The 246075-nt window shown below is 44.5% G+C and overlaps 4 protein-coding genes, 2 non-coding genes and 1 pseudogene across 6 annotated transcripts; 3 read left to right on the top strand and 4 right to left on the bottom strand.

Annotated features, from left to right (window-relative positions):
* Positions 1 to 2198: 2198 nt before the first annotated feature.
* On the top strand, positions 2199 to 2302 carry LOC122467393. The gene has a single exon (XR_006292929.1). It is a non-coding gene; the product is annotated as a U6 spliceosomal RNA (small nuclear RNA).
* A 3226-nt stretch (positions 2303 to 5528) lies between these two features.
* MTLN (mitoregulin) lies at positions 5529 to 6552 on the bottom strand. The gene is made up of 2 exons (XM_043604019.1): positions 6217 to 6552; positions 5529 to 5629 (listed from the first exon to the last, which is right to left on the bottom strand). Exon 1 carries the CDS (start codon positions 6513 to 6515, stop codon positions 6345 to 6347), a length of 171 nt encoding a protein of 56 aa, XP_043459954.1. The 5' UTR covers positions 6516 to 6552; the 3' UTR covers positions 5529 to 5629; positions 6217 to 6344.
* Positions 6553 to 26264: 19712 nt separating this feature from the next.
* LOC122497196 (two pore calcium channel protein 1-like) lies at positions 26265 to 68743 on the top strand. The gene is made up of 19 exons (XM_043604018.1): positions 26265 to 26452; positions 35768 to 35859; positions 36892 to 37006; positions 39798 to 39926; positions 44034 to 44150; positions 44251 to 44369; positions 44599 to 44700; positions 45728 to 45854; positions 47851 to 48052; positions 57082 to 57226; positions 58884 to 59069; positions 60331 to 60395; positions 61503 to 61590; positions 62143 to 62212; positions 64240 to 64459; positions 64601 to 64691; positions 66537 to 66650; positions 66885 to 67009; positions 68224 to 68743. The coding sequence occupies exons 1-19, from the start codon at positions 26378 to 26380 to the stop codon at positions 68367 to 68369; spliced, it is 2328 nt and encodes a 775-aa protein (XP_043459953.1). The 5' UTR covers positions 26265 to 26377; the 3' UTR covers positions 68370 to 68743.
* Positions 68744 to 76470: 7727 nt separating this feature from the next.
* On the bottom strand, positions 76471 to 123344 carry BUB1 (BUB1 mitotic checkpoint serine/threonine kinase). The gene is made up of 25 exons (XM_043604017.1): positions 123208 to 123344; positions 119709 to 119768; positions 118988 to 119126; positions 117751 to 117947; positions 115855 to 115898; positions 115118 to 115218; positions 112870 to 112922; positions 112592 to 112776; positions 111144 to 111295; positions 105522 to 105781; positions 103352 to 103410; positions 101935 to 102063; positions 101729 to 101839; positions 100880 to 100979; positions 99751 to 99832; positions 96572 to 96746; positions 94244 to 94331; positions 89936 to 90174; positions 88631 to 88774; positions 80346 to 80461; positions 79865 to 80026; positions 79542 to 79699; positions 79275 to 79449; positions 78603 to 78709; positions 76471 to 76783 (listed from the first exon to the last, which is right to left on the bottom strand). The coding sequence occupies exons 1-25, from the start codon at positions 123231 to 123233 to the stop codon at positions 76588 to 76590; spliced, it is 3258 nt and encodes a 1085-aa protein (XP_043459952.1). The 5' UTR covers positions 123234 to 123344; the 3' UTR covers positions 76471 to 76587.
* LOC122467426 lies at positions 92532 to 92671 on the bottom strand. The gene has a single exon (XR_006292954.1). It is a non-coding gene; the product is annotated as a small nucleolar RNA SNORA29 (small nucleolar RNA).
* Positions 123345 to 145448: 22104 nt separating the features above from the next.
* LOC122467097 lies at positions 145449 to 158685 on the bottom strand (annotated as a pseudogene).
* A 138-nt stretch (positions 158686 to 158823) lies between these two features.
* Positions 158824 to 212090, top strand: ACOXL (acyl-CoA oxidase like). Its single transcript, XM_043553329.1, has 12 exons — positions 158824 to 158853; positions 159582 to 159698; positions 161488 to 161573; positions 175085 to 175181; positions 187586 to 187669; positions 198125 to 198211; positions 198539 to 198637; positions 203133 to 203247; positions 204704 to 204790; positions 206839 to 206911; positions 211037 to 211169; positions 212001 to 212090. The coding sequence occupies exons 1-12, from the start codon at positions 158824 to 158826 to the stop codon at positions 212088 to 212090; spliced, it is 1098 nt and encodes a 365-aa protein (XP_043409264.1).
* The last annotated feature ends 33985 nt before the right edge of the window (positions 212091 to 246075 follow it).

Here is a 246075-nt window from a genome sequence, read left to right as displayed (position 1 = left end):
ATCGGAAACAGGCTCCAGGCTCTGAGCCATCAGCCCAGAGCCCGACGCGGGGCTCGAACTCACGGACCGCGAGATCGTGACCTGGCTGAAGTCAGACGCTTAACCGACTGCGCCACCCAGGCGGCCCTTGAACTTATCTTAAGGTATAATTTAAGCGTCCTAAACTCTTAAATTAACAGCAAGGGTAGCTTTCCTATGTGGCCTACATTGTCACATCAAAGGACAGGTTTTACATTCTTCGCCGTTTGGGGCGTTGCTGGTTTCATTTCACTTTAGTGTTGCACGTTATCACGTTGTCCATCCTGAGTTCTGTGAGGATGGTGATTTTGTCTGTCCTACAGCAGGTACGCGAGCGAATATTATGATCTCCATTTTACTCCTCCTCTCAGAGAGATTGTAATAACATTTCCCCAGATGGTTCTGAATCCTTTAAGTCCAGTTCCCAAACTTTGCACTAACTACACCGAGTACAAATGATGATACGAGCTCACTTTGCAAAGGATGAACTTCACTAATATAAATGAATGCTCTTCTGTACGACGAACAAGTTGATTCCACAGGTCCGGCTACTATGCTACTTATTTGTGTGCTTTTTTCTTCAAATATACCTAGAGAGAAGTGACAAGTGCCCACCTCACTGAATTTTCACATTGACCCCACCTTCATGTAACATCACCCATATAAGGATGCAGAACATTACCAGAACCCTAGGTAGTTCTCCCTTCCTAATCCCTACCCACCTCCACTGCCTATGTCCAAAGTAAACACTATACTGACTTGTAACAAAAACTTGTTTTGCCTCTTTTGAACTGTCCAGTGTAATCATGCATTGTGTACTGGCATCCGGGTGGGCTTTTTTCACTCAACACGTTATTTGTGAGATGCATCTGTATCATCATGTGTAGTTGTAATTTGTTCAGTTCTTTTGCTCTCTGGTATTTTATTGTGTGATACTCTTAATATACTCATTCATTCCACTGTGGCTGGACATGTGGGTAGTTTCCAGTTTAGGGCTATTATAAACAATGCTATTACATACATATATACATAGTACAAACAAGTATACAGTGCGGGGCCACAGGGCATGTTTTATGTTCAGCTTTAGTAGATACTGCCTATTTTCCCAAAGTTGTACTAATTTACTCCGTACCTATATGAGTTGTTGTTCTTCATATCTTGACAATAATTTGGTATGATCTGCTTTTTTGTAGCTCATGTCTTTAGTTTGAGTTAACTTCTGCATTATGGCTCATGATACTTAAAAATTCACATAAATAGCCCAACGTAGTATCTTCATTAAAAAGATTTGTAACAGTTGGGAATGCAAGCTGGTGCAGCCACTCTGGAAAACAGTATGGAGGTTCCTCAAAAAACTAAAAATGGAACTACCCTACGACCCAGCAATTGCACCTCTAGGCATTTATCCACGGGATACAGGTGTGCTGTTTCGCAGGGACACATGCACCCCTGTGTTTATAGCAGCACTATCGACAATAGCCAAAGTATGGAAAGAGCCCAAATGTCCATCGATGGATGAATGGATAAAGAAAATGTGATACACACACACACACACACACACACACACACAATGGAGTATTACTCAGCAATCAAAAAGAATGACATCTCAGGGTGCCTGGGTGGCTCAGTCGGTTGAGCATCCGACTTCGGCTCAGGTCATGATCTCACGGCTCGTGAGTTCGAGCCCCACGTCGGGCTCTGTGCTGACAGCTCAGATCCTGGAGCCTGCTTCGGATTCTGTGTCTCCCTCTCTCTTTGCCCCTAACCCACTCGCATTCTCTGTCTCTCTCAAAAATAAATAAACATTAAAAAAAAAAATGAAATCTTGCCATTTGCAACTACGTGGATGGGACTGGCGGGTATCATGCTAAGTGAAATGAGTCAGTCAGAGAAAAAAATCATATGATTCACTCCTATGAGGACTTTAAGAGACAAAACAGATGAACATAAGGGAAGGGAAACAAAAATAATATAAAAACAGGGAGGGGGACAACACAGAAGAGACTCATAAATATGGAGAACAAACAGAGGGTTACTGGAGGGGGTGTGGGAGGGGGGATGGGCTAAATGGGGAAGGGGCACTAAGGAATCTACTCCTGAAATCATTGTTGCACTATATGCTAACTAATTTGGATGTAAATTAAAAAAAATAAAAAATTAAAAAAAAAAGATTTGTAACAGTGCTCACGTGGGCAGCTCGTATACTAAAACTGAAACCGTAAGGAGATTAGTATGGCCTCTGTGCAAGGATGACAGGCAAATTCCTGAAGCATTCTATATTTAAAAACATTTTTTTAATGTTTATTTATTTTTGAGAGAGAGAGTGAGAGACTAAGCACAAGCAGGGGAGGGGCAGAGAGAGGGAGGCATAGAATCCGAAGCAGGCTCCAGGATCTGAGCTGTCAGCACAGAGCCAGACGCAGGGCTCAAACCCGAGAACTGTGAGATCATGACCTGAGCCAAAGTTAGACGCTTAACCAACTGAGCCACCCAGGTGCCCCCTGAAGCGTTCTGTGTGAAAACAAACAAACAAACAAAAAAACAGGTTTATAACAACAAATGAGAAAGGAGTGCTATTGTAAGAGGTAAGCAAAATCCATCATTTATGAAATCCTTATTTAAATATGCATGTATAAATTAGAAAAAATATTGTAGATCAGATCTATAAGGATTTCCATATTTTAAATGGAAAAGTTACAGTCATGAATATGGTATAATTCTATGTTGGTAAAAGAAACAAATAAACCCCCTACATGTGTGTATATGTATGAGCGATGAGGAAGGATGCAAAAAAGCTGATTACTCTTGTTCATCTCAAGTGGAAAGATGACTGATTTTATCCATTTTGTACTATATTCAGAGTTATAACCATTTATTCCTTTAAGTCCTGGATCAGCATCATCCACATCATCTAGGAGCTTGTTAGAAATGCATATTCTCAAAAAAGAAAAAATGCATGTTCTCGGGCCCCATCACAGACCTACCGAATCAGAACCTATGTTTTAATAATACCTCAGTGTTTCATGTGCACTTTCAAGGTTGAGAAATACTATTTCAATACTATTTAGTGTGCTATAAGGGATGAGAGTACTCAGCTGCCTTCTTTTTCCTTAATTTACATTTCTTTTGATTTGTGATGCTCAGCATAGTCCAATTAACAGTCTTTGCTTCTCTCTGGCCATTATGAAAATCAAAGTAAACTAAAACAAGAAAGGTTGGTAGTAAGGTTGCCAAAAGCAAAGCAAAGCATGATGACTATTTCTCCTGAGAACAAGCTATTTTGTAAAACTCATTATGATTTCCTTCCAACTCTGTTAAAATGAATGTTAACTTTGTATTGCTACCTTACAGGAGGCACTGAAAACGTATTCAATGGCTTTTGAGAGGCTCATTATGTACAGTTAGCAGAACTAAGTAGTTAGGGACCTGCTAATGAGAGCAGAGGACAGAGAAAGTTGCCTGTTTCAGGATCTTAAGACAATCCACCTCAAATAAAAGTGTCAAATATTTATGAGCACCTTGGTGCAAAGCACTGGTTAGACCTGTGGTACAAGATGTTTAAGGCACTGGCCTCAAAGAGCTTATGAGCTAGGGTGGTGGACTAGAATCATGAAGCTGTACCAACTACCAAAGATTGTCATGGAAGTGCCACCTGGCATGCAGAATTCCCTGCCAAGTGAACTGTACACATGGGATTTGAGTTCTTGAGGAAGATCACCAGTGAAAACACCCACTAGACACTTGGAAAGTGTGAAGCTGGAAATAAAAGGATCAGGTAGGATAGAAATATCTTAGAGAGGGTTCTGCTTGGATGTGTCCATTAAGCCTGAGGACTGGCTTGGTGATCAAAGGGAAAGGATAGAGCAGAGGCCCAAGGATTGAAGTTTCAGGAACTTGGAAAAGGAAGCAGTAGTAGAAGTTTGGAAACGTGGGTAATTTTATGTTATTAGGGAAGTATGGCAAGAATAATTTCCAGGGAGAAACTGGCATTATCAAATACTCTGGAGGTGAAAATTAAAAATTCATAAATGGCCATTCAATAACAATGGCTCTGGAGCATGCAGAGGGCAGACTTCAGGAGTTTTTTTTAACGTTTATTTATTTTTGAGACAGAGAGAGACAGAGCATGAACGGGGGAGGGGCAGAGAGAGAGAGAGGGAGACAGACTCGGAAGCAGGCTCCAGGCTCTGAGCCATCAGCCCAGAGCCCGACGCGGGGCTCAAACTCATGAACCGCGAGATCGTGACCTGAGTTGAAGTCGGACGCTTAACGGACTGAGCCACCCAGGCGCCCCAAGACTCCAGGAGTTTAATGGGCAAAGCATTTAGGAAGTGATAGTGGGCCATTTTTTCTAATTAGCAAATGATGGGGCCAACCAAAGATTTTTTTTCCAAAGTCAAGATCTGTGCAGGTTTGTAAAAAGAATTTGGAAAGCAGGGAGAGACTGCAGATGCTAGAAATACACTGTGTCCTAGAGAACAAGGAAGGGGGCTGAGAGATGCAGAATTCAACGGAGGCCAAAGAGGAGTCAGCCTTGGAAGGGATGTGTGCATCTTCTCTTGTGAGAAAGGAAAAGCCAATGAGATAAAGCCTCCAAACCAGTGGTTTTGAACCACTGCTGGGCATCACAATCACTTGGCGAGCTTTAAAAATCCTAATGTTCAGGCATATCCCAAACTACATAAATGGAAATCTGTGGCATGCTGATATTTTTAAGGCTCTCTAGATGATTATATTGTGCAGCCCTTTTGAAAACCACTGCTCTTCAACAGAGCTATTGAGAGGAAGAACAATGAGGGAATTCTAGCCTAACGGCCTCTATCTTCTCTGTGGTTGAGAAGCAAACTGCAGGCCAGATGGGATAAGCTCTAAGAACCAACATTTTAGTCTTTGTGTTCACAGAAGGAAAATAAGAGTTGGAAGTCATAAAGCATGATGGCTCCAGTAAAATGGAACAAAAAAATAAAAAATAAAAGCTTTGTGTGGAAACTTGTTTGAATTTTCTTATGTTAATGTGCTGAGACACAAAATCAATCTTTGTAAGAATGAGCAAGGACAGTGTTATAGAAAACACCTCTTGCAAATTAAAAATAGACAAGGCCTTAGTCACTCTTGATTTTTAGATAACAGTTGGAATTTATCACTAAGCTCTAGTCAAGAGGGGTTTTCCTTTAATGTACATAACATAGTAACACATAAATGAAGTGTTTACCAATAAAAATTGGAGTATGTTGTCACTCTCATAAGTGCAAAAGTCTTACATACATCATCCTTAACTCGGTTGTGTTTACACAGTCCCTTGCTTTACTGCACAAAGTTGGGCAAAAGGACTCCTAATGGTCCCTGGGCCAACTCTCCTTTGCAGTTGTACCAAGGAATTGCCATATATTCCTTAAAAAAGATTATCTGCTCAAAACACTAACAGATGAGTTTTGAGAATCCCAATCTTTTGATGCAGTGAACTGCTTGCCAGGCAAGATACTCTTTTTCCTTGTGATAAAAGATTCAAAGAGGTTTAAAAATTTTTTTTATTTTGAAAATAAAATTGACTCATAAAGTGCAAGGAGAAATTAGATCTGTCCAGTGTTCTGTATCCATCTTCGACAAACTGCTGGAAACAGAAGAGAAAAACAATTAGAAATATAGAATCGTTAACTTAAAATTATTGTCTTGTGGAGTTAAACTATGAACTATGAGATCTGATGTTACAGGTAAGAAAATTTGCATAGCTCTGATGAAAAAGCTACCGCTAGATGCAAGGCTCCTAACTTCCAGGCCAGTGCTCTTTCTACTTTACCAGGCTGCTAAGAACCAAAGAATTCAGACTGGAGATTACAAAACATGAATGCAAAGATATACCAAGATCTACCAAGGATACTATCGAAAAGAATGACATGGGGGAAAGGAGGTGGCCGGCATACCCCATGATCCGTTTTCTTTTTTTCCTTTCCTTCTTTCCCGTATCTTACTTTCCAGAAGTTTAATGTCAAGATGCAACGATACTGCACGTGGTAAGGCATGCCCACTAAAGGCACGCAGTGAACTGAACTACGACACCACAGTGTACGTTTTTTGGGGGAAAAGAAAACCTCCTCTCTCTGGTGTCTATGGGAGAGAGTCACCTCCTATAAGGTATCCACAGGCGCTCCTGCCCCACGATATCCGCCCGTCCCCGACATCTCCGCTTAGTCTCCGTACCGTCAGTACCGCTTACCGACTCCATCAAGAGCAAGGCGCTGCAGAGTGTGTACGGAGACCGTAGGTCACGTGTCGGAGCCCCGCCGCAGGCCCCGCCAGCGCAAGGCGAGGTGGGCGCGCGCGGGGTCTCAGGCCAAGTCCAGCTTCTTCTGAGTCACCGCCAGCTTGTCCTGCAGCCTCCGCTTCCTCCAGTCCAGGTAGCGCCTCCGCAGCCGGTTCGCCTGCCAGCCCACGAGCACTCCAGACGCGAAGGCCACCAGCACAGACAGCTGCAGCGTCCGCTCGGACACGTTCGCCATGGCAGCCGGCGGCGTGCAGCCTGACCTACGGCGCGGCGGCGGGGTCAAACGGGCCGCGCGCAGGGTGGGGCGTGCGCAGCGCGCCCTGCGGCGCCTTCGCTCAAAACTCACGACTTCTGGCTCGCCTTCTCTAGTTTGGCCGGCCTGTGGGTGTCCCCTTCTTCCCTCCTCGGGCCCTCTACGGTAGTTATTGTTTGGCGTTCGTCAGACAGGTCAGATATTGTCTTGCCTTATTAGCTAACTTTGATGGTGTGTCTTTCCAGACTTATTGTAAGCCCAACACCTCTTTGTATTTTCTCTAGGCGGGGGAATGCGAGCCGCATATGTAACACTCAATTAACTGGTAACGCATTAAAAAAAAAAAAAAAAAAGAAAAAGAAAGAGATGAAAATTATTTTAATAATATGATTTGTTTAGCCCAATATATACACGATGTTATCATTTCAACCTGTAATCAACATAAAAATTATTAATGAGATATTTTTTGTACTCAGTCTTTGAAATTTGATGCAGATGTTGTAATTAACAGCGCATCTCAATTTGAACGCTAAAGTTTCAGGGGAAATACTTGGTCAGTATCCAGATTTCATAAAAGTTAGTTGAAAAAGATATATATGCTCAGGTTGTTCCAAAGACACATAAAAATTTCTCCAATAACTGAGTTGAGTATCAGTTTTTAAATTTAATTAAAAATTAAAAAAAATGTTTATTTATTTTTGAGAGAGAGTGAGCACAAGCTGCGGAAGGATAGAGGGAGAGAGGGAGACACAGAATCTGAAGCAGGCTCCAGGCTCTGAGCTTTTAGCACAGAGCCCATAGTGGAGCTCAAACCCATAAACTATGAGATCATGACCTGAGCCGAAGTCGGATGCTTAACTGACTGAACCACCCAGAGGCCCCTAAATTCATTAAATTTTTAAAGAAGTTCAAAGTTGACTTCTTCTGTCACACTAGTCACATGCGTATTGGACAGCGAGTTCTAGAGGGCCCTGCTATGCCAGAACTAATAGTGGGTCAGAATTGCTGGCATGGTGAAAAAATTCTACCGATAGAAGTCATTCTGGTGGACAGACCCTAAGGTGACCCCCAATGCCTTTGTGTAATTTCTTCTCAAGTGTGGGACCTGTGACTTGCTTCTACCTAACAGAATAAAGCAAAGGTGCTGGGATGTCACTCCTGGGATTCCTTTATGGTGTGTAACACTTCTTTTTGACAGACCGATGGCTCTCCTTACCAGCTTGATGATGAATGTGAACATGTTGAAGAAGCTCATATAGCAAAGGACTGCAGGTGGCCTCTAGGAACATCAGGATCCCCCCCAGCCCACAGCTGGCAAGAAGATGGAGACTTCAGTTGTACAGCCCAAGGAAATTAACCACCCTGTCAACCTGAATAAGCTTGGAAGCAGGATCTTCCCCGGTTCCACCCCCAAAGTAAGAACACACCCTGGCTGACATCTTGATTGTAGACTTTTCGAGAACCCAACAGAGGACCCATGTGGCTGGGCTCCTAACCCATGGAAAGTTGATATTATAAATGTGTGTTGTTTTAAGTCGCTAGGTTTGTGGCAATTTGTTACGTAGCAATAGGAAACTAATGCGGTCAGGAAAGGGAGACCAGCCCGTGGAGCCTGAACTCGTTAGATTGGGGCCGGACTGACCTCCCGTCTCTATTGATAACCAGCAAGTGGACTTTCATACCGGAGGCAGAACACATCTTGGCAGAGAGATGTTAAAGACAGTATTGGGTCCAACGTGAACTCACATCTGCCATGCTTAATGTTCATTTATTTGGCAAATATGTATGGAATGCCGCAGGAGGCATTGGGAATGTGGAAGTGGCTACAGCACGACTTCCCTCAGACAGCTTAGTGCAGGGTGAAAGATGGGGAAAAAATTAAGACACATTATGATGAATTGGAATATTTAGTAAGTATGTAGCTGAGACTTAAAAAAAGAAAACCTTCAGAAAGACTCTCTTTATAGTCCATCCAATCTGTCAACCAGTTCTGTTGGTCATATTTTCAAAATATGGGCAGAATTCAACCACTTCTCACCACGTCTCCCTTCACTGCTACCATTTGTTTCAAGCTGCCGTCATCTCCTACCGAAGTTACTGCAATAGCCCTCATCAGGTTTCTGTGCTTCTGTTGCTTTCCACCACATTCTATTCTCAGTGAAACAGCCAGAGCGAACCTTGGAGATCAGAAGTCGGATCATCTCCCTCTTCTGCTCAAACCGTGCAGTGGCCAAAAGCCCTGGCAGTGGTCCCCAGAGCTCTCTGCATGATCAGTTCCTCCCCCTCCCTTCCCCGTCACCCGTGTGCTCATTGTTTCTTGTGCTCGCCCCGGCATACTCCTACCTAAGAATATTCGCATGGGCAGTCCCCCTGCCTGACACGCTCTTCTCCCAGATGCCTGCATAACTAACTTCCTCACCCCTTTTAGGTTCTTGTCAACTGCCACCTTCTCAACAAGGCCTACGTGACTATTTAAAAATCACAATCCCGATCCCCCCCCACCGCCCCGGCCCTCCCGATCTCCTTTTCCCCACTCTATTCTCCACCTGCACAGTATTTATAGCCTTCCACCTACTGCAGGATTTATAGTATCCATTTGTATTTATTATACTTATTGTTTATTGCCTGTCTCCAGCTACAGTGTAAGCTATTCAAGGGGAAGGATTTTTGTCTCAGTTGTATACTGGTGGATCTCAAGTGCCCGCAGTAGGGGCTGGCACCTAACAGTCAGTAAATATTTGGAGTGGATGACAGCAGGGAGTGGTCGGGGGAGTCTTATGGGTGTGTGGCTGAACTGAATCTTGAAAGATGAGTAGGAAAATCAGGAGAAATGAGATTTCTCTGGATCGCAGTTTTCTCGTTGTAAAATAGTTTGGTGTGATTCAGTAGCTCTAAGATATTTTTAAACCAAGTTTTGGCAGCCTGAAGTTGTGTACTTGGGCCACTGGTATTATTGCAAATATATTGCAAAATTATTATATAAAATTATTATATAAAATTATTATAAAAAATTATTGCAAAAATATTATTGCAAATATCGCTTGGAATTCTTACCTCATCCCTAAGTGGCCTGTGGGCTAAAAATAAACCAGATCATGTGCACATGTATGCTACAGCAGGCCTTGAATATGGGAAAACCTTAGGTGGATAGAGCTGGGAGAGACCATAGAAATGCCCTTAATTTTGCAGGAGGAAACTCTGGCCAGACGGGAGAATAGAACTGCTGGGAAGAAGGCAGGGGTGTAAGGCTTTAAATCCCTCTTAAAGAGTCAGTGTGTCCCTGGCTTGAGACTGTATTTTTCCCCCAGGGTGCATTATTTCAATGGGGCATTTTTGTAGACTTGATTATGGTCAGCCAGCTTTGAGGTGATGATTACATTTGGATTCACAGGTGGAATAGTCAAGTGTAATGAGTTAATTGATTACATGACTTTTTTTTTTAAGTTTGTTTATTATTTGTTTGTTTGTTTAAGAGCGGACACAAGCAGAGGAGTGGGGAAGAATCTGAGGCAGGCTCCACACTGTCAGCACAGAGTCTGATGCAAGGTTCGATCTCACAACTGTGAGATCATGACCTGAGCTGAAATCAAGGGTCAGACACTTAACCGACTGAACCACCCAGGTACCCATGTGTGAGTGTCTTTTGAATGATACATTAACTGCCATTGTTGAGTTTGCTGTTTGAAGTGCTTGGCAAGGGAAAAGATTTTGTCATTTACAGTATTAGACCTTTGTTGCTTATAAATTTATTTAAAGTATATAAATGGAATTGATTTCCTCTGCAACTCTAGGACCCTGTGCAACAAAGCAGTCATTTTATACTCTAAAGCCTCCATAAAGGGTGGAACTTTGCCATGATTAACATGGCACATTCATATCAGTAGGTCCTTGAGTTCTGGGCCCGTAGAACTCAGGCTGGGCCTGTTCCCCTGAGCCACAAACACACAGCCCTCTGTGTCAGTTTAAACTTTTTTTTTTAATTAAAAAAAATTTTTTTATTATTTATTTTTGAGACAGAGGGTGAGTGGGGGAAGGGGCAGAGAGAAAGGGGGACACAGAATCTGAAGCAGGCTCTAGGCTCTGAGATGTCAGCACAGAGCCTGATGTGGGGCTTGAACTCACAAACCGCAAGATCATGACCTGAGCTGAAGTCAGATGCTTAACCCACTAAGCCACCTATGTGCCCCAACCCTGTGTGTCAGTTTTTTTTTTTTTAATTTTCTTTTTTTTTTTGAACGTTTATTTATTTTTGGGACAGAGAGAGACAGAGCATGAACGGGGGAGGGGCAGAGAGAGAGGGAGACACAGAATCAGAAACAGGCTCCAGGCTCTGAGCCATCAGCCCAGAGCCTGACGCGGGGCTCGAACCCACGGACCGCGAGATGGTGACCTGGCTGAAGTCAGACGCTTAACCGACTGTGCCACCCAGGCGCCCCGCTGTGTGTCAGTTTTAACTGCCGGATCCTTTGTGTCCCATTCTCTTCCCTTGAGTTTTGGGAAGTGGGAAGAAAAATTCTTCCTGCTTCCACCAGTATATATTCTAAGAGCCTGGGACTTAGGGGAGATAGGCATGCAAAGTAAATACACCTGATTGTGTGATTGTCAAGTGTGAATCGTTTCCTCCCTGGTGCATAAGCAAGAATGAAAGCGATACAACGGCAAAGGCTGAGCCTTGATCCTTGTCTTTGGCAGGAGCTATAAGGTGCTTCTTCAAGTCTGCCTTGGTGGTTTCTAATTCTGGAGACGTGCACAGTAGAATGGTCTCCCACAATCCTTTCAGAAAGAACAGGAAAGCCCTTCTGTATTCTTCTTCTGTAAAGAAGACACCAGCCTATCTCCTCATAATTCTGAGGTAAAATGGTCATCTATAATTCACTCATTATTCCACTAAGTATTTGCTCAGTGCATACCATATGCCAGATATTTATTGCTACATATTCCATGCTGAGCCAATGTCAAGGACCTACTGTCTAGGAGGAAGAATGACAACAATCAAATCTTCACACAAATAAATATAGCCTTACAAACCCTGACGAGTGCTTAGATGAAAAAGTACTGTGCACCATGCTTGCGGGAACACATTAGAGCCTAACTGGGTTTGGGAGGATGGGAGTTGTCAAGAAAGGTTTCCTATGGGCTTTGCAGTTAGGACCTGACGTGAGACACACAAGTAGGAATGGGAGGGAGAGTTCTTCTCTTGACCAGGAGGATGCACTCGTGAATGTTTGAGGCTGCAAAAAGCTGACTCAGTGGGAACTGGAGGGGCAGGAGCGGAAGAGAGGTAGGAAAAGTAGGTAGGACTTGCAGGCCATGTCAAGGGCTTTGGACTTTATTCAGAGGGAAGTAGGCCACCATTTTTGTGAGCAGGGGAGAGCAAACAGGGCTCTGTTTGCATATTAATAAAAGTAATCTGATTTCTGTTGGAGAATGGATTGGAAAGTGCCATGGATGGACGTAGGGAAACTGGTTAGGAAACTATTCCAGTAGTGTAGACAAGAGACAGTGGCAGTATAGTGTATAGGAGTGGATGTTAGGCATACTTGAGGTTGACACTTTTTTCTTGCAGTACTTTAGAGATGTTCCATTGTCGGTACTGTAATAGCATTCATTGTATGGGGACCATTGGTAGCCATACTTGTGGGGAGCACAGCATAACAAATACACTAGTCAACTCACTATGTTGTACACCTGAAGCTAATGTAACATTGCGTGTCAACTTCATTAAAAGAAAAAAAAATGAAAAACAAAATGAATGGGGCACCTGGGTGGGTGACTCGGTTGAGCCTCAGACTCTTGATTTCGGCTCAGGTCATGATCTCACAGTCGTGAGATCAAGCCTCACATTGGGCTCTGTGCTGAGCGTGGAGCCTGCTTAAATTCTCTCTCACCCTCTCCCTTTGCCCGGTCCTGCTTGCACACACGTGCACTCACTCAAAAAAAAAAAAAAAAAAAAAAAAAAAAAGAAAGAAAAGAAAAAAAGAAAAGAAAAAGAAAAAAAGATGTTCCATTGCCTTCTGGCTTGCTTAATTTTGGAAACAAAGTCTTTATCTGTATATAATGAGTCTTTTTTCCCCTCTGGCTGCTTTTAAGACTATCAAGAAGTTTTAGCAATTCAGTTATGATGTATTTTGTATAGTTTTAAAAAGTTTATTCTGTTTGGAATGTGTTGAGTCTCTTGAATCTGTGGGATTAATAGTTTTCACCAAATTTAGAAAATTTTTGGCCATTTTTTCTTCAAATAGTCTTATGCCTCCTTTTTTTCTTGGGACACACAGAGTTCAGGGATTGGTGGATTTTCAAGTAATGTTTAAGGATTTTTTTTTAACTTTTAACTGTGAAAGCAAGTGATTCATTGATGACTGGCTAACTTGCAGATGTTTTTCCATTGAAAGGAGGCTCTTGCCAATTGGCTGTTTTTTCAGAAGTGTAACTGCTGGGATGAAGTTGTTATGGGTTGATCAGGATGAATTTAAAGCCGGTTATAGTAGTTATTCATTGTTGTGGTCAGAAAATTTTTTTGTAGGAGGATAGAAATTTTTTTCCCTCAGTCTCTCTTTTTAATCTTCCATCCAGTAGAATTGCAGGAAATACCCTAGGAATTAGGCAGAGTTCTACCAGTGTTATTGATTCTTCTTGAAGATAAGGTTTCATTTCCAGAAGTCTGATGATCAGTTGAGTATCAATCAACATGTTTTCATCTCGTTTTGTCTTTGATTGATGTGCATTTGCGATTCTGGACAACAGACATTGAACAACTATGAGACAAACAAGAATAATTAAGAATATTATGAGATGGGACTGGAAAGCACATCGAAACCATGACCCAGTATTTCTCAGGCCTAAAGACAAATCCAACAACTTCCTGAGTCTACCTTGAGTAGCCAGGTTGCCTTTTTCCTTAAGTTAGGTGATGGATTGTTCCATCCCACCTCTGGAACAAAATCTAGGTAAAGATGGAGTATTAGTAACAGTGCGAACGCCAAGGTTATTCTATTATCCATAACTAACTACTTGAGCTCTAAGGGCTGGACTCATTAATTGTGTCAGCCAAAGCGAGGTTCTAATTGTTGATGGTCACCTCAAGTTGGCCAAATTTTATAGGCAGGATCACAATCCCTAGGAGGCTATTTACAAAATACTATTTATACCTCCAGGAAAAATAATAAATTGCTACTTTAGAGTGTTACAACAAAGAATAGCGTTTGAGGAGGAAAAGGTAACGGTATTTCATAATTAGTTAATTAAATAGCAGAAAAATAATAGATGATCTCAGTTAGAAGTAAGCACTGCCCTGCATGTGGTACCATCAGATTTTACAGTTCCAGTATAAGATCTGGAGATGTGTCTATTGGGTTAGCTAAGGCTGAATTTGCTCTGAGACAAATAGGATATGCCTTAACTACTGGGTCAAAAGACAGGTTAATAATAATAGGCCATGGATCTTTGATATGCGCTGTGTGTTAACAGCTTTAGATGTCAGCTCACCTTTCCTTTCATGTATATATGAAAAGAAAGCTTTATGGTAATCTGGGAGATGCAGTTCAGGTGATTGTAGATGAAAGTTGTGAGACCACAGCAAGTCTTTTCCATCTCTGCTTTTTCCATTCCATGAAGGAGATTCCAAAGGGTTTGATTTAGGCAAATGGTATCAAGTCCTTGCTATTTCAGAAAAGTTTGGTACGCATTGCACACGATACCCAGTTAGTCTCAGAAATCCTTCTTACTGTCTTCTGGTGGTTGGTTGTGGGTAATTTTGATGAATTTGCAATCTTTTCTTAGATACTGTCCTCCCGGCAGCTGATATGTCTTGGCACGTCAGTGGGCAGATACTTAAAGTGAGTCTTAGAGTCATCACATCAGGGGATCTCAAAAGAGCTCATTTACATATAGGGTCAGAGCGATCACCTAGGGAATAGCATCTCCTTTGAGTCTTGGTTTAACTGTGATGAGGCATCAGTGAATTCCTGGGTCCAAGTGAATTATTAATTTTCCTGGGTGAAAGCAAATAATGTTGACTATTTTACTCCCTTGAGACACTGAACAAAGACAAGGACAAATCTATTACAGTGAGGAGAGGATGGTGTTTAGGTTAGGCATTATTAGGAAGTAAGGTATAACTATTTTTCTAATTGCACGCAGATCTCAAACAAATCTATATTCTCGACCACTAGGTATTTTAACAGTGAAGTAGATGTATTACATGAACTGGTACCAGGCAGAATTAGTTGGTTACTGTAATGCCCACCAGCGGCTGGTCTTAGGTTTCACGAGGCAATCCTGTTCAGTACCTGGAATAGCCCACGCGTGGTGCTGGGTTCACTGAGAAGGATAGAGGTCCGGACCCGGCAGTCAGGTGTGTTTCTTCAGCAGTAGTCTCGCAGCTGTGCACAGAGCAGTCCTAGTGGAAGATTAAATGTGAGAGAATGAGATCACAAAGGTGGGTGTCAGAGCCAAGCTCACGTCCCAACTAGGAGCAAGTATCCTGCACGTGGTTCTGCAGGCGGAGCCTCCAGGGCCACAAGTCCCGGTCATATGTCACGACACTCAGGGAGGCCCAGAGCCACCACCCCCTGCCAGGCACTTGCACACCATTCATGGTCCTTGTAATCCAGAGGCACTTTACCAATCTGGGCTCATTTTTACCACAAAGAGTGTAGACGCTCCAGCTCTGTGAGGTTTCTAGAAAGTTAACCCAAGGTCAGTTTTGACTGTACAGAGGATTTTTGTTAACCTTTTGCTCACAGGTACCGTTGGCGTAAGATCTTTCTCTGCTTCAACTTTTAGAAGATGCCAACATAGAACAGAATAAATTCCAGAAATAAACCCACATAAATACGGTGAATTGATTTTTGACCAGGATTGGAGGGCAGTTCAATAGGTATAAGATAGTCTTCAACAAATGGTGCTGGATAACTGGACATCCATAAGTAGAATAAGAACCTTGAACCTCAACTCACACTGTATATAAAATTAATTCAAGATGTATCATAGGTCTAAATATAAACCATAAGACTATCAACTTTTGGAAGAAAACATACAGAGAATCTTTATGAACTTGGGTTAGGCCAAGAATTCTTATTATGATACCAAAAGCACAATTATTAATGGAACTTGATCAAAATTACACAACTCGGCTCTGCCAAAGATACTGTTAAGACAATAAAAACACAAGCCAAATACTGGGGAAAATATTTAAAAATCACATATCCAATGAAAACGATATGCAGAGTACATAAAGAACTCTCAAAACTCAACACTAGAAAACCAACAGACATAAAAGATTGGGAAGGATTTTAACAGGCACTTTACCAGAGAGGATGTACAGGAGACAGGTGCATGAAGTAATGTGCAATGTCATTAGGGACATGCAAAGTAAAACCATGATGAGATAACACTGCACACCTGTTAGAACAGCAAAGACATTTTTCAAATGACAACACCAAGCATGTTGGCGGGGACTCTGAGAATGGGAAACTTACACATCATTGCCAGTGGGAATGTAAAATGGTACAGTGACTCTGAGAACAGTTTATCAATCTTTTGTGAAGTCACTGACCAGGTGACCAGCAATTCCATTCCTAGATATTTGCCCTAGAGAAATGAAAATTTATATTTACCCCAAATCTGTGCATTAATGTTTTTAGCACCTTTATTCATAGTAGCCCAAAATTGGAAAAGACCCACATGTCCTCTCATGGGTGAATGGATGAATAAACTATGGGGCATCCGTACGATCCAACAACACCCAACAGTAAAAAGGAATTACTCTTGATGCACGCAGCAACAGGGATACATCTCTAAAGCATTGGGCTATGTGAAAGAAACCAGACTCAAAGCTATATGATTTTATGTATATGACAGTCTGGAAAAGGCAAAACTATAGGAGAACATATCAGTGGTTGCTGAGGGTTCAGGAAGGAGAAGGGCTTGATCTTTACGCAAAGAGGTAGCACAAGGGAGTTTTTTAGGGTCATGGAACTTTCTGTATCCCAGTGGTAGTGGTGGTTACTCAAACCTGTATGTCTGTTAAAACTTATAAAATTACAGACTTTTTAAAGTTAATTTTATATGTTAACTTAAGAGTAAAAAAATGACGGGGCGCCTGGGTGGCGCAGTCGGTTGAGCGTCCGACTTCAGCCAGGTCACGATCTCACGGTCTGGGAGTTCGAGCCCCGCGTCGGGCTCTGGGCTGATGGCTCAGAGCCTGGAGCCTGTTTCTGATTCTGTGTCTCCCTCTCTCTCTGCCCCTCGCCCGTTCATGCTCTGTCTCTCTCTGTCCCAAAAATAAATAAATGTTGAAAAAAAAATTTAAAAAAAAAAAAAAAAGAGTAAAAAAATGAAAGAGAAACCCAACTGATTTGAAACTATGTCCACGTGAAACTGCCCATGAATGTTTACAGCAGCCTCATTCATTACTGCCAAAACTTGGAAGCAACTGACATGTCATTTAATAAGTGAAAGGATATGTAAGCTGTGCTCCACCCATACAATGGAATATCATTTAACAATAAAAAGAAATGAGCTGTCAAGCCATGAAAAGACATGGATTGACCTTAAATGTGTATTGCTAAGTGCAAGACGCTGCTCTGAAAGGCCACATGCTGCATGATTCTAGCTACATAGCATTCTGGGAAAGGGAAAACTATAGAGACGGTAAGAGATCAGTGGTTGCCATAAGTTTGGGGGTGGGAGAAGTGTTGAGTAGGTGAAGCACAGTGGATTCTGGGGGGTGATAAAGTACAGTGGATTTTTTAGGGTGATGAAGTTGTTCCATATGATACGGTAATGATGGATGCAAGAAATTTAAGCATTTGTCAAGGCGCATAGAATTTTACAGCACAAAGACTGAACTGTAATGTAGGTAATATTCTTGAAATTTTTCATTGTGGCAAAATGTACATAACATTCAGTCTACCATTTTGACCATTTTTAAGTGGCGGTGAGTACATTCGCAATGTTGTGTAGCCATTCTATCCATTTCCAGATCTTTTTCATCATCCCAAATAGAAACTCTGTCCCCATTGAATCACTCTCCCTTCTCCCTTACTCCAACAACTAGTAGCGTCTATTATACTTTCTATCTCTATGAATGTACCTATTCTAGGTACCTCATATAAGTGGAATCATACAGTATTTATCCTTTTGTCTCTGGCTTATTTCATTTAACATGACATTTTTACAGTTTATCCATATTGTGGCATGTTTCAGAATTTAATGCCTTTTTACAACTAAATAATATTCTATAGTATATGTAAATACCACATTTGGTTTGTTCATTCTACCTTTTGGCTGTTATGAATACTACTGTTGTGAACATTGGTATCCAGGTATATGTTAAGAGTCCTGCTTTCAGATCTTTTGGACATATACCTAGAAGTGGAATTGCTGGATCATATGGTCATTCTATGTTTAGCTTTTTGGGGAAACCCCCACCGTGTTTTCCACAGAAGTTGCCCATTTTACATTCCCACTGGCAATACACCATTATTCTAATTTCTCCACATCCTTCCCAACACTTGTTATTTTCTTCCTTTCTACCTTTCTTTCTTTCTTTCTTTCTTTCTTTCTTTCTTTTCTTTCTTTTCTTTTCTTTCTTTTCTTTTCTTTCTTTTCTTTCTTTCTTTCTTTCTTTCTTTTCTTTCTTTCTTTTCTTTCTTTTTCTTTCTTTCTTTCTTTCTTTCCCTCCTTCCTTCCTTCTTTCCTTTCTTTCTTTTCCTTCCTTCCTTCCTTCCTTCCTTCCTTCATTTTCTGTCTTTCTCTTTCTTTCTTTCTTTCTTTCTTTCCTTCTTTCTTTTTCTCTTTTTCTTTTTTCTAATAGCCATCCTCATGGGTATGAGGTAGTATCTCATTGTGGTTTTAATTTGCATCTCCCTATTAATGATGTTGAACATACTTGCATGTGCTTATTGGCCATTTGTATATCTTCTTTGAAGAGAAGTCTATTCAAGGTTTTTTTTTTTGCCCATTTTGTATTGGGTTGTTTTTTTGTTGTTTTTGTTGTTGAATTTAATAGCTCTTTATATATTTTGGATATTAATCCCTTATCAGATATACACTTTGGATATATCTTCTCCTATCCTGGGGGTTGTCTTTTTACAATCTTAATAATATCCTTTGAGGCACAAAAGTTTTACATTTTGTCCAATTTACCTATTTTTGTTGTTGCCTGAGCTTTTGGTGTCCTATCCACGAAATCATTGCAAATCCAATGTCATAAAGATGTTCCCTATGTTCTTCTCTAAAAATTTTATAGTTTTATCTCCTACATTTAGGTTTTTGATCCATTTTGTGCTAATTTTTATTTATTTATTTTTAAAATTTTTTGTAATGTTTATTTTTGAGAGAAAGAGAGACAGAGTGTGAGCGGGGGAGGAGCAGAGAGAGAGGGAGACACAGAGCTGTCAGCACAGAGCCTGACACGGGGCTTGAACCCACAACCCTTGAGGTCATGACCTGAGCCAAAGTCAGATGTTTAACCGACTGAGCTACCCAGGTGCCCCACATTAATTTTTATATACGGTGTGAGGTAAGGATCCAACTTCATTCTTTTGCATGTGGATATCCATTTGTTGAGAAGACTGTCATCTCTCGTTGAATGGTCTTGACCCTTGTTGAAAATCAATTGATCCTATATGCAAGACTCTGTTTTCAGACTTTGTATTCTATTCCTTTGATCTATCTGTCTGTCCTTATGCCAGTACCACGCTGATTAATGTAGCTTTGTAGTAATTTTAAAAATCAGGAAATGCGAGCCCTCCAACTTTGTTCTACTTTTTTGTTTTGTTATGGATATCCTCCTGAATGTGAAGTGGTATATCATAGTGGTTTTGATTTGCATTTTCCTAATGATGAATAATGTTGAATATTTTCAACTGTTGTGTCCATTTCTTTACCTTCTTTGGAAAAAAAGTCCTTTCTCAAAGCATTTGAAAAAATGGGGTTCCTGTTTGTTTGTTTTTTTTATTGATGAGTTGTAAGAGTTCTCTGTATGTTTTGAATACTAGACCCTTATCAGATACAGATTTTCCCCACTACCCCAAACCAGAATATTCCTATGAAATCTGAAATGGCATAAAGTGAAGAAGCGGTTCCTATTAATTTATAGTTGACCCTTGAGCAGCATGGGAGTGAGGAGCGTCAACCCCCCATGTAGTCAAAAAATCTACGTATAACTTTTGACTCCCTGAAAACATAAGTACTAAGAGCCTATTGTTGACTGGAAGTCTTAGCGATAACATAAACAGTTGATTAACACATATTTTGCATGTTATATGTATTATATGCTATATTCTTATAATAAAGTGAGCTAGAAACAAATATTATTAAGAAAAGTCATAAGAGAAAATACATTTACAGTACCATGCTGTATTTATCCCCCCCAAAATCTGTGTATAAGTGGGCCCACACAGTTCATACCCATGTTGTTTAAAAGTCAACTTATATGGAAAAAGTTTTGAGTGTTCTTGGGCCCAAAAATAATCTCTCAGGCTTTTCATATACTTTAGGACACGTCTTGCTAATGGATGTACAAAGTAAGTTGAGATAAAGCACTTATGTTCAAAGAAAGAGTTCATAACTATGGTGGCCGGATGCTGAGACGCTGAGTGCAGTTCCTAGGGAAGGAGTTTGGGAGGGACACCCTCACTGCTTGGGCTACGTACTGCCTCTACAACAGCTCATTGCAAAACCAATGCTGAATGCTAATTTTGCTTTTCATCTTTTTCATAAAAATGAAGATCCTCTTTGGTTAGTGAAAACAGGTACTAATGTAGGTCTTTCAAAAAGCCTAACTGGCCTGGGGGGGCCTGGATGGCTCAGACGGTTAAGCCGCTGATTTCAGCTCAGGTGGTGATCTCACAGTTCGTGGGTTCGAGCCCCGTGTCGGGCTCTGTGCTGACCGCTCAGAGCCTGCTTCAAATTCTGTGTCTCCGTCTCCCTCCCCCTCTGCGTCTCCCCATCTCACACTCTGTCTCTCAAAAAAGGAATAAATGTTTAAAAAAAAAAAAAAAAAGCTAAGTGGCCTGATAACATTCAAAAAGCAGAGGATACCTGTATGTGATTTCAGATACAGTATTTTCTTCCATTCTATGGGTTGCCTTTTCACTCAGTGAATAATGCTCTTTCATGCACAAAAGTTTTGCATTTTGATGAAGTCTTACTTATCTATTTTTTATTTATCTATTTTTTCTTTGGTGGTTTGTGCTTTTGGGGCCATATTAAAGGACCCATTGCCAAATCCAAGGTCATAAAGATTTGCCCCTGTGTCTTTCTTCTAAGAATTTTATGGTTTTAGCTTTTGAATGTAAGTCTTGGATTCATTTTGAGTTAATATTTATATGTGGAGTGAGTTAAGTGTCCACTTTCATTATTTTATTTTATTTTTTATTTTGTTTTATTTATTTGAGAGAGAGAGAGAGAGAGAGAGAGAGAGAGAATGAGCGAGAACCAGCACATATGCAAGCAGGGGAGAAGGGCAGAGGGAGAGACAGAGAACCTCAAGCAGGCTCTACACTCAGCACGGAGCCCAACACGGGGCTCAATCCCACGACCCTGGGATGGTGACCCGAGCTGAAATCAAGAGTGAGATGCTTAACTGACTGAGCCAGCCAGGCCCACTTTCGTTCTTTTACATGCAGATATTCACTTGTTCCAGCACCATTTGTTAAAGTGAGCGGTCTTTCCCCCACCTACTGGTCTTGATACCCTTATTGAAAATCAATCCTTTTTGATTTTTTTCAGTACAGTTTTATTGCTTTCTGTTGCTTGCATGTATTTGTTAGATGCGTTTTATTTTAAAATTTTCAATATGGAAAATTTCAAGTGTATACAGAAACAGGTAGGTGTACTCATCACCCATCCTCAACAACTCACGGCCAATCCTGTTACATCTTGTTCTTACACGATGCCCCACCTCCATATTATCTTTGTAGGCCAAATTTAGTGAAGCATACTTGACACACAGTAAAATTTACCCTTTTTATAATTCAACAAGATGTGACCGATGTATGAGCCAGCACAACAAGATATAAAAAATTTCCAACACCCCGAAAGTTTATGATCCCTTTGTAGCGAAATCCCTTCCTTCCAGTGTTCCTGGGAAACACTGATTAGATTTCTGTCCCTATAGTTTTTTTCTCTTCTAGTACTGGGCCTCCATTTATAAACTTCTCGATTTTTAACAAACCAGCATTTTAGGCTGCAGACTTTATTTTTGGAATCTCTCATGGTTCCAAGGATACATAGCTAGGTTAGACTGGAGCTCTGGCAACGGCCCTTCTGTGTGAAGGAGAATAAACAAGTGATCATCTCCCTATCGGGGCACAGGCAAGATACAAAATGGGGCTCTGGGCTTCCTAAAGGAGGGGAGGAGGGAACCTTGAGAAAATAGTGTCCTTTTGGAACCTGAGGCACAGAACAGCCTCATCCACCCTTTTTTCTGTGGTTAATTGCAAGGGATTGATTGAAACCACTCCCACCACTTCTAAAAATTCTCACTCAACTAATACCTATTGAAAACCTTCTATTTTCTAGACACTGTTGCAGCAGCTTGGGAAATATTTGTGGACAAAATAAAGATTTCCACCCTTATGGAGATTAAATTCTATCAAGCATAAACAGACACTAAATAAGAAACATAAGAGATTAAAAATAATATGGCATGGCTGAGGTGATAAGGGCAATGCAGGAAAGTAAAAGATCAGGAAAGGAGGGCAGCAGGAGGGCAGGAGTGGATTGAAGAATTAAGTAAGATGGTCAGGGCCCATTTCCCTGAGAAAGTGGGATCTGAACAAACACTAGAAGGGATGGATGGGGAGTTGGGCAGGTGGGTGCTGGGGAGTGAGTAACCCAGGTTCAGGGAATGGTTTGGAGCTAAGCCCTTGTGGAATGTTTGAGAATCAGAAAGGAGAACAATGAGGCTGGGACAGAGGGAATGAGAGGAAGGAGAAAGAGAGGGGTCAAAGACAGTGCGGGCCTTGCAGGCGCACTGGCACGTCAATGAGTGGAGAAGATTCACCCTCTACTGTCAACTATGACCCTTATATCCTGATCACTGCACTGCAGTGTTTAAAACATTGTGCCAAATCTCATGGGATTCTAGGAGATAACTGGCAAACAGAATTAGGCAGATCCTTTGGTTAAATATGGACCTACTTTACTTTCTCAATGGAAACTACCTAATAGCTACTCCTATACAGAGAAGAGTGGTAGTTCCGAGCCTCTGGGCCAGTAGTTCTGGGTCTGTGACCCCAGTGCCACCACTTTGAAGCTGTGTGGCCTGGGGCACGTTGATTCTCCTCTCTGAGCCTGTTTCCTTGGCTCTAAAGTGGGGATGGTAATCAGTGCCTGTTATTGGCTTAATTGTGCACCCCCCCCCCCCAACCAGATTCATATGTCAAAGTCAAGACTGCTGTCCTTGTATGAAATAGAAATTTGGATGCTGACATGCACAGAGGAAACATTGTGAGGACACAGGCAGAAGACGGCCATCTACAAGCCAAAGAGAGACCTCAGATGAAACCCACCCTCCAACACCTTGATCTTGGACTTCTAGATGCCAAAACCATGAGAAAGCAAATTTCTATTGCTTAAGCCCCCTGGTCCGTGGTATTTTGTTATGACAGCCCCAGGAAAGGTTTACAGTACCTTTAAAGGACTGTTATGGGGTGCGCTTTTAGGGAACTGGCGTCTAAAGGCTGTGCTTTCTAAATCTGATTCATTCTTACCCTACAGGGGTGCATTCTCTCCACCAGGAGAGATGCTGCCAGGAACAGCCTTTCTCAGGTGCAACTACCAGAATTTTAATTTTTTTCCATTACAGAAAATGGTTTTTTTTTCATTAAATAGACAAAATTGCTATTTAAACTATATCTGTACATCCCCATTGATTTTACTGTATGTTGTCATAAAAGTAAAATAGAAATATAGTTAAAAATGAAACCTTGTAGGAAAATGTAAGAGGAAAAGGCCTCTCTCCATTCAAGTTTCTACTCCCTGCTGTGTGCTCAAAAGTTCAGCCCTGATGACAGTTTACTTATGGATCCTTCTAGGGAAATATTTTATTCATTTATCAGAAAATATAGGTATATGCAACCTTTAAAAATTTATACAAAAGATACCAAAATTTATGGAAGGTACTCCCCCCCACCCTCATCTAACATCTTGTAGATTTTTTTCATATCAGCCATACAGACCAAGTTCATTCTGTCTCCTGGGCTGTATGATATAGCTCACATAATTCTAAGTTCAAAGGTCAGGTGGTTCTGGGGAGGAAGGTGCCAAAATCTAGTCTTTCCATGAGGCCATCAGAGACCCGGCTGCTTGCACCTGTCTACCGTGCCACCTGTGGCCTCATCCTTACCAGAGGGTGACTATAAGGTGCTTGCCAGTGGCTGCTGGGAATGTACGTGTTTTATATTACATTCATAGGACAAGGGGAGGGAAGAGAGAGAAAGAAGCCTCTCCTTGGGGGCCATAGCTTCTTTTTAGCCAGGCTGAGCTCACTTGAGTCACATATTTCCCTGAGACCGATTAACTGTTGCCAGGAAAACACCCTGTGTACATTGGCCTAAACCAAACAGGATCATCCTCTAGTGGGAGATGGGGTGGAGGCCTGACCGAGTCTGGGTTCCCGGGTCGGCAGGGTGTGGATAGTAGGTCGGGGGTCAGCAGTGTCTTCAGGGTAGGAGTACTTTTCATTTGCACAGAGCTGCACACAAGCATGTTCAAGTGTATGCAGGTAAAGCGAGATGTAGAGAAGGAAGGTCACCAAAACTGGCGAATGGTGGTTATCTTTGATTAGTTGTTTCAACTCTTTACAATGAATACATTTACATTATACAAAAAAAGATACGCCATTTTACATGCCATCAGTCACCACTTAGGATAGAAACAGAATAATTGTCTTTTCTCAAGAGCATGCAGAGTTTTATGGTGATCCTCACAATAAACATTCTAAGAACTATTTCAGACATCCTGTAGACATGGGTCGTTGGTGACAAGCTGGTGTGAATTCTGCTTTGGCATTTCACCTACTTACCATCCCCAGGAGGTGGGGATTCAACGATGAAAGTTTTCTGCCCCCTCCTCGGCCAGGTGCTTGTGGCCTAGTGGGGTGGGATAGGATATAAGAATAGAAGAACTGAGGCAGCTTGTGGTTGTTTTCATGAAGAGCATGGGACCACAGAGAGGAAGTGACCCACAGGCTGGGAGAAGTGGAGGAAGGGCTTGCAGGGATGGGATATTAGAACTGTGTGGGGACAATCAGAGCAGGTGGGTGGTGGCAACCAGTGCCTGGCATGCCCACGAAGGAACAGGGGCCACATGGTGTTCTCACTGCAGGCCAGCCTCACGGCCAGAACTGGACTCTCGCATTGAAATGCAGGCTGGTGTCCTGTATTCATTTTCTACTGTGGTGTAACAAATTGCCACAAATTTAGGAGCTTAAAGCAACATCCTTTTAGTATCTCATATGAGATAATATATAGACATGAGACGATGCCCCGAGTCTCACATGGCTGAAACAAAGGAGTGGGCCTGGCTGTCTTCCTTTCTGGAGGTTGTGGGGGAAGAATTTGCTTCTAGGTTCATTCAGAGTGTTGGCAGAATTCAGTTCCTCGAAGTTCCCCTCTATCTTCAAGGTATTAGCATCCTGGCCGGGCACATTGAGCCCTTCCTGGGCTTCCTTCCAATCTCTCACCTCGTCTTCTGCTTTTCTCTTATGCTTTTAAGGGCTCATGTGATTTTATTGGGCCAACCTAGATAATCCAGAATAATCTCTGTATTTCAAGGCCAACTGATTAGTGACCCGAATCTCTTCTGAGGAGTAAAGTAACAGTCCCAGGGATTAGGATGTGGAAACTTTTGCCAAGGCCGGGGTGGGGGACATGATTCTGCATGCTTCAGTTCTGGAGCTGGACCTTGGCAGCCATCAGTACCTATAGCACAGGGTCCTGATGAACCATCTGGGAGGATACCAGGCTTCCTGCTGGGTGACCAGGCCCAGTCCCAGCCCTGCCAGGCTTCTCCTTCTCTGAGAAGTGTCAGCGGAGTCGGTTGGTACTGGGTCCAGGGCCACCTGCCCTGCTGGCCAAGGCTCATCCAAGAATTGGCCTCAAGTATTTTACATGTACTATCATAATGAATTCATGACAACGTTTAAAAAAATCAGAAACAGTTTCATGAAAATCTGCATTTTTTCTTTCTCTGGAAAGTTCATCAGCTCTGGCAAAGCTGAGTTGCTGGCCAACCTGGAACTGGGGGCACCCCGGGGGAAGGGAGGAGGGTCTGTGCGCGCTCCCTGAAAGTATCTGCCCTGGGAGGCCCCACTGAGTCCACACCCAGTTTTCCCGGGGTCTCCACGAGGACGGGGAGGGAGGGAATCCGCGTTTACTGGGCCCTCGCCAGTGGCAGCCACTGACTCTATATTCACTCCTTGACTTCTCCGAACAACTATTTTGCTGGTGCGCCCACGGCACACGGTTGGGGCCTTATGCCAGGGTGGCCTCTAACCCGCGCCGCCACCAGCCGGAGCTCGTCCCCGGCGCCCCCTCGGCTGCCCGCTCCCGCCCCCGCCGGCTCCGCGTCCCCGCCCCTGGCTCCGGAACGCGGCCGGGAGGCCGGGCGGGGAAGGGGCCGGAGCCTGGAAGCCCGCCGCGCCCGCCACCCCCGCCACCCCCGGTCCTTCGCCCTCGGGGCCGCCGCGGGCCGTCCCCCTCCGTGGTCACGTGAAGAGCCGAGCGGAGCGCGCCCAGCGCGGGCCTCCGGGGGCCCGAGGACAGAGTCCGCTGCGGCGGTCCCGGCGGTCCCGACGCTCCCGCACCCCGGCCCGCCGCGCCGCCGCCGAGATGCCCGGGGCCGGCCGAGCCGCGGGCGTGCGCCGCCTGCGCCCGCAGCCGTCGGAGGAGCGGCCCGCGCAGGAGGTAAGGGGGCGACGGCCGCCGCGCTCGCAGGACGCCCCGAGGGCTGGCAGCGTGCGCCGACGGCAGAGTCTGCGGCCCCGAGGTTTCCCTCCCCGCGCGGCCACCCCGGAGCTCCCGGGTAGAGCGCGACCTCGCGCAAAGCCGGCGCCGGCCGCTGGGAGTGAGGGCCCCGTGTGGGGAGGCGGGCGAGGAGCCCCTCCACCCCGGGGCTTACTCCGTCCTCTGGGCCGCGGGAGCCCTGGCACCCGGCGCTGCTCCGCTGGAAAGCGCACGGGCGGCCGCGGCTCTCGGGATCCGCGCCCCGGACCGCAGCCCTGCACGCTGCAGTCGGTAGGGGGGCTGTCAACCCCGCGCCGCCTTAGCCCGCCCGGAGCCGCCTCCCCCGGACGGGGCCCGGGCTGGGACCGGCGCCCGGGCTCCGTTTGGGGGTCCAGGGCCAATGAAGCGCGTCCCCGCGCGTCCCCGGGTCTGGGTGGCCCGTGCTCGCCGCACTGTGCTCCATGGCGGCAGGAAAACATCCGAGGGTCCCATTGCAGGGAAACGCCCGGCAAGAAGGCTGCAGGATGTGGGTCTGGGAGTGCTGATGCAGCGCCGGCTCTTCCGATCCCCGCGGGACGAAGCAGATGTGCTCAGCTCTGCACTTCTTTGGAAGACGTGGAGCTTTCAAGCAGTCATTCCTGGACTGTTGCCTTTCTCTGGACAAGCACTCAGAGCGGAGAGGGAGGCAGAGCTCCAGTGATAGGAAGCCCCCGCTTGATTCAGGAAACCCTAACTGTGAATGACAAGATGAGGGGGGCCCATGATCTGGTCGAGCCTCTGTTTTCCCCCTCTGTAAGGTGGGATGATAATTCACACCCACCTCAGAGGAGTGTGAAGGCCGTGTCAGGCTCAGGGCACTGTGCCTGGCCCATGGTAATGACAGCCAGGCTTCTGGGGGAACATTCATACGTGCTGCATTTCCTTCTGGTTGTGCAAGTGTGTGGGAGGTGAAGGGTGTTTTAGTCCCTTCTTCTCCTCCTTGAGCTGGCCTCTTCAGCTCTGGGCTGTTCTGGTAAAGCCCCTGCCTCTCCTCAGTGGGCTCCTGTAGCCTGCTGAAGAGGGCCCACGGGGCAGGCTCTGCGGCGTAGGATTTAAAAGACCTGCCTGGTGCATTGGCCTGTGTCTTTGGCCTGCTGGTCTGGCCACTTATAACAGGTGAATCCTGCCACGTCTCCTTAAGAGAACAGGTAGAGGAAGGCAGGTCAAGGAGAGAGAGGAGGGGAAGGATTCTTGGTTGACCGAACAGGCCCTGCCCCTCTCCTTCTGCACAATGATGGACCTGTGATCACCAGAATTTTCTGTAGCAAGAACTGTAGCCTGGAGACTGTCCATATCCTCCCTGTGTGTATTTAATGTTTCTTTGTCTGAATAAGAGAAGAATGTAAAGACACGAATAATTTGAGACCTCAAGAAATGCAAGGAAGGCTGAAAACAGCCCAGGGGAGCAGGCAGAAAAGGTGAGGAGCCTGGTACCAGCTGGTAATTCTCAGCAGAACCCCTCATTTTCCGAGATAACAGCGCTGGTGGAGTCATTAAGCCAAGGCTCTGACCTAAGACACTTGGTAGCTACGATGGCATGATTAGTTTTGGGTCACTGAATAAAAAACTGCCTAGTCGGGGCGCCTGGGTGGCGCAGTCGGTTAAGCGTCCGACTTCGGCCAGGTCACAATCTCGCGGTCCGTGAGTTCGAGCCCCGCGTCAGGCTCTGGGCTGATGGCTCGGGGCCTGGAGCCTGTTTCTGATTCTGTGTCTCCCTCTCTCTCTGCCCCTCCCCCGTTCATGCTCTGTCTCTCTCTGTCCCAAAAATAAATAAACGTTGAAAAAAAAAATTAAAAAAAACAAAAACAAAAACTGCCTAGTCATCTGAAATGCCATTTCCAGCCTCTCCTTTCAAGCAGTTTTTGAGAACCTTTTGCTGCCTGGTGTTTATTTTGGCAGATTCTAAAATGCAATCCCCTCCTTTGGTGCTTTTCCCAACAGTTCCAGCTGTGAAATTGAAATAATCCAATGCTAGTGATTCTCAGCCTTACTGTTGGTTATAATTACCTGGGGAGTTTTTAGAAGTGTATCTGGGTTCAGGCAGGCCCTACCCCTCGAGATTCTGATGTAATTGGTCTGAGTATGGTCTGGGTAACAGTAACTTTAAAGCTCCCAAGTATTGAAAGTACAGCCAAGGTTGAGAGCCCATGTCCTGTATGCTGTTACTTTGTGACCTTTGTGATCACCTCTTAATATCTTACGTGCTTCTCTTCGAATGTTCCCTATTCTTAAACCTTTTCCTTCAAGTCTTAGATTACCGTGTCTTCAGGCTCTGGTCGTCCGGTGTTGCCTTATAGTGATTTGCAGAGAAGTTTTTTTTTTGCAGGGGGAAAATGGGAGTAACTGGGAAGGCTTGGGAGAGTATTGGTTAAATCAGGGAGTCTTAAACTGAAGTGTCCACAGGGGCCAGAGAGGAATATAGGTGGCCTATAGTGGCCTAGGTGGGAATGACTCAGTTGGGGAGGAGAGTGGGGCTTGTGGTGACACGGAGGACGTGTTTTTTGCCCCAGGAAGACCACGGTTATCCACTTCCGGTTGGTTGTGGCTACACGGCCTATCATAGATTGCAAAAATGGCCACAAACTCTTCCCATCCTGGACACGGCCCCATTTGCAATGAGCCTTTGCAACTCCTTACATCAGGAGGTGGAGTCAATTTCTCCAGCCCTTGAGACCACTGACCAGGCGACTTGCTTTGGCCAATGCGACATTAGCAGATGTGACACAAGCAGGGATATGAAAAACACTTGAGCATCGGTTCTTGCCCTCCTGATGCTCCTGGGAATCCTTTGACCACCGATGTGTGGAAGAGCCGTGGCCAGCCTGCTGCCTGGCGCACATGCCTGAGACACGTGAGCGCGGCTGTTCTAGACCGTCTCCTCCAGATGGCCGTACAGATCAGCTAAGTTGACCTGGACCAGATGGGCTGCCTGGCTGACCCACCGAACTTGGAAAAAATAATGAGTGTTTATTTAGGTGACCTGAGTATCAGGGTGGGTAGCAAAAGCGTATTGAAATAGAGCCCAGCATTGCCAGATGTTATGACCTTTCAAAGAGAAACCAGAAGTTCAAATTTTTGTGTAAGCTCCAGTTTAAAAAAAAAAAAACATTGAATTAGTAGCCAGCATCCATAAAGCACTCTCTGGGCCAAACAAAACACATCTTTAGGCTGCCCTTGGCCTGCAGGTTGTTGGTCTTCCTGCACAGAGGGACGTGAGGTGTTTATACTAACAGCTAATTGCCATCTATTCTCTCACCCATCTTCCCGTGGCTGCTATGCCCCAGCTTTCCCTTAGCAGCTAGCTGTTTCTTTATATGAAATGTCCACAACATACTTCACAGCCCGGACTTCTGCTGGCAGTCTTTCCACTTGGAAATGGAAACTTCTGGTATTTCCAGTCTTCGTAGAGGAAGTGAGATTTGAGATGGGCCCGCAAAGAAGGAAAGTTCTAGAAAGGATACTCTTGGTTTTTACGTGAACAAGAGATCAGGCGCGGAAGTGGGGCTGGTGGTGGGGCCGTGGATGGCACACCCACGAGTTGTGGCCAGAGAAGAGGGTTTCTGTAGGGAATTGAGGGTGACAAAGTTGGAGACAAGGGAGATTGTGGAGCCCCTAAATGCCAAGCCAGAGATGTCACATTAGATTCTGTGGGCAATCTATGTAAAGAGAAGTCAGAGGAGGGCGATTGTGGAGCCCCTAAATGCCAAGCCAGAGATTTTACATTTGATTCTGTGGGCACTCTATGCAAAGAGAAGTCACTAGAAGCTTTTGAATGGGAGTTGGATAGGAAAGCACCGATCACCTCTGTTCCAGGCATCCGTGTGCATGTAACCTGTGGGGGGAAAGAAGGGAGGCCGAGAGAGAGACAGACAGAAAGGACAGTCCTTGTAGTGAGGGAAAAACTGAGATGAGGGAATTTTCCTTAAAATTTATGGCAACTTCTTTTTACCTTAGGTTGTGGTTAGTTAGGTTAATTTCCTTCTATATCTAAATAAGGCATGTCGGCTTTTTTCAAAGCACTTCTGTCAACAACTTCGTCAAGGTTCTTGTTTGACTTAAAGGTGTCCGGACCTTCCAGTTTATTCCTACACTGGGGGCTTAGGGAAGGAATTTCCTTGCTCTCTACTGAGAGCCTCTGGAAATGATGATTCCCTCCCCCACCTCCCACCCCGCCCTGTGCATTTTCTTCCCTAAGTGATTCCCTAAGTGATTCTAAGTTATTCACCTTTCCTCAGAATGCAAGTTTACAGGGTTGAGAGGGCCAGAGGAGAAAACACAAAAATCTTAAACGCATTTTTAAATCTCGGGGACAGGAAAGGCAATGTCACAGCTTCGAGAAGAGGAGAAAAAGAAAGTCAAGAGAAGTCAGTTATTGCCATAGTGCCATGAAGATGCAAAACATACAAGAAGCGGGGCGCCTGGGTGGCGCAGTCGGTTAAGCGTCCGACTTCAGCCAGGTCACGATCTCGCGGTCCGGGAGTTCGAGCCCCGCGTCGGGCTCTGGGCTGATGGCTCAGAGCCTGGAGCCTGTTTCCGATTCTGTGTCTCCCTCTCTCTCTGCCCCTCCCCCGTTCATGCTCTGTCTCCTTCTGTCCCAAAAATAAATAAATGTTGAAAAAAAGAATTTTTAAAAAAACATACAAGAAGCAGTAGTAAAATGGCCATGTTTAGACCAGTGATTTTCCGTCTTGACTGCATATTGGAACCCCCAGGGAACTTTCCAAATTCATCCTGGGTCTCACCTTCCTGAGATTCTGATGTGGTCGGTCTGGGCAACGAGAGCTTTACAAGCAAAGCTCTGAAGGTGGTGGTCTGAGCGGTGGGAGTTCTAGAACTGCTCCCCTGGCAGCCACTGGTGCCTTCCCTAGGTGGGGGCTGCTGCTTTGAGGTGCAAAACCATCTATTAGCTGCATGGGGGGGGGGGCATTGCTATTTGGTCTTTGCTGTTTTCATGGTAGATATGGGCAGTGGTTCCCATATAAACTTGAAGTATGCAGTTTTGAAACAGCATGTCTGACACAAGCCCATTCTTGGGTTGGATGAAAATGATTTGTTTTATGGAAAGATACCAATGACCTTAATACCAGTAAGAATGCTCATTATAGTAAGGTTGGTTGTTAAGAGCACTTCTTCCCAAGGAAAAATGGGAAGGACCCTTAGAAAGTGAACGCAAACAGGATGGAGAGAGGGAAGATAGGTAGGAGCAGAAGACAGAGCAGATGAGGTTTTAAAAAGAGACATGTCAGAAATGCAATAGCTAAGGGTGGGAAAACTCTGAAACAATATAAAAGTAAATTTGCTGTTGTGAAAGTGTCAGCATATTTAAACATAACAGGTATGAATTCAGATGGCAAGGGGGGAGTTGAAAGAGGTGCCATGGTGCTTATTTCATTCATTCAGTGTGGGGATCCTGGGTGATGATTGATGGAGGTGACCTCCTGGGTCTAGCTGGGTCAGGAGGGATTGCTGGTGAGCATTTTTTTTTTTTTCTATTTTCTACCTGGAGGCCATGTGGATGATGCATCTCAAATCCACAATTGTCAAACTCCTTTTGTGCGGACAAACTGTTTCACTGGGACTGAAAGAATGTTAGTAGTATCATTTTTTTTTCAGTAATTGTTTTGTTTTTTTTTTTGAGATAGAGAGAGAGAGCGCGAGTGGGGGAGGAGCAGAGAGATGGAGACACAGACTCCGAAGCAGGTTCCAGGCTCTGAGCTGTCAGCACAGAGCCTGATGTGAGGCTCGAACTCACGAACTGTGAGATCATGACCTGAGTGGAAGTCAGATGCTTAACCGACTGAGCCACCCAGGCGCCCCCCCAAAATATTTTTTAATGTTTACTTATTTTTGAGAGAGAGGGAGAGAGAGAGAGAGACAGAGAGAGAGACAGAGCACAAGCGGGAGAGGGGCAGAGAGAGAGAGGGAGTTACAGAATCTGAAGCAGGTTCCAGGCTCTGAGCTGTCAGCACAGGGGTTTGAACCCATTCATGGGGTTTGAACCCACGAATCATGAGATCATGACCTGAGCTGAAGTTGGACGTTTAACTGACTGAGCCACCCAGGTGCCCCAGTAGCATCATCTTTTTAAATTGGGAACAATTAAATTGGCTTTAAGAGATTTTGCTTTAAATATATCTGTGTCTGTGTCTATGTCTATATCTGTATCTATAAACACAGGGCTTGATCTCATGACCTGGGCTGGAATTAAGAGTTGGACACTTAACTGACTGAACCGCCCAAGTGCCCCTAAATATGTTTTTTACACTTGATCTTAGCCAAAAGGCCGAGAAGTGATCCTAAATGTATTTTTTTTTTTTAATTTTTTTTTTCAACGTTTATTTTTGGGACAGAGAGAGACAGAGCATGAACGGGGGAGGGGCAGAGAGAGGGAGACACAGAATCGGAACCAGGCTCCAGGCTCTGAGCCATCAGCCCAGAGCCCGACGCGGGGCTCGAACTCGCGGACCGCGAGATCGTGACCTGGCTGAAGTCGGACGCTTAACCGACTGCGCCATCCAGGCGCCCCCTAAATGTATTTTTTAAAGGAAGGCCTTAATATCTTAATTCTTTGCTGTCCCAGTATGATCGATATGAGGCTTAATGAAACTTTCTTAAAATCTCGGGGACAGAGATTTTATATCTAAAATAGATTTCTGAGCATATCCTGGGGGGGGGGGACTCTAGTGTTCCTCAGTGTTCATGATGTTCAATGGAAAAATAATTGGCATTAAGAGATTGTCTACTAAAATGTTTTTAATATGTAAAAGAAAAACGTGTGTTAAGTGTTTAACACATTTCTATGGTACTTTTTAGTGTTTAATAACCTGCTTTTAAAAATTTGCTGCACCAGCCCTGAGAATGCCCATGACTCAGGAGGTGATGGGTTCTTACAGTGGTTAATTCATCTTTGAGACTTTTGTTCCACATCTATTTTTAATCAAAACATTTATCTTTGTTTTGGGGCAATTTTTAACAGCTTTAGTGAGCCATGATTGATACACGTTAAACTACACTTACTTGAAGAGTGTAGTTTGATGAGTCTTGGTGAGCCTTGCTATCACAAGGAAAACACTTGGGATAGTAATACCACTTTCAAGGTAATGAATGCATCTATCACCCCTACGGATTTCCTCATGCCTATTTGCAACCCACCCCTCTCTCCATCCCCTCCTCCCCCTGTCCCCAGGCAACTGATCTGGTTTCTGCCACTATAGATTCATTTGCATATTCTAGAGTTTTATATACTCGTGTAGTAGGTGTTCCTTTGGGAGATAGGAGTTAACTTCTTTCACAGAAAACTTATTTTCAGATTCATCCATTATGTTGTGTTTATCAGGAATTCGTTCCTTTTTATTGCTGAGTAGTGTTCCATGGCATACATATATCAAACCATACATGTATGGTTTGTTTACCCATACATGTATCTGTGGACATTTTGGTTGTTTCTAGTTTTCGCCTCTGAAGTTTCTAGTTTTCAACTATTTCAAATATTTGCATACAGCTTCGGAGTGGTGTTCTCACATAGCCACATTCTTGGGTTGGATGTAAAGTCTCTATGTAGACATATGCTTTCTTTCTCTTTGGTAAAGGCTTAGGAACGGAATGGCCCCAAAACTACCAAATTGTTTGCCAAAGTAAATGAACCGTTTTCTATTCCTACCAACAACTGTGTGAGAGTTCTAGTTGCTTTACATGCATGTCAGCTCTTGGTAGAGTCAGTCTTTAGTTTTAGACATTGTTTAGTCTTAGTGGATATGTAGTGGTAGTTCATTGTGGCTTAAATATGTATTTCCCTCATGACTAAAAATGTTGAGCATCTTTTTATGTGCTTATTTGCCATGCATATATATATATATATATATATATATCTTCTTTGGTGAAATGTCTCTTAAAAGACCTATCTTAGTAACTAATGTTTGTGTTTTTTAATGCAATGTGACTTACTTTTTTAAGTGTTGCAATATGAAATAAATTTAGGAAATGCAATCCTACAGTGTGTACAAATATATACTTTTGTCCAAAGTTTGGAACCTTTTGACCTCTCTGAATACTAGCTGCATTTGCAACATTGGCTTGCTTGACCAATGGTAGATCTCCATTCCAGTCCATACAGGACGATGTCCTGTGTTTTGAGGAGGTAACTCTGGTAATCGAATGGATAATCGGGTTTTTTTTCCTCCTAGAGGACGAAGGAAGGTCTAAATAGCTAGTCTGTTTGTATGTGTTCTTTATCTCATTTATACAGAATCAGAAATGTGAGTCATCACCCATGGGGCTCAGCTGTACTGGTCATGAGGAGATGTAAAGTCAAATCTCAAGATGCCCCTCTGGCTGGTTGGATATTATCAATCATTTTAAATTATAAGAATGTTGGCAAGAAGCAGGAAACATGGTGCTCATGTACTATTTAGAGGCATATCAAAGGTGTCACTGTGGGGGAAACAATTTGGTGGTATCTATCAAAATAAAAAAACGCAAAGACCTTTCACCCACAAGTTCAACTGTGTCCTACAAGCACACTCATATGGCACAAAGATATGCATGTGTGTCTGTGTGTAATACATATTTTAAAAAATCCAATGTAGTTGTGTTTGAAATAGAAAGAAAAGGGAGACACTACTTAAAGGAAGAGGCATTTGTTGAAAAGAACGGGGTAGATGGGTATATACTGTCATGAAAAAAAAATGTCCAGAATATATGGAGTGAGAAAAATAAGCTTTGGACCATATGAAAATAATTTTATTATTTTTAAATTATGTGTATATGTAGAGCGGGGGTCATACCTTGAGAAGGACTTAGCTTCAAAAGTCATCAAAAAAGGCAATAATTTATTTATTTATTACCCTTGGAAAACACTCTAACCACTCATCAGGTACCCTAAATATAATTTTGTGTTTATCTGTTTGTGTGTATACAGCCCTATATATGTTGGTATAAACGTACCATTTAAGTACATTTATACGTACTACTCAGTGCTTTCTCGTTTCTTCCTCTGAGAGCACACATTACAGGGCACACAGTTGGAATTCAGGAAGGTTAAGCGTGCCTGTGTCTCAGCCCCACCTCAGGTCCCAATGCCCAGGAAAGCACATACAGTACTCTGAAGGTTGATTACCTCTGGCGAGAGTGAGATGGTGCGGGGAGAGAGGGAGGAGGGTTTCCTTTTGTACATATACATGAAAAAGAGAAGTGCCCTTTCCTCTTCTGATTGTTGTTCTCTCCTTACTTTCTCCCAAGGAGGACCAGAACCTTCTCTTGGCAGCTGCCTATGTTTCTGATGCCCAGTACAACAGAAATGTTCCATTTGAAACATCTCCTCGGGCCATCAGGTAAAGTATTAAACTGTCTCCTAGAGCAACCTGTCCTTTAGTACTTACCAGTCTTGAAGTTGAACCCAAACTGAAGACATTGTCTCCACGAACATTTTGAGAAGTCTCCAGGATAAGGCATGGAGATTTGGATAAAATCCTAACATCCAATGCTTTTATTTTTTTTTTTTTAAGTTGTAAGAGCATGGTGTCTCACACATAGGGAAGCACTCAATAAATACATTAAGGACAGATAAATGAGTACATGACTAACATATAGAGCAGGAGATAGGGCATCTGAAGTGAATCACATCATCCTTTCCTTGTAGATAAGGTTGTCCTCTTAGAGCTGCTTAGGCGAAAAGACTTGTTCTTTTTCTTTCTGGTGCCTTCTGATGCAATCCATATATTTGTTCTTTTCGTAAGAATCATGCCTTTTCTCTCCCACCCCCTGAATGTTGAACTAAGACCAAATATTTGGCTCAAAATAAGGAAAAAACATTTCCTATCATCAGGGCTCCGTGCCAGTGCCTCCAAAGCAACGAACAGACGCACACCTCATTCCTGGAAGCTTCGAGCAGGTTGGGGAGACTGTCCCCCACCCCTAGGAAGAGAACTGTGTGACCACAAGATCTCTCTGAATCTACCATATTGAGCTGGGGTGGTGCACATTTAAATTGGTTAGGCTACCATGCCACAGCATAATAGGTCACTTTAACTGAGGGTTTACTGTGCACCAGTCACCGTTCAAAGTCCTCTGAAAGTATTCTTTTTATTACGGTCACAACCGCTATGCAAGAGGTACTGATCATAGCTTGAGACACTTAAGAGACTGTGGTTTGAGATGCGATACTATTGTTGCCTTTTTTTTTCTGTTAGTGTTTTGTAATGTGTGCTCAATTCAGTGCTGTCCCTTGCTCCCTAAGATTGAAAGGAAATGTGGCCAGAGCCCTATTTTGTATTTTGCCCACCGTTAGTCTTTTAGTGGGAGGTGTGAGTTTTGTTTAACTCCTGCTCCTTGTATATAAACACCTTTATTCTTTTCATCTTCAGACTTTACTATTTTTATAACCACTGGACAATGCAAGTAGCCATCTACTTCTTTATTTGTGTTGACCTCTCTCTCGCCCTGTTTGAAGAACCGGCACTGTTTCCCCTGCCTTTCTTGGTAAGGATTAAAAACAAAATGGCTAACCAGACTTTGTCATTGATGAGTTGGGCCCCATGCCTTCTTACTTTTTTTTTTTTTTTTTTTTTTTCCAAATTTCAATAAATACGAGTGTGGTTTTCTTTTATTATTGTTTTTAAATGTTTGTTTATTTTGAGAGAGAGAGAGAAAGAGAGAGAGGGCGCTTGTCCGCACCTGTGTTTGCACAGGGGAGGGGCCAAGAGAGGGAGACAGAGAATCCCAAGCGGGCTCCTTACTGTCAGTGCAGAGCCTGACTCTGGGCTCAGACTCAAACTCATGAACTGTGGGATCATGACCGGGGCCAAAATCAAGAGTTGGATGTTTGCCTGACCGAGCCACACAGGTGCCCTGGATGAGGTTTTATTTTCATTGCTGGGGTTTGTTTGGAAGAATTCTGCCTACTCGCTGAGCTGATGCTTCCGTCTCAATTATAAGGCATTTTATTATTTATTTATTTATTTATTTATTTATTTATTTATTTTTAACGTTTGTTTATTTTTGAGACAGAGAGAGAACATGAACGGGGGAGGGTCAGAGAGAGAGAGGGAGACACAGAATCTGAAACAGGCTCCAGGCTCTGAGCTGTCAGCACAGAGCCCCACTCGGGGCTTGAACTCACGAACCTCGAGATCATGACCTGAGCCGAAGTCGGACGCTTAACCGACTGATCCACCCAGGCGCCCCTATAAGGCATTTTAAATGGAGTAGAGGTTTTTTGTCTTCCGTGTCTGCAGGGATGAATTGGGTAGACAAATGATATTTTCAGAGCGTATCCATGAAAGGGCGAGTAGACAATGTCATAATTTAGTGTGATACGCAACTTGTTGTATTTGCCACGTTTCCAGCTTTTCTTCTTAGTCCTAAATCACTATTTATTGGCACTTAGCAGCTGATCACATACGGTTTTGAGTAATCGCATCAAATTCACCGGCTACTCCGGCTCGGTCCAAGTATGAAATTGATGATCCACTCATGTTAATTTCCTGACTTGATGCTGCCCCTGCAGTTGTCGCAGAGACTGGATGACTGGCAAGGCCCAGAATATCTACGGTCTGGTCCTTCAACAGATTAAGTTCACTGACCCCTATCTTTATTACCTCCCCTGATTCTGTGGGTAAGTGGGCCCAGGCCGGAAAGATTTCCTGCTCCTGTGTCGTTAGCTGGGGTAACAATATCTGGAAGCTCCGTGGATCTCTGGAGGCTGGCAGGTGCTGCTGGCCGCGAGCTGGGAGCTTGCCTGGCTGGAGCCGTGGCCCAAGTGCCCCGCTGTGTTATGCAGCTGCTGCATGTGGTGTAGGTTTCTCCCAGTGGGGGAGGAGCAGGGCCACGCAGGAGCATCCGAGTGTACAAGCCTCCACTTCTGTCAGCTTGTTGATGTCCTCTCGGCCAAAGCCCCTGAGATGCCGGAGCCCCGAGTCAACATGGGAGGACGCTGCACACGGGGCTGAAAACTGGGAGCGTGGTTCACCGGGGGCCACCAAAGTGATGGTGTAACACACTTCTGTATGATGAAGAGGCTACAATTAGTGAAGTCTCTGCATAGAAAACTTGTAGCCCAGTGACTATCAAAACAAACCCCAGAGTTGGGAGAAGCAGAGCTGTGCATTCAGAGACCCAGACGGTCAGTCCCTCCCTAGCACGGCCCACTCTGGACGCGATGAGACTTCCCTGGGGTTGTCTGCTCAGCCCCTTGCCTCTCTTCCCGAGTCCTCACCCTTCCGTTTGTTTTTGGTCACGTACAGCTTCAGGTTGGCTGAGTTCAGGGCGCTCCTTCAGCCGGTGTTTGGACCTCTGGTCTCTAGAATCGAATGTGTCATGGGGGGGCTTTGGCCCAGATGCAGCATTACCAAGCACATCTTATTTTGAGCAGAGGTGTCCTGGAATTGCCCCAGACCCTGTTGCAAGCCTGGCCTTGACAGGGAGTCTCTAGAGTCCTTCGAGGATGAATAGGCTGAGGGCTAGACGGTTCGGAAGCAGCTGTAGCCCATGTCCACGCCCAGGACCCATGAAGGCTGGGGTGGGGAGGGGAAGACTGTGTCAAGTGCTGCTTTCAGGGCCCATTCTCCCCATCTCTTCGTACTGTGGCACCCTCCTCACCCCCTGATGAAGGCAAATGTCCTTGTTGGGGAGGAGTTACCGCCTCAGGGAATCACAGGAAAGCCCGGGCTGCGATCACAGGCTGCCAGTCTAGCTGCCTGTAGGGAGTTTGGAGCTGGTGTCCTGTAACCTACAGAGGAGACGGTCAGGACTTGGCACTGGGTCTCAGTGGCCTCCCTTCTTTCCTCTAAACCAGCCACACACGGGCGGAGGGCGGCAGTGGCACTGATGGCTAAGGAATGACCCACATCTCAAAACACATCTTTGGGAGGTTACTCTCCTGTTAGAGAAACTGAACTTCTAGATGCCTTTTGTAAATATGAACTTGAAATTGGAGAGCACAGAAGATGCCTGTGTCTGCCGTCCCAGACCTCCCGTCTTCTGGGGAAAGGCCTTCTGGGTGCTCTGCCTGCTGATCCAGCCCCTCCCAGGAAGCCCTCCCTGCCTGTTGGGTCATGGGATTCGTGACTCAAGGGCAGGTTTCCTCTTAAGAGGAAGAAACCATTCCAACTAGCACAGAAATTGACTGCAATTTGCTGCAGTCAAAAGGGACAGTGCTAATTCTTGGAGGGGGCATCAAGGTGGCTTGGGGGGCTGGGAGGGTTGCGAGAGAGCTAAAGCTGAACCTCCAAGAGGCGGGGCGCTGTGTTTAGTCTCTGTTTTCTGCGTGCAGGCTACCTCGTTAGCAGAAGTACTCTGTCTGACTGCATTCTTTGGGAGACTTGTACACTTTGCAAAAGTCACTCCTCAAATGGTTTTCTGGAAGGATACGAAAAACATCTGCATCATGGTAACCATCGTGGTGAGTGCTCATTATAGTACCCTGAAGATTTTGTGGTCAAAGGCAGAAACTATGAAGACAAAAGCCTGAATAGATTTGATCTGGTTAAAGCAACAATGACAGACGTCGGCACAGCAAACACCATTAGCACAAATGCAAGCGGACCCCAAATGAAGAACAAACAGGGCAACGTATGCCAGTGCGAGTGCTGTGTTTTAACATAGCAAGAGCACTTGTAAATTAAAAGGGGGGAAAAAAAAGAGCCCCCCCCCCAACAGGGCTGAAAATAGGTGAAGGCATCTCCTAAAAGAAAAATATAAATAATGGCAGATAATGAAACAATGTGTAACTTCACTAATTCAGAAATATATATCAAAACAACAATAAAATACCATGTGTGTGCCTATAAAACAGCGTTAGCAAGATGGAGAGGAAACAGAACCCCTGATACCCTCCTGGAGGGACGAGTAAGCGGTCTTTCTCGAAGGCTGTTTGGCAGTTCTTTGAAAAGCCTTAAAGGTGCTTACACTTGCACCCTGGAGTTCTATTCCTGGGACTTTATCTTTAGGAAAGAAGGATGTGCTCAAAGGTTTAGCTACAAGATTGGTCCGTGGCTGAACCGTTCCCGATACTGGAAAAACTGGTAACAACGTGATTTCCCGACAGTAGATATGTGTTAAATGAAACGTGGCACATCCACTCAGCCCTTTATAAACCAGTGTGAAAGTGACAAATGTCTATTACCAAGGCGAGGTGCTTACCATTCATGAAGCCAAAAGAACCAGTTACCACAGAGCCGGATCACGGTTTTGTTGCAAAGAAAAAAAGGAAAGAATGGTACGCATTCACAGAGAGATCTGGGAGGATATATGCTAAGCAGTCAGGCCAAGAGGGGCAGGGTAAGGAATTCCGAAAGGCTGCTGTTAGGGGCAGAGAGGCCCCTTCAGTGATTAGCTAAGGGTACTTGATAATTAGCTTCTTACCGACCGCAGCAGCCGGCTTGCCTGAACCCTCATTCTTTCCAGTTCACCCACGGCTCAGTCTGCACGCCCCTAAGGCGTCCATTCTCAGAGCCCTCATGAACACTCCTAGGTAGGGGTCCCCGTGCTGTAGCCGATACTGGTTTCCCCTCCGAGTTTCTTTTGCCTGTGGCCCGCTGCTCGCCAGCCGTTTCTACATCTGTGTGTCAACGCAAACACAGTGGGACGAAACCCACGCCCTTTCACCCCTCGCCTCCCCTGGCTGTTTGCTTGCCGGTGGTGCCTTACGTCCCAACACCCAGTACGACGTCCTCCTAGTCCAGATTCTCCCCTCTCTCGCATCTGGCCTCCCCGGGGCCCCTCAGGACGCCTCTTGCCCTGTTTCATTCTCCGCACGTGGACTATCGCAGTCGTCTCTGATGTGGCCACACGCTGTCTCTTTGTTGCACGCCATTCTGTTCCCACGTCGTGGCACAGGCCCTGGTCACCCCTTTCGGGAACTGTCGTGGTCACCTCCACCTCAGATGCCCGATACGTGCATTTTAGATGCTGCCGCGGGATTAGTTCTCCGGAAGCACGTCTCAGATCACTTCGCTCCCTGGCTGGAAAACGCCTGTCAGCGCCCCAAGACTATTCAGTGCCCCCCAGTCCTGCAAACGTGCTTCACTCTAGTTGGGACCTCTTCACTCTAGCTGGACCGAGTTGCCTGCTGCCCCACGCACGTACCACTCGCTCCTCCCCTGCCTGCGGTGGCTTTTTTTTTGGCTGGAACGTCCACGGTCTTTCCTCACCTTGTTCTACATACTTAACTTGACTTCCCTCCACACATCTGCTGAACCCTCAGAATATGCAGACTACCTATCTGAACTTTTCTTACTTTTAGAAATATTTTCCGCCACTGAAAAGAAATATAGGCGCACTGTGAGCGTCTAAATATAGGTACCTATGAGCACAGGCTTGGGTTCAGTCCGTAACACCATGCTGCCCGATGTGGGACGGGGTGGGGGGGAGGAGGAGGCTATTTCTGGAAGAAAGAAATCCAAACAATACAGACTGTATAAAACAGAGGAAGACACTCCTGCTAGTCTCCTCCAAGGAGACTGTGTGTGTCTTCCACGACCCTGTCTGCGGCTTGGCCCCTTACGAGGCCCCTTACTTGGCCCCTTACCTCTTCATCTCCTAAAACTCCTAGCACAGTGCCTCAAGTACGTGGGCGTGCAGGCACTCATAAAATTTAAGTCCCATCACGGTGCTCCCCTGCTTCAAGTCATCCAGTGGTTTCCGTCTCCCGTCCCAGAAAAGCCAAAGTCCTTATTGTGGTGGAGGCTCTGTGCTCCCCCTTCATTACTGCCCCCCCCCCTCCTCCCCCACCTTGTCCACCCTCCCCGTCTCCTGCTCTCTCCATGCATGCTGGCGCTGCCTTAGGCCTCCCTTGCGTGCCCTTTGCCTCATCCGGGTTTTCTCCAGAGCGTGGACCACCACCTGTCGCAGAGCGTCTTTATCATCAGCACCGCTCTTTCCTTCTGGAATGTGCGCTTTGTGAGGGCCGGCACCTTCCGCCTGGCTCTCGCTCTGTCTCTAGAGCTACAGTGACACCCTGCACTGAGGGGTGCTCTGTGACTGCGAGTATGGAGTGAATTGAATGAGGGCGTTCTCTTGTCTTGTCGGGGTCTTTCCTCCATCTGTCGCTGGGGCGATTCACTCCTTTGCCCTTGTCGCCCTTATTTGAAAGACTTCCGAGACTCTCCAGGCCCTGGGAATAAGACTCACCTTTTCAGCCTGGTTCTCGAAGCCATTTGCCATTAGTCCTTGTCACTTCCTGCCTCGTCTCCCCCCCCACCCTCGGGACCCTTGGCTTCCCAAACATGCCAGGACAACTCCTCCCTGAGAGTCCCTTTACTATGTCTTCCTGCTGTGGCCCTTGATTTTTCTGAGTTTTATTCTTTTAAAATGTTTATTTCTTTTGAGGGGAGGGTTAGACGGAGAGGAGAGAGAGAATCCCAAGCAGGCCATCAGCACAGAGCCCAACGTGGGACTCCATCTCGTGAACCGTGAGGCCATGAACTGCACTGACATCAAGGGTCAGACTGAGCCACCCGGGCGCCCCCTGAGTTTTATTCTTTCAAGACTCTGTCATTGGGGCACCTGGGTGGCTCAGTCAGTTAAGAGAGGCCGATTCTTGATTTTGGCTCAGGTCACGATCTCACCGTTTGTGAGTTCAAGCCCCACATCAGGCTCCGGGCTGACGGTGTGGAGCCTGCTTGGGATTTTCTCTCTCTCCCTCCCTCTCTCTCTTTCTCTCAAAAATAACAATAAATAAACAACAACAACAACAACAACAACAAACCTCTATCTTTGCTTTAAGATTACATGAGGGAGTGCTTACCCAGGAAGCCTCCTCCAGCACCGTGACCTTTGGTGATCTGCCTGTCCCCACCCTCCCCTGGACAGCCACGATAGTTCCCTCCTGCCAGCACCCAGGGCACCAGCTTCCTTCCATGGCTGCATCCCATCTCCGCCCCTGTGTCGGATCTCACTGGGTCCTCTGTGGCTTGCTGAATTAACACTTTTGACGATGGAGGTTATTCTTTTTAACTTACATCTCCCTAAAAATACACTGGGTTCTTCTTTTGCCCTGTTCTTAGGTGATCACGAACCTGACAATAAGGATCAGGATTTTCTTACCTCTGTTACCAGGCTAGACAATTTTATACGTCAAATTGAAGAAAAGTTAAAGCTAATTAGGATGTAGTGTGGAAGCATGTAACTGTGCAGGTAACCGCATGGGCTCTGACGTCAGACTGCGTGGGTTCCAGGGTTGGCTCTGCCCCCTACTAGCTGTGTGACCAGGGCCACAGGCTCACCCTCTCTGTGCCCCCAGTGTCTCCACCCAGGAATAGTGCCCACCTTAGGGGTGTGGTGAGGATAAGATAGAATAATTACGGAAGGTGCTTTTTGTCCTTCACGGCACATAATAAATGCACAAACAACAGCTACTTTTAATGTTATATCACACAACTAGAATTATCCTGTTTATGGAACTTGCTTTGTGACCCCTCTTCCTGGTCGGTGAGCGTGCATCCCCACCATCACTTTCTCTGTCCTGGAGCAGTATGGCACTGACCTCTCTGTCCCGTGTCTCTCACAGCTGACCTTGATTGATCTGATTATCTATGGGTCCCTGGAAGCTGTGAACGTCCACAGCGTTCGATGGTCAAGGGCCTTAAGACCAGTCTTCCTAATTAACTTCCCTGAAAGTCGTCAGGTAAGGAAGGATATACTTTAGGATATGCAAAGGCTTGACTTTTGTTTTTGCAGAAAATTAGCCGATTCTCGTAAACGAAATGAAAATTTTGTCATCACAGATCCGAAGAACTTTCAGAAGCATCCGGAACACTCTGCCCGATATTCTCTACGTCTTCCTCCTGTTTATGTTCAGTGTGCTGATATTCTCCCTTATGGCCTTGAAGCTTTTTGGGGATAGGTGAGCACGCTGCCCTGGAAGTTTCTGCTTGTGAATCCCGCCCCGCCTCCCCCCCCCCCCCCCACCCCCCCTTCAGGTTCAGCCTGTTGGTGGCAGAATCTGTCACCGGGTGCCATCTTCCTCGTTCCAACACTCCAGGAGTGCTTCTGGAAGGGGAAAAGTGTATCAGAAACCACAACCTCACTTATGTGTGTGTGTTTTTCACTTTGTGTTCTTGGTTCCTCTTTAGGGGTCTTAAAACAGTGGAAGGATTGCTCTACTTCACAAATATCCTGGACATAGCGTTTGAGCTCTACGTGCTGGTCACTACCGCGAACAGCCCCGATGTCATGTACGTCCATCTTGGCTCATGTTCACGGATAGACACCCGTTACCAGGACACAATTCGCTTTGTTAAAGGCAGCTGTCTCCAAACACCAGCAGGGCTGAGACGGGAGAAATAGTGATTTTCCGCTTATTCGTGTTCGTGTAAAAATTTTTGAAGGATGTAAAACGTTTACGCTAACAATAGCCTGCCCTGTCTGTCTAAAACTAAGCTTAGATGATTTTTTTTTTTTTTTAAAAAAAGCTGAAAGCAGCAGGAGATATCTCTTGAGATACAACTCTGAAATATCGGAGCCTACTTTCTATTCGGGATTTTTTTGCGTCTTGAATTTAAACAGCTAAGCCATCTTTCGAAAGGAATCGTGGCTCGTTCTCCCAAGCATTGATGCGCCCTTGTGGTTAGGTGAGACAGGAAAGGAATGTAGAGGTTAGTAGTCGTTGCCTTCCCCTTCGCAATGCCAAGTCTCCACACACGTGGACTTCACTTAGGAGGAAAACATCATACACCCTGATTTATGCCTCTCACCCTGGTGCCATTATTAATGGTGCTCCTTTCTTTCTCATTGTCCCAGAGTGGCTAGAAAATTATCTGCCTCCCCTACCCCCCCCCCCCCCAACAAGGCAGTCTGGTGTCCCCGAAGAGCCTTGAGTATAAACCCAAGCCACGCTTCGATTCCTTCTATAGTCCTGGGCAAGTCGGTCTCCTTTCTTAGGCTTCGATGGTGAAGCCACAGTGAGGCTCCCTCGGTGTGAAGGGAAGGGAGGGGATCGGGAGATCGCCAAGGTCCTACTTGCTTTGAAAGCTGCTGCCTTGAAAAGGCACTAAGAAATTCAGAAGGCCAGCTAGGGGCGGTGATGGCTTTGCGACCCCATCACACGGGACCGCGCCATATGGGGGAGAGTCTGAGTGAGAGAAGCTTTTGCCGTGCCTCGTGCCCGTGGGTTGTCCATGTGGGATGGCAGCTGAGGTCAGCCTTTTATGCACTAAGGACTTAGGCTGCGAAAAACCGTGCCACATAATTCTGTCCTTCTAGGATGCCTGCCTATAACTTCAATTGGTGGTACTGTCTGTACTTTATAACCTACACCATCATCAATACCTACATCTTCATGTCCGTCTTTCTGGCCGTGGTCTACAACAATTATAGGAAGCACTTAAAGGTAAGGTGCATGAGCGGAAGCGGGGTGGGGGCGGGCGAGGATAGGCGCGCGGGCTGGGTGTCGTGCCAGGGAGGCCGGCAAACGCATTGGTTCAATATTTGAAAGGGTGCTTTTTCTTTTCGCTTTGGCCAATCTGAAGACTTATTTGGTGTCTTTGCTCTATTCTGCTGGCGTGGGTGGTTCTTTACCATTCTTTGCAATGGGTCTGGCAGCGTTTCTGAATTTTATGTACAGTGGCAGGCTATTGCTTTACTCATTGCTTTTAAGGCATTCAGTTGCTCATGGTTCCTGGAAAGGTTTTGTTAAGAATGGGGGTTGGGGATGTTCTCCAAGCTTCCACCCCCTTTTCCCTCTCCAGCAAGAGCAGAAACTTCTTAAAGCCAGCGGTTTCTGCCCCGGTGCCTGCCTGTTAGATTTACGTCTGGAGAATTCCTGGAGGCGTTGGGTGGGCGGAGGCTTCTGAGTCCGTGGGGGTGGGGGATGTTTTATTTACAGCCTGGAATCCACCAGGCTGCCTCAGCCGCATCACCTGCCCGCCCTCCACTGCACATATCTTTGCTGGGTTGTTTTTTCTTGTTGTAAAACTAGTGGCACAGGGAAGCTTTTCACCAAAGGATGATTTTCCCGAAGGGAAGACATTGGCTTTTGGCTTCTGATCCTTTTGGTTCTGTTCTGAATTTTTCATTGCATTTTTCATCCCACCGGGGAGCAAGGAGAAATTCAGGGAGAACTTGAATGTTTGCAACTATGGAGAAGCAGGTGGCGGGGCTGAGCCTGTTGGTGGCAAAATGGCCTTTGAAGGTGACTGGCTTGTCCACGTCCTGAGCAGTCTGTGTACTGCCGGGACTTGAGCTGCTCCTGCCGCAGAGGCCAGGCCTCCCAGAGACCCTCCTATCTCAACTTCCTCCCTCTGGCTGGAAGGAGGTTGTCCCAGAGAGTCTGGTATGCTTCTCCTCTTCTTTTGCTGCTGGGCAGAACTGCTGCTGTACCTCCCCCAGCCCCAAGGAGGTGTTTCTTTGGGTAATCTTCTGCAACAGGGATCAGTCAGCAAACGTCTTAAATGTGCTTTAGGTGCCCAGCACCGCACAAAATTCTGAGGAGTCAAAAATGATTAAGACACAGCCCACACCCCCCTGGGGTGCCTGGGTGACTCAGTCGGTTAAACGTCGGACTTCGGCTCAGGTCATGATCTCATGGCTCGTGAGTTCGAGCCCCGCGTCGGGCTCTGTGCTGACAGCTCAGAGCCTAGAGCCCGCTTCGGATTCTGTGTCTCCCTCTCTCTCTGCCCCTTCCTGCTTGTGCTCTGTGTCTCTCTCTCAAAAATAAATAAACATCAAAAAAATTAAAAAAAAAAATTATAGTCTAGCTGTGTAATCAATTAAGTGATGACAGTACTACGGGGAGCAAAAAGAGTGGGCATCAGGTGGCTGATTGTAACCCGAGGAGGGCTGTGCAGCACCCCCCACCCCCACCCCCCACCCCCGCTTCTGGAAGATTCCCTGTGCTCAGGCCAGATGGCAGCTCCGGGCAGGCCCTGCTGTCTTTCCTGCCCTGGACCTCTTCCTTCCGGACCTAGTTTCACTTCCCTGGCTTTTCTCCTCCTCCCTTCTCTTTCTTGATTGACTTAATGGTAGATCTATCTTCTCCCTCTCTGGGGTCTCCCTGTGTCTCAGCAGCACACCCGATTTCCTTCCTTTCTGGAAGCTTCCTTCCTCCTGGGCAGAGTGGAGTTGGGACCAGTCTGCCTCCTGCTGCTCTGTTTCTCACCACACAGATTATCCTTCACGGGCTCCCTCATTTGAACTTGGTAAGATGAGTTCTGTTTATGCAGACGGGTCAGCTGCGTGTACCTGCAGCCGGGGAGGGATTACATACCCGGCATGTTAAGAGACCCAGGGGGGCCTTCTCTTTGGCTGTTTAATTACCTTGAAATGTTTAGGGTAAAGAAGGCTTTCTTGAATCTTTCTCTTAAAAAACACAATTCTATTTTTCAAAGAATGAGATTCGCAAACTGGCGTACCTGAAACGTCACAAAATGATAGAGGCGTTCAACATTCTGAAAGTCAAGGTGGGCACGGAGTTTGTGGTCACGGAGTCCCAGTGGAGGCGGCTGGCCAAGGTCGTGGCACCACACATCAGCAGTCCCCACCTGGAGCTCCTCTTGAGGATCTCCGACGAGGGACAGAAGGGGCACGTGGGTAAGAAGGCTTGGGCGCTGACATTCCTCTTGGCTGTGTTCAGAGCGGGCAACTCCGGGGGCCCCTGGGGGGCTCAGTCGGTTGAGCATCCGACTCTTGATTTCGGCTCAGGTCATGATCCCAGGGTTGTGGGATTGAGCCTTGCGTCAGGCTCTGCACTGAGCGTGGAGCCTGCTTTGAGTTTCTCTCTCTCAAGCCCCCACTCGTGCTCTCTCTCCAAATTAAAAATAAATAAATTTTTAAAGAAGTGGGTGGCTCCTAAAAGTGATTCGTAAAACAGCAGTACTGTTTTCTTGTTTTCCTAAATTTGCAAATAAAAATGTGTAGTGGCACTCCCCGCTGGCAATAATCCGGTGGAATTCGGGCCCTCGAAGCTGTATTCTGACAGGGCTGTCCCCGTGGGAGTTGTCACCATGAGCCATCCCAAAGCCTTTACCGTGTAACGGTCATTCCACCACTGACTCTGCTTTAGGGACAGAATCTAAAATCAGAAGAGAGCTGTGGAAAGAAACGTCTACATTGCATTCCATATTTGAAAGTAAAAGGTTGAAAGTAGCCTAAAATTCATGTATTGATGGTCGGTGGCTATTATGAATAACACTTCCTATCTATGGCATGCTTATCGTGTGTGAGCCATTGTCATGACTGTTTCCTGCACGTGGTGTGTACGTGATCTTCCCCCTGACTCACCGAGGGGGGGATTTTTGTGATGCTCATTGGTCAATGTGGAGACTGAGGCTGGGAGAGGTTAAGCAGTTTGCCCAAGGCCATGCGGCTGCAAAGTGGTAGAGGCCGTCTGACTCCAAGGCCCATGTTTTGCATCATTGTGCTAAACCGCCCCAGATTCCGATAGTCACATAATGGGAAATTTTGGCCACATTAACAATGACTGTGAAGATAAGACAGCAATTCAGAAAGATGTGAGGTGACTAAAATACATCCCAAACTGTGAAGCACCCTCATTTCACCTGCTTCAAGAGAAGTCTAGATGGAAACCCACCAAAAGGGAGCGGTAAGTGTGACAGGATGTAAATTTGCATGAGACGAGGACTCTCAGACTAGTCCCAGAGGAGCCATAGGCTTCCTTAGGGCTCTGTGCACGTGTGAGAAGGAAAGCACAGTGATTCTCTGGAACTTACATGCAAAAAGGAGAATGAAAAGACGCGTGTAGTAAGATACCGCTAAATGGGTGGTGCCCACGTCTTCCAGTGAGAGTTTTGGACCTTGGCTGGAGGAAGGCCTTTGCCCTCTTGAATTAGCAGGATTTGGCTTCCTGCTGAGCCCTGAGCATGTCTCCTCAGCCACCAGCTCGAAGTTGCCGCTTCGAGTGCCTGGTCAGGAGCCAGGCTTCTCAGAGCCTGAATGACTGCCTTGGTGGCCCCCGTTAGGGACCGGTGGTGGTTGCCTGTGCCCTTCAGCATGCCGGGATTAGGGTTCTGCTAATGGTGGCGAAGGGTGACTGGTCCCCGGGCAACCCCTGAGCACAGTGCTTTTTCAAGTCCAACCTGCCATGGACTGATAACTTTGGTAAAGCAGCAAAAATCAACACTCAGAAAAATGAAGTTACAAAGTGTAAAGTCCAAGTCCCATTTTTTCATCATTAGAGTCCGTGGACAAGATCCTGGCAATTGTTCTACAAGTTTCTGTATTCAGCACTTACCCCACAGAGGGTGGGGAAGACACGGACAGGGCCAGCTATGGCCCAGGGACATCTGTTTGAGGACCACTGCTCTTGACCTTAGAAGAGAGGGTTGGGACTTGGGTCCCCTTGGAGGTCCCACCCCACAACCGGGGTGGAGTGGCTGGTCAGTTCAGTCCAGGTGTTCCCAGACTTCGGCCCCTCTGGTGTTGAGAATTCTTCCCTCATGGTTTAGTACCTCTGCTGCTTCTCGATGATTGGGACTCTGAACATGTTGATGAATCTTCAGGGCTTTCTCAAATTTCTTTGCAATTCCTTCTGTAAAGTGAGTTCCTGGATTGCCATTGAAAGGTGAGGTGTTCCAGACCTCGGGCTGGGGGCTCTTCGGAGTCTTTGTCTGTCAGGCGTGGGGAGGCCTGTGCACTTGGGTATCGCCTGCTCATCCAGAAAAGATACACATGGTCACTAGGACATACTCACACGAACGTTTCTTTGTTGATAAAGTCAGTCCAACTATTGGTAGTTGTTTCCCAAGTGGGAGTACGAACTGCTTTTCTTTGTCTTGACAGCTTCTTCCATGTTCTGGGCTATAAATAGGCTGGCTTTTAAACGATACCATTCAGCTGTGGCAGGGTAAATATGGAGCTTACCAAACACATCCAAGTTCTAATGACACCTCTACTTGTTTGGATGTATCATTCCATGAATTACATGAGGAAGAGGAGGGAGGAGCTCTCTGATGCTCCCGCACAACTTTCTGGAGAGTGCCAGTGAAGATCTGTGTACAAAACACCACCGCCACCACGTGTCCATCGGCAGAGGCTCTCCTCCTCCGAATGTGGGTTGTGATCTGGCACAGGGGTGAGGTCTGTAAGAGTTGCCAAAGGAGGCCGGTCAGGGACAAAAGGGAGCAGAGGAAGGGAACAGAGGCATGGCCAAAGGCTGCTGTGCTGTGGAATGTTTTCAGGCTGGCCAAGGACAGCCATAGCAAGAGGAATGTGTGGACCGGTTGACGTTATAACTCCTCCAGAAGTGAGAGGCCTCACGTCTTTCCAGGGGTCCACAGTCATCCTCGAGATAATGGAAGTCAGTAGAAGTGTTGCAGACTTGTGAGAAATAAGAGAATCTCCTCGGGAAAGGGCTCCGAATCCAGCTCCCTGGGGCAGAATATAGAGATGGAAATGACCAACCTTCCCTACCTCATGCGAAGAGTATAATGGGCCTGCTGTGAATTTTATCTATTCATGTTAATGTTCATGACATACACATATAGTCAATACCAATGAATATGCTTAAATGCCAGTGTGATTTGAAGCTTGAAAACTCTTTTTTATAGAATGATGTAAGACAATTATTATATAACATTTTAATGTGGGTGTTCTGAAGAACAAATATATTTATACATAGGGACATAGCGTTTTAATTTCTTTGGAAGTCTTTAGATAAATCCAGATTCTTGGCTATTTATCTCAACATTCATTAGTCCAATGCCCCCAATTCAATTAGTGATTTTTTTTTTTTTTGAGAGAGAAAGAGAGAGAAAGAGAGAGAGAGAGAGAGTGCAAGCTGGGGAGGGGCAGAGAGAGAGGAAGACACAGAATCAATCCGAAGCAGGCTTCAGGCTCTGAGCTGGCAGCACAGAGCCCGATGTGGGGCTCGAGCTCGTGAATCGTAAGATCATGACCTGGGCCGTAGTCAGACGCTCAACTGACTGAGCCACCCAGGTGCCCCTAGAAAATACATTTAAGAAACCATAAGTAGTGGATCCACTACTGCTGATATTAAGGATTTGTCAGAGAAGTAGAAAACTCTACATGCTGTGTCCACATAGTTGAAATGAGTAACTCTATAGGGCCTTGTGATTGATTGATTGATTGATTTGATGTTTATTTATTTTTAAGAGAGAGACAGTGTGAGCAGGGTAGGGGCAGAGAGAGAGGGAGATACAAAATCTGAAGTAGGCTCCAGGCTCTGGGCTCGAACCCACAGACTCTGAGATCATGACCTGCGCCGAAGTCGGATGCGTAACCACCTGAGCCACCCAGGTGCCCCAGGGCCTTGTGATTTACAATATTGTGTGAGATTTCCACAAGTTGATTGATGAAGATCCAACTTTTAAAACCACAACAGTTTATATTATGCCACATGGTTCTAACCCATGGTTAGATTTATGAACACCTAGATATTAGCTGAGATCATGGCACCCACCGACCTATAAGATAAGGATGAGGGGTGTGAGAAGTTCCAGCCATTTTAGCCTCTTTGGAGAAAAGAAATTTTACATGAACTAAAACGCCATATTTACAGTTTTTGTTTACACGGAATAAAATCAGGAAAAAGACATGAAGCCACATTTTAAACCCTAAATCATAAAACAACTTAGTCTACTAGTTTTTCTTTATTGGGAGCATTAAGTCAATTTGGATTAAAATTTTAAATTGTTTTAGTTTGATTAATGAAGTAATTTTATAATGTTTTAAGTTTTAGTCAAATGTCTTTAGATTTAAATTTTTAACCAGATCTTTAAAATGTATCTTTTTTAAATTAAAAAAACAAATAAATCATAAACAATAAAATAAAATAATAAAAATAAATAAAATGTATCTTTTTACCAAAAAAATAATAATAATAATAATGAAGGTTATTCCCTCCCCACCATGGACTCTCTGCAATTAACTAACTGTGGCTCTATTGTTAATTGCACATCTTTTTTTTTTTTTTTTTTTTTAATTTTTTTTTCAACGTTTTTATTTATTTTTGGGACAGAGAGAGACAGAGCATGAACGGGGGAGGGGCAGAGAGAGAAGGAGACACAGAATCGGAAACAGGCTCCAGGCTCTGAGCCATCAGCCCAGAGCCTGACGCGGGGCTCGAACTCCCTTACCGCGAGATCGTGACCTGGCTGAAGTCGGACGCTTAACCGACTGCGCCACCCAGGCGCCCCTAATTGCACATCTTTGTAAAAAAAAAAATTTTTAACTAGGTGCAGACACTAAGGACAGTAAATAGAGTGACGGTTTCCATCTGATTTTCTTAAAAAATTATAGAAATGCTATTTAAATTAATAGTTCATTGTTTCGTATATTTTATGATCGTAGGGGCCAGACTTTATAAACCAGTTTGTTAATTGGGGGTTTTATTCGGAAGGCACATCTGTCAGGCAGAAAATCATGTTAAGATTGGTTCACATAATATTTAATTTCTCTAGCATTTTTATATAGCATTTTTGTGCAAGCTAAGAATTTGTCACAGGTTTTGTTAGAAGAAGAAAAGGCAATCGTGGAGCTTGAAATTCATTCCCGCCCCCCCCCCACCCCCACCGAGGGTGTTTTTGTTAGTTTTGTTTACTTTTTTAAGGGATAGCACATTTCAAGCGTAAAGAATTTTTCACTGATTTCTTTTTTTTTTTAATTTTTTTTTTAACCTTTATTTATTTTTGAGACCGAGAGAGACAGAGCATGAACGGGGGAGGGTCAGAGAGAGAGAGGGAGACACAGAATCTGAAACAGGCTCCGGGTTCTGAGCGGTCAGCACAGACTCGAACTCACAGACCGCGAGATCACGGACCGCGAGATCACGACCTGCGCCAAAGTCGGCCGCTTCACCGACTGAGCCACCCAGGCGCCCCACTGATTTCTTCATCTTGGGAGAATTCTTAGGTCTCTATTCGGAAGTTAAGGAATGAAGTGTTTGCCTTAAAACAACGAAATTAACAATCCGTTGGGAAATGTTTCCCTGCCGGGTCGGCAGCACTACCATAACAAGGTACCACACGCCGGGCGGCTTAAACCACAGAAATTTATTTTCTCACGATTCTGGAGGCTGGAGGTCCAGGACCGAGTTGCCAGGGGTTGTCCTCTCCCCTTGGCTGGTCAATGATTGCCTTCCTGCGTCTTCATGTGGCCTTCCCTCTGTGTGTCTGGGTCCTAATCATCTCCTCTTGTGAGGACGCCAGTCATACAGGATTAGAACCAACCCAATGGCGTCACTTTAAGTTACCTCTTTAGAAGAGGCCCCTCGCCAAACGTAGTCACTCTCCGAGGCCCTCGGAGTTCAAACTTGAACACGCTAACTTGGAGGGGACACAGGTCAGCTCATAAGACCTGGTTTTCTGCTCCTGGCCGTAGATTGTTATCCTCCTTGAGAACTTTCTTCTGTCTAAGGTTAACCTCCCCCAGCCCTCCACACAGATAATCTTTGAAACCTCGAGTCCTACTGTCACTTTGTCAAAAGCTTAGACTTGAGAGCATTTGCAGTTCTGGAAGACAGAACTGCAGTGGTTTTAGCTCATCTGCTGCAGACTTCCCCGCTCACGCCATGTGACCCCCTAGTCTAAGGCTCCAAGGCCACTGGTGGCACCACATCGACACAACTCACCTGAATGTATTTCTCTTCTTCCCTAGTGGCGCTGCAGACATTCAGCGGAAGTGGCTCATGACCTTTTGAGCAGGTTAGAGGCAAGTGAAGGAGGTAGGCATACACCCTCGAGACATACCCACAGGACCCTGCTGTCTTCTGACTGGCTCATGATTTGGAGTCAGCAAGAAATCCGGGTCCTCAGCCCTTAGTTCTGAGCACTTCAGAGATGTGGCAAAAAGAAAGTGCCAGTGAGCTTATGGCTCAACAGACTTCCCAGCATTTTACCTTTTACCAAACAGCGGTGTTGATGTAAATATTGTTACCGGGGAGTGGGGGGCACCTGGGTGGCTCATTCAGTTAAGCATCTGACTTTGGCTCAGGTCACCATCTCACGGTTCATGGGCTCAAGCCCCACGTCGGGCTCTGTGCTGACAGCTCGGAGTCCGGAGCCTGTTTCAGATTCTGTGTCTCCCTCTCTCTCTCTGCCCCTTCCCTGCTCACGCTCTATCTTGCTCTCTCTCTCTCTCTCTCAAAAATAAATACTAATTTTTAAAAATGTAAATATTGTTACCAGGGCAGACACATCTTTACAGAAGACAGCCAATAAGATCTGTTGGCTTTTAAGAATCACAGGTTGTGGGGCGCCTGGGTGGCTCAGTCAGTTGAGCAGCCGGCTTCAGCTCAGGTCATGATCTCACGGCTAGTGAGTTCGAGCCCCGCGTCGGGCTCTGTGCTGACAGCGCAGAGCCTGGAGCCTGTTTCAGATTCTGTGTCTCCCTCTCTCTGACCCTCCCCCGTTCATGCTCTGTCTCTCTCTGTTTCAAAAATAAATAAACGTTAAAAAAAAAAAAAAAAGAATCACAGGTTGTATTTTACGGGATATAGCAGTAATTTCTAATGTCTGATTGTCCAAAAGTCTCCTGGGTTCAACTAATACTTTCAAAAGCAGTTTTAATAACAAAAAGTTGACCAGAATTACATGCTTCACAGTGGTCTCCAATACTTCTCTGAACATTCTCCCACTTCATCAGCAGTTGTGAGCATTGTGGTTTCTAAGGCTAAACACTGGAATTTTATTAGTACTCAGTGTTAAAACTTAATCCAGTATTAAACTGAGAAGCACAAACTTACAAATATGGGAAGAAAACAAAGAGAATACAGAGAGAATAATGTATCTGCAACAAGGGTTGGCAGACGATGGTCCACAGGCTAAATATGGCCCACCACCTCTTTCTGTAAATAAAGGTTTATTGGAACACAGCTATGCTCATTCATATGTATTGTTTATGGCTGCTTTCATGCTCCTCAGGAGAACTGAGTAGTTAAAACAGAGATCACGTGACCTACAAAGCCTAACCTATTTACTGTCTGACCCTTTACAGAAAAAGTTAGCTGACCTCTGATCTCCGACATAGAATGTCAGATGGATGCAAGTGCCTTCTTAACATAAAATTACTATGGTTTTGATTCTCTTTGTTTTTTCTTGTCCTACTGAATCTTCCAGATTAAAAGATGTGAACCCAGTGAGACTAATAGATTCCCTTTTGGTGTAAGTTATTTAGTGAATGATGTTTCGACTGGATTCCCTGTCTGTAGGTCACCCATATACTACCCATGGTTGTCATGTCATCGTCCCCCTAACCACTGATGGTGATCCAGGTCCCTGGATCCAAGATACCCTGGCACCTAATTCTCCAAGGCTACATTTCTGCCTGAGCAGGTGTTACATGCCTTTGGCTTTTGAGACATGTATGTATATTTTCCTTCTAACTCTGAAGACCCAGGAACTTAGATATCCTAAGATATCTATGTGTGTTTTTTCATCTAACTTGATGGACTCCTGTTCTTTCATGTTCTTGGGACCACAAAACTGTTAGGGAAGATAGCAACATGAGTGTGTAATATCACTCAAGTCTGTGTCTGATTCAGGCTCCTCGCTCAGATGAGGCCACACTTCTGACGGGGCCGAAGTCTGGGTTTCGGCTGATGGCAATTCCTCATCGTCTTTCTTGCATAAACCACGCTATGGTGATAAGCGTATAGCCATCGTTCATCATTTACTCCCGAAAACTGGAATGGAGCTGCAGACATCTGCCAGGCTCTCTGAATGAGAAGCCTTCTGGGATTTAAAAGCACCCGCCCCAACTTGGCCCGTTGTCTCAGCTAGACCTGATCTGCACCAGCAATTTCTTTAGCTTTCTTTAAATTGTCCAAACGTTGACTTCGTTTCTAAACTTTGTTTTCAAAGAAAACTTGGAAAGAAGTTGTAGGAGCTTACAAGAAGAAGCAGCAACATTCTTTACGTAATCCTGATTTGATCCGTTGATGTGATATTCTTTAGGTTGTATGGAGCAGGAGGTCATGCATGAACAGGGTTGAGAACCAGCCCAGTTGACTCCTGGCCAGCATCTGACCTGTCTAGCAGGGGGGAGGTACGCGGGGTGGTGGAGAAGAGCCTGCTGGCCCTGGGCATTCGGTGGGTCTGGAGAAGACCAGCTCAGCAGTCATGCGGGGCCAGGTTGGTCAAGAAAGCCCCGGCGAATCTTGGCCTGGCTGGTGAGCCCACTTTTGGAGAAAGCTGTTGGTTTGAGTGAATCCCAGAGAAGGGGAAGAGAAGACGATAGGGGATTGAGGGGAAGGGTGTGGATTACACCTACCTTGGAGGCTTGGTGGAGAGAGAAGGGAAGGAGAGTTGACGCTGGAGAGGCAAGTCAGGCAGAAAGCAGGGATGGCCCACGTGAGGAGGAAGGTGGGTGGAAGGCAGGGAGTGAGGCAGCGGCATCTGTGAACTGGCGAAATCACATGCTTGGGTTGGCTGCCTTGGGTTGATTGCAGGTCTGAGTGAGTACAGGTGGGGGTCTCTGCACTGGCTGGCTCCTTGGCCTTGGGCCTTCCCTTTGAAGCTTCAGATCTTCACCTAGGCAAGACAGATCCAAGAGTCTACGCTGATTTGGTATCACCCTTGGAACCTTAGCGACACAGTGGCTGTGTATTGGGGATCTTTTTTTTTTTTTTTTTTTTTTAATTGCAGACAAAGTGAACTTTCTGCGCTTGGCCGATCTCCTCAACATTCAGGTGGTCACCATCAACATCAGGAGACACCCACTGGAAGACTGGATGCCTCGGGTATACCGGTCATCCGCAAGCCTCTTGGTCCAGAGGATGGTTCAGCACAGGCAAGTGAGATGGGGCCAGTTTTCTCTCAAGTTACTTTCAAAATGGAGGCGTTTGCAAATGCTGTCTGGACTGAATACCTTTCATTCTTGAAATTATAAATCAGCCCCCTGCTTGCTGCTTTTGGTTTCTCAGGGAGGCTTGCAAAGGGTTCTGGATGTGTTTATTCAAAAGGACAGGCTTCTGGATTATGCTTCCTTCTGCCCTGTTTCCTAAGATGCCCAAGGGCCACAGACTAGATGTGCTGTCTGAGCCAGAAAAACTGACCGCTCTCTGAAATCAGAAGGTTCTAGCCTCATCTCGAGTGATTAGGAAGTTGATGTCAGATATGGCACTTTGACTTTGTAAAGTCTGTGGTAAGAGCTCCTGAATTAGAGTCATTGGAATGGTCATCAAGAAGACCATCAATTCTTTTATTCTCAAGCAAATGGACTCGGGAAAGAGGCATTCATTGTGGTTGCAGATCGTATATTTCATATGCGTGGCCCAGAGTCATCCGTATCATCAGAGGCTCGTCCTCTTGCTCTCTGAATTTAGTGTTTCATAGAAGAGAATGGGTCAGAAGTCCTTGAAAGTGTCTCAGCCTGTGACGCAGGCACCCCATATCCCTTTTCGCTGTCCATATTTGGTATTTATCAAAGCCCTTTATGTAGAGACTTCTTCCCATTACTCCCAGCCTTGAATTACTGATGTGTTTCATGCACTGGATGTTTGTGTGTCCACCTGAGGCATCCTGAGCTGGGTCCTGGGTCTAGAGCTTCACAGAGAACAGTGGGGTAGGAGCCCCTCTTGTCTTCCCAAGGGTCACCCCGTGTTCTCTGACGCACAGGGACAGGCACCTAAGCAACGAAGCCTGCTCTGTAGTTGAAGAGTCGGGTCAGAGCCCAGCTATCATACTTTTTCACCCATCTCCCCCCAGACTTGGTGAGGAGGATGGACATATCAGTCCCCTGGAAGGCTATGTGCCTTAGGGGTGAAGAGGCTTTCAGAAGCTTTCTTAGTTAAGGATGTTCATTTTCTTTTCTTTTTATTTTTATTTTTGAGACAGAGAGAGACAGCGCATGAACGGGGGAGGGGCAGAGAGAGAGGGAGACACAGAATCGGAAACAGGCTCCAGGCTCCGAGCCATCAGCCCAGAGCCTGACGCGGGGCTCGAACTCCCGGACCGCGAGATCGTGACCTGGCTGAAGTCGGATGCTTAACCGACTGCGCCACCCAGGCTCCCCTAAGATGTTCATTTTCTAGGGACGAGTAGCAGAGGTGTAATGATCCCGTGCTAAGCCCTAAACCCTCTCCTTGCCCCAGTTCTGCCTAAGCTTTCACCTGATCCAGGGACTGTGCCCCCAGAGGGGAACCTGGGAAAAGCACGCCTCTATACCCCCTGCTTGCTGACTCTTCATGTTCTCCTTGGCTGGAGGGGCTACACCAAGTATCAGGGTTGGCAGGTGAATTTCAGGACCCTGGCCGTGCCGGAACCTTTACTTACTTGAGTCACAAGTGTGCATGTGTGCGCGCGCGTGCATTGGCGGGACGGGGGTTGGGGGCCTCTCGTATTCATCACATTGTTGGGAAACAAAGTAGCCCCTCTAAGGCTCTGAACATGCTCCTTTTACGGAAATGTGTGATGACGGGATCTCTTCTTTTCTTCCCTCGTGGCAGGATTTTTGTCTGGGTTTATGATGTCATCATTCTAATAAATGCCATATTCATTGCTCTGGATGAGAGAAACCCCTTCATTTCCTACGCAGAATGGCTTTTCCTTTCTCTCTACATTATTGAAATTCTCCTGAAACTGTACACATACGAGCCCAGAGCCTATTTTGGCAGAAGGCAGTTCTGGAACTGGTGAGCATGTGTATTCTGGCGTGGCAGGGGGTGGAGGGGGCAGAGGCCCTGGGCGACGAAAGGGGGTTTTCTCTCAGTGTGCGGAATATCATAGTTTTTCAAGCTCCAGCTGCCTGGTTTTGGCGCATCTTATAATGAAATCTTGGGGGGGGGGGTGTGGAAACATCTGGTTCAGGCAAAGCTGTTATTTAGGATGTGAGTTTGAACTGACTCTAGCTAAAATGAGAATCGCAGATCATGACATCCTGGATTTGGAAAGGATCTTAGAACATCATACCCAATGAGGCAGTGCCTTCCCTAGCTGCCTCAGCCCACTCCGTGGTCTTTTTATCAGAGAAGTTGGCACATGTGGCTGGACAGTGAGACCGCCAGCAAGCTTTTTCCCACACTGGGTGTGTCACCTGTGGCCCTTTCGTCTCCAGGCTGTGTACCTCCTGGTCTTGAACTATCACCCACATGCTGTAGACCATCTCAGATGCACCGCGTGCATTGGCGGGGTTGGATCTTGGTGGTCACTGCTCTCGGTGCCAGGAAAGTCACTGGGGATGCACGTGCGGCCAAAGAGGAACTAGTTATTCTCATCCAGTGCTTTGGCACGGCTGTCCTTTGATACTTCTGTCAGGAAGAAAAGTGACCATGTGATGAATGTCCCCTTTAATTAAAAAGTTGCAATGTACCCAGTAAAATTAATACCAAGAAAAATTATGCCATGTATTCAGAAAATGTGTCCAAGTATTCTTGCAAGGACACGGTAAAACCTTGGACTGCGAGTAGCTTGTTCTGGAGTGTTCCGCAAGACGAGCAGACATTTCTGATAAATTTTAACTTGATGAACCAGCGACGTCTTGCAATACGAATAGTACATGACGCCGAACATCACGTGATCACAACTGAGCCAGTGGTTCTTGAATTTCACTTTGGTATCCAAGGGCTTTGGATTGCAAACATGTTTCCGGAATGAATTATGCTCACAAACCAAGGTTTTACTGTATATCATTACTTTGTAAGACAAAGTGATAGGACTTGGTTGATTGCCATGAATTCCCTCGGGTGGTTCATTGGAGCAGCCAGTGAATGATCATTGGATCATTCAAATGTAGTATTTCTTGCTTCATCTCCACTGTTCTAAAAATTATGGAAATCAGTTTCATGGCCGGCTCATTGCTTCGCATGAGACTCGATTTAAAGTTTTCTTGGGATCAGTTGTGTCCTGACAGGCCCTTCCCTTGATCCTTCACCAACTTTGCTTCTGCACCATTAGGTTTGATACGCTGATCATCATCGCGGCCCTGGTGGCCACTGTGGCCAACACCACCATTCAGTCAGGTCAGTGCCACGGGCTCTTGGCTTCACCGCCTCCTGGGATCGTGCATTCAATTGGTAGCCTTTGTTGAACATCCACCGTGCACCACTAAGGTGTTTGGGATGAGGCAGTAGAGATACAAGAGAATTCGTGAGAAAACGTTCCATGTTCTGAGAGGGATGGTAGCCTTGTTTGTGTTTCGCTGTATATTAGAGATTTCATTTGTATGCATCCATCATACCAGATAAGGATCTGGTCACCTCCTCTCCAAAACTGCCCTCAGTCTCATGGCTGAACCTCCATGTCCATCTTGGCCCCCTGCCCATCTCGGTCCCCTCCCATGGTCCAGCTGTAGCCGGAACTCTGCATTGTCCCTTGCCCACTGCCCTCTTGTGTCTGCACACACATTCCACCACCATTGTGCACACTCCTTCCTGTGGACACAGAGGGGTTATTGAGAGATAGTGCAACAACTTCTTCTCCTTCTTCTCCCTCCTCCTTGTCCTCTTCCTCCCCTCCTCCTCCTCCTCCGTCGTCGTCGTCTTCTTCTTCTTCTTCTTCTCCTTCTCCTTCTATTTATTTATTTTAACAGGAGAGAGGGGGCCGAGAGAGAGGAAGACAGAGAATCCCAAGCGGGCTCTGTGCTGAGGGCCTCCCCAACGCAGGGCTCCGTCTAACAAACCGCAAGATCGTTGACATGAGCCGAAATCAAGATTCGGACACTTAACCTACTTAGCCACCCAGGCGCCCCAAGATAGTGCAGCCTCTTAACATAACTCTATGAAATGAATATTGGGGAAGGAAGGGCTTGTTGAAATGTGTTCTGTAGAACCTGATCCACAGTCTTTCTTAAAGACGGTCTGACGTCTACACCTCCTCTCATGATTCTCTAGCTCTAGGGGTGGGAGGGCACGCCCGGTGTGGCTTTGGTGGGGGTGGGTTGGGGGGGGGGGTGAGTGATTCCAGGAGCACTTACTTCCTCATTGCTCAGAGCCACTGCCCTGGTCTTGAAGCCGCATCTCTCCCCAGTACTTACGGGGTCTCAGACCTCACTGAATAAAAGGGACGAGCCAGAGGCACCCATAAAATGGAATGTTACGTGATGGTGGGGTTTCTTTTCTTTTTCCTAGCAAGAAAATACAACAGTCAGCAGATACTGGATATTGTGCTGATCTTGAGGATACTCCGGCTCTTAAGGATCATTGTCAGCATTCAGAGGTAAAGATGGGGCGACGTGCACTCTGGTGGTTCCCACACTGGAGCCAGCCGGAAACCCTTCCCTCCTCAGAACTATAGACGCACCCCGTTACGAAGCCGGAACGTAACCTGTACGGAGGACCTGGTGTTTGCTTGGGGCTGGGGGGCCGTGGGGCAGGGAGGGAAGTCAGGATGGTGAAGAGCACCCACGTGGCAGCTCCCTGAGGGAGCTTCTGTCACCCACTTTCATCCCTGTGACCCCTTCCCTCAACTGAGCAGGCTGCACGGTGACAGAGTAACAGCGGCTGTGGTGGCAGCTAACGCTAACCTGAGTGTGCCCGCCCACAGCCCTCGATGTAGGGGCTTTTATCATCCTTTGTCCACAGGTGATGACGATGGAGCTCAGAGAGGTTGAATGGCTCCCCCAATGGTGCACAGCTAAGAAGGCAAACTCCTGACAGGATTTAAAGAACAGATCCAGGACTGGGGGAAGGGATATTGAACCAAACCCGCCAGCCTGGCGTCAGTTTCACTTTGCGGCTTCCCTTGGGCCGCCTCTTGGTTTTATCCTAGGTTCCGGGTCATCGTGACGACCTTAATTAACATTGGGCCCACGATACTGACGTTCGGTGGACTCGTCTTGGTAAGTGGCTTGTCCTTGGTGCTGATCTACGTGAAGTAAGCGGTAAGATGCTCATTCTTGGCAACTGTCCGTAAGCCTTATTTTAAGTGAGGGAAAGAAAGGGCGCTTAAGCAAACGAGACCCACTGGTTTCTAGTACTCCTTTTTTAGAATTATCCGCTGCCTGCAGACCCTGGGCATATGCCAGTTAAGGTACACCGGCGACTGGGATAGACACCAGAACTTCCGCGGCTTAACACAGTCACAGTTTCTTTCTCGCCCACGGTCTAGGCGGGTCTTCCTGGCTGGCAGGTGCTTCCCAGGGATGTAGGTTCCTTCCGGCTCATGGCTGTGTCCCCCCCTTCCCCGCCCCCACCCCCGCCCCAGACCTCAGATCCTTCTTCGTCCTGCTTGTGGCCTCAGACCCCACCTCAGGGAGGCCAGGGGGCTGGTGTCTCCCGCTCAGGAGAGATTCCGCACCGCGAAGGACGGAGCTCGGATACTGGTGGACACTCTTCTTTTTCGTTTCTGTTAGCATAGTGAGAAATCCTATTAGTACAGAAGAATGAAAGGTAGACTTCCAGTCATTTCCAGCCCCCACCTGCCTCTTTCCCAGATACGACCGTTATTCAATGTTTCTTGTTCCCCTTCCTAAATATCTCTATGTCTGCAACAAGCATAGCACGGACATGCATGTCTGTGTCTAGTTTATTGTTCGGTCAAATGGAATGATCCACGAAAGGGTGCGCACCTTTCTTCCACCTCCTAACCTTGTCCCACGTCCTGGAGTTCACGTGTGTCCGTGTAGGCTCTGGGAGGGTTAAGGGTCCCACCGCAGAGGAGACTCGGGAGCACATCTGACCAGCCCCTCTACTGACAGACCCCTGAGGTTGGTCTCCCCTTGTTGCCATCACAACTGACGTGGTGAGGGCCATTCTTGTACCCGCCCCTTAGTGTGCTTCTGTACGCGGATCCGCTAGGTCAAGAGGGAAATGTGTTCAAACTTTGGACGGCTTGGTGGCCAGTTGCCTTCCCAGAGAGTGCTCCCTGTGTACCCCAAACGACAGCACGTGACAGCCTGTTTCTCCGCGCCCTCCGCACCCTAACCAGGGGTTCATTAAACACTGCCCTGTTTTCCAGTCTGACAGGGGAGAAGATGGCACCGTGTTGCTTTGACATGCGTGTCTTTCGCGTTTCATGAGGCTGAGCGCCTTCTCCGTGTTCTTTTGGACAGTTTTGCTTATCTTCCCGTGAGCAGCGTGTTCATATCTTTGGTCCATTCTTCTGTTAGTTCCTACATATGATTTGCAGGAGTGTTTTGCCGATTAAGGAAATTGGCTATTGGCAAGTTGTTTATAGTGTAATTACTTTTCCTTCTCTGTCACTTGTGTTTTGAGTTTTTCTTTCTTACCTAAAAGCTTTTTGGTTTTTTGTTTTTTGTTTTTTGGTTTTTTTTTTGTAGATTTTGTATGTTTTGTTATTTGTCTGTTTTGGGGGCTGTATAAAAATTGACATTAATTATATAGCCATATTTGTTAGTCTTTTATTTTACAGTATCTCATTTTTATGTCATGCTTAGTGGGGCCTTTCCCTACACACTTCTTTTCCCCCAGTTCCTTCACGGTTTGTTTTTTACATTTGACCCTTTCGACCCTTTGGAATTTATTTTGGTATAAAAAACAGGGTGAAGACACAACGTCGCTGTTTTTTTTTCCTGGGGGACCAACCATTATGTATTGAGTATTTAACCCACTAACTTGCTAGAAGCTTTGGTTCTGATGCATAAGCCCATGGGAGAGGTCACGGTGTGGTCCAGCTGGCTGTGTGTCCTCTGTCCCTCCACGGACAGCTCAGGCTTCTCCGGCAGAAGAGCCGATCAGTCCGCCCCCTAACCCCCACCTCCACCCCCACCCTGACACTGCCTGGGACTCAGCCCTTTCTGCTGGGCGCACGGACTAGCAATGTCCCCAGCCGGCCTCTCCAGCCCGCCCCTCGCCCCGCGATTCTGCAGCTCGGCGCGCCCCCTGGTGACCAGTGCTGCCGTCCTAGGTGGTCTACTACGTGTTCGCTATCATCGGGATGGAAGCGTTCCATGGCAAAGTCCGGTTCTCTGACCCGAATTTCACCAGTCCTGATGCTCTGGTGTGTGGGAACCCAGCCTTGAAAGATTCAGCATTTGCCCGAGACAGGTACTGCAAGAACAACTTCAACGACCTGGCCTCCTCGTTCATCGTGCTGATGGAGCTCACGGTGGTTAACCAGTGGCACGATATCCTTTCTGAGACGGGGCCCGGCTGCCTCACCGGGGCTTCTTGGGGTGGGGCAGGGGGGTGGCGCCGAAAGTGACTTCCCGGAGCATCGGGGCGGCACCTGCCGAGTTCCCTGCAGGTTGACGTCCTTAGCCTCCTACTCCTCGCGGGCGGCTTTGCCCTCGTGACTCACCAGGCGGCGAAGCTGTACTTCATCGGCTTCCACATCGTGGTCGTCATTCTCATCGTTAAGTGAGTCTGCTCCCGCCACGCTGGCCGATTCCACATCTCCTCCCTGAGCACGTGTAACCGCTTGACCTCCCTTCTCCCGCGTTCCGTCCACCTGCTGTACGTTGTGGGTCGGCACTGGAAGGGACACAAGTCTTACTTGTGTCCACATTTGTGCCCTGGTTGCCTGCCAGTGCGGTGCACCTCTGTGCATAACACGCATCTCATAGTCTCAGAGGTTGTTGGGGTCAGAAGGACTCTGGGGTCCTGGCCGGTCTCCCTCCCCTCCCCCGCCCAGACCGAATCCCTTTAGAGCATCCCTGTGAATGCCGATCACCCTCGGCTCCAATCCGTCCTCCTGCTGGCTCCTTCGAGCCTCAGAGTCTGTTCCCTTGTACAGCTACGGTCCCTCCCTGTCCTTGCGCGGGTACAATGGAGCCGTGTCCCCCGATACAGTCCCTTCGTTGGTTCCAGTTCCGGTCCTGGCTGCTCTTCCAGGAGGGAACGCAGCTACTGTTTGACAGCTGCTGTGACATCCCACCACCACTCCAGAGGGTTTCTGTTCCAGCGTCTGTTCATGCTTTACAGTCTCTGGGTCTAGCTCCTTAGTTCCTCGTGGGACCCGGAGCTGAGTCCCCTTGATCACGGGAATGCTCTTCCAGAGAGGTTTCCCGACTGCCATACCCCTCGCACGGCGGTGCGCCTGCAGCCCCTGGGGTGACCTCCCGGCACCACACCGTCCTTGTCACGTCAGGCCTGCTTTGGCCAGCCACCACTTTACTGACTTTGGCTTGGGAACGACTCAAGAATCCTGGCCGAGGCGGGGAGGGGAAGAAACCCCGTGGGTGGCTCCAATCAGGCCTGCTCGTCCTTACACAGCCTGAATGGAACACGTAGTGGGAACAAGAGAGAAACACCTCCCTGGGTGGCTCTTACAGAGGTTGCTGGAGCGCTGGGACCCATCAGGGCCAACAGCGTGGAAGGCTGTAGGGACGTTCCTGGTCCTCTCCTCTCAAAAGTATGTGGGCGCCGTGGGCCCCCTGGGCTCCATCATCATCACTGTTAAGGCAGAAAAGGTGAAGGGTCTGAGATTCCTCCCTGCCTGCACGCCAGCAGGTCAATCCGCGCGTATATACATACCACGCGTACACACAGGTAGAAGGTACGGCACCTTGGGTCAGAGACAAAGACGCTGTATTACTCATGGCGAAAGCAGCGGCAGAGCAATATCCCGTGTACGTTCCCCGAACCTTCGTCCACAATGAGCAGTGTGGTGAGCACCGCCTGGGGTGGGAATGCAGGAAGGAGCTCCAGAATGAGGAAACTGATCTTAGATAGGTCAGCTGGGGACCTGCCCATCCCCCCCTCTGGAGAGGGAGAAAGGGACTTTAGTTTCACCTGGAGTGGCAGCAGGCCCCCAGGGAGGGCAAGGTGAGTCTTTGCTGCCCTGGGCTCTCTCTGTAGGGGAGGCGTTGTTGAGCTTTACATCCTGGAATGTCTCGGGGGACAAGCATTCCTGAGTCGGCTCTCCGTGCCTTTGCTCAGACAGCCCAGACTGTGCAGAACCTTGAGATATTCATAGAGAATTGTCTACCAACAAATACTTGGCCTAAGCTTCCCCTAGAAACAAACCCATTTTCTTTTTTAATATTCACTGTTTAAAGAGGTTATAAAAGAAGAATGGTTTTCCAAGTGAATGAAAGTTGTGCCCAATCCTCGAGAGATACTGTTTGTCATTCCTTCCTTCTGTGTTGTATTTTCTTTGCAACAATAGGCTGCCTTTTTATTTAGGCTCACACACTCTTTGGGTCCAGGCTTCCCTGTCACCTGGACCTCGGCTAACGCCCTCTACCTCTTCCTCTCTCCCAGTATTTTCATAGCATTCATCTTGGAGGCATTTTTTGTGGCATATTCCTTAGAGAAAAGTGAAGTAGAAACTGCTATCGAGAAGAAGATTCAAGAGCTCGGAGTGGGAATCCAAGAGTGAGTATTGTGTTCCCCTTCGTGTAGCTCACAGACCTTTAGAAGCGGACTGGCCACGTTTAATCTCTAAGTGTCTCGTGGCACCCAGCCTGGTCCTGTGGGTCAGTTCTCCGGGACCTTCACTGTCCGGAGCCCTGGATGTGGCTGGACAGTAACACGGGGCCTCGGCTGGGAGGACACAGGCGGGACTCAGCTGAGGGACCTGACCCTGTTCATGTCTCTTCCTCCTTGAAGAGAAGAAATGCAGGACGGGAAGCTCGTTGATAATGTGGATGCTAAGGACAGTGGCTTTAGTGGGGACGGTGGAGACAACAAAAGGAAGGACCTGAAAGGCTTGTACTTCAGAATTGCATCCAAAAGTAAGTTTTAAGGGTGCCTAGGAGGCTCAGTTGGTTAAGCACCTGACTCTTGATTTTGGCTCAGGTCATGATCTCACAGTTTGTGAGTTCGAGCTCCACGTCGGGCTCCACACTGCTATTGCAGATCCTCTCTCTCTGCCCGTCCCCTGCTTGTGCTCTCTTTCTCTCTTTGTCAAAATAAGTAAACTTGTTTTAAAAAAGTAAGTTTTAACCCAATGCAAAACTTCCTCCGATCCATGCTTCTCACTGCAGCCAGAAAGATGTTTTCTGAATGCAAATCTGACCTTCGGTGTCTTAAGGATAAAGACAAGGGCAAGGGGCGCCTGGGTGGCTCATTCTGCTGGGCGTCCAACTCTGGCTCAGGTCATGATCTCACGGTTCATGGGTTCGAGCCCCGCGACGGGCTTTGTGCTGACAGCTCAGAGCCTGGAGCCTGCTTCGGATTCTGTGTCTCCCTCTCTCTTCCTGCCCCTCCTCTGCTTGCCCTTTCTCAAACATTAAAAAAATTAAAACAAAACCAAAAAGACAAGGTCCCTTGTCATGGCCGCTGCAGCCCATATGTATGCCTGGTCTCTCCTTCTCTTTCTCAGCCTTTCTTCCTTCCCTCTGTGACTCGCCATGCTGGCTGCATGTCATTGATCTTTGAGTGACTGTTTGGTGACCGTCTGTCTTCCTTGTAGACTCAAAGCTTCCCGTCGGGTGCAGGGCCATGTCTTCTTGCCCTCCACTCTATCCCCAGGGCCTCACGATGTGCCCGGGGACATGGGGGCCCTCAACACCTATTTCCTCAGCCATTTTATTCTCAGCGAATTAGCGGTTGGCTGAATAACCCACAGCAACCTGCGTGTCAGTTTGGTCTCTGGCCGAGGCGCGACCTCCGAGTGAGCAGCTCAGCATGGCCTGCGGGAGCGGTGGCGTGAGCAGGGCGCCCTTACCAGGCGTCACCCTCCCCCATCCTCCAGGGAGCACCTTCTCCTCGGGCTCTAGAGCTCTGGGTGGCTGAGGAGCACAGTGGGGTCCGCACCAGCACAGATGAGTGGTTCTTTCCTGACTTTTTTATCCTTTCTTCCAAAGAGCGCTTGGCTAGCCATGCTTAGAGCATTGTCTTCGACTCAGGGGCCATCCTTGCGGAAAGCCCAGCTCTGCCCGGGCCGAGTTTTCCCCTTCCGGCCCCAACAGGTGCCAGTTCCGTGTGCCTTTCTCCCTCCTCCTAGAGTACAGGACCGTGGACGCCTTGCTGCAGCAGATGTTTGAGTCTGAAATTGCCCCAGAGGAGGAAGGCCCTTCGTTGGATGAGATTCTGAACTTTTCACCCGGTGACCTATATCCCAAGAATCCCAATTTCGAAAACAGTGCGTGATCCTGGACCTTTAAGGGTGCACATGTGGAAACCAAGCTGGGCGGCCATCCCTTCTGGCTTATTCTATCTAGAGGTGATTTTCCCAGCCCAGGTCGCTCTGTGCCGTGACCAGCCTGCGCATCGGCCCCTCCTGCCCTGAGCCACCAGCTGAAAGGTGTGGAAAGGCTGCTTCCGAGTGCCCCGCCTGGGGTTGTTCTGAGGTCTGATCAGGGCAGTAAGGAGGGGGAAATCTTGGAAGAGATTTTGAGGGGCACTGATCATACACATGGACCTACCCGTGTGACGTCCCTTCAGTGGGTGTGTAAAAGCTTTTCATTTATTTTTATGTGATATTTTGCGATTCTATTAAATCACATGCTACAGTGTTACGTGAATGAATTTTGAATATTTACATATGGTAAAGGAATAGATCTAATACAGTAGCTTTTAGATGTGGTGTTTATTCAAAATGAAGGAGGGGCGCCTGGGTGGCGCAGTCGGTTAAGCGTCCGACTTCAGCCAGGTCACGATCTCGCGGTCCGTGAGTTCGAGCCCCGCGTCAGGCTCTGGGCTGATGGCTCAGAGCCTGGAGCCTGTTTCCAATTCTGTGTCTCCCTCTCTCTCTGCCCCTCCCCCATTCATGCTCTGTCTCTCTCTGTCCCAAAAATAAATAAACGTTAAAAAAAAAAAAAATTCAAAATGAAGGAAAACATGAATGCGAAAATAAAATTCTGTCACAGTTGCTTCTTTTTCCAGGGAAGGCTCTCAAAGCTTCTTTTTTTTTTTTTTTAACGTTTATTTATTTTTGAGACAGAGAGAGACAGAGCATGAACAGGGGAGGGGCAGAGAGAGAGGGAGACACAGAATCCGAAACAGGCTCCAGGCTCTGAGTGGTCAGCACAGAGCCCGACGCGGGGCTCGAACTCACGGACCGTGAGATCATGACCTGAGCCGAAGTCATACGCTTAACCGACCGAGCCACCCAGGCGCCCCTCTCAAAGCCTCTTAATGTTTATTTTTAAGAGACAGAGACAGAACGTGACGGGGGGAAGAGGCAGAGAGAGAGAGGGAAACACAGAAACTGAAGCAGGCTCTAGGCTCTGAGCTGTCAGCACAGAGCCCGACACGGGGCTTGAACCTGTGAACCTGAGCCGAAGTCGGACGCTTCACCGACTGAGCCACCCAGGCGCCCCCTCTCAAAGCTTCTTTAATTACATTACAATGATAGCTAGCTTTTGAGTAAATCAGTCTCCGAGGTCACTGTCTCCAGCTGGAAGTCCCCCAGTGCGGTGATGTGCTCCTTCCGGGAAATTAAAAGGGACTTATCTTACTTATTAACCGAATTTCTAACTGTGGTAAAATACCCATCACATAAAAGTTACCATCCTAACCAAGTCTAAGTGTATATAGTTCGATAGTTTTAAGCATATTGACACTGTTGTGCAACAGGTCTCCAGAACTTTTTGTCTTCCCAAATGGAACCGCAACCGGTCAACGTCAACGGCAACCCCCTCTTTCCGCGCCCCCCTCCCCGCCCCGCCCCTGGAAACCACCATTCTGCCTTCCGTCTCCAGGGCTCTGACCCTTGTGCCTCGCAAGTGCATTTGAGCGAGCGTAATCCTTTGTGAGTTGTCAGGGTATGACTCATTCTTCTGTACCTTGTCACGGGCCCCACTATAAAGGGGCCCATGACCTGAGGTGCAGTGAGACCTGAGTCATGTGTCACGTCGGGGTGACATCTGACGCTGGCTGGGGAGGGATTTCTTTTCCTTGGTTCTGAGGGTGACCTCCGGTGTAGGAGCAGGGCCAAGGTTTCGGGCACCCACTCTGGGGCCAGGTCGCCCAGTATCATACCCCGGCTCCCCACCGAGCGGGCTGCTTCATCTCTCTGTGCCCCGTTTGCTCACGTGCACTTGGGGTAAATGGCACCTCCGTCCCAGGAGTGTAGGAGTGAAGGAGGATGAGGACCAGTGGCACCCCGACCCAGCCTCTTCAGCGTTTGCTGTTACAGATTGCTGTTCCTGGTTTAAAGCCACGCCTGGGGTCTGGCGTTGGTGCTTTACAATTTTCTTACCATGACGCACCCCAGGAGGTGGGGCATTGCTGACCCCTCTGAGGGGATTCATGGAGCCCTGCCATCCTTCGGATTGCTCCTATTTCTTTGTATATCTAACATTTATTGTGATGTCAAGTATGACACTAAATGTGGCAGGTGACAACTTAATTTCTGGGCGTTTTTCGATGACAAACTATGCAGTCATTGTAAAAAAAAAAAAAAACCCAAAAAACAACTCAATGCCGAAATACAGTAAAAAGACAAAAGTTGTTCTTTCTTCTTCCTTCTCCTGACACCCACCTCCCCTTCATTCTTGCACTGACAATCGGACACCCCCCTTCCCAGTGGTGGTGCTGAGTTTGTTGTGTATCCTTCTGGAAACAGATCTACCCATTTACAGTCATGTGTATCATGCATATGAATATAGGGCATACGGCTGACCCTTGAGCAACATGAGGGGGTAGGGTTGCAAGTCTGCATAAACTTTTGACTCCCCGCCCCCCACCCCCCCCAGGACCAGACTTTGCTAATAGCCTACTGTTGACCAGAAAAGCCTTACCAATAACATAAACAGTTGATTAACACGCAATTCACATGCTATGTGTATTATATACTATATTCTTACAATAAAGTAAGCTAGAGAAAAGAAAATGTTAAGGAAGTCATAAGGAAGGGGTGCCTGGCTGACTCAGTGGGTGGAGCATGAGACTCTTGATCTCCGGGTCATGAGTTCGAGGCCCACATTGGGTGTAGAGGTTAAGTAAATAAATTAAAAAGAAAAGAAAGTCATACGTAAAATACATTTACAGTACTATACTGTAATTATTAAAAAAATCTGCTTATGTGTGTACCTGCATAGTTCAAACTCATGTTATTCAAGGGCCAAAGGTAATTGCATTTCTTATTCTAAGAGGGATGTCATGACGTTTTTCCTACGTATTATTCAAGAATCTTTTTTTACTTACCAGTGTTTTTTATTGAGATACGTGTGTGTTTGTATATACGCACACACAAAACGCTATCAAATGTTCTGTACCATCAGCGTTTCGTGATTCATTGAAAGCTTTACTTATTCATAGACCTATACATTGTTCCACGTGTTCAACATTAAACGGTAACAGAGTAAACCTTGTCACGTAATTTTCTTCATGTGTGACTCCCTTGGGTGGGAGAGACTGGATCCCGGTACTATGGACGTGCAGCAGCCCCCATGGCCACCAGGGGGCCCCCACGGCCCCCCGCCTCCGTGAACAGTCTCAGAGCAAGGGGAACAGGAAGGAGTTGTGGCTGTGATTGACATCTTTCTCCAGGTCTGTCTTCTGCCTTTCAGTGAACTTGTCACCTCCACGTTTTGTCCCAGCTGGACACTTCATTCCTGTCTCCCCGGCAGGGGGATGGGACGACATGACTGATTAGACCTGCGGGCCGTGAGCCCACCTGGGGCCTGTACCTCACGGGTCTTGCCCTGGGGAGCAGTCTCTGTGTCTTCTCCACCACTGAGAATGGCAGCAATTCGAACATCCTGGAAGCCTTCTGTGGAGGATGGCAGGGTCAGTGCCCGCATGGGATCGCTTACCCCCAGACTGTAACAGGAGCTTGAAATCACTTGTTTCCTCTAAACTGTGTGTGTGGGTTTTCCGTTACAGCACCTTGGCCTGCCTGTAGCCTACCCAGCCCAGAAATGGGTTTGTCTGAAACATTCTGGAATGGAGCCGACGGACAGGTGGACTGACTTGAGGGATCAGGGAAATGGACGACCAAGGACGCTGACCTCCTGGGATGAATGGCAGAAAAAGGTGTGAGTGATAGCTTTGCAGGTGAACTTACACTGGGCCAAATGCCCGGCTCTTCAGGGGCTCTTCTGATAGGCAGGAGTTATGCTTGTAGTTCCTTCACGTCTTAGGAAAAGTAAATTTTAGAATCATTGCGTTAGACCACAGATAAAATCCAGAGGGAAAGGGCACTGGTAACAGTAATCTCCGAACTTCCTACGTGAGCAGATTTTTTCTTAGAATGTGGAGCATGGGGCCAAGAATGAATAGGAAATGCCTGGACCCAAGATAGATATTAAATTGGAATCTATGCCGAGTCTAGCCAAAGTTTGAGCACTTGGGATTACTTGCACCCCTGCTCAGCTTTTCAGGAGACACAGATATTGAATAAGACCCAGCCCCATCCTCAGGGAAACTTCGGTCTCATTAGCGGAGTAAGCCCAAAGTTTCCTCCCTCCCAGAGCTGACTTCGGATGCCTCATCCATTTCAGTTGCCCTTTAAAATTTTTTTTTTTCAACGTTTATTTATTTTGGGGACAGAGAGAGACAGAGCATGAACGGGCGAGAGGCAGAGAGAGAGGGAGACACAGAATCGGAAACAGGCTCCAGGCTCTGAGCCATCAGCCCAGAGCCTGACGCGGGGCTCGAACTCCCGGACCGCGAGATCGTGACCTGGCTGAAGTCGGACGCTTAACCGACTGCGCCACCCAGGCGCCCCTTCAGTTGCCCTTTAGATGCACAGCTTGTTTCCTTGTGCAGGTAAGCAGTGCATGTGTGCGTGTGTGTGCGTGCGTGTGCAATCCAGACAACTGATTTATAATTAAATGAAGGTGGTTGCTATCGTTTGTACTAGGTAATGGACAAAACAAAACAAAACGAAAACTATTTGGCTGAAGTGCTTAAAGTAGCTTACTTTGTTCAGATCGAGCCTTTCTCCCTGGAGACAAGGCCGTTGCTAGGAAATCAGACTGTGAAGTTTATTTAAGTAAAGCCCTTGGCATAGATCAGACACCAGATGGGCGACAGCAGTGCTGAGATGACACTGTGGTCAGGTCAAGGTTGTTGGTGCGAATAGCATGGACGATATTTGGAGTGTGAGAGAACCTGACAACCCATTAACAGCAAATGGGTGGATGGGAACAAAGGACAAGTCAGTAGGGGCTGGATGCCAGCGTGCCTGGGTGGCTCAGTTGGTTGAGCGTCCACTTCGGCTCGGGTCATGATCTCATGGTTTGTGAGTTTGAGCCCCGCGTTGGGTTCTGTGCTGACAGCTCAGAGCCTGGAGCCTGCTTCGGATTCTGTGTCTCCCTCTCTCTCTGCCCCTCCTGCTCACACTCTTGTCAATCTCTCAAAAACAAACATTAAAAAAAGTTTTCTTTAATAGGGGCTGGACACCAAGTGTCCTCCCTGCCCAGACTGAAGGCACCCACAACGGCCTTTCCCGATGGACACGTTTCGCTCTTAGTTTAGTAAACAGCACCCTTATCTTTTCTTGTCTTGTTTTCCTTTGAAAACAGCCACTTTTGAAAGAAAAAAAAACAAACCACAATCTTGGTTTATCAGTGCTCGGTTATTTTGACACTTTCAGAATAAATGTAATTTTAGTTTGTTTGAGGAGGTCTGTCCCTTTTCAGCTTCCTTCCAGATTGAGTGTGTAATCAGGCATGTAGATTACATTTTTTATTTTCAAAATAAAGCATATTTTGGGGTCCCATTCTATTAATTTATCCTGCAGACACATTTGCACATGCACTCAACTTTTTCGTAGCAATAAAACGGTGAAACCAATGGTCTGTAAATAGAGGACTGGTTAAATCAGTAAATTCACACAGAGGAATGGCAGAGAGCTGGACCAATACAGATGGGAAGATGGGCAAGAAAAAAGTGTCCTAATACATTGTGTGAGAAGAGATGGATGGGTACTTCTTCAACGCGACTAAAAACCCCTACCACAGGGCAGCATCGTGAGCTCACTGGATAAACATGAGAAGAGCTCCCGCTAAAGCAGGAGGCCAGGCTGCCCAGAGCCACCACTGTTTAGCCCTTTCCTAGTGGTCCTAGGCCAGCGAGAGAAGAATCACCAGCGAAAAACTGGGAAAGACAGAAACATGATTTTCATACGGGGCGCCTGGGTGGCTGAGTTGGTTAAACGTCCGACTTCGGCTCAGGTCGTGATCTTATGTTTCGTGGGTTCAAGCCCCACGTTGGGCTGTCTCCTGACAGTTCAGAGTCTGGAGCCTGCTTCTAATTCTGTTTCCCTCTCTCTCTGCCCTTCCCCCACTCACGCACTGTCTCTCTCTCTCTCTCTCAAATATACATAAATGTTAAAAAATTTAAAAAAACCATGATTTTCGTAGTGATGACTAGTTACTGGGAAACTTCAAAAGAACCATCTGAAAAGCTTTTTACAGAAACCAATAGGGTTCAGATGCTCAAACTACCACCTAGAAAGAAATAGGAAACTAGATCTGATTTAAGCAGTCAAAAGCTTAGTCTTAAGTATTTATTTTAAATATTTTTAAATGTTTATTTATTTATATTGTGAGAGAGCGTGAGCAGGGGAGGGGCAGGAGAGAGAAAGGAGAGACAGAATTCCAAGCAGGCTCCATGCCGTCAGTGCAGAGCCTGACGTGGGGCTCGACTCACTAACCGTGAGATCAGGGCCTGAGCCGAAACCGAGAGTGGGATGCTTAACTGACTGAGCCACCCAGGCGTCCCTAGTCTTAAGTATTTAAATGAGTACTAGTATCAAAAAATGAGAGCACTTTTTTTGTATTTCTCAACTGAGAATGGCATTTTGAGACACAAAAGCCAAAAAAGGCCATTTGAAACTTTATAAATCAGAGTATAAAACAAACATTTCTTAAATTCGTGGAAACAGGGGCGCCTGGGTGGTGGCTCAGTGGGTTGAGCGTCTGACTTCAACTCGGGTCATGATCTCGCGGTCTGTGAGTTCGAGCCCCGTGTCGGGCTCTGGGCTGATGGCTCAGAGCCTGGACCCTGCTTCGGATTCTGTGTCTCCCTCTCTCTCTGCCCCATCTCCACTCATGCTCTGTCTCTGTCTTAAAGATAAATAAAACATTAAAAAAAAACTTAAAAAAAAAATTCGTGGAAACAGAAATCTTGAGTTCCGAGACAGATGACAAAGTGGGACAAATATTTGTACCTCACATACAAGGGGCTCCTTCAGGTTCACCTGAAAAAGATCAAAATGGAAAGGGGACAAAGACTAGAGAGTTCACAGAAGAAGAACACACATAGCGCTTGAATATATTTGGCCTCATTTCAGAAGAGAATGCAAATGGACAGAGTAAGGAGATACCATTTTTTCCACGTCAGAGCAGCGTATGTGGAGAGCGTGATCCGTGCTTTTAGCGCAGGCGTAGGGGAACAGATGTTCATTCGTGCTGGCGCAGCCTGTGTGTGGGGTATTTGCAGATCCTGACACAAAAGTTTAAATGCATTCACCTCTGACCCAGCGATTTCGTTTCTAGGAATTTACAGATACATCGTATAACGAAAATATTATACAGCCCTTAACAAAAATGAGACCATCCTCTATGTAGTAAATATTCTATATATTAAATTAAAAAAACCCTACTTATGCTAGTTAAATATGAAAAGTGTACAGAAATAGGCTTAGAATCATTTTGGGAAAGATTTAAAAGTGGGTCATGGCTGCTTCTGGAATGGGGTACCTGCTGGGTGGGAGTAAGGGAGGAGGCGGCTCACTGTGCTCCTGAATTGGGAGTTGCCTCAACTTTCTTTACATCATAATACTAAGGAAAGAAGGAGGAAGGCCTGGAGGAAGGCTGTTCAGTTCCGTTTATAGGACCCTTCCAGCTTTAAATGTCAAAAAATGCTAAGTTGCCTGTTATACAGCTTATGAGACTATTTTCAGTATGGGGGATACTCTTTCGAATGGTACTTTCCAAAAAAAAAAAAAAAAAAGAGGAAGAAGCTTAAGATTTATAACCGTAATATTTCCTATGGACAGCACTGAAGAACAGGTACCATAAAGAACGGTCAAATTCTATCCATAAAAATTTGAAGTCCTTTGAATATCATTTGAAAAATTTTTGTCTATTTTATACAAATATAAACCCTCAACTTAGAAAAAAGCTGTCTTGCTTTTTGGCTTTTTGGCTAAAGTGAACAGGTTGGTATTAAAAGTGACTTCAGGGAATGTTCACATCCAACTTATTTTCACGAAGGCTTGCATTTCAAGTGCCACCCGCCCCATCAGCCTGCTATACTTTGTTGAAATATTTGTAATGACTAGGTCACATGGACATATGTTGTAGACTTTATTTTTAAGAAATATTGACATAAACAACAAGTGTGGAAAACATCAAGGGTCACAGTGAGTACGCGAGCATTTACAAAGTGATTTTTAGGGAATGTCCGAATTTTATTTTCGAGAACGCTTATATTCTAAGAGCAGTACGATCAGCCTGTTACGTAGGGTCTTAATCTTGTTTGTATAGTGTTGTTGAAATATTTTCCTCAGCTTTTGCCTTAACAGATCCAAGGATGGAAGATGATGACAATCTGGAATATTCAACATGATGTGAAAAAATTCACTCCACATATCCAGATGAGGAAGCCTGGAGAGACAACGCATGGATACAAGAGAAAATGTAGTGTGCAACACGTGGGGCCACCTCACTCCTGCCTCTGGCTTCCACATGCTTGGACGGCTGAATAGAACTTCATCTAAACACATTATAATGCACCAAGAATTGGAATCTATTATAGGTAAGAGAAACTGAAGATCTAATTAAATGTACACACCTTACTCCAAAAAAATGACTGAAGTAGCTTAGAAATAATAGCTCTTCAGTGAAGAACTGTCCGTCGGTCGGTCTATCTATCTATCTATCTATGAAAATCGATCTATTTTCGGCTAGCATTATATACCATACTCCCAGAATCTGCCAATCTGGCCGAATGGTTCTGATGGGCCTAACTGCGTATGTGCCGGGACCAGGTAGGTAGGCTGGACTACCCAGAATAGAGTTCAGATTCAGAGTTCCAACTACTGTGATCATTAAAATTAACTGTGAAAACCCCACAGCATGGAGATAAGGCACTGGAGAAAAAGCAGAATACAACTAGATTTGAGTTTCAGACAGAATATTCAGCCCATTACTATCAGGCCTGCTGAGGGTTAAGATTTTTCTCTACACTGGTGGTCAGAGACAGAAGCCTTCTGAAAAACCCTCTGGTCCTTTGATTATGAGCGAGAGAAGGAATAGAGTATTTACTAAATTTGATGACTCATTATGCAGAATAAACCATAGCTATAAGTTTTCCTTCAGGGCCTGGATCTAATCTTATTTATAAACTGGCACTACATTTCGTAAAATTACCGCCAACTGCTTTCGTATTTTTGGTCGGGCTGTGTGGGTGTGGGTGGGAGGGCTGGGGGAGTCCCAGCTTAAATTTCTTCAAGATGAACATGTGAAACTCCATTAGACTTTTTGCACGCTAAAGGCAAGTGTCCTTTCCTGCATATGTTTTTATACCTCAAAAAAAGTTAAGAGAAGTTTAACTGATATAGTGAATCTGCATGTACCAAATCCTTGAACATTATTATAGCTTATTCACGTGACACTATTAAGAGAGCCATCCATGTTCCCAGAAAGAGCTCTAGTCTAGTCATTAATTTTCACTGTGATTTTATAGATGAGAAAACAGTCTTACAGAAACTACAGTCACACAGAGATAGGACCTAAAAGCCTATCCTGTGACAGACAGCTGCCTCATCATATGACTTCATAATTTACAGAGCACTTCCACGTACACGATTTCCTTTGCTTCTTATGAGAAACATCTTAGGAGGGGCGCCTGGATGGCTCAGTTGGTTAAGCGTCCGACTTGGGCTCAGGTCATGATCTTGCAGTTCGTGTGTTCGAGCTCAGAGCCTGGAGCCTGCTCTTCTGTGTCTCCCCCTCTCTCTCTCTCTGCCCTTTCCCTGCTTACACTCTGTCTCTCTCCCTCTCAAGAATAAACAAACATTAAAAAAAAGTTAAAAAAAAAAAACCCAACATCTTAGGAAAGTACGCTCGGCATTATTCTCATTTACAAACGCGAGAAAACCAGCAAAAGCTTGAGGCTCAGTGACACCAGGTGGTCTCTCTAAAGGGTAAAGAGGAACATCTGAGGGCGTACAGGATGCTGACCGTATGGCCAGGAGCTTTCACTGGAGGACATCGGCTGCCCCACACTGTCTGGGATCCGGGAACAGCAGCAGCGGGGCTTTGTACCCTGCTCACTGGGCCCCGCGTCCAGGACTGTGCTGCCTCACCGCACCTCCCAAGGCAGGGCTTTTCCACGCAGCGGCGGAGATCTGTTCTCCACCAGACGGAACCCAACATTCCACCATGCGTGGTCTTTCACTGTGGCACCAACGCGAATACTCACCTCCTAAAAAGACCTTCGGGCTTCCAAACTCCTCCTTCGTTTTTCACTTTCATGTAAGTGCCAAAAAGCATGCAGTACACTGTTGCGGCCACTCCAAAGTAATCAAGCTACAAAGGAAACGTAAGGCACGTGTGACCAAAATAGTCACGCGCACAAGAGTACATGAAGAGGTCTCTCTAACTTACGCAGCAAGTAGATAACCACAGGCTTTTACTTTTAAGTAATTTTGGAAGAAATAAATAAATAGCTTATTCAACCCCCCACCGAAATGCCCTGCTGAGTAATGCCTGCGTGGGCTTTGCTGGAGGCTTCCCGGCCGCCGCCTCTTGAGGCAGCCCCTGGGAAAGCCGTTCTCCCTGAGCCACTGTGTGCTTCTCAAGTCCTCCGTTCTGTCTAGGGGCAAACGCAGTGCTCCAGCCTGTCTTCCACACGGGCAGCCCGGAGTCTTCCCACCTCCCTCCCCTGCGGCTCTGGTGGCTGGTCTCCACCTGCCCTCCGAAGCCTCTCGCCATGGAATATGTGTGCAACTGAAAACACTGGAGCGTGGTCTTAACTCCCAGCACAGAAGAGGATGAGACCGGCTCAAACTAACTACAGCCCCAAGTTCGTTTGTAAAATATAGTCAGTATGATAAAGGAACCAATTCTCAACTCTCTCACTTCAGTTCCGTACCTGGTAGTTCCATGGTTTGTTGCTGAGCATCTCAATACACTGAAAACCAGACGTTTCACACCTTGCTGTAAATGTAGTTCCTTTCGGAAAAAGTTTCATATCTATACTCTGCCCCAGGTCAATCAATGCCAAGCCAGCAGATATATCATCATCGTCACCATCCTGTTCCAAAAATCTATATTAAACACAAACAAGGGCCGGGCGGCATGAGCACAAATAACGGAAGGCTGCTGGGAAACAGAACTGCATTGAAAGTGCAACACTTGCCTGTTTCCGAGTATGAAATTGTCTGGCTTAATGTCTCCATGAATAATTTCACAGCTGTGCACTTGTTCGATCATGTAGAGCATTCTGAGCGCGAAAGAGAGGACTAGAGCTTGAGGCATCACCTTTTCAGGGGTATTTTTATAGAGATTGATTGCATTCTAGAAACAACACAGAGCGGAATCCTGAATTGGTGGCACAGGATTAATGAGATTAATGAAACAATCCCACCTGCCGCTCCGACAGAAGCTCCAACCACAAAAGGTACGAGCAGGGCACAGGCCAAAAACGTACTTCCAAATCATGTTCGCATCAAATTCACTCACCAGCAACGTGCCATAGCTGTAGAGATCGCCTACCAACACACTGCCGTTCTGGAATAAGTGGGCGGAATAGAATTTGATGAACATGTGTCGCGTGTTTGGCTTTAGTCGCTCCATCAGCTGGGTCCCGATGTAGAATTCCCAGGGGTTGGCAGGCTTCTGGACCTGCAAGTCAGGTGTGTGACATTCACATCCAGTCTCACATTCTGGAAAACGACAGCCAGAAAGCAACGTGTACCCCAACAAACGACGTGGGGTAGAAGGTGATGACAAGCTACGGACTGTTGCCGAAGCATGGGGTCTGCTGTGAGGTCATTTGTGGCAAGGCCATCCCGAATCTTTGCTGGACAGTTTATGCTTCTTAATTGTGGACTACAGACCCGAACGAAGTCACTGTTGTCTCGAGAGAGAAAAAAGGGGGCTGACGAACTCAAGTCCTAAAATTCATTTGTACCCTACACAAAAAACTGCTCAGATTATTTACCTTTAAAACGAACTTCTGTTTATTTTTGGCATCGTTCATATCTCCATGGGTAACTTCATAGACTTGGGCAAAGGCCCCTTCTCCAAGAAGGTGATCGACGTAGACCGGCAAAGAACCTTAGAAGACAGATGTGTCAGAGTGGGGAAAAAAAGGTTCAAAACATCATTTTTGGTAAATTGTGTATTTGTAGAATTTTCTTGGCGCTTGTTTGCCTTCATACATAAAAATGGATATAGCTCCCTCAGGAAATGTTTTCCTTGCGTTAAACAGAAGTTAAACACCTGCCACAAGACAGCCTCCCTTTTTACATGGCATGTGGGGGGACCCAAGGCAGCACTGCTGGGCACCGGGCCTGCCACTTTACGGCAGGAGCGGGCAGACATCCTCTCTTTGCCAATATTCTCAGGTTTAAAGGGGTGATACCTGCACTGCGTCCTTGGCAAGACTGCTGATCCTGTAAAGTGCTGAACAAAGCTCTACGTACACCTTTGAAAAACGCCAAGTGTTTTACACTGGGACACAAAGCGCAGAGTATAACTGTACCAATATTTCTCATAGAATACTTAACATTTTTTTATTAAAGTAAAAATTTTATTTTAGATAGTTTTCAATTTACAGAAAAGCTGCAAAGATAGTACAGTTTGTTTGCTCTGCATCCAGTTTCTTCTATTGTTAACTTTCTTTTATTTTCTGTATTTTTTTTTAACATTTATTTATTATTGAGAGACAGACCATGAGCAGGGGAGGGGCAGAGAGAGGAGGAGACACAGAATCCAAAGCAGGCTCCAGGCTCTGAGCTGTTAGCACAGAGCCCGACGTGGGGTTTGAACTCACAAACCACGAGATCATGACCTGAGCCGAAGTTGGACACTTAACTGACTGAGCCACCCAGGCGCCCCTATTGTTAACTTTCTTTTTTTTTTGAAAAAATTTTTAAACATTTATTTATTTTTGAGAGACAAAGCATGAGTGAGGGAGGGGCAGACAGAGAGGGAGAAACAGAATCCGAAGCAGGCTCCAGGCTCCGAGTTGTCAGCACAGAGCCCAACGCGGGGCACAAACCCACAAACTGTGAGACCATGGCCTGAGCCGAAGTCGGACGCTTAACTGACTGAGCCACTCAGGCTCAGTTATTGTTAACTTTCAATAAGGATGGTACATTTGTTACAAATACAGAACCCACACTGGTATGTTACTAAGCCCAAGCCTATCCGGATTTCACTAGTTTTTCCTTAATGTTCCAGGACAAATACATCAAATCTCCTCAGCCTCTGACAGGCTGTAACAGCTCCAACTTTTGGTTTTAGATGACCATGACACTTCCAAGGAGTACTGGTCAGGTGAATTGTAGAATGTCCCTCAAATTGGATCGGTCTTGCTATTTTTCTAACACTGGGGTTACTACTGGTTTGAGGAGAGACTACCAAGGTAAAGTTGCAATAGATTTTCAAAGTAATTTTAAAAAATCCACATGTTCAAAATCAAATATACAAGAGCAGACTTCCAGTTTCTAACGTGGCACTTTCAGGGACTTGGAAGTCATCACTCCACTCCCCACAATAAAAAAAGAAAAAGCTACACAAACCGAAAATCGACAACTCATGTTAGAGCCATTAAAGAACTGAGGTCACAGGGAACACTGCTGCCCCCACTGGTGGATACAGAGAATAACAGCTTGCCAGAGCATAAGCCCAGGAGCAGAAAGCACCCCTGGAGCCAGTAGCTGGGGGGTTACAGCACAACTAACGTCTCAGACCTTATTTAAGAACAAGTCTCAGGGCGCCTGGGTGGCTCAGTCGGTTCAGGGTCCAACTTCGGCTCAGGTCATGATCTAATAATTTGTGAGCTCAAACCCTCAGTGCTAACAGCACTGAACCTGGAGCCCACTTCAAGTTCTGTGTCTCCCTCTCTCTCTGCCCCTCCCCTGCTCACATTCTGTCTGTCTCTCTCTCTGTCTCTCAAAAACAAACAAACAAAACATTAAAAAAAAAAAAAAAAGAAAAAAGAACAAGCCTCAGGGGAAACCCAAAGCCAACAGGGGAGACAGAAATAAGGACACAAATGGGAACTTTAGTCTCTATGGTGGCAACAAACAGTAAAGGCAGCCTCATCTCAAGACAGAGAAGCATAAATCTTACACCAAAGGCCTATTTTATCTCAGTACTTTTACCCAGTACATCCGGTCTGGCTGCTAACAAAAATTACAAGCATACTAAGAGACAAAAACACAGCTTGAAGACACAGGGCAAGTATCAGAGCCAGGCAAACATACAGCAAAGATTTTGCAATTATAAGACCAGGAACTTTGTTTAAAAATTGTGATTAATATGCTAAGTTGTAATGAAAAAAAGAGATAATATGCAAGAACAGATGGGAAACACAAGCAAATGGAAACTCTGAGAAGGAATCAAAAGGAAGTAAGTGCTAGAAATAAAAAAAAAAATACCCCACTTATAACAGAAATAAAGACTGTTTTTGATGGGCTCATCAATAGGCTGTACATGGCTGGGAAAAGAATCAGTCAGCTTGCAGGTATGTCGACAGAAACTTCCAAACGTGATTTGCAAAGAAAAAAAAAAATTAAAAGATAGAAAAGAATGTTCAAGAATTGTGGGACAATTACAATAGGTGTAACAGATGTGTAATGGGAATATTAGCAGGCAGAATAAAAAGAGGAAGAGACAAAATATTTAGAGTTATAATGGCTGAGAAATTCCCAAAATTAATGACAGACACTAAATTAGGGATCTAGGAATCTCAGAGAACACAAGGCAGGAAAAATACCAAAAAGTCTACACCTAGACAAGTTGTATTCAAACTGCAGAAAATCAGATAAGGAGGAAATAGTGAAAGAAGCCGGAGGGACAAAACCATCTACCTACAGAACAGCAAAGGGTAAGACTTACATGGACTTCTCTTTGGAGAGCACACAAGCAAGAAGAGAGTGGAGTGAGTGTTGAAAGAAAAACCTCCAAATCAAAAATTCTGTATCCAGTGACATTATCCCTCCAAAAGGGAAGAAATAAAGACTTGCTTACACCATGATTAAAGGAACGTGGCACCAGCAAACCTGCCTTGCAAGCAATGTTAAAAGAAGTTTTTCAGACAGAAGGAAGAGGAAATACGTCAGAAACTCAGATCAGAAGAGTGTAGGAAAAGGAGTAAATGAAGATAAAAGAAAGTCTTTTCTTTTTCTTATTCTTAGTGGGTCTAGCAGGGAACTCTTCAAAATAATAATTGCTACAATGTGTGCAATAAGTACAGCTTAGGACAAGTAAAACGAGTGACACTACTGTTCTAAGGGACAGGAGGGAAGAGCTGGTAACATTCTGTTATAAAGTACCTGGCACTACCTGGGAACTGGTATAATGTTCACTGAAGGTGGACTTGGGTTAGTTTTAAATGTATAGTGCAAACTCTAGGGCAACCACTAAAACTGAAGTATAACTGATATGCTAACCGGGAAAACAAAATCACATAAATACCCAAATAAAACCAGAGAAGGCAGAAAGAAGAAGACAAAAAAAGGGAACAAAGAACAAGGGCAGTGAATAGAAAATAGCAACAAGCATAGTAGATATTAATCCAGCTCTATCAACAATCTGTCTAAAGATCAATAGACTAAAAATATACCAATGAAAACAGAAACTATGACAGGCGATAAGAATACAAGACCCAGTTATATGTTGCCTATGAGAAAAACACCTTAAATATAAAGACACAGATGGGTTAAAAGTAAAGGGATGGAGGAAGATATGCCATGTTAATTAATAAACAGAAGGCTGGGGCAGCTATCCTAATTTCATACAGAGCAGACTTCAGAGTAAGAAAAGTGATCAGGCATTAAAAGGGGCATTCGATAATGATAAAGGATCAATTTTCCGAGAAGACATAACTCCTTAATGTGTATGTGTCTCAAAATAGTGAGGCAAAAATTGATAGGACTGCAGGGACAAAAGATGAATTCGCTATTCTAGTTGGAGATTTCTACATCCGTCTTTCAGTAATCGATAGATCCAACGGGCAGCTGGATCCAACCGGCAGAAAATCCAACAGATTTTGGATTCCAACACTTGGATTGGATCCAACAGACCCAACAGGCAGAAAATCAGTCAGGGCATGACTGACTCGAACAGCAGTACCAATCAACTGGATCTAATTCGCATTTATGGAAAACTTCATCTGACAACAGCAGACTATACATTCTTTCCAAGCTCACGTGGAACGCTCTCCGAGACAGACCATTCTGGGCCGTAAAACACACCTTTACCAAATTAAAACAACAACAACAACAACAAAGAAATCATACAAAGTAGGTGCTCCAACCACAGTGGAATTAAACTAGTAACCAATAAAGAAAGATAGCTGGAAAGCCCCAAAACACTTGGCGATTAGACAACACATAATTCAAAGAAGAAATTTAAAAATATTTTGAATTAAAAGAAAATGGAAACACAAGTCATTAAAATTGTGGGATGCAGCAAAAGCAGTGCTTAGAGGGCAATTTATAGGATTAAATGTGTACGTTAAAAAAGAAAGATCTAAAATCAATAACTTCAGTTTCCACCGTAGGAAACTAGAAAAGAACAAATTAAATCCAAAGCAAGCAGAAGCAAAAAGTAATTATAGCAGGTATCAGTGAAACTGAAAACAGAACATCAACAGAGAATAGCAATGAAACAAAAAACTGATTCTTTGAAAAGATCAGTAAAACCCAGAAGCCCCTACCAGGTTACCTAAGGAAAAAAAGGGGGAAGGACATAAAATACTAATATCAGAAACGAAAGAGGGGACATCACTAAAGATCCCATGAATTAAAAATGTTAATAAAGGAATCCTATGAACAACTCTGTGCCCACAAATTTGATCACCTCAATGAAATTTCTTCCTTCACACAGGAAGAAACAGACAAAAAGTTGAATTCATAATTAACAGCTTTCCTAAACAGAAAGCACCAGGGCCAGATGGGTCCACTGGTGAAATCTACCAAACATATAAGGAAGAAATTATAGCAATTCTCTAGTCTCTTTCAGAGGATAGAAGCTGAAAGAATACTTCCTAATCCCTTCTAGGAGGCCAGCATTACCCTAATACCAGAAACAGACAGTTACAACACAAGAAAATTACAGAACAGTATCTCTTATGAACATAGATATAAAAATCCTCAACCAAATATTAGCAAATGAAATCCAAAAAAAAAGTATAAAAAGAATTATTTACCATGACCAAGTGGGATTTAATCCAGGTATACAAGGCTGGTTTGATATTCAAAAATCAATGAATAAATCTATCATACCAACAGACTAAAAAGAAAAATCACATGATCCTATCATAAAAACAGGAAAAGTGTTTGTTTATCCAACAACACCCATTCATGATTAACAGCTCTCTGCAAAGTAGGAATAGTGGGAAACTTCCTCAACTTAATAAAGAACATCTACCAAAAAACCTACTGCTAACATCATGCTTAATGGCAGAAACAGATAAATGTTTTCCCACTAAGATCAGGAACAAGACAAGAATTTCTCCTCTTATCACTCCTGCTCAACATTATACTGGAAGTCTTAGCTGATGCAATCAAACAAGAAAAGGAAATAAAAGGTTTATGGATGGGGAAGGAATAAAACAGTTCTTGTACACAGATGACAGCATTGTCTAGCCAGAAAAATCCCAAAGAATCAACAAAAAAAATCTCCTGTAACCAACACATGATTATAGCAAGGTTGCAGGATACAAGGTTAACATATAAGTCAATTGCTTTCCTATGTACTAGAAATTAGTAAGTGGAATTTACAATAAAAAAACCCATAATACTTAAGCATCTTCTAAAACGAAGTAACTTAGGTATTAATCTAACAAAATATGTACAAGATCTATATAAGGAAAACCATAAAACTTTGATTAAAAAAAAAAAAAAGGATCCAAATAAACAGAGATAGTCCACATACATGGGCAGGATTGTCAAGATGTCATTTCTTCCCAACTTGATCTAGAGATTCAAGGCCATACCAATCAAAATCCCTGCAAGTTATTTTGTGGCTACTGACATACTGATTCTAAAGTTTATGTGGAAAGGGAAAAGGCCCAGACAGTGAACACGAAGAACAGTTTGGAGGACTGACACAACATCAAGACTTCCTATAAAAGCTACAGTAATCAGAGCAGTGTGGTCTGGACAAATAGATCATGGAATAGAAGAGAGAGCCCAGAAACACAGCCGAACTAATATACTCTACTGATCACTGACAGAGCAAAGACAATTCAATTAAGAAAAGATAGCCTTTTCAATAAATGGTGATGAAAAACTGGACATCAACATGCAAAAATGAATCTAGACATAGAGCTTATACCTTTCATAAAAGTTTACTCAAAATGAATCATACACATAAATGTAAAACATAACACTATAACATTACTAGAAGGTAACACAGGGGAATAGGTAGGCGACTTGGGGTTTGTTGATGACCTCTTAGACACATACCAAAAGCATGATCCATGAAAGAAATCTATTGATAAACTTGACAAAATTTAAAAACTTCTGCTCTGCCCAAGACACAGTTAATAGAATGAAAAGACAAGCCAGAGACTGAGAGAATATCTTTGCAAAACACTTATCTGATAACGGTTATCCAAAATACACAACTCTTAAAACTCAATTAAGAAAATGGGGGAAAAGACTCAGTAAGAAAATGAACTGATTTTTTAAAAATGGGCAAAAGATCTGAACATACACATCGCCAAAGAAGATATACAGATGGCAAATAAACATATGAAAAAATGTGCAACATCAGTATATAATTAGGGACTCGCAAATGAAAAATAATGAAATGCCTTTCAATACACATCTATTAGAATGGCCAAAACCCAAATTACTGACACCACCAAATGATGGTGAGGATACGGAGCAACAGAACTCTCATTCATTGCTGGTGGGAATACAAAATAGTACGAACTCCATTTGAAGGCAGTTTGGCAGTTTCTTACAGAAGTAAACATACTCTTACCACCTGTTCTAGCAATCACAACTCATTGGTATTTACCCAAATGAACTGAAAACTTATGTCCACACAAAAAGTGCCTATGAATGTTTACAGTGGTTTGTTCATAATTGCCAACACTTGGAAGCAACCAAGATGGCCTTCAGTAGGTGAATAGGTAAATAAATTATGGCACATTCACACAATGGAGTATTACTCAGTGATTGCAGAGAAAGAACTGTCAAGTCATGAGAAGACCAAGGGACCTTAAATGCATACTGCTAAGTGAAAGAAGCCAATCTGAAAAGCTTGCATACAGTATGATTACAACTCTATGACATTCTGGAAAAGGCAAAACTATGAAGACAGTAGTTGAAAGATTAGTGTTTGCCAGGGTTTCAGGTGGAGGGAAGAGATGACGAATACATGGAGCACAGGGTATTTTGGGGGCAGTGAAACTATTCTTTATGATACCATAATGATGGATACACATCATTACGCATTTGTCAAAGCCCATAGATTGTACAACACAAAGAATGAACCCTAATGTAAACTATGGACTTTAGTTAACAATAATCTATTAATACTGGCTCATCAACCTTAACAAATATACCACACTAATACAAGATGTTAACAGGGAAACCTCTGTGTGTGTGTGTGTGTGTGTGTGTGTGTGTGTGTGTGAAGTATATTGTGAGAAGTCTTGCTCCCACTGTTGTCCACATCCACTCTATTAACCATTTGTTAGTTTTGCGTATGTTTCAAGGGTTCTCTGGAAATAGTACCAAATATGAATATATTATCTTCCCCCTTCTTAAGGAATGAAAGGCAGCATATAATACAGGTTGGCCCTTCCACTTAACAGCCTATTTTGGACATCATACCTATCAGTACAGAGCAAGCCATATTTTCCTATAGAGGTCCCATAATTTACTTTAGCAGTCACATAGACACCTGTGTTGTTTCCAATCTGCCGTTTTTACACGCATACATGTCATTCTGAAAGTATGCAAGCATATCTGCGGAAATTCTTAAAAGTGAATGTCTAAAAGTATATGCATTTTTTACTTTGATAGATATTGCCAAATTGCCCTCTGTAAGTTATAGTCCCAACAGCAATCAAACTCCTACAGTTCTGGCTTAACAAAATGCTCTCAGCTTTATCCTGTAGATAAAACTACTCGAAGTGGGGGGGGGGGGGGGGAGTGTAGGGGTGGTACCAGAAGGGAAATCACACATGTATGGGTTACCATCAACTTCCCAGACAAAAACAAGAGTTTAAAAGTTTGTTACCCACATAGTCCTTACCCAGTTGAAACTCAGTCTTGGGCTTGATGGCTGGAAGTTTACATTGCCATTCGTAAGTATTTGGATAGGATCTCACTGGCTTAGAAAGCCCAGATAAAAGTTTGAGAATCAACTTATCATCCCATGGATTCTCAACAGTCAAATCTTAGAAGGAATGGGAACAAAAAAAGAAAATGAATTCAGTACCCAAGCATTTCCCCAAAGAAACTATAGATGAAACAAATGGAGACATTCATTAAATAAGCTTTCAAAAGCTTCATCATTAAAAGAGCACTGATTTAAATAATAACCGTTCTCAAATATCAAAATAGCTAGTTCTGCATAGTTCATGACTTGTTATTTTAGATCTACAAAGTCAGATCAGTATGTAGTTGTGACAAAGGAAATGAACACCAAGGGCACCTGCTCCACTTGCCCAGAACTGCTAGATTCTGCCTTTAACATAATTATGTCTTAAAGGCAGACCTGGATCTTAGTTACTCCTAACATGCTCAGATATATATTCTTTCACTTGCTTTCCCACTCGGATCTACAAAACACAATGCCTTTCGATACTTATATTATCTATGAGCAATTTCCATGGATGAGATGTACTTTGGGTTCACAAAAGAGAAATAATTTCTAAAGGGAAGAATAAAGTTTCCGTCCAATTTATGCTATAAAAATGCTTTTAGTGGTAGTTTCAAAGACTAATCCAGCATGATTACCATGTACTTAGTGCTAAGCCTATGTAGGGCACTGTTCTGAGTACTTTATGCTTAGTAATTCACTTGGTCCTTACAAGATTCTGAAGTAGAACCATCACATCCACTTTACAGAAAAGGAAAGAGGGCCAGAGAATTCAAACGATCTTGGCCAAGATCATGTGACTGCCTAAGAGGAGAAGCTAGGACTAGAACCTAGTCAGTCTTCAGAGTCTGTGCTCTTAGCCACTGTGCAAGACTATCCAAGACTGTTTCTGAATAACCAGGGGAAAGGAGTTAAGCACTGAGCCTGTTTACATTTCGGTAAAATAGGGATACCAGTCTTAAATTAAATTCCTGGCGCAGAGTAGACCCTCCAATTCTAACTCCCTCTTCCAACAGTATTTGTTTTCATACTTTCTAAAATTAAAACAGATTCAGTTGCCCTTCAAGTATGCTACCATTGTAGCACACTCCGACACGGTATGCAAGTTTTGTCTGAACTTGTGGTCTACTCAGTGACATTCAAGTCCCTGTTCTTGGAGCTTCTTTCATGGAACAGCTTTCACCAGGCTATTGTCCTTATTCAGGGACACAAGTAGGACTGAATATGTGTTCATACTTGCAACATCAACATTCCCAAGTGAATTAGTCTGCATCCATTCTGTTTGGCGCCCAGCATTGGCATCTGATGGATCTTCTGCAATGGCGAGGTCAGTGTCTATGAGTTTACAAGCCTCAAGGCTCTGCTGTACCTCACTGGTTAGCACACCGTCTGCAGGAGGCTGGCTCACACGGAGCACGGATGCTGAAGATACATCTGTAGGGAACGCTGGTTCTGGGCTTTTCTCTTGAATGGGACTGAATGTGTTAAAGGGATAGACAAGAGGAAACAAAACACCACGTGATTACAAGTCTATTGGATTTGATCACACAAAAAGTCCCACAGAACAGTTTCCTTTCCATTCTGGGAATGACGTTTCAAAATTGCTTCGCAAAGGGTTGAGTAAAGCATTTTCCTCAGATAAACAAATACTTACAAATACAGCTAGTACAATATGAACAGAAATAAAATCAAAGACATGGAAATATATTCAATAAATAGGTGAGGGAATACACTGGATATTCTTCAGTGATAAACATTGGGAGGGATGGGTTTATTTCCCTAAGCTGTCATCTAAGTATCACTACTATTATCAAGACTGACTATTTAACTTTATCCCCAAATGGCTTTTTTCACAGCATTGAAACAAACAGAAAATGCCATAATCCAACAACCTAACACCAGTGTCTTTCTTTACGCACACACATACACATATATAGTTGATCTGTATTATTCATGGGTTCCATATTTGTGAATTCACCTACATGCTAAAACTCATTTGCAAACCCCAAATCAATACTCATGGTGCTTTTACAGACATGCAAAATGGTGAAAAGTTTTAGTCACCAACACACGCGTTCCCAGGGGAAGTGAAATAAGGCAATGCTCTGCATTCTTGTCTCAGGTCTCACAGTATAAACAAGTGCCGTTGCATGGTATACTTAGTAATGTGTTTTTCTGAATTTTTGTTGGTGATTTTGCTGTTTAGGATGTTCCCCAAGTGCAACGCTAAAGTGTTGTCTAGTGTGCCTAAGTGCAAGAAGGCCATGATGTGTCTTACGGAGAATATGTGTTAGGATAAGCCTTGTTCAGGTATGAGTTACAGTGCTGTGGGCCTGAGTTCAATGTTAACGAATCAACAATGTTTATTAAATAAGGTGTCTGGAAACAAAATGTTGTGAACAGAGGCTCACAGGAACCTGTGTATATCCCCTATGAATAACAAATGGTTCCGTGTTGGATAATTCAGAGTTTGCAGTGACTTTATACAAAAGAACCAGTGAAAATAATAAGAATTGACTGTGTATGTATTTTTATACACATAATTCTCCTCCACCTTCACATCCACATATGCACAAACATATGTATAAATTTTTACAAAATGTATATTTTGAGAAAAAGGACTTTGTACATACAACTTCATGTTTCATTCTTAATTAAAAAAAATTTTTTTTAACGTTTATTTATTATTGAGAGAGAGAGAGAGAGAGAGAGAGAGAGAGAGAGACAGAAAGAGAGAGAGCATGAGCAGGGGAGGGGCAGAGAGAGGAGGAGACACAGAATCTGAAGCAGGCTCCAGGCTCTGAGCCATCAGCACAGAGCCCGACGCGGGGCTCAAACCCACAAACTGTGAGATCATGACCTGAGCCAAAGTCGGTAGCTCAACCAACTGAGCCACCCAGGCGCCCTTCTTAATTTTTTTTTTTTTTTAAGTTTATTTATTTCTTTTGGGAGAAAGAGAGAGAACGTGAGCAGGGGAGGGGCAGAGAGAGGGAGAGAGAATCCCAAGCCGGCTCTGCACTGTCAACGCAGAGCCCAATGTGGAGCTCAAAACTAACAAACTGTGAGATCATAACCTGAGCAGAAATCAAGAGTCGGACCCTTAACCAACTGAGTCACCCAGGTGCCCCTTCATTCTTACTTGACAGGCATTTTTCTTACTATGAATTTTTTTAAAAAAAGAAACTAATTTTGGAATAGGAATAATTTTAGATTTAAAGAAATGTTGCAAGGATAATAAAGAATTCCCAAATACTCCTCACCTAATTTCCTCTAGTGTTATCATTTCACATTACAGAGGCTTCCCTGTCAAAACCAATAAACCAACATTTGTTATACTATTAACTAACCTCCAAACTTCATTTGGATGTCACCAGTTTTTCCACAGGGCCCTTTATTTGCGCCTGGATCTGATCATGGGTACCGTGTTGTAGTCAGTTGTCGGGTCTCCTTACTCCCTTCTCATCTGTGACAGTTTCTTAGTGTTTCCTACTCTCCCAAGACCTTGTCCTTTTTTAGGAATACTGGCCAGGTATTTTGTAGGGTGTCCCCCGATTCAGGTTTCTTGGAGGCTTTCCTCATGACTAGACTGTGAGTATCGGTTTTAGGGAAGAATATTCCAGAGGTAGAGTGCCCTTCTCATTGCATGACTACCATGAGCTATCACTTGTGAAATTAACCTTGGTCATTTGGAAAGGTCGTGTCTGCCAGGTTTCTCCATAGTCCTAGCATGGATTTGAATCACCACACTCCACCTAATCCAGTGGGTGTATGCTGGAATAGAATACTTTCCTGGTTTTTAGTAAGTATTGTCAATATTTTATTTTACTTAGTTAATTTTCTGTTCAGCCATTTCATATAGAAGGAGGACACAAATAAATCCTCCCTCTTCAGATCATGGCAATTTTAATCTATCCCATAAGCATAGCCACCAAAATCTATTATTGGGAGAAAATGTGGTAGTCAAATGGGAGTATTTCCAATATTTTATATTACAACAAAACATAGTAGAGGTACCCATGTACACAGAAAAAGTTGCTTCCAAACGCATATGTATTGCTATTAAGTTATGTGAGTACCCAATTACTGTGGGTGCATAAGTCATCAATAAAACCCTTTTCCCTTCTCCACGAGAATTTGAATTTTGGTAACTTTCTAGCTCTTCTCCCCTGAAAACTGAAAACGTAAGAGTATCACTGTCAATACTGCTTATGGTAAAAAATAACCATTACTGGTAACTGCATTCTAGACTGAGAGAATTAGGAATATACGCTGGGAATCCACAGCTTCAGGCTTCAGGTATGACGACTCTTGTAATAGGCCTGTCCCTTGTGGGGACTCTGGAATCTAAATCGAGTGTTGCAAGAGCCACTGACACACTAACACCCATGGAAACAAGGCTTCTAAGCCAGGGAACTTCTGTTCCCTCGGTCTTAAGTGTTTCCTTGCAACTTAATCATCTCACAGGGTCAAAGACAGTTATTACCCTGGCAACTGATTTTTGTCCTGTATAGGTCTATGTTATGCCAAGGGTGGCTTACGGCAGTCTTGTGATTCAGACGTTTAGTTGCAGGTGGGAAGATTGCTGGTGAGCCTATCGAGCAGCATTTTAAATTAAAAGGCAAGATCTGTTAATTTGCGTGTTTTTTTTTAATTATTAGTGAGTTGACCATTTTCTACATGTTTATTCATTTTCTTTCTTTTGTAAATTCTGCTCATGTCTTTTGTCCAATTTATTTACTAGAGTCTTCCTTTAAGAAGAGGTTTTTAATAACAAGAGGCGGCACAGCATAGTGGTGAGAGCAAGCAAGGCTTTTGGAACTAGAGAAATGGGTTCAAATTCCAGTGCTGCAATCACAAGTTGTATGACTATAGGTCATCTATTTTTTTTTTTTTTTAACTCTCTAGACCTAGTTTCTTCATCTCTAACGATGAAAAGGATAGTTCCTACAATTAATTTACTGTAAGGATTAACCAAAGGGTACAGTGCACAAAAAGTGTCAGCATCATACGGGAATATAATAAATACTCGAAAATTGCAGCTACTCTTAGCGTCTGTTGCGTTTCCCAGACTATTCAAAACAGTGCAACTTTACTTCCGCAAAGCAATAGCGTATGCTGCATCTGCATTTTGTACCAATACCTCGGAGGCCGAAACATTCTATCTTACTCCTCTTGAAAGAAAGTTATTGCCTTTCTCATTTAGAACGGATATAAAGAAAGAGATGCACATTTGCTCGGTTCCGCAGTAGTTTTCACGCGCCAGGGTCTTTCGCTGGTCAGAGTATGTAAGGCTCTGCTCTCCAAAGGAGTAGAAGTCAGTCACAGGAACTGTTCCCACAGACTCTCTGCTACCCCAGCTGCTTCTCTCACTGCCCTGATGTGGCCAGCGTATGGTACACAGAGAGAGAGTACCTTCTGGCTTATCCCTGCGAGTCCATGAAGTCTCTGTTTGCCTCGAAGGGTAGGAATTAGGTATTCCACCACATCCTAAAAGCAAAGCTAGAGTGACAGTGGGTGACAGAAGCACACGTGCCCTCATAGTACCTGAACTTTCTGTCTTTTGAGGGTTCCACCACGTTTTCTTCACGAGAATCCAGAGTCACGTGGGGGCACTGTTTTGCTACCACGTTTTCTGAAATATGGAGAAGATGAGAGAGAGAGAGACGTTATGCATGCGTGTGTCCATACACACACGACCTCATATGGTTATAAAGTCCAGGATTCCTTCTTATACCAACTTGCGTTGTAATTTCAAAATAGCATTCCACGGTAAAATGTTCCATAATGTTTAAAAATGGGAAAAAAAAAAAAATCACTAAAATTTTTTTTACCACCACTACCATTTGTGAGCATTTCAACTCCATACAATCCTTCAAGAGAAAAGGGTCGGAAGGTGGCAAGTCAGTTCTGGGCAGGATGAGCAGCCTACGGAGGTTACCGGTATGGTGGAGGGCACACCCTGCTTCAGGAGAACCTGAAGACAAGGACGTGGAGAGAAAAACGCTGCAACGCTTCTGGGGGTGGGGGTGGAGATTTGCGGGTCCTTCTGTGTAACTGCTTTATTTAGTCCGTTAGTGTTTAGTTGGTTAAACTGATTTAGAGTGTTTGTATCTGGAAGCTACCTGGCACTACTCACCATCACTCCCTTTAACTAAAAACAAACCAATGAAAACTGTCTATGGAAAGACAAGCTAGGAAGGCAGAAATGTGGAGTATACCTCTTCCAATGACGCTAAGACTACATACAGCCAGGTATTACACCGGACTAAACTATCAGCTAGTGCCTCACCAGACAGCTGCTAATCCTTTTTAGAACTAGAACACCAGCTTCTATTTATCTAACTGACGTGCAAATACTACAAGAACAGGCAATATTGACTCTCTGAAAGACTCTACTGAGTAAACTACTTTTCCCAAATGGAAAACACTTGAAAAAAAATTTTTTTTTTTTATTAAAAAAAATTTTTTTTTTTCAACGTTTATTTATTTTTGGGACAGAGAGACACAGAGCATGAACGGGAGAGGGGCAGAGAGAGAGGGAGACACAGAATTGGAAACAGGCTCCAGGCTCCGAGCCATCAGCCCAGAGCCTGACGCGGGGCTCGAACTCATAGACCACGAGATCGTGACCTGGCTGAAGTCGGACGCTTAACCGACTGCGCCACCCAGGCGCCCCGAAAAATTTTTTTTATTAAAGTGGCAAGCTTGTGATGGCACTTGGCAGTTGTCCAAGTTTCAACTGAACTCTCCTTCAAAATCCAGAAAAGAAATGTAACATACTGAGCTAGTACTCTAAGAGAAACTTTCTAGTCTTTGGTTAAAAATGTATAGGTCTATAGGCTCAGACTTTATAGTGCAATATACTTCCACGAAGTAGAGTGCAATTCTTTGAGCGTTCTTTCATTGTTGCTTTGGGGAACAATTACTATATTTAATAAAAGTGTCATCAGTGGGGCACCTGGGTGGCTTAATTGGTTAAGCGTCCGACTTCAGCTCAGGTCGTGATCTCACAGCTCATGGGTTCGAGCCCTGCATTGGGCTCTGTGCTGACAGCTCAGAGCCTAGAGCCTGCTTTGGATTCTGTCTCTCTCTCTTTCCCTCCCCCGCTCATGCTCTTTCTCTCTCTCAAAAATAAACAAACATTAAAAAAAAAAAGTTTTTTTTAAGGTGTCAGCAGTATTGGAATTTGGCTAGTAAATTCGTAGTCATCAAAATGGTAAAGTGGTCCCAGACCTTATTGTATGTATTTTATTGGTTGGTATTTAATTTTAATAGGTTGGTAATAATTATTTGCACTCAATGCCAATGTCTTATATTAAGGTTCAATTCAGATAATGATCTTTGATACAGGAGTGTTATGTCTAGGGGAAATAAGGACTGTGAGTTTTATTATTACTCTCGTGAGGTCAGTCATTAAAAAAAAAATATCTGATTTTCCTGAGTGTAGCACTTGGCTATAACTCTAATGTAAAATTTGTAGACATACACCAAGGACTAAAATTTGCTATTTTCTACTCTTAAAACAGACCTGTCCATAGTGGTCATTTTGTTTGCAGTAAGCATAACATAAACCTAAATCCTGTACAAATGGGTTGGACTTTGCATATCTATGTTCAAATGCTTGTTTTCCTCAAATGCAGGTTTTCCTCCTGTTCCACCTACAATCTAAGGTATTAAATTTCTAAAATGCACAGACTTTAAGAAAACAATATACCAAAAGAAAAAAATCATATATGTAATAATACAGTAAATGGACTTGAAGCTTCTTCTTTATAATTTTTCAGCTTCCATTTAGGATTTCCAAGAAGAAAGCTAATTGGGCAAGAACTGAAGTTGGCAGAAGACGACATGCTAACGTAGTGCCACACACACCTTTGTCTTCCAGAGCGTGCACGGAGTCCCCTGGTGCCTTGTGGAAAGGAGTAGATGCGAGCTGTGCAGCAGAGGTGAAGGCTCCCGGGCTCTTAGGACTGGGCGCCAGGGTTTTGTTGCAGCGGACGCCCCATACGGTTGAATCATCTGAGAACTCTTCCGTGTGAGGTACTTCCTGCAACAAAAGAGGAGCTGAAAAAAAAGCAGCAATCTCCTTCTTTCGTCCACAAAATGTAACACACTCATACTTTTTAAGATTCAAAAAATGAGGAATTAAAGTATTTTTTTTAATGTATATTTATTTTTGAGACACAGAGACAGTGTGTGAGCCGGGGAGGGGCAGAGAGACAGGGAGACATAGAATCCCAAGCGGGCTCCAGGCTCTGAGCTGTCAGCACAGAGCCCGATGCGGGGCTTGAACCCACGGACTGTGAGATCGTGACCTGAGTTGAAGTTGGAGGCCCAGGCACCCCCCCCCCAAAAAATGAGGAATTAAAGAGAAAATACATGTCACCCGTGGCTAACACAGTCAAGGACACTGTGGTTCCATTCTCCCCAGAAGTGGGACACACCCCAGTGGAGTCGCACTGCATTCAAGGGTCACGTTTTATGTTCCAATTTTTATTTATTTTTTAATTTGAAAAGCCTAGATTTATAGAAGAGTTACAAAGATAGTACAGTGTTCCCATGTGCATTTTGTCAAACTTCCTCCGATGTTAGCATCTTATAGAATCCTGGCGCATCTCTAAAAACACTACTCCTATAGATGCTATTTGGATTTCATCATTTTTCCACATGTCCCTTCTCTGTTCCAGGCTCCAGTCCAGGACACATGTGGCATGTAGTCTCCTCTAATCTGTGCCAGTGTATTGGTCTGTCTCAGTCTTTCTCACATGGACACTTTTGAATACTGGTTGGGAGCTGTGTACAATGTCCCTCCCATTTGGGTTTAAATTTGGCCTTTCATATGTTTAGACTGGGGTTATATTGATTTCAGGGAAGAATATCAGGGGTAAAGCGCCCTTTCTTGTTACATCCTATTAGGGGATATATGATATCAACACAACTTATTACTGGGAATAACCAGTAATAACCAATAACCAGATTAACCAATCAATCACCTGGTGAAGGTAGTGTCTGCTGGGTTTCTGCTCTGCAAGAAACTATTTCTTCCTTTCCTGACCCTTATTTATTCATAGCAAATCACAGTTAGCCTACACTCAAAAGGAGATGGGGCGCCTGGGTAGCTCAGTCAAACATCCGACTCTTGATTGTGGCTCAGGTCATGACCTCACGGTTCCTGAGATCGAGCCCCGTGTTACGCTCTGTGCTGACAGCGCAGAGCCTGCATGGGATTCTCTGTCTCTGCCTCTTCTCCATGCACGCTCTCTCTCTAAAAATAAATAAACTTAAAAAAAAAAAAGGGAAGTAAATGAAGATCCACTTCCTGGAGGGAGGGATATCAAAGAATTTGTGGACAGATGTTAAAACAATCACATTGAAAATGTGAGTGAGATACTGCAAGGCTATACAAATACCTTGTTCCTTCTTAAAGTTTCACTAATTTTAATATTCATTTATGGATCTAGCTTGGAACAATGATTACTGTGGTGTTCTCATGGCTTTTTCTATTACCACTCATTCCTTCTCCGTTTATTACTTCTCATTTTTACTTCTACTTATTAATTCTTCTGTAAGGAAGTTTTGTTTTGTCTTGTTTCCCATTTATTTATATCATTGTTGATATTTATTTTATTTCTTGGGTTATAATCCAATACTACCTTATTCTATTTATTTTCTTGTTCAAATTGTGCCTGGTTTGGCCACTGGCTTATTCAGGTTGGCTCCTGAGTTCTTTTGTTATGCCATCTTTTTTTTTTTTTTTTAAAGCGCTTCCTTACTTTCTGGCACTACAAGATGCTCTAAGCTCATCTTGTATTTTTCTTCTTCAGCCTCAGAATTAACTGTTTCTCCAAAAATGCAATGGCCAAGTTTTAGAGTCTATACACAGAGAGAAACTGCTGAGTCAGAATTACACTAGGCAAAGCCCTTTAGTTGCCAATAAAATGCCACCCATGGTTTTAATATGTAGTGCACAGATTTTATATAGCCACCGTATCTCCTCCAATGCTGGAGGAAACACTGGCTGTTGTTTCTTCAGATGAACACAGGATAAAGCAATTGGCTTATGCTTAGGGACAGGATGCAAAAAATTCATCATGGATTTTTTGGCCAAAACACATCTGGTTGAACAGTTTGGTGAAATGCATCTATGAATTGATGCCACTATATTTGAAATCCAGTCCATTATTTGGAAGTTTTTAAGAAGGCCAAAAAGTTCATCAGAAGGATTAGTGAATTGGGTGATAATTTGCTCAGAGAATCCACTGTGGGGGCGCCTGGGTGGCTCAGTCAGTTAAGCGTCCAACTCTTGATTTTGGCTCAGGTCATGATCTTACGGGTTCGTGAAATCGAGCCTCGTATTGGGCCTGTGCTGAGAGCATGGAGCCTGCTTGGAATTCCTTCTCTCTGCTCTCTCTGCCCTACTCTCTCCCCCTCTCTCTCTCAAAATAAATACATAAATAAATTAATTAAAAAACAAAAACAAAAACAGAATCCACGGAATTAAAACCACGACCCAGGGTTTAGCACAGCTTTTCAGTGCTAGAGTCTGACCCCTCACGGTCAGAGGGCTGGGCTGGGTGAGTGGAGAAAAGCACAGCACCCACATAACACACTCAGGGCGAGAGCAGAAGCTGCCTATGGGCTGGGCACCCTCGCTGCTCTGACAGAAGAACGCTGACGCTTGTCTGCTGAGTTACACTGATGAAGGACCTTCCAGTTTAATTTAGACTTGGGTTTTCTAACATTCCACTGGAGGCCTCACTTCTTGGGTTTGGAAAAAAATATATCTCCCACTGGTTCCTCCTGCCAAAGGAAAGGCTCTTTGAGGGCAAGGATCATATCATTTTTTAGTTTCTGTATCTATCACCGTGTACGATACACAGTAGATGCTTGAATAATTGTAGAATAATGTTCCAACCCACTCTTCATATTGCATTGTACTTTTCAGGACAGTTTAATATACACTAACTCATTTGATTGACATAATAATTTGGTAAAATGAAGGGCAAAGAGATATAAGACTAATTTCATGGATGAGGCAGTGATTCACTCACATTCGGTTTTGAAGGAAATCTGCTCATAGAGCGTTCTCCAAAGGTCCTGGCTCCCGTGGGTTTATTTTTAGGCTGTGGTAATCTAAGGAAAGATTTCTAGAATTATAAATTGTAAAATATGCTACAGGGGATGCTACCACATAACTAAGACTGTTAGAAACGTTTTCCATTTATCTTGTTTGACTAGTAAGATATTTACTTACACATTTACACATTCCTTACTTTTACAGTAGTTGTAGAAAAACTGAATGCAAGTTGAATTAACTTGACTGTACACATAAAAATAGATCTACGGTAACTTAAGAGAGGATAGAACATACAAAATCTCTACTACACTGAGGTATAAATAGGACAAAAAGAGAGGTAGAGCTATCGCCAATAGAAGGTCACGGGTGCCATACATCGTATTTCTTATCTCTAAGACTAGGTCTAGCTACGGAACTTCCTTCTGAGCTGATCAGACTGTTTCCTTTCTGCCTCAGTGTGAATCTCTCCAACACCGCGATACTCTTAATTCACACTGACACCTCTCTTTCCACGATTTAAACTGTAAACTGTGAAAATTCCTGGAGCTACCCCATTTTACTCGCACATATGGCTCCCTGGTGATCTTTCAGCTTAAAACATCTCTCCGTAGCATAACCCAATATAAGCCACTTCCTTTTCTACTTTATCAATCCTGCAAATACAAACAGAGCATGTATGGACACGTGTACTGGTAAACGCATTCATACCTAATTCAACTTCAAATCTATAGAATCCTTCAGTTCTCTGATAATTTGTAACCATACTGTTCTCCTGTCAACACATGCTTTTGCTATGGGAGGTCTGCTTTCTCATAACTCTGGTGTCCAATGCAGATCTGGACAACTGTAGCAAGAATCTGCCAGTCATGTGGTTAAAATGCTCACCAGTGGCAGAGCTGGCACTGGTACCCAGACCATCTGATCAGTGAGCCACGTTTTCTCACTATCCCGAGTCCCAGAGGAACCTCTGCCGGCATCTCATGTCCCTCTGACAACACCCATCTCCTCCAGTCCACCACATCTCTTCCAAACCCGGAGAAAAACCTGGCTGGCTGTTTCCTCAGGTGGACACAAGATAAAGCAATAATTAAATGTGTCTTTACCCATAATTTTCCTTGTTTCCATCCTCGAACACAGGAAAAGCAGATGACAAAGAAGAGATGATCTTATTGACTCCCCAAGCCCCAGAAGAACTTGCATTTTCTGCATTGGAGTAAAAAGTAGCATTTTATTATTGTATTGGGAAAAAACATTTATACTTTATGCTAAATTCACCTACAAGTAAAATGGAACAACAGCTTATAGAAAAGAACTGACAGTTTTCAAATACCAGGTAACAAGATAAGTCACTTTGTAGTGAGATGAAGGGACTTAACTGTGGTCACAGGGTTTAACACTCAAGCCTGTAGGTCTTGAGCTCCTGCTACATGCAAGGCACGGTATTCATCATTCTCCTAAAACATTGCTCTGGTCACCTGACTCACTGAGAAAAGCTCTCTGTGGCTTTTCTTTCCATTTCCTGTAAGAAAGAATTGACCTCTTAACTTTATATTCTGAGGCCACCCGAGACTAATGATCCTATTTATCTTTATGATGATCTCGGTCTGGCTTCCAGCATAAAACCTGGGACAACAAATGTGGGCTCCAACACTCCACCCAGGCCATTACTCGAGCCAGGCAAGGCTCAAGTCGTACCTCAAGTACTCGGCTTTTCCTGGCCATTCCTTACTCACCAGGATTTTGTCCTTCTATTATTTTCTAAGAAATAAAACCAATCTGTGACATATATTTAGTCCCTTTACAAACACTATCACCTTTTTTTATTTCATGCATTGTCTGCCCTTGTGGGACAAGCTAATCAAGGGAAGGGCAATTTTGTGTATATTCCTTGATATTTCCTGTGGCAACCACCCACAATGCCTACACTTAGTAGTGTTTTAACAAATTATTACTTTGAAACTGGGCCTCAAAAGCATCTTCATTTTGATCTAGAGATGGCCATTCATCTTTGTCATCAGAAATATCAGGAAGCGTCGGAGCCTGAAACATATTCATGATGAAACCTTAGAAGAATAAAAAGAGTAACTGTAAACATGATTGCAAAAGAGCTTTCATTAATTTGTCGCCAGATGCTACACATTCAAACAAGAGGCTTTACCTAATGCTTCTTTTGTGTGCACGGTGGGTGATGGCTGTACCCTGGATGGGGTTGCCTGAACCATTCCCAGTGACGTGTTTGGAGTTGTGTGAAAAGAACCTGTGTTAACAACCTTATGTGTTTCAGACCCTATAAAGGAAATGGGACAAAAGGCATTACCAGCAGAGAAATCAGAACAATTTAGAAGGCACAAAATTTAAGGAACATTGCAATGAGAACATTTTATTATTGCTGATAATTACCACTAAGGACTTCTATTATTATAGTGCTCACATATCTTTCACTTTTATTTTTAGAATAGTCCCATGCGGTAGGTAAGGCAAGAATTATCCTTTTATGGAAAAGGAAATGACAGTTCAAAGAGATGAAGCGGCTTGGTCTCAGATCAGATCAAATCAGCCGCCTTGTCATAAGTAGCACCCTTCACTCCACTCTGTCCCCTAAGAAATACATGTTAATAGTCACACAGTGAATCTTAAGACTGGCTTTCCATCTTACTCAGCTGGAGCCCGGACAACGGCATACAAGGCCCCGTAAAGCCTGGGCGGGACCTGCTCACTCAGACCTCATCTTCCTCCGACTCATTCCAGCCATCTCAGTCTCTTCACTGTGCATAGAAACCATCAGGGAGATTTCTCATCTCAGGGCTCTGCATTTGCTGCTCTCTCTGCCTGAAACAAGTTTTCCAAGCTAGCTGCATGGGAAGCTCCCTCCTTTGGAACTTTATCCAAAATATCACTCTGTGAGCATCTTTCCCGGTCACCTCTGACATTTCAATCCCCTCCCCCTGACACCCCCTTTCCCCCTCTGTGCGGGTGGGAGGTTTTGTCTTTTCTGTTTATAACTCCATCCCTAACTACCTGGAACAGTACCTGGCATCTGGCAGGTGCTCAGGAAGTCTTGGTGAAATGCAGGTGTTCCCAGCTGTCTCGAGCAGCTTTGCTACCCACCGAACCGTCACTTGAGAGGATACCAGTCACATAGGGCAAGTGACTGCACAATCGATGTATCTTGTTTTGTTCACAAAACTTACCTTGTATGCAAATGCCTCTAACAAAGTAGTACTAAATAGAAGTATAATCCTAATTAAACTTATAATTACCTTTCCTACCCCACAATATATTAAAGATAACTCATGTTTTAGGTAAATCTGAGAAATTTAATAAAAACGGTTTCATGAAATCAAATTTCCAAAGGATTCTACCTAAAAAGATATGACCAAGAAGCAGATTTCTACCATTACTTGAGATGGTCTGGGGCTTCTCTAACCCCGAAATTCTAAGAATTGGAACGTGAACACCCCAGTTCATTAAGGCTTGAAGTCTTCATGAGCCACAGCCACCCAAAAGACCTCCGAGTGACCTCAAGAAGCCTGGGCAAAGAGGTCAGAAACAAATTTAATATAATTAAACATTACCTTCTTTTATCTCTGCCCCACTCTGTGGTTTGAATTCATGAGTACTTTTAGTCACACATCTGAAAGAGAACACTCTTGAGACAAACTGACTCCCAAAACAAACAATAAACAATGTCAGCAATTACAAGCCTGTTTACTTAAAGTACGGACGGAAGTGCTTAGGTGTAAGTAAATAAAGTGTTTTATTTTTTCTTTCATTTCCTTTTGAAGAAAAGAATTCTTATAGATCAAGGTCAGGTACTACATGTTGCCTTGACACAGTGGGCCTGTATTCTAACGTCATGATAATCACTCCTGTATCTGGGAGGGCAGGAAAACTGCCTCTAATTCAAATGACCCCATTTATTACATAGGCTAAAGGACTCACACCCAGGTCCAGGCCTTGGTGAGCAATGCAGCTGGCCACAGTCATGCTATGGGAAGCACTGGTGTGCTTTAGCTGTGATGCTGAGCCAGTAGCCACATAGCATGGTTCTGCCGACTTTAAGAGTTCTCAAGAAATAAAAAAGATGGCACACAAGACATTTATATCACAGTTTAAGTACAGTCACGATAGCGGACCTCATTTGTCTATTTAACATTGCTAAAATTCCCTTAGCAGGGACCATGTTAGGGTGTAAGTAAAAAGTACAACACACTTAATTTTATAAATCCTCACTAAACTGTCTTAAAAACATGAGTTCTTACATGAGATTCCAGACAAAGGCATCTTTTCTCTGCCACGGTAAGCTGTCCTGGCTAGTGAGAGTACCAAGGGTCCATTCAGTCCCTTGCCTGGGCCGGGGTCAGGGTCAAGCTGAGGTGCTTCTGACTGAGATCTGAATGTTCATTAGGTTAAAGAGTTTCACAGTTTTATAGGGACAGCTCATCTGGCCCCTCCAGCCTCATGACTCTGTCTCTGCTGGGGCGGATGGGACACGCAACACCTTTTTGAGCCTGTCACTGCTCTCCTGTTTTTATCATTTTATAACTGTGTTAACAGTGAAGAACTAATAAAGTCACAGACTCTAATGATGCAACAGTTCTTTTTTTTACATACACTGTATGACACAGGACACAGGTCTGAATTATTAATCTAATGTGAGTGAAAAAGCATGTTAAATATTATTTCCAGGAGAAATCATTGATAAAAGTTAACCTCAGATATTGAGAAGAACCGGTCCTTATGAGCCATAATCTGTGCTAAGGAGTTTAGCCCAAGGGAAGGGTACAAGTGACACGGTCGCTCTCATTTTTTCTAATGGATCAATAAAATTGCTGTATGTAAAAAGAGAGAAAGAGCGTGCCGAAGTCATGGGAGGTAAAAATTTAAACAAAGTAAGTTATTATTTATAATTTATGAAATCTAGGAAAATCCCTCAAAATTCGGGGGAAAAAAAATCCCCAAAGCAGTGTACAACAGATGGGTTTTGGCATATCGTGTAACGGATATGAATCCCAAATTACTCCTGGTGGGAAGCTAGAAGGATCAGGAGAACCCATGTGAGGAACACATAACTGATGAACATAATGAACGTAACTGATAAGTATTACCTGGACAGTAATAATCACTACATGTATCCAAGGCCAGTAAGAAAGGCCATTTCAGTTTAATCACAGTTTAATAGCTGTACATTCTCCAGTTACAAAAAAAAAAAAAAAATGGTGAGTTTCAGGTACTGAATATTCTTAAGGGAAGAGAGAAGTTTGAAATGAAATGAAATGAACACTCTAAAAGAAAAATAGTGTAATAAGTCTGAAAGATTTGGGACGATTTCGGTAACTTTTTCAACATGTCCATCTACAGATTACAGTAAAAACAGTAATCATTCAGGGGCGCCTGGGTGGCGCAGTCGGTTAAGCATCCGACTTCAGCCAGGTCACGATCTCGCGGTCCGTGAGTTCGAGCCCTGCGTCAGGCTCTGGGCTGATGGCTCGGAGCCTGGAGCCTGTTTCCAATTCTGTGTCTCCCTCTCTCTCTGCCCCTCCCCCATTCATGCTCTGTCTCTCTCTGTCCCAAAAATAAAATAAAAACGTTGAAAAAAAGGAAAAAAAAAAAATTAAAAAAAAAAAACAAAAAAAACAGGAATCATTCATCTTTTATATACTGTTCTTGAAACTGCAGAACACGTAAAGAAGCTGACAAATGCCACTCCCATCACTATCGTCTCTAGGACGACCTTCGCCTTACCCGTCATCTTTTCTGGCCACTGGAAACATGGAGTCTGTCACTGGCTGGGCTGCCAGAGGAACAGGAAGAGATACACTCTGGCTGATGGCTGGGGACACCGAAGCGGCAGTGACAGCATTTGCCATAGGAGGAGCAACAGGTGTTGCCTCTCTGGGTCTCTCCCCCATGTTCTTTGAGGTCTGCTGATTGATGGCTGGAAGACACAGAGCTCTCGGTTCCTGCTGGGAGCCTGCACTTGGCCCCGTCCGTGACGGATTAACCTTTCAAGTTAAGCAAACAAAAACAAGGCCGTGAAGTCCGGAGTACCACTCATGAGGTACTACAGCTTTTCAAAGAATGGCATCTGTCATCAGTAGCTTCCTCTCCCCTTGTGGCATCCCCACACCCTTCAGGTACAGCCAACAACAACAAGGACCACGTTACATGATGGATGCTTTTGTAGCTTCTTCACCACAGATAAAACTGGGCAGCACCTATTTCCTGAGATAGGAAATAACGAGTCCCTGCAGTTTTATCAGTGTTTAAGAACTGTCTTATTTCTCTTAATTTTGAGAAAGGACCAATAAGTCAATGCCCTCAAATGCTCATAATGGTATTCCCTTCATTAAAATACACTTGGTAGCCATCTTCTCTCTAATGAGGAGATGTGAATCTAACTTGCAACAATAGCTTCCACAAAAACATGGCTTACAGTGGGAAGGCTGACAAGCTCTGGACTTAAAACCTTTGTTTTTCGACTCATGTGCACTTAGACTGTCACTGCACACTCCTGTGTTAAAAAGCTAAAAGACAGTAGAGTTCATTCCTTACCATATAAAAGTATTCTCACAAATTGTTAAAAAAAAAAAAAAAAGGCACCAACTTCTATGGCAAGAATAGTTAGTTCACAAACAAATGGATAAAATATAAAAAGTTCATTTTTACTAGTCATCAAAAAAAGTAATCAAAAATGACCTATCCCATTTTCTCACCTACCAAACTAAAAACAGATCGAAATTAATAATAATATTCAATTCTGAAAACATGTTTTGAAAAGGAATAATCAGACTTTCCATACCAGATATCAAAACTTACAACAAAGCTATGGTAAATATACAATATGGAATGATCAAGAAGAAACCTAGCAACTGAAGCAAAGGTACATTTAAAAAAAATTTTTTTTTCAACGTTTATTTATTTTTGGGACAGAGAGAGATAGAGCATGAACGGGGGAGGGGCAGAGAGAGAGGGAGACACAGAATTGGAAACAGGCTCCAGGCTCTGAGCCATCAGCCCAGAGCCTGACGCGGGGCTCGAACTCCCGGACCGCGAGATCGTGACCTGGCTGAAGTCGGACGCTTAACCGACTGCGCCACCCAGGCGCCCCAAAGGTACATTTTAGAAACAGATCTTGTATATTAAAAATTTAGCATGCGATAAAGATATTTTAAATCAAAGGGGAAAGGTCGAGTAGCTCAGTAAATGATTTGGGGGCAACTGACAATCCGTTTGGGAAATCTATCCTTATGCTATCCCAACACAAAAGCAAGCTCCATAAAGGGAGGCTTCTGGTTAAAGACAGTGGCTTAAATATGTGCTTTATCATCCACTACCTCCAAAACCTCACTAAAAGGTTGGTAAAGTAATTCTAACACCTAAAACAACAGTTGGAGGAGGCTGATCAGGAGAAAAGTTCAGACATATAGATACATCTCAGAATGGAAATGAAAGTGGAGCTGAAAGCATGAACTAAGAAAATTCTGAGGGAAAATGATTCCCCTTCGAGGACATAGCATCCAGCCTAATTATCACCCATGTGTGAGGGTACAAGCAAGAGATCTCACAAAACTAATCGCTCATATATGCTTTTTAAAAAAAAAACTCCTAGGGACTGTGTACCACCAAAAGGGGGCTGTTAAAAGGAAACAATGGGGGCGCCTGGGTGGCGCAGTCGGTTAAGCGTCCGACTTCAGCCAGGTCACGATCTTGCGGTCTGTGAGTTCGAGCCCCGCGTCAGGCTCTGGGCTGATGGCTCGGAGCCTGGAGCCTGTTTCCGATTCTGTGTCTCCCTCTCTCTCTGCCCCTCCCCCGTTCATGCTCTGTCTCTCTGTCCCAAAAATAAATAAAAAACGTTGAAAAAAAAAATTTAAAAAAAAAAAAAAAGGAAACAATGCCATAGGAACTAGAAAATAAGCAGGGATACACCACTGGAGAGGAGTCAGGAGAGGACAGCTGCTTGGAGGCCAGCGTGGAAGAGATAGACAGATGGTTCTGGGAGGCATGTGGCCAAGCGAAGTGAAACTAAGAGCGTACCTGATGTACTTGAACATAATGAAAACGTATTTCTAGTTTCTCCCAAGAGTTTAGAGAGAAATAACTGATAAGTATCATAAAAATATAGCACAGGAGAATAATGAAACAATTATTTTAACAATTTCTTGGAATTATCTAGGGAAAACAAATTATACAAAAAAGGAAATCCAAATAAGAAAAATATGGAACAATCCAATAGCAAAATGAACAAAGTCAAATTTAATTTAAAAAATTAATTTTAAGAAAATAAAGACAAATTTAAAAAAATTCTTAAAAGTTTTTAAGAAAAAAAAAACAGCCACTAAATGTATTTTTAAAAGTCCAAATTTACCTGTGATTAGAAATAAACACATCAGATGGTTAAAAATATTTACGATAGGTAATGTTAGCCAAGCATATACCAAAAACACGTACTTTTATTCACTATTATGAGTGTAAAATAGTAAATTTTTGGAGGACAGATGGGCAGTATTTTAGGTGCACAAACTTCAGCAGCAATTCTACTTTTCTGTGTCTTTCCTAGAGTAATAATCTCATATGTACAAGAATGCTCACTGCAGCATGGTTTATAATAGTTTCCACATGACACATGCCCTTCCTAAAAGGTATGAGAGTAGACTGTGATGCTATTAAAATCAGTTGGATCTCGATGTAATAACAAGGAAAGATCCGTAAGGTGGGTTAGGTAGAAAAAGCACAAAGTAAGCCTTATACAGGCTAACTGTATAAGCCTGTATATGTCAATTGTATACATATTTATGTGTTCGTGCATAGTAAAGTTCTGGAAAAATGCAAACTACATAGTTAGTAACCATTCATTTATATACGTGTAACTATACACACACATGCACATCCACATATATAACATCTTTGCTTTTATAAAATCATAGTCATGCATTTTTATAATTTTCAAAATATGTAAGAAATTAAAGTGTTACTAGAATGAAACCAGACCACTTTCTCACACCATCCATAAAAGTAGACTCAAAATGGATTAAAGACCTAAATGTGAGACCTGAAACCATAAAAATCCTAGAATGGAACAAACAGTAATTTCTCTGACACTGGTCATAGCATTATTTCTCTAATACATCTCCTGAGGCAAGGGAAACAAAAGCAAAAATAAACTATTGGGACAACATTAAAGTAAAAATCTTTCACATAAAAAAAAAAAAAAAAAACCCAAGAAAAAACAAAAACAAAAACCCAAAACTGTAACAAAACAAAAAGGCAACTTACTGGGAGAAGATATTTGCAAATGACATATCCAATAAGGGGTTAGTATCCAAAAGAAATAAAGAGCACAACTCAACACCAAAAAAAAAAAAAAAAAAAAAAAAAAAAAGAAACCACAACAACCAAACATGGGTATAGGACCTGACTAGACATTTTTCCCAAAAAGACATTGAGATGGCCAAAAGACAAATGAAAAGATGCTCAACACCACTCATCATCAGGGAAAGGCAAATCAAAACCACAATGAGATATCACCCTCACACCTGTCAGAATGGCTAAAATAAAAAAGTCAGGAGGGGTGCCTGGGTGACTCAATCAGTTAAATGTCCGACTCTTGGTTTCTGCTCAGGTCATGATCTCAGGGTTCATGAGTTCAAGCCCCATGTTGGGCTCTGCACTGCCAGTGTGGAGTCTGCTTGAGATTCTCTCTCTCTGTCCCGCTCTCTCTCTCTCAAAAAAAATGAATGAACTTTAAAAAAAATAAGTTAAGTTACATTAAATTGAAAAAAATGTCAGGAAATAGCAAGAGTTGGAGAGGATGTGGAACCCTCGTGCACTGCTGGTGGGAATGTAAATGGGTGCAGCCACTGTGGAAAACGGTATGGTGGTTCCTCAAAAAATTAAAAATAGAAATACCATATAGTTCAGTAATCTCACTACTGGATATTTATCCAAAGAAAACAAAACAGTAATTTGAAAAGATATATACACCCCTATGTTTACTGTAGCATTATTTATAACAGCCAAGATATGGAAACAACCTAAGTGTCCCTTGGTAGATGAACAGATAAGGAAGACGTAGCATGTGTGTGTGTATATATGTATGTATATAACATTCCACATATACACACAATGAAATACTATGCCACCACAAAAAAAGGATGAACCTAGAAGGTATTGTACTGAGATAAATCAGACAGAGAAAGGCAAATACCGTATGATTTCACTCATATGTAGAAGTAAAAAACCAAAACAAAGGAGTAAACAAACAAAAAGCAGAATCAGACCTATAAATACAGAGAACAAAACTTATGGCTGCCAAAGGGGAGGGAGGTAAGGGGATAGGCAAAATGAGTGAAGGGGAGTGGGAGATACAGACTTTCAGTTATGGAATGAATAAGCCACAGGAATAAAAGGTACAGTAGAGGTAATGGCATTTTAACAGCATCCTACGGTGAAAGATAGTAGCTACACTTGTGGTGAACACAGCATAACACACAGAGAAGTTGAATCACTACATTGCACACCTGAAACTAATGTAACATTGTGTGTGAACTATATTCAAAACACAACAAAACAAAAAAAAGGAACAAAAAAGAAGAAAGGTTGTATGCCTGGAATACATCAGGAAGCAAGGCAAATGTAGCATGACTTTGTAAGAACAAAGGGGCAAGAAAACTTTTGGTGTGATGTATATGTTCACTATCTTGATTGTGATGATAGTTCTATTGGTGTACATACATGTCAAAACTTAGCAAATTTTACACTTTTAATATGTGTAATATATTATATGTCATTTATACCCCTATAAAGCTCTTAAATAAAAAGAAAAACTCTAAAAAAAAATTCAGGGGTTTATCTTCATTGTATCCTATATCATAGGCAGACATATACTATGTGATCACTTAAGCAGCCATTATGTAGCTTAAATTTATTCTCAATCAACCCCATTCCTTAGTAATTTTAAGAAAATCATGTGACTCTAACACACTCATCACCTCTCCCCGCTTCCAACATGAAACAATGGCAAGCAAAATACAACTAGACAATTAATTAATTAAATTATTAAATTCATATTCTCATCATATAATTATGTCACTGTATTAAAAAATCCAAAAAAGACTACATATATGAATGCATAAACACATAAGTATGTACATACACACATATAAAAACATACTCTTTGTAACTTCCTTTTCTCATTTTACATTTTGAATACCTTTCTGTGTCCAATCGTAAAAATTTGGAAAGCTAGTCTCTAAATTAACATCAGAATTAACTCTAAAAATATAGCACAGAAAGGAGCAAGTAAAAACAGAAATCAGTGTTACTGGTTGCTGAATGAAAAACATTCAGCAAAGAGCACGCACATACCTCAGACCTTTCCTGAAAAGCAGGCAGGTTCTCCTGGGACGTCTCCACCACCTGATGCAACTTCTTATGAAGTTCATCCATTTTCTGTTTTAATAGTTGTTCTTCAAAAGCATTTGCTTCTTTTCTTTTCATATAATGTCTGTCTTCATTTACTTTAGGAAAGAAAAAATGGTTTCCATGCAAGTTTAAATTCAGGTCATCACAGGAATACACAAAAAATGAGTGAAAGGTTATTTTTAAGATGGCAATTTTTTTTTTTACTAGTCTTTTCCATGTATATTAGGTTATTAGCACTGAAAGGTGTATTACCTTTTAATTATAATTTTTACCTGCCTTTGGGATGGTTATTTTTCATTTCAGGGCTTGTAAGGTACAAATTTACAACGTTGACCAATAAAAAATATTTGATAATAGCACAATGATAATAATAACTTTTTATAAAAGTCATGATTCTACATATCATTTGGAAGTGGAGCAGATAAAAGATCTAAATCTCCAGTGCTTTCTGAGGAGGAGGAGTCCGGTACCCTGAAAGTTCAGTGCCTCACATGTACTGCAGTAAGTCTCACTTGCAAAGGCAATTAACATAACCATATCACATTCAAATCAGATCCTTTGGCTAAGCCTTTATGTCATAGCGTGTGAAAGAAAAATGCATCCGTGCGTGGCACAAAACGGGTCCTCCATGAGTGTTAACTGCCTGTTCTCTCAGTTGTTGAACAAATGAGAAATGATAAACAAAAAAGCCAACACAGAGCAGCTCTCGTCCACATGACTTAGATGGTATAAAAGCCCTGAGTGGAACACAGTTCCACTTTCCTCTCTAAAGTTCACGTTGTTACAGCAAAGACAAGCACAAACTTTGGTGTTAACACTCATGGTTTTCTCTGTGAGGCACAAAACTTGACCTACTACGCAGCCATAAATAACATGGCACTTTGATCAGAGGGCTCCTTCTGAATGTCTTCTTTGTTGTTCTTGCAGATTTTAGAAAATCTCTTCTCAATTCCAGTTCCTAACCTAATCCTTTCACAGTACAGATAACTGACCTACAGGTTTAAAATTGCTGTATACAGAAGTTCAAATCCATTCAGATAATATTTAAAAGCTTAAAATATCACTGAAACGAAGGCAACGTTGGTATATGTCTTTAATCTACATTAGTGCTATATCAACTCTGAGCTTTGCTGTCAAGACATCAGTGTAGTCCCCTGGACAAATGCGGCCGCTACACTTTTCAGGAAAGGTCTGAGGTATGTGCGTGCTCTTTGCTGAATGTTTTTCATTCAGTGATTGCATTTAATAAAGATTTCTAGGCTTCAGATACATGAGCTAGAGACTTCTTTGCAGATTCTTTCGGCATAGTCAATTACCTATTTAAAAAGGGAATTACTCAAGGTTATTATTTTAAGTGACTAGAGTATCTCAGATCACAAGACTGCAAGTACCCCATTGTTCATGCTTTCTCCGTTGATTGTATTTCTGGGCTCTCAGCTCTTCAAAGGAAAATTCGGATTCTCCACGAATAAGCTTCTCCTTGCAATACATAACAACCTGCTGAACATCAGCTTTGGCTGCTACAGACGGTTGTGCAGAATATCCTGATTTGGAAATCATGATCACCCTTTGCTCCCTACAATGGGGAAAAATGTATTATTTACAACAGTGTACTAAAACAGCTCTCGAATGACACCAATTAATAGATTATTGCACTGATGATACTTGCATTTTCGACTCTTTATCGCAAGCTGAAGAAATCACCCCAGAAACTTCTGAGCCCTAAAAAGACAGAAAGGGAACATCAGCATTCACTTATCTGAAAAGAAACTGCCATCCAAATTATTTCACAAAACAATAAGAAAGTGTTAGAGGGGCTCTGTAACTAGATTTATATATGTTCTTTAAAATTATAATTAATTCAATCATAATCAATTATTATTAATCTTACAACTTTTTTTTCTTTTTTTAAATTTTTTAACGTTTATTTGTTTTTGAGACAGAGACAGAGCATGAATGGGGGAGGGTCAGAGACAGAGGGAGACACAGAATCCGAAACAGGCTCCAGGCTCTGAGCGGTCAGCACAGAGCCCGACGCGGGGCCCGAACCCATGGACCGTGGGATCATGACCTGAGCTGAAGTCAGACGCTTAACCGACTGAGCCACCCAGGCGCCCCAAATCTTACAACTTTTGTAACTAAGAGTCCAATAGGAAAATGATTTTAAAAAATTCCTACTTGGTAATAGAGAAGGGCACTTATTTCCCTCCAATCAACAGACAAGGAGCTGGACCACAGTGCCTATGTTTTCCTAGATTAATATTCCAAAATCCTATATTAATAGAAACAAAAATCATAAAAATTTCCTTCTGGTACTATTCTATCCTCAGGAGTTCCCAATGCTAGGACTGATTCACCAAACAAATATTTATTGAACATCTTATACATGTCCTGAACTGAGCTAGGTCCTGGAAATGTGACCATAAGTAAGACCTATCTCTGCTGTCTAAAAATTTACATAGTCGGGCGCCTGGGTGGCTCAGTCGGCTAAGCGTCTGACTTCAGCTCAGGTCATGATCTCACAGTTCATGGGTTTGAGTCCCGCACTGGGCTCTGTGCTGACAGCTCAGAGCTTGGAGCCCGCTTCAGATTCTGTCTCTCCTCTCTCTCTGCCCCTCCCCTGCTCGCTTACTCGTTCTCTCTCAAAAATAAATGAGTGTTTAAAAAAATTTTTTTAAAGTCACATAGTTGGGGCAATAGGAAGCAATGAAGCTGGCAAATGTGTAGAATGTAAAATGAGATAGTTTGAGTATCTATCAAGTGAGAAATGCATATTCTGCGTCTAAGAATGTGTTATATGAATAAAACTTGTAACATGCACTAAGGACAGAGGCCTTTCTGCTAGAGTCAGCTTAAAGGAGGTCCTCAGCAAACTGAAAGAGAAACTGTAGTACAAAGAGGAAAGATACTGGAAAACAGGCTGGGGAAGCAGAGACTTGAGCAGAAGAGATCTCAATAGGGCAAAAATCTCAACAAAGAACAAGCACAAGTGAAAGACCACCTTTCCCAACTGTGATGGCAGGGAGGGATGCAGTTACATTTACTGGTTGGTGGCAGAAAACTGACAGATGTCATCTAATGGCTTTTGTCTCATTAAAATAGTATTTTTGCCAGCTCCCAAAGGAAAGGTTAGAGACAGCCGGGTCCTAAGTTTGAGGAAAGTGAAAAGAAGTTTAACATCATTGTAATGTGGCATTAGACAGTGAAATGGGACACGTAGGAAATACATAAAACATAGTGTCAACCAGGAAACTGGAAACAATTTCTGGGGAGTAGTAAAGCCCTGGTTAAGGTTATAGGTACTATTGTTCCAAGTTCCTGAGGTTTTTTTTTTTTTTAAGTTTATTTTTATCTATTTTGAGACAGAGAGAGAGAGAACATATGTGAGCAAGGGAAGGACAGAGAGAGGGAGAGAGAGTCCCAAGCAGGTTCTGTGCTGTCAGCTCCCCCTGACATGGGGGTTTGATCCCAATAACCATGAAGTCATGGCCTGAGCTGAAGCCAAGACACTTGGACACTTAAATGACTGAGCCACCCAGGTGACCCAACTTCCTGAGTTTTTTAAGCAGGGATCAGAAATTTCCAGGTGGGTATTATCTAATGTAGGGGCTCATGGGCCCATGTGAGGGAGACCAGTAGAACCAAGGAGGAGAGAAGCTGCTGGGGAGGAAGTAAAGACAGAAGGTGAAAAAGTGGGGGGGCCCTAGGTCAGATAAACAGATAAGGTATTTAAATCTGATATCTGAGGTGAGCAGTGGTAGATGATGACAGGCCACAGGTGCAGGTGGCTGACAGAGAGGTTAGAGTCACAGGAACAAGATCAAACAAATGAGATGTCAAAGTGGATGTAAAAGGGAGCTGGATGACCATTCAATGCCATTCCCAGTTTCCACACAACCCACAAATGTCATTATTACCTGATTCTTAGAAATGCAGGCTGAGTTGTTTCCTGGATTTGATTTTGATGTCACCATTTGATTTAAAATCTGAGCATTATGGAGAGGTTCCAAGGTTCTAGCTATGGGGGGGGGGGGGGGGGGGGGGGGGGGGGGGGGCGGGGGGGAAAGGATGAAATAAAGAGAAACAAGGATAAAAACACATTAAGTAAAATTATTACAAATATATTCCCCTGGTCTTTCAGTTAGTAGCATAAGAAATAAATCAATTCATTGATCACTGTCTTAGAAAATGTAACTAAAACACTTTTAAGAAGAGAAGAGAAATATTCTAGAGATAATTTAAACAACAGGATGGGATAGTTGATGCTTATTTCTGAAACATAATCTTTATTTCTAAGAAAATATATGACTACCATTTCTTTAAAAGTTGCATTAAACACATTTGATTCAATTCAGAACAGATGGACTCCAGAGTCAGCCTTGTCCTCTATTTTTGGCCAATTTTGATTTTTTTTTTAAATCCTAAAAATAGAATGAATTCAAGTTTTCTTTTGGGTTTGCTCTTTTAAATTGCTAAGACAGAGCTCTACTCTCCAGGGATATTTGCTAGGCATTATTACCAGAGTGCCTTCCCTATTACCTAAGGCAATACAATCAATAAATACTGGATGAATTATTTTCTTAGGGGAAAAAAGCCAGCACAAGTCAGACTAAATTATTAACAATTTAGACATTTTTAGAAAGCGTTGTTTTACCTTGAGTTGGCAAGTGGGTTTCGGCAAGGCGTGCCTGAAATAACCTAAGTGGCAGGAGTAAAGGCATCAACACAGATTATAAGCTTACAGTGAAAACTAAATCAATCTATTTAGATCAATCTAGATCAATCAAGACAGCTTATCATAAGCTAGTAAAGACTGAGGTTGAGAGAGAATGTAAAGTTGACTTTTAGAATTGCTTCAAAATTAAAAAAAAAAATTCTGGGATTTCCTTCATACCCAATTATTGTATTAGAAAAATTCCCCCTTCTGTTTAGTTTATGTCCGTATTTCTCAAACTTATATAATAAATGTACCCTCTTTCTCTGTGTATCGTCTGCAAATGTTACAACATGGGGTGTCTGAACTCCTTATCTTAGGCATTCTACACATCTGGACCATAATGAATATAATGTTAAGAAGAAAGAAGTCTAAAACTTAGACCACCACTCCAAATGGCAGATATATTATTGTTCATGCTGTGAGAAGTTTTAGAATATATCATTTCATGGCAACTTTGCACACCAAATCACCTGTTGAGTAAAATGCAACTTCTAAACCTGACATTTTTGGGTGATATCAACAAGAATCTAGAGTATAAAGAGAATAAGAGATGTACAACCAAATGCCAAATCTTGTGACTCTTAATTCAAACAAACCAGTGGTTAACAAAGCAAGCAAGCAAGCAAGCAAACAAACAAACAAAAAAGCAACTCACAATGTTTTACATTATGAGGAATAACTGAAAATTACGGATATTAAGGAATTAACAGTTAAAATTTGTTAGGTGTGAAAATGGCCTAAGCTTCTGCCCAAAAAAATCACTTTCTAGAGATGTTTATGTATTTGGAATAAAATATTTTGCTGTCTTGGATTTGCTTTAAATTCTTCAGCATAGAAAAAACATGATCAAACGTTAATAAGTACTAAAAGTACATGACAGACAAAGGGGAGGCTCATTATATTTTTTTAAAATGCATGCTTGAAAATTCTCCTTATAAAGTTTAAAAAGAACATGAGTGCTATAGCAAAGTTGAAACAATGAGTGTATTAAGTCTGGCAAGGGGTACAATGAGATAAGTGATCTCAGATGCTTCTGGAGAGGGGCCAGCTGGTATAACCTTTTGAGCAGGGACTGTGCTTATATGTACCACAAAGCTTCAAAACTCTTCATTCACCCTTTGACTATATAATTTCAATTCTGAGACTCTATCAGAAGGAAAGAGATAAAAATAGGCAACCTATTGGGAGCTAACTCTATGATAAAGGAAAAAGACCTTGACACGAAGCTGCAGATATATGTAAAGCATGCCTGTAAATCCTATAACGAGAAGGGAACAACATGTCAACTAAAATGCCAGGTTTCTTCTGCTTCTCTAGTTTTCTGTATTGTCAGCATTTCTAAACGAGGTATATTTACTCATAGAAAAAAAAAGTTGTGAAAAATAGTTATTCATTAAGATACTCATTATGTTGTTCTTGACAAAAATCAAATGTTGAAAACACCTTAAATGTTCATTTGGAGAACAGTTAAATTATGACATAACTCTGGGACAGATTTCACAACTGCTTTATAAGTTGTGCTATAAAAGTCCATAATTTCTTAAGAGCAGTATCAAGGCCAGCATACGTAACAGACATAACAATACGATTTACTGTTAAAATATACAAATACAAGGACACGCACACAGGGGTAGGAAAAGGTACTGGGAGGCAACGCACCAAAGTGTTGCCAGTAATATTTCTGGGCAATTTCCTTTCCTTTATACTATTGTGTATTATCCACCTTTTCACAATGAGAAAGATTTCCCTGTACAAACAAAGCAATAAAAATTTTTAAGAGCCAACATTACACTTCAAAGCAGGGGACACTCTGCAGTTTTATTTTCAAACTACCTGTAGTGTTGTTGCAGCTGCTCTCTTGGTTCGGCCTGGTGTTGAAGCCCTCTCCGAAAAATGGCACTGGCATGCTGCAGCTCTCCCTGGCCTTCCAGATGCCCAGCCCAGGCTACGTACAGAGGGGATGACGTGGTTCCGATCCCATGGTTGTACAGAAACTCAAAAAACTGATGAAGATCACTGTTGTACTCGGCCTACAGAAACCCAAAGCAAACAGATACAAGAACGAAGGAACTGCCGGTCTAGGTAGGGCCCGGAGCCCGGCTCCCTTCAATGTTCACTCATTTTACTCATTTTTAAGAAAGAGAGAGAGAGAGAGAGAGAGAGAGAGAGAGAGACAAAGTGTGAGTGGGGGAGGGGCAGAGAGCGAGGGAGACACAGAATCCGAAGCAGGCTCCAGGCTGTCAGTACAGAGCCCGACACAGGGCTCGAACTCCAGACCTGTGAGATCAGGACCCGAGCTGAAGTTGGACGCTTAACCCACTGAGCCACCCAGTCGCCCCCAGTGTTTGCTCTTCGTGGAGGGTTCAGGATATGCTGTAGGGGCAGGCTTGTGTGGCTCTCTGATAGCAAACCTAAAAATTAAGCTCCTTCTTTTCCTTACCCACACAATTTCCCAGGAAACTGGGTTCCAGGACTCATGATGTATTACAGTTGTCTTAATCTGAGCTTGCCCAAGTGCCACAGGGCGCCTCTAATCCTGGTACCTTGTAATTTAGTGAACAAATCCATCTTAACTCTATCTGTTTATGATTACCAGAACTTGTGCCCCCAAAGTCTTTATTTCAGGACTGTAAAGACACAGACTTTTAAAGCCTCAACTGAGGCAGCCTGTTCCTGGGGCAGTACTAAATTTAGTTACTGAGAGTTAATATTTTCTTAATTATTCACAATGAATTTAATTTATTCCCAGGAACCCTCTGAGTACCTAGCAGTGTCTGCTTATCCTTCTATCCCCAAACACACCTCTCATCCAACACACCTTTTAATTTAGTGGTTTCTATCTACCCACTTGATAGACAGAGGAAGGTTTTAAAATTAAATGACTGACTCCACAATACAAAAGCCAAAAGGTTCTAAAATACACGTCTCTGGCCATACAACTTTTAAAAATTTATGATTGGAAACAGAGGAATTAAAATAAGGCAGTCTAAAATGATCTTAAAATCTGGGGGAGAAAGCAAAAAACACAGTATGATCACAGATTTGATTATACATCTGAAAGTATACTTACAAATTTTAAACAATAACTGATGAATCTTGGGTCATTGTGGTATTTCTTCTTATCTAAAAATTCTTTCATTAAATGTTCTAATAAAGTTGTCAAGTATTCCTTATTCTCAGGAAAATTCTCTTCTACCCACCGTATGTAACTAGAAAAATATGGATAATATTAATTTTTAGGTCAGCATATAGTTCGTTTATTTGAGAGAAGGAGAGAACATGAGCTGGGAAGAGGGACATTTTTTTTTTTTTTTAGAGAGTGCATGTGTGTGTGCAGGGCAGAAGGGAAAGAAAGAGGGGGAGAGAGGGAGAGAGAGAGAGAGAGGGAGGGGGAGAGGGAGAGAGGGAGAGAGGGAGAGAGAGAGGGAGAGGGAGAGGGAGAGAGGGAGAGGGAGAGGGAGAGAGAGAGAGAGAGAGGGAGAGGGAGAGGGAGAGAGAGAGAATCTCAAGCAGGCACCACACCCAACAAGGAGCCCCATGAGGGGATCAGTCTCACTACTATGAGATCATGACTTGAGCCGAAATCAAGAGCCAGATACTTAACCAACTGAGCCACTCAGGTGCCCCAGAGAAAGAGGGAATCTTTAAGCAAGCTCTGCACTCAGCACAGAGGCCAATATGGGGCTCAATCAATCCCATGACCCTGGGATCATGACCTGAGCCAAAATCAATAGCCGGTCGCCCCAGCATATAGTTTGTTTAAAGGAAAAAAAAAAAAACTAAATGCTAACCTTTCCCATTCACCAAGTGGGTCATCACCCTTGTAGCTCTGCATATGGGCTTCAAACATTCTAGAACAGAGAAAAATAGGCACATGAGCTACTAGGGATAATTCCTAAAAGCAAAAGATATATTTTATTTTACATGTATCATTTACAAACCTTAAAATTGGTATCTGAAATATCAGTTCAAATGCTATATTAAAAATTAAGAGATTATTCACGTGGAAGTTGTCACAAAACTCAGATCCAGTGTTTTTCCAGAAGAAAGCAAAACCCAAGCCCCTGAAGGTAGCCCTTGTGAAAGAGATGGCTGGAAGAGGGTCCCAGACTCTATCCTCAGGCCCTAAAAGTCTCCTTCTCCTGGCACGGATGCCTAATGTCACTACCATCATGAAGAACACATAATGGCAATGTTCATAAATCAGCGACTACAGCTCCCAGAGAACTCAGCTTGCTGCTACTTCTGCATCCCAACCACAAGCTTTAAAAAAAAAAAAAAAAAAAAATCAGCTAGGCCAAGCAATGTTCTCTTCTCTAAGGGCACTTTGGTGCTAGGGGGTAAACAAATAAACACCTAAAATAAAGCCAGGTGACATTCAGCACTTAGGAACAAAATAAAACAAAACAGGACAAGAGATAAGAGTGTGATAAGAGTTAGAATATTTAGACTGGTCAGGGAAGGCTATTCTCTCTGAGAGAATGACACTAGATCAGACAGCCAGAGAGCCAGCCAAGCAGCTATTTAAGAGTGCTGAGCTGGAAGGGTGGGGGTGACAAAATGTAATTTACATTTTAAAATGTCCACTCTGCCCCTCCAGGCCAAGGAGGGGTGGAATGGGAACAGAAGTGGGAAACCAGTTAGGGAGGTACTACAATCCCAGTGGGTGGTGAGCCGGACCAGGGTGGGAACAGTACAAGTGTGGGATTTGGGGTGTTTTGGAGACAGAAACAATGAGACTTGCTGGGTGTGAGAGAGGGTCAAGCTAAGAAAGATCCCAGGTTTTCTATTGGAGAAATTACATGATTTTTTGAAAAAAGGATTTGTAAGCAATACTCTCTTCTAGCTATCATCTCAGTATACCAGTGCAATCAATGGTTCTTGGGACTCAACATCTAGAAGCCACAAAAGAAAAGCTAGATAAAGCAAACTATATATAAATAAAAAACTTCTACCTACATGTCAAATAAAACATCAAACAGAATCAAAAGAAAAATGATAAAGTGGGGTAACAAAACAAAGCTTCTAGAAACCAGGGGGGAGGAGGGGAACAATAAAAATAAATAAATAAAACACATCCCACAGGAAAATACTCAACCTCCCTCATGAAAGAAATTCACCTCACTCGGATCCAAATTTCTCACCTACCAGATTGGCAAAACTAAAAAAATGTGCAACAGTGAATAGATGAAGCAAGGGGGCTTGCTTGCAGGTGGGAGTGCTCTTCATCCCTGCCAAGGGAACTGGTAATGTCTGCCGAAATTACAGACGGATTTACTTTTGATCTAGCAAATCCACTAACTGGGAATCTAGGAGACAGATACATCTGTGTATGTGCAAAATGTCACACGTACAAGATTTTTCACTGCAGCACTATTTAGTAAAAGACTGTCAACAAATCAAGTCTCCATCAATGGGGGACTTTTTAGGTCAATTATGGTAGATTAAATATGCAACTGTAAAATAGGCTGAGAAAGAGATCTCCAAGGATATTGTTAAAAAAAAAAAGGAGTGTATACATGGTCTGCTACATTTTATGTGAAATCAAGACTGGAAATGTACATGCATATACATACACACCCACCCACATACACATATGCATATACAGATATACTAATGTATTATTATAATTTAAATGTATCTGCACCAAGAAACATTTGAAAAATAAACTAGGAAAATGGTTACATATGGGGGTGGGAGAGTAGACGGGTATAACACATCTCAATGAATACTTTTCTAAATCTTTTTTGTCTTGTTTTGTTTATTTGTTTATTTTGAGAAAGAGACAGCTCAAGTGGGGAAGGGGCAGAGAGAGAGGAACACAGAGAATCCCAAGCAGGCTCTGCACTGTCAGTGCCGAGCCCGATGTGGGGCTCGAACCCACGAAACCGTGAGCTGAAGACTTGAGCCTTGGTCAAGAGCCGGATGCTTAACCGACTGAGCCACCCAGGCGCCCCTATAAAAGTATTTTTTTTTCCCTGAGGGAGACAGGCTTCTCTTCTTTGTACTTGTTCCCTTTGCCTAGAAAGTTCTTCCCTTCAGTTTCACATACCTCCTTTTTATCATTAAGATACACCAAGAGCCGGGCTTAACCAACTGAGACACCCAGGTGCCCTGCTAAATATTTTTCTAAAAATAAATGTATTGCTTATTTTTAAAAATTAAAAATTACTTCTAAATTTTAATCTCCTTCTCACGCCTCCTAGATGAGCACATTTCTCCCAAATTTTATGTTAATAATAGCCTGCTCCAAACAAACATTTCACATTCCAATACCAACCACATTTCGCTAGTAAAATGACCTAAAATACACTGTAAATTGATACCAAAAACATCCAGTTTGCTGGAGCAAATTGGTCTTTGCAAAGCCAAAACAAGGTCAGAAATACCCGATTTCCCTTTTAAAATGGGGAAAACAAGCTTCTAGAAGTGAAAGAGCTTGCTGGCTAGGTTGAAGGCTGAAGAAAACATCTTAAAGTAGATTTCTGTCCTGGTTTTACTTAATGGTCTGGGCCTTCTGATCCCCAAGAGTAAATTATCCTGGGGCTGATAAAACTAACCAGTTTTACTTCCTGTCACATAGGACTTGACTGTTTTAAAATGCTTTTGAAACAATGTAGATAAATCACCTAAAGTCATAAAGCAAAGGTGGGGGGATTAAAAAAAAAAAAGGGTTAGCTGTTTGACACAAATGACAACAAGCATAGCTTTTTTTTTTTTTTTTTTTAGGATCACGTTATTCAAAGACTTTTTTCAAATTGATTGTGGGATTATGGGTAAGAGTTATTTTAAGTTCTTCCCCTGCTGTAGACTATTTTAAATTAGGTGGCTTTGAAAGCTCATGAAACCTACACGCAAGCTTTAGGGTTTTCGTTGGGTCAGACTTTTTTCTCCCACCGCGGCCATCTGCCCAGAGCGGTCCCCGAGAACTCCGAGAACAGTCACCGAGAACTCCGAGGGTCTCCCGAGCTGGCCAAATCCCCCCTAAAGTGCCGCCGTGGCCGCAGTTCGGAGGACAGGGACCGGGTCTCAGCGGACACCTCCAGCTACACCCCCCGGGGTCCTTTCCACGACCACGAGTGGCCCACAGCCTAGCTGGGTGGGAGTGAGGGCGGGGAGGTGACAAACTACAGCCCAGGAAAGGGGCGGGAGGGGCAAAAGGAGGCAGGACTACGGTCTCCGGGCCGAGGACCTGCAGACACCGAATCCTAGGTTCCGCAGCCCCCTCCTTGGTCCGCAGCCGGGGACTGCGCCCCCGCCTCGCTCCCATGCCACCAGATCGACACTTACTGAAAAACATTTTCCGGGCTATCCATGTCTAGAGGACGCGGACCAGCAGCAGCGCAGCCGCTCCCCCAGCGAGGAACCGCCGACGATTTGAATCTCCCGCGCAGCCGCACTCGGCGCGACAAGCGTTTGCAAGGCGTCTGGCCATTGGCCTAGGCTGCAGAAGGATGGCCAATCGCCGGGGCCGTTGCCGGGAGACCTTTGTCCCGCCTCCCTTCCGCTTGCCGCCTGTTCCTTCCACTTCCCGGCTCTTCCGGTTTGAACCGAAAGCTCCGAGCCCGCCGAGTGCGGTTTGAGTTTTGTGGTGCCGTGCAGCCCTAGGATTTTGGCTTAGTAACTGCAATGTGAGGGCACGTCGGTAGGCACTTCAGGGCTGTTTTTATATGTGGCATATGAAGATGATGGGTTAGTACCCTTGGAGTCCTCTGGGTTTGATTTAACTGATCTGAAAGGCAGTATGGGGTGCCCCAGAGCGTGGGAGGGCTAGGTTCTGCGGGCTGTACCTACATCCAAATGGTAATTATAATAAGAACGGAAGAGTTTGGATAGATTATAGAACGCCAACCAGGACACTTTCAACATCTGTGGAACTAGGAGCTCCGGAGACTCAAGTTCTCGGGAATTATAAATGAAGAGACCTCTTTGTAAAGGAGTCCAGATGTCTAAGAAGAAACACGTAATACGCTGATGCATATTACTTCCCATTCTACCTCTCCAGGTTGTTTCAAAAGACACTTGACAATGCAAGTAAAATATAGAGAACTATTGACATGATTACCTTCCTTTCACAGAAGCTCTGCGGGGGTTGTTCTCTGAGGACCCTTTAAGAAAAAATAGCATCTTTTGGAAATCCTGATGCTTTCACCCTCCAGAATTCCTTCCATGGTTTTGACCAATTTGAGGGTGCACAAGAATCCGATTTGTGGCGCTTAAAACGCAGAGGGTGCTCACTCTAGGGTCTTTAGACCAATGTTAGGTTCTGCTAACCGTCACAGGAATTAACAGATGTTGCACTCATCCAGCTTTTCAGTTGGCGAGTGATAGTGGCTCAGTCATCAATTAGGAAATGTTGATTGAGCAGCCATCATATACCGGGTGCCATTGGATTTATACCCAATTGCAACCTTGTCTAACTCCAACAGATCCTTAAGAAAACTTGTGGCTTTGTCTGGGAGATGAAGATGCAGTCATATAAAACCATTTAAAGGTGGCATACACATGTATGAGGTGCTATATTAGTGTTCAGATTATCTGCTAGGGGATCCGGAGGAGAGAGGGGAAATGGACCTGTCTGTCTCATAAAACTTCAAAGGGAAGGTGGAGCTTGAATTGGGCCTTGAAACGGGGTGGATCTCTCCTTCGCTATAGTAGCATTTTTAAAATCAGTGGCTTTGGAAGTTTCTCATGACATCTGCACACAAGGTTGAAGGGTTTTGTTGGGTTAGACTTTTGCCTTCCACAGTGGCAATCTGCTCAGAGCGATTCTATTACAAAGAATAAATGAGCTCTGAGGGCCTCACAAATTGCCCAAATCCCCCTAAACTGCCACATTAGCCATAGCCCAGCCAAGGAGGGCTGGGGTGTCCGTGGACAGCACAGGCTACATGGTCAGGGGTCTTTTCCTCCACTCAGGTGTGGCCTACGGCCTAGTTGGGGTGGGGTGAGGGTGAGGTGGGTACAAACTCCAAAGCCAAGGAAAGGGGCAGGAGGGGCAAGAAGGGGCAGGACTGGGGGAGATCCTGGAGGAGGTCATTCTCGGTGTAGACCAGGGTTACTGAAAGATCACCCTTGAGGACTCCTATTTAAGAGTAGTGAAGATTCTTTTTGAAAGACTAGTTTGATAATTTGATATTAAGTTTTGAGTGCTAGATTAAGGAGTTTGTACTTGATCATGATAGTAATTGGGCCTTTTGGGAGCAGCAAGTCTGGTTATGTGTGAAGTACACACATCCCACTTCAGGGGCAGAAATGTGCAGTTACAACTTTCTCTTTCTTTAAAACTTTCCTAATAATTTCAACATTAAATTGCTAATATGTAAGTTGACTAATAGATTCTCTAAATGTTTAGGAAGGCCAATAGGTAAAGTATTTGTATTTGGGTTTTCAGTGACTTGTTATTTCAATATCATAATCCCCAAGCTTACTGGAGGAGGGATGCCGGGCCACATCAGGGGATGAGCTCCAGCCCCAACTTTCTCAACGAGCAGCAAATGGGCAAATGACTCACATTCTTTTTTTTTTAATTTTTTTTTTTCAACGTTTATTTATTTTTGGGACAGAGAGAGACAGAGCATGAACGGGGGATGGGCAGAGAGAGAGGGAGACACAGAATCGGAAACAGGCTCCAGGCTCTGAGCCATCAGCCCAGAGCCTGACGCGGGGCTCGAACTCACGGACCGTGAGATCGGGACCTGGCTGAAGTCGGACGCTTAACCGACTGCGCCACCTAGGTGCCCCATGACTCACATTCTTAATCTGGCTCTCGGTTTCCTGATCTGTAAAATGAAAAAAGAAATCTGCCTCCTTGTCTTCGTGTTTCTCTGGCTTCTGCTATCCTATAACCTCATAAGGTTTTCCACTTAATTCCTGAACTCTTGGGTTGTCACATTATATCAAAGTCAGTGCTCTGTTTAGAAAAGAAAAATGATTATTTTTCTCTAGGTTTTGCCTCTTTGATATATGAACATGTCACAGATACACATATATCTTTCTTCCTCTGGGAATGTAGAGCAACTTAGAGTAGCGGTATTAGATGTGTTGCTGAAACATCGTATAAGATTGGAGATTTATAATTAGAATAGTTACAGCAAACTCCTGAGTCTTTTAAGAGACTGTGGAATATTAAGAATAAAGTTGATACCTAGGAAGAGAGCTGTAGAACCCTTTCTTGGAAAATGTTTTTTTTCTGAGAGTGGGTTGTGACTTCAGAAGATGCCTCTGTGGTCAAATATGTATATATTTCTCATGTATATTTGGTCTTCTGCAGTGTCTAGCTTTCAGTTCACAAAACCTTTGTGATTTCCTTGAGAAAATGAGGAAGATAGTAAGGGTGTCTTTTGTTCTGTTAATGAGGTGGCTTTTGGAAAGCACCTAAGGATGGGAGCTGGTTTCCACCATCAACTATGTGATTGGAGGGTTTGAACTTTCAGTCCATCCCACCATCACCCATCAGCCCCAACCTCAGGAGAGGGGAGGGGCTGAAGGTTAAAATCAGCCAATGGCTAAAGACTTAGTCAATCATGACTGTGTAATGAAGCCTCCATATAAATCCAAGAGGGCAGCTTTTCGTCTTTTTTTTTTTTTTTTTTTTTTTTCCAGAGAGTGTCCACACTTCAGGAACCAGATTGCTTCCATGTGCAGCCAAATGGCACCAAGCTCCATGAGGACAGAAGCTCCTTTGTTTGGGACCTTGCCCTCTGTATCCCTTCGTCCGGCTGTTGGTTCATATTCTTTATCATAACCTTCAGTAAAGTGGTAAACGTGAGTAAGAGTTTCCCTGAGTTCTGTGAGCTGCCCTAGAAAATTAATCAAACCCAAGGAGGAGGTGGTTGGAACCTCCAATCTGTAGCTGGTTAGTTAGAAGCACAGGTAACAACCTAGGGCTTGTGACTGGTGTCTGAAGTGGGTGTGGGCAACAGTCTTGTAAGACTGAAACTTTAGCCTGTGGAATCTCATGTCACATCTGGGTAGATAGTGTTAAGAATTAAGTTGACTTTTCTGATACCCTGCTGGTGTCTGGAAATTGTTTGGTGTTGTGGTGGAAGAGGGGGAGGGGATCCCCCCCTTGCCATGTTGGAATTGGATCCAGAAACCTTAAAAGACTATAAGACTACCTTTACTTCTGATGCCAGCCTCAAGTGCCAGAGGTTCTCAGCCACCCACACTTCTGACTGATTGGCTACAAATTCAGGGGTTCCCATAACCTTGATAATTCACTAGAATGACAGAACTCAGGAAACTTACAATTCCAGTTTTATTATGATTTTTCTGAGAGAGAGAGAGAGAGAGCTAGGGAAGGGCAGAGAGAGAGAGAGAGAGAGAGAGAGAGACAGAATCCAAAGCAGATTCCAGGCTCTGAGCTGTCAGCACAGAGCCTGATGCGGGGCTCGAACTTGTGAACCATGAAATCATGACCTGAGCCGAAGTCGGACACTTAATTGACTGAGCCACCCAGTTTGCCTCAGTCAGGGGCACCCAGGCATCCCTACGGTTTTATTATAAAATACACACAGGGTGAGGTCTGGGAAAGTCCTGGACATGGCCCTTCCATGCCCTCTCTCCTCAGAGTCAGGTACATTATTTTTGTGGCACAGCAATGTGCTAACCAATGAGGAATCTCCACGGAGCTTCAGTGTTCTGGGTTCTTCCTGGAGTTTCATTATGTAAGAATGATTGATTAAATCACTGGCCGTATGGGTGAAGTCCATCTCCCAATCACCCTCCTCTCTCCTGAGGTTGGGAGGACTGGCTTCATAACCTGTGACTCAAAGCCCCAAATTTCTAATCAACTGGTTTATCTTTCTGCTGACCAGCCCCCATCCTGAAGCTATCCAGAGACCCATCAAGGGTCACCTCATTAACGTAACGAAGATTCCTGTCACTTAGGAGTTTCAAAAGTTTCTGAGGATCTGCCAGGAACCCAGGTTGAGACCAGACAAATTTTTTATTATACCATGGGGTGATCTGCATCTTTGAGCATAAGCTCAGAATTTCATTAGCATGAATAGCGTCTGTTATTTTATAACCTCTGCGCTTTCGGGACAGCAATTCTGTCCTCTCATGAAATTGGTGACCAGTTGGTATTCTTGCTCAGACCGGGTTTGCTTCCGTCCCTTCAAAGAGCTGGACACTTCCCAAGCTAGAGAAAAGAGCTAAATCAGGGCTCAGACTCGGTGACTTCAATACATCCGTTTCAGGGACAGTCCTGACAGATGTGTACGCAGCTGAGCACTGACACAATTCTTGTCCGTGTGTCGCCGTCTGAGTTGGGTCCCGTAGCTTGTCCTTTCGGAGACAAAGGAACGGCATGAGGAAACGAAAGTGATACCATGAGTTACTTGTCGCCTGGTTTACCAGATGCTCCATTTTCACACGTATGTGGTGTTAAAATGAAGACAGTTTAGCCCATCCGGCCTTTATTTAACACTTCATAAAGCAGCCGGTCTCCATTCTCAAGAGTGCAGAGAATGGTGAGGCATGTGAGAAAGTGGCAAGTTTTTATACAAAATGAACAATGAAGAGAAACATTTTTTAAAGGGGAAAAGAGGGGTGCCTGGGTGGCTCAGTCGGTTAAGCGTCCGACTCTTGATTTCTGCTCAGATCATGATCTCGCAGTTGGTGAGTCTGAGCCCCCATGTTGGGCTCTGTGCTGATAGTGCAGAGCCTGCTTGGGATTCTCTCTCTCTCCCTCTCTCTGCCCCTCCCCTGCTCGTGCTCATGCTCTCTCTCTCTCTCTTTCTCTCTCTCTGAAAAATAAACCTAAAAAAAAAAGGGGAAAGGAAAACATTGGAGTTACTTAGGGATCAGGGATTGGTCTCCTGGATGGTGCAGCTTCTGGGCAGATAGAATCCTTATAAGAACGTAAGACTTTTTTTTTTTTCTTTTTTTCTTTTTGTAAGTTTATTCATTTTTTTGAGAGTGAGAGAGACAGAACGTGAGGGGGAAGGGGCAGAGAGAGAGGGAGTCACAGAATCCGAAGCAGGCTCCAGGCTCTGAGTTGTCAGCACAGAGCCTAATGTGGGGCTTGAACCGACGAGCCATGAGATCATGACCCGAGCTGAAGTTGAACACTTAACCCACTGAGCCACCCAGGCCCGTCCCAGAACATGAGACTTTGAATGTTAGGTTTGGGTTTGTGGATGTAATGTCCCTGAATTAATAATGCCTGGGCTAAGGGGGAAGGTAATGTTACCAGACACACGTCAACCTTAAGAGGCTACTCAGCCTTTGCAGCATTTACCTAAGTTGTATTTCTATCATACAAGGCTTTCTGTCTGGCCTGCTACTTTTGCGGTCACTGTCCCTACAGTCACCCTCGTACTGTCATCTTGTATCCTTGTATCTTTGCAGTCCCTTTGCCTTTGCATGTTGATGCACTACATCACTAACCCCTGTGTTGTTCAAGGCTCAACTGTCATTCTTTTGCCTTTATTGGGCTATCTTCCTAGTGGGCTATACAAAGTAATGACTGTAAGGTTAACTGAAATAATTTTTTCTCCTGTGGTTATGCCACAATGGAGTGGAATTGCATAAATTTGTTTCAGTTTGCTTTTGGTTTTTAGCGACTTTTTTTTTTCCTGTTAGATTTAGTGTTTTCTTTTAAAGGTTATTTATTTATTTTGAGAGAGAAAGAGTATGTGAGTGGAGGACGGGCAGAGAGAGAGAGGGAGAGAGAGACTCCAAGCAGGCTCCACGCTGTCAGTGCAGAGCCCGAGGCGGGACTCTATCTCACCAACCATGAGATGGTGACCTGAGCTGAAATCAAGAGTCGGACAGTTAACTGACTGAGCCACCCAGGCGCCCCTAGATTTAATGTTTTAAAGTTATGTAAATATTTACCAAATTCCAAAGTCAACATTGTAAAACAAGGTGTATTCAGAGAAGTTTACTTTCCATCTCTATTCCCTCCCACCTCCTCTAGGCAACATCTGCAACATTTTATTAGCTTTTGGTGTATCCTCATTTCTTTTGGAAAATATAAATGTACAATGTACACATTCCTCCTATTATACAAACGATGGCAGAATTCACATATTGTTCCTCACTTGCTTTTTAATCCGTAGTACATCTGGCAATCCCTTGCATGGCAACACACAGAGAAAATCCTCAGTGTGGGGAATCCATGGACTTCACATAGGGCAGCTCTCTCTGCCTTGGACCAGGACTTTGTCTCTTGGAGGAGGGATATGAAAAATCCAGCTGGCCTCGGGGCACCCGGGTGGCTCAGTCAGTTAAGCGTCCGACTTTCGCTCGGGTCATGATCTCGCGGTTTGTGAGTTCGAGCCCCGCATCAGGCTCTGTGCTGACAGGGGCAGAGCCTGGAGCTCTTCTGTGTCTCTCTGTCTCTCTCTGCTCTCCCTCTCTTGCTCATGCTCTGTCTCTCTCTCTCTCTCAAAAATAAACATTGAAAACAAAATTTTTTTAAAATCCAGCTGGCCTCAAAACTGGCTGGTCTCGCTCTGGGGAGCCAGGGAAAGGCACCATGACAGTTCACAGCCTGATTGCTTCCAAAAGTGAGGATCCATGGGAGTCAAGCCCAGAGCCCCTGATGTCAGACTGCCTGCCGTGGGCGTTCCCAGCGTGTGCCACCGTGCTCGGCAAGGTGGTGGAGCCTACAGTAAGCCCATCGAGTCTGTTTGCAGACTTTATCCTGGGGAAAAAGGAGGCAGGCTCATCAGAGGTGAGCCTGCAATGAAGCCATGGGTCTTTAGAAGGGAGGGCACTCCTGAGGACAGTGTGGTGGTGATTTTTGGAATCTGTGTCTTCCCTACTCCTGGACACATGTCTAGCTCCTGAGGCAAGACAGGCAGGAAGTATAAGCTGCCAGTTTCCCCACTGCAGGCTATGCTTGAGGGCCCTGTTCACGAAGTGATGACATAAAGGGAAGCCATGTCACCTGGGTCCCTTCTCCACACACCACCCTGGGGCTCTATGTCGGGTCAGAGAGTGTCCCGTGGGGGAGGTGGCACAGCTGCTCCTGGTCACATGGGAGAGATTCCTCAATGCTCCCAGAAACCTTGGCAAGATAAGAGGGAGGGGCCATGGTTCTGCATAGGCAGGGGAGGCAAGGGCCAGGTAAATCTGAGCTATTACCGTTACTGGATTTCCCAAAGTCGTCAGACCGGGGAGTACTGGGCAGCATGGGGGACACTGTAAATCAGTTTCCCAAGTTGCCTCATTTCCCTCCTCAAACCTTAGCAAAGTGGCCAAGACTCCTCCATTAGAAGCCATGCCCTGCAGTGTCCTCATCTAAAAAGAGAGGACTGTCTGGACAAGATCCAGGGTGCCCCCGTGCTGACACTTTGTGGTTCCATGATTTCTGCAAAACAAACTGAAGTCCCCTGAGAACAGTCTGTGCCTCACCACAGAACCCTGAGCCCTGGATCGTAAAGTTCTTGCCCTAGGTGTCCATGAAAGCGGCATCCAGAAAATTCACCGCGGCCCTTGGGGGGAGTCCTGTTGGCGTAGTGTGATATAGGGTATATCTAAGAGCCCTGGGTCTTCTGCCTCAGAGAGCAGCATGCATGCCCTTGGGCCAGTCGGCTAACATGACGGTCCCTCCTCTGCAGAAGGAGCTAGAGGAAACACGGCTGTGTCAAGATCCAAGGAGCCACGGCATGTGGGAATGCTCTTTACATGTTCTAGCTGAGGGCCCACCTCTCAAACAAGAGCCAAGGGTCTGGGGGCAGCACAGAGTACGCCCAGCAGCAGTGTATGGCCTCCCTCTTGCGTGGAGGGTCTAGGGCTATAGGACACAACCCCAGATGCCACCCCGAGTCCACTGTGGACCAGTGCATCTTTCTGCAAGGACCGTGCCGCTGGCTCCCTTCATTTCCCTGGGCCTTCCCTGAGGCCCAGCTGTGGGGACCCTGGCTCTTGCCCCAGCCTTCTGCTGCCTGATAAAGGACCCAGAGCTGCCCTGAGGAGTGGGCTGCTGTGCAGGGGGAGGCGGGGGGTGGGGAAGAGGAAGAAGGAGAAGAGAGCGCTGGTGGACTTGGAGTAGCCGGTCCCAGCTGTTTCTGATACCAGCCACGCTCCTGCCCTTCCCCAGTTAGGGTGTCCAAGCCTTCCTTAAATTTTGTGAACCGTTGCACTTCCATTTCGCTGAAGAGAGTTCAAATTGGGTTTTACTTTTGATAACTGAGAAAGTCCTGAGTTCTTTTAGACAGTCCGAGGGGACCCCATTTTTTTTTTCATCCTGATGTGCTCTTTAATCCCCATTCCCCATTCCCTTATCCCTCCACCCACCTCCCCTCTGGACACCATCAGTTTGTTCTCTATAGTTGAGTCTGTTTTTTGATTTCTCTCTCTCTCTCTCTCTCTCTCTTTTTCCTTTGATCATTTGTTTTGTTTCTTAAATTGCACATGAGGGAGATCATACAGTATTTGTCTTTCTCTGACTTATTTTGCTTAGTATTATACTTTAGGGGGACAACATTTTATGTCTTCTCCGTCCCTCCCTCCTTTCCCTCCTCTCTTTCTCTCTCTCTCTCTGTGTGTGTGTGTGTGTGTGTGTGTGTGTGTGTATAGTACCTACATATATGCATATGTGTGTTTATATAATATATACACAGTTTTTTCCCTGACATTTAGAGAAAGCTGCCCTTTTACCCCTAAATACTTCAATTTGCATTCCTTTTTTTAAAGTTTATTTATTTTGAGAGAGAGTGTGCAAGCATGGAAGGGGGGGAGAGAGAGAGAGAGGGAGAGAGAGAATCCCAAGCAGGCTCCACACCATCAGTGCAGAGTCTAACACAGAGCTCAAAAACTCACCAACTGTGAGATCATGACCTGAGCTGAAATCAAGAGTCAGATGCTTAACCAACCGAGCCACCCAGGGGCTCCCAATGTGCATGCTTAGAAACAAGAACATTCACTTATATATCTACAGTACAATTAGCAAAACCAGGAAATTAACAATGATACAATAATATTATTTCATCCATCTTGTTTAATTTTTCCCAATTGTCCTAACCACGTAACGGTCTGCTGTGCAACAAGGCTGTGAACCACGGGCTTAAGCCAATGGCTTCACATTAGAATCACCTCTGGGGCAGGGGTTTAAAAATACAGACGCCTAGGCTCTGCCTCTAGAAATTGGATTTATTTATTTATTTATAGTGCGTCTGCACTACTGAGCAATTTTTAAAAACCCAAGGTTACTCTAATGTGCAGCCAATGTGAAAAACAGTTATTTGAACTGATAGTGGTCATTTCCTTCCATTGCTTTATCATATTTTTAGTGATTGGTTTTGGATGGGGACGCAGGGTTGAATAGTGTTCCTCAAAAGTTCGTGTCCATTAGGAACCTCAGAATGTGACCTTATATGGAAATAGGGTCTTTGCAGATGTAGTCAAGTTAAGATGAGGTCATACTGGATCAGGGTCGGTCCTAACTGATGTCCTCAATAAGGAGAGGGAGATTTGAAGACTCAGGGAAGAAGGTCATGTGACTCTGGAGGCAGCTATAAGCCAAGGACTGTCAGGAGCCACCAGAATCTAGCAAGAGGCAAGGAAGGATTCTTTCTTGGAGTCTTCAGAAGGAACAGGACACATTGCTGACACCTTGATTTCCAACTACTGGCTTCCAGGACCATGAAAGAATAAGAAAAAATATCTGTTGTTTTCGGCCACCCAGTTCATGGTAATTTGCTAAGGCAGCCATGGGAAACAATACAGTGGGCATAGGGCCCAGTTAAGACCAGGAGGCCTAAGGGCAATTCTACCGGGTCATTTCTTTGACAACCTTCCCTGCCAAATTCCTTCCCAGATTCAGTTCCTTGAAAGATTCCTTAGGGCTGGTTGCCAAGTGCTGTTGATTCTCCCCACTTTGGGCACCTGAGAGGGTAACTCTTTTCTGTTCCCTGGAGCAGGTGTGCTGTGTGAACAGATTGGTGCTCATCACTTTGGGGCGCCTTATCAAGCCCATGGGCAATTTGACCTACTCTCGTACTCTGATGCCATGCTAGTGATTCTTCAGATGGGGGTTGCTTGGTCCAACAGGCCCCAGAGTGATAGGTGACTTGCTGGGAACCCCAAAAATCCATCCAGAAGTCTTAACAGGGGTATAGGTCAGACTCTTGCCACAAGAGGCTAAAGGCGAGATCTAGAGTTTCCTGAGTTTTAATTGGCCTTTATTGCTCAAAACACTTCTGTTTTATCTTTCACTGATAGAACTTGGAGAGCCATTGCCTTTTCCAACTCTGAACGTCCCTGGATTTGTGGACTCTCTATTCCGTTTCATCGCTGCTTTCAAACTGCTCAGTTCTTTCTAAGTTCATCTCTTTCTTATTGTAGCTTGTCAAACACAGCCAACAGCAGCCAGCAAGCAATGCTAACATTGTCTTTTTAGCATCTTCTCCGCCGGGAGCAGTGAGGTCGTTGGCTATATTATCTGTTGGGCACAGTTTTATCAAATGTTTGCCACTTTGTGTGTGACATGAACTTCCTTCTGTTCAGCTTTGGTTAACAGCATCCTCACTACCCCTCCCAGTCCCTAAGTCAGTGTGTGTGTGTGTGTGTGTGTGTGTGTGTGTGCGCGCGCGCGCATGTGTGTGTGTATGTGTGTGTGAATATATGTATATATATATATATATACTGTGAGATCATGACCTGAGCTGAAATCAAGAGTCAGATGCTTAACCAACCAAATATATATATATATGTGTATATATATATATATATATATATATATATTTTTTTTTTTTTTTTAATTTCAGCAGCAACGTTCTTCCAGTAGCTTTGAGGCTAGACTAGATTGTAGTGGGGTAGCAAACAGTGCTCCAAAAAATCTTAGTGGCTTACAACACTAAGCCAAAACAAACAAACAACAAAGGTTGTGGTTTTTTTTTTTTCCCCCTCACTCAATCTACATGCGCTTAGTAACTTGTTTTTAGCTTATAGATCTCTGAATCAAGAGGAACCACACCCTGACTTGAGGGAGAGCCACTGGGCATCCCCCACTGGCTTAGGACTTGATGTTGTGAAAGAATGGGAATTTGGTTGCCTCTTTTAAGGAGTGAAGAGTATATCTTGCCTGTGGAAGGAAGAGTGAGACAAATATTTAGCTAGGTTTAGTAGTCCCTAGTGGGCAAAGAGGGTAGATTTAGTAGTTATTAGTGCTGCTTGCAGATTATTTTGGGTGTTGGCTTTCTGAGTATGGCCAGAATGGTACTTCTTTCTCCTATACAGTTAGAGTGAACTGCCTTGGCCGGTGGATTGTGAGTGGAAGTTACACGTGTCCTTGAGAGCTGGAAGCTTTAAGAGCCTGTGTGGTCACACGATGGTGGCTGTTGTGTCTGCTGGGATCTGGAAGGAGGGACCGTGGAACAGAACCCTCATGTGGCGTGGGTGAGAAATAACCACTTATCTTTATAAACCCTAACGTTCGGGGGTGGTTTGCAACCATTGCACACCTGGAATGGTTTGGGGGTTGTTTCTTACCACTATCCTATCCTGACTGATATAGAAGGAAACGCCCCCCCCCCCCCCCCCCCCCCCGCCCCCTGCCAATTTCTGCTTGGCACTATGTGTTGTTTGGAGCTGCTACATCCAAACAATGGATGGAGGAGATAAGATATGAGGGGAGATAAATTAAAAAAAAAAAGACAAAGATAACACACTGAAAAAGGATAGTAGAACAAAAAGATGGAAAGAAGACACGGTCCCTGAGTAGAGCTACTGAACTAGCCCTGGGCCTCTCCTACCTCCACCCCTCGCATTATATGAGAAAAACAATGCCCCTTCTTCATCCCATTTGCTTGGGTATTGTTACCTGGGGCTGCACAGATGTTGTGTCGGACAGAATACAGGCCCGCCAGGGGCACCTGGGTGGCTCAGTGGGTTAAGCGTCCGACTCTTGATCTCGGCTCAGGTCATGATCTCGAGGTTTGTGGGATCGAGCCCCGCATTGGGGTCTGCGGTGGCAGCACAGAGACTGCTTGGATTCTCTCTCTTCCTCTCTCTCTGCCCCTCCCCTGCTCACACACTCTCTCTCAAAATAAATAAATAAACTTAAAAGTTTTCGGGCGCCTGGGTGGCTCAGTTGGTTAAGCAGCCGACTTCGGCTCAAGTCATGATCTCACGGTTCATGAGTTCGAGCCCCACAACAGAGTCCATGCTGACAACTCAGAGCTTGGAGCCTGCTTCAGATTCTGTACCTCCCTCTCTCTCTGTCACTCCCCTGCTTGTACTCTCTCTGTCTCTCTCTCTCTGAAAAAGAAAAAAAAAAATTAAAAAAAAATTGTTTTAAAAAGGCCTGCCAAAGATATTCATGTCCTAATCCTCAGAACCTGTATGCTACCTCACATGGGAAAAGGGATGCTACAGGTGTGATTTTAAGTGTCTGATTTTAAGATAGAGATTATCTTCATGCGATTATTTGGGCGGGCTCAATGCAATCACAAGCGTCCTTGTAAGAGGGAGGCAAGAAAGTCAAATCAGAAGGGAATGAGCAGTAGAAGCAGAGGTTTTTGTGATGCACTTTGAAGATGGAGGAAGGAAGGGAATAGGAGCCAACGGATGAAGAAGGTAGCTTCTAGAAGCTGGAAAAGATGAGGAAAGAGATTTTTCTCTGAAGCAGAGTCAAGCTCTGCTAAGGCCTTGATCGGCCCTGTAAGATCCATTTTTGGCTTCTGACCTGCAGAACTGTAAGAAGATACATCTGTGTTGTCTTCAGCCACTCAGTGTGTGGTAATTTGCCACACGGCCACAGGAAGCTGATAGAGATGACCTCCACTCACCTAATGACAGCAGACAGCTTCCTAACTGCTGCACTGCACCCCCAGCAGTTCCCTCCCTTGCAGAGTGATTTTTGGAAGGAAAGGGCTAACATTTCCTTTGTATTCAAAAGAATAGGGGCGCCAGAGTGGCTCAGTCGGTTAAGTGTTGGAGTCTGCACGTGGTGCCTGCTTGGGACTCTCTCTCTCTCTCTCTCTCTCTCTCTCTCTCTCTCTGCTCCTCCCCCACTCGCACATGCTCTTTCTGTGTCTCTCAGAATAAAAAAATAAAACAAAAAAAGAATAAGAGGAGAGTTATCCAGAGGAAAGGGATGAAAAATTGCCACTTAGGTTGTAACTCCTTTCCTACGCCCCACACCCGCAAGAGGAGGGTCCCGGGAGAGGAATTCCGTGTTCCTGTCCGTTGTCTTGCTCTGCCTGCGTCTCCCAGCTGCTCTGGACCGCACCGGCTGCGGGCTGGCTACCTCCAGATTACAGTCATATTAGAGGTCACTATAAAAAGTCCCATTTTGGGGCTGGGGAGGTGGGGCAGGGATTTGAGCCGAGCAGCAGCTGAGTTGGGACCAGAGGTAGACCCGACCCTTACCGGACCCGGAGAGCCAGGCAAAGAGGCTGGCATGCAAAGCCGGCTGAGTAAAATGCCTCCGCTCTGAGCAGCCGGGACTCCCGTGCCCACGTCCACCTGACCGTTTCCCTCTCTAGGGTTCTAATACTTGCTTCTGGTGCACCCCCAGACTCGGGGGGGGGGGAGACAATTGAAATGGCACGGGCGGTAGAAGCTAAAGCCCCAGGGCGAGGCGGTGGACTTTGAGCTTCCTGGAGGGCGAGAGGAGACCACCGTAGGAGCCCCGACTTTCTGGACAGCTCGTCCCTCGTGCCCAGGGAGCAGTGTCCCGGGAAGGCCGGCTGGGAAGGGGTGGGGCTGGGGCAGGGGACAAGAAGCTGTGGAGGGAGGAGACCGCCCCCGGGCGGCGCCGATAAGAGGGCGTGCGCTCCGGGCTGCACGGGCCGGCATCTCCGAGGAGGAGGCGCGGAGGGAAGACGGCCCCCGAGGGTTCCCGCGGCAAAGCCGGAGGCCGGGCGGCGCGATGGAGCCGGCTCCGGACCCGGGGCTCGGGGACTCGTCCCTGCACCGCTACCTGGACGGCGAGTTTTGGAGTCTCAAGAACGAGCCCCGCAGACTCCTGGGAGGCAGCCCGCTCTTCCGCCACAGGTACTGTGCCGCCGCAGGCCGGCTGGCCGTGTGCCCTCGGTTTCCGCGCGTCCCCGGGGGCACCGTCCGGGGTGCTCCGGGCCAGGACGAGGCATCGCCCTCCTACCCTGTGCAGATGGTGGGCTCTCCTCCGCAGAGGCGCGGGCACCGTAGACAGCCGCCGACCTCACAGGCCCGCAGGGAGGGTGGGCCCGCCGCCGCAGGCGCGGTGATTTCCTGAGAGTCGCGGCTGGAAGGTTCGGCGCGGCTTCTAGACCTCAGTTGTTTGAATGCCCGCCCTTCGTGTCCCACTCCGGGTGGTGGGAGAAGAGGCAGAAAATCCGGGATGGGGTGGGCGTGGACGGCGCCCAGGGTCATCGTGCCACCGGGTACGCAACAGGTGCGCCCGACCAGGTGCGCAGGAAGCGGGCAAGACAGCTTAGGCTGTGGGTGGTGTCTGCCTGGAAGAGAGGGACTTTTATTGGCACGGTGATGGACTGGCCCTGCGCAGGGCATATCTGGGCCTCTGGGGTGGGACGGACTCCCAGGGGCCCAGTACTTGGTTCTAAGGGGTGCTCAAGTCCACAAGGTCATTTGATGCCCGGACAGGTCTGAGAAGTGGACAGAGGGGCGGGTGCTGCTCAAGTTCCATGGAGAGAACTCAGTGACAGGCAGTCAGAACCAGAACTCAGCACGTGTGTCCTATTGTGGGCTCTTTCTCCTGTGCTGGGTAGCTCACCCCTTCACAGGCAGTCTGAAAAGCCCACTCTTAGAACCAAGCTCTGGAGTTGTAGCTTAAGGAAGCCCTTAGTAAAAACGCCAGTATGTTGCAAAGGAAGATTAACTAGCTGGCAGTGCCCAGTCCACCCACTTTGAGCTTCTGTCTTAAGAATGAGCTGGGCTGAGGGGTGCCTGGGCGGCTCATTCGGTTAAGTGTCCAATTTCGGCTCAGGTTATGATCTCAAAGTTCCTGAGTTCCAGCCCCATGTCCTCCCTGTGCTGACAGCTAAGAGCCTGGAGCCTGCTTGGGTTTCTGTGTCTCACTCTCTCAGCCCCTCCCTGCTCACGCTCTGTCTCTGTCTTTCAAAAATAAATAAACATTAAATGAAAAAAAATTTTTTTTAAGTTTTTTTAAAGTCTGCCCATTTTTGAGAGACAGAGAGAACAGAGCATGGGCTGGGAAGGGGCAGAAAGAGAGGGAGACAGAATCCAAAGCAGGCTCCAGGTTCTGAGCTGTCAGCACAGAGCTGGGTGCCGGGACGCGGGGATCGAACCCACTGACCGCGAGATCATGACCTGAGCCGAAGTCAGGTGCTTAACCGACGGAGCCGCCTAATTTTTGACAGGCGCCCCTAGGTTTTTAAATTTTTATTTATTTATTTATTTATTTATTTATTTATTTATTTATTTATTTATTTATTTATTTATAAAGAATGAGCTGGGCTGAGGTGGAAGCAGGTGCCTTGCCCTTGGGGAAGAAGCTGGGGTTCCTGCCCTGGAAGGGGGTGGACTTAGGGACAATGAAATGTGAGATGTGTAAGAGGGCGAGTATGTCCTGGAATGTCTTCCCTGCTTTCTCTTTATGTAATGGTTTTCAAAGTGTGGTCTAGGGGTACCCAAGATCGTTTCAGGAGATTCAAAGGGAAAACCAATTTGATAATAGTGCTAGGATGTTATTAGCGTTTTCACTCTCATTTTTTCACAGTGTTCAGTGGTGGTTTCCAGAGACTACATTAAGTATAATATCCCAACAGATTCGATACAGAAGCAGATATGAGAACCCAGCTATCTTCTTTTTTTTTTTTTTAATTTTAACTTGTTTTATTTTTTATTTTTTTTTTTAATTTACATTTAGTAAATTAGTATATAGTGCAACAATGATTTCAGGAGTAGATTCCTTAGTGCCCCTTCCCCATTTAGCTCATCCCCCCTCCCACAACCCCTCCCGTAACCCTCAGTTTGTTCTCCATGTTTATGAGTCTCTTCTGTTTTGTCCCCCTTGCTGTTTTTATATTATTTTTGTTTCCCTTTCCTTATGTTCATCTGTTTTGTCTCTTAAAGTCCTCATAGGAGTGAAGTCATATGATATTTGTCTTTCTCTGACTAATTTCACTTAGCATAATGCCCTCTGGTTCCATTCATGTAGTTGCATATGGCAAGATTTCATTCTTTTTGATTGCCAAGTAATACTGCATTGTGTGTGTGTGTGTGTGTGTGTGTGTGTGTGTGTGTGTGTGTGTATACACCACTTTTCTTTATCCATTCATCCATGGATGGACATTTGGGCTCTTTCCATACGTTGGCTATTGTTGATAGTGCTGCTATAAACCTGGGGGTGCATGTGTCCCTTCAAAAAGCACACCTGTATCCGTTGGATAAATGCCTGGTAGTGCCATTGCTGGGCTGTAGGGTAGTTCTATTTTTAGTTTTTTGAGGACCCTCCATACTGTTCTCCAGAATAATGCAAGCTGCACCAGCTTTTGCATTTCCAAGAGAATCCAGCTATCTTCTATGAATCCCTTCCATTAAAGGGATTTGTAAAAATGCAAAAAAAAAAAAAAAATGCCTCTTATTACTAAATTTTGGGGGGAGGCTAGAAAATATAGTTTTTTCATTAAAAATTTAATGAGTTTAATACTATTACTTTTCTTTTTCTTAAAATTTTTAATGTTTATTTTTGAGAGAGAGAGTGAGAGAGAGGCAGAGAGAGAGGGAGACACAGAATCTGAAGCAGGCTCTAGGCTCCGAGCTGTCAGCCTAGAGCCTGATGTGGGCCCAAACCCACAAACCACGAGATCATGACCTGAGCCAAAGTCAGACGCTCAACTGACTGAGCCACCCATTACTTTCAAATGATTTGATATATATTTAAATATTTTTCTGTCATAATTTCTAATGTGGTAAATATCAATAAATGCTTGAGGGTCTCAATAATTTTTTAAGAGTTTATTTTTCTTCTAGAGCAGTTTTAGGTTTACAACAATATTGGAAGAGAGATACAGAGATTTTCCGTATTTTGCCTGCCTCCACACAGGCATAGTCTCCCCCATTATCAACATCACCCACCAGAATGATATGCTTTTTTAACCAAGATTGAACATCATGATCACCCCAAGTCCATAGTTTATGTTAGGGCTTACTGTTAGCATTGTACATTCTATGGGTTTAGGCAAATATATAATGATACACATTTATCATTATGGTTTATTATACAGAGTATTTTCACTGCCCTAAAGATCCTTTGTGCTTTGCCTATTCATCTCTCCCCACAAACCACCCCTGGCAACCACTGAACTTTTTACTCCATAGTTTTGCCTTTTCCAGAATGTCATGTGGCTGGAGTCATACGTCATTAGTTTCTTTCACTTAGTAATGTGCAATGAAGCTTCCTCCATGCCCTTTCATGGCTTGAGAGCTCATTTCTTTTTAGTGCTGAATAATCTTTCATTGTCTGGACGAGCCACAGTTTGTCTATGCATTCACCTACTAATGGACATCTTGGCTGCTTCCAAGTTTTGGCAGTTAGGAATAAAGCTACTATAAACATCTGCATGCAGGTTTGTTTGTTTGTTTGTTTATTTATTTATTTAAGAGAGAGAGAGAGAGAGAGAGAGAGAGAGAAAAGAGAGCACGCGTGAGCAGGGGAGAGGGGCAGAGGGAGAGAGAGAGAATCTTAAGCAGACTCCATGCTCAGCGCAGAGCCCTAAACAGGGCTGGATCCCACGACCTTGGGATCATGACCTGAGCCGAAATCAAGAGTCGGACCCTCAACCGACTGAGCCACGCAGGTGGCCTTGTGTGCAGGTTTTTATGTGAAGGCCTCAACCGTTTTTAAGAGTACAAAGAGGTCCTTTCAGTCATACTTTGCTCTGCTACAGCCCTGTCTACACATGTCTACACGTCTCTGTTCCTGTACTCGTCAGTCTTCTCAGTGTCATTCCTAGGCTGTTATCACTTTGCCTTTTTCAGTTTAGGGAACTGCAATTTATTTATTTATTTAAAAAAATGTTTTAATGTTTATTTATTCTTGAGAAGAGAGAGAGAGCAGGGGAGGAGCAGAGAGAGATGGAGACACAGAATCGAAAGCAGGCTCCAGGCTCCGTGCTGTCAGCAAAGAGCCCGATGTGGGGCTCGAACTCACGAACCATGAAATCGTGACCTGAGCCGAACTCAGACACTTAACCGACAGAGCCACCCAGGTGCCCCAGGAACTGCAGTTTAAAATATGGAACAAGGGGTGCCTGAATGGCTCAGTCAGTTGAGCATCCAACTCCAGCTCGTGTTATGATCTCACGGTTCCTGGGTTTGAGCCCTGCGTTGGGCTCTGAGCTGACAGTGAGGAGCCTGGAGCCTGCTTGGAATCCTCTCTCCCTCTCTCTGCCCCTCCTTTGCTTGCGCTCTCTTCCTCTTTCTCTCTCTCTCTCTCCAAAATAAGTAAATAAACATTAAAAAATAAATAAAATATGGAACAAAATTCTAATATTCAAACTGCTGACTTGGGCCAAGTAGAAATACTTCCCTGAGATTGCACCACTGGCTTAGGGATAGAGGGAAAGGCATACCAGCAGGTCACAAAGCCAGCAGGTGACTTGTTTCCCAGTATGACCATCAACAAGTGATTTCACCTTACTGAGCTGCCATTTGCATACCCACAGAATGGGGATGGTATCTGTGCAGCTAGGTTATTATGTTGCTCGGATGAGAAACTGATGAATAGGTATTCAGTGATGCTGGCTGTGGTGTGATGCCACCCCATTCCCCCCCCCCCCAAAAAAAAACCCACCAAAAGAGAAACGCCAAAAAAGAAAAAGATAAGAACACCATTATGCTAACAAACACTTTTCTCTTCTTTCCAGTTCTCGTTTACTGACTTCATAAGTTTGGAGTTGTGATAAGAGCATAGACTAAATTTCATATTGTTTTTCCCAAGTGATTCAAGATTCTGATCTCTATTCGAAAGGTCACGCTGTACTATCAGATTTGATCTTATCACGTGCTAGAAGACAGCGATCCTGATTTCTTGATGTTTTAAACGTTCTGCGAGAATAGAACCCCCCATAGGAGACCAGAAATAAAACTTCCCTAGTCACTGATTCACTGAGGTGTCTGGTCCTCCTCCTCAGGCTTTTGAAGTTAAAACGGTGTTGGGGTGGGGTGGGGTTTGTGGCCTGTGGCCACAAGGTTCCCTGAGTGCTGTGTGTGTGTGTGTGTGTGTGTGTGTATGTGTGTGTGTGTGTACAGTGGGAAGTTTGTACGGGGTCAGGCACTCCCAGGACATAAGAGGCTGGGAAATAGATTGCCTCTAAAAGACCAGAGGTGTAATTTCCTGTGCACATGATGACCACCCTCCTCAGCACTGGGGTTCGCCTTCTACACCCTGCTCCCAGGGGCGGTGTGGACGCAGCCCAGGCTCCCCTCCTAAGGAATGGCTTGCCCTGTCTCCCAAAGACTGGCTTGTCAGGCTGACTCCACACTGTCCCACTCCGTTAGAGAGTCCCCCCCAGCCCCTGGGATACCATGGTTGCTGAGGGCCAGGCTGCCCTGTGACAGCATGCTGTTTATTTTGACAGGGGGAGGATTTGGGGAGACTCGAGGTTCCTCACTGGGGTTTGCGAGGAATGTTTAAAAGCAACGTGTGAAACGAGATACGCTTTTAACATGTTTTTGAGTGAGTTTCTTGGCCAGCGGGAGCTCTTTCCTGAGGGCCGGGCTGGTGAGTGGGTGTGCACATGTGTAGGTATGGCACAAGTCCCTCAGGACAACAACCTACAAAGCCCCACTAGATGTTGCTGGTCTCTTAAAACCTTTTACCTGCCCTTCCACAGGGTTCCCCTCCCTGGTGTCAATGTGCTGGCTCCCCTCACCCCTTCTTTCTCTCTACTCCCTTGGCTTCCTCTCCTTAGGGCAATTCATGTATCTCTTCCTAACTGTTGATAATTTTCCCCTTAAGTCTTCTTTACATATGCAAGTATACGTGAAGACGGTCGGTCTCATCGCAAAAGGCCAAATAATTTGGAAAACTTGAAAGGTTCCTAAACTGTCCCCTCCTCCAACTGCTTTTTTCATTGTAGTCAGATACACAGAAAATCAAATTTACCACTTTTTAAAAAATTTATTTATTGGGGTGCCTGGGTGGCTCCGTCGGTTAAGTGTCTGACTTCAGCTCAGGTCACGATCTCACAGTCCGTGAGTTCGAGCCCCCGCATCGGGCCCTGTGCTGACAGCTCAGAGCCTAGAACCTGCTACAGATTCTGTGTTTCTTTCTCTCTGCCCCTCCCCTGCTCATGCGTGTGTGCGCGCGCACTCTCTTTCTGTCAAAAATAAATATTAAAAAATTTAAAGTGCTCACTTCGGCAGCACATACACTAAAAAAAAAATTTTTAGGAAGATTTATTTATTTACTTTTGAAAGAGAGAGAGAGAAATCTCAAGTGGTGGAGGGGCAGAGAGAGAGGGAGAGAGAATCCCAAACAGGCTCCGCACTGGCGGCGTGGAGCCCGATGTAGGGCTCAGCACGGGGCTCGAACCCATAAACCATGAGATTGTGAGCTGAGCCAAAGCCCAGTGCTCAACCCACTGAGCCACCCAGCTGCCCCAAACTTACCACTTTAATAATTTAATTGTTAGGTGTGTAGCTCCATGGCAGTAAGTGCATTTATGTTGCTGTGCAACCACCACTACCATCTCCAGAACGTCTTCATCCTCCAGATAGAACTGCTGTAGCCATTAAACGATGGGTATTGTTCCTCCCTGGGAATTATCTTCCCTTCCTCTCTCTCTGCCAGCCTCTGGCAACCACCGACTCTACTGTCTGTCTCTTGACTGTTCCAGGAACCTCGTATAAGTGAAATCCCACAATACTTGTCCTTTTGTGTGTGGCTTATTTCGCTTAGGGTGATGTTCTCAAAGTTTCTCCATATTGTAGCGTGAGTCAGAATCTCCTTTTTAAAGGCTGGATAACACTCCATTGCATGGATATAACATGTTTTGTTTGTCCATTCATCCATAGATGGACATCTGATGCCCCAACCACTTCTTTTTTTTTTAATTTTCTTAAATGTTTTTATTTTTGAGACAGAGAGAGAGACAGAGAGACAGAGAGAGAGAGAGAGAGAGAGAGCGCACACACGCACAAGTGGGGGATGGGCAGAGAGAGAGGGAGACACAGAATCCGAAGCAGGCTCCAGGCTCCGAGCTGTCAGCACAGAGCCCGACGCGGGGCTTGAACTCGCAAACTATGAGATCATGGCCTGAGCCAAAGTCAGATGCCTAACCGACTGAGCCACCCAGGCGCTCCCCCACCCCCGAACCACGTCTAATACTTCAGTGTGTGGTAGGGTTTTTTCTGCTTCTCCTTGTTTTTCTATGAGTTCCTATGCACGTGAACAGTATGTTTTTCTATAAGCAAGGTCAGCTATGTGTTTTATTCTACAGCTTTCTCTTTCAGAATTTAAGTCTTATTTTCATTGTGTGATATAGGAACATTCTTTCTTTTTTTTTTTTTCAACTAAACCAGTTGACAATTTTATTTTCACATTTCACAATACAAATGAAAATTCCTTTTTTTTTTTTTTTTCCTCTTCTGGTCCCACTACTTCCCCTACCCAAACTATCCTCTCTTTGATAAGAAGGGGGAGCAAGTCTTCCTTGTCATGCTGTTAGAAAACACCTAGAGTCACAGCACCATGATCTCCTGGTGAAGTAGAATAAATAATATAAAATGCATATGAAGAGGCTCCTGTCTCTCCTTACCTGTCTGGCTGAGTCATTCCTGGCCAAGTAGGTACCGTCATGGGACAGGTGGGAGGTCTCATCGCGGGGGGGTCCAGACATCATTGGCGTGTGGCCTCTGATAGGTGGTCTCTTTCCAGGTACAGTTCCCCCTGGCATCCTCCCAGGAAGAGGAAGGCCCCCCAAATGGGGTGCTGGCATCATACCCGGGCCAGGAGGCCCCGGGAGACCAGGGGTGGGTTGGGGAGGTGGGATCATTGCCCTGCAGGAGGAGGAACACAGAATGGAGTAAGAGGTATCTTTGCTTGTTGAAATACTGCGGTTGCTCTATGGGTAAGGCTCTGAGCCTGCTCTCCCATCCATTTCTGATAGGCTTGCACATTCTCTTGTGTTTCCTACCGCTGCAATGCGTCTTCCTCACGGATGGAGAGTCATGGGTGAGGTACGTGTCTTAGTAATCACAATAAAACTTAGGTTTGCTGCTCTGCAGGCCAGCGGCCACTCTGTCCCGTGCCGTGTATGAATATTCTTAGTGCAAATAGTACAACAAGGTTTTTAATGAAAAACAACCTCCCTACCCCACGTGCCTCTGTCCCTCATTCCTTTCCTCATTGACAACCACACCGAGTTCTTTCACCAGCTTCTTCTGTTATTGACCTCCATATTCCTAAACAACATACTTTTTTTTTGGCATTTTATAACCTCTTTATTAATATTTTAATCATGAAATGCTTTAGACATATGTTAACATTTTAAAAGTCAACATTTTGAAAAATTGCATTGCATAGTTAGCTATTTTTGAGAGGCCCATGGATCTTCTAAGACTTTTTAATGCCGGATAAGCTACAAAGTATCTGAAACCTTCTAAACCTTTTGAAACCTCTTTTTTTTTTTTTTTTTTTTTGGTACTTTTGAAATTTCTTTTCTTTTCTTTTCTTTTTTATTTTTTTAAATTTACATCCAAATTAGTTAGCATATAGTGCAACCCATTTAGCCCATCACCCTTCCCACTACCCCTACCGTAACTCTCGGTTTGTTCTCCACATTTATGAGTCTCTTCTGTTTTGTCCCCCTCCCTGTTTTTATATTATTTTTGTTTCCCTTCCCTTATGTTCATCTGTTTTGTCTCTTAAAGTCTTCATAGGAGTGAAGTCATATGATTTTTGTCTTTCTCCGACTGACTAATTTCACTTAGCATAATACCTTCCAGTTCCATCCATGTAGTTGCAAATGGCAAGATTTCCTTCTTTGTGATTGCTGAGTAATACTCCATTGTATATATATACCACCTTCTTTATCCATTCATCCATCGATGGACATTTGGGCTCTTTCCACACTTTGGCTATTGTTGATAGTGCTGCTATAAACATGGGGGTGCGTGTGTCCCTTCGAAACAGCACACCTGTATCCCGTGGATAAATGCCTAGTAGTGCAATTTCTGGGTCGTAGGGTAGTTCTATTTTTAGTTTTTTGAGGACCCTCCACACTGTTTTCCAGAGTGGCTGCACCAGCTTGCATTGCCACCAACAATGCAAAAGAGATCCTCTTTCTCCGCATCCTTGCCAACATCTGTTGTTGCCCGAGTTGTTAATGTTAGCCATTCTGATAGGTGTGAGGTGGTATCTCTTTGTGGTTTTGATTTGTATTCCCCTGATGATGAGTGGTGTTGAGCATTTTTTCATGTGTCGGATGGCCATCTGGATGTCTTCTTTGGAGAAGTGTCTATTGATGTCTTTTGCCCATTTCTTCACTGGATTATTTGTTTTTTGGGTGTTGAGTTTGATAAGTTCTTTATAGACTTTGGATAGTAACCCTTTATCTGATATATCGTTTGCAGATATCTTCCCCTATTCTGTTGGTTGGCTTTTAGTTTTGCTGATTGTTTCCTTCACTATGTAGAAGCTTTTTATTTTGATGAGGTCCCAGTAGTTCATTTTTGCTTTTATTTCCCTTGCCTCCAGAGACGTGTTCAGTAAGAAGTTGCTGCAGCCAAGATTAAGGAGGTTTTTGCCTGCTTTCTCCTCTAGGATTTTGATAGCTTCCTGTCTTACATTGAGGTCTTTCATCCATTTTGAGTTTATTTTTGTGTATGGTATAAGAAAGTGGTCCAGGTTCATTCTTCTGCATGTCGCTGTCCAGTTTTCCCAGCATCACTTGCTGAAGAGACTGCCTTTATTCCATTGGATATTCTTTCCTGCTTTGTCAAAGATTAGTTGACCATACGTTTGTGGGTCCATTTCTGGGTTCTCTATTCTGTTCCATTGATCTGAGTGTCTGTTCTTGTGCCAGTACCATACTGTCTTGATGATTATAGCTTTGTAGTATAGCTTGAAGCCTGGGATTGTGATGCCTCCTGCTTTGGTTTTCTTTTTTAAGATTGCTTTGGCTATTGGGGGTCTTTTCTGGTTCTATACAAATTTTAGGATTATTTGTTCTAGCTCTGTGAAGAATGCTGGTGTTACTTTGATAGGGATTGCATTGAATATGTAGATTGCCTTGGGTAGTATCGACATTTTAACAATATTTGTTCTTCCTATCCAGGAGTATGGAATCTTTTTCCATTTTTTGTGTCTTCTTCAATTTCTTTCATAAGCTTTCTATAGTTTTCAGTGTATAGATTTTTCACCTCTTTGGTGAGATTTATTCCTAGGTATTTTATGTTTTTTTGTGCAACTGTAAATGGGATCGATTACTTGATTTCTCTTTCTGTCGCTTCATTGTTGGTGTATAGGAATGCAACTGATTTCTGTGCATTGATTTTATATCCTGTAACTTTGCTGAATTCATGAATCAACTCTAGCAGTTTTTTTGGTGGAATCTTTTGGGTTTTCCATATAGAGTATCATGTCATCTGCGAAGAGCAAAAGTTTGACCTCCTCCTGGCTGATTTGGATGCCTTTTATGTCTTTGTGTTGCCTGATTGTGGAGGCTAAGACTTCCAATACTATGTTGAATAACAGTGATGAGAGTGGACATCCCTGTCTTGTTCCTGACCTTAGGGGGAAAGCTGTCAGTTTTTCCCCATTGAGGATGATATTAGCATTGGGTCGTTCATATATGGCTTTTATGATCTTGAGGTATGATCCTTCCATCCCTACTTTCTTGAGGTTTTTTATCAAGAAATGTTGCTGTATTTTGTCAGATGCTTTCTCTGCACCTATTGAGAGGATCATATGGTTCTTGTCCTTTCTTTTACTGATGTGATGAATCACGTAAATTGTTTTGTGGATATTGAACCAGCCCTGCATCACAGGTATAAATCCCACCTGGTCGTGGTGAATAATTTTTTTAATGTATTGTTGGATCTGGTTGGCTAATATCCTGTTGAGGATTTTTGCATCCGTGTTCATCAGGGAGATTGGTCTATAGTTCTCCTTTTTTGTGGGGTCTCTGTCTGGTTTTGGAATCAAGGTAATGCTAGCTTCATAGAAAGTTTGGAAGTTTTCCTTCCATTTCTATTTTTTTGGAACAGCTTCAAGAGAGTAGGTGTTAACTCTTCCTGAAATGTTTGGTAGAATTCCCCTGGAAAGCCATCTGGCCCTGGCCTCTTGTTTTTTGGCAGATTTTTGATTACAAATTCGATTTCCTTACTGGTTATGGGTCTGTTCAAATTTCCTATTTCTTCCTGTTTCAGTTTTGGTAATGTATATTTTTCTAGGAATTTTTCCATTTCTTCCAGATTGCCCATTTTATTGGAATGTAATTGCTCATAATATTCTCTTATTATTGTTTTTATTTCTGCTGTGTTGGTTGTGATCTCTTTTCTTTTATTCTTGATTTATTTGGGTCTTTTCCTTTTTCTTTTTGATCCAACTGGCTAGTGGCTTATCAATTTTGTTAATTCTTTCAAATAACCAGCTTCTGGTTTCATTGATCTGTTCTGTTTTTTTTTTTTGTTGTTGTTGTTGTTGTTGTTTGTTTTTTGGTTTCAATAGCATTAATTTCTGTTCTAATCTTTATTATTTCCTGTCTTCTGCTGGTTTGGGGTTTTATTTGCTGTTCTTTTTCCAGCTCTTTAAGGCGTAAGGTTAAGTTATGTATCTGACATCTTTCTTCCTTCTTTAGGAAGGAGTGGATTGCTATATACTTTCCTCTTATGACCGCCTTTGCTGCATCCCAGAGTTTTGGGGTTGTGGTGTTATCATTTTCATTGACTTCCATATACTTTTTAATTTCCTCTTTAACTTCTTGGTTAGCCCATTCATTCTTTAGTATGATGTTCTTCAGTCTCCAAGTATTTACCTTTTCAAATTTTTTCTTGTGGCTGATTTCGAGTTTCATAGTGTTGTGGTCTGAACATATGCACAGTATGATCTCGATCTTTTTTGTACTTACTTAGGGCTGATTTCTGTCCCAGTATATGGTCTATTCTGGAGAGCGTTCCATGTGCACTGGAGAAGAATGTATATTCTGCTGCTTTAGGATGAAATGTTCTGAATATATCTGTTAAGTCCATCTGGTCCAGTGTGTCTTTCAAAGCCATTGCTTCCTTGTTGATTTTTTGATTAGATGATCTGTCCATTGCTGTGAGTGGGGTGTTGAAGTCTCCTACTATTATGGTATTACTATTGATGAGTTTCTTTATGTTTGTGATTAATTGATGTATATATTTGGGTGTTCCCACATTTGGCACATAAATGTTTACAATTGTTAGGTCTTCTTGGTGTATAGACCCCTTGATTATGATATAATGCCCTTCTGCATTTCTTGATACAGTCTTTATTTTAAAGTCTAGATTGTCTGATATAAGTATGGCTACTCCGGTTTTCTTTTGTTGACCAGTAGCATGGTAGATGGTTCTCCATCCCCTTATTTTCAATCTGAAGGTGTCTTTAGGTCTCAAGTGGGTTTCTTGTAAACAGCATATAGATGGATCTTGTTTTCTTATGCATTTTGTTACCCTGTGTCTTTTGATTGGAGCATTGAGTCCATTGACGTTTAGAGTGATTACTGAAAGATATGAATTTATTGCCATTATGATGCTTGTAGAGTTGGAGTTTCTGGTGGTGTTCTCTGGTCCTTTCTAATCTTTGTTGCTTTTGGTAGTTATATATATATATTCATCTTTTCTCCCCTCAGAGAGTTCCCCCTTAAGATTTCTTGCAGGGCTGGTTTAGTGGTCACAAACTCCTTTAATTTTTTTTTTTTGTCTGGGAAACTTCTTATCTCTCCTTCTATTTTGAATGACAGCCTTGCTGGATAAAGAATTCTTGGCTGCATATTTTTCTGATTCAGCACATTGAATGTATCCTGCCACCCCTTTCTGGCCTGCCAAGTTTCTGTGGATAGGTCTGCTGCAAACCTCATCTGTCTTCCCTTGTAGGTTAGGGACTTTTTTTTTCCCTTGCTGCTTTCATGGTTCTCTCCTTGCCTGAGTATTTTGTGAATTTGACTAGGATATGCCTTGTTGATGGTCGGTTTTTGTTGAATCTAATGGGGGTCCTCCGTGCTTCCTGGATTTTGATGTCTGTGTCTTTCCCCAGGTTAGGAAAGTTTTCTGCTATGATTTGCTCGCATAACCCTTCTACCCCTATTTCTCTCTCTTCCTCTTCTGGGACCCCTATGATTCTGATGTTGTTCCTTTTTAATGAGTCACTGATTTCTCTGATTCTTATATCGTGCTCTTTTGCCTTTATCTTCCTCTTTTTTTTCTGCTTCATTATTCTCTATAAGTTTGTCCTCTGTATCGCTGATTCTCTGTTCTGCCTCATCCATCCTTACCACTGCTGCATCCATCCATGAGTGCAGCTCAGTTATAGCATTTTTAATTTCATCCTGATTCGTTTTTACTTTTTATCTCTGCAGAAAGGGATTCTAATCTATTTTCGACTCCAGCTAGTATTCTTATTATCGTGATTCTAAATTCTGGTTCAGACATCTTGTTTGTATCTGTGTTGGTTAAATCCTGGCTGCCATTACTTTGTACTCTTTCTTTTGGGGTGAATTCCTTCGTTTTGTCATTTTTGAATGGAGAAAAAGAATTAATGAGGTAGAAAAATTAAAATTAAAAAATATTAAAATTAAAAAATTTAAAACGCACACACACACACACACACACACAAATCGAATAAATGATGCTAGATCCTGGGTGTGTTTTGGTCTGGGTGTTGAAAGTGGTTTGACAGAAAAGTGGTTTGACAGAAAGTGGTTTTAGAGAAAAAAAGGGGGGGAGGAAATCGTTTGAGAATTTGAAAAAATGAATACACTGAAATAGACTAAAATGAGATGATGGGAGTAAAATAGAATTTGAAAAAAATTACACAAAAGTAAAGAATATAGTAGAAAAAATTTTAAGAAAAATATTTTTAATAAAAATTAAAAGTAAAAATGAATTTTTTCAGCTTTCTGCATTCAAGAAAAAGAAAAGAAACGAAAAAGAGAAAAAAAGGAAATCTTTTGAAAATTTGAAAAAGTGAATACACTGTAGTAGACTAAAATAAAATGATGGAAGTAAAATAGGGTTTGAAAAAATTTACATAATAGCAAAAAATGTAGTCAAAAAATTGAAGAAAATGTTTTTAATAGAAACTGAAAGTAAAAATGAAGTTTTTCTGTTTCTGCATTCAAGAAAAAGAAAAGAAATGGAAACGACAAAAAAGAAAAAGGAAAAAAAGGAAATCGTTTGAAAATTTGAAAAGTTGAATACACTGAAGTAGACTAAAACAAAATGATGGAAGTAAAACAGAATTTGAAAAAACTTACACAAAAGTAGAAAATATCTAAAAAAAATTAAGGAAAAATATTTTTAATAAAAATTGAAAATAAAAATGAATTTTTTCTCTTTCTGTATTCAAGACAAAGAAGTGTAAAAGAGAGAAAAAAAAAGAAAGAAAATTGAATAGATGGACCTGCTAATAGATTGAAATAGGACTGAAATTACTTTGTTTTCCCCTAGAAGTCAGACTATGTAGCGCTTTATAGTCCATAAACTAAGTAGGCGGTGAGACTTGTGTTCTTGAGGAATGAGGTTGGCCCACTTGGGCGGGGCTCAGTGTAACGGCTCCGTTCTCCACTAGATGACGCTGCTAGCCTACTGGGGTGGAGTGTTGTGGCACTCGTAGGTGCATAGGTGCATGCGCGGGAGCGGTGAAACTGGTGCCACCCAGCTACCCAGTCCCTAGTATTGGAACTCTGTTCTCCTTGATCAGCTGTCGTGCACCCGTCTTCTGTCTTTAGCTTTTGTCCACTCCCCGCTTTTTCACTGTCTATGACCAGGCCCCAGGCAGTACCTCTCTCCTGAGTTTTGTCTCAGGTGCGGCTGTTTTCCCCGACCCCTTACTTCTGAAGGACTCCGTCTTTGACCCGTTCCGCCTCTCTGTGGGAGGGTCTCAGCGAGCAATGGCCGAATGCTGGCTGCAACCAGGAACACTTGCCGGATCCTGCTGCTGCCAGTGCCCCGAGACTGCGGCCAGGTGCCAGCCCGCCCCAGAAAAAGTTTGCTAGATAGTGTAGCAGCAGCTTTTCAGGGATTACGGAAAATCACAACACACATCTGGCACCAGGCTTCACCCTTAATGACCTTGTTCCAGCACCAGTGAATGTGGCCATTTTCTGGGGCTGCTGGGACCAGGTGGTTTCAACAGTCTCTACCAAATGTCCTTCCAGCAGTGGAACCACGTTTCTGTATGTGGCCCAAGAACCTCTTGGACCCCACCCTGTTCCTGGGGATTCGCCCTTCCTACCAGAGCACCGCCAGGTATGGAGCTGCGGAGTTGCAGACTTTGCGCTCCCCTTGTTTACAGTCTTAATGGAATTTAAACCCACTCCTTTCTCCTTTCTCCCTTTTTAGTTTAGTCCCTGCGGCTGTTTCCAATTTTCCACTTTCTCTCCAGCTGCTTTTTGGGAGGAGTGCTTTTCCCGTATTCTCTGCCCACCCCCCCGCACCCCCCTGCCAGTCTCTGTCCTCTCTCTGCTTGCAAAAGCACCTCCCTTCCCTCGCCTTCTTGCTCCCCAAGTTCACTGATTTCTGTGGTTCAGGTTGTGCAGATTGTTGTGTTAATCCTCCAATCGACCTAAACAACATACTTAAATCACCGCTTCTTGAGTATATAATGACTATTATAGAAAATGAAGATCTCACTGCTGCATTTTCTTTGTCTATGCTCCGAAAATCACCGTGTCACCATTTTTATTTAAATCACTCTCCAGTATTCACATTGCTGTGACTATATAAATATTATTCCCAGCTGTGCCCCATAGTGCACTGTATTTCATTTCCTTTCTTTTATAACTTTTTATCATTTTATCAGTTTCTCATTTGTTCATTTGCTTAGTTTTCTATAAACTCATCAGTCACTGACACCACAGTTTGGTATAGAATGGTTACACTCCTCTCAACTTAGTAAAACCTGTAAGGTAATTGGCAATTCCACTCCCCCAGCCCCTGTGGACACATCCCTCCTGGAGACCTCCTTCTGGGGCTTCTGTCTGGACTGGCTTTCTATGTGTTTCTTCAGTATTACCTTAGGAATTGCCTTTGAATCTCCTCTGTTTTCCCAGGCTTTCTCTTCCTTAGTTACCCTTTGTGGAGTATGGCCACAAATTCCTTAATGCTACTCCCACTGAGAAGTGTGGTTGTGTCCCCTCCCCTTGAATCTGGGTGGCTTTGTGACTGCTTTGGCCCACAGAATATGGCTGAAGTGACAGCATGCTAGTTGCCAGGCTCAGGTCCGAAGAGACTGACACCTTTCACTTCCTGTCTTTTGAGGTCCTGAGCGTCCATGTAAAAAGGTCTGCTAGCCTGTGGCTGGTCCATGGAGAGAGGCTGCAGGAAGAGAGGTGAAGAGTTGCTAACCATTCCCAACGGCTCCAGCTCTCAGTTGTTGAAGTCATCTGAGCTGGGGCTCCAGACACTGTGAAGCAGAGACAAGCCATCCCTACTTGTTCCCATGTGTCCAAATTCCCGATAGGAAGCAGAGAGATAGAAGAATACTGATGCATTGCTCTTTTAAGCCGCTAAGTTTTGGGGTACATTGTTACACAGCTATGGAGAACCAGAACAGTCTTTCATCTAATAGCTTCCTGAGAAAGAATATAAGAGAAGTCACTTTTGGAGATTTTTGAGATTTTTATGTCTGAAGATGTTCACCATCCAATTGACTGAGTGTTCTTCTGGGTATAGAATTCTAGGCTGGAAATAAAATTTCCCTCAGATTTTTAAAGGCTTCATGCCATTCCTTTTGGCTATGTATCCAGCATTGTTATTAACAGATGTTACCTCTTCTGCACCCTGACCTTTTATAAATGGCTTCTTTTTCTTCCTTTTGGAAGCCACAGCATTATGAGCATTCTTCTTTAGCACCGGGTGTTGCATCATTTACAGAGTGATCTGATGTGGGTGTCTTTTGCTTTCAGTGTGTCGGGCATGTAATGGGCTCTTTAATCTGGAAACTCACACTCTTCAGTTATTTGCACTATTATCTGGAACTCCTTTTGTTTAGATGTTGAAACCCCTGACCTTGTCCTTTGATTTTCTTATCCTTTCTTCCTTATTTTCCATCTCATTCTTTATTTTTTTGTTCTACTTCCTGGGAGATTTTCTCTACTTATCTTCCAACTCTTCCTGAGTTAAAAATATCTTCTGTCATATATATTTTTTAATGTTTATTTATTTTTGAGAGAGAGAGACAGAGCGAGCGAGCATGGGAGGAACAGAGAGAGAGGGAGACACAGAATCTGAAGCAGGCTTCAGGCTGTCAGCCTGTCAGCCTGTCAGCTGTCAGCACAAATGTGGAGCTTGAACTCACGAACCGTGAGATCATGACCTGAGCCAAAGTCGGATGCTTAACTGACTGAGCCTACCAGGCGCCCCTCTTTGTTCCTTTTTGTAATAACACCTGTTCTTGTCTTCTGATTTCAAAATCTCTTACATTTTTAGATGTTCCTTTCTATTCCTCTGCTTTGTCTCTGTTTCCTTTGGTTTCTTTTTTCCATTTGTACCTTTGACCTCTGATTTTTGTGTTTGAAGCTTTCCTTAAATGTCTAGTCCATCTTGGCTGTTTGCTCACAATAGGAGCAAAATAAAAAATACAAGTAAAATTCTGATTGTAAACAGGCAGGGTTGCTGGCCACAGGCTTTCCTGATCACAGAGTAGCCTCTTTCAGTGACAGATCAGTATTATGTTTTGTTTTGGACAGAGTTCCTTTCTCCAGAAAGGACTCTTTTAGTTTTCTGAGGAATGGTGGGTAGAGGATGAAGGACAGACAGGTCATAATCCTGGCTGCCTAAAGTGACCGTGAGCAGGGCTCCTCCCTATGTGACTTTAGGCTAACTAGAAAATGCTCCTCTCCTAAGACATTTGACTTCTGTTTGCTGGAGAATGCATGTTAACTCTGATTTTGTTAGAACAAGTCACTTTATAGCCATCTGCTGGGAAGTTGTCAAAGCTGCCCATGATGTACAGGCCATTCCTGATGTTTGGTTATGTCCTCAATGTTGGTAAGTGGGGCCTCTGGCTGAGGGGTCTCCCCCTGGCCCCACTGTTCTCAGTGTGCGTCTTCTCTGTTGCTCTCTCACGTCTCCTTCTCCTGACAGTGAACCTTCAGGCTGTGATGAGCTGGGGGAGGGGACTTGGAGCTGTCAGAGGTGCCTGGAGCCTCCAATCCCCAAGCCTTAGTGGAGTTCAGTTGTACCAGCTGGTTGACTTCCCGGCCCCATAAACTTGGCATTCTCTGTTCTGCGATGTCTGCTCCCCGTTCACCTGCCTGGTCACTTTTTGGCTGCCAATATGTTGTTGCTATCCTTTGTCTCCTGTCAGTTTCTCTTCAGTTCTTGGTTGGCCCATGTGGGTAGTCACTCCTGTTTCGGGTGCAGAGATGGAAACACAGCTCACATTGGCTTCAGGCGCAGAGGCTGGAATTCAAGTGCATGGGTGGTGCTGTCAGGAGCCCAAGCATTGGGCTCTGATTACCTGTCAGTCTCTTCGTAATGATGGCTTTATGGAGCACGTGCTCTGTTTGTTCTGTTTGTTCTGAAACTGTCTGTGGGCTTACTAAGGGCGCTGCAGACTCCTTGGTCCCTGAGTGCTCTCCTCACCTCCTCCTTGGCTGCCATGGGAGAGTATTGACTCAACCTCTTCTTGACCCTTGAAGGATCTCAGGCCTTGAAGTCTGGGTTGTAATTAGCCCCCAAGGGAATTTCCATGTCCATCTTTCCAGTTCCCATTTACTTGCTTTTTTAAAAAAAAAAAATTTCTGTTTTTATTTTATTTTTGAGAGAGAGAGAGAGAGAGAGAGCACGTGCAGAAGGGGGGAGAGGCAGAGAGAGAGGGAGACACAGAATCCAAAGCAGGCTCCAGGCTCTGAGCTGTCAGCACAGAGCCCAACACGGGGCTCGGACTCGTGAACTTCAAGATCATGACCTGAGCCAAAGTCAGATGCTTAACTGGCTGAGCCGCCCGGGGGGGGTCCCAGTTCCCATTTACTTGTAAATGGACAGGTAGGTGGATAGGTGGCTCTCAAGGTTCAGCAGGGGACCCTGGCTCCTGTGCATGTTGCTTAACCCACTGAGGGTGATTCCTACATAGATGTCGAACGGGTTGTTGTTGAAGACGAGGGGTTTCCACTTTGGCCCCTGCAGACCACGTGTACCATAACGTTCAACCAAAAGCGTCCTTTGTGTGACCAACAGTGTCACCACAGCTGGAAGCACAAAGCCCAGCAAGCTAGCAGACTCCACCATTCCATGGGCAGGGCACAGCCCTAGGAGGGCGTCAAGACCTGCTTATGCCTGTCGACCACAGATCTAGCCATCCTCCAATACACTTACTTAAGTGGTGCTGCCCGCCCATTTCTGTTTCCTCAACCAACCTCTCTTGTGTCACTTCAGCCTCAGCACCTCTTATTCGCACCCCCCAAAATAATCCTCTTTGTTTGAGATTTCAAGTCCCCTGTCTAAGCCAGATGCTCTCCTGGAGGCTGGGATCACAATGATAGCCTGGAGCTATGAGGAGCCACCCCTCGGGCTGAGCTGGTGCGGCACCCTCAGAGTCCTGGTGGGCAAGGTCGAGCTAGCAGCAGTCTCTGGCACGCATACCTTTACCTAGTGAGGGAGCATGTCTGAGTTTGTTGAAAGTTCCTATCTTTTGTCTTGGGTGATTGTACCTGTTCCCGTCTTCCGCTCATTTGGTCATATATCTCCTTTCACTTCCTTCCTGCTCCCTTCCGACCCTTTCCTCCTTACGTCCCCTTCCTGCTCCCTCCCTCCTGGGGACTTCCTCTCTCAGCCCACACACACCCCACTTCTCAGCGGATCCTGCAGAGAGACCCGGTTCTTGCTCCCCTGCCTTCTCACTGCCCCTGCAGCCCGTCCTGACAGAACCAAGGAAAGGTAAATGCTAAACCGAAAGCTTTCTACCGCAGAAAACAACCCTGCCCTCCCTGGGGAGGCAGGAACGGCTCTCTGGCCACCGGAGGTCTTAATGATAATGTGTGAAAGCTCTCTCAGGGTCACGCTGTTTGGGGACCCTCCTTCTCCTCCTGTGTCTTCCAGTCTAGAGGCTGAGCTCCTTGAGGGTAGGAACAGGCCGGATCCGTTTTGAGTGCCCCGTGTTTGGTGTGGTGCAGACGCTTACCGAAAGCGCGGGAAGGATGGAGAGGGAGCATCTCTTCACCCGCAGTCACTGGCCGGCAGGCCAAGGATGCGGGAATGTGGATTGGCAATGCCTCCCGTCAGGGATTCCCATCGCATTTTTGTCTCTGGCCGGGAGGATCTTTTCTCCCGCCTCCCTCCTTTCTCTCTCTCTCCCTGCCTTCTTTCTGCTACTTTCGTGGAGTTTGCCACTGAGCAAGTGTACTTCTCTGTGGTTGAGCGAACCCCACAGCTACAATTAAACCGCAGTGCTTAGAAAACCCTTCCCGTAGCGTTTTCTGTCACCCTTGTTGGTTCAGGGCCTTAGTCTTTGACACTTACCACAGGATGATTTAACGGTTTCTGTTTCCATTCAGGGTCAGGTCATCCAGGCTGTGCGAGGGCTCACGGGGGTGGGCGGAGGCTCTGGAAGGTGGAAGGTCAAGTTGTGAGGCAGCTGTGGCACTTACTGGAAGACTGAGGGTTTCTCTTCTCGCTGCTTCTGGGGGTCTGTTCTTCACTGCTGCCTTTCATTTGTGCGAAGGCCTGGCAGTGGGTCCCGCCTCATTTCTTAAGGGAGACGGAGCGTTTTGATTTTTGCCATTTTCAACGAGAAGAGAGTGACCGAGGGAGTTTAACCTGGGCCACGCTGGAGATGTCTCCCGAAGCAAAATGATAAAAGGGACCAGGACAAAAGTACAGGTTAGTGAAGCAGAGGCAACCTGTGACACCAGAGTTGATTTCCAAGTTCTTGTCAGTATTCACTCCAGAACGTGGGTGCCGCCCAGATAAGGCTCGGCACCAAGGATATTTCTTGTCAGGAGGGCATTCATGCTTGGTATCTGAAAATGTGCTTTCCATTGCCCTAGAACTGATTTTTGATTTAGATTTTGAGAGGAAGAAAATAACACACAACTGCTTTTTTAAAGCGGTTTTCGGTTTGTTGGGTTTTTACAAGGTTTTTCAAAAAATGCACAAAGATCTTTTTTGTTGTTGTTATTGTCGCCTTGTTTCTTGTCTCTTTTCAAAATGGGCTTAATTCTGGAATAATTTTCAATTTTTAGAAAAATTGTGAAGAAAATAGAGTTCCCGTATACCCCTCAGCAAGTTTCCACTGTTGTCAACATCTGACACAACCACGGTACGTTTGTCAAAACGAAGAAAGCAGCACTGGTTCATTACTATTACCTAAATTCTAGACTGCATTAGAATTTTCTCACTTTTTCCACCAGTATCTTACTTCCGTTCCAGGCTCCCATCCAAGATGCCACATTATGTTTTGTGGTCATGTCTCTTTAACGTCCTCTGACCTGTGACAGATCCTCAGTCTTCCCGTGCTTTTCTTGACCTCGACACTCTTGAAAAGCTTTGGTCGTGTATTGTGTTGAATACCCTCGGTTTGGTCTGTCTGATGTTTTTCTCATGTCTAGATGGAGGCTATGGGCTTTTGGGAAGAGTATGAGGGCGAGTACCCTTCTCGTCAGTCATCACAGGGGGTACATACTATCAACATCAGTGGCGATGTTGACCTTGAAACCCCGGGCGGGGTAGTGTTTATCAGATCTTTTCATCGTAAAATGACAGCTCCCCTCTGCAAGCAGGTCGTTAAGTGCAGCCGACGCTCATGGGACAGTAGTAGTGGTGTGGAGACAGGTGAAGCCCCCCCTGCTAGAGGGGGAGGTAGCTACACAAGTTATTTCAGGCTATTCATCTCTTTTCTCTATGTATTTATTTATTTTAACTATTTACATCAGTATGGACTCCTGCAGATTTATCTTATGACTGTGTCACAGTCCAGTAGGACGTCATTCATTTTGTTGTCCTCATCGTTCCAGCGTTGACCCCAGGGGGCTCTTTCAGTCGTCTCCTGTGTCCCCTTGACACGCCTCCATCCTTTGGGGACTTTTTTTTGAAGGACTTCTTTACTTTCTAATACCGCAAGATGTTCCGGGCTCATCTTGTATTTTCTCTGCCCGTTTCTCCAGTGAGCCCGTGTTCCTTTTATTTGAGAATAGTTTTTAGAAACCAAGATCTGCCCTTGAAGGTCTCATTTTTACATAAGGAAATGATGCCCTACCATAATTCCCCTTTCCGGTCATCTACTGTCTTCCGGTTTTATATTTAAAAAATTTAAACATATAACGGAATTGAAAGACTTTAACACTGAGTTCCATATACTCACCACCTAGATCCTACCATGAACATATTATTGTATTTGCTATATTACATGTTTGTTCATTTATACCTCCCTCTATCCACCATAATTCACTCTTGGGATGCATTTCAAAGTCCTCCCTCCCCCCAGATAATTCAGTGTGCATATCATGAACGAGACTTCAAAATGTGTTCAGGTGTTTGTTTTGTCGTGTTTTGCTTAAAATGCAATGCAATGCAAAAATCTTAAATGTCCACTCGCAGAGTTTCGACACCTGCATACGCCTATGTAACTCAAACCTCTATCAAAATATTGAACGTTACTATCACCCCAGAAAGTTCCCTCATGCCCTTTCCACTCAATCCTTGCTTTTATCTTCCCAGAGGTAAGCACTGTTGTGGATCCCCCCGCCCCTACTATATTTTAATTTTGTCTGTTTTAGAGTTTAATGTAAGTGGAGTCACACGATATGTTCACTCAGCATATTTTTTGGTGGTATATTAATTCAACGTAATCCTGTGCAGCAGTGAAAATGAATGAGCCACAGCTGCGGTAGATACCAAAGATAAATCTCACTAGCCATGTGGAGCAAAAGAAATGAGACACAAAAGAATACATAGAGTCTAATCTCATTTCTGTAATATTCAGAAGCAGTCAAAAATAATTGATGGAGTTACAGGTCAAGAGCGCAGCTAGCAGTGGGCAGGAGAGAGGGAGTAATGATTGAGACGAGATTCTGTGTGCTGGTGACATAGTGTGATTTTCTTTGACGCGGATGAAGATTACATAGGTGCGTTTTCTTTGCGATAATTCATTAGGCTATCATTTTATGACTCATGTCTTATTCTTGGTGTATTACATATTGTTAAAGTGTTTTAAAAATAAGATATTAGTTCCTGCCCGTCAGTCGTGTGTATGTGTGTGTGTGTGTGTATGACAATGCCATGTGTATTATTTATCTATTGATATGTCACAAATGACCTCGAAACTTAGCATCATAAAAGGTAATATGTATTATCTCACCCGGTTCCTGTGGGTGGGGATTTCAGAGCGTCTCAGCTGGGTGGCTGTGGGTCTGTCGTGAGGTTGCACGTAGGACTTCGGGTCTGAAGTCCTATGAAGGTTTGACTGGGGCTGGAAGATCCACTCTCAAGATGGTCCACCCACATGACTGTTGGCAGGAGGCCTCAATTTCTCCCCGTGTGGGACTCTCCATAAAGCGACTTGAGTGTCCTCACATCATGGCAGCTGGCTTCCTGCAGAACAAGTGATTCGAGAGAGCTCAGCATAATGTTTTCTAGGTTAATACACGTCATGCATGTGTATCAGTAGTATATTACTTTTTATTGCTAAGCAGTATCCCATTCCATGGGATCACAGTTTATATAATAAATCACAGTTTATAATAAATCACAGTTTATTTCTCTGTTCTCTTAGTGATGGATACTTGGGCTGTTTCCAGTTTGGGGCTGTTATGAATAAAGCTGATCTGAACGTTCTTCTATAAGAATTTTGTGAGCATTTTGTTTCTTTTGGGTAAATATCCAGGAGTGTAATTGTTAAGCCATAGGGTAGATACATATTTAATTTTATGAGAAGTTAACAGGCCTTTTCCCAAAATGATTGTATCATTATATATCTTCACAACAAAGTATGAGTTCAGTGGCCCCACATCCTTGTTAGCATTTTATTTTGCTTTATTATTATTTTTTTCTAGCCATTCAGGCGGATGTATAGTGGTATCTCATTACAGTTTTAATTTCCATTTCCGTGGTGACCAGTGTTGTTGAGCACTTTCTCGTGTGCTTATAGGCCATTTGTATATCTTCTTTTATAATTTGTCCATCTTCTTTTATAATTTTTCTTTTTTTTCTTTTAAACAAATTTTTTTTAACATTTATTTATTTTTGAGAGAAAGAGACAGAGCCTGATGGGGAGAGGGACAGAGAGGGAGAGGGAGACACAGAATCGGAAGCAGGCTCCAGGCTCTGAGCTGTCAGCACAGAGCCCGACGCGGGGCTCGAACTCACGAACCGTGAGATCATGACCTGGGCTGAAGTCAGATGCTCAACCGACTGAGCCACCCAGGTGCCCCCATAATTTTTCTTTTTTAAAAGAATGTTTATTTATTTATTTTGAGAGAGAAAGAGCATGAGCAGAGGAAGGGCAGAGAGAGAGAGAGGGAGAGAGAGAATCCCAAGCAGGTTCCACGCTTTCAGTGCAGAGCCCGACCTGGGGCTCCATCCCACGAACCGTGAGATCATGACCTGAGCCCAAACCAAGAGTTGGATGCTTAACCAACTAAGCCACCCAGGCATCCCTCCTTTAATTAAAAAAAAATATGTTTGTTTATTTTTGAGAGAGAAAGAGAGAGAGACAACACAAATGGGGGCGGGGCAGAGAGAGAAGGGAACAGAGAATCTGAAGTGGGCTCCTCACTGACAGCAGCAAGCCCGACGTGGGGCTCACACCCACAAACCCCTCAAGGTCACAACCTGAGTCGAAGTCAGGTGTTCAACCAACTGAGCCACCCAGGCGCCCCCCCGTCTGTTTCTCCTCTAGAGTCAGATTCTCCCTGTAACTCTCTCCCCTGACAGCCGCCGATCTATTCTTCAGCACTATAATTTGTCCTTTTGAGAATGTTATAAAATTGGAATCCTATAGTATGTGACTTTTTTTTTTTCCACTGGACACAATGCCTTTGAGATCCATTCAAGTTGTCGCGTGTACCAGTGGTTCACTCCTTTTTTTGCTCAATACCACCTTGTACAGATGTACCACACTTTAGTCCCCCTTGGGGGACATTTGGACTGTTTCTAGTTTGGGGCAATCGCCAAGTGGCTGCGAACATTCGTGTATAAGTGTTCGTGTAAACAACGGATTTCATTTCTCTTGGGTAAATACCTGCTATGGGATTGCTGAGTTCCATTTAACTTCATAAGACACCGTCAGCCTCTTCCAGAGTGGCTGTACCATTTCTTATTCCCGCCGCCAGCAAAGGAGAGGTCCAGATGCTCGACATCCTCCTCAACACTCGATACAGCCAGTGTTATTTATTTTAGCCATTCTAATAGGCGTTTATGCTTATTTCTGTATTTCTGTATTTATTTATTTACTTTGTACCTTGCAGTTTGCTCTTGATTGCACACGTGAGACTTCCTAGACAGGTATCTGACTTCTGCTGGGTGTCTAGACCCCCCGCCTCTCGGAGGGAAGATGACATTAGTACCTCGTTTCAGTTCTTGCTGGTGGCACATGCTGGGGCAGAGGTTTTCAAGCTTGTTCTTAGTAATGGCACCGTCTTGCTTCCAAGCGAAATCCTACACAGAACACCAGTAGATAAGTCAGGTGATGGTGGAACTGCCAGGGGCAGGGCTGGGCCCTCTGTGTACCCCACAGCTGTCCTCATGGTGTCCCACAGCTCCTAATCCTGACACCCACACCATCCACCCAGGGCCTGCCAAGGCTCTTAATCCCACAGGGCCTCTGTCCGCAGTCTGAGGCATGGAGAATAATATTTGCCGTATCTTCGTATCTTACGGATCGAAGAAGACAGAGAAATTATGTATGTTGAAATACCGAAAAATAATTCTGGTGGATGATTTATGCCCCATTGTTCTACAAAGAGCATCTGAGGTGTGGCCTATGAAAATTGTTAGGCGTGGAGATTGATATTTAAAGACTGAAAACGCACAGTTATTCATGTTGTGTAGAAATCTGGAGAGTTTCAGGGCGGGCGCTATTCTTAAAATCCCGTTTTTTTCCATTGCCGAGGTGGTTATTTTTTTTATTGAAAAGTGTTAGGAATCTAGGTATTTTTATTAAGATAGTCAGATGCTCAAGGTTTCAGGCAGTTTCCAAGACTTCTTCATCCTGCTTTAATTTCTTTCTTGCCTAAATGCCTCGTGGTGGCAGTTCAAATGAAGAGCAATCGCCATCTAGTGGTCATTTTAAGTGCACAATTTAAAAAATTAATACACATTTAGAGAAACCTTTTATCTTTGCCTCCTTCCCTCCCCCCCGTTTTTGTTTTGTTTTGTTTTGTTTTTTGAGAGAAAGCACAGGGGAGGGGCAGAGAGAGAGAGAGAGAGAGAGAGAGAGAGAATCCCAAGCAAGTTCCAAACTGTCAGCATGGAGCCCAGTGTGGGGCTTGAACTCACGGACCATGAGATGATGGTCTGAGCCAAAATCAAGAGTCGGACACTCAACCAACTCAGCCACCCAGGCACCCCTAAAATATTTTTTAAATGTGTTTTTTAAAAATACATCTCAATGTGATTGAAAAGTCAGAAGACATAAAAAGGTAGAGTGCTATTTGCCATTTGCCAAGTTTCCCCCATTTCCACCCCACATACACAAATGGTCAACACTGTTAATAGTTTCTGTGTGTCCTTGAAGAGAATGACAATAGCAACAATGTATATGCAAGCAAATATGTAGTCTTCTTCCTCTTCCCCCCCCCCCCCCCCCCGCTGCTTTTTAACAGTAAAAGTAATATATTCACTTGTTTGCACCTTGCTTTTTTCATTTAAAACGTATCTTGATGTGGCGTCTGGGTGGCTCAGTCTGTTGAGCATCTGACTTCAGCTCGGGTCATCATCTTGCGTTCATGGGTTTGAGCCCCATGTCGGACTCTGCTGACAGCTCGGAGCCTGGAGCCTGCTTCGGATTCTGTGTCTCCCTCTCCCTCTGCCCCTCCCCTGCTCGTGCTCTGTCTCTGTCTCTGAAAAAAAAAATGTTGAAAAAAAATTTTTTTTCTAAAACTTATCTTGGCAATTTCCTTATGTTGGCATGTAGAGAGATCTTCCTTTTTCTGTAACAATCTCATTATACGGATGCACTGTCCTTCACTCAATCATTCATCTTTTAGATGCTTGCAATGTTGTGCTGCTGAATTGCTGTTTCGGCCTGTGTAATATTATACACATCTCTGGTAGTGCGTTTTGGGAGTGAGGGTGTGCAGGGGAATGGGGTAGACCTCTCACTGAAATGTCTAACTTGTCTCTATTGAGGAATGTTCTTTAATGTCTCTTGATCCACATTTTTCTTTTTTGAATACCGAATTTCTTCAGCTTCGGTTTTAATAGTTGGGAACTATTTAAGAGTCACCCGGTTTTCTTGAGTTTATTTTATAGTTTTTAATAATTTGTCAGGTGCTTTGGCCAGTGTGTGTAGTATCTGTGCACGAACCATCCTCACTTGACCTTGCAGTATGTTTTATTTTTCTGCACAGACTGACACAAAATCATTACTAAAACTTGACTGCTATGAGATGCTTACTGTCAGTACGAGCAGGCAGCTTAATTTTTTTTTATGTTTATTTATTTTTGACAGAGAGAGAGACAGAGCGTGAGCAGGGGAGGGGCAGAGAGAGAGGGAGACACAGAATCCGAAGCAGGCTCCAGGCTCTGAGCTGTCAGCACAGAGCCTGATGTGGGGCTCGAACTCACGAACTGTGAGATCATGACCTGAGCCTAAGTCGGACGCTCAACTGACTGAGCCACCCAGGTGCCCCAGGAAGCTTAATATAATGCGAGAATAGATGTGAATTAAGAAAAATTTTTGAGACAGAGAGAGAGAGAGAGAGAGAAAGACAGGCAAAGGGAGAAGTTGTGGGGAAGGAGCAAAGGGAGAGGGAGAGACTCTTCAGCAGGCTCCCCACCCAGCGTGGAACCCGGCGCGGGGCTCTGTCTCACATGCTGAGATCATGACCTGAGTCGAAATCAAGAGTTTGGATGCCCCACAACGTCTGAGCCACCCAGGTGCTCCCAAAATTTTGAAATAGATGAATAACAACCATTTTATCAAAAAGTGACTGGAATGGAAATGGGAAGAAAATAGCCAATACTTCTGTTTTAGAATCTTGTCTGTGTGACCCGCTTCATGGCATTCCCATAGACTTTACTGTGTGGTCTTTGTAGTTTGAAAGGTCACTTGATCCACATTTTTCTTTTCTTTTCTTTTCTTTTCTTTTCTTTTCTTTTCTTTTCTTTTCTTTTTTTTTCTCTTTTCTTCTTCTTCTTCTTCTTCTTCTTCTTCTTCTTCTTCTTTGATTACAGAGTTTATAATGAATAAATACTGGAGTTTATTAAAAAAGAGGATCCATAGCTTATGTGATTCTATAACTTACTCCTCACATGTGTAACGAAATCCAGAGGATAAGTTTCCGGAAGGGGAATTGCTGAGTCAAAAAGTAGGTACACTTGTAGTTTTGATAAATAATGTCTAATTGCTGTACATATAAATCGTACCGATTTATACCTCCCTCCCTGCCTCCCCTAGGCTAAGACGTAAGGGCATCTGGTCTCCATAACCTTATCAACACAGGGTGCTACCAGACTGTCCAGATTTGTTTACATCATAGGTAAAAATGGATATTTCAGTGTAGTTAACTTGTATTGCATATGACAGCAGAGAGTTAAAAATATATTTGTGTCATTTGTATTCCTTATTCTGTAGGCCATCTGTTCAAATACTTTGCCTACTTGTTGGTCTGTTTTTTTTTTTTTTTTCTGAAATTTATTGACAAATTGGTTTCCATACAACACCCAGTGCTCATCCCAAAAGGTGCCCTCCTCAATACCCATCACCCACCCTCTCCTCCCTCCCACCCCCCATCAACCCTCAGTTTGTTCTCAGTTTTTAACAGTCTCTTATGCTTTGGTTCTCTTCCACTCTAACCTCTTTTTTTTTTTTTTCCTTCCCCTCCCCCATGGGTTCCTGTTAAGTTTCTCAGGATCCACATAAGAGTGAAACCATATGGTATCTGTCTTTCTCTGTATGGCTTATTTCACTTAGCATCACACTCTCCAGTTCCATCCACGTTGCTACAAAAGGCCATATTTCATTTTTTCTCATTGCCACGTAGTATTCCATTGTGTATATAAACCACAATTTCTTTATCCATTCATCAGTTGATGGACATTTAGGCTCTTTCCATATTTTGGCTATTGTTGAGAGTGCTGCTATGAACATTGGGGTACAAGTGCCCCTATGCATCAGTACTCCTGTATCCCTTGGATAAATTCCTAGCAGTGCTATTGCTGGGTCATAGGGTAGGTCTATTTTTAATTTTCTGAGGAACCTCCACACTGCTTTCCAGAGCGGCTGCACCAATTTGCATTCCCACCAACAGTGCAAGAGGGTTCCCGTTTCTCCACATCCTCTCCAGCATCTAGAGTCTCCTGATTTGTTCATTTTGGCCACTCTGACTGGTGTGAGGTGATACCTGAGTGTGGTTTTGATTTGTATTTCCCTGATAAGGAGCGACGCTGAACATCTTTTCATGTGCCTGTTGGCCATCCAGATGTCTTCTTTAGAGAAGTGTCTATTCATGTTTTCTGCCCATTTCTTCACTGGGTTATTTGTTTTTCGGGTGTGGAGTTTGGTGAGCTCTTTATAGATTTTGGATACTAGCCCTTTGTCCGATATGTCATTTGCAAATATCTTTTCCCATTCCGTTGGTTGCCTTTTAGTTTTGTTGGTTGTTTCCTTTGCTGTGCAGAAGCTTTTTATCCTCATAAGGTCCCAGTAATTCACTTTTGCTTTTAATTCCCTTGCCTTTGGGGATGTGTCGAGTAAGAGATTGCTACGGCTGAGGTCAGAGAGGTCTTTTCCTGCTTTCTCCTCTAAGGTTTTGATGGTTTCCTGTCTCACATTCAGGTCCTTTATCCATTTTGAGTTTATTTTTGTGAATGGTGTGAGAAAGTGGTCTAGTTTCAACCTTCTGCATGTTGCTGTCCAGTTCTCCCAGCACCATTTGTTAAAGAGGCTGTCTTTTTTCCATTGGATGTTCTTTCCTGCTTTGTCAAAGATGGAGTTGGCCATACATTTGTGGGTCTAGTTCTGGGGTTTCTATTCTATTCCATTGGTCTATGTGTCTGTTTTTGTGCCAATCCCATGCTGTCTTGATGATTACAGCTTTGTAGTAGAGGCTAAAGTCTGGGATTGTGATGCCTCCTGCTTTGGTCTTCTTCTTCAAAATTCCTTTGGCTATTCGGGGCCTTTTGTGGTTCCATATGAATTTTGGGATTGCTTGTTCTAGTTTCGAGAAGAATGCTGGTGCAATTTTGATTGGGATTGCATTGAATGTGTAGATAGCTTTGGGTAGTATTGACATTTTGACAATATTTATTCTTCCAATCCATGAGCAGGGAATGTCTTTCCATTTCTTTAAATCTTCTTCAATTACCTTCATAAGCTTTCTATAGTTTTCAGCATACAGATCCTTTACATCTTTGGTTAGATTTATTCCTAGGTATTTTATGCTTCTTGGTGCAATTGTGAATGGGATCAGTTTCTTTATTTGTCTTTCTGTTGCTTCATTGTTAGTGTATAAGAATGCAACTGATTTCTGTACATTGATTTTGTATCCTGCAACTTTGTTGGTCTGTTTTTAATGAGTTATATAGGACCCCTTTAATTAGGGAGACTGGCCCTTTGCAATGACGTCAGTAATAAATATCTTGTTGCATTCTGTCCTTTGTCTTTTGACTATTCTTACAGTGTTTTGCCATGCAAAAGTTTTTGTTATTATGTAGCCACGTTTATCAGTTTTCTTTTTTTTTTTTTTTTTTAAGTTTTTATTCATTTATTTTGAGAGAGACAGAAAGAGAGTACACGCAAGCTGGGGACGGGCAGAGAGAGGGAGAGAGAGAATCCCGATCAGGCTCCTCACTGTTAGTGTGGACCCCACTGAGGGGCTTGGTCTCACCAATCATGAAATCATGACCTGAGCCACAGTCAAGAGTCGTATGCTTAACTGGCTAAGCTACCTAGGCTCTTCCAGTTTGGGGGTTGCTGGAGGTAAGCTGATCTAGAATGGCCTTGGATGAGACAACCAGGCTCTTCCTCACATGTCTCTCAGTTTATACCTTGCCTCCACATGGCAAGCTAGCCCAGGTATGTTCTTAGATTAGCTCAAGCATATTCCCATGGGATTGCACAGGAGCAAGGGAGGAAGAGAAATGGAGTAGCTCTTTTTTAAGGCTTTTCTTTCTTTTTAAAAAATTTTCTTTGTTTTTGAGAGACAGAGAGAGACAGAGCACAAGTGGGGGAGGGGCAGAGAGAGAATGAGACACAGAATCCAAAGCAGGCTCCAGACTCTGAGCTCTTAGCACAGAGCCCGACGTGGGGCTCGAACTCACAAACCATGAGATCAGGACCTGAGCTGAAGTCGGATGCCTAACCGACTGAGCCACCCAGGCGCCCCAAGTCTTTGCTTTTCTCAAGTCTACCAATATCTTAATGACCAAAGCAAATCACATGGCCAAGCCCACATTCAAGGGGTGAGGAAGTATACTCTGCCTCTTTAGGAGAACTGCAGTGTCAAAGCGCAGGGATCAGAGGAGATCTGGCAAAGGGGCCATTAAAAGAGTCAATTGAGGGGCGCCTGGGTGGCGCAGTCGGTTAAGCGTCCAACTTCAGCCAGGTCACGATCTCGCGGTCCGTGAGTTCGAGCCCCGCGTCAGGCTCTGGGCTGATGGCTCAGAGCCTGGAGCCTGTTTCCGATTCTGTGTCTCCCTCTCTCTCTGCCCCTCCCCCGTTCATGCTCTGTCTCTCTCTGTCCCAAAAATAAATAAACGTTGAAAAAAAAATTAAAAAAAAAAAGAGTCAATCGAACACATGTATCACCTGTACATAGTTTTATCTGTTTCTTTCAAATTTTCATTTCTCGAATTTCTTTCCCTTGTCAAATTGCATTGGCTAATACTGCCGGAGTAATGTTTAACAACCTCTGAACGGTTTTTTTCAGAGCCCAGATTTTGGATTTATTAGTTATTACTTTTTCTGTTTTCTAACTGATTGCTTTTCTACTTTTCCTTTAATAATTTATTTTTTCTCCTTTCTTTTAGTTTAATTTTTTTTTTTCTAACTTCTTTAGTCAGCTGCTCAGCAACTGCTGTTAACACCCTACCCTGATCCCTTCACCAAACCTGTATACTCATCTCGTAGCTACTGTCAGTGTCGACTGATATCAACTCACAGCTGAACTTCCGGGGAATTGTCCTGGACTCATGGGAGTTACTGTCCCAGGAAATGCCTGAGGTTATGCTTTCTGCCCGTGATTGAATGACAGGATGGGACAACTCCGTGGTGCCGTTTATACTCCAGCCTGTCCCATCGAATCACGCTAAGGCTGGACTTCTGCCGAGCCCACGGTTTTGCAAGCTCCCTGTGCTCTGTGTGCTCTGAAGGTCTGTCCTCGCTGATGCCCATGAACCCCACTGCACACCCACACTGCCAGTGGCTTGCTTCCCCCGCCCTCGTTCCTAAAGATAGTCTAATATTTGCCCAGCAACTCTAGACCCTTTTCACATCCTTCAGCTAGGGAGAACAGGCTTTTCTTGGAGTATGTTTTGTCTCTGCCTGCTGGAAATTCTGGGTTAGAAGATTCTAAAGCCTCTTGTGCAGCATAGCCGGGAAGCAATAAGGAGACTCAGAGAATCCCCTGACATGCCATTCCTCAAGCCCTGAATGCCCCCCAGGTGGCCTGCCTTCTTTGCACCTATCAGACTCTTCCTATGGTTGTTTATTGCGTACGGTTCACGGGTTTTTTCCTTTGTAAGAGGGAGAATCTGGGAGAAAGAATGGGGCTATTTCATGCTGGCAGAACCAGAAGTCCTCCATTATGTAGAATTTCCACCAATAGACATAAATAACCCGAACCTCATAGATGATAGTAAAATATGACAAAATAATTAGGAAGTGATGAGTTTGAGTCTTTTATTGCCTTTATTTATAAATGTAATTTATTGAAGTGAATGTAACCTATTGAAGGTTAATTTTTGATAATGGCTGTGTTTAAAAACCAGTCCACAAAAATTCTTTAACATCTAACAGTTGCATCCCATGAACTGATTTAAGCTGGCTTTATTACACCACTGGTTTCACTTAACATACAGATAATATTTGGTCACAATTTTTTGACCAGACCTTTTTTCTGGTAGTGTTTTGCCTTGTTAATGGATTTGCTGCTCTTTTTCTCCACTTTTCTTATAGAATCATTGTATCAATTCTATGCTAGTATCTTTTTATGACTTGTAATTGGATTACTTGAATATAATTGGATGATTGCTGGCCTGACCTTTTCTTTTCCTTTCTTTTCTTTTCTCTTCTTATTTTATTTATTTATTTGTTTTTTAAAATTTACATCCAAATTAGTTAGCATATAGTGCAACAATGATTTCAGGAGTAGATTCCTTAATGCTCCTTACCCATTTAGCCCATCTCCCCTCCCACAACCCCTCCTGTAACCCTCAGTTTGTTCTCCATATTTATGAGTCTCTTCTGTTTTGTCCCCCTCCCTGTTTTTATATTATTTTTGTTTTCCTTCCCTTATGTTCATCTGTTTTGTCTCTTAAAGTCCTCATAGGAGTGAAGTCATATGATTTTTGTCTTTCTCTGACTGACTAATTTCACTTAGCATAATACCCTCCAGTTCCATCCACGTAGTTGCAAATGGCAATATTTCATTCTTTTTGATTGCCGAGTAATACTCCATTGTATATATATACCACCTCTTCTTTATCCATTCATGCATCGATGGACATTTGGGCTCTTTCCACACTTTGGCTATTGTTGATAGTGCTGCTATAAACATGGGGGTGCGTGTGTCCCTTCGAAACAGCGCACCTGTATCCCTCGGATAAATACCTAGTAGTGCAATTGCTGGGTCGTGGGGTAGTTCTATTTTAGTTTTTTGAGGAACCTCCATACTGTTTTCCAGAGTGGCTGTACCAGTTTGCATTGCCACCAACAATGCAAAAGAGATCCTCTTTCTCCGCATCCTTGCCAACATCGATTGTTGCCTGAGTTGTTAATGTTAGCCATTCTGATAGGTGTGAGGTGGTATCTCATTGTGGTTTTGATTTGTATTCCCTGATGATGAGTGATGTGGAGCATTTTTTCATGTGTCGGTTGGCCATCTGGATGTCTTCTTGGAGAAGTGTCTATTCATGTCTTTAGCCCATTTCTTCACTGGATTATTTGTTTTTTGGGTGTTGAGTTTGATAACTTCTTTATAGATTTTGGATACTAACCCTTTATCTGACATGTCGTTTGCAAATATCTTCTCCCATTCTGTCAGTTGCCTTTTAGTTTTGCTGATTGTTTCCTTCGCTGTGTAGAAGCTTTTTATTTTGATGAGGTCCCAGTAGTTCATTTTTGCTGCTTTCTTTGCTTTGCTTTTATCTTTTTTAAAGTTTATTTATTTATTTTGAGAGAGTCAGAGAGAACACGAGTAGGGGAGGGGCAGAGAGAGAGGGAGAGAGGGAGAATCCCAAGCAGGCCCCACATGGTCAGTGCGCAGAACCCGATGTGGGGCTCAAACCCACAGAACCATGAGATCATGACCTGAGCTGAAATCAAGAGTCAGACGCTTAACCAACCACCCAGGTACCCCTGGCCTGGTTATTCTAAGAGGTTTCAGGGTTGGGGAGCAGGAGAAGTTGGGATGGTGGTTCAGGGTAGTCCCTTTTCATAACATAGAACCTTTGCCCTTCCTTGCTGCCACAGAGATAGACTGCTTCTTTAAAACATGGCCTGTTCGGGGCGCCTGGGTGGCGCAGTCGGTTAAGCATCCGACCAGCCAGGTCACGATCTCGCGGTCTGTGAGTTCGAGCCCCGCATCAGGCTCTGGGCTGATGGCTCGGAGTCTGGAGCCTGTTTCCGATTCTGTGTCTCCCTCTCTCTCTGCCCCTCCCCCGTTCATGCTCTGTCTCTCTCTGTCCCAAAACAAAACAAAACAAAACAAAACAAACGTTGAAAAAAACATGGCCTGTTCCTGTGATTCTGCACACCGCCTGGACCCTAAACCTGGCTCAGGGACCAGCGAGCCTTCTTACCTGCTAGCTCATTGCCATCCTTATCTTGCTCTTCCAGATTAAAGCTCCAAGTTATACATCTCAGTGTGTACGTCTTAACATTAGGAAGTGCATTTTTGCCAGTGTGTTTTAAGATTTGCCACCATTTGGCCCTTGTGCTGTGATATCTCTTTCTGTGGTTCTCCTTTCCACCTCCTCCTGCCCAAATCCTGCATCAATTCAGATGCATTAGCAGGTTTTACCTCTATGTGAGTATCTGGAGATTTTTTCCCTGACTCCTAGTTTCATTGAAAATGGAATTTTTGTTTTCTGTTCTCCTGAGGGAAAATGTTGATTGAATGCAGTAATGCGTATACTGAAATCCCCACTAGTGGTTCTCAGATCAGGTCTGCTAGCTGACTCGTAAAAAGAAAAAGAGAAGATTCTTCTGTTGGGGAGTTTCTGTGTCCATCTGGCATTCTGGGGGGTGAGTGTTGGCATTTATTTTACATTCCAGGATGAATGGTGGGTCCCCTTGAATTTTTTGTTATCTGCCAGCTGAATGGATGGGAGAAAGTCAAGATAATCAGATTGGTTCTTGTTTGGTCTGAGGCAATCAACCAGCAGGTATTTAGGAAATGTGAGACACTGTGCTGGTCCAGAGGGCTAGACAGTTCAAGACTTGGACCCTGCACCCATTCAGTTTGTATTTCTTGTTAGGAATGAACTTTATATAGGGATAGTATATGTATTTGGCATGCCTTTTGGGACATACATGGGAACGCTGTCTCCAGGATCTGGTCATGAAACTATAGGAAGAAAATAAGTTTAATGGAGCATAGTGTGGCCAGCCTTGGGTTGGGTGCTGAGAGTGTAAAAATGGATCTAACAGAGTTTGGGGGGGTGGGGTGGTAACTAAGGGTATGAATGGAGATTAATACTATTGAGCACTTACTATATATATGCAAGCACTGGGAACTGGGATAAGCATTTGAGGTGACAGTCCTCTGAGTTATGTGCAATTATCATTGCCATCTTACAGATGAGAGGACGGAGGTACTAGGAAGCCAGGTCACTTGATGTTGGTCACACAGAGCCAAGGGTCAAACCTGAATGAGGTTTCTTCCAGGCTCAGGTTATGCTTTGCATTTAAACATTTTAGATGGAAGAGTGGAATCTCCCCCTCTGTGTCAGTTTAGGTTTGTTGAGAAGCAAATGCCAGGATGGGACTAGATGAGTGGGTGACTTATGGGAGGGGCTGGGGTCTGTGAAAGATAACGTAAGGGAGCTGGAGGAGGTGGAGAGAAGCTTCAGAGTGTGTGCAGGCAGGGCTGACACTGTGGAATGAGAGAGAAGGGCACAGTGCAGTTATAAGAAAGTCTCAGTGGGCCAGTGGCAGAGGGGGGTCTCCTGGCATAAGTTGCCTGTTGGGCAATAATGGCCTTTATCTAGAATGTTACCCTACTCAATCACAGCTAGGAGCAAGCAAGAGGAAAGTAGCCTGGTGTGAATGCCACTATTAATTCCAAGGTATGGCAGCTGGAGCTTGTTTGGAAACTGCTCCCGACTCTGGGTTCTCTTGAAAGAAACTCTAAGTGACAGTCCTCATGGCCAGTACAGTCCACCCCTTGTACCACACAGGTCACTCTCTTCTCCCCCCCTCTCCCTAATAGCTGCTCTTGAGTCATTTTGGGTACATGAAAATCTTTTGCACCTGAAGAGGGGATGCTGGAGTCTTGTTTTAAAGTCACCCTGTCAGGAAATCCTTCTGTCTTTCGTTCCATTTGTACCCCACTATATTGAACACATGGTCTGTGTTACACACATAGCTGGCCTCCTTTGACCTGCAGTATCACGTAAGAGAGGGAAGAGGTGTAACAAAGCTGTCTGCTCTGTCACATCCCTTGGTCCAAAGGCTCTACTCAGAGTCACCAAGTCAGTGCCTTAACACTCGTTTTGTATCTGTTCTTCACAGGTATGATTTAAGTCTGGATGAAACGGGAGCTTTGACATTTCAGAGAGTGCAGTTTGTCATGGGTCTACCTCTGTTAAAACGTGCAATTCAGGAACAGGTATGTTTCATTGTTACTTTGCTGTGATGTGTATATGAGTGATGAGACAGAGAGACAGAAAGAGAAAGAAAAATATTTTTATTTTTGTTGTTTACTTCCGTGACTTGTGGAAGGATGTTTATTTTGTCCCAGGGAAAACTGTCATTGGTCTGGAGAAATGCCTTCTTCAGCCCCTTTTTTCTTTCTTTCTTTAATGTTTTTTAATTTGTTTTTGAGAGAGAGAGAGAGAGTGGGAGTGGGAAGGGGCAGAGAGAGAGGGAGACAGCAAATCTGAAGCAGGCTCCATGCTGTCAGCACAGATCCCAGTGCGGGCATGAATTCACGATCCATGAAATCATGACCTGAGTAGAAGTCAGACATGTAAACAACTGAGCCACCCAGGTGCCCTTTCAGCCCTTTTTTCCTGCCCCACTCCCCCATAACCTAATTGATCTCCTTCCCTTGGCCCACACATTCACGTCTCTGAAGATCACAGGCAAGGGAATTGGGGACTCAGCAGAAGTAATGACATATTTGTTTGCAAAAGAAATGTGATTTGGGGCATAAATTCAAATATCTGAGAAATGCAATGAACTAATTTGATAGGCTTTTAAAGCAGTTAGACTTGTCCAAAATGTATGAGTCTTGTTTGTCTAAACATTGCCATTCTAAACTCAGTGAAATTATTTTAGTCAATTTAGCCTCATTAAAAAGAAAGAAGGAAATAAAGAATATGTGATTAGAGAACTCCTTCGTGAAGTGAACATTAGGAGCTATATGTTTTAGCCGAGCTTAAACTGATTTCCAGGGGCGCCTGGGTGGCTCAGTTGGTTAAGGATCTGACTTCGGCTCAGGTCGTGATCTCATGGTTCATGAGTTTGAGCCCCAAGTGGGGCTCTCTACTGGCTGTGCAAGATCCCACTTCGGATCCTTGGTCTCCCTCTCTCTCTGCCCCTCCCCCCCGCTTGCACTATCTCTCAAAAAATAAACTTAAAAAAAATTGATTTCCATCCAATTCATTCAACTCCATAGCTTCCTTAAACCTAACACTTTCATTAAACAAAACAAAACAAACAAAACAAAACAAAACAAAACAAAACAAAACAAAACTCCTGGTGAGACCCTAGGAAAGGGGCTTGAATGAGGAATAAGCTCCAGGAACCTATCCTGCAGTGAGCCTGGCTCTTTCCTGCCCAGTGCAAGCTGTGGAGGGGAGTCTGAGGACTGAGGGGGTGGAGGTCTTCCCCATTCTGGAGGCCATCGAAGGCTTGTTTCTGTGAAATGTGGATCAGAGCCAGTGGGGGACCTGAGGTGAATAGATCACCACCCTGCCACCCCCTGTGGTTGGCTGTCCTGAGCAAGGACAGACCCAGGATCATCTGGTCAAAAGGTAGAGCTTTGGCACCCCCTGTGGGAGTACTGTAGCCACCTCCGAGGTGACAAGGGCACACTTAGAAGGACAGCATGTGGAAAGAAAATGCCCACGTAACAGAGGGAAGCATGCTTGCAAAGCCTGAAAAATCATTTCATACCAAGCAGTTTGGCAAAGTGGGTTTTAAGCTAGTAAACTGCCTCTCAGTTGAGCATACGTTCAGAGCTGTGAATACAACCGGCAAAGAAAAAAGACAAAAAGCAAAAGACCCCAACCCTCTTCGATTTCAGCCACTGTATGAGTGAGAGTCTGGTCTCCAGTGCATCTGGCATGGGGCTAGATGGAAGGTGAAATCTTGACCCGTGGTCAGTCTCCTCTTAATCAGTCCAATATGTCTATAGCCTCACTCAGTGTCAGTATTCAAGACCGGATGTGACAGTTGATCCCTTAATGAAGTTTACTAATTGCCGCTCATCCTACTGAGTCTGAAGGATTAGCCTGTGTAATCTTGCTCCTGCCGAAGCTGTTGATCCCTGGATCCAATTATCTTGCTGTTTCAGTGGCTCCTTCCGTGGTCTTGGGCAGCCTGGACAACCCTGTCCTGGTTGATTAGGTTTATTCCTCCAGGAGCCACAGGATTGGTCCCAGACAATCCCTCCGGTTCATTTCTGTGACTTACTTGAGCCCATTTGGCGCTTTTCTCTGCGCGAATTCGCAAAAGCCAATGAACCTGAAGGAAATTAAACTAGTCGGTCATCAGCACAGCAGGCTCATCTCTTTGGGTGGATGTCACGAAACTCAGCGGCACATCTATTTTTGAAGGCTCTCAAATTCTGCCCTGTAAACAGCTGGAGGAGCTGTCCACGTCCAGTAACTCTAGAAGGAGTGTTACATGATTCATTCTGCCTCTTAATAAAAATATTGAGTCATGGCTATACTGCCTGTTCAGAGAGCTTTCCAGGTCTTTCCATCCTTCCCTGGCCCCCGTTTCGTGTTGCTGTTAACTTTTGTGGATGATCCGATGAGCTCCAAGGCAGAATGCTGTGTGGAATGTGTAATGATGATGTTCTTGAGGACAAATGAGGAGTGAGTCTCATTCGTTTCAGGTCTCTATGGACAGGCCACCGGCCAAGAATAAGCCATTAAAATGTTTCCACTCTGTGTTTTCCCCTCTGCCATCTGCAGTAGATTTGAGATGTCCTAATGATTTCAAAAGGAAAAAACAATATCCGAGTCTGACTGCAGAGTTATACGCACATGTGTGCGAGCACACGCACAGTGCGAACATCGTTGCACCTCGCTGACTTCTCACGTGCCTGTTTCTGGTGATGCCACATTTGTGGCCCTAAGCCAACTGTCCTCTTCTTCCCCTGTGGAAATCCTGGGTGGGGGAAGCCACCGACTCCCTGTATTTCCAGAGTTGGGGAGACAGAGGACCTAGGCGGGAGATCTACTTTATGGGAACACTGAAACTGGGCTCGACTGAGGCTGACGGCCTGCACCAAAATCACCATACCCAATAATGACAGCTCAGACTTACTGAGTACGTATTTAATGCCAGTCACAGCACCAAGAACTTTAAACGGATGATCTCACTTAATATCCACAACATCCATAATGGTGTTTCCAGTTTACAGATGAGTAAATTGAAGACGGGTAGTTGGCCCGAGGTTATGCATCTACTAAGTTGTATATGTAATGAGTGGAACACAGACTTGAACCCAGCTGGTCTGCTTTTTGAGCCCACTTAAACCTGGCCGTTCTTATCCCTGGCTGCACATTAGAATTGTCTGGGGGAACTTTCCAAACTCCTGCCGTCCAGGCTTTCACTCAATCAATCAGTATTCAAATTTCCCAAGTGGTCCAGTGTGTATCCTGGCTTGAGTACCGCTCTCTTATCCTTCTCTCCCAGGACTCTGCTGTCTACCCCAAATTGTTCCCATTCAGCATTTGGTCTCTGCCAGTCATGTTTCAGGGCTGACTTATAGGAATGCTCTGTCCCAATGTTTCCCTTCCCCAGGAGGAAGACAGTTGGGATCAAGCTGTTCCTGGCTAACAGGGGTGAGGAGTGAGGGCAGATATTTGAATAACGGAGTACCCATTCCATGCCTGCGTTGCCTCCCCCACCCCAACATCTTCTCTCTCATCCCGAGTTCTGCTTGTCCTCACCCCCATGACCCACCTGGGTGTTGGGCAGGGCAGAGTCATTATTATTTAAACCCGTGGCTCTGGAAGTATGGTCTGAGGACCCCTGGGGGTACCCAAGACCCTTTCAGGTACTACCTGAAAAGTAGATGTCCAACTACGTGTGTGTGACACCAGATTTTCATCATAACCTTCAACCAAAACAACATATGGCAGCAGACTGAGCGCAGAAGCAAATATGAGAGTTTAGCTGTCTTTCGTTAAGCCAGATGCTAAAATAATTTGTAAAAATATAAAACAACGTCATTCTTCTTACTGACTTTTTTGGTTTGGGAGTTCTTTATTTTTTTAATGTTTTCTCTCTCTCTCTCTTTCTTTCTTTCTTTCTTTTTAACTTTATTTATTTAGAGATTGAGAGAGAGAAAGAGAGATTGCGCAGGGGAGGGGCAGAGAGAGAGAATCCCAAGCAGACTCCACACCATCAGCATGGAGCCCAATGTGGGGCTTGAACTCATGAACCGTGACATCATGGCCTGAGCCGAAACCAAAAGTCAGGACTTTAACTGACTGAGCCACCCAGGTGCCCCCTTTTTAAAGGTTTTTTAAAAAAAGTTTATTTGTTTTGAGAGAGACAGAGAGTACGAGCAGGGGAGGGGCAGAGAGAGAGGGAGAGGGAGTCCCAAGCACTCACAGTGTGGAGCTCGACTGGGGGCTCTATCCCATGAACCACGAGATCATGACCTGGGTCGAAGTCAAGAATCAGATGTTCAGCTGACTGAGCCACCCAGCTGTCCCAGTTATGGTGATTTCTCATAAGAATTATGTCAGTTACATGTAATGGGTATAGTATTATTATTTTTAAATGAATAAAAAATTTTTAAACTCTCAGTTTGCATTACTAGTATGGTATCTTGATAGACATAACCTACATAAACAAAAGCTCTTTGGAATCCTCAATAATTTTTAAGAATGTAAAGGGGTCCAGAGACCATAAAGTTTGAGAACCAGTGATCTAAAACCATCCACTGTCGTCTCAGGAAGTCCACTCTCAGATCAGTTTGAAGGGGAACTGGCAGGAGATTAGTGGCTTTATATTTGTATTTATCATAGTATAATTATTATTCCGGTCAGAATTTTAGTCTCAGTTTAAGATGGTTTTTGTCTTTGTTTTTTTTTTTATTAAAAAAAAATTTTTTTAAATGTTTATTTCTGAGACAGAGAGAGACAGAGTGTGAGCAGGGGAGGGGCAGAGAGAGAGGGAGGCACAGAATCCGAAGCAGGCTCCAGGCTCCAGCTGTCGGCACAGAGCCCGACGCGGGGCTCGAACTCACAGACAGCGAGATCATGACCTGAGCCGAAGTCTGACGCTCAATAGACTGAGCCACCCAGGCGCCCCTGTCTTTGTTTTTAAAGAAATACCAGGTGGGCGATCATATCTAAAATGGAGTAAGACTCTGAGGTCAGCTCACCTTAGAAGGTATTTGGGAATGGGGAGAGTGATTGCGTTCCTAATTAACCCCCGAGAAAAGGAGTAGCCTTTCCCAGCAAGTTACGCAGAATCCACAGGTGTGTTTTGGAGAAAGAGCTCAGTAGAGAATATGCCGTGAAGGTGAGGATGTTTACTCTGCCACAGGCCCTTTACACGAGCCCATCCTACTCAGGCCTGCCCTGCTGCCCATAGACACCAGTGCCAGTCCTGATAGGTCCTGCAGACCATGACCAAGTACACACCCCTGCCCCCCCCCCCACCCCCTTCCCTGTACTGGTTCTTGGCCTGCTTTGAGCTCTTGGCTCTAACACTCTAGCCTTAGCTCTGCCCTTGGCCCTCTGGCTTCTGTTTGTACTGGAACCCAGGCTTTTCCTAGTGGGCTGTGACAGGCTGCCCCTGGCTCTCAGTCTTGTGTGCTGCCTTTGGCAGGAGGCCCTGTCCCAGCTCCAGCTTTACAGACTTGGACCCTGGCCACTTGGCCAGCAGTCTGGCCAGGCCAGCCCTGGCCACAAGGGATGCTGTGGAGGATTTGAGCAGAGATGACAAGACAGAGTGGCCTGTTTACAGAAGTTCCTCTGTGTAGATTGGCATTTAAAGTGAGTTGTCATCTATGATGGCCACAGGAATTACTTGTGAGAGAAGATGCCAGGAGTGAGTTGGGATCCACCCAGGGACTCCAGAGCGGCCGGAATCCCAGTGTTCTTTATTTATTGCACTGTAGACAATTTGGCACAATGAAAACTTATTTTGGGGCTTAATTATTATTCTTACGGTGAAATATCATGTTAAAATAACAATAGTGATTACTTGCTGTGATTTGCTAAGTCCCTTCTCTGTGGCAGGTGAGGCGATTCACTCGTTTTACAACTATTTATTGAACACCTACTATGAGCCAGGCATTGTTCAAGAGGCGGTGAACAGAGCAGACCACAATCCCTTGTTTTTATGGAGCTTATATTTTAGCCTGGGAGGAGGCAGACAATAAAGGAATCAACAAGTAAATTCATGTGCTCGCTTCGGCAGCACATATACTAAAACAAGTAAATTCATATGTCAGATGGTTGTAGACGCTGCAGATAAAAATCAAACATGGTGAGTAATAAAATGATTGGGAACAGTAAAAAAAAAAAAATCAAACATGGTAAACTGGAAAAGAAGCAAAACTGTCTCTCTTCACAGGCAACATGATCTTTCGTGTTGCAAACATGTAGAAAACGGTTTTACACTAAAATTAACGTAAACTATGAAAAGACTTTGCGTTAACATGAAAGTAAGCTCGTGCCTTTTAAGCTGGTCATCAGTATGACACGTTCCTCATTACATGCCGTCAATGCTGATAAGCTGTGTGATAACATTAATGACAAACACAAAATTTCCAAAGCAGCTAGGAATTTGGGAAGGAAGCATGTGCTGTGAAGAGAAGAGGCATTAAATTTAACGCAAGAATCTGGAAAATCCGAAACTGTCAGAATACTACACTGATGTTGTTGCGAAAGGAGATAAATATCCTTAGACCGAGCCGTGGGCACGGCACCTTTCACCGTTCCCGACATCGGGCTTTCCTGGAGTAGTCAAGGCCCCTGGGGAGAACAGAAGTACAATGGTTACCCACGGCCTTTGTCGCAGGATTCGCCCAGCACTCTCCTCAAGCACCCTACCCTACTGTGTGGCTCCCCCAGAGAATCAGCAGAGACCAAGGAGCCGGCAGAGAATACGAAGAGCCAGATGGGGAGGCCATGGTCAGAAGGTTGGATTTTCTTGCAAAGGTAACTGGAGTCATTGGAGGGTTTTCGTAATGTTGGGTGGGAGGTAGGGGAAGGGGGAGGCGGGGGCAGTACCGCATGATGCTTATTTTTAAAATAGTATAGTGCCTTGATCAAAGTTTACCAGTTGATTCAGAAAACAGATACGGAAATGCGAAAGATCTGTAATCATGAAAGCAGTCCTGAAAGAGGACACCTGTGGAGGACCTTCATTACATATTTCAAGACTTATTATAAAGCTACTCAAGATGATGTTGTATTGGTATAAGGACAGACAAGTAGATTAATGGGACATTATGGAGAATCCTGAAATAAGCCCATACATATATGACGATGGATTTTTTAACAATGTTGCCAGGGCAATTCAAGGGGAAAAGAAAAGCCTTTTCTTTAAGGGTGCTGGAACAAGTAGATAAATATGTAGCAAAAAGTTTACCTTGATCCCTATCTCATAGTACGCGTGCAAAAATAATTTGAGACGTATCATACACCGCAAAAATAATTTGAGACGTATCATACACCTAAACATAAATTCTAAAATTACAAAGTTTGCAAAAGAACAAAGGAGAAATGTCCTTCGGACCTAGGGTGGGCAGAGGTTTCTTAGAGAGGACCCCCCCCCCACCCCAAATGCTAAACATGTCAAAGAAAAAACTGATAAATCGGTCTTTATCAAAATCGAAGACTGTTTTTCATCTAAAGCCATCGTTAAGAGAATAAACGGGCAATCCACAAACTAGGAAAAGATATCTGCAATGGCTATATTTGAAAAACTTATGTCCAGATACAAAGGATTTGTACCTATGTTACATAAAGAATTCCTAGAGCTCGATGATAAAAGGACAAAAAACCCAATTTAATTTTTTTAATGTTTATTTATTTTTGAGAGAGAGAGAGAGAGAACACATGAGCAGGGGAGGGGCAGAGAGAGAAGGAGACACAGAATCTGAAGTAGACTCCAGGCTCTGAGCTGTCAACACAGAGCCTGGCGTGGAGCTCGAACTCATGAACCGTGAGATCATGACCTGAGCTGAAGTCAGATGCTTAACCAGGGAAACCACGCAGGTGCCCCAACTATGTAAATTTTTAAACAGCAGAGATTGGTCTTATTTATGGTCACATTTCCAGGACCTAGTTCAGGACATGACACATATGAGATGTTCAATAAATATTTGTTTAGTGAATCAGTTCTAGCGTTGGGAACTCCTGAGAATACTGAGAATAGAAGGACGTTTTTATGATTTTATTATGGGAACAAAGGAGATATAACCTGATAATTTCAAAATGTTTGCTGTTTTCGGGGCACCTGGGTGGCTTAGTCAGTTAAGTGTCTGACTTTGCCTCAGGTCATGATCTTGAGGTTTGTGAGTTCAAGACACGGCAGGGGAGGGGCAGAGAGAGAAGAAGACGGAGAATCCTAAGCAGGCTCCTCATTGTCAACACAGATCCTGACCCGGGGCTCGCACTCACAAACTGTGAGTTCATGAGCTGAGCTGAAGTCGGATGCTTAACCAGCTGAGGCACCCAGGCTCTCCCAGATAAGCCAATTTAAAAAATGGGCAAAGGACTTGAACAGACACTTTATGGAAGTATACAAATGGCCAATAAGCGTGCACAGATACGCTTAGGATCTGTAGTCATCTGAGAAATGCATATTTAAACCATACTGCGATGACATTTCATTCCCTCCGGAAGAGCTAAAAATGGAAAAGCTGCATAGTACCGATGAGGATGTGCCGAAACCAGACGTCTCCTATGTTGTTGATAGCAGTGTAAAATGGTATAACCGTTTTTGAAAAACCGTTTGGCAGCTATTTACGATGCTAAACACAAACCTACCCTTTAACCTGGCGATTGCGTTCCTGGGAATTGACAAAAGAAATGGGAACGTATGTCTACAAAAAGACTTCTGCGAGACTTTTACAGTTTGAATAACCCCAAACTGGAAGGAACACAAATGTTCATCAACAGGAGATTGGACAAACTGTGGCATATTCATAGATGGAAAACTACTGAGTCCTAAAAAGAACTACTGACACACAAACACAGATGCCTTATTTGCATGAAAGAAGACAGACACAAAAAAGGTACATCCTGTATGATTCAACTTATGTAAATTAAACAACAGGCAAGGTTAATAGATAATAACACGAGAACAGTGGTTGCCTGTAGGGGTAGGGACTCTGAAAAGGGGCACGAGGGCTCTTTCTGGGGCAGATGGAAACATTCTATAATCTTAATTGGCATGATGGTTATATAGGTAGATAACTGACCAGAACTCACGTGCTCAAGCTCTGGGCATTTCACTATATGTAAATTTTACCTTAATAATAAAAAAATATCATAATGTCTGAAGTTTGGAGCAGAGTAGAAGCAAGGAGGCCAGCTGAGGGGCTTTTACGACAGTCCAGGCACAAGATGGTGATGGGAGATGTTAAGAAGTGGCCAGACTTGGGATCTCTTTTCAAGGGAGGGCCGAGGACCGGTTAGCCCAGTAGGCAAGAGTCGCATTGAGAGCAGGCCCCGGATGACTGAATCCCTGAAGCCCATTTATTTATTTTGTTTGTGTATTTTACTCTAGCTCTTTCTCTTTCTAAAACAATTCAAGGCTAATTATAACAAAGGACATGTATTCAACAAGACTGAGAAGACATAACTAAAATGGAAAATTGAAACCAGAAGGTAGAAGCAGCAAATATACCAGTTTGGGCACTGATAATAGAAAACTGATGTCAGGAACCTCTTTCTGTCCAGTACCCTTGTCTGGGCACCTAACTGGGGTTGCAGATGTGTTATAAAGGGGGTGGTGAGGGTCTTTTAATATCAGAGAAAAGACAGCTCAAGCAGTGCTGAATCAAGCTGATTTTAGTTGAAGAAGAAAATATGTCTTTGGAGACTGTCTGGACTTCTAAAACCAAAAATGTACATTTTTGTGGAACTTGATTTACAACAGAATATTGCATCACAAAGGTCTGATACATCAAGTGCTCTACAAAGAAATGGGGACCATTTTAGGGGAAACTACCTTCCTTCCATTTGAGACCATCTATTACGCAGAAACGTAAATAGGCTCCACACTGTCAGCGCAGAGCCCAACATGGGGCTTGAACCCACAAACCGTGAGATCATGACCTGAGTCAAGATCAAGAGTTGGATGCTTAACCGACAGAGCCACCTGGGTGCCCCACATGTTGATTATTTATTGATTATTATCAGTACAGACAACATTATGTTGTCAGTCGGATGAGAGGGGGGCCTTGTCTATATTAGACATTCTTTAATTGAGAATAATAAATGAATCAGAAATGAAAGAATGGAAGAAAAGAAAGAGTTTATGTGTGGAAAAGATGTTTAAAATATATGCCAGTGAGGCAGTCCATCAAATTAAGCCTAGTCTTAGTTCTGGAGCTTTTCCTGACGTCTTAAAATAGACCAATCCAAATGAATGCTTAAATCACCATCACAGGATTAATGGCAAACTGCTATTGGCATTGCCCATCAGATCTAATAACAAAGATTGCTGACTCGTGCAGAGACCGGGGAAGGAAAACAATCATCATAAAGAATTCAGAATGCACTAAGATGGCTGAGTTTGGGGTTGATTCTTTAGCAAACGTGATTGAATTGATTTCGAACTCGTGAGTACAGATGACCACTTGGACAGCGCTAATGACAAAGGCATGCTCTTGCATCGACAGTATAAATGGAGGGAATGAACTATGAAGAAAACTGTGAAGAGTCGGAGATTCTGAGGGATTTACTTACTCCTGATGGTTTAGGTTTGGCTAAAATAGAGCAGGCGGGTTAATGTGAGGAAGGGTTTGTGGTAACGATGTAGGGTGGGGTGACTCTCAGAAAGATCACCTGGGCATGTGAGGTGCTCTCTGGGGATAATGCTCGTGCTATAGAATAGGGGTGCGCTGGCAGTAAAGTCTGGGCCACCCGGGTCCTGGGGCTTCTGTAAGCTTAATAGTGAGGGGTGGGCACCAGATGTTCACATGGGGAATCTGAAGATCTTGTCTCTGGCCCTTGCTTTCTCACTTACTAGGTGACCCTGGTTGGACGAGTCTTTTGATCTCCTGAGCCTGGGCTTTTCTCTCTGAGACATGAGCTCTGTACTTCCTGTCCTTCTTAGCCTCTTGACGGAGAGTTGTGAAGATCCACAGAACGGAGGACACATGGGCCCTTAGAGAAAGTCCGCAAATCCCTGCCACAATTTTTTTTTTTTTTTAATTTCTTATTTGCTGGTAACTAACTCTCCAGTGTGAGCTGAAGCTGGAGCCGTGCAATGGTTCATGCTCGAGCCTGGAGATATTTTAAGACCTAATCAATACAAGATGCATTGGGTTGGAGCCAGTGTGAGAGTCATAAATCTTGACAGTTTTGCTGTTTGATAAAATTAATAATGCTCGAGAGAAACATTGCAGAAAGCTACAAGAGGGGAAAACCTAGTGTATTCTGGGGAAAAAGCGTAAGCCGTTGTGGAAACTGAGAGTCACCCTGGGAAGGTTGGTTACCATCCTGTTGCTGGTGGGGCAGTTTTCAGGCACATGTCCACACAGGCGCACACACCACACGTGCATACACACATGTACACAATAAGCAACAAGCTCCAGCGCTGTTGGTTGGGTCTCAGGAGAGACTGGAGAATTAAGGAAGGCTAGCATGAATTCCAACAATGGATAATTGCGATTTGCACACCCAGGGGCCCACCACCGTCTAAGGAAATGCTGCCTGCTTCTGAATTTTTTTAGAGTTTATTTTTACTTATTTTGAGAGAGAGAGAGAGAGCAAGCAAGGGAGGGGCAGAGAGAGAGAGAGAGGGAGACAGAATCCCAAGCGAGCCCTGGGCTGTCAGCACAGAGCCCCATGCGGGGCTCGAACTCATTACAAACCTCGAGTTCATGATCTGAGCAGAAACCAAGAGTCCGGCGCTGAACCCACTGAGCCACCCAGGTGCCCCGTGAATTTTAAAAATAAAACAGTGACAGGGGTTCTGCCCTGTCTCCTATCTCGCTGGTGAAGTGTGTTCATGGAACTTTGGGATTTGTGGCTGTTGTGTACAGCGAGAGAGAGGAGGGCAGTGAAGGGGGACCGGGACCTCATTGCGTTTTATTTATCAAAGCCCTGAGAAGATCTAGAAAGGAAAGTGAAGAATATTGCTTTCTCTGTGTCCACAGTGTTCCCAAACCTTCCGGATCCTCTGTCTTCAGATCAAGGTTGTCGCGGGGATCCGAGCCAGGCGTCCCCTGTTGGTGGGAACGTCCCTTGGCTCCAAGAGGCCATGGCGCCCCGCATTGCTAGGCAGAAGCATGGGGGGTGTCAGGCTCCTGGGAGCCGCGAGGGACAAACTTGGTTAAGGCAGCAAGAGGCCCGAGGGCAGTCTGCCAGGAGCCTGGCCTCCAAGCGGGTGCAGTCTACTCTCCTCTGATGTGTCAGAGACCAGACGGCCACATTAAGACATTGCATGAACACATTTATTTCAGTAGGGTCATGGGAAGTATTCTTAATTAAAAATTTGCTTTCATTATGTTGAATTTTTATTATGAAAGTAACATAACGTTTATTATAAAAAATACTAAACTCAATTAACATGTTAATTCACTTAATTTCAAACCATAAGGAAACCTTGACGTTGGGTCTGTCATGTTTTCAGGCAGAGAACACAAAGAATTGTGTCAGTCGGAGCCTGGCCATAGGAGAAGTCCTCTCCATGGCGGACATGGCCACAGGAGTAAAGGTGAGAGGCTCTGGGCACCCCACCCTTGGTGAGCTGATAACCTAGTTTTGAACAGCAAGGGGTACTAAGTGGAACCCTAAAGGTATCAGTCTATTCACTGGAATAGACGCGACGTGGTACGCCTTACGACCCATCGCCCTGATTCCTCTCTACCCATTATATTCAACCTTGTATTTGTTTTTTCTTTCGTGTTTGTTTGTTTGTTTAGTTTTATTGCACCGTGTCAATCATTTTCACCCGTTATAAAGCTAAATTTTCATAATCATTCGTGATTCTTCACTTAAATATTATCACTAAGATCGATCCGTATTATACCATGCCACTGCATTCATATTTGTGTTTTTTTTTAAATCTTTGTATTTTGAAATAATAATGCTCACAGGAAGTTACAAAAATAGAAGAGAGTTAAATGAACTCTTCACCCAGTTTCCCTCGGTGGTGACATCTTCTTTAGCTTTTAGGACAATGTAAAACCAGGAAATCAACCCTGCTACAGTACTCTACTAGTATAGTATTAGACTACAGACCTTATTCAGATTTCACTAGCTTTTATGTACCCCGTGTGTGTGTGTGTGTGTGTGTGTGTGTGTGTGTGTATAGTTCTATGCAGTTTGGTCCCATATGTGGATTCATGCAACCACCTCCACCCCAATCAAGATCTAGAACTGTTTCATGACCACAAAGAAACGTATAGTGCTACCCGTTTGTGGTTGCACCCAGTCTCCACCCCCTCCCTGTCCTTTGGCTACTACTAATCTATTCTCTGTCTCTATAGTTTGGCCATTTTGAGAATGATATACAGATGGAAGTTCATCCATTTTTCCTATTCCTTTGTGTGAATATACTACAACACTTGGAATTCTTAGACTTCTCCATTTTTGCTGGTCAAATGGGCGATAAAATGGCATTGCACTGTGGGCTTGCTTTGCACGTCCCCAGGTCACCAAGGTGAACAGAATAATGCATGAAGTGTGAGGGTTGTGGCTCCTCATGGTACCCCGAAGTCCCCAGCGGAGGGTCATCTGTGTGGCATATGTATATGCTCTTCTTTCCCTCCCTGGACACCACTGCTCCTCAAAATAGGTCCCTGCATCCAAAAATTCAGTCCTGATGTCCCCAAAGGGGAGAAATAACTAGAACACGAAGAGAGAATGAACAGAGAGGAAGCCAAGTCAATCGTTGGTGAGTCCAAAATGGCAGTTATTTTTGTTTTGCAGTGTAGACATTTAAAAAATGGGTAGGAACTGTGTTATTTGTATTTTTCGTTTTTTAGATTTGTATGTTTTAAAGTAATCGCTACACCCAACATGGGACTTGAACTCACAACTCCAAGATCAAGAGTCGCATGTTCTTTGACTGAGCTAGCCCGATGCCCCTAAAAATGGGTAGGAATTAAAAACAAAGAAATTTGTGAGTGCCATCTGTGGTGAAGGCACCCACCATTAGGCCCTTTGGGGGAGAATGGCTTCCCTGTGATTTCAGCCAGGCAGGGTTTCTTCCCTCCTGGATGGGTTGGCTGTTTCTTCCAGAAGGAAGAAATCCAGCTGAGATACAACGGATGAATTGCCCTCTCAGAAATACTAGGGGACCCTGGTCTAGACTCAAGATCCTCACTTTGTGTTTTTACCGTATTTCTCCCTACTGGCCTTCTTTTCAGCAAGCCTGTGGTGAGGGGTGACCATGCAGAAATCACCATCGATTCCAGCATTCTAGGTGGGGAGCCCTCTCCTTGGCAACTTTAGGGTCTTGCACGGATCCTAGTGCATAGAATTGCACAGGGGATGTTTGAATAACTAAGGGAGAGGCAGCCTGCGGTTTAAGAAACATTTCAACCACTTGCAACGTGGGGACGTTTTCTGGATTCTGGTTCAAACAAACTAAAAAAAAAAAAAACAAACTCGAAAAACAAAACTATGTGTCAGTGGGGGAAATTTGAACTTTGGATATTTGGTGATATTAAAGAATTATTATTATTGTATTTTTAGGTGGGGTAATGGTTTTAGGGTTACATTTTCAGAAGGAGTCCCTTTTACAGGTGTATGGGATATATTTAGGGATGGAATGACAGGATGTAAACTTCAGGATGACCTGGGGTGTAGCATGGGAAAGTGGATCGGGGAAAAGACGCAGCAAAATGGACCACAAGCTGGTCATTGTTGAGTTCATTATACTCTTGTATTTTGGTTAGAATTTTCCAAAACAAAAGGCTTTTAAGAAAGTTTTACTCCTGGGGTGCCTGGGTGGCTCAATTGGTTAAGCGTCCGGCTCTTGATTTCGGCTCAGGTCATGATCTCTTGGTCTGTGGGTTTGAGCCCCGCATCAGGCTCTGTGCTGACAGTGTGGAGCCTGCCTGGGGTTCTGCCTCCCTCTTTTTCTGCCCCTCCCTGCTCGTACTCTCTTTTCTCTCGCAAATGAATAGAATGAACACACACAAAAGTTTGGTTCCTGAGTATCCTAGATGAAAATTTGAATAGATTTAAAGAAATAGGTCTTTAGAAATGCTTCTCATATCATGCCACTCCTCTGCTTAAAACTCCTTCCCCTTAGGCTTTAGAGAAGCCCTCCTGTTTTTAATATGGCCCACGGGTCCTTATGTGGTTTGACCCTACTCACTTCTCCAGACACCTGCTGTATCACTTTGTCCTCCTCCCTAGGAGACCTGACATTCTTTTGTTCCTGTCACCCACCTTTGGACCACTCTTGCTACCACATAGAATAGATTTTTTTTCCCCTCCTTCACCTGCCTGACACCTGCTCCTTCTTCAAGCCCCAGCCCACGTGTCCTCCGCGCAGGGAAGCTCCCTTCAAGCCTGCAGTTTAAATTCCCTCTACTTGTGGTCATCTGTCTTCATACCTTTGTACCTTACGGTTTTCTATCACAGCATGTGCCCGCTTTGAACTTACCCATTTATCTGTGTGTCTAATTGCTGTAGGTCTCTTAGCACCACTAGAGGGCAAACTTCTTGAAGAAGCTCATCCCCTACGTTCTTGTTATATATTATCAGGACATGAGAATGAAACGAATACAGAATACATAGAATCAAAACGGTTACCGGAAGGGTTACGTATAGAATTATCACATGACTCAGGAAACCCATTCCTAGGTATACACCCGAAAGAATCGAAAGCAGGGACTCCACCAGATACCTGTATGCCGGAGGTCATCACAACATTATTCACAGCAGCTAAAAGGGTGGAAACAAACCAAGTGTCTGTCATCACATGGATGGATAGACAAAATGTGGCCCATGCACACGACGGCATATTATTCAGCCATAAAAAGGGATGAACTTCTGGTCCATGTTACAACCTGGATGAACTTTGAAAACATGACGCTACGTGGAGCCAGACACAACTGGACAAATATTGGATGGTTCCACTCACATGAAGATTCTTTTTTTTTTTTTTAATTTTTTCTTAATGTTTATTTATTTTTGAGACAGAGAGAGACAGAGCATGAACGGGGGAGGGGCAGAGAGAGAGGGAGACACAGAATCTGAAACAGGCTCCAGGCTCTGAGCAGTCAGCACAGAGCCCGACGCGGGGCTTGAACTCACGGACCGCGAGATCGTGACCTGAGCCGAAGTTGGATGCTTAACCGACTGAGCCACCCAGGCGCCCCTCACATGAAGATTCTTGAGTAGGCAAATTCACAGAGACAGAAAGTAGATCATGGGCTACCAGAGGCCAGAGGAACAGGAAAATGGGGAGTTCATTGGCACAGAGTTTTTGTTTGGGGTGATGAAAAGTTATGGAGGTAGATAGTGGCAATGGTTGCACAACAGTGTGAATCTAATTAATACCGCTGAACTGTATGCTTAAAAATGGCTAAAATGCAAACTTTATCTTAAATGCATTGTACCACAATAAAAACGAAACATTAAAAATTTAACAAAAGTTACCGTTAACCCTGTTTGCCTTCCCACACATCAGTCATTGCAATGGACTTGTTTTTCTTGTGCTTGGATCTCCCAGACAGCTAGAGGAACATGTAGACTGTGCCCCTGAGCCTAGCACAGAAGGGCCAAGGCTGTCTTTCCTGTGGGCAGTGGAGGGAGAGGTGATGTGCTGGGAATACAATTCCTGTGAGCCCTGGGCTGGTCAGGGCATCCCCAGATCTCGCGGCCAGCCCAAGGGCAGCTGCTGGCCTCTGCCTGCTTTCCTTTTACACCTTCCCATGAGCTGGCTGTCAACTTGATGTCAAGGACGTGTCAGTGTCAGTTCATCTAAGTCATCTGTGCCCCCAGGCCTGGGCCCCTTTTCTCTCTCCCTCCATGTCTGTGCTATCTAAAGGCTGTGGGTGTCCCTGAGCGCTTTGGACAAACATAGTTGGACTAGCACAGCCAAGTGTTGGCAGGGTCAAGGCTGGTTCTGAGAGCGACTCACAGCGAGGGAGGTGGGAAAGTGAGAGGCGCCAGGGAAAGACTTCCTTTACTCAGGGCTTTGAATCCCTGCTTTAGCTTGGGAGCCGGCCCAAGGTCTTGTACCAGACGCACTGATGCAATCTGGAAGGATTCTAGGGCCCAAAGAAATGTGACATGCTGCCTTTTCTTCTTCCCCACGACTGTTCCCCTTCTTCCTTATTTGAACCAGCCCACTATCTGTCTTAGTTTGCTTGGGCTGCCTTCATAAAATATATAGATCGTGTGGCTTAAACCACGGAAATTTATTTTCTCACAGTTCTGGAGGCTGGCAAGATCAAGGTCCAGCTGATTCAATTCCTGGTGAGGACTCTCTCCCTATAGATGGCTGCCTTCTTGCTGTCTTCACATTGGAACTGGGCAGAGAGATCGAGAGAGGGAGGGAGGGAGGGAGAGAGAGAGAGAGAGAGAGAGAGAGAACGAGAGAGAACAAGAGAGAGAGAGAACACTCTCTGGTATCTCTTATAAGGGCATTAATCCCATCATGAAGGCCCCACTGTCATGACCTCATTTAAACTTGACCCCATATCCTTCTACCATCACATTGAGGATTAAGGCTTCGGCACATGAATTCTGGGGAGAACCTAATGCAGTCCGCATAGCATTATCCTTTCTGGGGTCACCGTTGTCTGAGAAAACACCTGCAGTGCCTCATTTGCTCTTGGAACGAAAAGACTCTAAATGCACTCGAAGGTTCTTTAGGAGAACCGCTGTTGGAGTACTGGAAGGGCCTGGCCCAATCACAGCCGTGGCACTGGCAGGCTTCCTGGCCTGCATGACAAGCCTGCCTGGTCCGTCGTGGCACGGAGACAGTCAGAATGACGTGGGGTTTACCTTCTGTCTCTGGGACCTCTCGGTCACAGTTCACGCATGCTCCTTCTACATCGAAGTTCATGATGGGTGACCTTGGTTTTCTCTCCTGTGAAGATGGTCCTGCTAATGCCCATTCATAGGCTGGGTTCAGATTCAAATTGATGATGCCTATGAGGAGCTCCATGCCATGGCTGGCATGTAGCAGGAGCTCGATAAGTGGTGGTGACTGTACCCACCCCCCCTCCCCCCCCCCCAAAAAAAAGATGTGGTCCAGAGCCCTTCCCGGCAGTCTTCTAGGTAGTGGCTCTGTTGGTGGATTGAGGTGAAATCGATCTGCGTTCCAGCTCCAGCCCGCCAGCTTTCCCTGCCGTGGTGGGATTCTACTTCTTGCTAGTCATCGTTGGGAAGTTAAGAAGCCCCCTTCTGGAACCCTGTCGGCCTGTCCTGACCGCAGTTCCCAGCCCCCAGGAAGCTCTGGTTGTGGCCTCCAGAGGCTGCTGCCAGCCGTCACTGGACAAGTTGTGGTCGTGACCTCATGCCCCTGATGTAGCTGTCCTTTTTTCCTCCTCCAGATAAGTGAGAAAGGAGAAGAGGAAGCTTCCCCAGACAACACAAGGTGCGCGCAGATTTAGAGTTTTTGTTAGGTGTCCTCCCCTTTTTCTCATTTCCTTACCACTGCTGTCTTCGGTCTTCTCAGAACAAATGGAATTCTTTGGGTCCTGTCCACCGAGGTGGACTGGAGGCCAGGGTGCCCACAGGGCACGATGATAGCAGTGGACACTGCTCTCTGAGAAGGACACTTTGCCCTGTGCCCTCAGGATGGCTTAGTGCCCTTCTTCATTCAATCTCTGTGTCCTTGTCTTAGCGAATCCATTCCCTTCTCTCTGGCTGCTCCTGCAAGCATCCCCCACCCCTGCAATGGGCCTCCACCCGTCTGGAGACTCGGGACAAAAACCCAGGGGTCACCTGGAGCCCTCTCTTGCCTTCTTCGCCCAAATCCAACCCATCAGCTCTGTCTCCAGAATCTACCTTGATTGCCTCTGCTTCTCACCCCCTTCACCACCGCCGTCTGACCACTGCTCTTGGACTCACCTCAGTGGCCGCAGCGTGGGCACCTCCTTGCCGGCTGGGCTGGGATCCTTGCCACTCACGAGAGGCACCTGCTGAAAGCTTATGTTAGGCCAGGGAGTCATCTGCATAGAATGCTCAGGGGCTCCCCCTGCGTCGGCCCCATTTGGTCAGATTATCTGCGTTTCAGAGAATGTGGCTTTGGGAACACACTGTCCAGCTCATGAGGGAAAATCCCCCCATTTTAAGTGACTGTGTGGATTGGGGTCATGCAGACACCGCCTCTGTTAACTGCTGCGGTTTCTGCAAACCTACAGGTTTCACTCACCAGCCCAGTGCTCCTACTAATGGCATTTAATGAATGGAGGTTTTCAACATGTGGATGAAATATTCGCCCCACCTCCCTTTTCTAAAGAGGAGGAAAGGATTTAAAATCTAGAAAAGGGCTATCTTTGTAAAGAATGCATTAGCCACCCGCCAGAGAGATTGAGGGGTAGAGAATTCAATCTGTTTTAGTTTTAGAAAAACACTTTTCTTTAACTTGATTTCCAAGATGGCTTATGGGGGAAACATTACTATTTGGGTTGATTGCATCTTTCCAGGCTGGAATTAGCAGTGTATCACAATGGTTCTGTGGAGGGGGTGCTGAGTCATCAGAGTGTTGAGCGTTTCTGAGGACACTTTATGCTTCTCCAAATGAAAGCACTCCATATGTCAGATGCTATTAATGACATTTGTCTGTCATGATGTCAGAGCGTTTCAGCTGGTCAGGCTGTTAAAGCTGAAGTGCCCTTTAAGACAGCGAGTGCCAGGCTGACCATGCACGTGGAGGACAGGGACGAGTTCTCGCCAGAGGCTGGTGCCAGTTCCCGGACAGGAGCATCTCAAGATTCTGTTCCCACCATTTCCCTTCCTGCAAAGTCTTCCCTGGGGTTACTTTGTCTGCTAAGGCTCATTCAATTATAGCGACACCAGGAAGAAAAGGTACCTAGGGGCTGCTGTATTTGAAGAGTCCAGAGTGCATCAGGGTTCAGGGGTGGACGTGTGGCACCTGGTCTGTCTCATGTCTCTACTTTTCTCCTTCTCCCCACCTTGACCCCATGTGTTGGTTTCATATACCAGTTCTTGCGAAGGCAAGAGCGGCCAGCGGCACTGGGCCTCCATTCTTCCAGGTCCATTGCATTGAAAAAGAGAGAGCTGCTTTTCTGTACTAGTCCACCCATGTGTCCCAGAGCCCACTCTGGTTGGATCCATCCAGATCATGGGTCTATGCTGAAGCCATCCCATAGGGCCATGATATTATGCAGATTGGCCAGTCCTGGGTCCCAGGCTTATCCTAGAGCTGGGGGTGGAGGTCAACATCAGCCACAAACCACTTGGACTGATTGTGGGAGAGGAGGGCTCCCCAGAGGAAAGCCAGGGCTGTGTGGTTGGGGCAGGAGAAGGCGTGCTAACCTGCAAACACAGCCATTGTCTGAGCTCTTCTGTCTTTGTCATCAGTCCCCTGCTCCCTTCAAATGGCCTCACTCCAGTCACCCTTCCTTCTCATCTTCCTCCTCATCTTTCCCCTCCTTCACTTCCTTCTTGCCAGCAACACTTTCCCAGGGTTTATAAACGACCAAAGTACTTGGCAGTTGACCGTCACTGAATTCTCGCAGCAACCTTAGGAAGTGCTATTAGGCATGAGGCAGCTTGGGTGGGGACCCCAGCCCTGCTCGCCATCTCAGGGTGCAGCCTTGGGCTGGCCAGTCCCCTCTCTGGAAGCTCAGTGTCCTTATCTGTCACATGGGGGTGATAATGTGTTTTTCCCAGGGTGGTTGTGGGAATCAGCGAGCTTGTGTGTGTGAAGCTCAGTGCTCGGAAGGCTGAGGGCTCAGTAAGAGTGGGGGTGCTCATCGCTCACTGCTTTTGTCGGAAGTGGGAATAAGGATTGCTATTCGTCCAAGGTCCCACAGCCAGTGGGTAGCAGAGCTGGGCTTTGAGCCCAAGCTCTCTCATCTCATCCCAGGCTGAGTTCCGGCTCGTTTTGCAGCATTGCATCTTCCATCAGCTTTCCTGTTGCTCATGGCCGGGCTCACCTCTGCAGGCTGGGCCAGTGCCTGGGGTCAGTGCACAAATACTTTGTTGCACATCTTCTACATACCAGGCACTAAGCTAGCCCTTGAGCAGACAAGGCAGACTGAACATTCAGAAGGGTCATTTGAAAGACAGACACAACTGGTGGTGTCATCATTCCAGGTTTCAAGTTATATCACAAAGCGGTAGTAATTAAAACAGTATGGTACTGGCACAAAGATAGAGATGTAGGTCAATGGACTTGAACAGAAAACCCAAAAATAAGCCCACAATTATACGATCAGTTAATCTTTGACAAAGGAGGAGTGAATATACAATGGGAAAAAGTCTCTGCAACAAATGGTGGTCGGGAAACTGGACAGCAACATGGAAAAGAATCAAACTGGACCACCTGATTTCACCATACACAAAAATAAACTCAAAATGGATTAGAGACCTAAACGTGAGAACCGAAACCATAAAAATCCTAGAAGAGAGCACAGGCAGTAATCTCTCTGACATTTGCCGTGACAACGGTTTTCTAGCGATGTCTCCTGAGGAAAAGGAAATAAAAGCAAAGATGAACTATTGGGAAAACATCAAAACAGAATGTTTCTGCACAGTTAACAAAGGAACAATTCAACAAAACTAAAGTCAACCTACTGAATGGGAAAAGATATTTGCAAATGACATCTTCAATAAAGGATTAGTGTCCAAAATATAGAAAGAACTGATACAACTCAATACCCCAAAAACAAATAATCCAATTAAAAAACGGGCAGAAGACACGAACAGACATTTCTAAAGAAGACACCCAGATGGCCAACAGACACATGAAAAGGGGCTCAACATCACTCATCATCAGGGAAATGGAAATCAAAAGTGTAATGAGATATCACCTCACACCTGTCAGAATGGGTAAAATCAAAACCACAAGAAACAAGTGTTAGTGAGGATGTGGAGAAAATGGAACCTTCTTGCACTGTTGGTGTGAATGCAAAGTGGTGCAGCCACTGTGGAAAACAGGCTGGAAGTTCCTCAAAAGGTTAAAAATAGAACTACCCTGGGGGCGCCTGGGTGGCGCAGTTGGTTGAGCGTCCGACTTCGGCTCAGGTCACCATCTCACGGTCCATGAGTTCGAGCCCTGCGTCAGGCTCTGCGCTGACAGCTCAGAGCCTGGAGCCTGCTTCGGATTCTGTGTGTGTGTGTCTCTCTCTGCCCCTCCCTGGCACATGCTCTATCTCTCTCTCTCTCTCTCAAAAATAAATAAACTTAAAAAAATAATTAAAAATAAAACTGCCCTACTCTCCAGGAATTGTACTACCAGGCATTTACCCAAAGAATACCAAAACAGTAATTCAAAGGGATACGTACTCGCTTATATTTATTGCAGCATTATTCACGATAGCCAAACTACGGAAGCAGCTCAAGCGCCCACCAAAGATGAAGGGATAAAGAAGATGTGGTGTATATACACAATGGAATATTATTCAGCAATAAAAAAGGGTGAAATCTTGCATTTGCAACCCCAGGGATAGAGCTAGAGAGTGTAACGCTAAGCAAAACAAGTCAGAGAAAGACAAATACCACATGACATCACTTCTATGTGGAATTTAAGAAATAAATGAGCAAAGGGAAAGAAAGAGAGAGAGAAGAGAGGACAAACCAAGAAACAGACTCCTAACTATAGAGAACAAACTGATAGTTACCAGAGGGGAGAAGGGTGGGGAGTTAAGGGAAATAGGGAATGGGGATTAGAAAGTATACTCACCATGATGAAATGAAAGAAAGGAAAGTGAAAGCAGAAAAAAAGAGTCATTCGATGGGCTGAACTGGGCAGCCCTGAGGATGGAGAACTGACACTTTGTGGTGCTGGGTCCTCCTCTCCAAGTGACAGAACCATGGGCTATGTCTGCTGACAGGGACTGGAGCTTCCCAGGCAATGAAAGGAAGGGCACGGATGCCTTGCTGCTGGTGGGGCTTACGTAAAGCTTGATGAGCTGAACAGACGCTCCCTGAGTGGCCCTTGACCAGGGGTTTCGTTGTCATTAAGTTGTTGACTGTTGCTAACGATGGCCGATGTCGTGCTTGTTTTCAGCGTGGAATAATTTACTGGCTATTTGGTGGCGCAGTCAGGAATCTCGGAAGCCCGGGACATGTGACTAAGTGGCTTCAGCCACTCCAGGTATGGCACGTACCTCAATAGATGTCTTCCGTGGAGAGCCTTAAAAGTTCACAGTAGCTAGATGTGTGCGTGTGCATGTTTGCAGAACAAGAAAAGAAATCAGAGAATGGGTGGCGGCAAGAATCTTGTTCAGAATGAGAATTTCAAGACTAGCTTCTAATAAAAATTGTCGTATTGTTATCACATTAGCTGCCGCCGGGCTGAATTCTTACAATTCTCTCCAATTCACCTCTTCCCCTCTCACTCATAGTCTTGATTATCAGAGAAGTCTCCGTTAGAGCAACCACCTGACTAGCTAATGCCCTTATACTGTCTGGTAAACTCCAGGGACAGAAATACACTGGGATGTTCGCAGTGACCGAGAGGGGCCACGGGAGCGTCGTGAGAGGGATCCAGACCCAAGCCACCTTTGACCTCTCTGCGCAGGTGAGGATTCTGCCCATCATTCTGCAGTTCAGGGTGGCAGGAGACCTGTTCAGAACAGGACTCTCCTTCTTCCTGAGGCCAATCTCATATCCTCTGTGTGTGCTGTCTGGCCCAAGGTGCTCAGATTCGAACAAATGGGTAAGTGCTTCAGTCGAGGTGGGCATACGCTCAGCTTTCACGTGTCTAATATCGGCCAACACATTCACAGCACCCACTATGTGTGGGCGCCGCTCCACGTTCTCCACGTGCACTCATTAATTGGATGCCTTGTGACAACTCTGTGAGAACAGTACTGGAGCCATTTTGTCATCCTTCCCGAAAGCAGCAGGTAAATGACTGGACGAGACGCTTTTGTCTGCGCTCCCCTTTGCCCGGTGTGGCAGGAGGGTGCTGTGTGGGCTGGGGCATCCTTACTGGGAGCCACGCCCTCATTACTGGCATTAGGCCATGTTTTTAACCGTGACCTGCGTGAGAATTCACATGGCAACCAAAACAATTTCACAAAACGGTCTTAACTTTTACTATGTTTGCTGTATGTGATGAACTTTATTAGTTTTCCTTCCATTCTCATTTATAAAAAACAGTCCATCAAGACTCTCTAGCGGCGCCTGGGTGGCTCAGTCGGTTAAGCGTCCGACTTCGGCTCAGGTCGCGATCTCGCGGTCCGTGAGTTCGAGCCCCGCGTCGGGCTCTGTGCTGACGGCTCAGAACCTGGAGCCTGCTTCGGATTCTGTGTCTCCCTCTCTCTCTGACCCTCCCCCCCATTCATGCTCTGTCTCTCTCTGTCTCAAAAATAAATAAACAAAAAAAATTTTTTTTAAAGACTCTAAATTGATCTCTCTCCACTGATGCAAGGTGAAAACCCTGCTGTATAAATCTACAGATATCACTATTTCTTTAGCTCCTGCTCCCCCTGAATAAAGAAAGTAACTATTGGGGTGCCTGGGTGGTTCAGTCGTTTAAGCGTCCGGTCATGATCTCCTCTCAGCTCAGGTCATGATCTCATGTCACAGTTCGTGAGTTTGAGCCCCGCGTCAGGCCCTGTGCTGACAGCTCGGAGCCTGGAGCCTGCTTTTGATTCTGTGTCTCCCTCTCTCTCTGCCCCTCTCCCACTGATGCTTTGTCTCTTTCTCTCAAAGATAAGTAAACATTAAAAAAAAAAGAAAGTATTTATTTATTTCACTCCCCTTCATAGTTTCTTATTTGATTTTGGGCTTTCCTAAGAACTACAAAGGAATACATAAATTTTGGAGTTCTTTCTAGAAATGAGTTTGGGTAAATATATGTGTGCAAGTATGGTACATGAGTGTAGGTATGGCTACTCAGTCTGTTCTTCATTTTTTCTGAGTTTGTCTTTCAGAATCTGAATTTTTTGTGAGCAGGTTTTCCTGGCCCACAAATGCTAATTGAGGTGATCAGAGTTTACATTTTTTAAAAATGTTTATTTAGTTTTGAGAGAAAGAGCGAGAGACAGAGCTCGAGAGGGGAAGGGCCAGAGAGAGAGGGAGACACAGAATCTGAAGCAGCCTCCAGGCTCTGGCTGTCAGCACAGAGCCCGACGTGGGGCTCGAACTCACGAACCGCGAGATCATGACCCGAGCCGAAGTCGGACGCGTAACCGACTGAGCCACCCAGGCGCCCCATAGAGGTGATCAGAGTTTAGAATGACAGATTCAAATGATGGTTGTTTGGGACTATGTTCATCCTGTCCTGCCCAGGTGATAGTTCTCTACAATTGTCAGTGATGTCCAAGGTCATAGCAAGAATAAGGACTGACAGTTATTGAATGCTTGCTATGCGCCTGGCTCAGTGTCAACCCCCTTCTGTTTAGTTTACTGTCTTCCCTCGCAATAACCATCCGGTAAACGTGATGGTAAGCCGCTTCTGGTAATGTAGCACATGTGTGCTAGGCATCAGGTTAAGCAGTCTACATGTAACATTGTGTTAACTATCCTATAGTTTTATAGGAAGGTATAGGGACAATAGTCCCTATTTTCTAGGCAGAGAAACTGAGGCTCACAGAGGGTAGGAAAAACGGGCTCTGAGTACGTGGTTAATGAGCGAGTCTGGTTCAAGTGGGTGGGACTGCCCTTAACAGTTGAGCTCCTCTGCCAGTGGTGGGATGCTGACCACACATCTTTTGGGTTTTAGGTCGGTCAGTTTTTTCTCTCCCTAAACCATGGTACTGAGGTCACCTTGCTCTTGTTAAAGGGCGGGGGGCGGTGGGGGGGTGGGGGGGGAACTGCATCCAGAGTTCTTATTTATTTGTTTCTTTTTACAATTATTATTTTTTTTCCCCGCCAAAATCACTTCCCCGTGTGGGTCCCCTTTTCCCCAAGCAGCATAAACGATTTAGCTACCTGGTGTGCTTCCGCAGCTGCCGCTTCCTGCAGGGGAGCCGCAAAGTTGAAATCATAATGATGAGGACACTCTGGAGAGCGCTGTGCCTCCGGTAGGAGTGAGAGAGAGAATGAGCCCATCATAAACTCAAGCCACTGAGAACTGACAGAGCAAGGGGACGGGTTTCTCCCTCATCGCTTTCTGTATTTCCCCCCTCGTTTCCTTTTTAAAATGCTAGAGCATATCGAATGAGCCCTCTCTCCCACAAGGACTGTTCCAATCTCTTACACTTTCTTGGTTATTCTTCTCTGTGGGTTGGCTGTTTTATTTTTATTTTTTTGGACAGGGGCTGGGTTAGTGGTACGGAGAATTAAGAAGCCAGAGAGAGGTTTATTTTTACATTTTGCGCTAAATAGCAAAAATGAATGAGGCTAAGAGCTCTCGGGCCAAAGACTTGTTTTGTTTTGTTTTGTTTTGTTCTAGTGCTTACAGCACTGACCAATTGGTTGGCCTTCAACAACTAATTATGGTAGGAACCAACACACATGGTGTGCATTATTTAGATCCTGCCTTAACGCCAGCATTTTGGTTTATGCAAACTTTCCAAATCAAGGGTCTTTGCCAGAGGTGACAAACCTCCTTTCCCAGAGTATATCAGATGTGTACGGGGATGGATGGCCTCCTGCCTCTTCCCCAGCTCACCAGATCTTTCCTGCCAGGACAGGGTGATTCTACTACTTCTCTTCCTACCCTCCAGGGGTAAGCATCTCTTCACCACATGGGGTTTTGTGGGGTTTTTTTTTTTTTTGATGTTGTGTGTGTGTGTGTGTGTGTGTGTGTGTGTTGTGTGTGGTGTTTTCGTTGTTGTTGTTACTGCATCCAGCCTCAAATAATTCCTTTCTTTGAGAAGTCCTGGCTGACCTGATAAGATAAGGGCAGTCTCCAGAGACTTCTCTTAAAAACAGATTCAGCTTGTCCACTTACGTTTCCGAAAAGCGCTCGCACATGTTAGAAGTTTGCCTGCGCAAACATATGTCAGAGAATGTTTCCTTAGGCTTCAGGAGTGTATTTCTTGGCCAGTGGGAAAGTGTAGTCTATGCACCTGAAAATCTGAATTCTGAGATCATCTTCACGCAATCAGTCGCTTGTTGGTTTAGTTCAACCACATCTTCGATACTGTCAGCTCCAATGAAAGGTGCAATCCTGCCCGTTTGCCGTTTCCCCTGGATTCTCCGACCTGTCCCGGGGACCCCGCATTCAGAGCTGACAGTTATTGTCAGTCCCTCCTTGGCAAGAGGTTGAAGGGTAACTCGGGTGGCAGGCAGAATTAGAGGTGAAGGGGAGCATTTCCACTGGGATTCTCTACTGGCTTCTGGAGAGGGGGAAAGAGAAGACCGAGATTGAGCAGAGCCTGAAAACAAAAGCCCTGTGTGTTCTTCTGACCGAAGTTTATCTCAGGCTGTATGGGGCTGGAATCCCCGGTCATGCTGTGGAGACAAACTGGGTGGCATATTGTAAGGTTCTTTCCCTTATAAGATGGAGAGTTATTTACCAGTGCTTCAGTTTAAGGGCTTATGCATTTGGGGGAACTTTTAATTATTATCTTCATTGACCAGGAAAACAGAGGGGCAGGTTCTGAAACAATCATCCTAAGGGTCCAATGAGGTTTTTTCTTTTTATAAAAATCAGAATTGTGTGGACTGAGATTCTAAGCCATGGTGGAAATAGGTCATCGTTGTCTATTAGGCTTGCTATCAGCCAGGCATATGGTTTTGGCCCTCAGTTGGTTGCTATTTAAATAACAGACCCATATCAATGAGGTAGGGATTTTAAAGGCCTGGGCAAGAGTGGAGGGCATGAGGAACTAAGTCATTTGGCCAGAAGGGGCAATGCCCAGCAGGCAAAATAAAACACATAGATGTGGACTCATCCAGCTAGGGGTCCCAGGTCATTAGATGTCCCGTCTTTCCCTGTGAGCCTTGCCAGTGGGGTGTTTGGGAGTGAGAGTATATATCACCAGGGGTTGGGGGGTTTTGCCTGCTCCTCTGCCGTGAGGTCATGATGTGGTTCTATTTCACAGTCTTTACTGCACTGAGCCAACGGGTTGAAATGAGCCATAAGAAAGCAGAAACTCGAACGCGCTTTTTCTGTGTAGGAGTTCGTAATTGACACGCCGTGTGAAAATGCTGAGAAGATGTTCGTCGGAAATGCGATGCATGGGAATTACGCGGCCGTGTTTGCTCAGCTCATCATAAATGGAAGGTCTCAAGGTTTGTTGCTGGCGCAGAAAGCGAGAATAATTTTCTTTACGATTACTATTTTCCAGCAAGTGCTTTACCCTGAAAGTGCATTTTACGGCACCGTTTTTGGCTTGTATAAAATTCAGTACCAACTTTATCTCTTAAATATTTACGATGACAAAATTTATGATTACATTTTGGCATGACAGTAGTTACCCCCCCCCCCCCCCCCGGCTTACCCACAGTTTTGCTTTCCATGGTTTCCGTTACCTGCAGTCAGCTGTAGCCTGGAAAGAGATGATCCTTCTTCTGACGTGCGGTCAGAGGGTCAGTAGTAGTGTTCTCTGCATCCCAGGGGCTACATCATTCCCCGCACATCTCATCATTCCCTGTACATTTTATCATCTCATACCATCAAGAGAAGGGTGAGTGTAATGTAAGAAGATATGTTGAGACAGAGAGAGCACAGTCATGTACCTCTTTTTTAAAAATGTTTAGGGGCGCCTGGGTGGCTTGGTCGGTTAAGCGTCCGACTTCGGCTCAGGTCATGATCTCACGGTCCGTGAGTTCGAGCCCCGCGTCGGACTCTGTGCTGACAGCTCAGGACCTGGAGCCTGTTTCGGATTCTGTGTCTCCCTCTCTCTCTCTGACCCTCCCCTGTTCATGCTCTGTCTCTCTCTGTCTCAAAAATAAATAAACGTTAAAAAAAATTTAAAAAAAAAGTTTATTTATTTTTGAGAGAGCACAAGTGGGGGAGGGACAGAGAGAGGGGGACAGAGGATCTAAAGCGGGTTTTCTGCTGACAGCAGAGAGCCCCATGTGGGGCTTGAACTCACGAACCGTGAGATCATGACCTGAGCTGAAATTGGACGTTCAACTAACTGAGCCACCCAGGTGCCCCCACATAACTCTTACTACAGCACAGGGTTATAATTGTTCTATTTTATTATTAGTTATTGTTGTTAATCTCTTACTGGGCCTTATTCCTAAATTAAACATTATCATAGGCATGCATGTATGTATAGGAAAATGCATGGCATGTATAGATGGGGTTGGTACTATCTGTGGTTTCAGGCATTTACTGGGGTCTTGGACCTGTGAACAAGGGCGGGGGGACTGCTGTATACGATTCAGTCATAGAACTGACTGAGCTTCAGGATCAACACAATTGTATACTGTCCCAGGAAATGAATAAAGCTCTAATTATATCTTTAGAAAAGAGAGTTTATTTTATTTTTTTTTAATGCTTATTTATTTATTTTTGAGAGAGCTACAGAGCGAGCGGGGGTCGGGGGGGGAGGGCAGAGAGAGAGGGAGACAGAATCCCAAGCAGATTGTGCACTGGCAGCACAAAGCCTGATTCGGGGTTCGATCCCCTGAACCATGAGATCGTGACCTGAGCTGAAATCTAGTCAGATGCTTAACTGACTGAGCCACGCAAGTGCCCTGAAAAGAGAGTTTAGCGCTGTCTCTTTGTCATCCTTAGGGCCCCACTGTTGCATTGTTCCTGTCCGCGATGAAAACGGAAGCTTGTACCCAGGAGTGACGGCCGTTGATATGATGTACAAAGAAGGTGAGTCCCCAGGTGACCCCTCTCCTACCCTCATCTGCATCTTTTGCTGCTCCCTGCCTCCCTCCCCCTACCCGAGGGAGAATCTAAAATAATTCACCAAAGCAGTGAAGGCAGAGAAGACTCTGATTTTGAAGCCCGATGAGAGTCTTTTATGTGAGAACTGTTGGGGAATGTTGAGGATTGCCATTTAGGAATATGCACTGGCCTCATTTTCTCCCAGCCTCTCGCATTTTCTAGTCGCGAGGCAGCTTCGCCCCGGGTAATTTTGCCTCCTCTCCTCTTCTTGGATGTGTGGGCTCTCAGAGGGTGGGTTGAGGTGATATCTCTCCTGCCCCTGAGCCAAAGCCTGGTGTTGGTGCCCAGGAGGCCCCTGATGAATCCTAAGGACTGACTCGGTTTGCTGGGGCTGTTGTACCGCAGGCTGAGTGGCTTAAACAACAGCACTGTATTGTCTCACGGCTCTGGAGGCTCTAAGTCCAAGGCCAAGGTGCTGGCAGGGTTGGTTCCTTCTGAGGGCTGTGAGGGGGAATCTGTGCCAGGCCTCTCTCCTTGGCTTGTCCATGGCTGTCTCCATGCTTACATGGCGTTCTCCCTTCTCGTGCGCGTGTCTGTGTTCAGATTTCCCCTTTTATTTTATTTTTTAAAAAAAAAATTTTTTTTCAACGTTTATTTATTTTTGGGACAGAGAGAGACAGAGCATGAACGGGGGAGGGGCAGAGAGAGAGGGAGACACAGAATCAGAAACAGGCTCCAGGCTCTGAGCCATCAGCCCAGAGCCTGACGCGGGGCTCGAACTCACAGACCGCGAGATCGTGACCTGGCTGAAGTCGGACGCTTAACCAACTGCACCACCCAGGCGCCCCAGATTTCCCCTTTTAATAAGGACACCAGTCCATTGGATTAGGGCAACCCTAATGATCTTTTCTTGACTTTGTTACCTCTGTAAAGACCCTATCTGCAAATAAGGTCACATTCCTAAGTACCGGGGGTTAGAACTCGAACGTGTGGATTTTGGAGGGCGGGGGGCACAATTCAATTTATAACACTTGGTGAGAGCAGGCCATACCCGTGGGCTCCCCTGGTTGTCCACAGCCAAGGCCAAATCAAAGCAAAGAAACAGGTGGGGAGAAGGAAAAAGGAAAGAAGAAAAAGAAAAGAGGGAGAAGAAGCCGATCCTTCGGTGGAGGGGATAGTCTCGCCTTGGCCTGTCAGTGTTTACTGACCGCCGCCATGGCTGCTGGAATGGGCGGCGGGTGGGGTTGTGAGTGCTCTAATTGTATCTCTCAGGGGTGACTGAGGCCCTTGCTGGCCTTGCCCCTTGAAAGCACCTCTTGAGCAGACGACCCAGCTCTTGTGAAGTGGTGCCAGACATTGAACACACGGGCAACTTCAGAAAGTCTGCTTTGGTTTCCTTGTAAGCTCCTACCTGCAACCGTGTCCTTGTCAAGGGGTGATGTTCTAAATAAAGACATTTACTAAGTAAAGACTTTTTTTCCCCTTCAGATTAAATCTTTCTAGGTGCAAAATGAACAAAAAGTAGACCCCAGACTCTGATAGGTATCATTAGGAGAAGGGCCCAGGGGCTTTCAGGAACCTTCTGGGGAGTTGGGTCACCCCAGCCACCCACTGCTGTTCTTGTGGCCATTTTCTCTTGTCTTTTTAGACACTTGGCTTCACACATGTACCCCTTGTGCTGGGAAGGAAGCGCTGGGAAAGAGGAAAAATTTGACTTCTCTATCACTGGAGGAGTAAGCGGTTTTCCTGCCTTCTCTGAGTTCAGGCTGACATTCCTTCTGTTGCCTAGAGCTCTTCCTTTCCAAGTCACAGCACCGAGATCCTCCACCTGAGCCCAGGAGCACAGAAGGCACAGCTCCTGAAGAAAACAGAGAGCATCCCCACCCCCACCCCAAATAGGGAAGCATCAGCCATTCTGGGAGTGCAAAAAAGGGTTTTGAGTTTTAGTGGAGACAGGCCTGGGAAGGAGCAGGGGTAGTGGTTCAGATGCTAGCACGGATTTGCCCCCTGCAGCTCTCTTCTGCTCTCTCTAGGCCTGCGTGGTGTGGATAATGGGATTTTAATATTTCACGAGGTTCGGATACCAAGGGAGAACCTTCTGGATAAGTGAGTAGTTTTCTCTTTAACTCAGGTTGACTGTGTGTATGATCTCGTTGCTCTCGCAAACTAGGCCTGGTGTCTCCGTCTCATGGGCTGCACGTCTAGGCCGTCTTCAAACCACTCCCAGAAGTCTCTTGACTACCCACTGGAAGATGTGGATACAAAAATAGAAATAAATGAATATTACCCAGAATGCTGTTACCCAGACTTAATGATTGTTGCACACACTCTAATGTGTAACTCTAGACTTTTTTTCCATGCTAATGTACCAACAGAGAGAGGTATGTTTAATTTTTACTGCATGAGATCCACTTATAAATTGTATGTTTTATAATTCTTAATTCCTGTTTAACATTACGTCAAATGTTTTTATGCAACAGTAATTACATATACGCATTACCATTTTCAATATTGCCATGATAGACTATTGAATAAGTGATCTATGATTTATGTAATCCATCCCTTATTGTTGGGCATTTAGGTTGTTTCCTTGAAAAAAAATTTTTTTTCTATTATACACCAGGCAGTGTTTGTCTTCTTTGCGGGTGGCAGGAGACAAGGTACCGCCTTTCAGCTTAATAGGCTGTTGTAACCCGTACTACTTGGATGGATAATGTCAGAGATGCTCAGTGTCACTATTTCCCAGCATCCCACTGGTGTCAGGGGTGGGTTAAATGATGAGGTGAAGGCTTCTTCTTCGGGCGCACTTTGGGGGTGGAGCTCTAGGGGTTCACATGACGCTTTGCCAAGGCCAAGAAACACGAATTACCTTTATTTTTCTCAACAGCATTTCATGTATCCGATGAAAATCCTGACCTCCAGTGCTATTGAAATCTGTGAAAAAGCAATCAATCAAGCTGTGCATAATCAGCTGTCTCCCTGCTTTATGATAGATTTTTCTTTAACACTTCACTCCTTTTCATTGCCTGCAAGCCCTTGCCAGCAGATGCCAAAGGTTTAAGAAAAATGTGTGGGAAACAAACTGTAAAAGGACCAAATTCCGTTGACTACCCACCTCCCCCCGCCGTGAAGTGGTAGGAAATAAAATAGAAACAACAAAAGCATCTTCGCAGTGATCCTGATGTGTGCTGAAACCCTTAGGCCCCCTCAGGAGCTATCTGTGCCCGTGACAGCAGCTCTGAGGACTGCCAGCCTTCCCCAGAGGTGCCTGCACATTTCCTGGCCACTTATCAGCCGCACTCCGCTCTGGGAGATGGGGAAGAGGGAAGGAAAGCCACATGTGGAGCTCCCCATGTCTCACCCACTCTAATGAGCTCTCAGTGGCCTGGCCAGTCTGCCAGAAGCTGGACCCATTGGTTTAGCATTCATCCAATGCCCTCGAGATTAGGAAGTTAGATTCAACCAGAAAGAAAAGTGATCGTGAACTACATGATCTGTAGAAGGTTTGAGAATAACATAGAATTTTTTTTGATAAGCAAGATTTTATTTTATATTTACAGTTTATTTATTTTCAGAGAGAGAGGGAGAGAGGGAGAGAGAGGGAGATCACGCAAGAGAGAGCATGCACGCAAACGGGGGAGAGGCAGAGAGAGAGAATCCTAAGCAGGGTCCAGGCTGTCAACGTGGAACTCGACTCAGGGCTTGATGACTCTTGATTTTGACTCAGATTGTGATCCCACGAACCGTGAGATCATGACCTGAGCCTAAATGAAGAGTAGGACACTTAACCGATGGAGCCACCCATGTGCCCCAAGCAAGATTTGATTCTAAAGCCATTCCATTGGTATTTAAACTGCCCCCAATGTACCAGGGAATAGCAGTCGCACCACAGGTATTTTGAAGGAGGAGCCCCATTTTTGGGGTGTTGATAAAAAGTCTTCCAATAAATATGTGTTCAGATTCATTGGAATCCCTATCAAAATCCCAGTTACCTTTTTTTTTTCAGAAATTGAGAAACTGATCCTAAAATTTATATGGCAACACAAGAGATTCAGAATAGCCAAAACAATCTTGCTAAAGAAGAACAAAGTAGGAGACTCACACTTCTGATCTGAAAATTTATTACAAATCTATAGTAATTGAGACAGTGTGATTATTATAGTGGATCCCCCTGAAAGCAGGTGGGAGGCAAAAAAGAAAAAGAAAAACCACTGTATTGGCATAAGGATAGATATGCAGACAGTGAAGTAGAATGGAGAGTCAAGGAATAAATTCTTACATTTATGGGAAATAAATATTCAACAAGGGTGATAAGACAATTTAACGAGGAAAGAATAGTCTTTTCAAGAAATAGTGTGGGGACAAATGGGTATTCACATGTAAAAGCCTGAATTTGGATTCTTATCCCATATATAAAAATTAACTCAAAATGGATCACAGATAGAGGCGCCTGGGTGGCTCAGTCGGTTGAGTGTCCTGGGCATCCAGCTCTTGAGTTCAGCTCGGGTCATGATCCCAGGACTGTGGGATTGACCCTGCAAGCGGGCTCTGCACTGAGGGTGGACCCTGCTGGAGATTCTCTCTCTCTCTCTCTCTCTCTCTCTCTCTCTCTCTCTCTCTCTGTCTCTCTCTCTCCTCCTCCTCCTCTGCCCCTCTCCCTGACTTAAGCTCTCTCACTCTCTCTCTCTCTCTCTCAAAAAAAAGATCATAGATATAAATGTAAGGGCCAAAACTGTAAAGCTCTTAGAAGAAAACATAGGTGTGAATCTTTGTGACCTTAATTTAAGCACCAAAGCGCAAACAATCAAACAAAAACAGAGATAAGTTAGACTTCAATGAAATGAAAAAACTTTTGCAACTCAAAGGACACTATGAAGAAAGTGAAAAGACGATGCACAGAATGGAAGAAAATATTTGGAAATCACATACGTTGTAATATATATGATACATGTATACCATGTAGGTCATTTGCAAATCGTACATATGTAGTATCCAGAATACAAAAGGAACTATTACAGTTCAACAATAAAAAGAAAAATGACCCACTTGAAAAATGAACAAAGATCTGAATAGACATTTCTCCCAAGAAGATATGCAAATGGCTACTGAGCACATGAAAAGATGCTCAGCCTCATTGTCATTAGGGAAATGCCAATCAAAACCGCAATGAGACACCATTTTGCACCTGCTCAGATGGCTATAATAAAACAGGCAGGCCATAATAAGGGTTGGCGAGGATGTGGAAAAATCGAAACCCTCCTACGCTGCTGGTGGGAATGTAAATGGTGTTGCTGATTTGGAAAAGAGTTTGGCACGTCTTCAAAAGTTCACAATTTTCGTAGGAGCCAGCGGCAGCTCTGTTCCTGGGTAGGTGTGGAAACATTGTTCACAAGAGAATTGAAAACATGTCCGCCCAAAAACTTGTACACAGGTGTGCATAGCGTAAATATTCATAGTATCCGTAGAAGGGGAAAGGACCCAAGTGCCGATCAACGGATGAATGGATAAGCAAAATACGGTGACTCCATACAATGGAGTATCATTGGCCCACGAAAAGGAAGGAAGTATATGATACATGCTAAACCACGCGTGAACCTTGAACACAGTGAGCTGAGTGAATGGAGGCAGACACAAAAGCCACACGTGGTATGATTCCGCTGATGTGAAATGTCCAGAGTAGACAAATCCATAGAGATAGAAAGCAGCTTCATGGTTTCCAGGGCCTGGGGGTGTGATGGGGAGTGACCGCTAATAGTATGAGGTTCCTTTTGGGGTGGTAAAAAGTTTTGGAATTGGATAGTGGTGATGGTTGTACAAGTTTGTGAAGGTGCTAAAAACCATTGCATTGCACGCTTTAGAAAGGGTTTTATGGTATTTGAATTATATATCAACCACAAAAAAGCGGATCGATGTGTGGTCTTCACACTCGGGCTCCACCGTTGGCTCAATGAGGGTGGTCCTCATCCTTCTTTTTGCCGGGAGCCGCTACTGAGTCACAGGCTGGTGGTGGCAGGGAACCTGCTTTTACTTTTCATGGGTCAAGACTTTGTCAGAGTCTCCTGAGGACATCTTGCCTCACCCTTGACTCTGCTCTCTTGCGAGGGCGGTTCCTGGATCCGGAGACCTGTGGGACATCCCTCTGTGTGCATATGGTATCCTTTCTAGTGGAGCCAAGTTCTTCTTTTGTGTTAACCCTGCCCCTCTTTTCCACCTGCTGCTTCCCTACCCTAGGTTTGGCTCTGTGGCTCCAGACGGGCGGTCCCCTTCCCCTATTAAGAACAAGAGTGCAAGATTCAACGGGATGCTGGCAGCGCTGACCCCTTCAAGGTTAGCTGTGACTTTCCAAGCTATGGGTGCCACGAAGGTAGTCGACTCTGATTTGAATTTACATCACTGTTTATTCTCTGCTTATTCCAGGGATGGGTAACAGTTTCAGGGGCTGAGTTTCCTGAGCCACAGTTGGTGTAATGTGGCTAAGGTTAATGGTTAGATACTGAGAGGTGCCAGTTGGCCATACCCAGAGAGCATTTCTGCACCCTTCTTATCATGGGATCCTATCCATCGGCATCTTAGATGTGCTGCTGATTATGGTGGGTGGAACATAGGCACTGTGGCAAAAGGGCCACAAACTTTGACCCTGGGGGAACGGGTCATTCAGAACAGACGCATCTGCTGGAGAAGCAGCTAAAAGCTGACACGTGAGGGAAGGCTGGCATATCTCAGCTGAGTTTACTGGGGAGCTTTGATGGTCGTGTGGCTCTTTGGGGTGTGACATTCAGTGTCACAGGTTGGAGTCCATGAAGCCAGACCCCCGGAAGGCATCTCTACCTCGCCTCCTCCCATACCTTCCCCAATACCAACTAGTTTGGAAAGAGCAGCCCAGAGAGGAAAGTTCTGGAAGGCTCCTGCTCCTCCCCCTTCTCCTCCTCCTCCTCCTCCTCCTCAAGGCTCAGCATTATCTGTTCTCTGGGCCCTTTTCATCTCTTTGCATGAGGGAAAAGCCTGCTTTAAGCTCCACTGAGCTTGGTGAAGCTGGAAGAAAAATTAAGAAACCCATGAATATACATTGTGGCTTGAATCCAATTTTTCCATCAAGAAGGAATAAATTTCATTCACCTGACATCAGCACAAAGTCGTCTGACTAGCAGGAAAATCCTTCTTTACTCATTTCCACTGTGTTGGTCCGGCTTCCCAGGAAGCCTGCCTGACAGGAGCTTCCCTGTGTTTTGTGTTTCCTGTCAGCTGGTACGACTGTGATGCCGTGAACACCCACACTCCGTACTGAGCCAGTGACCTCAAGTCTGCCCATGGGCACTGCTTTCCGCCCTTGTATTTCGGCGGCCCTTAAAGGGTGTTCAATTCTGAAGCCCCGCGTCAGGAGTGGCTCAGCTGGTTGGTCCCCTTAGCTGAATCATCTGACAAAGGAATGAGCTTGTGATGAACTGGGCGCAGAGGTGAGGCCAAGGCTCTATCTAGCACAGCATCAGAGTGCTGAGGAGGACTTCTTCTTCAAGTCTGTCATCGAAACCATTGCAGCCATCTCGAGACTCCAGAAAGAGGCAAAAGGAGAGAAGCCAGTGAGCTGGGAATTACGTTGTAGATGGGACAAAATCGGATTCAGGATCAGCTGGTGCCTCGATGGCAGTATCTGCATAATATCCCCTGTGACGGCAGGAGCCTCGGGGTCCCTTTGCGGAGAGTGTGCTCGGTGAACACGAAGGCTCCTGCTGGCTCCCGGCTAGAAGGCGGTGCAGAAAGCCTATGCTTTATGTTTCCGAGTGGGCGATGCTGTGTGAAGGACGCCCAGGCTGCCGGCAGCCCCATTAGCTCATTCAGCCTAGTGCTGGAGTCCCGAGGGGCAGGATCAGGACGGCAGAGACGGGGAAGTGGCAGACCTTCTGGAAATGACTTGATTTTAAGTATCACCAGATCTGGAGCAAAGAAGATGGGAGAGAGGAGACAGAGTGGATGATTCTTTTCTTTTATGTTTATTTGTTTTTGAGAGAGAGAGAGAGAGAGAGAGAGAGAGAGAGAGAGAGAAAGAGAGAGACAGCATGAGCAGGGGACGGGCAGGGAGAGGGAGAGAGAGCATCCCAAGCAGGCTCCGCACTGTCAGCGGGGAGCCCGACGCAGGGCTGGAACTCATGACTCGTGAGATCATGACCTGAGCCCAAATCAAGAGTCGGCCACTTAACCGGCTGAGCCTCCCCGGCACCCCCAGAGTGGCTGATTTTTTAAAAGGTGTGCATTCTCCATTCTACTGAACGCTGGCACCGTAGAGGCATTATCTTGATCATGGGCTCTGAAGTCAGAAAACCGAGGGCTCCAGTCTCAGCCTGGACATGACCAGCAGTGGGGTCGTGGGCAAATCAAGAGCCCTCCTTAAGCCTTAGTTTCTTTGCCTGTGAAACTGGCCTTGTGATAACGGTGAGGCATGAGTGAGGGGGGTGTGTAGAGCACTGGCACAGAGCAGATGTTCAATAGCTCCGAGCCATTACTGACGTGATGCCTGTTGCCAGTGCTGCTGTTGCTGGGAAGACAGCAGCTGGCTGTAAGAAAGGAATAAATGGGCTTTTCCAGGAAAACAGATGCCTGGAATCCTGGCCTGCAGGTAACGAGGCAAGTCTGAGACGTTTTGCAGAAGTGCGTAGTTTCCTTTGGATTCCTCTGTATCTGAAGCAAAATGCAGTGGCCGTGAGTCAGCACCTGCCCTGCCCAGGAGGCAGGTCGACTCTGTGACAGGGAGACCCGCTCGTGGAGCCCGCGACTCTGCACGGTTCGGGTGCCCCTGCTGCGCTCGGCCCTGATGGACAGCGACCCTGGCCACTGTGATCTCATCGCGCGCGTCTCGGGCGAGGATGATCTCACCCGTCCTCTTGGCAACTCCTCCTCTCCTAGGGCTCAAACGCATGACAGATGTTTTCTCGGCTGAAACCTAAGACGGCCCTGCTTGTTCTGCTCTCGCTGATGAGTGGAAAAATGGATCCTTTTCTCCTCCGTGCATTCCTCATGTATTAGAAAACTGTCACCGCGGCTCCCCATGGTGACATTTTGCTCAAGGCTGAGCATGCCCCGTCCTTTTAAACTTGGCCCAGATGTCTTATTCTTCATGGTTCTCTCTCATTTCCATAGTTTCTCAGCATTTTCAGATTTTTCTCTTAAAGGCTTGCCTTAATAGCCTTCCTCCAATTTGTGTCCAGAGTGCTGTGCCAGATTAAGTGATTAGCAGGAACAAAAGGAAAAGGAAACCAAGACGTTTGGCAGGGGTGGGAGGTGGGGGCTTGGGAGGGCTCTGCAGCTGAAGTGGGGAGGCTGGGAGGCCTTTCCAGAAGGAGGAGGGAAGTGGGGGAAAGTCACCGTGAGTTTGGAGGCAGAAGTAGAGGGAGTGTGAAATGTGAAGGAGGTCTAGCCCATCGTTTTGGGTTAATTTTGTGTGGAAGTAGATATTTCAGCATAAGACAAGCCGGTCCCCGCTCGCCTAAGGGTCTTCCCTAGTCTTTTTCTTTTTTTGACATTCATTTGTTTTTGAGAGAGAGAGAGAGAGAGAGAGAGCGAGCGAGCGAGCAATCGGGGGAGGGGCAGAGAGCGAGGGAGGCACAGAATCCGAAGCAGGCTCCAGGCTCCGAGCTGTCCGCACAGAGCCCAAACTCACGGACAGTGAGATCATGACCCCTGAGCCAAAGTCAGACGCTTAACTGACTGAGCCCCTCCCTAGTCTTTTAAAGTAGGTATTGCACAGAAGCGGGGTCTCTCCCCCAGAGTCCTGAGCCGCTCTGGGAGGGGCTGGGGAGCCTGCATTTGCAGCAACTTCCCAGGGGATGCTGCCTTTACTGGTTGGGCAACTCTACTTGGAGAACCCTTGTGCAGAGCGGATGCCTACAGTTGTAACTTTCCAGCCCTGTCCCAGCCACCTTGTCACCCTCCTGGCCTCCCAGGGCCCCTAGGATCATGGCCCAAGTTCTCTTCTGGTCTCTAGTGACTTGCATGACTTCTCACTCCACCCTCCTTCTCACATGCTGTTGTGCTGCCTAGCAAACCCACCCCCACTTTTCACTCGGTGAGTTTTCGTGTACATGTCAGAGCTCAGGCGAGTGTCCCTTCTTCAGAAAGGTCACAGCCTACGGGTGGTCCTTCTGTCATGTGCCCAAGGCACTGCACTCCCCCTTGCAGCATTTATTATGGTTACGACCAGCCAAAGACATGATAGGCCGTTTCTGCGTCCTTGCTAGCCTAAAAGCTCGTTGCAGTGTGGGCCCTGCCGGCTTCGTTCACGGCTGAGTGTTCAGCTTCCCACATGGTAGGGCACATAGTAGGAGCACAGCGAGTAGGAGTTGACAGAACGAATGAAGAACGCATCAGAATCCACAACCTGATTTGTGAACTAAGCATTCAACACGTGTTCATTCTCATGCCCCACACCCCAACCCCTCGACCCATTCCAGGGTGGCAGAGAAGAAGAATGTCGCTAACCCCTTCCTTCAGACTCTACATGTAATATGTGCTTTACAGGTGTTAACTTCTTTCTCCTCACGACAGCTCTGAGAGAGTTCCGTTGGTATATGGGGAAACTGAGGCCTGAGGAGGTTAAAGGAATTTGTCCAAGGTGGGCATTGAATATACATAGGCTGACGCTGCTGGTCCTTGGTAAGGGAGACGGAAGGAAGGTCATACCTAGTATGTTGTGTAGATAAGATTGACGTGTAGATATTATTGAAAGATATGGTTGACTTCGGTGGGAACAGGGGCAGCCCAAATGCACTACATGAAACCTAAGAAGCTGGAGGTTCTCAGGCATGTTCACGAGCTGCCCAATTAGCTGAGTTACAGCTTTGGGCCCCAGAAGGCCGTGAGCTGGCCTGTGAGTTGTTGGCTGAGGAAGATACTCACCACAGCCGCCAACCAGGTCTGCAGCTGCTGGGAGCCGTGCTCCTCCTTCTCGCCTTATCCTAGAGCCCGTGCTGAGGCAGGCAGAGGGAAGATGCCCCATATAAAGTTGTTCGGTTGAGATGTGTGGGAGTGACATGCATGGAAACAGCTGGAATGTTGTGCTTACTCCAGAGGCCATTAACAGCATGGACTCCGGAACCAGCCGCTTGCATTTGCAGCCTGCCTCTGCATGACCTTGGCAAGTCACTGAGCCTCGCCACGCCCCTAAAAAGAAAGACAGCACCGCATCGTAGAGCTGTTGTAATTCAGGCCTGAGCGGGTCAGCACCTGTAAAGGGCCTCTAGGGTACAGGCATACACTAAATCGTCAATACGCGGAGGCTGCTATTATTATTATAAGGGATGTGGGGGCTTATGTGATCAAGGTCAGGAATGTAGATCATGAAAATGGCCTCTGAGGTTGTGGGGATACCAAATTGGGTTTATAACCCATGCTCAGCCCTTTGTGGTACTGGTGCTTGAGCTGACAGTGGAGAATTATGAGGCTGAAGCTGGATGTGGCTGAAAAATGTCTGTGGTCATGGGTGTCTGTGGATATGGGATGGAGAGCAGTGAGGTCCGTGCCATCTGACTGTCTTCCTGGGGTGCAGTGAAGGACACATGGTCTTGAGAGAAGAGTGGAGAGAGTGAGTGACCGTCTCTGAGTCATAAAAGGTTGCGGTATGTATGATGGTGGATAGCTTTTGCCACTTCCTGGGGCTGAAGGGAGAGCAAAGGGAAGAAAATGGTTTCATGTGGGACACTCAGAACTTGTGACGGGAACATGATCTTTTCTGATAGTGAGCCTTGTTGGACATGAATAAAGGGCCTGAGGAAGGTGCTAGGGTCCACGTTTTCAAGAGAGTCTCTCTCTCCCCTATTGATGGGAGTGCGGGGATATCCTGGCCTTGAATAACCTTTTCAAGACCTTTGACTGTAAGGTTTCATGGGGAATTAGAACAACAAAGAAGAAGAGGTAGGGGGTAAATGAGTCTTCTGAGTCAAAGTGGGCTCTTTAAACCACAAGGGGCATGATGGCGCGTTGGGTGAACACAGCTGAGCAGGCTGTGTGTTGCTGCTGTTCTCTGGCCTTATCTTGGGGCTTCCCCTTCACCCAGGCTTTGACACATCCTCAGAGATGTCTGGGATGTGAGTGTTCTTACCCTGGTGCTGGCTCCTGCATCTGCCTCTGTGTGCTTTAGTCACTGGCTGGGGCTGGGGCTGGGCAGCTCGTGTCAGAGTGTGACAGTTTGCCTGCCCTGACAACCATGAACCAGATGCTATGACATTTTTCCCCGAGTTGACGCTCCCTCAGTCCCTAAAGTTAATAACCTCAATTTCTGTGGCTACCACTATGATACTATCAAGTTTTTGTCTGTTTAATTCTTGCTAGGAGGTCACCCACTGTAGTTTTCTTCTGGAATCATTTTATGTTTACCTCCTTCTTGTCACTCAGTTTGATCTTATTTTTATCATTATTAATAGAACATTTAGTGGGCAGAGACCATGTCTTTTTATTCAGCTTTAGTGTAGGTCCCAGTAGAGCACTAAAAGTCATGCAGTCTTTTTATCCTTCCCTCCTTCCTTCCTTCCTTCCTTCCTTCCTTCCTTCCTTCCACTCACCTCTCCATCCATCTATCCATCCATCCATCCACTCATCAATCAGCCTGTCAATCTTCACACTCTAGACCCACCTGTCCGTTCATCCATCTGTCTGTCCATCTATCTGTCCATCCAGCTCACCCATTCATCCATCTGTTTATCCACTGATCCACTCACCTATCCATCCATCCATCCATCCATCCACCCATCCATTCATCCATCCATCCATTCATTCACCCATCTACCCACCCATCCCACTTCAAAGACTCTGAACACAAGGATGATCCATTCATGAATGATTTCATAGTTAACGGGGAGCTATAGAATGTTCTAAAGAAAAGCAGTCACCTTTCTAATGGATACCATATTTTAGAAAAACTCCCTAGGCAAGAGTGTGTCAGGAGGAGTCAGAGGCATACACCATCCTCCAGAGCCTGGCCCTCACCCAACACTAAGGACTAAGAAGCATCTCTGTAGGGTCTTGTACCCACGAGGGCTTGGGGTGGGGACTAAACTGAATGGGATTGGATGGAAATGGAAGTACTCTGACAATGATCGCACTGAGACTTCTGCCCTGTCAAGAGGCATGGAATAATGGAGGGTAGAGTGAGGGGAGGAGATGGGGTCCCTAGAGTAATGTCTTGAAAATGTGTGACGCTCACAAGTGTGTGTATCATTGAAATTCAGGAGGCAAAGTTGACTGATGTTTATTCCGTTGACACTTTTGTGATGTGGCCAGTCATTTGGTATCGCAGAGAGTTGGAGCATTGAAAATGGAGCTCATCCTGTGTCCGTTGTATACTTGTCTTTTCAGATGTGTATGCTTTGAGGAAGCAGATTCACATTGCTCATCTCGTTCTACTCAGGTTGACATTATTCTTTCTCTAGCGTCCTCACACATACGTACACAGGTGTAAGGGACAGAGTAGCAGGACTTGTTCCAATGCCGGGGAAGACCCATGGGATGGATACAGGGTTTGAGCTGGGTGAGCCTCAGAGGGGCCATCTGTGAAATAGTTTCCAGTTTTCTGGTGTAGAAACTTCTTCCCCAGGTTGACCGCCAGGGGGTAGCAAATACCAATAATGACTTGCAGATTATTTTTTTCTGTTTCTTTGCTTTTGTATGGAAGAAAAGGCTGGGATTTTGTTGCTTTCATCAGTTTAGCGCCTTGTCAGCTATGAGTGCTGATTATTACAAAGTGGTCAATATAAGGAGAATGGGGGTGCCTCAGCTGAGCAACTGTCTGGCTCAAGACCAAGATTGGATGTAGGATGCAGTTATCTGGATGACTCTTCAGGATATAATTTGACTCACAAATGTCTTAAAAAATAAGTTTGCAGCATTTGGGGCGGGCGTGAAAATGGCGAAAAATTTTATTTGTGGTGTTTCCATGGCAGTTTACATTTTTAACAACTGAAGTTTAAACATTGATTCTTTAAAAGGCACATCTGCTGCCTTTTCCCCCAAAGAGCAAAGAGCTAAGGATCCAGTACAACTACAGGGAAGTAGCACATGACATGAATTTTGGAAGTGGTTATTTTAAAGAATTACCGTTTCGAATGTACTTCGATTCTGTGAGCACATGTTGGATGAGACGCTGTGGGTAGTGAGCGGAGCTGACCGGGAGCAGGTGTGTGCCCCCCGGGAGCTCCTGGTGTAGCCAGGGAACTGAGATACTTCAGCACTGTGAGGGGCTCCCTGTGAGGAGGCCTCCAGGGGTTACACTGGCAGGAGGGGAGAGGGGGTGGCGATGGTATGGAGAATAACCCTTCATAGAAGGAGAGCCCTGAGATTTTTATGGTTGGAAGCGACCTCAGAGATAAGAGTCCAGTGCAGCCATTTCTAAATGAGGTCTCCGGGTCTCTCAGGCACAAAGACCTAGAAGTTGACCTCCAGCCCTTCAGCACTGAGCAAAGTCTCCAGGTCACATCTGCAGGTGGACAGCCCGAGAGCGCAGGTGGCACATGGAGTTTTTCCGTGCCGTAGGAGAGGAAAGCCTTGGGCATCCCTCCCCCTTTGATGTGGCCAAGGAATGTGAGATGTCTGTGACTCTGAGAACATTTCAAGGAACAGGGCTCTCGTGAACTAAGTCATCAGAGGCTGAGAAAACCTTGCAGGAAACCCCAGTCTCCTCAAACCCTGCACTGTGGCCGTGGCGGCGCTGAGAGCGGCGGTGGTGCTGTTGCCAGTGTAGACTGCTTCCAAGCTGCTCTGAGCCCGGGTCCTGCCTCGGGCTTGCCTTCCTCGGCTCTCACAGCCCGCTCACCTAGGACAGGTAGAAAGAGCGCCCAGGCTGCAGCTGTGAGGAGCGTCATCGGCCCTGTTGTCCGTCTCCGGGGAGCATCATTTGCACCACCTGGGAGGTCAAGTGTGGATGATGAACGGCTGGCTTGCTGTCCTTAGGAGCTTGTCTTCCGGAAACTTGATACTCCATGTGGCACAAATGCCCGTGCAGGCCTCCGTACCCTTTCCTTCCTCCACATTTCATTAACTCCATTCTTCCGTCCCTGTGGATGAATCTGTGCATTGGTAGGTTCTCAGAGAAAAAGGCGACGGGAGCTCAAGCCATCACCAAATAATAACTCCACGTACTGAGTGCTTCCCTGAGCATTTTATACGTCGCCACTCCTTTAGTCGTCACGGCAGCCCTGTGAGATGGGTGCCGTCACCATCCCCGTCTTCCAGATGAGAAAACGGAGACGTGGAAAAATGGTAACAGCTCGCGCTGGGTCCACCGGGCCTCACAAGGCGGCAGCCCGCCGCTGGGGTCCTGCCCTTTGCCCGCACCGGGCTGGCTTTTTCAATCCTCAAGCAAGGAGTTCTGTGAGCCCGGCCCGGACCCTGCGCACCGACGCTCTGGGACCACCTTGGCGCACGATCGTATTTGCTTCGGTTAACCGAACCAAAAATTAAAAAAGGAATTCGCCTACATTTAAAAACGTGGCAGTTTCACTCAGACTGGGATCTGGCAGATGCCAAATGGTTAGTGGCTGGGCCAGAATCCCGGCTTCTTTCTCCACTGTGGCCTGGGACCTGATTTGTTTTTTAGTGGCACTGCCTACTTTGCATGATCGCCGTGTGTCACAGTGGTCCTGAGCATCCATCTGTCTGTGTGCTGGGAGCAGGACTGGGGAGGGGAGACAGGCTGACCCAGCCTTTGTATCCAGTGTCCTTCTTTTATGGGCCAAGGGTCCATTCATAGTGAACATTTGTTGAGTATGTACAACTCTGAGCTCAGTTCAGTGGGATGATTTTTATTTTTATTTTATTTAATTTTTTTAAATGTTTATACTTTTGAGAGAGAGAGAGAGAGAGAGAGAGAGAGAGAGAACGAGCGGGGGAGGGGCAGAGAGAGAGGGAGACACAGAATCCGAAGCAGGCTCCAGGCTGTGAGCTGTCAGCACAGAGCCTGACGGGGGGCTCCAACCCATGAACCACGAGATCATGACCTGAGCTGAAATTGGACACTTAACTGACTGAGCCACCCAGGTGCCCCTGTGTAATTATTCTTAATTTTCAAGAGCTCTTTCTCTTAACTATTCCTTTTCTATAGGTATATGTTTTTGTTTTTTAGATGCAGTAGTTCTGTAATCTCTCTATAGAGATCAGTTGGAGATTTTTTTTCAGAGTTCTCTAAATTCTCAGTTTTTTTTCCCCTACAGGGTCAGTTGGGATCAAGTAGAGAGAGAGAGGGTTGGGGGGCAGAGAGACTGGAACCCATCAATTATAATCAATGTGAGGTTAGTGCGAAGATGGGGTTATTAGCAGGACCAGGCCAAGGGCCACCAGGCTCAGCGTAAGCCATTCAGAGGAGTGTTCCCCCAAAGACTTTACACTGACTTTTCAAGGATAAGTAGAAACTGCTTGGGAAATAAAGTGGAGGAAGAACATTCCAGGCAGAGGGGAGACCATGCATGAAGGCAAAGGGGGGTAAACCAATGAAGCCCATTGTGGATGAACAGAAGGCTCTGTGTGGCCAGAGTTCGTATGGCCTGCTTGAGAAGTCATAGTGGTTACCCACCCCCCCTAACCAAGCTGGCGGGTAAGCTGGGGCCATGATGGAAAAGGGCTCATGAGCCATGGAGAACCTGCGAAGGAAGGGTTGCATGCGGGGTAAGAACGTGACCAGAATTGCATTTTAGATAGACTGTCATGGCAGATGGGTGGAAGATAGAGAGGGTGAAGGGTCCGGAGTTGGGACTAGGATAGTGGTCCAAGTAAGACATGATACACCGTTGGTATGGAAGGGGTGAGGGAAAGAATAAGGTGTTTATGGGAAGGACAGAATAGAGAGGATATTGGAGATGATTGGATGTGAGAGACCAAGGATGACAGCAGGTCTGGCTTTGGTGACTGCGTGACTTGAATTCATTCAGGGAGTTAAGAAGGGGTTGCCTCCTCTGCTCCCACCGATAGAAATTTTCCTTTAAATATACACCTGGCTTGACTCTACCCTTTACTTACACTACCACAGGGGTTGTGCGGTGACCTACCTCGCTGGAAAGCTGGAGATCAATACCTTGGGGTTTTTGGAGGCCTGCTGTCCCCCTTCCCCCTTCCTCAAGGAGCTGGTGTTGAGGCCTGGCCCCTTCTCATGGGGAGGCCTCCCTGTCTAGCATTGCCGGGACTGCACGGACAAGTGCGTCTGAGGCTGGGCTGCGGTATGAGCGAGTCTGCTTCCTCTAGCCTGGCTTGAATCAATAAGAAAGGCGACATTTTGGCCTGTGCCCACTGTTACTTGGTTTATTTCTCAATTAGCATAAAAGCCAGGTGGGGGTGCCTTGTAAAACGCAATGTAGGGACCATGAAAGGGAGGGATGTTGGTCATATTTAAGCACAGTCCCCTGCTCCTGTGAGGATATGTGGCCCTACTACATTATTACACGGTTTAGGGTAGGGGGAAATCCTGCCTGCGTTGTAGGGAATCCCTCTGGATCAGACTTGACCACAGTTTGGAGACGTTGTGGCTGGAGCAGGAAGACGTAAACTGAAGAATGGACACTCCCTGCCTGCAAGGTTGGCCCTGGGTGGAGTGCCTGAGGGCTTCTATGGAATCACCTCTATTTGCTGCTCAGAAAACTCAGAAGCAAGTAGGTCTTGCCTGGGGTGCCTGACCTGGGAGGTCAGTCTTCGGGAATGTCAGCTTTCAGAGAGGAGGATCTGTGTCTTCTTGGTCACTGTTGTCCCCTCTGAACTTAGAACAGGGGTTGGCACTAAGTAAGCACATAGTGAATGAATGAATGGATGGATGGATTGATGGATGGATATAGGGATGAAGGGAAGGTTTCTTTGATGGAGAAGAAGTCAGTCCAGATGACAGCTCCATGGAGATCAGTTGCATGTCATTTGGTGGCATTTTAAATGAATTAAGGGCAGTGAACCCTGATCTGAATCTTTAAAAAAATTAAAAGCAGATATTCTCCATTTCTTCTGTGTGTGTACCAGACTTTCATTTTATAACTCTGGAGCTTGCCCACATCAGGGTATATTCAGTCCATGAAGGCGTCTATACAGGCAGAGACTATTTTGGGTTTTTTTATTTCCTGCAGATCTCACTTGCTCCCTGGCTCACCCTTGCAGATTGCTCATGGGTGAGCCTCATGGGTCTGACGACATTGTCAGTGTGACTGGAGTGCTATTCTGGGCAGATGACGCACAGGTCTGGGGAGGGTCTCTCATTCTCTAGAGATGGCCGAGTAACAGGATTAAAGCTTCAGAGCACGGCCCCGGTCCCAGCCTGGAGGAGCTGGGTTAAGGGGGATTCTTTCTGGGCGACAGAAATGATCTCATACTCAGCACTACAGATCCGACTGAAGTTCCTCAGACAGGCCACACCTTGGAACATCTGGGCTCTGCCCATGACTTGCCCATCTCCTTTGCCATTCAGCCATTCTGTCCAAGGGTAGCTGTCCTTTCCTCAGGAAACTTCCCCGCCCTTGCAGCTGCCCTTCCTGCGTGGAGCTCTCACGGCACCTCGCGTGTGGGGCCCCAGATGTCAACTGTTGCCTGCTTCTCCATCTGGCAGTTAGACTGGCAGCTGCTAGAGGACGGGGGGCCTCACGCAGCAGCAGGTGCCGAGGAGGCCCTCGATAAATATCTGTGAACTGATTCAGCCCCGGGGACTCCCCAGCCCCTCGCCGGCATCTTTGCTCTGAGGAAGTCCAGGAGCAGGGAAAGGGAGCTGCCATGTGCTGACCGCTCACTGACGGGCCAGACGCGCGATGCTGCGTGTGCATTTTCTCACCCAGCGCTCATGACAGCTCTACCCTGGTTCCCACTTTACAGATGAGAAGACAGAGGCCCTGTGAACTAAGGTAGCTTGGCAAGGGCACACGGCTCACGTGGGGCAATGCAGTGTTGTGCCCACCTCGCCCTCGAATGGCTTGAGGGTCCCTCTTGAACAGCTCTTGTCAAAGACCCCCTTTTAAAAAAATCTTTCTCTTGGGGCGCCTGGGTGGCTCCGTCGGTTAAGCGTCCGACTTCGGCTCAGGTCGTGATCTCGCGGTCCGTGAGTTCGGGCCCCGCGTCGGGCTCTGTGCTGACCGCTCAGAGCCTGGGGCCTGTTTCACATTCTGTGCCTCCCTCTCTCTCTGCCCCTCCCCTGTTCATGCTCTGTCTCTCTCTGTCTCAAAAAGAAATAAACGTTAAAAAAAAATAAAATAAAAAATCTTTCTCTTTTTACCTGAAGTATAGTTGACATACAATAGTATATTAGCTTCAGGTATACAACACAGTGATTTGACATTTACGTACTTTACTCTGCACTCTCGGTAAGTGTGGCTACCGTCTGCCATCCTGCAAAGTTATTACAATATCACTGACTATCTTCCCTATGTTGTACTTTTCATCCCCGAGACTTATTTATAACTGGAATTTTGTAACTTTTAATCCCCCTCACCTGTGTCGTGCCCCCCTGCCCCTCCTCTCCGGCAACCACCAGTTTTTTTTTTTCTCTGTCCTTAATGAGTCTTTCTGGTTTTTTTTTTTTTGTTTGTTCATTTGTTTTGTTTTTTGGATCCCATATGTAAGTGAAATAAGACGCCATTCGTCTTTCTCTGTCCGACTTATTTCACTTAGCATAATACCCCCTAGGTCTATCCGCATCATGAATCGCAAGATTTCGTTCTTTTCATGGCTGAATCCATTGTGGTATTTACGTACCACATCTTCTTTGCCTGGTCATCTATCAGTGGACACTTAGGTTGCTTCCATATCTTGGCTGTGGTAGACAATGCTGTAACAATAGCACATGTCTTTTTGAATTAGTGTTTTTCTTTTTCTTCCGGTAAATACTCAGAAGCGGAATTACCGGGTCGCACATATTTCTGTTTTTAATTTTTTGAAGAACCTCTATACTGTTTTCCATAGTGGCTGCACCAATTTGCGTAAGGGTTCCGTTTTCTCCACATTCTCGCAAACACTTATGTTTTTTGTCTTTTTGATAGTAGCCGTTTTGACTGGTGTGGGAGGATATCTCATTGTGGTTTTGATTTGTGTTTCCCTGATGATGAGCGATGTTGAGCATCTTTCCATGTTTTTGTTGGCCATCTGCATGTCTTCTTTGGAGAAATGTCTGTTCAGGTCTTCTGCCCATTTTTAAATCAGATTGTTTGTTTTCTTTGGTGTTAAGTTGTATGAATTCTTTATACGCTTTGGATATTAACCCCTTATCAGAAATACTGTTTGCAAATGGCCTCTCCCATTCAGTGGGTTGGCTTTTTGTTTTGTTGATGGTTTCCTTTGTTGTGCAAAAGCTTTTTAGTTTGATGTAGTCCCAGTTTTTTATTTTTGTTTTTGTTGCCCTTGTCTGGGGAGACAGATCCAAAAAAATATTGCTAAGACCAATGTCCAACAGTTTAGTGCCTATGTTTCCCTTTGGGAAATTTATAGTTTAGGTCTCACATTTAGGACCCTATCCATTTTGAGTTTATTTTTGTGTATGGTATAAGAAAGGGGTCTAGTTTCATTCTTTTACATGTAGCTGTCCAGTTTTCTCAACACCACTTATAAAAGATAGTCTTTTTTTCCACCGTATATTCTTTTTTTTCAAGTTTATTTATTTGAGAGAGAGAGAGCACAAGCAGGGGAGGGGCAGAGAGAGGGAGAGAGAGGATCCCCATCAGGCTTTGCATTGCCAGTCCAGATCCTGACGTGGGGCTCGAACTCACGAACTGTGAGATCATGACCTGAGTCGAAACCAAGAGTTGGACACTTAACCGACTGAGCCACCCAGGTGCCCCTTCTCATTGTAAATTCTTGCCTCTTTGTTGTATATCAGTTGACCATATACGTGTGGGTTTATTTCTCAGTTCTCTATTCTGTTCTATTGATTTATGTGTCTAGTTTATTTTTGTGCCAGTACCATGCTGTTTTGATTAATATAGCTTTGTAGTATTGTTTGAAATCTGGGCTTGTGATTTCCCCAGCTTTGTTCTTCTTTTTTTCGAGATTGCCCTGGCTGTTTGGGGTCTTTCGTGGTTGCATACAAATTTTAAGATATTGGTTCTAGTTCTGTGAAAATACTGTTGCTATTTTGATACGGATTGAATTGAATCCGTAGATTGCTTTGGGTAGTATGGATATTTTCACAATATTAATTCTTTCATTCTATAGGTATGTTCCATTTATTTGTGTCCTCTTCAGTTTGTTTCTTCAGTGTCTTATAGTTTACAGAGTACATGTCTCTCACCTCCTTAAATTTATTTTTTAAATTAAATTATTCCTAGATATTTTATTTTTTTGTTGCAATTGTAAATAGGGTTATTTTCTTAATTTCTCTTTCTGCTAGTTTGTCATTAGTGTAGAGAAACAATATACAGAAGTTTCTGTATATTAATTTTGTATCCTTTAACTTAGCTGAATTCATGTATTAGTTCTGAGAGTTTTTTGGTGGAATCTTTAGGGTTTTCTAGATGTGGTATCATGTCATCTGCAAATAGGGACAGTTTTACTTCTTCCTTACTAATTTGGATGCCTTTTAATTTCTTTTTCTTGTCTTATGGCTGGGTCTAGGACTTCAAGTGCGACATTGAATAAAAGTAATGAGAGTGGACAACTTTGTCTTGTTTGTGGTCTTAGAAAAAAAAAAGCTTTTGGCTTTTTACCTCTGAGTATTATATTACTGTGGATTTGTCATATATGGCCTTTAGTATGTTGAAGTGTGTTTCTTCTATACCCACTTTTTTTTAAGGTTTTTATTTTTTTAAGTAACTTCTACACCCAATGTGGGGCTTCAATCCATGACCCTGAGATTAAAAGTCATACGCTCCACTGAGTCAGCCAGGCGCCCCTATGCCCACTTTGTTGGGAGTTTTTATCATGAATGGATGTTCAATTCTTGTCAAAAGTTTTTTTTTTTTCCCCTGTGTCTATTGAGATGATATGATTTTTATCCTTCATTTTGTTACCGTGGTATATCACATTGACTTAATTGCAGATATTGAATCATCGTGTCTCCTGAATAAATCCCACTTGATTTGTGGCTCTCAAATGTATTGTTGAATTAAGTTTGCCAATATTTTGTTGATGACTTTTGCATCTATGCTCATCAGGGATATTAGGCTATAATTTCCTTTTACTTTTTTTTTTTTTTTTTTTTGTAGCGCCTCTGTCTGATTTTGGTATCAGGGTAATGCTGGTTTTGTAGAATGAATTTGGAAGCATTCCTTCCTCTTCAATCCATTAAATCTTCTTAAAATATTTGGTAAAATTTACTCGTGAAGCCATCTGGTCCCAGACTTTTGTTTGTTGGGAGTGTTGTGATTACTGATTCAATTTCATTACCAGTAATTGATCTATTCAGATTTTCTATTTTTTCCTTATTCTGCCTTGGAAGATACATGTTTTTTAGGAATTTATCCATTTCTTCTAGGCTGTCCAGTTTGTTAGTGTAAACTTTTTTGTAGCTGCCTCTTAATCTTTTGTATTTCTGCAGTGTGAGTGGTAACTTCTTTTTTTTTTTTTTTTTTTCCTGATTTTATTTATTTGCATCCTCTCTCTTTTCTTATTGATGAGTCTGGCTAATGGTTTACCAATTTTGTTTATCTTTTCAAAGAACCAGCTCTTCGTTTCGTTAATCTTTTCTACTGATTTTTTTCAGTCACTATTTCATTTATTTTCATTCTAATCTTTATTATTTCCTTCCTTTTACTAACTGTGATCTTTGTTCTTCTTTTTCTTTTACATCCTTTAGGTGTAAGGTTAGACTGTGTATTTGATCTTTGTTTCTTGAGATGGGCCTGTAGTGCTATAAATTTTCCTCTTAGAGCTGCTTTTGTTGCATCCCAAAGATTTTGAACCACTGTGTTTTCATTTTCATTTGTTTCACAGTTGTTTTTTTTTTTTTTAAATTTCCTCTCTGATTTCTTCATTGACCCATTAGTTGTTTAGTAGCATGTTGTTTAATCTGCATATGTTTGTGTCTTTCCCAGTTTATTTCTTGTAATTGCTTTCTAGTTCTTTACTGTTGTGGTCAGAAAAGATGCTTGATATGATTTGTCTTCTTAAATTTAAAAAATTTTTTTTCAACGTTTATTTATTTTTTGGGGGACAGAGAGAGACAGAGCATGAACGGGGGAGGGGCAGAGAGAGAGAGGGAGACACAGAATCGGAAACAGGCTCCAGGCTCCGAGCCATCAGCCTAGAGCCCGACGCGGGGCTCGAACTCACGGACCGCGAGATCGTGACCTGGCTGAAGTCGGACGCTTAACCGACTGCGCCACCCAGGCGCCCCTGTCTTCTTAAATTTATTGAGACTTGCTTTGTGGCCCAACATGTGATCTGTCCTGGAGAATGTTACATGTGCATTTTAAAAGAATGTGTATTCTGCTATTTTTGCTTGGAATGTTTTGTATATATCTATTAAGTCCATCTAGTCTAATGTATCATTCAAAGCCACTGTTTCCTTATTGATTTTGTGTCTGGATGTTCTCTCCATTGATTTAAGTAGGGTGTTAAAGTGCCTACCATTATTATATTACTGTCAATTTCTCCCTTGATGTCTGTGGATATTTGCTATATATACATTTAGGTGCTCCTATTTGGGTACACGGATATTTACAATTGTTATATCCTCTTGTTGGCGTGATCCCTTTATCATTAGCAATGCCTTTCATTACCTCTTTTTACAGTCTTCGTTTTAAAGTCTGTTTTGTTTTGTCTAGTATGTGTTGCTGCCCCAGCTTTTTTTTTTTTTTTTTTTTTGCTTACATTTGCATGGAATATCTTTTTCCAGCCCTTTACCTTCAATCTGTATCTGTCTTTAGGTCTGAAGTAGGCAGCATATACATAGATCTTGTTTTTCTGTCCATTCAGTCGCTACTTGAAAGACCCTCTATTTTGAGGCTGCACTGGAGAAGGAGTGTCGGACAAGGGGACCCAAAGTGCAGCATCTTAGGGCACCTGGGTGGCTCAGTCGGTTAAGCATCTGACTTTAGGTCAGGTCATGATCTCACGGTTTGTGAGTTCGAGTCCCACATCAGGTGAGCACAGGCCCTGCTTTGGGTGAACCCAAGCCCCACTTCTTGTGAACACGAGCCCCACTTCTGATGAGACCCACTTCTCTCTCTCTCTCTTTTTCTCTCCCTCTCTCTCTCCACCTTCGCTTACTTGCACCCTCTCTCTCTCAGTAAACACACACACACACACACACACAAACACACATATACAAAGTGTGGCATCTTAGATTTCTGGAAACTTTCATGCCTCTTGCTTGGGTAAACACTGACCTTTGAGCCCACTTGGCCCAGGTGATATTCTGAGGATTAGATCCTGTCTATCTCTAGGTTTGTGGGAATGATCTTAGACTCAAACTTGATTTTTGTTTGCAGGGACATCATAGGTCAGGCAGTCAGGGTGATGGGCATTAGCACCAAAGCAACCCTATCGGGCCATGATTTCTTGATTAATTTTCATCTGATGAGAACGTTGTGGTGAGTAGATTTTTAAAAAATATTTGCATATCTCATTTCTTTGTCTAATTAGCATTGTAAGAACAATGTCCCAGTTTTCATGCTTGGATAAATAACTGTCATGGTATAAGGCGCTAAGGGGCTCGTTCACCGCGGCGCTTTCTCTTTCTCGCATTTGGCATCTCATCTACGCTTTGTTTCAGTGCACACTCCAGACATTTCTTTTAAAAGAACTCATCTTGTCAGCCAAATAATACCTTCTCCTGCCATGAGAGATCTCCTAAATTTAGAGGACAGTTTTGTCATTGTTGTGGCACAACGCTGAGCATCAGATCACAAGAGGCGCCTAATACAAAAGTATACTCTGTGCCTATACTCCAGTTTTAAAGTAAGTGGAATTTAAAAATGGGGGAGTTAGTTTAAGGACGGCCTTTCTTCTGACACGGCTCCACTTTCATATATGACCTTAAAATCATCTCGTTTATTTGCTTTAGTCTACTATACAGGCGAAAGACATGACCATATTGTATGTTTTGGAGGACGGAACGTAATAAAAGTCCTTGCACTTAAGGGGTTTTCAGTCCTGCTGGAAGAGCAGAGTGGAGACCTGAAAGGATCCTACACCGACGTTGGTGTCCTGGGAGCACGTTGAAGCTTGTAACGAGCACAGCTGACTTGGCTACCATGCTGCAGTTAGAGGCCAGCTGGGTGGGCATGGGGAGAACACACTGGGTTTTAAGAAGCATAATTTTCAGAACACTGGAGGGGATAGTTCTGCTCACTGCCTGGAGTACGGTTGATTTCTGGACTTGGTTTGTAAATCGAGACCCAGACAAATGGAGCCAGTCTGGAGACGATACCCAGGATAGTAAAAGGATTTGACACCACGCCGTGCTAGGAACTACTAGAACATCTGGGGGCATTTAGCTGGGAAGAGAGAAGATCTTGGGATGGAGAGGCAGGATAGCAACCATCTAATAAACTGGGGCTATCGGAGGCAGCTGGGAAGCAGGTTCGGATCAGATGATGGAGGGCTTTTCTTGCTTTGTTAAAGATTTTGCATTTGATTATTATTATTATTTATTTTTTTGGCAATGGGGCTCTACTGATGGTTTGTAAGGAAGGAAGTGATGAGAATTAGCTTGCAGTCCAGGGAACACCTTGGTTTAGAATGGAGAACACAGAGGAGGAACAGGTATAGGGAGGAAAGCATGAGTTTGCAGAAGCATCAGGCAGGAGTGGGGAGGCTCTGGGATGCATTGGCCGAAGCTGGGAAGAGTAGGTGACATCGTGCAGGAAGAAATAGTCATGAGGGACTCTGGGAAAGCCTAGGTTTAAAGGATAAGCTAAAGGGCATGGTGGGGGAATGCAAGAGACTGGTCTGGAAGTGGGAGGAAAACTAGCAGATTAAATCTTTGCGGAAGGCAAGAGGAGAGAATTTCCAGAAGGAACGTGTGGCCAGTGAATCCACAGTAATCATCACCATTTGGTGAATGACGTTCATTTTTTGAGTACCAGCCATTTGGCTAAGTGTTCCCCCTACCCCATTTCCTTTCATTCTTATAGGAGTTCCACAAGGGAGACCAGAATGTTGATATTCTATAGATAAGGGACCGAGGACCAGGGTATTAGGCTTCGTGGGAGACAGAATGTTGGCTTTAGTGTGAGACAAGCTGTTTGAGTTCCACCTCCGCTTTTATTAGCTGCACATACTTGTACAGATTACTTGGTTTTTCTTCTCTAAACAACATATAATGGCCCAGTTTCCTGAGGATGTTGATGGGTTTCCATAAGCTATCGTCTTATTTTAAGTGATGTCCTTCGCATGGCGCCCAACATGCAGGAGTCCCTCCATAGGCTTTAGCACAGTCTTGGTTATTCCCCAGTGTTACCTACCTGGTAAGTGGTGGAGTTGAATTTGAACTCATGCCTGTGTGGGACCATATCCTGTGTCATGCCTTCAAACAAGGGAGGTGATATGGGACCAGAGTTGAAATGCCTGTGGGGTGGAGGAATGGTGTTTTAGAGGTAGGAGTAACTTGAGCATGTCTGAACCCAGAGGGGAAAGAGGAAGTAGGAAGGGAGAGATTGATGCTGCCAGAGAGAGGGGGATTGCCTGGTGGCAAGGTCACAGGGAGACATATAACAAGCCATTAATACACGGATGGAGGAAGGATGCTGAAGCCAAAGCAGATGTTTCTTCTTCAGAGACAGGAGGGACAGAAAGTCTGAAGAGAGGAGGAGACAAAGAATTTTCCAGCAAGGGCAAAAAAGTTGAGAACACTCTAACCAACTATTTCTATTCTCTCAGGAATGCAGAGTTAGGTCAAGGTATGAGGAAGAAGATCAGGGGAGAGTCGGAAACTTTGCACCAGGATGCCCAGTGTTTACAGCCCTAGAAGGTGATAGGGTGGGAAGAGGAGAGGCAAAAAAGAAGAGGGCTTGTGGAGATCATTGAAGACCCAGTCTTGAGTGGCTTGCTGTGATGTAACACACATTTGTGACCAGGCAGTATGATGATGTAGGTAGTATTGGGGGCAGTGGTAGGGAAATGAGACGGTTGGATTGGTCCCGATTTGGAAATTGGGTTGCAGAAAAACAGCGTGAGATGATGGCTGCTGGGGAGATGTGAAACAAGGGAGCCCGGGAGATGAGGGTGAGAGGGAATGGGACAAAGGGACACTGGGTCTGAGGGAAATCTTTCCCCCTTCTGCCGTTGTTGAATACCCAGAGTATGTTAGGAACTTCTAATGAAGAACATGTATGACTCACTTTCACATCTCATTTTCAAAAAAGTATAAGGCATCTGTATGGAAAATTTTGTGGAAAAAATGGCTGTCATACCTCCTAAGCTGGATTTTACTCAGACTGTTACGACAAGTGCGATCCATTAAACCTGGGCTCTCAAAATCCCTGGTGTCATGGTCATGTACCCCAGTCCTATGATCAGTCATTTTTCTTTTTTTTTTTTTTTTAATTTTTTTTTTCTTCAACGTTTTATTTTTATTTTTGGGACAGAGAGAGACAGAGCATGAATGGGGGAGGGGCAGAGAGAGAGGGAGACACAGAATCGGAAACAGGCTCCAGGTTCTGAGCCATCAGCCCAGAGCCCGACGCGGGTCTAGGACTCCCGGACCGCGAGATCGTGACCTGGCTGAAGTCGGACGCTTAACCGACTGCGCCACCCAGGCGCCCCTGATCAGTCATTTTTCAAGGACCCCTGGTTCCTTTTGTTGGAGAATGGTTTTAGAAACCAAGATTTGGGTGCTAAGTGTTTTTGTTGCTACTAGAATGTTGTTACTTCCAGGGCCTCTCAGTTGATAGAGCAAGGAAATATGTCTTTATGCTAACCTGTGTGTATATAGGTATCTCTAAATATGTATCTGTTTGTATCTACATGAAGCTAAAATTGAGTTCATACTGATGTCTCAGCTCTAATCCATCACCACATGGATATATTCTAAACTTTTCCTCTAGATTGTCTGCAACCGCCTGCTTCAATGGTGAGAAACCTAGCTTCAGCCATTTGCCATCTATTTATTTAATTGTTCAATTCCAGTATGCGTGCATGGTGGTTGCAGAATTGCTAACTCATTCACCCATGGGAAACAATTTTATCATCCAGAGTACAGTGCTTATGTGCAGTTTATTTTGCTTTTAGCTTTACATTCTACACTCAATTCCAAAGTCGCTTATTTCTGTACCTGTATCTCCCACTCCCTTCAGTGAGGTCGTTTCAGTAACTTTATCTCCCTCCCCCTTCAGCGAGGTGGTTTTCTACATTTGCGATAGATTCTTTTGTCACAGTCTGAATTCCATTCTGTAATCTCTTAACTTTTACATGATTTTTTTTTTAAATTGCGTACTTTCAGTTTAGTTTTTTGTGCTGTGAAGTTCTATGTGTTTTGACAAATATATAGTTTCATGGACCTACCCTGACAATATCATCCAGAATAGTTTCACCACCCCCAAATAATAATACCCTGTGCTTCCCCGGTGTAGTTCAGTCCCCTCCCCAAACCTCTGGCAACCACTAATCTGATTACCAGCTATAGTTTTACCTTTTCCAGAATGTCATGTAAATATAATCACACAGCGTATAGCCTTTTTATTTTTTTTTATTAAAAAAAATTTTTTTTTTCAACGTTTATTTATTTTTGGGACAGAGAGAGACAGAGCATGAACGGGGGAGGGGCAGAGAAAGAGGGAGACACAGAATCGGAAACAGCCTCCAGGCTCTGAGCCATCAGCCCAGAGCCTGACGCAGGGCTCGAACTCCCGGACCGCGAGATCGTGACCTGGCTGAAGTCGGACGCTTAACCGACTGTGCCACCCAGGCACCCCGCGTATAGCCTTTTTAGATTGGCTTCTCTCACTTGGCGATATGCATTTAAAATTCATCTATGTTCTTGCATGGTTTTTATTGCTAAATACTGTTCTACCTCGTAAAGGTACCACAGTTTTGTTTTGTTTTTTTTTTTACTGTTTATTTATTATTTTTGAGAGAGAGACAGAGTGCAAATGGGGGAGAGGCAGAGAGACAGGGAGACAAAGAATTTGAAGGAGGCTCCAGGCTCTGAGCTGTCAGCACAGAGTCCGATGCAGGGCTCAAACTCACGAACTGTGAGATCATGACCTGAGCCAAAGTCGGACGCTTAGCCGACTGAACCACCCAGGCACCCCTAACGGTACCACATTTGTTTTTAATCCATTCACCGATTGAAGGACATCTTGGTTGCTTCTAGTTTTTGGTAATTATAAGCTGCTATAAACATTTACATGTAGATTTTTGTGTGGATATAAGTTTTCAAATCGTTTGGGTAAATACCTAGGAGTGCTATTGCTGAACTATATGGTAAAACTACGTTCAGCTTTGTAAGAAACTGCCAAGCTGTCTTCCAAAGTGGCTCTGTCAGTTTGTATTCCTACTAGCAATAAATGAGAAAGTTCCTGTTGCTCTGGATTTTTGCCGGTTATTGTCAGTGTTTTGGATTTTAGCCATTCTAATAGGTGTGTGGTTGTATTTAATTGTTGTTTTAATTTGCATTTCCCTGATGACATATGAAGTTGAGCAGCTTTTCAGGTGCTTATTTTCTCTCCGTATATTTTTTTGGCGGTGTCTCCTTAAATCTTTTGCCCATTTTTGAGTTGTTTTATTGTTGAGTGTTCGAGTTGTTTGGCTATTTTGGATATCAATCCATTATCATATATGTGTTTTGCAAAGATTTCCTCCTAACTTACGGTTTTCATTCTCTTAACAAAGTGATAGAGCAGAAGCTTTAACTTTTAAAAAAGCTCGGTCGATTTATTTTTCTTTTATGGATTGTTTTTGTTGGTGTGTCCACAACTCAACATAAACCCAAGGTCATATAGATTTTCTCCTATGTTTTCTTCCAATAATTTAATGGCTTTGCATTTTACATTTAGGTTTGTGACCCATTTTAAGTTAATTTTGTTTAAGGTGTAAGGTCTGTGTCTTTCTTTCTTTCTTTCTTTCTTTCTTTCTTTCTTTCTTTCTTTCTTTTTCTTTCTTTCTTTTTTCTTTTTTTCATACATGGGTGTCCAACTGTTCCAGCACCATTTATCAAAAAAGGTGATCCTTTCTCAGTTGAATTGCCTTTGCAGCTTTATCAGAACTCAGTTGACTATATTTGTGTGGGGCTATTTATGGGCTCTCTGTTCAATTCCATTGATCTATGTGTCTGCTTTTTCTCCAATACCATGCTGTCTTAATTACTGGAGTCTTGAAATGAGATAGCATGCGTTCTTCAACTTTATTGTTCTTCCTCATTGTTTTTGGCTCTTCTAGGTCCTGTGCTTTTTTATATAATTTTTAGATTTGTCAACATCGATAGAATAATTTCTTGGGAACTTGATTGAGATTGTATTGGGATCTTAAGAATTGACAGATTAACAATATTGAGTCTTTTGATATATGAACATAGAATATCTCTCTATTTCTTTATATCTTCTTTGATGTCCATTTTTCAAAATCTTTTTTCCCCTTTCATTTGGATAATTTATATTAATCCATCTTCAAGCTCACTGACTTTTTTTTTAATGTTTATTTTTCAGAGAGAGAGAGAGAGAGAGAGAGAGAGAGAGAGAGAGACAGAACATGAGCAGGGGAAGGTAGAGAACGAGGGAGACACAGAATACGAAGCAAACTCCAGGCTCTGAGCTGTCAGCACAGAGCCTAATGTGGGGCTTGAACTCATGAACTTTGAGATCATGATCTGAGCTGAAGTCGGACACTTAACATACTGAACCACCCAGGCGCCCCATCACTGACTCTTTCTTTAGGCATTTCCTTTCTGCTGTTAAGCCTATCCATGAACCTGTTTTATTTTCAGATATTGTGTTATTCCATACTAAAATATTCATTTGTTTTTTGTTTTTATCTTTCATTTCTCTGCTGAAATTTCCTGTCGTTTCATTAATTAGAGTGTGTTTTCTTTGATCTCATGGAATATGGTTATTGAGTTAACTCTTAACAACATGGGTTTGAACAGTACAGATCTACTTATACATGGATTTAAAAAATATGGCACAGTACTGTAAATGTATTTTCTTTCTTATGATTTTCTTAACATTTTCTTTTCTCTAGTGCACTTTATTATAAGAATACAATATATATTGCATATATCATCCAAGATATGTGTTAATTGACAGTTTATGTTATTGGTAAGCCTTTCAGTCAATAGTAATCTATTAGTAGTTTAGTCTTTGGGGAGTCAAAAGTTGTATGTGGATTTTCAGTTGTGCAGGGGGTTGGTGCCCCTAACCTCGGCATTGTTCAGGATCAACTGAATATTTTCTTGAAAGCCCTTATCTGATAATTTCAATATCTGGATCATTTTAAGGTAGGCACTTATTGAAGGTCAGATTTTCCTGGTTCTTCATAAAATGAGTAACTGTGGATTATATCCTGGGCATTATGAATATTATGTTTTGGGGACTCTTGAGTTACGTTACATGCTTTTTTCCCCAAATGTTATATTCTTCTGAGGAAAGTTGGTGGTTTATTTTAGGAGACAATGAACTTGGTTAGACTCAAGGCCCAACCTTGAACTTTGTCTTAGCTTCTGTGGGTTTGTCTCAGTTTAACTCTTTAAGCTTTTGCTGCACTGCTTTTTCCCTCCAATGCATGCTGGCCTCGTGGTCGGCCTGAGATTCATCCAGAGTTATTGCACAGGCTCAGGGGTTCCCCTTCTTCTACTCTTGCCTCTCTAGGATTTCTCCTCATACTCTTGTGACAGTAGTTGCCTTTACTTATTTTCCTAGTCCCTTTAGCCAGAAAGATAACAGGTTTTCTCTCAGTTTTAGCCACCCATGCTGCACTGCTCCTCAACCGTGGCCTGCTTTCAGGGGGAAAATAAACCGGAAAAAAATTCGGGAAATTCACCCTGTGCCAGTGGCTACTCTATAATCTGTCTGTTTTTACTCTCCAGAATTCTCAATAGTTGTTTTTTGTATTTTGCCTAAAGTTTACAGCTGTGATCTGTGGGAGGGTTGATCTGGAAAGGGCTCACACTGCCATATTAGAAGTGAATTTCTGGGACGCCTGGGTGGCTCAGTTGGTTAAGCGTCCAACTCTTGATTTTGGCTTAGGTCGTGATCTCATGGTTCATGGGACTGAGCCCCACGTCTGCGATGGCAGCATGGAGGCTGCTTGGGATTTTCTCTCTCCCTCCCCCTCTCTCTCTTTCTGCCTTCTCGTGGTCTCAAAAATAAATTATTACCTCAAAAATAAATAAATAAACATTAAAAAAGAGGAAATGAATTTCTGCCTGCTTTTTTCACCTAACATTATTTCTTGGAGATCGTCCCAAGTGAGCATACCGATGGCTTCCTCAGTCTTTTTAATAGTGCCTAGTGGTTCACTATAGGAGGACATTTATGTTGTTTCCAAAGTTTTGCTTTTAGAGATAATGCTGTATCAGTTGTCCTTGTACCCCTCTACTTTGCTCTGAGATCGTGATGGAGAAATGTCTTGGGACCTCAGCTAAGGTTTTTCTTGGAATCTTGAAGAACATTCATTCCTTTGGTAGCAGTATGATTTCTGTTTCCTCCTGTGGTTGACTGAAGCCTGGGCCATGTTTCTGGGCATATCCAGTGGCAGGAAGATGTGGAGGAGAGGAGAGGTGATGAAGAATGCCAAGTACTCCAGAAGTCTTAGAGATTGTTCCCAAGCACTCAGCTCAGAAGCATTAGGGAAGTCTGATGGAAAAGGACAGTGACAGCTCTGTCTCATCCCCATCCACCTGGGTGCTTTATTCGATTTACCATTTCTGAATTGGTTATTCATCAACAAACGATAAAAGGCCTCTTTGGACAAGAATGTAGCACATTAAAGCAAAGCTTTCTCTCCTTGTCTCCCTCTCCTCCAATTCCTTTTATGCAATGGCCAAGGCGAATCTTTCAGAAGCATCACAGAGTCTGTCTCTACTTCATTCAGCATTTCCTGATTGTTTCCAGGGTCACGTTCTCACTGTTTAGCATTGTACTCAACACCCATCATACTCCAGTTCTAAATATCCCCAGGCATTCAATCACCTTGGTGACTTCCTGCCTGACTCAGATTCCTTACTAGTAAGCTATTGCTGATGCTGAGGTCCCCACATGATGCCCTCCCTGTTCTCCATAGCATTCTGAATCCTGCCGATCCCTTGAGACCCAGCTCAAGCCCCAGCTCCTTTGTGAAGGTTTCTTGATCAACCTCTCTCACAACAAGATTACCCTCCTCTGAACTCTTGGAGTCTGGCACTTTACACAGTGGGTCGTGAAGCTATCTTCTTGGTTTATATTATGCTTTCTGAGCTCAGGGACCATGCCATGTACCTTTTTATGCCCTTCTTGGTGTCTTGTACACAATGGGCTTTTTATACGCATTGATGATGGGTTGGAACCCTGTGTTTCACATGCATTAAATGGGCAGTTTCCACACAGAGAGAAACGTAACACAACTTTGTCATTGGTAGCCGTTGAACCAAAACAATGCAATGGTCATCCTGGTATTACAAACATATCAGATTAAAGTTTGAAGACATCCACATAGCGTCTGAGTTTGGGGGATGTTCTTTTGCTCGTTTCTCTCTTGACTTTTTAAAAATAGCAATTAGGATCTTTGGTGTGCAGTTTGTCCTGTAATCTTTTCGTAGGTTCTCAGAAAAACAACCCAGCTGGGTGCCTTGTACAGACATGTCCCCCTCACCACAGTGAGGAAGCAGAATGTTCTTGGCTGCTATGTGGCTATACCAGAAGATGGAGGCCACAGGGAGGGCTGTTCTGTTGTCTGTCCGAGTCAAGGGGGAAAATACAGACTTCTGCGTGTTATGAACACAGCCAACTGCATATCCACATTAAAGAAAAGAAACAAACACAAAACCCATACTTTAGCAGATGTTCATTGAGCTCCTGCTGTACATCTGGTACCGGGGTAGGTATGGGGCGGAAGATAAACATAAGTGGCAGAAAGGCAGGTGAGGTAGGCTTAGGGTCTTGGCTTTATCATCCGGCCACTGGGAGTCCCAGATGAGTCTTTCACAAGACTCAGTGGTGTGATCGGCTCTGATTTTTCAGCTGAAGAAAAGAAACCCCTTCAAAAGCTCTCTCTTGTTCTTCCTGTGAGAAAAGGTGACGTTCTCAAGGCAGTGGCATGGGGCTAATGGGAAAGGACAGGACCCAGAGCAACTCATCTGGAGGTCTTGTTTCTTTTTTTTTTTTTTTTTTCATCTGGAGGTATTGACTGGGGCTCGCGAGTGGTTGGGTGGGTGAGCTGAGGATGAGGGGGAGTCACATGTTTTACTTTTTAATGTGGTTGTAACCTCAGTGGTAAAATACATATTGCTTATGTTCTGCCTCTTTCGTATTACATCCTGAGCTCGTATCCCTTGTTACGAGATGCTTTTCTTAATTGTAAGTCTTGGTGGCAACAAAATATTGAGTTCAAGTGTTATATTGACTGAATTACTCGTGTCATTATTATCAATATTTACATTATTTCAATTTTTTATCTTGGTACATAAGACTTGAGCGTGCATCTTTGGGTTTTCTCTTTTATGTTATTTCCTTAGGGACGATCTAAATGGCTTAATAGTGTCATGACTTCTTGACACCTTGTGTCAAATTGTTTTCCGAGTGGGCTATGCCCACAGGTGTGAATGTGCTCCTTCGACTTCTGGCATTTGTTATGACCAGACTGTTTTTTCTAGATCTAATTCTTGTAACCATCAACAATGACTAACAGATAGTGAATGCTCATTGTGTGCGAACACCGTGGAGCACGTTGAGTGCATCATCTGATACAGCCTTCTTTACAAAGCTAGGAGAGAGTAACAATAGGTATCCCCAAGTTAATGCGAGGAAACTGAGGCACAGAGAGATTGAGCCATTTGCCTAAGGTCACAGGGTTCAGAAATGCTGGACCTGGGGTTGGAATTCAGATGGGGTCTTTGGGGAGACCTTACCAAGGGTAATCGCCAACTTGTACTGTCTCACTGTTTAAACTTCCATTTTGGGGGTTTCTGATGAGGTTGAATATTTTCCATATGTTTAGTATTTGTTGTATTACTTAGTGACTTTCCATTTTATGTTCTTCGTAGTTTTTACTTACTAAACTTCACACTCCAACTCCATCCCAATTTGGAGTGCCAGTGCATTACAGTCTAAGTAAGCCCCCACTTCAAGTGGTGGGTTTGTGTTTTGGGGTCCTTATTGGGTCAAGATGGCAGTCAGCACTGGTCTGGTACCTCACTGATGGCCATGGGATGTGCTGGCCTCCCCCTAGATGTGTCGCTTGGGCTTGATTACTCCTTGAGAAGTTTGTTTTTTCTCTTCAGAGGAAGAGAAGGCACCTGGAGAACTGTCCTGGAAATATTGAGAAAACTCAGATTATTTCTTCCATCTCCTGATGAGGCAGTGACGGGTGATAGCAACGTCTATAAACCAGTTGAAGGTGTTTTTGCTCTTGTGTCTTCTGCGACGTTTCTTCTCTGTGATTACACGATCACACTTCAGCGGGGCTCTCTCTGTCTGGTTGTGTCCTTCCGTGAAGCTGGTCCGAGGCGGGGGAAGAAGAAGAAAGACCTTTCTCCCACTCTGCTAGGTGCGCGTGTGCAGGCATATTAGTCACTGCCTCTCTCACATCCATCATTTTAGACAAATTCACTTCTCTCACGTCAAAGTCTGAAGTTCCCGCCTGTAGCTTGTACTGACCTAACAACTCAAATCATGACAGGGAGCCTTTGTGAGAATTTGTTTGGGGTGGGGGCGGCACACTTACTTCCAAGAGACTGTAGCCTTGTTCTTTTACCTAGTTTCTTGAGTCTTTGTTTTGAATTTTTGTCCTGGTGGGACATAGTTTAATAATATCCCTCTGCCAAAGCATTCACGTTTTAGGCTGATGAAGACAGCATCCTGAGATGAAAATTGCATCCGGGTATGCAAAAAAGTACGTGGTTCATAGCATTTTGCAATGTAATTTCCCCCACATTTTTTCTTCATTAAAAGTTTTGTGAAACTCACCATTCACTACCAGCTTGTGTTAAAACATTCAAATTGCGCGCTAAACCAGAGTGTAAAAGCGTGATGGTCCTTTTCTACTCCATTCCTTCCCACCCCACAGTTTGATGGTCTTCCACATGTCTCTCCTTATAATTATGTAAATAATTATCTAATATCAAATATCACTTCAATACCTATTATACACATCTACCTTGTATTTGCAATTTGGTTTTTACTTAAAAATATGTTGTGTCTCTTCACAGTGAAGCTACTGCACTCTTTTCTTTTTAAGTTTATTTATTTATTTTTGAGGGAGAGAGAGAGAGGCGGGGAGAGAGCACAAGCAAGGGAGGGGCAGAGAGAGAAGGAGAGAGAGAATCTCAAGCCAGCCCTGTGTTGTCAGCACGGAGCCCAATATGGAGTCGATCCCACGAACCGTGATCATGACCTGAGTCAAAACCAAGTGTCAGACACTCAACCAACTGAGCCACTCAGGCACCCCTGCACTCTTTTTTAATAGCTGTGATCATGTTTTATGGAAAGCCTCATCTTAGCCTATGCTCTATACACCTGGAAAGAGGACCTACTTTTAAAAATTTTTTGTGTGTAATTTTTTTTTTGGTCAAAACTAAACAGAGGAGAAAGTATGGGGTAGTTAGAAGGAAGGTAAGTGTTTTTAAGTGAGCATTTGGGAAAATTCAACACCCATTCATGATAAGAACTCTCGGAAAAATAAGAATAGAAGGGAACTGCTTCGACTTGATAAAAAGCATCTACAAAAAAAAAAACCCACAAAAAACAAAAAACTATAGATACTATCATCCTTTCTGTGAAAGACTAAATGCTTTCTCCCTAAACTTGGGAATAGGGCAAGGATTTCTGTCTCACTACTTTTACACAGCATAGTGCTGGGATTTCTAGTCAGTGCAAAAAAGCAACAAAGGGAGAAAAAGGTGTATAGATATGAACAGAAGAAGTAAAACTGACTCTATTTGCGGATGACATGATTGTCTACGTAGAAAGACCATGGAGCCTATAAAAAAAGTCCTGGAACTAATAAGTGAATTTAACAGTGTTGCAGGATACAAGATAAATATACAGGAATCAACTGCGTTTTTATATATTAACAACAAATATGTGAAGACTGAAAAAAACCAATATTGTTTATAATTGCTGAGAAAAAGAGAAATGCTTAGGAGTAAATCTAACAAAACGTATGTGGGAATTACATGGCGTTTATCTTACAGAAATGAAAACTTATATTCATGCAAATATCTGTACACAAATGTTTATAGCAGCTTTCTTTATAATCGCCCCAAACTGCAAATAACAGATTAATAGACTGTGGTGCATCTATACCGTGGAGTTCTATTTAGCAAATCAAAAGGAATGAGCTCTTGGTGCATGTAACAACCTGGATGAATCTCCAGAGAATTATGCTGGATGAAAAGATCTAATCCTAAAGGGTCACATACTGTATGATTCCATTCTTGAAATGACAAATTCAGGAATGGAGAACAGATTGATGACTACCAGGGGCTAAACAGTGCGTGAGTGTGGGAAGAAAGTGGATGCATTTAGAAGGGCAACACAAGGGATCCTAATGGTGACAGGAATGTTCTATAGCTTAATTGTACTGATGCCAATATACTTAATGTGTAGTTATGTGAGATGTTACTATTGGAGAAAACTGGATAAAAGACACATGGGAACTATCTATATTATTTCTTTATATAATTCCTAACACCTGCATGGGAATCTACAACCATCTCATAGTAAAGAGTTTAATTTAAAAATAGGGGTGCCTGGGTGGCTCAGTCAGTTAAACCCCTGACTTCTGATTTCGGCTTAGGTCACCATCTCACAGTTTGTGAGTTTGAGCCCCACGTCGGGCTCTGCACTGACAGCGCAGAACGTGCTTGGAATTCTTTCTGCCTCTCTCTCTGCCCCTCCCCACCCCCACTCTCTCTCAAAATAAATAAACTTAAAAAAATTAAAAATACATTGTTTTTTCAATAATGGGTCTACCATATTGTTTTTCACAGTTGCTGACATATTTCATGGAATGCCTTATTAATTTAGCCTGTATCTGATGAGCCTGGGTAGAGGGATTTTGTTTATGTGTTTTGTGTAAATTTTTTTTTTTTTTTTTTTTTGGTAAAAATTAGAGGAGAAGGTAGGTAAAAACTAGAAGGAGGAAAAGTGTTTTTCTTTCTTTGAAACAAGTTCCTTAAAACTAATTTTGTATTTTACATTAAAAAGAGATATACTTTCCTGGGAGGTTTACTCTCGACTTTGATGGGGGCCTGGGGGTCAGAATGGGTCAACAAGCCGTGGTGGGGTCTCTAAGCTGCTGTGACGGCTAGAAGGGCCTTTCATTTTCTTGTATTTAACAGCCCCAAATCCACCTTAGAAATGCCCTCAAATACTTTTGTCATTGTCTGCATTTGAGGGCGTCACCTATTTTTTCCCTTTAGTCCTGTACATTTCCTTTTCTTCTCTTCAGCCTCTTCCTCCTCCCCTGGCTGACTCTTTGACTTAATAATCAAGTTTTCACTTAAGTAATATTTGCGCCGAAAGTTCCAGTTAGGTGTTGTGTGTTGTAGGCTGCACACAGAATCCAAGTCCATTGTCATGCTGATTTCTCTTAAACAGAAGTTAGGCTTTCTAGGAAAAGAGGGTGTGGTCTATGATATTATCAAATACCCAACTATTCATATCAAGAGAAGCAAAGAAACCAAAATCCACGATTATTTTGTTTGAACCCTAAAACCTAAAAAATACATTCGTGAACAAACTGTAAGGATCAGCGGAACTACCTGGAGTGATGTCAGTAGTTCATGAACTAACTCTTTGGCAGCCCTGTTTGTCCATCTCTGGGTACTAGGCACACAAAGATGAGGAGCCAGGTCCTGCTGCACACTTACTGTGCTGTGACACGGGTGGACAGACCATGGCCACTTAACGACAAGGACAATAAAGAGCTGGCCTCCAGAAGCCCTTACCTCTGCCAGGCCCTGAGAGCTTCCTCCCCTGTAGCTCCTGGGGGCTGCATTTATTTCACCTGTCTGCACAGGAGGGTACTGAGGTAGAGAACAGGGGTTCCTCCACCTGCCAGAGCCCCACAGCTCCTGGGGCTCGGCTCCTGGAAAATGCCTAGCAGAATGGGCCCAAGGTGCTATAACTGTGGGGTAGCTATAACTCAGGACTAACAAATAGTTTCATTTTGGGTGAATCGGGGGATAAGGCAAGTCCTTGTGAAAACCCATCTACATGTTTTAAAACCAGTGTTGTAACGTTTAATCCAAAACGATAGTGACTGGCTCAGGTTCTCGGGAACAGCAGTGACGAACAGCATCATCATTGGTCTTACCTTTTTAGTCATCTGGGGCCTAGAGGCTTAAAAACAACCAGTTTTTTTTAGGTTGGTTAAACAACCACTGCCTACATTTCAATGTTAGTTCAATGTCAATTTCTATTGATTTAGCAACTCATCTTTTACATCAGGTTTTGAAAGTTTCAGATCTACATCCTCTTCTTTTCCTAAACATTAGTGTGTCTTTTTCTTGATTTTTTTTTTTTTTGTGTGTGTTTTGGTTGTTTTTTAATTTTAAGGGACCAAGGAAGGAAAACATCACAAAATCAACTCCGTAATGAAGAACACGTACGTCACTCCTTTTCTTCCTTCTGCCTTCCTTGCCGTTTTCTCCCTCTTTCGAGGGGAGTGGCAGAAGGGAGGGGAGGGCTGCAGCCTGTTGAGGCTCACCCTTGGCCTCCTGGAAGCTGGCCCTGTCCTTGCAGGGTGACAGCAAACAGTGGGTCTCAGCAGGGTGCACACACCTCTCCCTAAGTGAGTGGTTACCACCCTCTCGCTAAGTGGGTGGTTACCTGTGAGCACCAGGAGGCCTTGTTTCCCAAAACATAACCTCAGGCCTGACTGTGAGCCTGCCTGACCTCCCAGTGGTTACCATGCCTGAGGTCGAGTGTAAGGCACTGGGCGGACATTAAGAGCCTGTAAAATGAAAATAGCTTTACTGTGTGTTATAACATCATCATCGTCGTCATCTTCATAGCCGTTAATAAGAGTCATCTACGCCCAGCACATTGTTATGGTCTCTCCATACATCATCTCATTCAGTGCTTCTAAACCTACCCCTGGAGGAACAGCTAAAACACCCCCAGAGTTCCTGATTCAGCGGCGTTAGGGCCAGAGTTCGCATGTCTCGCAAGTTCCCAGGAGACGTGGATACTTGCTGGTCCACATCTCTGAGGTCTAAGTTAATCTGTCTAAAACAGCCCCCATTTTACATTGAGGAAAAGGCGAGAAAAGTCAGGGAACTTGACCACAAAGCTCTTTGCTACTGACCGTAAGCATCTGTTCGTCCAGCAAGGTTAATCTTTCAGAGGAAGTAGCAAGTGCCTGAGAAAGCCCTAGACGGATGCCAAGGCTCCAGACTAGTGAGTTGTGGCACGTTGGCAGGGGTTTGAGAGTCAGGCATGGTGGGGGGGGGGCGGGAAGAGCTGGGGTGATGCCTGGGGGAGGAGCAGCCCTGGAGGGTGCTGTGTGGGGAGCGTGGGGTCTGTTATTGCCTGGAGAGAACACTGCTAGAAAGACAGTCAGGGAAGGGGTTAAAGACCTCCTCGGTGGCTCAGTTTCTCCCTGTGCGGGCTTCCTGGTGTCACACATGGCTGGCTGTGTTTGTGTGGGCTTCTGTCTACACCATACCTCTTCTCTCCGTCAGGCTCCTTTCCCGTATTTCCCATAAAAGGGAGAGGAACAGTTGAAAAGTGCAGGAGGAAAATAAACCAGAAGCTTTTCTTTTTGAGTTTATTTTGTGATGGTATAAATCTTTGGACCCTTGCAATGAAAACAAATGAAAGGAAGCTAAAGAAAAAACTTCGCGTAATTATAGGAAAGGGGAGGAAGACTCGCGGATGACACGAAAGCTCTTTCTAGGTTTGTCATGCACGGATTCAGATTTTAAGATTTGAAAACCCAGGAGAGGCTTGGCAGTGTGGAAAGGGGTAGGGTGAGGTTGCAAGCTGGTGGCCCCCTGGCCAAATCCCACCGATACCTTTTGTTTGGCATAGCATTCGAAAAATACTCAAATCAGTTTAAGACGTGGGAATCTTCGCGCTCAGGCCCTTGGCGTCCGGCTTTTCTTGAGGAATAGAGAGTGCTAGCACCGGGCCTGTGAGAGGGCATGGCTCCTAGTCGTAGCCCCGGCCGGCATATCACCCCAGTCTAGAAAGTTCTGGGCCCAGACTTGGTGCACCACCACTCACCAGCTGGGCCACCTTGGGGCCGGCATTTAATGGACTCTTCCT

Source organism: Prionailurus bengalensis, chromosome A3, assembly GCF_016509475.1.
Source record: "Prionailurus bengalensis isolate Pbe53 chromosome A3, Fcat_Pben_1.1_paternal_pri, whole genome shotgun sequence".
NCBI lineage: Eukaryota > Metazoa > Chordata > Mammalia > Carnivora > Felidae > Prionailurus > Prionailurus bengalensis.
This window is presented reverse-complemented; position numbering and strand designations above follow the sequence as displayed.

What these genes read in the sequence shown, in the direction of transcription:
- LOC122497196 (XM_043604018.1), top strand. Translation starts at nt 26,378, where the DNA reads ATGCCCGGGGCCGGCCGAGCCGCGGGCGTGCGCCGCCTGCGCCCGCAG. An exon ending in CAACACCACCATTCAGTCAG is followed by an intron (nt 60,396 to 61,502) that starts GTCAGTGCCACG and finishes TCTTTTTCCTAG; the next exon opens with CAAGAAAATACAACAGTCAG. An exon ending in CTTCAGAATTGCATCCAAAA is followed by an intron (nt 67,010 to 68,223) that starts GTAAGTTTTAAG and finishes CCCTCCTCCTAG; the next exon opens with AGTACAGGACCGTGGACGCC.
- BUB1 (XM_043604017.1), bottom strand. Translation starts at nt 123,233, where the DNA reads ATGGATAGCCCGGAAAATGTTTTTCA. An exon ending in CAAGACTGAGTTTCAACTGG is followed by an intron (nt 80,462 to 88,630) that starts GTAAGGACTATG and finishes CTGTCTTCTAAG; the next exon opens with GTTCTTTGCCGGTCTACGTC. An exon ending in ACAGCTATGGCACGTTGCTG is followed by an intron (nt 79,700 to 79,864) that starts GTGAGTGAATTT and finishes TGTTGTTTCTAG; the next exon opens with AATGCAATCAATCTCTATAA.
- ACOXL (XM_043553329.1), top strand. Translation starts at nt 158,824, where the DNA reads ATGATAAAAGGGACCAGGACAAAAGTACAG. An exon ending in AACGTGCAATTCAGGAACAG is followed by an intron (nt 175,182 to 187,585) that starts GTATGTTTCATT and finishes TCATGTTTTCAG; the next exon opens with GCAGAGAACACAAAGAATTG. An exon ending in CATAAATGGAAGGTCTCAAG is followed by an intron (nt 203,248 to 204,703) that starts GTTTGTTGCTGG and finishes TGTCATCCTTAG; the next exon opens with GGCCCCACTGTTGCATTGTT.
- MTLN (XM_043604019.1), bottom strand. Translation starts at nt 6,515, where the DNA reads ATGGCGAACGTGTCCGAGCGGACGCTGCAGCTGTCTGTGCTGGTGGCC.